This window comes from Papio anubis, chromosome 13, assembly GCF_008728515.1.
Source record: "Papio anubis isolate 15944 chromosome 13, Panubis1.0, whole genome shotgun sequence".
Classification (NCBI taxonomy): domain Eukaryota; kingdom Metazoa; phylum Chordata; class Mammalia; order Primates; family Cercopithecidae; genus Papio; species Papio anubis.
Genome location: NC_044988.1, coordinates 83,253,522 through 83,497,314, shown reverse-complemented (window position 1 = coordinate 83,497,314; position 243,793 = coordinate 83,253,522). Strand labels below are relative to the sequence as shown.

Genomic DNA, 243,793 nt, shown 5'->3' with positions numbered 1-243,793 from the left:
GTCATCCCTAGAGCTGACTGAGACCTGTGCGGTTCCTTGGGCCCTGAGCTGCGCTGCTGGGGGTGGGCGTGGGTGTGTGGAAAGAGTGGGTAGAGCCTGGTCCTGTGCAGGCTAGCTCTGTGGCCTTGGTTGAGTTCTTCCTACCTGCTTCGGTTTCCCCATCTGGGCACAAAGGAGGCGGGTCCGAGTGGTCCCACGGGTCCCTCTTGTGAGGACTAGCCAAGAGCAAGGGATCCTCAGACTCCAGAACCCCCTAGCTAGGGGTCCCCTCGCTTGGGAGAGACTTTCTCCACCGCAGGGGTGAGGAAGGGTAAATCTTTAACGAGCCAGCCCTGGGCAGGCTGGAGCCTTTCCGGATGGATGGCTGCCTGGGATGGGGGATGGGGTGGGAATGCAAGAAGTGTGTAGACAGTCCCAGTGTTGTGGAGAAGGGAGGGTATTGGGGGGAGTAAATAAAGGAGACGCGGGCGGAGCTAACTGCGTGTGCAGAGCAGGACATGGAGGAACGCGGGTCACCGGACGGGTAAGCAGATCTTCAGAGAGGTTCGAGGAGTCCTGAGCAGCCGCTGGGTGCAGGTATGGTAACTCGCATTGCTGCCCACAGGGATCTCGCGCGAAGCCTGGAGCAAGGGCCAGAGGGGCCGGAAACGCCCATCCAGGTGGTGCTCAGGTGGGTATAAGTTGGCTAGGAGGCACCTGGGCGAGGCAGGGATCGATGAAGATATCAGGATGTACCATCTGCCCTTCTGTCGGACCCCAGGGTACGTCCCATGAGCGCGGCCGAGCTACGTCGAGGGCAGCAGAGCGTGCTGCACTGCTCAGGGACCCGGACTCTGCAGGTGAGGAACCCGTCTCTCTGTCTCCCCAACAAATCCCGGGGACGCCAGGTCCCTTCCCCCAGGCAACTTTGCCCTAGGCCCTACCCTCCTCCGGAGTGTTCCTCTCCCAGGTGCCCCACCCTCCCCAGAGTGCCCCTCCCTTCCAGGATGCCCAGCCCTCCGCCATGGTGCGCCGCGCCAACCCCTCCGAGTGCCCGGCCCCTTCTGAGGGCCCGCGCACCCAAGGTGCCCGCCCTCACCCAGAATGCCCCGCCCCTCCAGGGTGTCCCACCCTCCCCAGAATGCCCCGCCCCTACTGAGTGTCCCCCTTACCCCCAGTGCAGGGTGCTCGCCCACTGAGTGCCTCATCGAGGGTCCTACCCTCCTCCAGGGTGCCCCGCCCTCCTCCAGAGTGCTCTGCTCCTCCAGAGTGCCCCGCCCTCCAGGGTGCCCCGCCCCTCCAGGGTGCCCCGCCCTCCTCCAGAGATCTCCGCTTCTCCGCCCTACCCGCGCCAGGTGAGCCCTCCAGGCGGGGGTCCCGAAGTGGCGTTCCGTTTCGGTGCGGTGCTAGACGCGGCATGCACGCAGGAGGACGTGTTCCGGGCGTGCGGTGTGCGGCGCCTGGGGGAGCTGGCGCTGCGCGGGTGAGTGAAGCTTCGCCTCCGCTCCGCGCCGGGCCTGGCGGGGCCCCGACGCACCCCCAACCCCCACCCGGGGTAGCCGCCCGAGTCCAGCTACACCCTTGCCGCCCGCAGCTTCTCCTGCACTGTCTTCACCTTTGGCCAGACGGGCTCCGGGAAGACCTACACCCTGACTGGACCCACTCCCCAGGTGGGCGAGCGCCGGCGGAGCCCTCACGGGGCGGGGCTGAGTGGGCTGGAAACCCTGGAGAGTCGCAGGCGACGCAGACTCCCAGAGGAAAGGGACTGGGACGATGCAGCCTGACCCATTTGTTTGCAGACGAGGACGCTGAGGACCAAAGAGAAGGGACTTGCCCAATTTGGAGCATTTGGGCTTCAGCTTTGGCCCCTTCCTAGCTCTCAGTTTTCTCATCTGTAAAATGGAAGTGACAGTACCGACTATGAGTTAAATGAGCCATTGCTTGGGAACTTGGCACGTTTCCCGGCGCACGGTATCATACATGCGCTACAGAGGGTAGTCATTACTGTGGAGATGACGATGGCTCAGTTGGTTTTGCCCCCAGGGGGAGGGGGTGCCCGTACCCCCTAGCCTGGCTGGCATCATGCAGAGGACCTTCGCCTGGCTGTTAGACCGCGTGCAGCACCTGGGTGCCCCTGTCACCCTTCGCGCCTCTTATCTGGAGATCTACAATGAGCAGGTAAGGGAATGCGAGGAATAGAAAGACAGCCCATGAGGAAACGGAGCGCTTCTTTCCAGGGAGCCTGGATCAAAGGGCAGAAGGGGCGGTGGGGGACTCTGTTGTCAGTAAGATCTGGGGGTGGGTGGACTCGGAAAGATCCCCTTTCCTCACCCTCCTCCCTCCCCTCCCAGGTTCGGGACTTGCTGAGCCTGGGGTCTCCCCGGCCCCTCCCTGTTCGATGGAACAAGACTCAGGGCTTCTACGTGGAGCAGCTGCGGGTGGTGGAATTTAGGAGTCTGGAGGCCCTGATGGAACTTTTGCAAATGGGTGTGTGCTGACAGCGGGGAGTTTTGCGGGGAGGGGTGCCCATTCCTCAATTGTTCACTGAGTGTGGGCTTGGGACCCAGACTGCAGCTGCAGCTTCAGAAATGACTCCTGGGAGAGGTGGGGAAGGACCAGTAAACTACAATTCAAAGACATGGCCCAGGGTACCCCCTGCACCCACTGCCAACAAGGCCTGCAAATTCTGCCTTCCAAACTCCTTTCACGCTCTCTCTTTAGCCCAGGGCCTTGGCCTCAGCCAGGACTCATTCTTGCTCCCTGGTGGTCTCTGCACCTCAAGGCTCTCCCCTGCCAATCCATTCTACTCTATGCTGCAGACCCCATCTCTCTTTGCCTCCAGACCCTCCACCCTTCCAGGGCCCTGAGGATCAAGGTCATACCTCTTAGCTTAGCCTAAAGGCCGTTCCCTTTTAGCCTCATTCTTTTTTTAAAATCAAGTATTTGTTGGACACCACTCCTTTGGCAGGGACTGGAGATGCTAACTGTAGATTCTGGCCCCAGCACTGTGTCACACCTCTCAGCTGAAATTGCTGCCTCAGTTTCTCCCCCTTCTTTCACGAAGCAGTGGGAAAGATGTTTATAAAATGCAAATCTGACTGTCATTCTTCTGCTCAGTTTTCTCTATCCTCCATTCACCCATCTCTGCTGCAGCAGGACCCAGCATCCCATCGTTCCCTGAACAACACCCACTTTGTTGCCTCCCTGCCTTTGCATGAGGCTTGCTCCTCCACCAGGATTCCTTTGCTCCTTTTTCTTCGTTGGTGATGACCTGTTCTTCCTACCAGGTCCAGCTCCTGAGGTTTTTCCCTTCCAGGTCTCAGCCGTCGAAGGAGCTCAGCACACACCCTGAACCAGGCCTCCAGCCGAAGCCATGCCCTGCTCACCCTTTACATCAGCCATCAAACTGTGAGTGCCCCAGCCTGGGAAGGTGCTTGCCTAGGGCCACCAGCAAAAGTCTGTTTGGACATACAAACCAACTTGGGTGTGCATGGGGGGTACTAGTGGAAACCCTTGGCCCCATAACCTTGTGGCTTTGGTGGGGACAGTCCCTCCCAAGTCGCCATGAAGCTCTGACCCCTCAGGCCCAGCAGATGCCTCCTGTGGACCCCGGGGCACCCTGTGTTGGTGGGAAGCTGTGCTTTGTGGACCTGGCAGGCAGCGAGAAGGTTGCAGCCACGGGATCCCGTGGGGAGCTGATGCTTGAGGCCAACAGCATAAACCGAAGCCTGCTGGCCCTGGGTGAGACCTGGGGACCAGCAGTGTGATTTCCTGTCTCTCCTCTGCACCTGGCTCACAGCTGTCCACAATAGGGGATACCAGAGGAGTTGTAGTGCATAGAAGAGGGTTAAAGAGCTGCGATCCAGGAACCAGAGGCCTCATTCTGGCTCCAGCTCTGCTGTTGACTTCTCCCTTCGTAAAACACTGCTTATGAATCTATAAACTCTAACGGTGTATGAAGTTACATGCTAATTTGGGAAATAGAACCACTCAACTGCAGAAGATGAGCCCTCAGAGACATTTGGCATATCCCTTGTGCAGCTGGGAAGACTGAGGCCCAGTAAAGGGAAGGGACTTGACCTTTCTCCCCATCCCCACCCCAGGATAGCGAACCTGGAGATCCTCAGGGACTGGGCCCTCAGGATTCCTCTGTGGCATGCATGCGCGATGCCCACGAAACTCCTTTGTGTTCAATCCATTTGTTAGAAGTTTCCTGCTGAGTGCCTGAGTACCAGGCCCTTTGCTGGGCACTGAGGGTCAGGGTATACAGAGCCTTCTCTGCCCTCGAAGAGTCCCAGTCTGGCGGTGGGGACCAATCTGACTGAGTCATGAGATCATGTGGAAAGATGGGTTTTTAGGGCAACGCAGGCCTGGGTGGAGAGCCCAGCTCTGCAGCCTCCCAGCCTGATGGCCCTGGGCAAGCAATGTAACCTTCCCGACTCTTGATGTCTCTCCCCAGGTCACTGCATCTCCCTGCTGCTGGACCCACAGCGGAAGCAGAGCCACATCCCTTTCCGGGACAGCAAGCTCACCAAGTTGCTGGCAGACTCACTGGGAGGGCGTGGGGTCACCCTCATGGTACTTAAGCGGGGCCTGGCAGGGAGGGTTGGGTCTTGAGGAGGGGGCCCCCCAGAGAGGAGCACTCAGTGGGAGTGCACTCCCCAGGTGGCCTGCGTGTCCCCCTCAGCCCAGTGCCTTCCTGAGACTCTCAGCACCCTGCGATATGCAAGCCGAGCTCAGCGGGTCACCACCCGGCCGCAGGCCCCCAAGGTGAGTATAGGCAGGCACAGGCTGAGGGACAGGCGTGGAGATGCTGGGGGATCAGGCAGGAGTTGGAGCCTGAGTCCCTTGATTGAGGTCTCGGGCTGGGTCAAAGCTGAGATTAGGATTGGAATCCTGGAAATGGTGTCGTGGCTGTGTAGGGTGAGGTCAGGGTCCCAGCCAGGGTCATGCCAGGTTTAGGGCAGGTCTAGGGTTGGAGTTTGAGTTGGAATCTGATTCAGGGTCTAGCTCAGTTGGTATCATGGTTAAGTGGGAATTGATCTGGGGTCTAATAAGGGGTCTTGTCTGGAATCATCTGGCCCAAGGTTTGGACAGAACTAAGTTTGGGATTGGACTCAGAGCTGAGTCCAGCTCAGAGTGGGGCCCTCCAGGACAGTGCAGTTAGGACAAGGTAACCCCTCCAGGCAGATGCAGCCTTGTGCCAAGATGCAAGGCTGACGAGTGAAGCATGGGCTGGATTTTAGGCCCCAGTTACTTCCCACACCTGGAAGTCCTTGTGCAGTGCACAACTTATGCAACCATAAAGGTGGCCCTGGGCCTCTTTCCCTACAGTCTCCTGTGGCAAAGCAGCCCCAGCGTTTGGAGACAGAGATGCTGCAGCTCCAGGAGGAGAACCGTCGCCTGCAATTCCAGCTGGACCAAATGGACTGCAAGGGTATGAGCTCCCTGGAGGCAGAGTAGGATGGGGATAGGGTCTGGGGCTGCTGTGGATCCACCACCTCCTGCTTCCCTGCAGCGTCAGGGCTCAGTGGGGCCCGGGTGGCCTGGGCCCAGCGGAACCTGTACGGGATGCTACAGGAGTTCATGCTGGAGAATGAGAGGCTCAGGTAGGGTCCAGCCCACAGCCAGAGGGATGCTGCCCCCCACCTATCACTGTTAAGCTGCTTCTGCCAAGCTGCCCCCTCTCCCTGTCCCTGGCTCCCCTATGTCCCACCTGCTTCCTGAGCTGGTGCTATGCTGCAATGAAGAGGAGCTGACTGATGCCCCCTCAAGCCCCATTTCCTACCCCTTTCTGGCTTGTGCTCTACCCTAGGAAAGAAAAGAGCCAGCTGCAGAATAGCCAAGACCTGGCCCGGAATGAGCAGCGCATCCTGGCCCAGCAGGTCCATGCACTAGAGAGGTAAGCAGAGCCACCAACTTGGAGCCAGGCCTCCGGACAGAGGGCAGCTGGAAAAAGGGATGAAATGCTTGAGGCTTAATGAAATGCTTGAGGCTGGCCTCTGGATTCAGACCAACTAGGTTCAGTTTCCAGCTCTGCCACCGACTAGCTGTGTCACCTGGGGCAAGTCATTTAACTTCTCACTGCCTGGGTTTCCTCTTCTGTAAAATGGGGGTCATCATCATGCTTACTTTATAGGCTTGTTTTAAAGATCAGAGAGAATGAGTTAACATGTAAAACCTTGAGAACAGGGCCTGGTACCTGGTACGGGATCCAGGAGTATTAGCTGGGAAGGGAATTTGAAAGCCAGCTTGGTGGTAGGGTTGGAGGCTGCAGGCATAGACCCTACCGTTCTTTTTAGGCGCCTCCTTTCTGCCAGCTACCGTCACCAGCAGGGCCCTGGCCTGACCCCACCGTGTCCCTGTTTGATGGCCCCAGCTCCCCCTTGCCACGTGAGTCTCACTGCCCAGCCTGGAGGGGTGACAAGTAGGGACATCATGGAGCCTCTGACGCAGCCTTTTGCAGGCACTGCCACCCGTCTACTCCTGCCCCTGCTGCCACATCTGCCCACTGTGTCGAGTGCCCCTGGCCCACTGGGCCTGCCTGCCAAGGGAGCGCCACCTGCCCCAGGTAGGAAAGGCCAAGGTGGGAGTGAGGGAAGGCTGGGAGAACCGGAGCCCTTGATCTAGGAGTCATCAGTCCAGAGCCCCAGGGATTCCAGGGCTCCATGCTAAATCATGGGGAGTGAATGGCTGGCTTAGGGCTCCCTCTGCCTGGGTTTAAAATAGCTGTTTACCCTCCCTCCTCTCCACCCTGCCCTCTTTTAGGAATTCATCCTGTCATTCACTTATTCAATCACTCACATATTTACTCACTTATGGATGTACTGAATTGTACATTCACTCACTCCTTCAGTAACTCCCCAAGCTCCTTGCTTTCTACCAACCTCTCTTCTGGGCTCTGAGGATTCGGAAATAGACCAGACATGGTTCCTGCTCTCAGGAGGCTTCTAGTCTCAGGAGAGGTTGGGAGAAGAACCACCTGCTGCACACAGAAGAAGGCGACCAGGACCCCACCCCTTTATGCCATCCTGACATTCTTGGTACCTTGTGGGATAGGCATAGCGGGGTTTCATGGCTAGCACCAGGTAAGTGGGACACAGAGAGGCAGGACTGAGGTCACCCAGAGTGGGCTCTGGTCTTTCCTGCAGGTGTTGGACCCTGAGGCCTCAGGTGGCAGGCCCCCATCTGCCCGACCCCCACCCTGGGCACCCCCATGCAGCCCTGGCTCTGCCAAGTGCCCAAGAGAGAGGTGGGTCCCTCCCTGGGACACTGAGGTCAGAGGGGGGTGGTCTGGGGAACTCAAAGGCTCACCTCCCATCTCCCAACTCACCCTGGCCCAGGAGTCACAGTGACTGGACTCAGACTCGAGTCCTGGCAGAGATGTTGATGGAGGAGGAGGTGGTACCTTCTGCACCCCCCATGCCCGTGAGGCCCCCAAAGACATCACCAGGTCTGAGAGGTGAAGAAGGGAGAGAGGGAGGGGCCCCTAATGTTCTCTGTGATCTTGGGGTAGAACCCACCCTCTCCAGGCCTCATCTCTGAAATGGGGTGGGTATTGAGAAGTGGCTTCTAAGATCTTTCTACTTCCAAACTTGGAATTCTCTTTTTAGGAGCACCTGCATGCCCAGATGTATGCTGGAGCCCGTGGTGTATGGGAGTGGGGTGGGGGGAAGGGTGGAGGGCACCTACCCCCTGAGGCTTCTCTAGAGGATGTTGGGACCCAGATGGACCTGGGCGAGGAGGGGCCCAGGAGAGGGCAGGCCTTGAGTCTCACTGCTCCTTAGGTGGGGCCGGGGTTCCAAACCTGGCCCAGAGACTGGAGGCCCTCAGAGACCAGATTGGCAGCTCCCTGCGACGTGGCCGCAGCCAGCCACCCTGCAGTGAGGGTGCACGGAGCCCAGGCCAAGTCCTCTCTCCCCGTTGAAGGCCAAATGGGAACCCAGGAGACTGCTGTGTGACCTCAGACTGGGCTCTGTGCTCTTGGGCCTCAGTCTCCCCATCTGCCAAATGGAGACAGCAGCTACTCCACCTGAAGCTGGGCTGGGGCGGGGCCTGGGGGTGCTATTTAGGGGAGCAAGGGGATTCAGGAGAAACCAGGCAGCAGGGGATGAAGTACATGAATAAAGAGAGGCATCAGCTCCAAGTCTGGTCGGTTCTGTCCTCTGGGATTGTCAGTCACTTCCCCGTGGGGAGTTAGAGAGAGGAAGGGCTAGGACTCTTGGCACAAATGTGTGTCCCCTTCCAGTCTGGAATATCCCAAGCTCCCATCTCCTTTCATGTATTTTTTTTTTGAGACGGAGTCTAGCTTTGTTGCCAGGCTGGAGTGCAGTGACACGATCTCAGCTCACTGCAACCTCCGCCTCCCAGGTTCAAGCGATTCTGCTGCCTCAGCCTCTCGAGTAGCTGGGATTACAGACACGTGCCACCACGCCCAGCTAATTTTTGTATTTTGTTTTTGTTGTTGTTGTTAGAGATAGGGTTTCACTATGTTACCCAGGATGGTCTCGATCTCCTGACCTCATGATCTGCCTGCCTCAGCCTCCTAAAGTGCTGGCATTACAGGTGTGAGCCACCGCGCCCGGCCTCCTTTCATGTATTATACAAGTTTTGATTAAGCAACTGCTACATGCCATTGGGTAGGTGGGGGGCAATTGAATGGCAAGCATCTCCATGAAGGAGGCGTGAGGGAAACTGATTTGGCCTGGCGCACAGGGAGATGGGTGGTCAAAGGGCTCACTCTGTGTCACCGTGGGTCCTGGTGCTGGTGGGGATCAGGAGGCCTGGCTTCTTGTGCCATAGATCTGCGCTGGGACTCTGGGCAAGCCCTGTTCCCTCTCTGGACACTCTGATTTTCAGTCAATTAAGTGGGGGACACAGCTTCCTTCCCATTGAGTTCTAGTGAGGGTCAAGGCTGTGAGCAATATCTGATTCATGGCATTAATGCCCTGTAAAATGCTGTATTCGTTTGTTCTCAGCCCTGCTGTAAAGAACTACCTGAGGCTGGGTCATTGATGAAGAAACGCGATTTGACTCACAGCTCTGCAGGCTGTACAGGAAGCATGACTGGGAGGCCTCAGGAAACTTATCATGGCAGAAGGGCGAAGGGGAAGCAAGCACATCTTACCATGGTGGAGCAGGAGAGAGAGAGAATGAAGGGAGAAGTGCTACACACTTTCAAACAACCAGATCTCGTGAGGACTCACTGTCATAACAGCAAGGGGGAAATCTGCCCCCATGATCCAATCACCTCCCACCAGGTCCCTCCCCCAATATTAGATATTATAATTCAACATGAGATTTGGGTGGGGGCACAGAGCCAAACCATATACAGTGGGTCTGTGGTTACGGAGAAGTCCAGGTATGACATGAGGAATTGTGGGGAAGAGAGAGAGGGCCCATTATAGAAAGAGCTATGAGGCTAACCTAACTCTCCTGCTTACCGTTAGGGAAACAGACCCACATGGTTCCTTCATTTGTTCATTCATTCATTCAACAAACAACACTGATGGCTGGGTGCCTGTAATCCCAACACTTTGGGAGGCCAAGGTAGGAGGATTGCTTGAGCCCAGGGGTTTGGGACCAGGCTGGGCAACATAGTAAGACCCTATCTCTACAAAAAATAAAAAATCAGCTGGGCATGGCGGCACACACCTATAGTCCCAGCTACTCAGGGGGCTGAGGCAGGAGATCACTTGAAAACAAGTGGCTGAGACTGCAGTGAGCCATGATCATACCACTGCACTCCAGCCTTGAAAAACAACAAAGCAGGCCGGGCGTGGTGGCTCAAGCCTGTAATCCCAGCACTTTGGGAGGCCGAGGCGGGCAGATCATGAGGTCACGAGATTGAGACCATCCTGGCTAACATGGTGAAACCCCGTCTCTACTAAAAAATACAAAAAAACTAGCCGGGCGAGGTAGCGGGCGCCTGTAGTCCCAGCTACTCGGGAGGCTGAGGCAGGAGAATGGCGTGAACCCAGGAGGCGGAGCTTGCAGTGAGCTGAGATCCGGCCACTGCACTCCAGCCTGGGCTACAGAGTGAGACTCTGTCTCAAAAAAAAAAAAAGAAAAACAACAAAGCAAAACACCGCTGGCATCAACTGCAAATCAAGCCATAAGGTGACAAGACAAACAAGGACCAAGGTGGCTTTTCCAGGGAGCTCACAGTGTGCTGGGGGACAGACAGACATTTACCACCTCACATGGGCTGGGGGAAGCCCAAGAGACTGTGGAGGCACAAAGGAAAGTCACTTGATCAGTGACCATTGAGGGGGTCAGGGAAGGTTTCCCAAGGAGGCCATGACTAAGGCTTGGAGGGTGGACATTTGGTTCAAGGGAAGGTGGAGGGGCTGTGGATGCAAAGGTTACAGACCTCTGAGGTTCCAAAGGTGGTCAGTGCCAGGAAGTGCAGGGCCTTCCAGGCCACAACCAGAGTTTGGGCTTGTGCCAAGGGCAGAGGGGAGCCATGGAAGGGTCTTGAGGCATCACCAGCCTAAATTTGTATTTAGGTCACGCTGGCCACCTGTGGGAGGTAGCCTGACTGGAGACGGGGTACTATAAAGAGACCAACACAGAGGAGATGAGACACCTCAGCCAGTAGTAGCTAAGCTGGACCTCGGGCTGGGCATCCCCTCAGACCCATGACCTGGACTTAGGCAAGGTCCGGGCAGGACGGCCTTAGCCACAGGCTTGGGGAGCCCTTGGGAGGCAGCAGGCTGAGACCAGAGGTCCAGCCAGGGAGCAGCTGGGGTTGCTGGAGGGAGGTCACAGCCACCACCTGGAACAGAACTCAGACTGGCCACTTGTGCTCCTCAGACTGGCCACTGTGCTCCTCAGACCTGGCCTGAGGAAATCAGGATCGCTTTACCCCAGTGCAGGACCAAGCAAAGAAAGACTCAGTGCTCTCCCACCCATCATTCTGGAAACTAGCTTTGGGAATGTACCCCCTTTTTCCTAGCGGAGTGGGGACCCAGAGATAAGAGCAAGCTGTCTCAAGGATACTTGAGTGTGCTGTGTGACTTGGGGCAGGCTGCTGGGCCTCTCTGGGTCTCCCCCACTGCAGGCCCTTGGCTCCTGAGTCTATGCAGGGCTGGTCCCTGAAGCTGGGACTGGTGGAGTCCATTTGGGTTGGAGCCCCCGTGGCCAGGAATTGGTAGGCAACACTTGTGACTGGGCATTAGAGGTTTTCTACAGTGGTGGCTTCCTGGAAGGCCAGAATCTGTGGAGGCAGAGCCCAGGGACAGAAGGTGACAGCCAGATACCACAGGCAGCCGGACCAGGCAGAGCAGGCTGTGGTTCAGCCCACAGATGGAACCACCCAAGCTCAAACCCAAGAGTGATCCTGGGCTAGTGACTCAACTGCTCTGAGCCCAAGTCACTTATCCCCAGAAGGAACACAATAGCAGTACTTCTTTACAAAACTGTCTTGCGAATGAAATTCCCTGACATGTGGAAAGAGTGGAGCATGTAACTTTGCCAGTTGCAGACAGTTTCGCCAAAAGCAACCTTTAGTCAACATGGCAATTTGATGGAATTGATGATCAGGTTAAAAAAAATTCATTCAATATATATTGACAGAACTGTTTAGAACAGAGCCTGGCATGTGGTTAGTGCTAAATACATGCTAGTTGCCTTTGCTGTCATTATTACTCATGGATGCTTTCAGTGCAAACATTCTATAAGAACCTGCTTTCTGTGGGCTAGCGCTGAATAAAGCGTAGGACTTTTACCCTCATGGAACATAGACAACAAACAAGAAAGAGGGCAAAATACGTGGCATGTCAGATGGTGATAAATGCTATGGAGTAAAATAGAGCAGGAGAGTGGAGCTCTGTCGGGACAGGGGTGCGGTCCTAAGCAGGGAGTTCCGTTGGAGGTGATGTTTGTACAGAGACCTGAACAGGGAGGTTGAGCCTGATGAGTGCCCTAAAGCCTTTATTTTCTAATATTGGTAATTTCGATGCCACGTTAGCTTGGGTGGCTCTGCAAGTTTGTGCCTGGGCTCCTCCCCACTCCCCAGAACCCTTATCTCACTGCATTGTGGGCCTGCTTGCTGGGAGGTCCTCAGCCCCAGGCAGGGGAGGCCCTGGCACCAAGCGTGAGAGTGTGAGAGCTTTCCTTAATCGCCTTGGGAGGATGGAGGGGGACCACCCAGGGGGACCCTGGCCTCACTGGTTCATTCATGTTTGGACGATTCCTGCTGGAGCCAGCCACGATTTTCCAGTTTCCTGGTTCCAGTTCACACTCCAGCTCAGCAAAACTCCACATCCTTTTCCAGAAAGAGACATAGGACTCAAGGAGACTGGCCTTCACTACCCTTGTCTCATAAGTCATGCATCCATCTCTCAGTCAGTGACATAGTTTGGCTGTGTCCCCACCCAAATCTCATCTTGAATCGTAGCTCCCATAATTTCTATGTATTGTGGGAGGGACCCGGTGGGAGGAAATTGAATCATGGGGCTAGGTTTTCCCGTGTTGTTCTTGTGATAGTGAATAAGTCTCACAAGATCTGATGGTTTTATAAAGGGCAGGTTCCCTGCACATGCTCTCTTGCCTGTCACCACATAAGATGGGACTTTGCTCCTCATTCACCTTCTGCCATGATTGTGAGACCTCCCCAGTCATGTGGAACTGTGAGTCCATTAAACCTCTTTTTCTTTATAAATCACTCAGTCTTGGGTATGTCTTTATTAGCAGCATGAGAACAGACGAATACAGTCAGCATCCTCCCTCTAGAACTGCCATAGTTCTAGGATCCCTAAACCCTGGGGGAATTCCACAGGATCCCAGTAATGTATCAAGACCCTTCCAATTCACTTGGTGCTTATCGAGAACTTGTGGACTCAGAAGAACACTTCTTAAGCCCTGCAAGCTACAGGCCTTCTGCAGATTGCTAGAAGTAGGGGGCAGTTCTCTGGACCCCGAAACATGGTAGTCGTTCTCAAGAACTGTCAAAAGAAGGTCTCCACTACTTCAGAACATTAGAATTGGGGGAAGCTCTTGGAAATCCTGAGACACTACAGAAATTTTCCAGGATTCCAAACCCCTAGAAGATCTTTCTGAAATGTTAAAACACTGTAGACAAGTTGACAGGGATTCTCTGGAATCTTTGGTATGGGATGTAGTGGGAAGGACATTCACCAGAGTTCTTTTTGTATCGGAGTTCAGCTTCTGTCAGCTTCAGGCTGGGAGTGCAGTGGCCGGATCTCAGCTCACTGCAAAGCTCCACTCCCGGTTCACGCCATTCTCCGCCTCAGCCTCCCGAAAGCAGCTGGGACTACAGTCAGCCACCTCGCCTGCCATTTACCAGAGACGGGTTTCACCGCATAGCTGTGGGATGGTCTCGATCTCCTGACCTCGTGATCCGCCCATCTGGGCCTCCCAAAGTGCTGGGATTACAGGCTTGAGCCACCGCGCCCGGCCTATTCACCAGAGTTCTGAAGGCCATCCATGGGTTTCTAGAATGCTGGCTGCCCAGATCCTTGGTTGAATTTTCCAGATCCTTGGGGATCCCAACTCTTAGCCCCTTTTCATTGCACAATGAGGAGCATGGCAGAAAGCGTTGCAGTTGGATGGCACAAGCTTCTGGAAGAGCACTCCTGTGGACACTTGTACTTAAAAGGTTATGAGGTCTTGTCTGGGGGGCCAACTCCCAGATAGACCCCAAAACTGGGAGTCATTGTGAGAGTTTGTGAAGACCCTCCTGCCAAGAACATCTTGCTCCTTCAGCCACACCAGCTTTCTCTCAGCATCCCAAATGGGCCTGCCTTCCCTCCCTCAAGGTCTTTCTTCTCTTCGCCTAATGACACATTTGCTCCAAATTCATATTCATTTCCAGCCCCTTCATGATAGGATTCAGCCCCTTCACGGCATATTCTTGTCCTCTTCAATGTCCTTTTTCCATTTCTATCTTCTTGTTTAGCTTCCAGCGGCTCATCTTCCTGTATTTTAGGCAAACAAGCATGGCAGCGCAGGTTGGGCAAGTAGGGGCAGTCTTGTTTTGAACCACAGACTGGAAGCTACTGGAACTCGTATATGGGTTAGTGCTGGGGTTGGAGACCAGGACTGGAATCTGGAGACCTGGGTTCAAAGCCTGCCTTGGCACAGTCCTCCTGTGTATGTCAGACAAGTCCCTGGCTATCACTGGCATCTGCATGGGCTGGCAAAGACCTTTGAGAGGACTTTTTTGAAAGTTGGGCAGACGTGTCTTTCTCAAGAAACTTCATCCAGTGTGTGGCTCCCCTGCTTATCACATGTTTACTAAGCCCCCACTTGAAAGCCAGGCCGCCTCTGCTGGATACAAGTGACACCAACCTGACCCTGGGCCAGCGACCTCTTCTCAAGAAGCTTCCAACCAAGTGGGGGAAAGGACAAGCAAAGCGACAATCAGGAGGCAAAGGGATAAATAATAGCAATTAGCAAATTTATCTGGTGCTAGGCACTGCTCCCAGCGCTTGCCGTGTGTTACCTCGCTCATTTCTCACAACTCTGAGAAGTAGGTACTGTCAGTATTCTCATGTTGCAGTGAGGAAACCAAGGCAGGAAGGGGCTCAGAACTTGCCCAAGGTCACGCAGCCAGTAGGTGGCAGAAACAGGATTTGAACCTGGCTGGCCTTAACCACCAAGCCAGGTGCCACCCAGTGGGACCACAGAGGAAGTACAGGTAGAGGATCAGCTTCTATCCAACTTAGGAACCCCTGAGGACAGTTGGGGTGCTTTCCTGGAGACATTGTTCTCCACCAAAGCCCGGCACAATCCAGCAAGGCCAGACCACGCAGAGGCACTTTGATGAAGCAGAGGAAGGGACTTTCTAAACCTCCTCGCTGGTGGTGGATCCTTATCACCCTAACACCAAAGGGATTCTTTAAAAACCACCCAATGCCTGAGCTGGAATCTAGACAATTAGAAGTGCAGCCCTGCAGCCCAGCCTTTGTCCACGGGACAGGGCCCTGGGTGGACGCAGGACATCTCCGTGGTCTCCAGGCTACAGAACGTTGGGCAAACCCTCTCCCTTTCTCACCCTCTATCTGCCCAATATACCAGCTGTGGGAGGCTGGACAAAAGAGTGAATCTCTTTGAACCCCAGTTTCCTCCTCTGTAAAGTGGGGATAAAATTGGTTTACCCTATGAGGAGTTAATATATGCTCACAGCGGATGATGTGAGAACTAGAAGTGAATTCGTATAAACTGTTTAGAACAGAGCCTGGCACATGGCTAAATAAATGCTAGTTGTTATTGCTGTTATTACCAATGGATGCTTTCAGCGCAAGCATTCTATCATTTCTGTATTTGCGGGGGAGGAATTGTGTCAATTTCTGGACTCCCATTATTACAGACTCATGAACTTGTTGACATCCAGTTGGGCTGGCTCCTTCCTCCAGGGAGACCCTCCTAACACAGATTCTTCCAGGGAAAGAAGTGGAAAGAAGGACTTTGTCGCCCAAGGGCAAGAGCCAGGGAAGAGTTCCCACTGCCCTTCCAAGGCAACTGATTCAGAGAAATCCATTTGTCTTCACTGAAGAAAGGCCGGTGGGAATTTCCAGAGAGCTCAGCTTGCCTTGTGGTTTCAGGAAAGAACAATTTTAGTCCTTTCAGAGATGCTGGGTTGCATCAACTCGGGCAGCCAGGAGTTGGGGCAGGTCCCTGGAGGTCCTGCTTCAATGGACAATAAAATTGGCCTGCAACAAGCAGGAATATGCCTGTGTCCCCTTCCTGGACACAGACAAGGCCTTTGGAAGTTTATTCTTTAGTAACCATTTCCTCAGGGGTGCAAAAGGAGCTAGATCCTGGGCCACAAGCTTTGTCCCCAGAGCGCTCTGATCTCAAAGACAATCTGAGCTCCACATATGATAAGGGCAGGAGTGCTTCTCCAGGCTAAGCCACCCACTCCTGCAATCAGGAACCTGGATTGACAACATCTAAGGACACCCCTGACCCAGGGCCAGTGTTTATTATTGACTAAGGTCTCTCCAAGGGGCAAAGACATGACATGCTTCTAATCATTTAATTCTCATACACCCCTATAAGCTCTTATTAACCCCATTTAACAGAAGAGAAAGAAAAGTGAAGTCACTTAGCTAAGATCAAACAGGTAGGAAAGGGTCACAGTCATGACTGGAACTCAGGTCTGTCTGGATATAAAGTTCAGCTGCTTAATCACCACAGCATGCTGGACAACGCCTTGGGAGTATTCCAGGCCATAACACACAGACAAACTCAAATTTGATGACTCAAGGACAAGCCACCACAGAACAAGGGGTCTTTGCTTTATAAATTTTGCCATTGAGTAGCCCAGTCATTCCTTCCTTTGCTCATTCACTGAACATAAGGTTAAGGGATTTTGGATGTGGTGAGTCTAATTTCCCAGTATCCCTCAGCTGTCTGCTTGGGTGGTCCTTCTTGGGACCTGACCTAAATCTCCCCCATGGTTCTGAGTAAGTCAATTAGCACTCTTGGCTGAGCACCTATTATGCACCCAGCACAGTGCTGGGCCCCAAGGAGGGAGAGAGGATCTGGACTTGGTATAGCAGACACTGAGATGACCCTTGGCTGGGGAAGGGAGAAATAAGCCTGACTTTGGCTATGAAGAGTCCAATGAAGGGAGACTCATCAATTCCAAGTGTCTAAAGAACAGGGCCTAAGTTCTAGCCAGGAGACAAGAGATAGGGTCAGCAGAGTGCCTTAAGTGTAACAGAAACAGATCTTGGTTTGAATTTAATGTCTGGGTGACCTTCAACACATGATCACCTGATCTCTTAGCTTCAGTTTTCCTATCTACAAAATAGGGCTACCAGCAGAATAAGATTTTTTTTTTTTCTTCAACTTTTATTTGAAGTTCTGAGGTATATGTGCAGATCTGCAGGTTTGCCACATAGGTCAACAGGTACCATGGTTGTTTGCTGCACAGATATACCCATCATCTAGGTATTAAGCCCAGCATCCATTAGCTATTCTTCCTGATGCTCTCCCTCCCCACCACCCCACAAAAAGATTCTTTTTTTTTCCTTTTTCTTTTATTTTGAGATGGAGTTTCACTCTTGTTGCCCAGGCTGGAGTGCAATGGAGTGATCTCAGCTCACTGCAACCTTTGCCTCCTGGGTTCAAATGATTCTCCTGCCTCAGGCCCCCAAGTAGCTGGGATTACAGGCGTGTACCACCACGCCCAGCTAATTTTGTATTTTTAGTAGAGGTAGGAGTTTCACCCTGTTGGCCAGGCTGGTTTCCAAGTCCTGACCTCAGGTGATCCGCCCGCCTCGGCCTCCCAAAATGTTGGGATTACAGGCCTGAGCCACTCCACCCGGCCTCCAAAAAGGTTCTTAATAGAGGATTTAGAATGACATGCTCTTGCAGTGCTCTGCATGGACTTGGCAGGCAGTAAAAACTTAGTAAAATTATTGTAGCCTTTGTGGTCTGCAGCAACTGCACCCAATTCTAGTTCCACAGCAAAACTATTTTTTTGAAGGGCCCCAACCAAGCATCAAGCTCTCTAGCAGGGTAGGGATGGGCAAGGTAGAGGCCAAATGTTTTATACTCAGCAGGGGATTTTAAGTAGGCTTGGGGCAAGGAAGCCTGGGCGCGAGCTCTCGTTGTACCTCTTTGAGCCTTTGCTCCTGGCCTGTCTCCATCTGTACAGAATAATCTCTGAGCAAACCCTGGTAGGTCTTTCTGGAAGTTCTCTGCTGCCCCCTGGTGGACAAGGGAAGTTCACACCTTAGTGCAGTTCCACCTATGTGTGGAGTCCTTAGCTGGAGCGCACGCGGTACCAAGGGCCTATGATGACAGGAGTCCTACAAATCTACACACTTGGGGTGCATTTTCACAAGTGACCCTCATTCAGTTATTATTTCAACTCTGAAGCCATGAAGGGAAAGGACTGCCCTATTGTCCCCCAGCAAGCCACAAGGACTAGGACTCAAGTCTCTGGGTGGATTTGCTCTTTGGGACGGAGGTGTAGGGATGAGTAGCGATGCCTAGAAATCACAGGGCAGTGAGAACACCCGTCCACGCCACTGGTCATGGAGTTATGGGTGGTGTGCACCTCCTGCCACGCCATGGGGACCCTGAGTGGACAGGCTGTGACACGAGGCCGTGGAAACTGAACAAGGTCAGACATTGGAGGCAAGGCCTCCTGTCACGGAGAAAGTCATCTTATCATTCCACCATTGGCAGAGGAGGACTCAAACCTTGACCACACCCTCTGGTCTGAGTCCCAGTCAATGTCCCCGATGTCCCTGTGGGTCCAGTCACCAGGTCCTAGTGCCCTGGCCTGGCCCCTTCCTTTTTCCTGGAAAACTTCCTAAGGAGTTACTTTCCTGGGTCTCCTGCTTACGCTACCTCCTGATGGATCTCTCCCGATTATTTATGTGGTTGGCCTTGACTTCTGAAAACTCACCAGCGCCCCCCCTCCGTGTACTCCCAAACAACACCCCTTGGCCCGGCAACAAGGTCCCACCTACTGGACCTCAGCCACCTCCCCAGCCTCACTCTCACCACTCCCTTCTGTCCCCAAGCTCCAGACCTGTGGATTTATTTTTATTTTCTGGATTCCAAATGCATCTCTCTCTCTCTGTTTTCTTCCTCTAAGCCTTTGCAATTGCTGTTCCCTGTGCCTGAAACCCACTCCCGTCCCCCTGCACCCACCCCCCCTGCACTGTTGTCTGGCTCACTCCTACTCTTGGGTTCTGACTCCCTTGTCCTGGCCTCTGCTTCCCCAATCACTGAAGCAAACATCCTGTCTCATCGTCTTCTCACCTTGTCTGTTTCCCAATCCCAGGCCTTGAGGAAGCTCCGGGAGGCCTGTCATATGTCCATCCTTTCCCTAGCACCAAACAAGGAGTGCATATTTGGCAAAAGAATAAGTAGACACAAGAATAAATGATGAGGGGAGAGCCTGGGTGCTACAGTCAGGCCTGTCTGGCCCCAACTCAGCCACACACTGGGTGACCTTGACCAAGTCCCATCCCCTCCCTGAGTCCCAGTATGTGCATCTGAAAATTGAGGTCTCTATTCCGTATTGCACTGGGCACCCCTGAGGCTCTGAGGTCTCCTGCGAGGGGCGAGACCCTCCCCCACAACCAAATGGTTTCAGAACCTAGCAATCCCCATGGACCCTTAGACCCCTGGGCCCCCTAGGAGGGCAGGGACCCCAAAGGCTCCATCCTCCCACCCCAGCAGCCAGAAGGGAAAGGGGACAGAAGCTCTCTGACCACTGTTGGTCACAACCTCGTGTCCCAAGGTTAATTTTTAAAAAGCAGTCAAAAGTCCAAGTGGCCCTTGGCAGCATTTACTCTCTGAGTTTGCTCTGGTTAATAATCTCAGGAGCACAAATATTCCTGGAGGCAGGAGAAGAGATCAACGTCCTGGACTTCTCCTCTGGGCCTCTCCCCACCCCCAGGAGAGGCTGTGCAACTGAATGAACAGCCCTGTCCAAGAGAGGCTAGGACTGGGGCTCTGAACACGCCTGCACATCTCAGGCTTCCCACCTGGACGATGGGGCTGATAACCCTAGTCATGCAGGCCCAACATGAAGGTCAGCGAGCCATCTTCATGCACTGTAAGCAGGCTTAGTAGGATGACTTTATTCCTATTAGTGTTCATTGTTATTTATTCTTATACCAGGCCTGCCTCCTCCAAAGACAGACACCCTGAGCCACCACACAGGTAAGGCAGTGGACAGTTTATAGAACACTTCCTCACACATTGTCTCTCTTGGCCTCTTGACAGAACAAGAACTGTTTTCTTCAGTTCACAGATTAGGAAAGTGGTCTTTAGCGAGGGAACGCCACCCCCAACGTCACGCAGAAAGAGGAGAAGTCAGGGGTTTACCACCTCCTTGCTACCATCATTAATCAAAACCTCAAAGATTGAGAAACTTTGTGAACACAAGGAACAGGAAGATAACTTTCCCAGAAAGCTAAACCAAGACAGTAACTGTGCTTAAACTTACATCATGGCTTTGAGCTTCCTAGCAGCCAAAGCAAGAAGGGAATGCAATCACTGGCCAAGGTTAGGGTGACGGAGCAAAGGAAACACATTTATGAATAGAAGCACGCTTGTTCTGGATACCAGTGAAAGAGGGATCTACTGACTGAACGTTCCAGAAGAGACATGATGCACCATTTGTTTCTGCACTGACTACATGGGGGAATCCTTCGATTCTCACATGAGCAGGGGTCTTATTCTTGGGACTGCCTGCCTGAAGGGGTCATTCCCAGCTCTAGCAGAGAGGTGGCTGAGAGTATGGAATGTTCCAGGCCAAGAGCAGGGAGGAAGTAAGGACAGTAGCTTTGACCACTGGAGAAGGGAAATTAATAGAGAGGCCTGTGGTATTGCTGGCAAGAGTGTGAGCACACAGACAACTGACCTGGGTTTTAAAAAGTTCTCATTTAAAATCTTAAATGTAGGCTGGGCGCAGTGGCTCACGCCTGTAATCCCAGCACTTTGGGAGGCTGAGGAGAGCGGATTACCCAAGGTCAGGAGTTAGAGACCATCCTGGCCAACATGATGAAACCCTGTCTCTACTAAAAATACAAAAATTAGCCGGGTGTGGTGGCGGGCACCTGTAATCTCAGCTACTTGGGAGGCTGAGGCACAAGAATTGCTTGAGTCCAGAAGGCGGAGGTTGCAGTAAGCTGAGATTGCACCACTGCACTCCAGCCTGGATGACAAGAGTGAAACTCCGTCTCAAAAAAATAATAATAAAAATAAATAAATAAATAAATAAATAAATAAATAAATAAATAAAACCTTAAGTTTAATAACTACCATATTAGTTTCCTAGGGCTGCTACGAAATATGTCTTCTCCCAGCACTGGAGGTCAGACACCTCAGTCCAAGTTTTCAGCAGAGCCACGTTCCCTTTGAAGGCTCTGGGGAAAAGTCCTTCCTTGCCTTTTGCTAGCTTTTGGTGGCTGCCATCAATCCGTGGTGATCTTTGACTTGTAGCTGCATCCCTCCCACCTCTGCCTCCGGCTTCACGGCACATCTTCCTTATGCTTCTCTCTGTGTCCCTGTGTCTGAGTCTCCCTTGCCATTCTTTTATAAAGATACCAGTCATTGGATTTAGAACCCCTGTCATCCAGTTCAATCTCATCTAACTAATCACATCTGCGAATCAGGTTCCTTCTGCAGTTTGGGATGCACATGGATTTTGGAGGGGGTACTGTTCAACCTGCCACAAACACTCAGCTCTTATTCTATGCTGGGTACTGTCCTAGCGCATTGCAGGTGCCCACTCAACAATGCTAGGAGCTAGGAGCTATTATTATCCCCATTTACAGATGAGGAAACCAAGGCACTGAGAGGCAAAGTGACTTGCCCAAGGTCACACAGCAGTGTGTGCCACTGTAGGCTGCTTGGCTCCCACGTCCATGGTCTCAACCGCGCCTTTCCCAGCTACTCCACTCCCGGCTGAGGGATTCTGGGCAAGTCTCTTCACTCTTGGAGACTCAACTCCTCTGTCTGTTAAGGGGACAAATAGCGCCTACTTCATAAGCTTGTTGTGGGGATTCACTGGAAGCCCGTGGCACGTGTAAAGTGCCTGGTACACAGCCACAGCCAGCACAGAGCAGGTGCTTAGTGAATGGAAGCTCATAACAGTCATCATTCTTAATGTCTCTATTATTTGCAAAGGCTAGGACAAGCCTGGGGGGCTGGAGAAGGAAATCTGGGGACAGGATACCTGGATTCTGGGCTTGGCTCTGCCCATAGACTTCCCTGAGGTCTCTGGCAAGCCACTTCTTCTCCTTGGGCCTCAGTTTTTTCCTGTGAGAAATGGGCCCAATCAGCCTTGACCTGCTGGCTCACAGGGCTGTGAGGTCCAGATGGTATGACTCAGCAGAAAGGCCAGGTCACTCCCCATCCTCGCATGACCCCAGTGACAGGTAGGGAATCTGAGGGGGACTTTTGGGGGGGCGGAGCCCAACCCTGGTGCCCCAGGGCCCTATTGCTTGGCCAATGCCTCTTCTGAAGCAGCCATCCCGGCCTCTTGGTACTGTTGACCCCAGCCAGGCTACAGGGATCGATCGGAGCTGGCCTTGGGGCTGTAATTGGCCCCAGCCGAGCAGGGCAAACACTGAGGTCACCGACAAGCCACAGGCCCCTTCCCCAGCCTCAGTTCACAGCTACCCTGGGCAGGGAGGCAGTGGCCCTTCTGTTGCTAGACCGAGCCTGTGGGATACACCAAGGCAGAGGAGCCTAGAGCCATGAGGAGCCTCGGGGCCCTGCTCTTGCTGCTGAGTGCCTGCCTGGCAGTGAGCGCCGGCCCTGTGCCGACGCCGCCCGACAACATCCAAGTGCAGGAAAACTTCAACGTCTCTCGGGTGAGGCTGCCGCTGTCTGTGGTGGGGTGGATGTGGTGGGGTGGCTGTGGTGATGGGGACTCCAGGCAGATGGGCCCTGCTGAGCAAGTGCTGCCTGTCTCGGGGTCTCAGGCTTCTACTCAGATCATCTGGGATTATGGGATCCTTTGAAGGTACAGCTCTATCCCCTGCCATTCTGTGGGCCTCTTGGCTGACATTCTATGAGTCAAACATCCTCACCTTCTGCACTGTCCTCGTGGGCTCCAAGGGGAATCCTTGTGTTAATGGGAACCCACTCCAAAGAAGGCTTTGTCCTGCCTGCCACTACTCTGCAGCCCCCGTGCAGGCACCCAGCTTTGCCCAGACCTCTCTGCCCACCCCACTCCCAGCCCTTCCTTCTCTAGTGAATCCCCTCTCCCTGTGGCATCTTTCCCTTAGCTCTTCCTGCATCCCCTGCCACATCCGGCCTGACTGCGGACAGACACCTGGGGTGGCACAGGGTGGACATGTGGCCAGCAGCTTTCGGGTTGGGCATGTGGGGCTTATGGGAAGAGGTGGAGCAGGACAGAGAATGGGGTTGGGGGACATTCAGAGGCTTGGGCACACGGAGAGACCTGGACTGGGGCAGGACACTCTCCTGCCAGTGTGGAGTGCCAGAGCTGTCTTCCAACCCCCACTCTACCCTAAATCCCGGGGTGGCTTTGAGCAGACCCTTGCCCACCTTCGGTTCAGTCTCCATGTCTGTATAAAGGGTGTCAGAACCTTCTAGCTGTGGTGTCGTGTGAGTTTTGTTTACTTTTAGGGATAAGGAAAGGTCGTGGCAGAGGGGCAATGAGAAGCAGGTCCCTGTGGCAGTCTGGGACACAAAGGACGTGGGGCACATTGACCTGTTCTGAAGAGCCTGAGGGCTCCTTCAGCTGTCCTGTGCGCTTTCAGGAGGAAGAGGCAGCAGGCCTGTCCTGAATGACCCCATCATGTTCATCACACTTCTGAAATACTTCCTAACGTGGGGTTGTGGGCTGCCTTGCGAGGTGGGGCTACCCCATCACTGGAAGAGTAAAAGACAGGACTCCAGCTCTTGGGGAGCAGTGGTTGATGAAGCTATGGACAGATCCCACATCTCGATAGAGTAAGCCCTTCTGCAGGGCAGGTTGGGACCCCAGTTGCACACCTGCTTCTCTGGGCTCGCTGTGATGCCTGGAACTCCACTCTTAGGGATCTGTCCTCCCTTGAAGGTGTGTGGCCTCTGATTAGTCATAAGACATTATCCCTTAAAAGGATAAGTCATCTCGAGGAGAAGGAGAAGAAGGAGGAGGAGGAGGAGGGGGAAGAGGAGGAGGTGGTGGAGGGCAGGGAGCAGATGTCAGCCAGGTCTGCTTTGAGATCTGAGACTGGTGCAGACCCCCAGAGCTCGCCTGCCTCCTAGATCTATGGGAAGTGGTACAACCTGGCCATCGGTTCCACCTGCCCCTGGCTGAAGAAGATCATGGACAGGATGACAGTGAGCACGCTGGTGCTGGGAGAAGGCGCTACAGAGGCGGAGATCAGCATGACCAGCACTCGTTGGCGGTGAGCATTGGGGTGGGGCCAGAAAGCTGAGAGAGACCAAGAGACCCACAACCTTCCCAGCCCCGTCCATCCTGGGAAGTTGCAGATGTCTGCTTCCAGCCAGGACCTACCTGCCGAACCCCAGATCCCTCTACTCTCCTCCACCAGGACCTCCCTTTTCAGGTGTCCTATCTATTCCTTGAGGGCAGTGTGTCCCAGCACTGTGCCTGTTCTGCAAACTGCTCCTCCCCCTTGGGCATTCCTTAGCCCAGTGTGGGCACTTCAACTCCCCAGGGGCCCAACCTGGGAACTGGGCTCCTCTCTCCCCTGTCACCCATCATCAAGTCCTGCCCATTGTCCTCCTAAATCCCCCCAACCTGCTCACTTCTCCCCTCTCCACTGCCACCACCCTGGTCCAAGCCACCTGTCTTTCTTTCCTGCTTGTCTGCCACAACCTCTCTACTCTTTCCCCACCTCTGATCTCCACCCTTCCACCCCATCCACTCTTCACCCAATAGCCAGAAAGACCTTTTGAAAACTCAAATCTGCTCGAGACCCTTCCATGACTCCCCACTGCCCTGGGAGTAAGATTCAAACCCTTGATGTGGCTTTCCAGGGCCCTCCCAGAACCCAGAACTCCCTGCCACACACTCTGCCGTGTACTCTGAGTCTACCCATGTGGACCTTCTTTCGGTTCTGGAACTCTCACGCCTCCAGGTCCTTGCGCCTGACGTTCCTTTTACTGGGAGCACTTCTCCTCACTTCCCTGGGCTAATTAATTCCTGTGGATTCTTCGGAACTCAGGCTTCATGTCACCTCCTCCAGGAAACCCTCCCAGACACCCAGGTTCAGGTTACCTGCCCTTCTTTGTGCCGGAAGAGCACCTCACACATCCCCCCATGTGGTACTTCTCCCACTGACTGCATCTGCCTCTCGCCTGCCTACCTGACCCACTCAATTGCAAGCTCCAGGAACCCCAGGGGATGGGGTCTGTTTTGTGCTCTTATGTATCCCTGGCATGTAGCACGGGGCTTGCCACATAGGTGCTGCCCAATAAGTGTCCATTGGATAAATAGTGCTCATTGTAGCAATAATAGCTAATACATATGTAGTGCTTCCTCCAAGTTCTTTACATATGTGTCAGTTGATCCTCACACTAACCATGTGAGGTAGAAACTATCTTGATCCCCATTTTATAAATGAGAAAACTGGGGCAAGAGAGGCACAGAACAATACATGGATGAGTGCAGGAATTCATCACTCCAGCTCCTCCTGCGTCAGTATAATGTGTAGATTTGATTAAGGAAGGCGGTTTCAGTGCTGGCTTTGCCAGGAGGATGGCACGGATTGGTTTCTTTTTCTCTGTCCCTCCGTCATATGGAAAATGGGAGTCTCTCAGGGCTAGTGTGAGGATTAAATAAGACATTTGGAGATGTTCATTTCCAAATTAGAAAGCAAACAAAACCACACAAACAAAAAGACTCCCCAAAACCAAGGCATTTGGAAACAGCCCTGCAGGAGGGTTGAGTGTCAGGAGGATGATCTCTACCGGGAGTGACCTTCCTTTTGATTTGTTCATTTCTAGGAAAGGTGTTTGTGAGGAGATGTCTGGAGCTTATGAGAAAACAGATGCTGACGGGAAGTTTCTCTATCACAAATCCAGTAAGTGGAGTGGAAGACATGCACACTCTCTCCTTTGCTTCAAAATACCTTGATGTCCTCAGCTCCCCCTGCCTCTGTAACCGTTCCTCCCATTTAGCTGAGATGTCATCTAGCCTTCCCCCAAACAACTCCTCCTCTTCCTCCTCCTTCTCCTCCTCTCCTCCTCCCCTTCTCTCTCTCCTTCCCTGCCCCCCTGGTGCCCATGCCCGGAGTAGGGTGATGGTGCTGATTTCACCAGCCTTCATGTTTTCGTAGGCACCTCCTATCAGTTGATAAAAATTTAGTAAGCATCTACTATGTACAGTGGGCATGATGCAAAGTGAGAGAGGAATTTGGACATGAATTTATTTGTTAGTTCAGACAATGTTTATTGAATATGCTCTATGTGCCAAACAATTGTGTTAGGGCTGAACTTATGAATGTTTGGCTGGATAGATGGATGAAAGAAGAAATGATTGGTAACTGAATATATGTAAAGGATAAATGAGTCAATCAGTCAGTTGCCTAATAGGTAAATTGATGGAGTGATAAGGGAAAGAAGGAAGGAAGGAAAGAAGGAAGGAAGGGAGATGGATTGATGTATGGAGAGGATAGATGGATTGAGTGATGGTGGATGAATTAATGTGAGTACATGGAGGATATAGATGGGTGAATAGGGAGAGACTGAATATGGATGAATTGATAAATGGAGATATGGAAGGCACGGGTGGATAGATGGATGGATGAGGAGATGACGTGTGAGTAAACAGGTGACAGACCTCCAGCTAGAATAGTCTTCTGACTACTGATCCCTTTGGTCTGCCTGCACCTCCCATACAGAATGGAACATAACCATGGAGTCCTATGTGGTCCACACCAACTATGATGAGTATGCCATTTTCCTGACCAAGAAATTCAGCCGCCGTCATGGACCCACCATTACTGCCAAGCTCTACGGTAATGGCTTATTACTAGATGTGCCCATTGGAGTTAAGGGTGGGAGGACATTGATTTATGGACAGTGGAGTTGGTAACGGCAGGGAGTTGTGCTTTTTCTTTCTGACAAAACTCCAGTTTGGAGAAAGGTACAATCATTGAGTCTCCCCGGAGGAGGTGAAATTCCCTTTTTTTGATCTCTAAAATTCCAGGCCCAGAGAATTACACAGCCTCCAGGCCCTTAAAAGAACCAGTGGGGGCTGGGGGCTGTGGCTCACACCTGTAATCCCAACACTTTGGGAGGCCAAGGCAAGAGGATTGCTTGAGGCCAGGAGTTTGAGACCACCTTGGGCAATATACTGAGACTGCATCTCTACGAAAAATTAAAGAATTAGCTGGGCATAGTGCATGTGCCTGCAGTTCCAGCTACTCAGGAGGCTCAGGCAGGAGGGTCACTTGAGCCCAGGAATTTGAGGCTGCAGTGAGCCATGATTGGGCCACTGCATTTCAGCCTGGGCAACAGAGCAAGACCCTGTCTCAAAAAAAAAAAAAAAAAAAGGGATCAAGATCGAGACCATCCTGGCTAACACGGTAAAATCCTGTATTTTGTAAAAATACAAAAAAACTAGCTGGGCATGGTGGCGGGCGCCTGTGGTCCCAGCTATTCGGGAGGCTGAGGCAGGAGAATGGCGTCAACACGGGAGGCGGAGCTTGCAGTGAGCCGAGATCGCACCACTGCACTCCAGCCTGGGTGACAGAGGGAGACTCCGTCTCAAAAAAAAAAAAAAAAAAAAAAAAGGGGGGGAAGAGTCCTCCGTGGGGACTCAGGAGACCTGGGTGGGAACCTAGGCAGGCCCTTCTTCCTCTTGGGAGCCTGTCTTTCCCTAAGTGTATCGAATAGATTCAACTGCATCAATAGTTTTCAAATTTTCCATAAGGGAAAATCACTGGGCAAAATCATTTCAGGCCCTTCCACTCCAGGCACCTGGTGGTTCTAGGTGTCTCCTGTGCTTTCTCCTTGCAGGGCGGAAGCCGCAGCTGAGGGAAACTCTCCTGCAGGACTTCAGAGTGGTTGCCCAGGGTGTGGGCATCCCTGAGGACTCCATCTTCACCATGGCTGATCGAGGTACATAGCAACCCCCCACCTCAATATCCTGTCCCCTCTTCATCCCTTGTGGGCCCCAGAGACCATCCCAGCCCCTGGGTCCTTACTATAATCCTCTGAGATAAAGAGGGGCCACAGCCTCCCCTCTGTAGTGAATCGGGAAGCCAATGGATTTGCTCCAAGTCTCACAGCTTATTCCTAGCAGAGCTTAGACTAGAACCCATTCAGTGTTCATTCTACGGCCATGTGTCTCAGGGAGGTTGTAGCCAGAATCCATAGATACCTCTTAGGAGGCAAACAGTTTTGGGACTAAGAGGATGGGCTCAGGAATCAGAGTGTTACGGGATCTTTGGGGCATTGCTTTTCTGGCTGTAAACCTCTGTGGCTGGTGGTGCCTTTGCCTGAGTTTTGCTTGGGTCTGCTGGGCTTGTTCCACCCACTTGGCCTGGTAGATTATGCTATGCTTGGCTCATGCTACTGGCCTGGATCCCACACCTCCAAGGAAGACTGTGACTCAGGCATGAAGCGGCAAGGCGTGTATGAGTGAGCGTGGGGTCTAGCCACTGTAGTCAGACATGCTGGCTGCTGCCATGGGGTGGGCAGCTCCAGGTGCTGGCATGGGTGCCAGCACTCTGTAAGGGTGTGGCTGGACCAGGTGTACCACAAGCAGATTTCTCAGCTGGCACCAGGGAATGGAGTGGTGCCTGGAAGCTTGGAGATGCCAGGAACTGCAGGGCCCCAAAGAGGGAGTCAGAGTCCTGGCTCGGGGAGCTCCCAGGTCTGGGCTCCCCAAAGGACCACAGCTTTTCTCTCCTTCTCTTCACCTGCAATGTGGTGAGCAAGGGGCATGTTTCAGCCCTGTTTGTGTTACAGTTAGCCTTGCCATTTGATGGGTCCTAAGCTCTTGTCCTGTGACCAGAAAGAATGAGGTATGCAGACAAATGTAGGGTGAGCGAGATGAAGGGGAGCTTTACTGAGCAACAGAACAGCTTGGAGGGGACCTGCGTGGGCAGCTCCTTTCTGCAGCCAGGGCGTTCTGATGAGTGTTCAGCTCCTAGCAGAGCAGAGACCCGGGAATGGGAAGCTCCTCTCTGCAGGCAGGTCATCTGCTGAGGCTGCAGCTCTCAGCAGAGAGGAGGCCCTAGAGTGGGTGTCTCCTCTCTGCAGGCAGGTCATCCCATTGTCTCCCCTTGTCTCTCTGTCCTCTCTTTGAATCTGGCTGAGCCTGGGGTTTTCATCTCTGTCCTTTCCTCAAGTCTGGCTGAGTCTGGGATTTCTATGGGCGCTCTGCGTGCAAGTTTGTACTGACTGGCCCATGGGCAGCCATGGGTAGGCCCAGGGAAAAGCACCACAAGTTCCCCATCTGGTTCATGGGACTGGTGGCCCAGCCCCCAGGCTTCAGGCCCTTCCCAGCTTGAAGGTGGGGCTTCACCGGGGACCAGCTTCCTTCCACTCAGGAGCCTGTCTGCCTTCTGCTGCTATTCATGGCACCCAGGCTATTCATACCAAGGGGCGCCTCCAGGCCAGTGCCAGCTGCCATCAGCCCCCACTTGGCCTCCCTCTCATGCTTGTTGACATCCAAAGTCTGGAGGGGGCTGAGGCAACCGGGAGCTGGCATGTCAGCACTGCCCTGAGCGTGTGCACACCTGTCCAGGCTTCAGCAGCACCCTGGCTCAGACCTGATCTTGCTCCAAGATAAAGCAGGCACCAACAGCAGGGAGAAGCCAGGCAGTGGGAGCAGTCATCCTAGAGTCTGCGGTGGGCAGGGGACCTTCCTGGGCCTCTGAGAGTGCAGACATGCCTGGGTCCACAGCCACAGCAGCGCAGCTGCTGCTGCACTCGGGGAGCTCCTGCCCCACCAACTCAGAAGGGGCAGGGCTCCCACTTGTGCCCAGCTCTCACCAACTCAATGGGGTGTGCAGCCCCAGCCGCACCCCCTTGCAGCCTGGGGCAGGGGCTGTTGGTGGGCCCAGACCGGTGTCTAGGGCTGGGGTGACATCGTGACAAGCTTCCTCCATGGCCACAGCACTCAGGGGTGGCCTGAGGCTCCCCTTGCCTGGCTCGCAGCCCTGCCTAAAAGGTGCCTCCAGGAGTGGATTGTAGGCCCCAGGCCCAGCCATCCAGAGTGTCAGGCTTGGCGGTCACCCCAATGTGGGGTGGACCCTGGGGACATGGCCCCTAGTGGCTTCACACAGAGCCTCCTCCCGAGGCATAGGAACCCGGTGCCCTCAGTGGGGTGGGCCTGGTGGCCGCACCACTGGCTGGGTCCCTGAAGTGGGCGCCACTCCCATTTCCTGCCCCAGGCCCCCGAAGCATAGCCGCAGCTCCACACCCCAGGCCCAGCCCTGTGCTCTGTGTGCAAGTGCAGCAATGCCCTGGGCCCAGCTCTGCCCCAGGGGCCCTCTCTGCCCAATTGTATTGCTCCCCTGCTGGCAGGTGACTGAGCCCAGCCCCACTGTGACGGCCCCCAGGGTGGCAGGCTCCAGGGGCTCCCAGAGGTGGGATCCGGGGACTGTCAGCCTCCTCCCCACGACCTCTCTGCAATGATGGTGGGCGAGAATGGCAACATGGGGCCACGGTCTGGAGTAACAGACCCTCGTGCCTCCCTGCTGCAGCTAGTGTGATGGCAGCGGACACTCCGGATGGCCCACTGCTGCCATCAAGAGCACCTGGATTCAAACTTAACTGTGTGGCCTCTGGCTAGTCAACCTCTCAGGGCCTCATTTCCCTCATCTGTATATTAGGCATAATACACCTTCCTTAGAAGTTGCTGTAAAAGGCAATGCAATATAAGCACAATAGCACTGTGCTCATAAATGCTCAGTGTTAGCTCTTGCTATTCTTGCCATGAAGCCGATAAAATGATGCTAGTGGGGTGGGGTGGGGTGGACAGATGGTAATGATGGTTCAGTCACCAGTCCGTTGCTTTTCCAGTGAATGGCCTTGAGCAAGCCACGGAGGCAGGACCATTCATGAAGTGGACTAAGGCATGACAAGTTCCCAGCACGATGCTCACCAAAGAAACAAATCTGGGTCTAGGATGGCCCCTGAGCCTGGTCCTCTTATTCACTCCTCTCTCCTGCTCTGTGGCCTAGGTGAATGTGTCCCTGGGGAGCAGGAACCAGAGCCAATCTTAATCCCGGTGAGTGCCTGATCCCCCGACCCCATCCCACCCCTTCCCACCCCACTCTGCCCCAGGCATGGTGCACACTTGATCCTGCTGCAGAGGGAGGCAGAGTCATGGGGAGGGGTTGAGAGGAGGCAGTGATGGGCATGAGTGTTGAAGTCAGACTCACTGGGGCTCCATCTTGATTCTGCCACCTGGGCTAGTTGCCAATCTGTCTGGACCTCACTTTTCTCATCTTCGAAACGGGATAATTACACTTACCTTCCAGGCTTGTGGTAGAATTTAATGACATATAGAAAAGTCCTTAGCACAGTGCCTAAAACTGTCTAAAAGAAGTAAAACACTCAATAATGAAATAGTAATAATAATGAAATAATGATATTCAGTCCATGAAAATAAATCAATTGATGTTCCTAAAAATCAGCAAACCTGAGAACAAGCAGCTTCTCAAACCATCTCTTTTCCTATGTTGCCTTCTGATTTTGGGGGCTTTCTTACGCTTCCCTTTTATTTTCCTGCATTTTGCCATATTGATTACACGTTCTTCATTCTCTTTTCTCTGATTATTTGGAAAATCATATATCCTATTCTACCGATGTATGTATGTACATGGGTATATGTGTGCGTATATCTATGTGTGTATATCTATGAATATATATGTTTATTTAGAAAAATATTCTTGAAAATTGCAAAACTATAAACCCCCCACAAAAAGACCAAATGTCCTTGTTCCTATGTAGAATTAACAGTTAACACATTAGGTATTTGTTCCTATATTTTAAAAGAAAATGACTATTGATCTTACAAAACTAATAAATGGTCATTATGAAGAATTAAAGGAATGTAGAAAAGTATAAAGATAAGTAAAAGTTTTTTTTTTTTTTAATCTCACCACCTCAAAACTATCAGCAGTCACACAGTTTCTGGAATCTTGCCACACATATGGATAAAAGGACTTACAGAAAAAAGGACAAATGGATGATCAAATTTAGATACACTGTTATTAAGTGTGATTATGTTGCAAGTGCTATTTCTAATTTTTAAAAGCATTAATTGTGGTTTTATTTGAATGTTTTGTTTAATTGAGACAGAGTCCCACTCTGTCACCCAGGCTGGAGTGCAGTGGCATGATCTTGGCTCACTTCAACCTCTGCCTCCTAGGTTCAAGTGATTCTCTTACCTCAACCTCCTGAGTAGCTGGGATTACAGGTGCCCACCACCATGCCTGGCTAATTTTTATTTTATTTTATTTTTTTTAGTAGAGACAGGGTTTTGCCATGTTGGCCAGGCTGGTCTCGAACTCTTGACCTCAGGAAATCCACCCACTTTCGTCTCCCGAAGTGCTGGGATTACAGGCGTGAGCCACTGTGCCTGGCCTTCTGAATTTTTTCTTAAGGAAACTGAAGTGGAGTTCTTGAACTTCAAATAAATATTTATTCACAAGAGGATTTATGTCCTAAAGATTCTTCTAACGTCAAGGTGGTAAAAAGACATTTAAGAGGCTGCCATCACTGTATATTTTTAAAGAGTATATTTATTGTCTCCGTGATTTGAAAGACAGGAGCACTCTCTTTGAGAGTGAAACTCTGTGGCAACTCTTCTTTCTTCTGTCTTTTTCATTGTCTAGATCGATACCATTCCCGTCTTCTCTGTCTCCATAATCCCATCTTTTAGGAGTAGTTCTCTATTTTAGTGGATTCTGTTCTTACCTTTAGGGAATATAACCACAGCTTCTCTGTTCCTGAGTTATTTATTCCTATTATTCTCTTAATTAGTGCCATTTCTTTGCCAGGTGGTGTTTTTGAGGAGGGTTCATGAGTGTTTCAGTCCATGAATTCTCCCATGTTTGAGAAGGTCTGTCAGTTTCCTTCACGTTTGATGCCATTTTGCTTGTTTGCAACAATCTCAGGTCGTGTGTTTCTTCCCTTAGAACTTTGCATATGTTACTCCATTGTTCTCAAGCGCTGATTATCGCTAGGAAAAAGCCCGAGACCCGTGTGATATTTCTTCTCTTTGTAGGCAATTTGTTTCTTCTGTTCAGATGCCTGGGAAAACTTTATCATTAAAATCAACATCTTAACAAAACCTGTCTTGATGTTGAAAATTCGGTATAAAAATTTGTTGGGGGTTGGGCGCAGTGGCTCATTCCTGTAATCTCATCTCTTTGGGAGGCTGAGGCAGGAGGATCACTTGAGGTCAGGAGTTTGAGACCAGTCTGAGCAACATAGTGAGATTCCATCTCTACAAAAAGTGTTTGTTTTTTTATTTGTTTTTTAAATTAGCCAGCTCGGTGGGTGGCACTTGTAGTCCCAGCAACTCGGGAGGCTAAGGAGGGAGTATTACTTGAGCCCAGCAGGAGTTCGAGGTTACAGTGAGCTATGATTGTGCCACTGCACTCTAGCCTGGGCAACAGTGAGATCTTGTCTGTATTTAAAAAAATACATCCTGGGCCAGGTATGGTGGGTCACGCCTGTATAAAAATGCAAAAATTAGCTGGGTGTGGTGGCGCATGCCTGTAGTCCCAGCTACTCGGAAGGCTGAGGCAGGAGAATCGCTTGAACCGGGGAGGCAGAGGTTGCAGTGAGCTGACATCGCACCACTGCACTCCAGCCTGGGTGACAGAGCAAAACTCCGTCTCAAAATAATAATAATAATAATAATAATAATAATAATAATAATAATGCATCCTGGAATTCAATGTTCTCTTTTCATGTACAGATTATATTTCTTCTGTGTTTGAGGGATATCTCTCTTGATATCATTGAGTTTATCTTCCATTCCCTTTGTTGGGTTTTGCTACCTCGGGAACGCTTGTTTTAGCACCTGGGAGCATCTTTGCCTTCCACATCTACTAGTTTCTCCCCAGTTGCTTTCATGTCTTTGTCTTTTCCATCTGCATTCACTGGGATTATTACCAGTCTCTCTTCTACGACATTCATTGCATTTTTAGCAGTCATTGCCTTCTGCAGACAATCATTTCATTCTGTTTCTTGCTATTTCTATTTCTAATTTATTCACTGGCTCTGAATTGATGTTGTTTTGGTTCTCAATTTGTTTCTGTAGGCTCAGATTTCTTCTTTTCATCTTATTCTGTTGTTTTTGCTCATGCCTGTAATCCTAGCACTCTGGGAGGCTGAGGCAGGAGGATTGCTTGAGGCCAGGAGTTCAAGACCAGCCTGGGAAACATAGCAAGCCCCCATCTTTACACACACACACACACACACACACACACACACACACGTGCGCATAAATGCATGTTCTAATTAAGTAATTCTATAGCTTGAAGGCATTGAGGAATTTCCTTCTGTTTCTTGAGTTCTGTTTTCTTCTAGTGTCACAGGTTGGGTTCCCCAGGACCAACACCTGTAGGGGAGAAGGCATGAAGGCAAGATTGGGCAGAGGAAGCAGTCCAGCTGCGATGCAGTTACAATGCCTCAGCCAATACCACAGGGACCTCTGACACTTCAGAGATGTCCCAAGATGCTGCAAAGGGGCTGAGTCCTAATACCCCCGTGTTGATCAGTCTGGGAGGTGGGCATGACCTTGGGTGAGATGACTCCTTTAGCTGCCACAGTCCCCAGGCTGACCCCTGGGAGCTGTCTGACAGCAGCACTGTCGGCGACTGAGGAAGTACATCCATTGCTGAGGGGAATCCAAGCAGTTTATGAAAGTGTCCACCACAGTCAGGCTCTTTCTCTTATTCAGGTTATTTTTTTATTCACTTCTGAAGTGGGTTTGGGTAGTTTCTGTACCATTTCTCTTCATCTTGCTCCTTCTTAGTCAGCTTTATGCAGATTTTCTGTTTGTTCTGGTACAGTGGGAAGTGCCATTTACTCCTTGGCCCTCTTCCCAATAAATTTGAGCCCACTCCCACCTCCCCCCAGCCCCATCCTACTTTAGTGTAAGAGTCCAAGGAAATGGTGGGGGTGGCGGTGGGGTGAGGAGCTGCCCCGAGGTGCACGTGCGTGTCTGAGTACCATCTGTGTGTTTCCTGGGGCTGCCATAACAGAGAACCACAAATGGGGAGTTAAACAACACTGATGCGCTGTCTCACAGTTCTGGAGGCCAGAAATCCAAGATCAAGTTGCTGGTAGGGTTGGTTCCTTCTGCGGGCTTCGAGAAACTGCCGTGCCTCTCCTGTGGCCTCTGGTGGTTTGCTGGCAGTCTTTGGTGTTCCCTGGCTTGTTAAAAGCATCATCCCAATTCCTGCCTTTATCTTCACAGGGAGTTCTCTATGTGTGCGAATCGCCCCTGTTTATAAGGACACCACTCATATCGGATTAGGGTCCGGCCTAATAATCTCGTCTTAATTTGTTGCATCTGAACAATCCAATTTCCAAATAAGGTTACATTCTGAGGTTCTGGGGGGTTAGGACCCCAGTATATGAATTTTGGGGGACACAGTTCAATCCATAACATCCTTCCTCTGCTTCTGTTTGGAAGGACTGCTGAATGTTCTGGATGGGGCCCATTATCCCTGGAGGCGGGGGGCTGGTGTGATATAATCCATCCCACAGCAACGTGTCCTGGAGCACTCAATTGCATAGCCCTGGAACTTTTACTGCTATTCTTCCCATTCCATGAACTCCATTTTTGCTTTTTACTCCTTTCTCTCCAAAAGGCATTTTCACTACTCCTCTGTCAGGAAAGGAAAGGGATGGAGTGCCCCTCCGTTTTCTCCTTCTGGGTTTAGAAGTATTAGGAAAAATTATAAATCTGATGACATACCAGGCCTGGAGGTTGGAGGGCACAGCTGAGCCATTCTATTCAGTTCCAAAATGTCTTGTGTTTTTTTCCCTGGTTGCCAGTTTTAAAGTTTTTGGCTTTAAGTGGGACTCCTTTCTTTGAGTGATACTGATGACAATTTGGGGACTGGGGTTATGCTTTTAAACTCATTTTTTTGGCTAAATACTAGGTTTTGGGGGGAGAACGCTAGAAGAGAGTTTCAATTTGCTATTTTAATTCAGATGTCAAGTAAATCTGTATTTCTTTATCAATGTCAAGAATGAAACCACAGCTAATGACTCCCCTTGCAAAAGAGTGAAATACAGCACACTTCTATTTCCCCTGTTTCTCACCATGATTATCCTTTCAGATTTTTCCCCATACCTGTTTTTGTGGATATGATCGGAAATTGTTTACATTTTCTACCTTTATTTTTTTAAAAGAATTGTTTCTAAATATTTCCAGTAAATCACGTAACCATGTTAGCAATTATTTATTATTTAACTCTATATTTTATTGGCTTCATACCTTATCATTATTTCTTTGCCATTACATCTTTAATTTCTGGCATTTAGATTCCCTTCTCAATTGGTGGGACTATGTCTACAAGTAATTTTTTCAGGAAAGATACATGGGTGGCAAATGTCTAAATCCTTGCAAGGCTGAGAATGTCTTTCTGTGGTTTTATCATACGGCCAGTGGTTTGGATGAGTGCAGGATCCCAGGGTTACAATCTTTTCCCTCTTAAAACCCTCAGATATTGCTCTGGGGCTTCTGTCATTAAATGCTGTCATTTACTCTGAAGGCCACCAGGCTCTTTATTCTTTGTCCCTAGGAATGTCCAAGAAGGAGCTCTTCACTAATTTTGCCGGATTCCCCTTTTCCCTCTAATTGGGCAACTCGAATCTTTCTTCAACTCAAAAAAAGTTTTCTTTTATTATTTCTGTATTGATTTTCTCTCCTGGAAATCCTATTATGTGGGTTTATTTCCCATAGCATAGAAACTGCACTTTATCATCTCTATGGTGTGGTTAAATTCAACATCATTTTAATGTTCAACAATTTTCTACTTTCACATACTCATTTCCATCACTGTAGGCTCCTGTTATACGAATGTATGCCATCTTTTTTTGTTTGGTTGGTTTTGTTTTTTGGATGCATATCATCTTGAATTTCAGGGAAGGTTTAAGTGTTCTTCTGTTTCTTACTGCCATCAACCTGAATTCCAGAAGATCCAGAATATCTCCCATTTAGTGAGGGTATTTCTTCAGCCCAACCCAATTCTGGCAGCTGCAGTTTTTAACTTGTCCCACGACTTTTCTCCATTTCTCTATCCTCATCAAGGAAAGCCTATATGCCACCAGCTTAAGACTGGTCTGGAAGACAGAGAAAGTCCCTGACAGTTTTCACAGTGTTCTGTTGCCCCTGAAAAGGTGATGAGAAATTTTGAGATTACTACAGCTACCTTCTCAAGTTCCAGGTCTCACCTGTGGGCAGGGCTACTGCCTACTGGCCAGCAGTTTCCTGCTCATCTCTTCTATAATTGCCTTGGGATCCTGCCTCAGGGACTGTACACCCAGAGGCCCTCTTGACAGCTTTGGCAACCTGCCCTGCTCTGCAGTCCCCACCACCACAATAAGGAGTTAGGATCAGTTCCAGGGTCCCTTCTTTCTCTCTGGAATTTTTTTTTTTTTTTTCTGCAAGCAGCTGATGATGATCTGGTCAGCACTTCCTGTAAACCAGTTGCACCTGTGCTCTGCTGTGCACCAATGCCTTCACATCTTTAGTGTGAGGGTGCTGCTCTCCCCTGGTTTCCAACTCTGGGAGATACCCTTTCTTCATTACTATATTCCTTTAGGCACTTCAACTGGAAGTTGGATATGGGGCTGTTGTCATACTTCATGGTTTTGAATTTCACTTCAGATCAGAAATCTGTCCTCTGATGCCCATTCAGGAATTCAGGTTGATACTTTTGGGAAAGCAGTCCTTTAACTAGTCTAGGAGCTGTGTTCCTACCTACACCCTGATTCCCAAAGCAAGTTGTTCATGTATATATTCCAGGGTTACAGGAGACAATAATGGTAAGGGGTCTGCAACTGCTTCTTCTCTTTCTCTCCCCTGCAGAGAGCCCGGAGGGCTGTGCTACCCCAAGAAGAGGAAGGATCAGGGGGTGGGAGACTGGTAACTGATGTCACCAAGAAAGAAGGTAATGAGCACCTGCCTTTTCATCGCCCCCCACCCCCCCCGCCATACTCCAGAAAGGAAGGGCCGACAGTTGACTCACGCTGGCTGCTCTTATCACTGCAGTCTCTTTATCTGTTAGAGACTCAAGGGCTAGACTGAGAAAAGGCAAATCAAGTACTCTGCACTCTGCCAGGGGTTGTGGGGGCAGAGAGAGGAGCAAGAAGCATGGTCCTGAGCTTGAGATCTGTCAGCTCCATGATGAGAAGCTGGTTCTTGCCCTGTCTGTATGACTGTGTGGCCTCCTAGCCTTGGTTTCCTCATCCATATTATGGGATAATAGCCTGTGGGGCTGAACATCAGGGCTTTTGTAGAAGCAAGTTGGGGAGGGACATGGGAATGCTTTGTGCAGTTGACAGTGTTCATGAACAACTTCCTCTCCAACTCAATCAGCAAACACTGAACCCTGCTCTGCCCCAGCCCCTGTGCTGGGCACTGGGATCATATAGACCACTTGTGTCATTTTGGAACTTCTGGTCTAGTGGGGGAGGCATCCAAGGGCGAAGGTGATGGACCCAAAAGGAAGGGTCAGCTAAAGGGCTGGGGGAGCTGAGAGGTTGGTGGGGTGAAGGGATCAGGACTTCATGGAGAAAGGGGAAGTCACGCAGTGTCCAGGCATCCAGGTAAAGTTTTATGGAGGGTGGCATTCCAGGGGGCAAGGAACAATGGGAGCAAAGGCAGGGTGGGTGGGACTTGGTGAAAAGATCAGGCTGGCGAGTGTGGGTGCTGGTGAATATGTTATCAACTACTATTAGAGTTTGGGGGCAGACAAGACCAATACAGGGGGACAGTGGGCCTGTGGTTCACTGGTAACTCCCCATGACATGGAGTGGAACGGGCATTGGTTTTGGAGACAGGGTTTTGAATCTTAGCTCTATGTGATCCTGGGCAAGTTACTTCACCTCTCTGAGAGTCAGTTGGCTTATCTAAAAAGAGTTGATAATCCTTTTAGTGAAACTTAAATAAGATGGCACATATCAAGTGCCCAGCCTGATAATGGGTACACAGTCAACACTTGGTCAGTGCTGCTGGTCTGCCCCTCCCTAGATTCCTGCCAGCTGGGCCACTCGGCCGGTCCCTGCATGGGAATGACCAGCAGGTATTTCTATAATGGCACGTCCATGGCCTGTGAGACTTTCCAGTATGGCGGCTGCATGGGCAATGGTAACAACTTCATGACAGAGAAGGAGTGTCTGCAGACCTGCCGAACTGTGGGTGAGTGCGGGCCCCCACCCCTGTGCACTCTGCACCCTCAGGACCCTGTTCCTCCAGTAAACCACCTGTGAATTGGAAAGGTAGCTAAGATAGGGCATTCCAGTGGCAGAACTCCAGGCAGTTTCCTGAAATCATAGGAATTCCACCTTTGGATGTGGAGGACCTCGGGCAAATCATTTTCTTTCTGTGGGCCTCAGTTTCCCCATCTGTCAAAAAGGGATGAGGTGTTCTAGATGAGCAGGGCCCTCTGGCTCCGCAGTCTCATGTATGTCTGATCAGCAGTCACAGGGTTTCTCATGTTCCATGCCTCTCTCCACTCCACAGCGGCCTGCAATCTCCCCATAGTCCGGGGCCCCTGCCGAGCCTTCATCCAACTCTGGGCATTTGATGCTGTCAAGGGAAAGTGCGTCCTCTTCACCTACGGGGGCTGCCAGGGCAACGGGAACAAGTTCTACTCTGAGAAGGAGTGCAGAGAGTACTGCGGTGTCCCTGGTGATGGTAGGCAGCCCTGCAGGGTGCCAGGCTGGGCTGAGGGGCTGTTGGAGTCGAGGTGGGAGAGCCCTGGGAGGAGTAGGGGTTTGGAGAGCTGAGTTCTGGACTCTGTTGTGCAGCCCATCTACCCTCTGAAATGGGGCCGAGCCTGGGGCCTTACCCCAGCTGGATTTGGGCCTTGGGGAGGTACTAGCCAGGCACTGGCAGAGGGTATGCAGGGCTGACTGAGGAGTGGTGCAGAGCTGGGTTCTAATTCTGCGCCTGCAACATTGAGCAAGTGCCAATCTGAGTGTCAGTATTCTCTTGTAAAATGGGACAAAGCACCTGCCTCCCAGCCTTCCCAGTACCTGACGCGGAGTTAGTACTCAGCTAACAGCAACTGCTACTACTAATGACGACAACGATACAATGATGACAGTAATAGCATTCCAGGGAACAGCAACCATTCAAGATGCTGGTGCCTTGATTTTCCCACTGGAAAATGGCACCTGCGGTAAACCAGAAGAGGAAAAAAAAAGCTGATCATTTCGTGGAATGCCCTTTGGAGATAAATCATCAGCAAGCAGAGGTTACTGGCCCCAGGCAACAGCTGCCTTCCCTCCCCTGAGTGTCCCTGCCCACAGACCCCTCCCTGAGTCTCTCTGTGTCCACAGGGGATGAGGAGCTGCTGCGCTTCTCCAACTGACAACTGGCCGGTCTGCAAGTCAGAGGATGGCCAGTGTCTGTCCAGGGGTCCTGTAGCAGGCAGCGCCAAGCAACCTGGGTTCAAATAAAAACTAAATTGTGAACTCCTGAAATTCTGTGTCCTCATTGTTCATTGTCATCACAAATGTAACAGGGTGGCGGAGGGAAGAAAAAGCCAGGGTGGGGCCATATGCAACCCCAGCTTTCCCCGGAAGTGAAAACTGCGTTGGAAACATAATAGAATTATCTTCAGTACATGACATTGGCTATGCAAATTATGAAACAAATCACGGTTCTATTTACAATAGTGTAAAATGAGATTATTTTGTTTTGTTTTAATAAGGCTAGGAAAGAAAGGAGGAAGAAGCTCTGGGGACTTGTTTCTGGGAGAGGTTTGATGGGTCATCAGTGACCCAGGCTCAGAAGAAATAATTGTGCCCTGCTGTGCCCAGGGAGCTCAGGGCAGACAGCCCACAAATGCCTGAAATAATTTTCCTGTCCTTTGCTGCACCAAACACCTCCCCAAGGTTTCACTTTGGCTGCAGCCACATCCCCAGAACCAGCTGCCTGGAGCTGGAAAGCCTCAGCTGTTTCTCTGCATGGCCCTGGAGAGCCCATCCCCTGGGACCTTTCCCTGGAAGGAAAGTGCTCACTGGCCTTCACCTTGTGTCCAGTGCAACTGCTGGGCCCCTGCCCAGGGCTAGAAGCCCTCGGTCTGGGCTGGCTTCTCCTCACCCTTGGGAAAGGGAGTAGGTGGGCTCTCTAGAGCAGCCCAGGACAAACTTGGCCCAAGAACATGACTCCAGGAGGCTCCAGTGTAGACACACGGGCTTTACAAACATCTGATTTATAAATATCTCTTGCTAACTGCATCCGCCCAGAGCCCCGATGGCTGCTGTGGCTGTAGAGGGATTGGAGGCCCCAGCTTTGTGTGTTCTGAAGTGGAGAGCTGACCCTGGCAGAAGAAACCCAGGCAAGGCCCTACCTCCTCCTGTCTGTGGGTGACCAGCATCCTAAGGGCCGGTGGCTAGTTCAGTCCTGGGTTCGCCCCTTGTGCCCTTAGCCTGTTGGCTTGAGGGACCAGGAAGGAAGGAAGGAGGGATTCCATAGTTCTGGTTGAGGGGAGGAACCTGGAGACAAGGATTTGGGGATAAAAGCTTTGCAGTCCCCTGGGTCAGACACATCAAGACCCTCCCTTTGTCTCCCCCAACATTCAGAGTGTGGGGCTTACAGGTTCCAACAGAGAAGACTGCCTTGAGGGGCAGCATCTGTGGTCACGGCCCAGACTTTCTGGGCAGAAGCAGGTCGGGTCAGGTGCAGGGAGACAGGCAACTGTCCAGGAGAAGTGAGAGGCCTCCGGCCTGGGACTAACAGAGGTCCTCCCATCCTGTGTCCACATCTTGTTCCTTCCACACGTGCCTCCCATGCCAGGGCCCACCAGCCACAGCAGTTTGAAGGGGCCATGTTGAAGAGGGATATTTTGAAGAGACTTGAACTGAAAGATAAAAATGTTTAAATTGGAGGGTGTGAGTTGCAGATGCACAGGCCAGCGTCAGCTGGTGGATGGACACGTTGCTCACGAGATTTTTTTTAAATTTTATTTTTTTGAGACAGGGTCTCGCTCTGTCACCTAGACTGGAGTGCAGTGCCGTGATCTTGGCTCACTGAATCCTTGACTTCCTGGGCTCAGGCGATCCTCCCACCGCAGCCTCCTGAGGAGCTGGGACTACAGGTGCGTGCCACCATGCCTGGCTAATTTTTGTATTTTTGTTTTTGAGACATGGTTTCACCATGTTGCCCGGGCTAGTCTTGAACTCCTGAGCTTAAGCGATCCTCCTATCTTGGCTTCAAAAGTCTTGGGATTACAGACATGAGCCACCACGCGAGGTATTTTTTCACAGCTCTGAATTCGTCACTTGAAAACTGAGTTGCCACATAAAAATCTGGCTTTCTCAGTTCTCTTAAAAACAATTGGCATCCTGATGCCAACCATGAGCTGGGGCTTAGCAGAGATGTCCCCCGGAAGGGCCTCACCTCGTGTCACTAGCTCTGCTCGCCAACCTGCCTGGCCCAGGGGCATCTGACTCTGTGACACTTACTACAACTTTTCACTAAAAATAAATGAAAAAATCAATGTCCCCTAGCTTTTAACCCTCAGGGGTGGGATGGGGGAGCAGCACCTTGTGACCCTGAGTCTGAAGAATTCACAATGCTCATCTCAGAAGGTGCCAGGAATCTTTCTCAGCACAGTGGACACCCGTACCGTGAAGATTCACTCCATTCTTAAATAGTCTCACCTCAAATTTCTCTTTCAAAGGTGCTGGGCACACTCATTTATTTCCATTACAAAATAAATGTAGCTGCAGCTGCTTAATAAAGAAACGTCTTTTTTTCCCCTCCTTTTTAAAGCATCTTTTTTTTTTTTTTTTCAATCGAGGCTGCTCCTTCAGCTGTGAGGGCTCCCGGGCCATGCCCTGGCCTTATTTGACTGCGATGTTCAAGAGCGTGGAGGAGGATTCCTTCGGCCACAGCAGGACTCCCGACTTTTCATTGTAGGCTACATAGAAACTCCTCTATTAAACTTCAATCGTTGGCTCAGAATGTCCACATCAGCATGAAACTCCTAAGGCAGGATGGTTTTGAGGGCAGGGCTGGTGCTCCAATAGCCTCTTCATGCTGTTACATGTGCGGTTTGATGAAAGTTTTTCAGGTGATCAAGCAACACATCCTCTACGTTGAAGCAGAGTTGCCCACACCTGGTAAAGATGGTGTCAAGCCTGGGGTGTCTGTCACTCACTCACCTGGATGGCAGGATGGCAGTTTCACCTCTTAAAGGGCTGTTCTAGTGGTGGGCCCACTAGGAGGAGTGTCACCCCCTCCTGCTCAGGCCCCAGTTTGCCTGCTGGTCTCTCTTCTCCCTTGACTTGCCTTTGGTTTGCTTCTATTCCAGAAGAGCATTGGTGTCCACACATCTGAATGGCATCAGGCTTGGTGAGCCCACCAGGGCTGGTCTCTAGCAGCTCATGGTGGAGGGCACTGATTCCTAATTTGTTCAGAGTCCCTCTCGCCATCAGGAATTTGGCAAAACCCACAGACACTCTTCCCCAGCACATGGACGATACACACAACAGTTATAACATCACACGCACCGTTTAGGGGGCCAAAGCCACTAGACAAAGGGGCACAGGAGCCTCGCAGATGACCGCAGGGCAGGGCCAACCTGCACATGTGCCTGAGGCACTAGACCTGGAGAATGGAGACTAAATCCATCCCTTCTTCCATGGGACAATGTTCCACAAGCCCAGGAGGGTCTCATCTTCCTCGACCATGTCCCTCCCTCATTTATCAAACACTGGCTGGGCCAGGTCTGGTGCAAGAGATAAGCTGTGAGCTCACAGGTAAGTCACTGATACCAGCATCACCACAGGTAAGTCAACAGTGTCCCGCTGGGATGGATGTGTGCTGTCACCCCAGGTGCCCTGTCTCTGGCCCATCTCCACTCACCAGTGCCCTGCAGGTGCTCTGCTCCTAACTGGACAGTATGGCCCAATCTTGAACCCAAGAAAAAAACACCACACGCTGCATCTTCCTAAAGGTTGTTTTATTGTAAAACCATAAATACAACACTGACATGAAATCATTTAAGCAACTGATCCTCTCACCGTTAAAAGGTATCTTTTTGCCTTGGCATCAACCAACTAGGAAATAGTGCTGCAAGAATTCGGGGGGCAGGGGAGGTACTGAATCCTGGGCTGGGGCTTTTGGCGACTTAAGGAACCAAGTGGAACCTTCCTCTTCTCCCTGGGAATGTTCCACTTTTGGACAAGAACAGACAGGTAAAAACAGCAACATTAAACAGCTCAGTTTTAAATTTTATTACTTTGTAAAAATCTTTTTTTCTGTTCCTTTCCTCCATTTGACATCAGTAAAAGTTTTGAACATCATGAAACTGATTTGGCTGTAAATGGAGAAACGGTACCAAAACGAAGTGAAACAAAAACCCAAAAGGACAAACAGAAAACCCTAAATAAACCCTCAAGTTTGGTCTCGGGGGTTTACATATCACAACAAGAACCGTCAACTCAACCCCCATGCAATGTGACTCCCTGGAGAGCTGCTGGATCCACACCGATACAGGAGACCGCACACAACGTCTTTTGTTAATTAACACAGCAAGTGTGACACTAGGTAACTTTTTTTTTTTTTTTTTAAATACAGTACATGGTACACAGGGTCCCCAAGATGGCCCTGCATAAACCCCTCGTGAAGACTTGAGCCAAGCACCGGCTGTTTATAAAAATATTGTGTTGCTACAAAAGTATAAATTAATGCTACCGGTATTAAGAAATATTAAACACATAAAACTTATAAGGATTAAGAAAAATATTCATTAATACCTGTAGAAAACTCTGGCCTAAAAAAGATATTTTTTTTTGTGTTTGTTTTTTTGTAAATTTTTTTTTGTATTTTTTTTTTTTTAAGATGACTTAAGTTTCTTGCACTCGAAGAGAGAGACACAGACGTGTCTGTGGTATTGCCTAGAACGTCTTTAACTACTGAGAAAGGATGCGGGGGTACACGCACGTGGTTACTGAGTGGGGGTGGGGAGGAGGGCACCAAGGCTTTCTCAAGATTTACCTGATGTGAACGAATCACTGGCGTGAAGTTGTGGGGAAAAGAAAAAGGCTGGATCAGAAAACAACTGAAAATAATTTACGCTTCTTAAAAAATATCTCTGCTTCGGGTGGTTGTACAAAATGATTTCCTGATGCTTGGGATCTGAATGGCCCTGGACAAGCTGCCTGGGCCAGCCCCGCCATGCGGCCCTCGCTCTCTCCTGGCTGGCGAGGCCCAGCCCCGGGTCAGTCCACGAGCTCGTTTCACCGCGTGGGATGCCGCCCACCCTGGCTGGGCAGGAGGGAAGGTCCTAGGCGGAGACCGGCTGGCACCTGGGTTGTGGGAGGAGCCCCTCCTTCCGGCTGGTCTCAGACTTCATCATCTGTGCCAACCTGGAATTCAGGAAGCGCCACAGGAATCCCAGGCCCCTGAGGTTGCGGACAAGGCTGGGCTGTGCCCCTTTAAGGAATTTTGGTTAGAAGAGTCAAGGTGCCCCCATGGGACACATGGTTGGGCAGGGCCCTTGTGGGTCGTGATGCTAACGCCCAAATGCAAACCTAGCAAATCCTTCTCTGTACAAGAGTTGACTCTTTAAAGCGACACCTGTCGGGGGCGGGGGAATGAATATGTCAAACAGTGACCTGACAATCTTCACCCTCGTTAAAGTGGGAGTGGGCGCCTCTTCCACAGAAACCACTGGGCTCCTTTGGTGAAAGCCAGGGCTCCCCCGACCACAACCCTCAAACCCAAATGAGAGAGGAAGAAAAACAACTAGTACAACAAAATCCCCCAGAAAACCCTGAAAAGGCAAAACTAGGAGGGGAACGTTAAGAGGGAAAACACTGTATCATTGGTTCACCATAACTGGCCTAGCAAACATTAGCCACAGTGAAAGGGAGGGGCCGCCTCCTTCCCAGTTCTTCCAATGGCCCAGCTGGACACAGGGGCTGGAGCAGGGCTGGCGGGGATAGGAGCTCCCACCTACTGGCTCCAGCGGATGGCTGGACCTTACTTAGTCTCTTGTTCTGTCTAAATCATCGGCCTTGTTAGGAGCCCTCCTTAAGATGCATCCCAGAGATAGAGGCATTGCTGCTGTTCCCAAGGCGAGGGCAAAGCTATGAACTTGGGGTAGCTCGCTGGGACACCTCCTCTTCCAGCATATCCATCACGATGACAAGACGAGGGGAGTGTCCCCAATGGAGCCATCTCAGCCTGCTCCAGCCACATCCCATCTTCATTTCAAACCTTCCCGATGACCCTGTGGCCCCCAGAGAGCATGTGCTATATCCCTAATGTCTCTCCAGGAGCCCACCTTCAAGGAGTCCAGCTCAAGTTCAGGCGAAGCAGGTGGCCTTGCTCAAAAATAGGGGACTCCTAAAGGCAGAGGTTCAGCTTCACAGTGGAAACACGCCTTGTAGATTTTTCCTCTGGTGTTTCTTTGAAAGTGCAGGAGATAAAGGGTCAAACTGAAAGAGAGGACTCTTACCAGCCTACACACCTGGTGGCTTCCTCGAATCCTGGAGACTCATGGCTTCTCATCTGTGTCACTGCACTGCCCTCCTGTCCTTGCCAGGAACCCTGGTACCCTTTTCCCAGCCAAAATCCAATCCCCAGACGTCAAGTGTGAAGCTGCCAAGCACGATGGTGGCGAAGCTTCCTCACTGGTGATTCGGCAGGTGGCCTCTGTGCGGCGAACCCCCAGAGATGAAGTGCGGGCAGTTTTGCTCAGGTGGCATGCGTTTTGTTTCCTGGTTACTAAATGCCATTAGAAGGAGGCCTGGCTGGCTGAGCCAGGCATCGGGAAGTGGAGAACTGTGCCAGAACAAGGGCATCCACCCATGGCCTGGATGGTACCACTGCTCTTGATGGACCTGAGATTCCTTGGGTTACTCCACTCCAAGGCACCACCCACAACGCTGCGGTTCTTGGCTTGGGCTTTGTTGGTGAAGCAAACTGACCTCAGATGAGGGGGAAAAACTTGCCAGGTGGAGGTGTGTTTTCTCTACCTCCCCCCTTGGGTCCATGTATGTCAAAACAAAGGCCATTTCTGTCCTGGGGACCACATGGCTCAAGGCGAGTTGTCTCCACATCAGCAGGCCGCCACCTTAGGCTGCTAAGAATATGGTAGAAAGGGCCCAACTTCCTAGTTCCAGATCGCCCAAAGGCCTGTGATGGAAAACCTACAGTGGCACCAGAACTGGGAGGCAGATGACAAAATCCTTCCCAAAGTGAAGGTCAGGCTGGACACTGGGAGATGAACTGGAAGAGCCTGTCTCAATCCTTTGGCTGAACTAGAATTTGGTGAGGTGGATATTGCTGGAGATATAGGGGCCAGTGGCTGGATCAGTGAGATCTTTGGGTTTTATTAAGCTGTTAGTTGCAGCAGGATGTGCACTCTGAGAACAGCCTGTCTGAGAAGAGGGCACCTTGGTACAGCCTTTCCTGTTGGTGACACCAGTTTCCGGAGGGAACCAGAGGTTGCAAGAGATAAATGATCATCTGCTATCTTGTTATCTAACTGGACAAGGCAGCCCAGAGGACAGCTTTCTGAGTACCTAGTGGCATTCACATCAAACCTGCAGAGGCAAGTCAGCCCCCAAGTATTGAATTGAGGTGAAAAAGAAGGGAAAGGGAGGTAACAACCTATGATCAAATCTCTTCCTGGAGGACAGACATCCTATGCTTCAAAGAGGAGAATGCTGAGTCCTCTAAATGCACATCTGGGCATAGTCCGATGGCTTTCCGAGAAAGTGAAATGCCTATTTTATAATCAATTGGCCCAATAATGGGGCACCACCAGCACATCTTTGCTCCAGGTAGAGGGAGGATGGGTTCCCAGGCTCTGCTCTCACCTACCACACAAACTGGGCAGCTCCTATCCTTGTGTGGGTCAAAGTGCCGGTCACGGTCCCTTCCCCAGCAGCCAAGCAAGGCTAGGGGCACCTTTTGCTGTAGGCATCTGTCGATCATCAGCAATGCTGAGCCACCTTCCAGAACACCTCCAAAGGCCCAAATGAGAAGTCTGCTATGTTTCTTTCCATATTCCCTAGGAAGTGACATGAGGTTCCTGTCTGGATTTCTCTCTGTTCCTGCTCCAGCGTGGATGGCAGCTCTTCTCTGATAGTGGGTTCAGCCCCCCAGCTGGAAATGTTGTGGAGGGAGTACCTAGAAATTCTCCAGGAAAGGAAATGGCACGGTAGTTCCTGAGACCACGGCTTGCTGGAGCAAACGTGGAAATGGCCCACTTTGATCCATTTCAGTGTGTCCAAGACTCAAGGGGAGAGCTGGGTGAGTTCTCATGAGGCAAAGTGTGCAGGCTTGGCTCCCAAACACTACGCTCCAGGTCCATGATCCTAAGCCTTCATGAGGTTTGCAATCAACTTTACTCCCTGCTCCCGTCATGGACCCAGGGGGAGAGGGCTGTGGTACAGTGCTTTTTGTAGTCGAGGTATCTCACAGTTGAGTAATGCTTTATTATCGGGAAGGGGTGGAGTTGACTTAGCCAACCCCAGGATGATAGAAGGTGCCTCTGCAAACAGCCGCCCGCCATGATGGTCATTCTCAGCCTGAAGCCTTAGTGTAACCACCCCATCCCATGGCTAAGGGTCACCAGGGGAGTGAGACCACCAGCACGTTATTCACTGAGAGGTGCGGTGGGGGTGCAGCGTTGATTTGTGACAGAACCACCTCTTGTGAAGGGAATGGGGTGTCACCCTTGGCATCTGAACTGTGTGTGTAGAACCTAATTTGCTCACGGCTAGGGGAACAGGAGAGAAAAGCCTGAAGACATCTTTCACAGCATCGAGTCGAACATGGCCGAACGCCATCCACCCTCGGAACATCAACTGTTGGGGCCACAAGGCACCATGCTCACCGCCGTTCGGGAAGGAAGTCGGAGGTGTGAGTGGGGACCCTGGCTTTTGGGAGCCTCAGGGTCCTGGGAAGTGAGGAGAGGCTGTGGCAGGTCTGAGGTGTGGTAGATGTGACTATGGGTTGACTTTGGAGTCCCTGTGGACTGCCAGGGTCGGGGAGGGGGTGAGTAGTGTGATGCACACTGGGTACCACGCACACTGACACTCTTAGTCCCACGCAAAGCGGACCAGGAGGGCAGCTCTGGCGCTTACATTCAGAACTCCCAAACCACTGCTTCCCCTACGGCCACCAAACCCCGCAGCTGTGGAACCCGTGACTCCTCCCCAACCCCTGGTCTCCAAACAGCACAGCCAAGAATCTGATCTTGGCCATTTGAATATGTGAAAACTGAATTGTACAGGGAAGGCCAAGAAAGACCGTAGGATACTGAGTATACCACTGAGATGAGCTAGTTTACAGTGTGACTTGAGGAATAAAAGGGGCAAGTAAAAAAACAAAACTCCAAAACATAAGTTATAGACATTCAGTGCCTCCTAGCAGAGTCTAAATCAAATCTGAAGAAACAAAATGAACCCCCAAACAAGGTAAAAATTGCTAAAATGTTAGGGAGAGAAATTATTAGGGAGTGGAGACAGTATCTATACTTCTCTGAAAAATGTCTTTTTCTTCTCTCTTATATTAAAAAGCAAAATGTCAGCTTTATACTCTTTAAGTCTCCTTTCCTGATTTGGGGAGATAGATAGGTGTGTTTCTAAGGCGGCTGCCCCGGGACACCCAAGGGGTATCTCAAAGGCAGCAGCTCAATGCCCTGAAGGTGAACGAGAAACAAAGTCCAGTGCAGAAACCGTCCATCTGATGCAGTGTGGAGAGTCCACAGCAGAGCAGCCGAGGGTGTGTGGGGGGTGCACAATGGGATCAGGAGGGTGGGAGGGCTGGGAGAGGGTCAAGGAGGGAAAAGGGGGACTGGGGTGAAGGACAGAGAGCGTCAAGTCACTTCAGATCTCAGCTGCCTGAACATTTCACAACATCAGCTTTCTGCCAATCTGCACACCTGAAAGCGAAGTCTTCTAAAGCCCCCTTACTGAGAAAAGGAGGTGAAACATCTCCCTCTTTCCCAATCGCTCAGCTTTCCTGACACGCCCAGTTCAATGCACACCTGTCCGAGAACAGGCATGTGTGCACGCACCAGGGTCGTGTGTGTGTGTGTGTGTGCGCGTGTGTGTGTGCGAAGTTTCTCTGGCCATGCAGATGAGCAGAGACACCCCCACACCCCCACAACCACAGCACGTGTGTTCAGACACGTGCACACACTTGTGGCTGTGTACACACACGCACACACACACATATAAAAAAAAGCACTTAAGTTTCCAGGGGGGCATTTATAATGAGGTCCACAGTGTTTAGAACTTAAATTCCTTTTCTTTGTTTGTGACAGTGTTGTGTGGTTTTTTTCTAATGTTATCTTCTCTTTTTCTTTTTTTTTTTTTCCCCGAAGTCAAGTCTTAAAGCATGTTGGATTTCAGAAACATGAGTTTATTCATATCTTCTGGACTGAGCAGCCGCCTCCGTTTGATTAGAAGCGCTTGTTCACACATATTTACACACCCGCTTCTGGCGCCCACGGCCGGAACCGCCAGGAGCCAGAAGGCGAGCTTGGCGAGTTTTGTGTGCTTTTGGGTAACGCACGACCAGTACTGGAAGAGATCAGGGGTAGCCTGGAACAGGGGCTCCTGCAGGTAATCGTACACTTCATTTTTGCCCAGCCGATCATCTTCCTGAGCTGCGGGGTTCTCGCCGGCGGCAGAGCGGGGTTTCTTGGCAGCGGGCTCGAAGTCGGCCTCCTCGGCCCAGGACTCCTTCACCTCGTTGATGAGCTCACAGACCTTGCCGATGATCTCCTCGTGCTGGTAGGGCGGCACAGGCCGCAGCTTCTGCTGTGGGTCCAGGATCATGGCCACCTTGTGGGCTGGGTGCACCTTGAAGTTCTCCTTGAGCGCCTCCAGGAAGAGGTGGCAGAGCTTGCTGACAGTGCCTGCGTCGTTGGCCTTGGCCGTGAACAGCTTCTCCAGCCTGACGTAGGTGGGCAGCACGAGCTGCAGGGTGGGCTGGCTCTCGTTGCTCAGCTCGATGACTGCCTGCTTCACCGGCGTCAGGATGGCTGCCAGGTTGCTGAGCAGGTGCTTGTTGAGGCTCTGGATGAGGTTCATCTTCTTGGCCCGGCTGTAGAACTCGCAGATCTGCTCGTAGCGCTCGTGCACCAGTAACAGTGAGTCCGTCACCGAGTTCCAGCAGGGCGGTGGCGACGTCTCCTCCAGCGACCCGAAGGTCTCCTTGGCCAGGCCCGTGGAGCCCGCCAGGTCCTCACACACGTTGAGCAGCTCGATGACCTCGTGCATGCTGCGGGCCTGCAGCGTCCGCTTGCTCAGCACGCTCTGCACCACCGAGTTCAAGGCACAGGCTGAGCAGCGAAGGCACATACCGGCCTTGGAGAAGGCGGACGTGCTCACCCGGCAATCCGTCACATACACTGTCCTGATCTCCGACATCACAAACTCCGACAGCACGTTCTGCACCCAGTGGTGCACAAGGTCGCCGCTGTCGCGAATGTCCGCACCCTTCACACCCAGCACGTAGCTCTTGATGTGGTTGCCCTCGGCCTGGTAGGCCGTGAGGATGTAGCAGGAGTCAGGGCCGACACTCTGGGAGTGGCAGGTGACACCGATGCCTAGGCAGGCATTGCTGCCCAAGGCACAGGTCACTTTCACCTTCACCTGGTTGTACATGCGTGGCAGGTGCTTCAGCGCCAGTGTGTTGAAGTTGCCCAGGATTTCAGTGACTGAGAAGGCCCCATAGCGGGCACCACTGTCTACTAAGGTCTGGGCCAACTTCAGGAACTCCTTCCCGCTGACCACGCTCAGTGCACCCAGGTCGGCACACATGACCCTCAGCAGCCGCTCTGCAATGTTCTGCCGCTCCTTTTCGGGGATCATGCTGTTGGGTGTTAAACCACTGGTAGTGGCTGGCAGAGGACACAAAGAGAGATGCGATTAATTCTGGCATTCAAGGCTGCTTGGAGCGGCAGTAGCCTAATAACTCTAAACATCTAGTATTAGGAATGGCAAATAGATTTCCTCTTGCACACAGATTGGTGGTGCTGGCTGCCTTTAATATGTGACGGTCTCAAGGGATAAAGTTCTATGATTGATTAGTAAGGCCTGCCATGGGCATGGGAATAGAACATACTGGTATGTATGAAACGTAATTGTGGTCTATGTCATTCACCTAGACCTTTGAAGCCAACTAGTCTAATTTCTTCCTCAATATAGGAATCTCCTCTAATATGGGAATCTTCAGGGAATAAAATACATGAGATCATCATGTCAGGAAAGAGCAACCAGCAGAAATTGTGGAGAGGTGGGTTCTAGTTCTGATTCTGGCACAAACTGGTGCTTTCTGATCGCATAAAAAAGTCACCTCCTCTCCCTGGGCCTCCTCCTGCCTATCCCCTGAGTTAAGAACTCCTGCAAACAAGGTCTTAGGTGTAAAAGTGCTTTGGAAACTATCATGCACCATCTTACAACATCACAGGAAGCACAAATGGTGGGAATGGGGAGCAGAGAGGAACAATGGGAGCATAAGGGGACCCTCAGGTCCAGCCCTGCTTGGGGAGACCTACTGTTATTGGCGCTGTTCCTCTGGACCTGAGGTTTCCACTTCTCTTCTACAACAGCAGGTGGCGATCGGGACTGGTTGGAGGCGATGTTGTTTTCATTGTCAGCTGTGGGCACAAAGGGGACAGTGTGTAACCTGGAAGGGTAAGAGGCCTGTTGATGAAGAAGACAAGAACTAGAGTGTGGTGGGTAACAGCAGAATGTGGCCACTGGGACGCAGGCTTGGTTTAAAATCCTGGCTCCTCCTTAGACAACTATCTATGCTTGCAAAGCCTCATTTTCATCTTTTGGAAAAACTAAGGTAATCATATGGACATTACACTATGGCTGATAGGACTAACAAGAGCGAATCCAGGAAGAGCTGAGCACAGTGTGTGGTATGGAGCAAACTCTCTGGAAATGGGAAGCACTGGATCCCAAGCCTGGCTGGGAACCCCACACCTACTCCCTGCACACAACCTCAGAGTTCTAGCTGATATACAGGGAAGGGAGTACCGGTCACACCCCCCAAGTGGCCAAAAACTCCTCATGCTCTCTCACTTCCTCAAAGTTTGCATTTTAAAAGTATATTTACTAGAAATTTCATTAAATGAACAAAACAAAACCAAAGCCATGTGTGACACAAAGTACCAAATTACCAACCCCCTCACTGTGAGACATGGAAACTGAAGCTCGGATATAAGAAAAGATCACAGAGAAAGCAGCAGCAGGGCTGGGACATAATCCCAGGTTCCCAGTTCCTGGATGTGTCCTCCACATACTTCTCTAGTTTTTGTTAATTGCACATATGCAGTTGTATCCAGTTATAAGTAATTGGTATATGCCTATTCTCCTGGATGCATGGTTACTCCTTGACATGTTTATGGGATCAATTCTGAATAGGACATGGTCTGTTCACATTCTTGTCACTACACATGGCCATATGTACTTTTATCATATACGATATACCACAGCTTGCTTAACCACACTCCCAAGTCCCAGGTTTCTGGCTCTGCTGTTTTCAATATTACTGTTCTGCTATGAACCTGGCTGCCTAATTGTGATCCTGTGATGTAATAATCCAGCAACATAAAGGATTCCATACCATGACCAAGGGGGATTTACTCCAGGAATATAGTTGATTAAACATACAAAAATAAATGCAATACACCATGCTAATGGAGTAAAGGACAAAAATCACATGGTCATCTTAATAGATGCAGAAAAAGCATTTGACAAAATCTAACACCCTTTTCATAATAAAAACACTCAATGAACTAGGAATCGAAGCGAAGTTTTCCAACCTAATAAAGAGCATCTACCAAAACCCCACAGCTAACATCATGCTTACTGAGGAAACACTGAAAGTTTTCTCCATAAGATCAGGAACAAGGTAAGAACATTCACTCACTCATTTCTTCTATTCAACATGTAGAGTCATGTTGGACATATATTCTGAGAAATGTGTTGTTAGGAGATTTTGTCATTGTGCAAACATCATAAGTGTACTTACACAAACCTAGATGGTATATCCTATTATACACCTAGTTATAGGGTATAGCCTACTGCTTCTAGGCTACGAACCTGTACAGTGTGTTACTGTACTGAATACTTCAGGCAACTGTACCACAATGGTAAATATTTGTGTATCTGAACATAAAAAAGGTATAGTAAAGATAGGATATTATAGTTTTATGGGACCACTGTCACATATGCAATCCATTATGTACATCATGTGGTGCATGACTGTATTAGAAATTCTAGCTAGAACAATTAGGTAAAAAAAGAAAAACATCCAGATTGGAATGGAAGAAGTAAAATGATCTCTAACTGCAGATGACATGATTGTGTATATAGAAAATCTTATGGAATCCACATACATACAAAACAATTAGAACTAATAAACGATTTCAGCAAGGGTGCAGGATACAAGATCAATATATAAAACAAAATGACAGTTTTCTGTACTAGTGATAAACATTCCAAAAGCTGAGTTAAGAAAACAATTCCATTTATAATAGCTTTGAAAATAATTACTTAAGATTAAATTTTAAAAAGTATAAGAATCGAACACTGAAAACTAAAACACTGTTGAAATAACTCAAGTAAGACCTAAGTAAATGAAAAGATATTCCATGTTCATGGACTGGAAGACTTACTGTTAAAATATTAACTCTTTCAGCCCATGAACATGGAATGTCCCAACTCATCTAGATTAAACACAATCCTTATCAAAATCCATATTGTTGTTGTTTTTCTGCAAAAACTGACAAGCTGATCCTGAAATTCATACGGAAATGCAAGAGATACAGAATAGCCAAAACAATTTAGAAAAAGGACAAAGTATACTGGAGGAATATACTTCCTGATTTCCAAACTACTACAACGCTATAGTAATTAAGACAGTATAATACTGGCACAGGATAGACATACAGATCAATGGAATACAACTGGAAACACAGAAATAAACACCTACATCTATGGTCAACTGAGTTTTGACAAGGTTATCAGGACAATTCAATGGGGGAAAATAATGGTCTTTTCTACAAATGGCGCTGGGACAACTAGATACCCACATGTAAAAGAATGAAATTGGACTCCCGCCTCACACACATATAAAAATAAACTCAAAATGGAATACAGACCTAAATGTAAGAGCTAAAACTATAAAATTCTTAGAGGTTTATAAGGGAACATATGAACTGATTTAAGTCTTTGTGACCTTAGGTTAGGTAGTGGTTTCTTGATACCACTGCCTGGATATGGCACCAAAATCACAGAGAAAAATAGATGAAAGGACTTCAAAATTAAAAACTTTTATACTTTGAAGGACATCAAGAAAGTAAAAAGACAAGACACAGAATGGGAAAGATATTTGCAAATAATCTATAGGGACCTTGTATCTAGAATATATGAAGAACTCTCACAATTCAATAATAAAAGGATACAAAAAAACAATTAAAAATGGGCAAAGGCTGTTCACTGATATCATATACCTAGAAAACCCTAAAGACTTGTCCAAAAAGCTCCTAGAACTGATAAATGAATTCAGTAAAGTTTCAGGATACAAAATCAACGTACACAAATCAGTAGCACTGCTATATACCAGCAGTGACCAAGTTGGGAACTAAATCAAGAATTCAACCCCTTTTACAAAAGCTGCCAAACAAAACAAAACAAAACAAAAAAACAACTTAGGAATACACTTAACCAAAGAGGTGAAAGACCTCTACAGGGAAAACTACAAAACACTGTGGAAAGAAATCACAGATGACACAGACAAATAGAAACACATCCCGTGCTCATGGATGGGTAGAGTCAATATTGTGAAAATGACCATATTGCCAAAAGCATCTACAAATTCAATGTGATTCCCATCAAAACAACATCATTATTCTTCACAGAACTAGAAAAAACAATCCTAAAATTTAAATGGAACCAAAAAAGAGCTCGCACAGCCAAAGCAAAGCTAAGAAAAAAGAACGAATCTGGGGACAACACATTACTGGACTTCAAACTAAACTACAAGGCTATAGTCACCAAAACAGCATAGTACTGGCATAAAAATAGGCACATAGACCAGTAGAATAGAATAGAGAATCCAGAAATAAGTCAAATACAGCCAACTGATCTTCGACAAAGCAAACAAAAACATAAAGTGGGGAAAGGACACCCTATTCAACAAATGGTGCTGGGATAATTGGCTAGCCACATGCAGAAGAATAAAACTGGATCCTCATCTCTCACCTTACACAAAAAATCAATTCAAGATGGATCAAAGACTTAAATCTAAGGCCCGAAACCATAAAAATTCTAGAACATCAGAAAACCACTTCTAGACATTGGCTTAGGCAAAGACCTTCATGACCAAGAACACAAAAGCAAATGCACAAAAAACATAGATAGATAGATGGGACCTAAACACAAAAGCTTCTGCACAGCAAAAGAAATAATCAGCAGAGTAAACAGATAACCCACAGACTGGGATAAAATCTTTGCAAATGCATCTGACAAAGGACTAATATCCAGAATCTATGAGGAATTCAAACAAATCAGCAAGAAAAAAATAAACAATCCCATCAAAAAGTGGCCTAAGGATATGAATAGATAATTGTCAAAAGAAGATAAATGAACGACCAACAAACATATGAAAAAATGCTCAACATCACTAATGATCAGGGAAATGCAAATCAAAGCCACAGTGCAGTACCACCTTATTCCTGCAAGAATGGCCATAACTTAAAAATCAAAAAATAATAGATGTTGGCAGGGATGTGGTGGAAAGGGAACACTTTTACTAGGACAACCACTATGGAAAACGCATGGAGGTTCCTTAAAGACCTAAAAGTAGATCTACCATTTCTTCCAGCAATCCCATTACTGGGTATATCTTCTTTGGAGAAATGTGTATTCAGATCCTTTGCCAATGTGGTCAATGAGCACAGGAACAGATGCTCAACATTATTAGCTGTCAGAAAAATGTAAATCAAAACCACAATGAAATGCCATTTCACATGCACTAGGATGGCTATTATCAAGAAGGAAGATGATAAAAGGTGTAGACAGGGATATAGAGAAATTAGAATCTTCATACACTGCTGGTAGAAATGTAAAAATGGTGCAGCTACTTTAGGAAACAATCTGGCAATTCCTCACAGGATTAAACAGAATTATCTTACAGCTCAGTATCTCCACTTTCAGGTATATACCCAAGAGAGTTAAAAACATGTACATGACTTGTACATGAATGTTCATAGCAGCATTATTCATAATAGCCCCAAACTGGAGATCTAAATGACCATCAGTTGGTGAATGGATAAACAAATTGTGGTATATTTAGACAATGAAATACAACTCAGCAAAATAAAGGAATTATTGATAACAGAGAACATGGACAAACCTCAAAAGTATGCTAAGTGAAAGAAGTTAGACACAAGAGGCTAAATACGGTAGAACTCCATATGTAATAAAATCCACTAAAGGCAAACTACAATGAAAGAAAGCAGGTGTTAGTTGCCAGTAGCTAGGGTAGGAGAAAGGGAATGACTGCAAAGAGGCATGAAGAAACTTTCTGGGTTGATGGTAATATTATTTTTACATTTTAGAGACAGGGTCTTGCTCTGTCACCCCAGGCTGGAGTGCAGTGGCACCAGGAAAGGAAGAAAGGAAGAAACCAGGAAAGGAAGAAAGGAAGAAACCAGGGAAGGAAGGAAGGAAGGAAGGAAGGAAGGAGGGAAGGAGGGAAGGAGGGAAGGAGGGAAGGAGGGAAGGAAGGAAGGAAGAAAGGAAGGAGGGAAGGAAGGAAGGAGGGAAGGAGGGAAGGAGGGAAAGAGGGAAGGCGGGAAGGAGGGAAGGAGGGAAGGAAGGAAGGAAGGAGGGAAGGAGGGAAGGAGGGAAGGAGGGAAGGAAGGAAGGAAGGAGGGAAGGAGGGAAGGAGGGAAGGAGGGAAGGAAGAAAGGAAGGAACAAACCAGGTGTGGTCATCTCCAAAATCCTAAACTCATGAGCTGCCAGCTTGCTTGCTGTCTGTCAAGTCTCCCAATCCCTCTTAGCTGTGGTCTTCCTGGCTGTACTTCAATGAGGAAGCTGAAAGAGATGACTTCTGAGAGGGCTTCCATCTCTACTAATCTTCCATCAGGGTCTACCTGAGGCTGCACAGGGTGGATGTTGAGAGCGTGGGCTCTGGAGTTCACTGAGAGAGCTGGAATCCTATCCATAGCCTGCCACTGTGACTGCATAGCCTTGGACAAGTTACTTAACCAATTTGTGCCTCCATTTCGTCAGCTATGAAGCAGAGCTGTTATGGGCACTTAACTCTGAGGGTTGTTCTGAGAATTAAATGAGTGAATATATGTAAAAGTCTTAGAACAAGGCCTGGCGCCAAGTAAAAGCTCAAATGCTATTGGATGCTTTTATTTTAGGAGATGTGCAACTTTGGGCCAGTGATTATGTTCTTTGAGCCTCGGTTTCATCATCTACATAATGGGGATGAAAATGTCAACTACCTAATCAGGAAGATCTGATGAAATAACCTGTGTAAAGCTCTCAGTACCACAAGTGACGCATAGAAAGCACTTGCAAAATTTTAGTTATCTTTGGTATTATTACTGCCAAAGCACGCTTCTCCAACGTCACCAAGGCATGCCAGGTTTTCCTATAGCACAGAAAGGAAGTTTATTAGCGGGAATTACCCTGTGCCATTCAGCAGCCCCATAATGAGATTGGTGTTATTCAAGGCTGATCCTCCTTATCGGCGGCGCTGTGAACTGCGCAGCTCATGATGCTTAATTTCTCTCTATGGAGCCAAGCCTTTAATCCCGATTCAGGGTGGCTGGGATTCAGCCTGGCTTTGCGCTTGATTGCCGGCCAGGCATTCTCTGGCTGCGCTGAACCAGAACAAAGCAGCCCGCGGCTCCACTCTGAAAACAAGTCAAGATGCTTGGGAGAGGTGGGGCCACCTCAAGGCTCAGCCCTGATTTGCATCTTAATGGCCTCCAGGGATGGGAAAGCAGTGGCACCCAGGCTCTTCCCTAATCACAGCTCAGCTTCCAGAAGCTGGCAGGGCGCGGGCAGAGTGCCGAGGCTTCAGAGGAAGAGTGCAGGAGGCTGTGCTGTGGGAGTCTCAGGACCAAGTGATATGTTCAGGCAGGACCGGGGGTCCTGCTTCCCCATGGGGTCTAAACACCTTGAGCTGGCATTCAAGGCCTTCCCTGGTGAGGCACGGCTGACGACAAAGGAAAGCAGGGGGTGGCAAGCGTGGTGTGGGGTAGGTTGCTGGAGACAGGGGATTTTCAGGCCCTTTAGAGATGGAGACACAGCTTCCTGCAGGAGGTCGCACAGTACCCAGACACACCAGTTAGAGCAGGTCTCCAAGGCAAGTGCCTTGGCTGCAACTCCAGAGCTCTGTCTTGATTTTAAGTTCATTAGAAATAAATAATAGGCTCCTCCAAAAGATCATGTGATTTTACGCCTAGTATACAGCAGATACCCAATTAATATATGCTGGATGAATGAGTGAATGACAGAGACTACACTAACAGAACAGTACTTAGCCTAAAAGAGATTCTAGTACTGTAATACTCTATGCTAGTCAGGCCAGACCTGAGAGATGATGTGAAAGATTTGTACAATAACAATAACAGGTGAAATAACAGCAGGTACCAATTACTGAACCCCATTATATGTCAGGCACTTTTCACCCATTATTTCTAATGCCTCTAGAGAATTCCTCTGGGGAAAGGGGTGGAGGGACAGCTAGCTGCCTCCCCAGACTCATGCTTCCCTTTGCAGAGTGTCCAGCTGTGCTGGGACAGTGGCTCTGGACATGCTTCCGCTCATGGATTCAGGCTGGTCATGTGACTAATTCTCCACACTGGAATTTGAGCATCTACAGGTGTCATATGTGGTCTGAAATGGTAAAGAAGTGTGCCTGCTCCATAGCCTCTCTCTCCACCCACAAAGAGAGAGGACGCCGAAGATCTAGAGGAGGATGGAGCCACAAGAAAAAAGAGCCTTGATCCCTGAATGACCATGTGGAAGCCACCCAACGAGGTCATGTGCATTGGGCTATAATGTGAGTAAGAAGTAAATGATCTGTATGTGTAACCACTGAGAATGTGGAATTACTGACTTATTCCAGCAAATAGTGTCTCCCTAAGACTTGTGTTATGCTGTGGTGAAATATAATAAAAAGGTTGCCTGGAGAGCAGATGACTGCACCTGTAGCTCTAGAGCAGTGGTTCTCAAAGGGTTAGTCCCTGAACCAGTAGCATCAGCACTGTCTTAAGACTTACCAAAAATGCAAATCCTAGTCCCCACCTCTGCAGACCTACAGAATCAGAAATTCACAATGGAGTCTAGAAATCTGCGCTCTAGCCAGCCTCCTGGTGATTCTGATGTGTCCTCAAGTTTGGACAGAATTGCATTCTGGGACATAGGGTATTAGTGAATGAGACTCTGCTCTGAGGCGGGCCTTAGCCCAGTTTGCCTTGGGCTGCATGTCTCTCCATCCCCACCTTCTGCCTCTGCTCATCTTGATCTCAAACCATGTTCCATTTCCACCTGCACATTTCGCTTCCAGGCTAGCTCCTACTTGGCCTTTAGGCCCAGCCAAGAGGCCACCACCTCCAGGAAGTCTTTTCAATTCTGTCCCATCTCTCTGTGTTCCCACAGAGCCTGTGCTGCCTCCCCACCGCCCCCGCCTGCAGAGCACAGACCAGCCTGTGCTAATAACTGACTGACTGGGGCTCCCTGCAAGCAGGTTCCATGTCCTATGAGCATTCTTTCCAGGAAAGAGCGGTCTTCCCCAGGCGCCTCAGGTCAGGCCCTAACCATCTCTTCCGTTTGCAGGAACTGAGGAAGGGGAGGGGGAGAGGAGCTGTATCCCTGGTGGGCAGCGGGGCCCCTTACCTGCGTGGGATTGCATGTGCTCCAACAGGTTGTTGTAGAACTGGAACTGGATCCCACAGGCGCCACAGGTGTAGGGTTCTGGAGGGAGAAATGAGGCAGCCGCGTGAGGGGTGGAACCAACGCAGACACCTTCTGCTGGGCTGCAGGCAGCTTTGCAAGTGGGAACCCAAACACACACTGGGTCTCTGTGCTCAGGGCTCCAGGCCCAGCCTGCCTGCCTCCCCTGTCACTAGACCCATGAGGGAGAGGCTGGGGGAAGGAACAATGGGGAGAGAAAGCCATGCAGAGAGAGACCATTAGCTCAATTGAGCAGCTATTTATTGAGTGCTTACTGCGTGCCAGCCACTGTTCTGCACACTTGAGATGGGGGTAGCGGGGACAACATCAACATCAACAGACCAACGGCCCTCTCAGGGCAGAGACCGAGTCTCATGGTGTCACACCCCAGCTCTCTCTGTGGAACCACATGAGGTCACTATTTGCCAAGTGAACAAATGAATGAATGTATGAATGAACAAGAACCAAGGTAACAGACATAAGGGAAGCAAGAAGGAAAAGGGTAAGAAGTGGAAAAAGCCACAGAGAAGCACGAGGAAGTGGGGATCCGATGGGGAAAGGGAGGAGGAGAGGGAAGGAGTGAGGAAGGGCACGCGTAGGAACAGGTGCAAGGGGCGCAGGGGCCTGGATCACTCAGCTCTCTGCTCTCAGCACTCATGTCAGTGCCTGGCAGAGAAGAGGGACAAGGAGAGAAGGAAGAGGAAAAAGAAAGGGGTGGGAAGAAGAGCAAGGAAAAGAAGAAAAAGGAGGGCTGCAATGGGGCTCGGAAGAGGTGTCCTGAGGCTGCCCAATGACCGTGAATGGGAAGGCCTGAGCTCCTGCCAGGGCTGGGGCAGCAGAGCCAAGGTTGCTGCTCGTTAGGGCTCTGCCCCACTCCATCCAAACTGCTCCACCCGCCCAGGGCTAGACCTCAGCCTGCCTCCACCAGCTGCCAGGTCTGCCCGGGAGGGCAGCCCAAGGCCCATCTCACACAGCCTGGAGGTTCCAGGAGCACGTGGCTGGTTGAGTTCCTTCCCTGCCCTGCCTTGCCCTCTCCAGCCCCCCGACAGGACCATCACTTACTCTGTAGGAGAGGGAAAGGGTTGGAAATCAGGGGACTTGCAGTTTCTGCAAAAGAGAAACAGTTTAGCCATCTCTTCTAGTTCTGCCGTTCTGTGCTGATCGTCATAATTTTTATTCTTAATAACCAGTGAGCCAGATGGGGCTTTCAGAGGAGCAGGGAGCATCTGAGGGGCAGGCTTACAATCTGGGGTGGGGTTGCGGGGAGGCTTGACACAGAGGCCATGTCTTTCAGAGGATCAAGGTTTAATTACTGTGGGTGCTGGGGCCACCAGGCAGGGCAAGACAAGTCACTGCCATCCCTCCAGGACACCCTTCACTCTGAAAAAGTGAGGCCACATGAGTACCGGTGACAAGACATCCTTGCACGGCAGCTCACTTCGGGACAGGGAGCTGGCAGCTCCTTCTAGGTTCTGGCACCAGGGTGGGGATGTTTGGTACCAAACACCAGAGCAGCCACCGAAAGCGGCTGTGCTTTGGAGGGCTCCTGCTGGCTGGCATCTCTCCCTCACTTCTTGGCACTGCCAGAGGTTGGCAAGCCTCAAATGCAGCAGGCAGCACAGTGGGGCCAGATGGACGAGATGGGGAATCCTGGCTCCACCACTTATAATCTGGGGGACCTGGGGCAGCAATCCACCTTTCCTGAGCCTCAGTTTCCCACTCTAAAAAGTGGGGATAACAATAACATTGACCCACACGGGGCTGTGGTAAGGAGGAAGACAGATAAGACATATAAAGCTCTGAACACATGCCAGGCACACAGTAAGCGCTCAATAAATGGCGGCTGCCAACAGCAGCAGCAGCAGTGCTTGCACTATCATTCCCGATTGTGGATATTAGTTCTGGGGGCAGGGGACGCGCAGAGGGTGCAGCATGGCTTGGCTGGGAGCACAGGGCACACCCGGAGACCTTGGTTCCAGCCCGGCGCTGCTACTTATTCTGTGTGGCCTTGGGCAAGTCACTCCATCCCTTTCAGGTCCACCTCTTGGAGAGGTCGTGTAGATTACATTGTTCAAAACCTCATTTCCTTCCGCAGAGCAGTCATCAAATCACTTGGTTTATTTAAAAAATTAAAATGATCAACTATCAACACCAAAAAACCCTAACACCTGAGTATGTAATCTGTGCCAGGCACTCACTGAATGTTTACCACCGCCACGGGGCTATGTGTGTTCGTCAAGCCACTTTACAGCAGAGGGGGGATTCAGAGACTAGCCTAAGTCACTAGTTAGCAAGTGGTGGAGTTGGGTTCCCATGTGAGTAAGAGCCCGAAGTGGAGCTCCTGTTACTAGGCAGATGCCTCCACACTCAAGTCTGGGCTCCTGGCTGTCTCAGAGGGTCCCCAATGGTTGTGATGTGTTCATCACCTGTCCACACCCAGGCAGTGCCCAGCCAAGTGCCTGGCACAGGCTGACACCTAATATGTAGTGAATTAACCTTCAACCATGCAAGAAAGTGAGTGGGTGCCTTCCCCTAATGTAACCACAATGTGAGAATTCCTCTCCCCTCCTGCCCTGCCTCTCAGGGTTCAGACTAGCTTGCTGTGTTCTGCTCCGACAGAGGCTGCTGGTGACCAGCCAGGGACCCCGCAGGCTGACCCTGGGTCTGGTGGGAGAGGCCCCTTGGCTGCTGCTCTGGACATTCGAGGGCTTTGTCGCGGTCCTGCACGACGCAGGCCATCAGGGGGCGCCAGAGACCTCAGTTTAAACCTGCTTAAGCAGGTAGGGGCTGGAAGGGAATCTTCGTTCTAATGGCTCCACGGCCAAAATGAGACCAGAACTTGGGGCCTCTGGCTCTCACAGCTCTCTCTCTCTCTCTGTCTCTCATTTTGAGACAGTGTCTTGCTCTGTCACCCAGGCTGGAGTGCAGTGGTGTAATCTTGGCTTACTCTAACCTCTGCCCCCTGGGTTCAAGCGATTCTCCTGCCTCAGCCTCCTGGAGCTGGGATTACAGCTACTGTATTTTTAGTAGAGGTGGGGTTTCACCATGTTGGCCAGGTTGGTCTCTAACTCCTGACCTCAAGTGACCCACCCACCTCGGTCTCCCAAAGTGCTGGGATTACAGGCATGAGCCACGGCGCCTGGTCTCTTAGAGCTCTTTCTACTGTACTTTCTTTGCTTCTCCTGTAAACAAACTGGCTGAGATGTCTACCCTAAACATATAGCAGTGGCTCTCTCAGGCCCAACCATCTGGGGTCAGCTGAGTTGATGCTGCAGGCTATGGGGAGGGGTGCTGCTCTCTCCATGGGGGAGACAGAGAGGAGGCACTGCCCATTGATGCCCAAGGCTCAGAGGAATGTCCCTGGAAGAAAGGGCCCCTCCTGCCTCTGCAGTCTCCCTCTAATTCCCTACTACCGGCCTCCTCCCAACAAGATCCATCATGCACCACAAAGACCCCAGCCCACAGGGTGCTGCCGCACAGGATGGCCGTCAAGGGGCACGCTCACCGCTGGAGTTCTGTGAACTGCTGTTCGTCTCTTCAAAGTGGTTTTGTGCTTTGCCTTCTACTCTCCGACTGAAAGCGCTTTCTGCTGGGTGGGGGACAGGAGAGAGAAAGAACACAATGGTGATTGGTCAGCACTAGGTCTCAAGGGAGGGGTAGGGTGGGTGAAGGCCAAGGACTCTGCTGGGCCAACCAGCTCTCATAAGGGCTCCGAGACCCCAAGTCAGACTTCCCCAGGCTCCTCTGAGTGGCCTAGTCCCTTGGCAGGGCCGCAAGAGACCCTCCCGGCAGTGCCCAGGGAGGCCAAGGCACAGGGTTGGGGGAGGGGTGACATGCCCCAAAACACACAGATGAAATCCAGCTGGAGAGCAGATGGCAAATGGGCCTGAGTCTCCCATCTTTGGCTCCCATAGAGCCACATTTCTGACACCAAGTCATTAGATCTACCGCCCACCACTCCCTGTCAGATTCTGCTGCCACGGGCCCCACCAAAGGGCAGAGATGATGACAGCATGTTTTCTGGTGATTCCAGCTCCATCAGCTAGGTGGTCCCTCGTGACAGGGAGGGCATCCTGGAACAGACGGCATGACAGGGAGAGCCGGGGCAGCCCCACAACCCCAGAGGCCAAACCCAGGCAAAGTCTGGTCAGTGTTCACCCAGAGGAAGGGATGGGTTCCCTCTGAGTGACTACTGGGGTGTCTCTGCTTACAGGCTGCCATCTACCTGAGTGGCCTGCCCTCTCCCAGCACACTCTCTGGAAACCCTGCAATGCAGAGATAGGGTCCAACCAGGTGGAAAACCATGAGTTTATCCCCCACCCCCACCTACAGAAGGTATTGAAACAGATGATCCGAGTTGGAAGACAGCCCAGCTTTTCCAAGGCGCTCTTGGCATGAGGGGGATGCCAGATGATCCAAGAGATAAAGACCTCAGGGAAGAAGTCAATTTGGGATGTGCAGCTGACCCAGTCCATTTCTTAAGGAGAAACAACTTGCCCAAAGATATCAAAGGCTCCGAGAAGTCTGCCCGGAAAGAGACCCATTTAGGTTTACTTAACCCAGCCTTCCCCAAACATCAGAGGGGTTCCCACAGAACCCCATTTTTAAAACATTAGATTCTGAAATATCTCACAAAATTGGTGATCTTGAGAATGCACTTTGGGAAACAGCACTCTCACCTGGTCCACCCTGCTCTGGAAGAGCAAGTACTTAGTTTGTGGGTGCCAGGGTTGCGGATGGTCACGGGGATGATGGGAAAGGAAGCCAGAGGCAGCGCCTGCAGGCCCTGCCCAATTCCCACCTCCCCCTGACCCCCGTCATCCCACTGTAACAATGTCTCCCGACACAGGCTCCTTCCTGCAGAGGCTGCAGCTAACATTACAAGGACGACCCTCCCTTCAAAATGTGTCTGTGAAATGCCTGGGCTGACAGTCCCAGGGAGCATCTACAAATTGGCACAGAAGGCCCCTCTGTTCAGTCTAGGGAAAGCAGGGTGGGGGGCTCTCGTTCGCTGAGTACTTCCTATGTACCAGGCACTGGACCACATACTTTACATCCACGGTCCCTCTAATTCTCCCAAGAGCCCTGTGAGGGCTGCACTGTCTTTCCCATTTCACAGGTGAAAAAACAGAGGAAAGAGTGAGATTGTCAAGTTCCTAGGGTTGGATGTGCTCCTAACCCTCCCAGATGGCAGAATCAGACTTCACTCTGGGGCCAGGTGCTTCCTTTTGAAAAAGGCCTAGGGTAGAGAAGTGACTGCCTACCCCATCTTCATCCTTGTGTACGTCGGGTGACTGGTACTCATCTATGGAGGACTTCTGACCAGCATGCTGGTAGAACTTACCACAATTGAGGTTGCAAACTCTTACACTGCTCAGCTGATAATGCACATTTTGAATAGCTTTCCTCGCCACAAGTACCTCTGGCTGAAAAATCAACGTGCAGTACCAGAGGTGAAATCCCATACAGGGACATGCCCATACACACACGAAGGGCCACTTATTCCAGGACGAGGAGGTGACTGACAGTTTCTTCCTCAACCACACACTATCTTACCTCCCATGCAGGCTCCTGCTCCCAACCGGATGCCCTCGGACCTGCCCAGCTGGTGAATCCAGAGGTGACCCCCACCCACAAGGCTTCCAAGGCACATGAAGGCAGCCTGAGGCCTGTCCCGCAGCTTGCTGAATGCCTACTCAGAGACACTGAAGCTGGAGACCGACCACGTACCACACCCTGTGGGCCACCCTCTGCAGAAACCGCGGGCATAAAACCCAGCCACAAAGTGCAAGAGAGAAAGCAAGATTTAAAAGCCATGATTCCATCATTTAGTGGAGCCAATATCTATCACCAATAAGACCGTGATGACCAATCTGCTTCTAACTAATTTATGCTACTGTTGAAAAACACAATGGCTACTGGCGTTTCTCAACACAGTACCTGAAAAACCATGACCTTCAAGGCTGATTGACTACCCTCTTTTTGGGAGATCTAAGCACAACAAACATATCTTCAAAGAATCACACCCTCGCCCAAAATTAGCCTCCTGAACTAAGGAGTTAAGGAAAGCACGGCTTAATCACTCGGCTGGGTTGTCAGTCACCAAATGAACCAAGTGGTTCCTTTACCTGAGTTCTCACCTTGATCATCTATTTATTTAAGAAATGACTTTGGTCTCCTGAGGACAACTGAAGGGCCCACGGTCCCAGAAGTACCACATCATCACTCTGCCTTACAACCCCCAAGTCCCGGCAGGTGGCCCAGGGCTGGTTCCATCCAAGCGGGAATCTAAGAATTCCTGACTGCTGCTCCTCAGCACACAGTGTGTCTGGCCAGTTTTCCTGGAGGAAATAACTTCTCGGAACTTTTTACTGTCTGTTTACCCCTCTGGAGCCAGAGTCCTTTGCAGTGTGAACTGAGGAAATGGTTGGCATCCACTGATTTCGTGCTGGGCTTATATCTCATGGAGGAGTTTCATGGGTAGTGCCACAGAAGGGGAGCGCAAGAGACCGGAGATCTAGGTTGACCACCCGGCTTATCCTGCTTTGTTGAGAGCAGATCCTTGTTGAAACAAATTTTTTTTTAATTAAGTTTTCTGAAAGGTGGGAAATGCACACTCATGCCAACAGGGTCCAGGCAGGCAACAGAAACAGATGAACTGGGTTGGATGTAAGACAGACAACACTGTGATCACAATGAGAAATAACACCTGCCACATGGCCACATTGTTGGGGAGGCAGTAGAGAGTGGTGGGGATGTGGCGAAGTGGAGAGCATACACTCTATTCAAGGAGGCAGCCAATTGTTGCCCTGTAGAAAAGTGAGTCCAGGACTGCCAGATCTGACTTTTCAATGTCAGGTAGAAATCAAAAGTTTTACATAAAATTTGATGTTCAAAAGCTGGCAACTAACTCAAAACATTTTTAAACCTTGTGAAGAATGTCAAATAAAACAGGCCCCTTAGGCCATGATTTGGGAAAAAAAATTCTACTACTTAAAAACAAAAGTTTGCAAACCTCCTTGTACAACCCTCTGATTTAAGGTGAGAAGACTCGGCTCAGAAATGTCAGGTGGCTTGCCATGGTCACAGAGCCAGCCAGAGGCAGAGCGGGACTCAGATTTGTCCCAGATCATTATGGGACTGCCACTCTCACCCTTGCAAGGGAACAACAACCCCAGGCACAGCTGTGGCAGGTGGTGAGAAGGGCAGGGGTGGAGAAAGTGTGGGGGTCACATAGGCCGTTGGTACCTGCGGTTGCCTTGCTTGCCGGAGATCCCGAATTTGGAGTGCGGAACGTCTGGGTTTGGGTGGCTGGAGGGGTGCGGTGTAAGAGGGTGGCGCATCGGACCACGGAGGCCGGAGCTTTTTTCCCCGACTGGTTCGTCTGGGTCTTCGCTGCCACGAAGCGTGGAGATGGGGAGACCTCTGGATGTGAACACTCTGAGCCCGTGTCTGGATCATCTGGTGGCTCCCACCCGGGGGCAGTACCTGAGAGGGTCACGCTCTCAGTCCCCGAGGGCCCTCCCAGCTGGCAGAGTGAGTGGCCTCTCAGGCCACCAGCCCCACAGTCCAGGGTTGGGACTCTCTCTGCCCAACCTCTTCTTGTGCCACAGAGAACAAGGATTCTCACTTAACTCAGAGCCAGAGAAAGTCCAGGAGTCTGGAACCTTCTGTTAGCTCATGCTTAGTTATCTGGTGGCCACCAACCAGCCCACTGTGTAGGTCACCCATAACCCTTGACCAGCCCAGTCTCTGGACTGACCAGTTCTTAGGGCATCTGAATTAGTTAACCCAGGTCCAAGTGTATCTTCTGGAATGTTGGTTTCTAAGCTCCCTTTCCATTAAAGGAAGGCTGGCTTGGAAGTTACAATAGGAAGCAGACAGGCAGGGATGTGCTGGGGCTGGGGCAAGGCAGAGGGGCCTGATGGTGCCTCCAAGGTTTTAGGGCAAGGGGCTCTGTGGCACCTTGTAGGCACTGAGTGGGAACTGTTGCTCTCAGGGGATGCTGCTCGACCCAACGCCTGACGCTTTAATTGAAATAAGTGTAGCAGTTCCCCGATGCTATCTGGGGAACCCTGCATCACCATTACCCAGGCCCCCTGTCTCCCTCACCTGAAAATTCTGTAGAAGCTGGAGTCACTGAGAACCAGGGGCTGACTCTCAAGCGGTTTCCACCTCTGGTGGTCTTGGGAGAGCATCAGTCGGCCTCATTCACCCTCCCCTGAACCCTTAGCAGTGGTGGCCAACCCCTGAACCTGGCCACACTTCCACCATAAAAATGAAAGAGGAGGGGGCAGTGGTCTTCTCCTTCAGAGATCATGCAAAATCCACAACTCTCCCTGAGGGGCAGGAAGGGCGCTAGGCAGCAAGAGGAAGGGGGGGCCCTTTGGTACTGACCAGAGGCTCATAGAACCCCCAGGAATTAGTAACACCCGAGGGTACTGTCTTGACTCAGTGCCTGGCCACAGCCCTGACCTGCCTAGAGAAGGACCTGGCTGTTGCCCACCCTGGCGCAGGCAGGTGGAGGCAGGCCCCATTATCTCCCTGCTCCTGGGACAGCGTCCGTCCTGAGCACTGTTTGCAGAGCTCAAATGAAAGGACCCCCTGGCCCACCACCTCTGCTCATTCCTGGCACAGATGGCGAAGCTCAGGCCCAAAGAAGCAGGATGCAGGGCCTTGCCCAAGGTCACAGAGGAACTGAGTGGCAAAAAGAAAAAGCCACTCCATGGTCCTTCATTTACCATGCTGGTGCGTGGGGTGAGCTGTGAGGACTGGGGCTGTCTGTTCTCTCCCGTGGAGGGTCACCCACTCCTCGCCTACAGTGGTGGCCAGATGCCGGGAGCAGGGGAGCTCTTTAGTCATGCCTCACTTAAACAAGCCCTCATCTGCCCACTCCAGCCCAGAAACAAATCCCAAGGCCTCAGTCCGCAGAAAACACTTTTGTCCCTTGTGACCTGAGCTGCCACTCTCAGGACTCTCTCTTTCTGAATCAGGAACTGACAGGTCGGTCTGGGTGGCAAAGGACACTTGTACACCTTCTCTCCCACTCTCCATCCCTCTTTCTGAGCCGAGGCCCTCAGAGGCCCTTGAGTCCCACCAGGGGACTGCTTGTCTCATAGTTTCCAATTTTTTTTTTTTTTTTTTTGCCACAGAATGAACCGACACATTCAATGTTGCAATAGGCACCAGGAGTCCATTTCTAATATCTCTGCTGGCTTCCGGTGCAAGGTGGAGTTTGGGGACCACAGCTGCTGATTCACTGTAATGGAACCAGCCTTGAGTCTGGAGTGAGGCAAATCCACCTCTGAAGCCTAGCTCTGTAACCCTCGGCCTCCGCAGTCTTGGAGACGACACCTCCCCTGTCTCGGCCTTTGTTTTCCCCCCTTGACTCCACCAACACTGGGATGACCCTCTCTGCATAACCAGCCTCACAGGGACTTTGTGGGAATCCAAGAAAGTCTCAGAAGCATCCTGAATGATAAACTGCTCTTCAAATGTAAGCAGCTATTACTGGTATTTTTCAGAGATTAAAAAAACTCCAAGGCCCAAAGGCTTATTCTGGCCATAGACATAGTAAGTTTGTGGATGGCAACACACAAAGTTACTGCTGAGATGAGACAGGGCTCGAGTCTGCCGGCTGTGCAAGGATGTCTTTGGCACAAGGCCGTGCACTCCTCCGCTCTCCATGGCAGTGACCCACACAGGAACAGAGTTTCTGAGCAACAGCCTAATCAAGCTGCTTTCCCTTTGAGACCTCAGGCTCCATCCCTGCAGAATGATTCTAGGAGCCCCTCTGGATCGGCCTGCTACAGAGTCTACAATTCCTGCTGTAAAGATCCTGGCGTTCTGAGGGAGAGAGCCCCCTTTTTTCCCTGTGGCAGGGAGCTCAGGAATATGCATAAAGCACATAGTATCATAGGCCTGAGGGTATCACCTGTGTGCTCCGATCACCCTGCTTGAGACCCGCTCCCCTCTCCAGCTTCCTCGCAGGTCACTGAGCTCCTTGCCTTCTCATATCCTACAATATCCTTTCTCTTTCAAGCTCATAGCCTTTGTGCATGCTATTCCCTTTGCCTCGAACATTCTTCCCTCCAACTTTTGACTGTTGGTCCTACATACTATACTTAAAGATCTGTTCCTTAGGGAGTCTGCCTCCCGAAACCTCCCCACCTGGGACCATTTATTTGTCAGTCCCCTCCTGTCTTCCCTTCCAAGGACCGATCACCATCAATAATGACACACAGTATGACCTGTGATCAATGGCTCTCTCCCCATTAGCGTGTATGCTCCAAGAGAGCAGGAAATCTACCAGCCTTGCCCGCCATGCACAGGGTGTCTGGCATGTTCCCTGATACACAGTGCTCAAGAGACATTGTGGAATCCGTGTATCAATGCATGAGCGGCCAGAAAACTTAAAGTCAGAACTGCCAAACAAGAGCACATCGAAGATGGGATCCCAATGAGGGCACATAATGGGGCCATGAAGCTATCTGACATGTTATCCTCCCAGTGGTCCCAAGGGTATGAGGCAGATGGGGCTACTAAGGCTCAGAGAGGTATGGCTGTCAATTCTGGGTCACAGGGTGGGTTGGGCTGGGCCAGGATCAATGTCCCAGGCTCCCGACTCATTCTACTTAACAGTGTGCTCCCTCTGTTGACCTCACAGGGAACACTGTCATGCTGGAATTCCTACCTGAGCTCTTCCTGAGAAAGAATGAAAGAGTCTCAGACAGACTGGCTGACTTCCCCTGTAGGAAACACACATGCGATATCTACACACAAGAGGTATCTAAAAAATAACAGAGCACTGTGGTCTCCTTTCCAGAAAGCTGAACATTTAACTGGGCCAAGAAAATTTAGAGAATGCAAGGAGCAAAATAATTTAGAGAATGCAAGGATTCAAGAAAAGCAACCACACAATCAAGGGATGGAGAGACCAGGGGGTTTCCCTGAAACTTCCACGAGGTACAGGAGGATGAAACTGCATTGGAGGCGAATGGAATCATGTGCTCAAAGGCTGGAGGTGGAGATGAATGGGAGATGAGACTCAAGAGGAGTCAACCAGGGAACCCCTCCTTGTGGATCTTCATCTTAGAAAGAGAACTGGAGAACTCACACTTCTGGCCATGATGGAGTAACTGGAACAAGCCTAGCCTCCTGCCATATTCAACTATAAGGTTGGACAAAGGTGGTGCAGAACTGTGATTCAGGACAGAAAACATGATGTGAGCCCCATGGTCACACTAGCTCTCTGCCTGGGGAGCTCCTCTGGACCAGGGCAGAGAAAGGTGGAGCCCAAACATCTCAGTGAACGAAGGAGACAGTGATCTGAGTTCAGGGCTTTTGAGGTGGCTAGAATTTGCACGGCAAATTAACAAAGAAGAGAGAATTGTGCAACAAAAAAGAACTCCAGAAACGTGCAGATGGGCCCCCTTGAAATCTGGCTGAGTACCAAACTGTATTTGTGCAGAGTGAGTCTCTGCAAAGCCTAGCAAAAAATAGCTAATAGGGGTGGGGGTGGGGGGCTGATTAAGTAAATGAAGATTCAAAAGTCACACAAGAGTAGGAGATATTTTGGAGTTCCCCCCTGCCAGAGAGGAGAGACCTTGCTCAATACTTCAGGCATTCAGCTAAGAAACAGCCAGAAAGGCCACGTCTTAGAAGAGCTGCTCTCACCCCAGAATAAGAACTATTCTAGACCTGCCCTAACACAGCTTAAAAACCAGCTTTTGAAGTATTGAGTTGATTTGTAATTAACCACCTGCCAGAACAAAACTTTTTTCAAAGGAAGACAAAATCAAGTCAACAACACAGCATTTCCAGGATGCAGCATGGAAGAAACAATTATTTTCCAGGCAACATAGGAAAATGTGACCGGTAATCAAGAGAAAAACCAGTTAACAGAAACATACAGAAATGACAGGGAAGATGAAAAATAATGAAGAGAAATAAAAATTATAAAAAGAAGCCAAATGAAACTTAGATGAAAAATATGATAGCTGAAATAAAAAGTTCACTTAATAGATTTTTCTAATAAAGCAGGTTAGACACCACAGAAGAGAAGATCAGTGAACTTGAAGATGGGGCAATAGAATCTATTCAAACTGAAGCACAGAGGGAAAACAAGGCTGAAAAAATGAACAGAGCTTCAGCTGATCTGTAAACATTATTGATTATCAAACATCTATGTAATTAAAGTCTCAACAAGAGAGAAAAGAGAGATTAGGAGAGAAAAATATTTGAAGAAATACTGGCTGAGAATGTTCCAAATTTGGTGAAAAATGTACATTCATGATAGAAGAAGCTCAATGAATCTCAAACAGGATAAACACAAATAATGAAACTGCTAAAAATTAGTAACCCCAGAAATACTTAAAAGCATCCAGAGAAAAAAGATACACTAAATATAGATGAATAACAATCAGAATGATCTCTGACTTTTCATCAGAAACAACTTAAGCTAGAAGACAAAGGAATGATATTTTTAAACATAAAAAAAAATTATCAGTCTAGAATTCTATATCCAGAAAAAACTTCAAAAAAAGATGTGAAATAAAAACATCTTCAGTTGAGAGAATCTTTCACCAATAGACCTACAATATAAGAAATGTTAAAGGAAGTTCTTCAAGAATTAAAGAAAATGATAATAGATGGAATTCAGATGTACACAAAGGAAAGAAAAGCAAAGGAAATGGAAAATATGTAAGTAAATATAAAAGGCATTTTCTAATTTCTCAGTTACTTTAACAAATTACTATTAAAGCTAAAAGAGTAATTGTTAAGTTTATAACACATGTAGGCATAAATGTATGATAAACATAGCACAAAAAACAAGAGGGCAGTAAATGGGAAGTATACCATTGTAAGGCTTTTATATCATATGTAATGTGTTATGACATAAATTCATGGTGCTCTGTAACATATTAAACATGTATATTATAAATCATAGAGAAACCACCAAAGAAAAAGAGTTATGGCTAGAAAGCTAAGAGGCATTTAAAAAAAAATACTTGATTAATACTAAAGAAGGCACGAAAATAAGAAAAAAATGAACAAGAACAAATGGGACAAATAGAAAAAATACAAGATAGTAAACTTAAATCTAACCATATTAATATAGTATATTAAATGTAAATGAATTAAACATTTCAATTAAAAGGCAGGGATTACCAGGCTAGATAAAGAAAGGCATAAGAACCAACTATATACACATACTTCAAATACAAAGATAAAGGTAGATTAAAAGAAAATGATGAAAAGAGATATACTAATACTAGAGATACACAAATACTAACCCTAAGAAAGCTGTCATGGCTTACAGCAACCGACAAAGGAAATTTCAGGACAACAGGCATTACCAGAGATATAGAACGGCATTGCACTACTTTATAAAGGGTCAATTCATCAAGGCATAATGATGCTAACTGTGTGTACCTAATAACAAAGGTTCAAATTACATAAATTGAAGACTGACAAACCTAAAAGGGGAAACAGACAAATCCACCATTGGAGTTGAGAATTTTGATGCTCCTCTGTCAGAACTTGGTAAGACAAACTAATTTAAAAAAAATTGGGAAAGAGTATAGAGATGTGAACAACATTATCAACCAACTTAGCCTAACTGACACTACGAGATACATCTTTTTTTTTTTTTTTTTTTTGGTCACGTGGACATGAAACACACAGCAGAAGAGACCATAAGGTAAGTCATAAAACTTATCTCAATAAATTTTGAAGATTGGAAAATGCAGAATATGTTCTCTGACCACAATGGAATTAAGTTAGAAGTCAATAACAACAAAAAATCTGGATAATTCCCAAATATTTGGAAATGGAATATGTTTCTAAATAATCCTTCCTACAAAGAAAATTTCAGGCTTGATGGCTTAACTGTTGAATTGTATAGAATACGTATGTAAAATAATACCAATTCTATATAAACTCTTCAGAAAATTGAAGAGGAGGGAGTACTCTTCCCAATTCTATGAGGCCAGCATTACTCTGATACTCAACGAGGCAAGAACATTACAAGAAAAGAAAATTGTACTGCTGGTTGAAAAGTAAAATGGCACAACTACTTTGGAAAACAATTTGGCTGTTGTTAAAAGTTAAACAACCATCTATCATATGATCCAGCCAATCCATTCTTAGGTAATTTACCCAAGAGAAATAAATCATTTGTCCTTACAAAGGCTTTTACACAAATGTTCATAACTGCCTTATTTATATTAGCTCCAGAACTCTAAACATAAATACTCTAAATATCCACCCATAAGTGAACAAACTGATTGTAGCATGTGTATCTGGAAATGGAATACTACTCATCATCAATTAAAAGAGAATGAACTACCGATACATGTAAGCATAGAGGAATCTCAAAATAATTATGCAGAGTGAAAGAAGCCAGACCTCTCCCCTCAAAAATACATACTTAGATACTGCAAGATTCCATATATGTAAAATTCTAGGAAATGCAAACTAATTTACAGTAATAGGAAGCAGATCAGTGTTTGCCTCGGGATGGGGAAGTGGTAAGCAAATTACAAAAGGGCATGAGAAAACGGTTGGGGGTGATGGGTATGTTAATTAGATTGTGGTGACCATTTCATGGGTGCATGCATAGGTCAAAACTTCTCAAACTGTACACTTTAAATAACAGGCACTTTATTGTACGACAATGTACTTCAATCAACATTTTTTTAAAAACTTCACCAGAAATATTCATTTTCTTAATTATGACCTTCGTTAACACACCACTGATTAAATATGGGGCATTCTGCTAATCCTAGGACTGTAGTTCCCTGCCCTTGAGGAGACAGTTTTGGGAATGATACCAAAAGCAAGTAAAAACCTGAGGAATTTTAGCTAGAAGTGAGAGGAAAACATGTTTCTGAAAACACATTACTGTATAAACTAACCTTGGATCTTTAAGTAATTTAGATGCCTATGCAAGAACTTGATTGTGGGGTTATTCCACAATGTATACATATGAAATAATCAAGTTATACACCTTAAATATATCCCATTAAAAAAAACCCAGAAGCTTCAAAGAAGGAAGTCATTTTATCTGGCAAAGAATAATCATCCCCAGGTTATAACTTTCTTCAGTTCATTTTACAGTTTGACTTTCTGATATGCTTAATGTGTTTTAATAAAGTATAGGAATGGCGAATTTTTTTAAGTCTAGTAATTCACCAGTACTAACAAAAGAGAATATAAGAATCCATAGAATCACCTCAAAAGATGGAGGGAAAAAACATGCAACATCAATTTATAAGAAAAACTTTTAATAAACTATAAACCAGAGGTAACTAGATCAACTGATAAAGGACATCTATAAAAACCTACTTTAACACAATGCTTAACAATGAAAAACTGAACTCTGTGATTGGGAACATGGCAAAAATATTCACTGATTTCTTCTATTCAACATTGTACTGGAGGGACCTAATCAGAACAGTGAGGAAGAAAAAAAATAAAAAGAGTACAGATTGGAAGGAAAGAAATAAAGCTGTCTTTATTTGTGGACGACATCAATATGTAAAAGAAAATCCTAAGAAATCTACAAAAAATCTATTAGAACTAATAAGTAAATTTAGCAAATTTGCAATATACAAATTCAATACATAAAGATTGATTTTTTAATATGCAATAGCAACAGACAATTGGAAAATTAAATTTAAAAGTCACAGTAGTGTCACAAACCATAAAACACTTGGAGATACGGAATGAAATATGTGCAAGACTTCTCTGAAAAGTACAAACTGTTGCTGAGAGAAACTAAACAAGCCCTAAATACTTGGGGAAATATACCATGTTCATGGATTGGGAGACTCAATATTATTGTAATGATGGTTCTCCCCAAATCAATCTATAGATTCAATATAATCCCAAACAAACTCCAAGTTGTATTTTTTTGGCAGAAATTAGAGAAGACTCTAACATGAATATGGAAGAATAAAGTTCCTAGAATAGCCAAATAGTCTTAAAAAATAACAACGTTGAAAAATTAAGAGTAGCTGATTTGAGACTTACTAGAAAGCTTTCAGTAAGTAAGATCATGTGGAATAGGCATAAAGATAAACAGACCAACGGAAGAGAAAAATACTTACACTTATACATTTAAATAACTTTCCACAAAAGTACCAGTGCAAAGGAATATGAAAAGATAATCCATTCAACACACGGTGTTGCAATAACCAGGCATCTGTATGGAATAAAATGAATCTCAACTCACACCACACATCATTTGAAAAATTAACTTGAAATATATCACAGACATAAATGAAAAAGCTAAAATTATAAGGCTTCTAAAAGATAATAAAAGAGGATATCTTTACCATTTTGAGGTAGGCAAGGATATCCTTGAGGTAGAACCCAGAAAGCACTAACTACAGAAAAAAATGACAACCTGGACTTCATCAAAATGAAAGACATCTGTTCATCAAATGATGCTGTATGAAAATCAACTGGCATGCCAGAGACTAGGAGAAAAATCCATAATACATATATCTGACAAATAACCCAGGCCTAATGGAATATATAAAGAACGCCTACAACTTAATAATAAAAAGACAAATAGCCCAACCAAAAAAATGGGCAGAAGACTTAAACAGACAATTTCCAAAGTAAAATATGCAAGTGGCCAATAAGCAAATATAAAGATGTTCAACATCATTAGTCATCAGGAAAATACAAATCAACACCACAGTGAGATTCCACCATCCCCTCACTAGAATAGCTGGAATTAAACAGACCAATGCCATAAAATGTTGGCAAGAACATGGAGCAAGTGGAACTCCCAGGCACAGCTGGTAGCAGTGAAAGATGCTATGGTCATTTTGGAAAATAGTTTGTCACTTATTAAAAAGTTAAACATACTATTCCCCATGACCCAGTAATTCTACTCCTTGGGTATTTATCCAAAGAAATGAACACATACGCCCACAAAATCCTCATATAAGCATTTTCATAGCAGCTTTATTTGTAATAGCCTGAAGTTGGAAACAACCCAAATTAACTGGTAAATGGCTAACAAATGGTATTTTCATACAATAGAACATTGCTCAGAAGTAAAAAAGCATGAACAACTGATACATACGATATGTTAAAATATGAATCTTAAAAACATTCTGCTGAGCAAAAGAAGTCAGACATAAAAGAATACAGATTCTACGACACTAATTCTAAGAAATTCTTCTACAGTGAGCCTATGTCCTTATAGGGACACTCACTAGACCCAGGGAATCAAGTCCTAGCCCTGGAAACCTACCTGATGAAGCCCTCAAATCCACCTCTGCCTCCACAAGGAGTCCACTGGCACACAAATCTCTAGAACCAGACAGAGGCCACTGCAGGAGCTATCTCTTGGTCAGCCTTGGATAAGTAATTCTCTGTTGAATCCAGGCTAAACCTCTCATGCCATATTTTAAACACAGATGACCCCTGAGTTCCCAGACTTCAGTAGGTAACAGAGAGATTCGGTCAACAAGCAGATACAGAAAGAAAGAGAGTTCATAACAGAAAGCAAAAGAAAATGAGGAAGAGAGAAAGAAAAGTAGACAGCCCTTCAGGAGAGATGCACCAGGCTGTCAGGGTGGTGCATCTCTTAGGGGGCAAGAGATACACCCCTTTCTGTTGTACCATCTGACATGGGATGTAGGATAGCTTCATGGTTGAGTATGGGCCTAGAGCTTGCCTGCTGGAATTCAAAGCCAAGTTCCCCATCTTACTACCTCCATGGCCTTACTCAACTTGCCCCAGGAAGCACTGAAGATAGTCTCCAAAGGCTGAACCCAAGGTTATAGTCTGCCCTTGTAGCTAACACCTCACTGAAAGTGCATTCTGGGTAGCATCCAGTCTGGGCACCAGGCAGCAGGGCAGTTGCTGCTTCGCTGGAGAACACAGACATGGCTGCCCTGTACCTGCTTATGGAAAGCTGGATCCCCAGAGGGGCGCAGGCCATGGTGTTCAAGCCCGACCATAGTCCTGCTGTCTGGGCATCAGCACCACAAGTAGGTCAACTGGACAGTCGGTGCCTACCCAGTGGAATCCTGCATCCTCTCTCCCCACACAACATCTGGCTCTACGGTGGGTACTGAAAGATCCATACAGCCCACGTTGGGAGGTGGAATGAATTCTTCTAGTGGGGCCATAGCAGGTACCTCATGTCAGAGATGTCTATAATCCAGATCCTGGGCTCAAAAGACCTTAAAGAGCTTTCACAGATGGGAAACTGGAGCCCACAGAAGGAGAGCAATAGGCACAAGGTCACAGAGCAGTGAGGGGCAAGCAAGGATGAGAATCTCAGCCCAGTGCTCGACTTTGGGACTGGAGTTCTCGCCCACGGGGAGACACCTCAGCCCCTGCCACTCTGCCCAGAGGGGAGGAATTCCTGGGGAAGCTACCTGCACCACCCTCCAGGCTCTGAATACTTCTCCCTCCCTCTCCGATACCCTTGGTATGCCAACAGCAGGGCTTCACGAAGGACTCGGGCCTTCCCAGACTATAAGGGGCTTCAGCCCCCAGTGACCTTCTGTAAACCCTCCTTCTCTGTTTGGACCTAAGTCTTCCCATCCACAGAATGGGGAGTGGTATCCCCACAGCTCTGCTGTGAGAAACAAAACCAGTAACACTCCCCAAAACGTTGCTAAACATCCAGCCCTTCTGCCCTGAGACTGCACAAGCCCCGCCCCCATCAGACTTCGGTTTCCGCACCTGTACATGAAGGGGAAGGGAGGCTGATGGGCCCCCTAGCTCATACACTCGGGGATCCAAGGATGGTGACCCCTCTAATATCCAGAAAAGGAGGTGGGAAATCAGCAAGGTAGGCTCATGGGCACCAGGAGGATAGAAGGCCAGGATGTCCCTGTGGGAAGGACCCTTAGAGCTCTTTCCTTTCCTGGTCAGAGTGGGAGATAGTGGTCCAGGGTCGGGATGGGGCCTGCCCCGCATCACAAGCAGGCCTGGGACTCAGCTGGGATTAACAGCCAGGGCTTGACTCCCAGCTCAGGGTTCCTGCCACCTCCTTAGCTTCCCACCATCAAGGCCAAGAGGGAGCTTTCCTGTCCAGTTAACCATGCCCCTAGCCTGGGCTCCCTCCTGCATCTGTTCAGACTGAAGCTGTATCACGGAGCACTGGCTTTGGGAATGAAGATTCATAAACCTCATGATGTGGGGGTACCTAGAAGAGGGCCACAGCAGGACTTGGGGAAGTGATGTCCACCCTCCTCACCCCAATCACGCGGGCACAGGACTCTGAGTCCACTGAGGGAGGGCTCAGACGCTGCTCTGGCTTAAGAGGGGGACTTCTCAGCTATGCCAGCCACTGTAGACAGGTGGCCCTAGGTCAGACTTAACACCTAAAGACTGACCCAGAACTGAGCTCACCTTGCTTTCACCATTTCCTAGCCAAATTCCAGAGGCCTGGCCAACGGTTGGCCCACCCTGTCCCCAGCCCCCCAATCCCCATCCCCACCGGGAGGAGGTACTCACTGATGGGGGCGTGTAAGGCCACATGCTCCTGGTAGGGAGTGTAGTACTTGTACTGTTTCCCGCAGAATTCACAGGTGTAATTGCCAGTTTCTGTCCAGGAAGGAAACGAAGGTGTAAGAATGGGCAACTGGCCCCCACCAAGAAACATCAGCGTGCTCCCACCCCCCAAAAAACTCCTCCCCATTCTGGGACCATCAACTGGAATCAATTCTGACTCTGGAGTTAGAAGACCCCTATTCCAGTCCCAGCTCAGACATTTCGAGCTGGGTAACCTCGGGCAAGTCTCTTAACCTCTCTGTGCCTCAGTTTTCGTATCTATAAAACAGAGGTCATAATAGGACCACCTTGTAGGATTGCTGTGAGGATTAAATTTAGATGGCAAGTGCTTAGAACAGTACCTGGCACATTGCTCCACCCCAGCCCCGGTGCTCAAGAAATGTGCTGACCTCCAACACCAACCTCTTCATCAGCCCCTCTACAAGCCCTGCCCTCTGCAGTGGCCACACCCAGGGTCCCCTCATCTCCAGAACCTTCCCTACCCCCAAGCACCCCCCACCCACTGGCAGCAGGGGTCACTTCTTCCTCTCAAGTCCCACCCGACTTTTATCTTTACCTCTCTTTTGGCACTGCCTAACTTCTTTCTTCTTAAAAATGTCTGATGTAATATTGTTCACTGGGGGAAAATTATAAAATACTGATAAATACAAATACAAAATAAAAACTAAAGAGAAAGTTCAATCATCTGTAACCCCCAAAGAGCAGCATCTACCCTCTCGGGAGAGGGTGCCCTGGTCCCCACTCTTCATTCTGTCTCATCTGGGGTGTGCTTCTCTCACTGATACCACCTGTCTGGCTCCTGTGAGCCCTGAATTAGCCAGTCCTGATCAATATCCTCTTTGTAATCTGGTGTATTCAATCGACATTACTTTGTGGACATCTTGCCCAATCAATAAATATTGATCTCTACTGCATTTATTGGCTGCATGGTTCCCCCTGGACTTTGGAATTTGCTGAGCCAGTCCTCTATACCAAGGAACATTGCGATTGTTTCAAAATTTTTTCCCTATTTAAAAAAAAATGTTGTGACTCATGTTTTTATAGAAAATTTTCCACATTTACCCATTAATTTTACACATTATCACAAAACAAAGGCTATTCCATATAATCTTTGCACATTATTCCCTGGGGAAATATTCAAGAGAGGGAAAGGGTATGTATTTTTAAGACCTTTGATAACCATAGCACCATCATCCCAATCAGAAAGGTGTGAAAATGACCGTTTATGCACACTACAGCCAGCATTAAGTATTATCATCTTCTTAAATTGTGTCTATCTGATAAGAAGAACTATATTACACTGCTGATTTTATTTTCCATTTCTTTGATTTCTAGGGAAATTGATTATTTTTCATGTTTAATTAACTATTGTTTTCCTTTTGTGAGTTTCCTTTTGTGTTTACAGCCAGCATTTCTACAGGTATATTGACATTTATGAAATCACTAAACTCTTTGTAGATTAAGGATATCAACATTTTGTTATACGTGTTAAAATTAATTTTTTCTTAATTGCTCTATTAGTCTGTTTATGGTTTTTCTCTCCTGCTATAGAATTTTTAGTAGTTAAATACTTTTTGTAACTGATTCATAAACACTGGAAACAGTTATTTGCTCTTTGCAGGATTCACAGTTATTAGATCAACTGTATTAAATATATTATTTAAATTCTATACAACCTTATTTGTCTACTTGCTCTGTCAAGGACTAAATATTGTGATAAATCTTTCTACTTCACTGTATTTCTAAATTTATTTTGTATATTTGGAAACAATGTTGTTTGATACCTAAAGGTTCATGGGATCAAAATCTTCACTGTGAACTGTATTTAGTAACATAAAACTATTTTCCAACACAGTGCTTCTCAAAGTGCGGTCCCTGGACCAGCAACATCAGTATCACCTGGGAACCTGTTAGAAATGCAAATTCTTAGGAATCACCTAAGACCTACTGAAAAAAAAAAAGTTATAGGTGCTGGGTCCAGCAATCTGTGTTTTAACAAGCCCTCCAGAAAATTCTGATGCATGGGAAAATTTAAGAACTCATGCTGTAACATTTAATTATTCCATTTTATTAGTTTGTGTGGCATAATTTGATAATTAATTTGTCAGATCCTGATTTCTATTTGTTTACATGTACGTAAAGACATGTCCCAACATTTTCTCGTACTGTCATTCGTTAAACAGGTACTGTGCTAAGTGCTGGCACAAAATGCTAAGCAAAACAGGCAAAGTTCCTGCCTTCAAGGAGTTTACAGTCTAACAAAAGGAGATAAAAAAAAATCAAAGAGTCACTCAAATTTAAAACTCCATCCACAGTAAGTGCTCTCAAGGAGACATATGCAGTGCTATAAAAACCCATGATAGGGAATTTAATCTAGTTCTGGAAGTAGGAAAGAGAAGCTCAAGTGCAGAGTAAAGATAAGGAATTAACCTTGTCTCTAATGTCTCTAATAAACCATTAACAATTGGATTATTTTAAATCAACCTGACAAGCTTTGCCTTCTAATAAAGGAGATTATGCCATTTGCTTTTATTGCTATAATTGATTTGGTTTTACAATCATGCTCCACCCTTTCTGATTGCTGCCTTAATTCCCAGTTGTTTTATATATGAACTCTTTATTTTTCCATTATTCTCCGATATTCCATTATTTTCCAATATTGTCTATTGTTTTAGATAATTAGTACATAAGATGTATTTCTCTAATTGTTAATAGTCAAGTGGCAAATGACATTTTTCAGTCTGTCACCATTGAGAAAGGTAGTTTAACCCAGTGTTTCTCAAACTTTAGCACATCAAAGAATCATCTAGAAAGACTGTTACAACATAGATTGCTGGGTTCCACCCCAGAAATTTTGATCCTGTAGGTCTGGAGTAGGGCCTAAGAATATACATTTCTAATAAGCTTCCAGGAATGCTGATTTGCTGGTCTGGAGTCACACTATGAACAGGAAGGCTTAACCTACTTTACTGTAGCCCTCACCAATTCCTCCTTCCTTTAAAAAAAAAAAAACCCTCATTTTAAATATTTTAGAATAATGTGCCTTCTGCAATTTTATAATCGGATTTGGAACATTTTAAACTAACTTCTAGTTTATCTTGTTTTACTACTCACAGTTCCTCTTATACTATGAATTTCTCACAATTGAGTCTTTAAATGTATTCTACGACTTAGTTCATCAGAGTATATCTTCAAATAATTTTGTGAAGATGGGTACATAGAAAAAAAAGTATGTTTTTAAGCCCTTGCTTTTCTCTTTACACACAAACCAGTTTGTCTAGATATAAAATTCTTAGATTACAACCTTTTCCCTTCAAATCTGATCCATTATCTTCTAAGATTTAGTATTGCAGAGATGTCTAAGGCAAGTCCACCTTGAATTCATGTATAGGTAACTTGCTTTTTTATGCCTGAATGCTTATATAGGTTTTTTTTTTTCCTTTATAGTTTTAAAAAGTCACTGAGATCTACGTAGGTTCAGGTCTCTTTATACCAAATCTATCTGACGCATGATAAGCCTATTAAATCTGCATATACAGGTCTTCCTTTAGCTGAGCAAATTTTTCTTCTATTAGATCTTAGGAGCACTGTTTCTGGACACTGGTACTATAATATCAATTATCTGAAACTGGCTCCCTGTTCTCCCTGTTTATCATATTTTCCTCTCATCCTCTCATTATCTTCATCTGTTCAAGTTCATCCTTCACATCACTAATTCCAATTTTGCAGATAAACTCGGTTCTTTACTTCATAGAATGTAGTTTTTAATTCTGTTATTACATTTTCTGCTTTCCTGAAATCCTTCCTCGTCTTACTCCTCTCTCTTTGCCTTCTTATTCTGTGGCTTTTTCACCATACAACTCCGGCTCCTTTTTCACAGGGGTCATGCTATGGACCGAACTGTGCCCTCATCCTCAAATTCATACGTTGAAACTCTAACTCCTAATATGATGGCATGTACAGATGGGGCCTTTGGGAGGTAAGCAGGGTTAGATGAGGTCATAAGGGTAGGGTCCTCATCATGGGATTAGTGCCCTTATTAGAAGACAAGCCAGAAAGCTTGCTCTCTCTTTCACCATCATGTCCAGATATATGGTGGCCACCTGCAAGCCAGGAGGAGAGCCCTCAACAGAAGCCTGCCATGCTGGCACCTTGATCTCAGGCTTTCCAGCTTCCAGAACTGTAAGAGATAAATTGTTCAGACCACCCAGTCCACAATATTTTGTTGTGGCAGCCTAAGTAGACTTGTAAGACAGGTCACATTTTCTTATAAGAGATGGAGGTTGTCAAACAGAATGGTCTTCTAGATTTTGTGGTAGATCATTTTCAGAGGTGTGCTCTTCTCCGAGTTTCTTAAATTCTCTTTTTCTTGTTATATGGAATTTCATAGTTCTCTCATTTTTTTTTTTTTTAACTATTCAAGTGACTCTTCCTTATTCAGGCATAAAAATCAAGTAACCCATACGTGACTCCAGACTTACTCTGTTTCAACAGACCACACAAATGAGTTTTCCTTGATTCTCCCTCTGCCCATTATCATGGAAGTAATTCTTGGATCTGCAGATGAAGAGCAAGTTAACCCACAAGGCTTCTTGGACCAGCTCTCCCTTTTCTAGCAGGATTCTCTGCTCTGTCATTGCCTGGGCTTCTTCCAACCTAAGTACCTAATTCTCTAATGTGCTCAGCTGATGCTGATGTGAAAGGTGTACTTCCCAGCACTCACTCCTGCCGGGGTGTTTCTTCTTCCTCTGACTACAGAGCTTTACTCGGGCAATCAGTCCCTTCAGAATACATGGTGCCTCTACTGGCTAATCATTTTTAGCGTTCTGTGGCATTGGCCTGCTTATACGTAGCAGGAGCTGAAGAAGCAACATTTTTGTCTCACAGGCAGCTCCTGAGTGGCAGCAAGGGATGGTCTCACACCACACCAGCAATCTCAGCTCCATTCAGTCCAGCTGGGAGTACGCTGGCAGCCAGACCCAGTCTGATATTCTCAATGCAATTCTACACTCCTAATAATTTGTGGTAATTCCTTCCAGGTCCTTGCACTGGCTGTCCGTCAGACTTAGTTACAGATACAGAGAACACGCTTCATCTTGTTCTGCATCTTCCTGGGTAATTAACAGGTACCACTTATTTAATGCTTTGCACGCATGTGTAAGGACTACGCTAATTCTTTTACAATTATAATCTCATCTAAGCCCCAAGACAATCCTGAAAGGTGAGTTTTATTGTCATCAGCCCATTTAGAGGTAGAGAAACTATGGATTAGACAGATTAGAAAACTGGTAGGACATCATGCAGCTATTAAGGGTCGAGCTGGGAGTCCTGTTTGGGTTGGCTCTAAAACTCTTGCCCTTGACTCTTAGTAACATGTCTCACTTACTACACCTTGGATATGAGCCAGGTGCTCGGCGAGACATTCTATGTGTGTGTGCTCCAACAGCACTGAAAAATTCAGAGATGTGCTTGTTCCCAACTTATGGGACGCTCACAAGGGGTAAGGAGCTAGTAAGCTGGTGACGACAGCATTCAAACCCAGGCCTGTCTGATTTCAAAGCCCATTTTCCTAAGGATAATGATACGGTTGGAAGAGCAGCAGTACACTGGGACCACTGCCAGATCCTGCATAGATACTGAACGGGGAGGTCACAGATCCTCTGTTCCTGTCCTATATCTGTCTATGAATGTCTCTCCCACCAGACTATGAATTCTTTTGAATTCTTTTTTGAGATGGAGTCTTGCTCTGTCACCAGGCTGGAGTTCAGTGGTGCGATCTTGGCTCAAGATCTACCTCCCGGGCTCAAGCGATTCTCCTGCCTCAGCCTCCTGAGTAGCTGGAACTACAGGTGCTCACCACCATGCCCGGCTAATATTTTGTATTTTAGTAGAGACGGAGTTTCACCATGTTGGCCAGGATGGTCTCCATCTCCTGACCTTGTGATTCACCCGCCTTGGCCTTCCAAAGTGCTGGGATTACAGGTGAGAGCCACCGCGCCCAGCCTGAATTCTTTGAATGCTGCAAATATGCCTGATTCACTTTTGTGTTTCCCCTGCAGGGTCTAACTTCCTGTATTTGAGCGCTGAGGGTTTCGTCATATGGTTTTTTTTTTTTTTTTTTGAGACGGACTCTCACTCTGTCACCTAGGCTGGAGTGCAGTGGTGTGATCTCGGTTCAATGCAACCTCTGCCTCCCGGGTTCAAGTGATTCTCCTGCCTCAGCATCCCAAGTAGCTGGGGCTACAGGCATGCATAACCACACCTGGCTAATTCTAGTAGCGACGGGGTTTTGCCATATTGGCCAGGCTGGTCTTGAACTCCCAACCTCAGGTGATCCGCCCATCTTGGCCTTCCAAAGTGCTGGGACTACAGGTGTGAACCACCGCGCCCGGCCATATTCTTCATCTTTAAGATGATTTTTATGCTCCTGTTTATCGAGTGTTTACTATGCATGTGACAAGCACTGTGCTAACCACTTTATAGACATGATCTCATCTTCAGTTTCCTGAACGCTTTCAGAAGAGTTAAGAAGAAAGCAAAGAATCATCCCATGACCACATGGACAAGGGATGAGGAAGAAAAAGCATTTGGGGGAAGGGGGAGGGGACACACCCAACCCCTTCCAAGAGCTGGGATCAAGTTCTGCCTGAGGAACGTATCCAACTTAGTGTTTCAGCTCCTCTGATTTTCCTTCACTCAGATATCCTCATCTGCTCGTTCTGTTTTTGTGTATATTTTTACAAGCTGCTTTAGATCCTTATTGGAAGGAAGCAGAGACCATAAAGGTCTGTTCTTGCTGGGTAGTAAGTGAGGTACAGAAAACAAAGAGATAAAAGCAGGTATGGCAATTCCTGAACAGCTGGAAAGGACAAGTCTCACTCACTTGTGGTCCCCCAGCACCTGCCCTAGGCTGGCCACCCGGCCCCTCCCAATCCATCTTCCTCCCAGCAGCAAAATCAGGCTTCCTAAAATGCAAATCGGATCAAGTCCCTTCTCCACTTAGTAAACTCTCTGGCTCGTTCACCTGAGGATGCTGCCTGCTAGCATTCAAGGCTCTGTAAGACCTGAAGCCATCAATTTCTGGGATCAGCAGGGCTCTCCTGCCTTCACATGGGATGCCGGGGCTCATCCCCTACCCTCATCCCCACCCGAAAGCTTCCAGCATTCCCTCAGGCCTCCCACAACTCCCTGCAAGCTGTGTTGGAACTGTTCAATGATCTGCTGTCATCACCCCCAAAGCCCCATCTGAACTACCCAAGGGCAGGACTACATGTGTCCTGCTCCCTGCTGTGTGCCCACAACACTCAATACAAGTTTATCGAAAACAGGACAGACATGTGTGTGGCTCCTGCCCTCAGGGCGTGTCCTGGGACAGAGACAGAGTATCTGCCTGTGGTTTCCCTGGATAGCTCATTCGCTGAGAGGCCCCTTCAGGTGACTATGACGTGTTATTTTCTGAGCACCTACTATGTACCAGGCACTGTGCTAACAAGTGGTTCACATCCAGGATCTCATTTAATCCCCCAACAAACCTGTGGGGAAATGTCATCCTCACTCGACGGGTGGGGAGGCTGAGGTTCAGGATGGCTAACAGACCGTGAGGACACCAAGCCTGTAAGCAGTAGCGCCAGGACTCAGTCCCATCCTGGCTGCCTTCACTGCTCTGACCTTGACCCTGTGCTGCCCTGCTGCTCCTCGAAAGCTCCAGTCCTAACACTGACTGGCCCAACTGACAGGTGGGCACCATTGCTGCTGTTAAGTGATGCCACCCACTGCTACCCCTGCCCTAGCAGTGAGACTGAGCCCTGCCTCCCTTGGCCAGCCCCCACCCAGCCCTTGTCCCCAGAGGGAATCCCGCATACTTGGCCCGATTTTCTGGAATGGCTCCGGGGGCTCCTCCTTCACCTCGTCAGTGGCCACGACACCTTGGTCGAAAGGGTCTGTGGGAGAACATATGGCCCTCAGCAACCTGGTCCCCCAGGTCTCAGGAGCCCAGCCGGGGACAGGGGAGGTGATGAGCAGCCCCAAGGACTTACCTGCCCGGTTCTCGGGGGCCCCTTCCACACTAAATACTGTGCCCGGGCGGGAGGCAGCAGCCGCAGAAGGAAAGAAGCAAACAGGAGCCCTGTTAGTCCCTGCCCAGAGCAGCCTCTGCCGCCGCTCCCAGCCCCTACCCCCATGGGTTTGCCTTGGGGCCCAGGTGGGCTGCCCTGGCCACTGTGGAAGCCCCCCAAAACCAGGACAACACAAGGATACATCCCAACCAGGACACAGCCTGGGCCTCAATCCCTTGTCCTCACTAGGATGGACACCCACCCATGGTGCAGGCAGACAGTTTGCCTGGATCTGTTTCTGATTGCCAGCATGGCTTCAAGGGGCCAGGGCAGGAGAAAAGAGGAAGAGATCAGGAGGAGAGAGAAAGAGGAGGTGAGAAAACGGACGGGCTAGTGGTAACAGGTGGTGGGCCTGGTTGTCACAGCTTGAGATGGGCTGAGGGTGTGGGGCTAGACGGGGAACCCCTAAGGCCCTTCCATGGTCTAAGACCCTCCTTCTAGGATTTTTAAGACTCAAAAATGTGTTAACTGTATTGTTCTAATTTCTAATTGTCTAATCTAAGATGCTAAAAGGCCATCATTCGTTTTTTAAAACCAGTGTAATTTCATCAGAACATAAAAATGCTCAATATGAAACTATAAAATGACTCGATATGAAATTCCAATATTCGACTAATTTTGACCTATAAAAATGGCAAGTTCACTTGGGTTAACCTAAATAGAAGTCACGTGGAGTATGAGGGTGACGTTCCCGCCCCCAGAATCCTCCAGGGCTGGTCATCCCCCTCGTGGTTCTGGCTACTGCCTGGCCTTTTTCTGGGTAAGAGGGAGGAGGGAGGCGGGGAGGGCTGGAGGCTGGTGTCTCTGAGGAAGGGCGTTTCTTGGCATGGCTCCAGGGAGTGAGGGGCCTGACTCACCATCCACTGCGTGCAGGTCTCGGTGCTCTTGGAAACAGCTGTAGTATTTGTACTTCTTCCCGCAGATGTCACACGTGTACCTGAAATTGTCTGCATGGGATGAAAACACACACCTGGTTGGTTACCAGGGCTTCAGTCATGTGGGGTGGGGTTTTTCTGGCCAGATCATCTCAGAAACCAAAGACGAAACTAGCCCAGTCTGGCCCCAACTGAATGACCCCATGGAGAATCAGTTCCTGAGCCAGTCTGTACCTTGGCACTGCCCAAGTCTTCTAGACCACGGAAGGGCATGGCACCGCCTACCCTCTGGAACACCCAGCTTCTCCTCTCCGATATGCAGGAGGGTGAAGCTCCTGCCTCAGTGCTGGCCCCACCCTCCACCCCAAGCCAGCCTTGTATTGCCTCCTGGGTCCACAGGATGTAGGCTGGGGTGTCAGGGGTCGTCTGTGGAGATCCAGACCACACAAGGTGACTGGGAGCCCAGAAGTGACTCCAAAACCACCCCCAAACCTGCCCTAGGTGAGCGGAGTTCCTTGCGGCCTGGTTCCCAAATGGTCTGGCACACCCTTTGCAGAAGCTCTGTGAGAATAACAATCACTGCAGCGCCCATGCCCAGGTGCTACAGCAACCACGGCAGCAGGCCAGGCTCTTCCCCTCCATCTCCTCCGTTCTTGCCGCAGAGGGAGGAAGCTGTCTCTCATTTTACACACGAGGAAACTGAGGATCAGAAGGGACATGCCCCAAGGGCACAGCCGGGAGGGCCTGTGATAAGCAGCCTTGGGGATAGCACCCAGGGCTCCTTGCCTCTTGATGCTCATGCCCTACATCACCCCTTCCCTGTGAGTCTGGGCTAGACCTGGTAACTGACTTCTAATGAACAGAATGCAGTGAAAGTGACTGCGTATCACTTCTGAGGGTAGCTTACAGAAGACTGAGACTTCTGTTTCAAGCATACCTTCTCTCTCTGGCTCACACCTGCTGGCCTCTGGGTTGTGAGCTGCCATGAGAGGATGAAGTGAGGGGTCAGGGCCAGCTAGCCAGGGAGGCTGGGTAGAGACAAGCAAGTAGACAGGTGGCAGCAGATGGTGGGCAGCATGAGAGAGATCCCACGAGAGACCCAGGTGACCAGGAGCTGAGGGCAGCCTCTGGTGAATAGCCAGTGAGGCCCTCAGTCTAAGGGCTTGGGAAGGACCGACCCTAGTAGGGTTGTTAACCTGCTAACAACCATGCGAGTGAGTTTAAAAGCAGCTCTTTCTCCAGTCAAGCCTTGAGATGGGACCACAGCCCTGGCCAAGTCCTTGCCTCCAACCAGGAAAAGACCCAGCGCCAGAGGACCCAGCAAAGCCATATCCAAATTCTTGACCCTAGAAACTGAGGGATAATCAAAGCTTGTTGTTTCCAGTCATCAAGTTTTAAGGACATCTGTTACACAGCAATAGATAACTAACATGGGGTCAGAGTTTGGATGATCCCCCGGGTCTACCTAACATCTGAAGCTGGACATAGGACATGACCCCCTCCACAATGGCACACTCTAATGTTTGCACTGGCACGGACCTCACGTGTGTGTTCCTTGGGCTGATGTAGGGAGGGCCTATCAATCCCACCTCCCCAGGCACAGGGAGGCTTGGTGGTATGCTCAAGGCTGCCCAGTGGGGGTGGTGGACGCGGGAGGGAGAGCTAGGATTCAAACATTCACTAACTCCAAGCTAAGGCTGAATCAGGGCATGTGGCCCTTCTCTGTTTGAATAAGCCGCAAATCAGTACTGGGCTCGGGGAACTCTCTCCTGGTCCCTCTCCTGTCCCCCAGAACCCAAATACAGGATCTGATGCTTGCCAAATGTGACCTAATACTGTCACAAATATCAATGTGACAGTAGCATGAGGGGCTAATCTTTTATTCCTTAGTGGACAGATGGGTGAGTGAATATGTCTTTATGCTTCTATGTATGACTGTACTATTTTCCTAATAAATAAGTGAAAAGTCCTAGAACTGTTAAGAAAATGTGTGAGACCTCATTTCTAGGCCTGCCTCCACTATTCACAAGCTGTATGACTCCCCCTCTCTGGGACTTAGTGTCCTCATCTGCAGAATGGGTGGGCTGGACTCAATATTCTCATTTGGGCCCTTTTGGCTTCATGACTCCACAACCAGGCTCCGGCAAAGCAGAGGCCAGGCATTCTAAGCAGGCGCTGCCAGTCTGGGTCAGGGCAGGGCTGCAGGACTGAGAATAAAACAGTGCGCAATGGCCGCGGGGAGGAGACTCCACAGGGAGGAAGGGAAAAGTGATGGAAGGACTAAAAATACCCGTGCTATAGAACCCTCAGCAGCCAGCAAGCCTGCGGACAACGGAAGCCAGACGGAACACAACAGATCATTGAGGGGCTGCTGGAGAAGCCAGGGGCCCAGAATAGCTGAGGAAGGAAAGATAAATAGGGAAGTTCTTTAAATGTGTGGCTGACCGCAGTCAGTCCATGGGAGCCGGAAAAGAATGGAGCTATTGAGGGAGACGGGAACCAAGGGCCAGGCTGGGGCTGGGGCTGGGGCAGGATAGGCGGGGCTGAAGGAGGAGGGCCCAGCTCCCACCTCCTCCCAGCTGGGGTCCTGTGGCAGGTGTCTAGCCAACCTGGACCGCAGATTCCTCTCTGGAACATGCCGGCTTCTCCTTTGGCACAAGAATCCAAATGGAGTGGACGGGAACGTGTCTTAGAAGAAATGCTGTTGGGACCCAGGCCAGTTAAAATCCTTTTTCAGTCATCGGCACCTCTTCAAACTGCTCTGGTTTGGGGGTTTGTTGGGCAGGGGGTGGTAATGTTTATTTATTATGTTAAAAATCTTTTTTTATGATGGTGTGGTGTAACAAACCCATAGAACGGGGATTGGCACGCAACAGTCTGTGGGCCAAATCCTGCCCACCATCTGTTTTGGTAAGGAATTCATTTACATATTATCTCTGTTCCTGGCACGTTCCCACTACGAGGGCAGGGCTGAACACTTGTGATGGAGACGTCTGGCCTATGAAGTCTAAAATACTTACCATCTGGTCCTCTACAGAAAAATGTTGCTAACCCCGGGTGTAGAAAAGTGTACAAACGCTAAGTATACAGCTTGTTCAATTTCCACAAACCGAAACCACCCATGTAACCGACACCCAGCTCAAGAAACAGAGCCCAGAAGCCCCTTCCCCAGGGGAGCCGCTCTTCTGACTTCTACCGGCAATAGTCAGTTTTAGCTGCTTTTGCCCTTTCTCTATGCACAATCTTAGAGGATGAACCCTGTGTACGCCTGGCCTCTTTTGCTCACCATTGTGTGTGCATCATCCATGTTGCTGTGTATAGCTATAAATTGTTCATTCTCACTACCGTAGTCTTCTGTGTCACTAGACTTATCCATTCAATGAGCACTAGGCATTTGGGGGTTTCTAGTTTGTTAGGAATCGTGTACTAAGAACATTCTAGTTAGCATCTTTCAGCAGATATGCACACATTTCTGTTGGCAACATACCTACAGGTGGAACTGTGACTTCTGAAGCTTCGTATTATTGGGTGGGGAGACTCCATCCTAGTCTACACCAGCCCGGCTGCTCGCTTACCAGGCGCTGGGGGTCTAGAACTGGAGGAATGGCAAGCAGGGCCTGTGAGCAGCAGTGCTGTTGCAGATGGCAAAGCCCTGTGCCACCCCAGGTGCTGGGATATGGCACCCTGGGGCAAATCACCAATAAGCAATTAGTGCCCCTGGCTGTGGGGGCTCAGGAGAAAACTCTCCAAAGCAGTGTTTCCCAAAAGTCAGCTACAGAGCCCCAGAGTCATGGGTGAGAGTCAAAAGAACACAAGAAACTGCATATCCTGGGCACCCATGGGAGATACACGGCTGTGTCTGTCAATGAAGAGCTGGAAAGGTCCACAAGAAACCTGCTCACCTTAGTGAAACTCAAGGTCTCCCAAAGTTACTTGGCCGGAGAAATTGTCACGGACAGAACACCACTAACCTTCCCAGAATGAGCTTGCCACGGAGCACGCTTTGGGAAGGGCTGCTCTGAGGCACCGTGTTGTGGTTTTGTAAGGATGGGCTGGCCCCAAAGCTTGGACCCCAGCACTGTGTCTCTCAGAGGCCACCTGGAGCAGTTCTGGGGGAGGGAACGAGCAGCTCCTCTTTGTCCCACCCCAAGCCCTCGCCCCTCAGCAGCCCATGGAGGAAAAAGTACTCACTGCTTTGGGAGGCTCCCTCCCCTGAGGTGGCTTCAGTGTCTGCAAAGAGAGAGAGAGAGAGAGAGGGACGGGGGTGAAGCTACCGGGCCAATGATAGGGCCAGTGCCAAACACAAGAGAGAACATGGAAGCCACACGGGACGAGCTCACGGTCCCGCCCCGGGCCCCTGATGTCAGCCTCTCCTCCCTGTCTGCCAGGCTCCGGGGGAAACAGATGCCATCCCTCCTGTCTCCAACTCCCAAGCTTGTCATGAGGAACACATGCACTGACCCCAGCACGTGCCCTGTGGGGGCCACTGACACCGAGCAGTGATGAGATGTCCTGGGAGGTGTGACGCCCGTGGGGAGCAGGGGGAGCCCTGGGGCACAGGCCTGGTGTGTCCTGCGGAGTCTCCCTCCCATGCCCACGCTGTCCCGCATCAGGAGGCCTCCCTTCTTCTGCCTGGCACCCTATCCTACTGATGAAAGTGGGAGGAGAATGGGAAAGGCTGTAGCTGTCAGGGCCTCTGGGGTCACCCATGAGGGGCCCAAGTGGGAAACAGACAAGTAGTGGGAGGGGCGGCCCCTGGGCTCTGCCCCAGGGATACTCCTCTCACCTCGGTGTGCCCGCACGTGGGTCTGGAAGCAGTTGTAATACTTGTACTTCTTGCCACAGATTCCACATTCATAAGACCCTGGAAAACAGAAGAGGAAAGGACTGGTCACCCAACCTCTGTGGGTCCCAGGACCCACAGGCGATGCCTACAAGTGTGGCTAACTCTCTGTCCCAGGGGCAGAGATGGTCCCTGGCAAGGAGGCAGCACTGAGCTAGGAGTCAGGAGGCCCGGGTCTAGATCCAGGTTTGCCTCCCACTCCCTTGGGAAAGGCACTGCCCCCCATCTCTGGGCCTCAGTTTCCAAATCTGTAAGATGGAGAAGGTAACTTCTTCAGCTAATTCTCAGCCCTACACCTTGAGGGGAAAAAGGAGATGAACGTAAAAGTGCTCTGAAAGGAATATATTGCATCCACATAAGGAAATCATCACTTCAGTGCATTACAATAATTTCCAGCGACCCCTTTTCCTTGCCAAAATGGGACAGAGATTAAGACAGACTGAATCAGACACACCTGGGTCCCTGTCCCTGTTCTGTCACTTACCAGCAGCATGACCTTGGTAATTTCCTTAGGTGCATGAAGCCTCAGTCTGCTGATCTGCAGAATGGGACCACATGTACCTACCTCATAGGGTGGCCCTATACTCCCTGTAGGAAGTGCCGAGCCCTACCATAGACATGCTCGGCAAGGAGAGGACCCCCCAACATCTGCTGAGGAGTTGCCTTGTTCCCTCAGACACACAGAGACCGACATGGTGTAAATGCCTGCCTCTAACCCCCACAGCCCCTTGCCAGGCCCTTCTCCCAAGAGCAGGGAGACTGAATTGGCTGAGTTCCTAGTGGGCACTGCAGAGAGGTTAAAAGACGAGCCTGCCATGTAAAGGCCAGAGCAAAGGCCCATGGCAGGAAGCCAAGAAGAGCCCCTCAGATCCAGCCTGGCAGGGACCTCAGGGGCAGAGACCCTGCCTGCTCCCCCACCTAAATCAGCCCTCATGAAGGCCTGATGCCACCTGGGCCCAGGCCTTGCTCTTCCTAACAGAACAGCCAGGGAGCGTGGGCAAATGCAGAGGCCCCGGTCCACTCCAGACTTAGCAATCTAGAGTGGCTGGGGTGGGGACTTGCCTATTCCAAGGTCCCCAGGAAATTCTGATACCCAGCATCTGGGGATGGGAGAGGCAGACCTGGGATAAGAGTCTTAACTCTGCCATTTACTGGCTGGGCCTCAATTTCCTCCTGGGAAAAATGTGGATGATTCAAGCGTGTTGGTGTGAAGACTGAGTTTGCATGAACAGTATTCCCAGCACAAGACCAGACCCAACATGAAGGTGAAGATCATTAACTCCTACTCCGTTAGTCTTGCCTGGAAGCAGAGGCCCATTTCCTGGGTGTGTACCTGAGGCATAAGGTGAAGGCAGAAGAGCACTGGATGTGGAGTCTGAAGCCTAGTTCAGCTCTGCTATCCCTTAGCTCGGGGGGGGGGGGGCCAACTTTTTGGTTTCCCTGGGTCACACCGGAAGAAGAATTGTCTTGGGCCACACACAAAATACACTAACACAAATGATGGCTGATGAGAAAAAAAAAAAAAAGAAACACGAATCACAAAAAAACCTCATAAACTTTTAAGAAAATTTACAACTTTGTGTTGGGCCGCATTCAAAGCCATCCTGGGCCACATGTGGTCATGGACTGTGGGTTGTACAAACTTGCCTTGTCTGTTCGATCTCGGACACATCCTTTTACCTGTCCGAGCCTCTGTTTCCCCACCTGCAACACCGGACTCCGATTCCTACAATTTATGACTGAGGTCCATATCAACGAGGTTCATCGTGTGAATCAGTTGGCACACCACAGGTACTGAGGAACGGGAGCCGGTGCCACCGGTACTACTGTGGGTCACTCCAGGGGCCGCTGTCATCCCAATGCCAGCGTGGGATTTAGTAGTCTGTTATTTAGTGGTTTGTATGTGTATTACCCTTGTCACGCAGGGAAAAATACAATCACGTGGAGGGCAAAGATCAGATTGCATACTTCTTTGTATTTAGCCCTGTGATTGGCACACAGCGAGGGCTCCATAAATCCATGGTGTCTTGCTGTTGTACTCATCTGTCACTGAGTAATAATGCCTCCAACTCTCTTCCTGCTGCCTCCACCCACTCTTCAGCAGTTTCTGCCAATTCCCCTTCAACCAGTGAAGAATTTACGAGTGCCTGCAACGTGCCGGGCACTGAGGCCCCAGCAATGAGCAAGGTGCGCTCCCTGTCCTCTAATAGGAAGCAGACAGGCCAGCTGGCACGGGGACAATGCAGGATGATGGCGTTAGGGCAGCAAGTGCAGGGCCTGGGGGCACAGAGGTAGGACTCTGGCCCAACTGCAGTGGGGGGGCCCAAGTCAGTGGAGTGGATACTGTTTAGAGCCAAGCCAAGTCCTGACTGGTAGGCAGTATGGAGTTTACCCCAAGCTGTGGGAGAGCTGAGGGCACATGCAGCCTTGACTGCAGGTGTCACCCCACAGAGGGAATCAATGGGGCATGATGGCTCCTCAGCCTCTCCTCAGCTGGCTCCTGACCCCCAATGCAGAGTGAGACAGCCTGTCTGGAACACAGAGTCTCTGGACTGAGCACTGTGTGCTGGCAGGAGGAACCCTGAGCCTGCCCCTCATGCAGCGTAAAACCCACGGCCCCGCCTGCCCCTCGCTCAGCCTAAAGCCCAGGACCCCGCCTGCCTCTCACTCAGCGTAAAGCCCAGGACCCCACCTGCGCCTTGCTCAGCCTGACTCTGGGCTTCAGGTTCCCCTATGTGATGGGGCCAGAAAGCTGAGAGGTGGGGCATGGGGAGAGTTCACCAGAGTGGCAGCCCTCAGTGCAGCAATGCCAGCAAACCTGGGTGCAAACCCTGGCTCACCACATCCCAGCAGAGGGAGCCCTGGACAAGTCATGGAACGACCCACACCTTAGGTTTCCTCTCTGTAACACTGTTCACCCCTTGGGGGGACGGGTTGTGAGGGACAACATGGTGGCTCCTTAGCACAGGGCCTGGTCCACAGCAGGCACATGATACAGGTCTGCTGCTATTACTAGCAGCATTTTCCAAAGTTTATTCTTTGGAACCCAACTTCCTGAATGCACCCCAGGAAAAAGAGGACCATGGCCAAGTGCGCACGAGGGAGACCTCATGGCGTGGCCCGTCCTGGGGAGGCCGGTGTACAGGAGCAGCCGCAGGCCCTGCGAAGTCCTGCAGGGAGAGAGGTCAACTACTGTTTAACCCAGGGTCTCCCAAACACATTTGGCTTGGAACCCTCTTGTCCCCTTGGCCTGTTTCAGAGTTGTGGCCCTTACTTCCTATGGCAGCACTTCTGCTGCCAAAATGCTCTGGACATTCTAGGCATCCAGATTTCCACGTGCTCTATCGTCCCTCCAGTAGTCCAGTACTGGAGTCCAGGGTCCCAGGGCAGGCTCCGATTTGCTCAGGACAGGGGATGAAGAAGGTGGCCCCTCTTGACCCTGAGATGCTAGCAGGGCCTGCTTACTCAGTCTGTAGCTGATGGCTGTGTCCAGCTGTGCCCCCACCCATACTGGCCCCGAATCAGGCACTACCCCTTGGCCATCACGTACCAGATGCATATCTCAATGCTTGGTCAAAAATCCAGGTCCCTGAATACCGGCTTCGCACAGATCCACCGTGGGGGCTGCCTTCGGGCGCTTTTCCATCTGAATTACGTAAGAAATCAGAAAGAGCCCTTAAAGTTGGAGAATGCCTGGAAGGTTAGGGAAGGGGCGAAGTTGGCTGCACTTTGAGAAGTGTGGACAAGATCACACTGCCTCCCTCTTCATTAAAAACCTTGTGCTGGCCAAGGGGCATCCACGTGTTCCCCAGGGAGGCTGGCGCACGGCACGGCAGAATATAGCAGCCATGGGCCAACAGCTCCCTGAATTTAGTTTTGTATTTTCTCTGTATTCTGATTCATCATATGATTAGAACACACAATTTCTACCCAAAAATCCTCCAGCAAAATGACCCTCCAAGGAGATGTGCCCCACGGGTGCAGTGCCCATGCATCCCCATGGCCTGTGGCCACCACAGACCCAGACTGATGCAGTGGGGCAAGGAAGGCCTTCTTGGGGACTCAGCTCAGACAGTCCCCAGCCCCGATGCCTGACTCCCTGCCCAGCACGCTCCCTCTTCTGTTCATCCCAGCCACTTTTTTCCTCTATGAACCGTGGCTGTCACCATCACCGCCTGTCTGGGTTCACTTCATCTGCAATCTTTCCATGCAGACTGACCTCTGCCCCACTGCATGGGTGAGGAAGCAGAGGCTAGGGCAGCTGTGTGCAGCATCTCACCCAATTCACACAGCCAGCTAGTGGGCTCGGGGTCCTGGCTCAGAGGCTTCTCACACCAGCTCAGTTCATCCTCACAATTACAGCAGGTAAAGGTGACTATTATCCCCATTTTTCAGGTGAGGAAAGTGAGGACCAGAGAGGCAACGCATAGCACCAGAGGTCGGTCAGATCTGATTTGCTCCCAAGCCACACAACTAGCCTCTTGGAAAGCACCATGAAGAAATGGTGCTTGTGGGCTGTGCGCAGTGCATCCCAGCATTTTGGGAGGCCAAGGCAGGCAGATCACTTGAGTTCATGAGTTCAAGACCAGCCTGGGCAACATAGCAAGACCCCCATCTCTACAGAAAACACAAAAATTAGCTGGGCATGGTGGAGCGCACCTGTAGTCCCAGCTACTTGGGAGGCTGAGGTGAGAGGAACGCTTGAGCCCTGGAGGTCAAGGCTGCAGTGAGCTGTGATCATGCCACCGCACTCCAGCCTGGGCAACAGAGTAAGACCCTATCTCAAAAAAAGAAAGAAGGAAGAAAAAAGAAGAAGAAGAAGAAAGAAGAGGAAGAAGGAGAAGGAGAAGGAGAAGGGAAAGGGGAAGAGGAAGAGGAAGAGGAAGAAGAAGAAGAAGAAGAAAGAGAGAGAGAGAACGAACCTTTACTAGGTCTCATTTCCGTCCACCATCTTCCCAGAAGTCCTCATGAGGCTGGCAACTCAACATCCATTGCAAGGATGAGCATAAGGTTCTAGCAGCTCGGCTAGTGGCTGGCAAGGAACTGAGTTCAAGATAGGCCTTGGGGATCCAGAGCCATGCCACTGCCACTACCCCCGGTCACCTGCTGGATGCCAAGCGAGCTGTGTGTTCCTTTCAGTCATAGCACTTTCCTTAAATGCTACAGGGGAGTAGAGTCCCCCACTATGTCTGGTGCTGCCATAGGACTCCCAAGAGTCCCCTATTGAGAGCCCTGGGACTGCTGCCAGGGATGGCTGGCAGGGCTTGCCAGCACACAGGAGGCAGGAGTGGACTTTTCCTCTCCCCATTCCTGCTTTCACAAGTGATGCAACAGTTGCCATCCCAACAAATCCGAGTTCACAGCTCCCACTGAGCACTTTCCCTAAACACCCGGCTTAGCTCCCTCCCAGAGCATCAGACAGACCAGATGAGGCCAGGGGGTCTAGTTCCTGAAGTCACAGAGGGAGACTCTGGGAAGATGCCTAAGAGAGGATGCAGGCTTCTGAGAAAGAACGTAGGGTAGCAACCCTTTGCACCCAGCCAGGTCTAGAGAAGCTCAGACACCTTTCAGGATACACAAAATGTGACAAGACAGAAATCCAAAGCCGGTGAATGAGAGAAGAAAAACACAAGGGTAGGGACAGAAGGCTGGCTCCTTACAATGGACAGTCCCATATTTAACTCGGAGCGTCTCGGGAGCCGCTATTCAGAGAACAAATGCTCAGGAGTGTGTGCAGCCTTCTCTGTTCAAACATGCAACAGGAGCTGGGTCCAGGGCTTGCCGAAGGACAGGGGATCCGAACAGGGAAGGCATGGACAAATGGGTTTCCTGAGGCTCTGGGGCTTGGCCTCAAACCAAATGTCCTCTGGAGCAGGGTCTTCCGAGTGAAGCACAAATCTCCCGGGGGTGTGTGGCGGCTGCCCAAGGGGTAAGTAGGTCCACGCAGCCTTAAGAGAACCATCAGCTTCTAAATGTGTTCTTTCCTAATATCAATGTGCCAGAGAACCTGGCAGGTGGGAGGCTCCACTTGCCAGTTCTTCCTACTCTCACCTTCACCCTTGGGCCATGTTACAAACAAAAGATGATCTTTTCACCCACCCCTAATCCTACTGTGGTGGCTGCCCCAAGAGATGAGAACCTTGGGGCTCCAAGCAAAGAGGTGACCCTACAATACCGGTGTTGGGCTCAGAAAGTGAGTGGATCTAATGACCAGGAACAACTCCTTTTTCAAATCGGGTGATTTCCAATTCTCTCCTCTCAACAAAATTAAAGGAGGATCTAATGGAGTTGTCAGCGAAGAGACCATTAAAAAATTGTCTGATGATAGACCCCCGTATGATTTCTGGCATACAACTTGGAAGGAATTCAAAGAATTGAGTGACACTGCTAAAACAAAACTCTATCCCCTGCCAGCTACTTATTTATGTGACTGAGCTTTCTAAGCACTTAGACCTACAAAAACCAAAAGATAGGAATTAAATTAATGCCGAATCTTGTCTCCTTCTAGCAATAAGAAATATTAATTCACAGATACATGAGCCAATTGAGAAAGAAATGAAGCCCTATCCATTTCATTAAGAGATGTGTTTTCAATAATTTTTTACTTTCACATTTACTATTTACCTAAATTTGTTTTTGATGAATTGTATGCTAATAACAACTCAATCTGGAAAAAAATGTTGGAGAATGTACAGCTTTATGATCCCAGGAATTTTTTTTTTTTCAGAAATTTCAATTTCAATTTATGTACATCTTGCTATGGCATATGACTGTGAAACAGTAATCAATAAAAGACTTTCAAGCATAAAAAATATATTTTACATTAGGATAAAACCCTGTGGGGGCAGTGGACTGGAAATATGAGCTCATGGAGAAAAAGGAAAGATGTAAAATTTCTGACTCTTAAAGATAGGCTTGTTCATATGTTTTTGAAGTGATGATGGCGGATATCAAATAGCGGTAGTGTTTGGATTCCCTTGGATACGTTTTGAAAATTGGTTCACAGTTTTGTTTCCAAAATGCCACTTTTTTTTTTTTACACAATATCCTGGAAATTATATCCTTTGCAATGATTTAAACTTTGAATAAAAATGTTAGATGTCAACTCAAACTTGTGAAAAAGAATATACAGTATTCAAAATTCTTTTAGGAGGTATTGAGCAAAAACAAATGTTTGAAAACCTTGGCCTTTTAGGTTCTTATCACTCTAGAGGTAACCCCAGAGGTATCAATGTCCTGGGGTTTCAGCTAATAGTACTGGTACTGGTTTTACGTTTTTTGTCCCCTGTTAAAAACACTTGCATATCTATTATTTCACTCTGCCCCCAACAATTCTACTGGAAAGAGGGGCAGACTTTATTCTACCTACTGACCATTCAAGACACGGTGGCTTAGAGACGTTAAGGAGCTTATCCAGGGCCCCACGGTAGGGTAAACCCTGGGCTCTTGACTTACAGCCCAGGGGCCCTTTCTAACAGGGACCCTCCAACCCTTCAGACCACAAGAGGAAGCGTCAGTAGCAGAGACAGGACACGCCTGGGAGGGTGGCCAGAACTCCTCCTTTCGGAGTGGCTGCAGCAAAGAGCTGAGTGTTGGTTCTGGCAGGCTCTTGGGTGAGGCCCTGCCAACAACCTATTGAAACAGGAAACTGACTATCAGCTGGCACGATGAAGCAAGACCTGGCACCTACGCTGCCTGGGTCTGTCACAGGCTGAAACCCACGTGGCTGTGTCTGAATGACTGTCAAGCTCTTCTGCTGCTCCTTCCTGCGCCATAGCCTGGCTGCTGCCTCCTGGCTGGAGCTCCTTCCTCCTCTTTCCCTGGCTCCCCTGGCTGCCCTATGTGTGTGAGAACACCTCTGTACCTTGGTCCTGAAAAGCTTGCTGACTAGAAACATCCTTGCAGAATCCAGTCTCCCATCTATCTCATCCTTGACTCCCCATCCTGCACTCTGTCCAGTGACCCTCCCTGATCACCTACGTCAGGACGGGGAACTCACTCCCTCACAGGCTTATGTCCAGTTACCAAACAGTTCCCATGATCACACGAAGTCCTTCCTTTTACCGAGTTGAAATCCCCTCCTGGAGACTTCTCCGTATTGGCTGGGACACCCTGGAATGTGTCTGCTCCATGTGCCCCTTGCAAAATGCTGTAAGCTGTGAATATTTAGATTCCATCACCCCCCACTTCACACCTCCACTATCCCCAGTCTCCTCCCAACCCAGGACAAACAGCCCTTAGCTTCTCCACAGGCCTTCTCTCCGCACTGAGCTAACTCTCTGGGGGAATAACCCAGTCGGTCCCTGTCTCTCATCTGAAGAGGAGTCAAGTCCGGGCCACTCGTGCCCTCCACGGTCTCCTGCACTGCTACTGAGGAAGCTCATTAAGTCTCGGGTCTCCGGGCCCCTACTGCTCTCCCTGGACTCCCTTGTTAGTAACCACCCCTGGATTAAGGACCAGTGGTTTCACAGCACGGGAAAGAGTACCCACAGCTGGACAGCACAGCTGGACCACCATCATGGGATGCGGGCACCCTTATCTCTCAGAGCCAGGAAACAGTCTACGGGCTGGATGCCCTGATTCATCAAGAAGAATGGCAAGTAGGTTTCCACTTCTAATTTTTCAATTCTAGCTGACTGGCAGAGACCTTTTGGTGTACTGTGTTGAGAAGGATTCTGAGGTGCATCATTGGACAATGTACAGTAATCAATTCGCAGTGTCTGCCATGAACATGGGATTGCCATGAACCTGGAGCGAGGCTGGGTGAGTGAAGTAACCAGGAGGCCCTTGGCCCCACAGGAGCAATGGCAGTGCCTTGTGTTTACTACTTCTCCTAGAGGAGCCCCTAAAATTTCAAGTGTGGTCCGCCCTTCCTTCTTAGGGCTGCCATACAGAGCTGTTCATACAGCCTGTCAGGTGGGTGCAGGTGTCTGTCAACTTCCTTTCTTTCATTTCTGCTTTTATCCAACAAAGTTATGAAGTTTAGTATCTATCATCTCTGCTGTTCTTGCTATAAAAGGAAGCTCCTGGTCTTGCCCCCAAATCCTGCACCAGCTCCAACAGCGGTGACTTACTTTCTCCGAGTGAGAGACGCCCTTCTCAGCACAGGGAATTCTCTGGGCAGCAGGGAAGCAGCAGCAACCACTGCGAACTTGGCAGTCATCCTCCTGGGCACTGATGCCCCTCCTGACGCCAGCAGGAGAAGCTGCCAAATGCCATCTGCGTGTCCATGACCCAGGCTCCTCCACGGGAAGTGCCTTGGATAATGTTTGTGTCACTGGGAACATTGTTTGTCTGATGGCTATTAAAGGGCCAGTGTGGACTCGCAGAGGCTCCCTCATGGGGCAGCACTGGGTGATTGAACAGGAACACTATTCTACTCAGCCACAGAGCCTGTCTCTGAGCCCAGAGTGGGGCTGGGTGAGCGAAGTACTCAGGAGGCCCTTGGCACCACAGCACCCAGTAGTCCCCTGCCAAGTGCCCCAGGAACACGTTAACTCCCCCATGCCCGGCGACCAGGACAACGAATGCACACTGCAGCAGGAGTTCACTTAAAGATACAGCTCTAACCAGCATCCCACCCCAGCCAGGTCCCTGGGAGAGCTTTCCCTCCTTGATATACTTTCAGAAGCAGGTGGGAGGCAGGTGTTGTGAGGTGGAGTGGGCCCTTCATGACCTGAAAGAAAATGTCACCAACTTGCTGGGTGATCTTGGGCAACTCCCATCCTTCCCTCAGGCCTTGTCTGCCCCTCTATAAAATAAGGAGGTCAGGGGTACCAAATTGACAGCATGCATAGCTTCACTGCCCACCTCTACATCCAGGGCAGACATCAACAATCAATCATGCCACCCTTTAGAATCCTCAACAGAGAACTCGTTACAGCCAGTAGCAACTGCTTGGGCTTAACCCACAACTTAAAATCTACTTGCCATCTTGAGATGAGAGGAGTTTAAAAGGTTCAACTCTAACACTGATTTTGTTTTTAAATGCCTTTCTTTCCTGGTGATGAGGCCAAGCCAGCTTCCTCTGAGCCTGACCCTTGGAAGAAAACCCCCATTCCTAGGCAGGAGAGCCTGCCTTCCAGCATGCAAGATGAGCTGCCATGACAGCAGGGAGCACTCTGGCCCTGTTTCTGTAGGGCTCCACCATGGCAGCTCCACACGTCACCTGTCACTGGGGCTTCTAAACCTTTTTCACAAGGGTCTGCCCAAAGCAGATTACTCAAAAGTTCACAAGATCCTCAAAGTCCCTGAATCGGAGGGAAGCAGTACTAGAAGGAACATCAAGGTCCAGACAGGTTTCCCAGTCCATTTCTTAGGGGAGAAAACTGAAGCCCACTTGGAACCTGTGTCTTTTAACACTTTATCCTGTGCTGACTTTCTTCCCTATCCCATCGTTTCAATATATCACACTGGCTTACTTAGATGGGAAAAAGCAGAAACGATGACTATTCCTTCCTCTTGAAGAGGCATTTTATACTATTAATATTAGTACTACTGAGAATACTACCTAATTGTTTACTAAGCACAGTGTTGAGTACTTGACATACATGATCTCATTGAATATTCAGATAGCCTGATGATTTCGTAATTGTAAGAACTGAGTCAGACAGGGCCCGAGGTAGCACACCTATTAAGTCATGGAGCCTGGATTCACTCTCAGTCCAAGGATCCCAGCTCATTCTCCTCAGGCAACACTGTTTCCTTCCACTGCCACCTTGGATGGCCACTCCCATGAGGTGGCTGGGACAGGGACCATGCCTCATTTAACACAGGAGGACCCTAAGGCACAGCAAGGCCAAGGACCCTGCTGCTGAGCAGCAGCTGAGCTGGAAATCAGCGTCGGTGGCTGGCATGAGGCTCACGGGCCCTGGGGCTCTCACTGTGCAGGCAGCTGGCCTAAGGAAGATTCCCAGCATTTCCCTGGCCTAGCTGCCCAAGGCTTTCCCCACTGAATCCAGAATGCTGGCTCTATCCCAGGATTCAGATTCAGCCACCCTTCACTGGGCATCTCCTGGTGAAGGGCAGAAACAGCTACTGGGTCTAATGAGTCTTAACACACACATACACACCAAAGAGAGCAAGGGCAGGTCTTCTCCATTAACTAACAAATCCACCAGTGATTAACACAGTCCCTGGCCTCAGGGAGTGAATACTGATGGAGGAACGTCAGTGCAGGCCCTTGAAAAGACTCTCTCTCATTCAATACTGGCCTAAGTCACTCCTGCTCCTCCCCAAACATTCCTGGTTCACCCCTATTCCGTCACATGGGAGGACGGCATTTCCCAGCCTCTTTCTTTGAGGTTGGGTGGGGCCGTGTGACTAGTTCTGGCCAATGACTGTGAGCGGAATTAACGCGTCTCTCTCTGGCTGCAGCAGTTAATTGCCAGCATAAGTCCCTCCACAGCGTGCTTTCCCTCTGTCACTTGGCTGGCAGCATTCTACATGACGGCTTTTAGTCTGGGACCAGAGGGGAGCAGAGCTCCCTCTTGATCCACAGTGGACATGTAGTGTGAACAGGAAATAAACTGCTGTGGTTTTGAGCTACTAAGATATCTTGTACCTTTCAGGATCTTTTGTTACTGCAGCATAACCTGGCCCCACCGTGACAGCTGCGGCACCAGTGTCAACGTCACCACTCCCAGAAACCAATACTTTGGTATTGTGGAGTGGAAGCAGGGAACATGGAGACATAAATCAGGCAGGTCCTGGAGCCCCAATCTCTAGGGGTTTCCACTTTCATGGAAGAGACAGGCACAGACAGGGCCCCTCTAATCTAAAAAGAAAGTAGAAAGTGCACCAACTAAGGAGCAGGGTAGAAACAGCCCACTCTCACCAGAAGAGATTAAGGAAGTCTTCTGGGAGGAGGTGGCACTGGAGTTGGCCTTAAAGGATAGGTTGGATTTGGGCAAGTGGAAATGGGGGAAGGCATTCCTGGGAGAGGCAACAGCAGACACAAAGTACAGGAAGAGCAGACTACACTGGAATGAAAGGTCTGGGAAGACCAGAAGCAAGAAATGGGACTAGAAGGTTCAGGTTATGGAGGCTTTTAATGCTCTGGTCTCGACTCTAGAGACAGTAAGGAATCCCAGGGTTATAAGCAGGGGAGCAACATGGTCAGTGTTCTGTTTTGACCAAGGCCTCCTGGCAGCCAGGGCAGAGGGCAGGCAAGCTGCAAAAGCATGGCTATTAGCAGGATGCTGCCATGACCCAGGTGGGGCTGAGATGGCCACAACCAGCAGGGAACAGTTGGGAAAGGGAGTTTGAGGATGATTCTCAGCAGTTGGGAAGAAATGGCACCAGGACTTGAGTCTAAACGTGCAGAAATGAGGCCGTGGTGCCGCATACAGGATGTGCGCCAGGAAGGTGGAGGTGCTTGGAAGTCAGTAGGAGGTGAGCCAGAGCTGGACCAGGAAAGTAGCAGAGGCCAGGGCAGCAGCAGCACTTCTAAGAACACACTGAGCCTTGGAAACATGGAGGAGGGTGTGGAGGGAAGCAGAAATCTGGAGTCAGACCAGGCAAGGACTCCACGCCAGGAATGAGGACTTTATTTCACAGACCAGGGGTTGCAAACTTCTGCCCACAGGGACTCTGACCCACAGACACGTTTTGTTTGGCAGATTTCAAAAGGTCAGTTGGCTGCCAACATTTAAAGCCAAAAGAATTCCCATCAAAATGTTCATTTCTGGCGTGTGATTTGTCCAGAGATGTGGCAACGCTGAGCTGTATCCCCACCCAGCAACCGTCAGCGCAGCAGCTGAGTGGCCGCCGCCCTCCACACACGCGGCGTGCGTTCTCTGACTGGACACGGTCCTCACCACCTGTCCTGTTGGCTCATCTCTAGTTACGCTAAATAAACATATTTGTTGGGCCTCATGGGCATTTGAGTCTGTGAACCTGGCAGCAGTGCAGGGGGCCCCTGAGGGGTATCCCCTGGCGCATGCTAGAGACTGGAGGGAGAGAAATTGTTGCTAAGATGTGAGTTTCCACAGAGCTCCTCTGGGTCCGGCCCAGGCCAGAAGAGGCAGGGGAAGCGCCATCTGTCACCGATCCAATCCTGATGGGGTATCTGCTCTGAGCAGCACCAGCACTGGGATCTCCCTCCCTCCAGGAGGGAGAAAAACAGAGAGGCATTTAGGACATTGAGCAGTAAGGGCTGTGCGAGACCCCCCAGGGGTATGGGAGCCCAGAGACAGACAAACGGATTCACTGGGCCCCCAGAAGGTTCCAGGCATTTGACTTAAACAGGGTATTGACGGATGGATAGGGTCCTGCTGCCGAGCAGAAAAAGAAGAGCTCTCCAGCCGGAAACCGCACAAGCAAAGGCAAGTCAAAGAAGCTGAGATCTCTCCCTGAATGCAGAGGGAAGCCAGCAAAGGTTCTCTCAGCCAGGAAGGGAGCAGAGGCGCCGGGCCCCTTCTCCCCAGGACTCTGACTCCACATTCCCATCCTGGTCTCCACCCTGACCACAGAGGCTGGACACTCACCAAGGGTCTGCTGGTTGCGGACGCCGCCGATCACCACGCAGATTTCGGCAGGCACGTCGCTGGTCCCATCCTTGCCGACTGCCTTCTTCTCCTCCTTGGCCTCGCCCTGCCAGATCACCTCCTGGATGTAGTCATCGGGCAGCTCTGTCTTCACCTTCACCTCCGTCATCGTTCCTTGCTCGGCACTCAGCGAGGCCTCGGCTGGCACTGCTTCTGGGCCCTCCACCTTGGTGCTCTTCTGGCTGCGCTTCAAGCGCTCCCTGGAAAAGAAGAAAGTCCGTTCAATACCTTCTTCCTCCAGACCGACACAGCAGCCCACCAGTCCATGGCACCACAGGAACATGCCAGGCAGTGTGCATAGTGAATGCTAGGGTCCCCGGCCCCCTTAGCCTCCAACACAACCCCCATGGCTACCCCTGAGGCTTCAAGGAACACAGTTTGAAAACCATTGAGCAAGAAAGGCTCCAATTCCACCCATTTTACAGTTGGGGAAGCTGAGGTCTCAAGAGGTCTAGATGTGCCCAGTTGCCTCACTTACTTGCTTGCAATTATCATGACTGGAGTTACAAGTGACCTAAAAGGGCACCTCCAGCTGGTTGAAATCAGTTCTTCTTAGACTTCAGTGTGCATACAGATGAGCTGGGGATCTTGAAAAAAATGCAGATTCTGGCTCAGCTGTTCTGCGGTAGGGCCTGAGATTCTGCATTTCTTTTCCTTTTTAGAGATGGGTCTCACTAGGTTGCAGAACACAAACAAACTCCTGGGCTCAAGTGACCCTCCCACCTCAGCCTCCCGAGTGTTTGGGGCTCCAGGCACCATGCCACCACGCCTCGCTCAGAGATTCTGCATTTCCAACAAGTTCTCAGCTGGGGCCAGGGCTGCTGGGCCTCAAACTATGCTTTGGGCAGTAAGGGTTTCAGTGCTTTGATGTACGCAGTATCCAGTGCTATTCCGCTTGTTCCTAGGCAAGAAGGCTCGGGATCTTGTCCAGGCTCTTCCCTGCTCCTGTTTTACAAATGGGAAACTCCAATGCAAAAAGACTCACTGGGTTGAGATGTCACAGAGCCAACACTGGGGCATGGAGGGGGCTCTTTAAACATCGGAAAACATCCTCAAGGTAATGATGTCAGTTCTGAAGAGGGCAGGACGTGCGTCACTGAACGTCCTTCGTGAGGGGGACACTAAGGACTAAAGCAGAGCTGTGACTTGCTCAGGCCAGACATAAAATCGGGGAGAGGCCAAGGCAGGAAGCCAGGTCCCTGCCATCCGCTCCTGAAGCATCCTCCTTTCAACACAGCTGTCCATGTTATCATCCTAAGGACCCCACATCCTTCTGACAAGCGAAGCATCCTCATGACTGCTGTCTGTGAGGTTGGGGGGGGGAAGCTGAGGCATGCACATACTGGGAAATCGAGCCATGTTCCAGGCCCAGAGACACTGCCCTGGCCATGCCAGCCTCTCCACTGCACCAGAGGAGAGCGTGGTCTGTGAATTTCGAGGCCCAGACTCAAGGCAGGGGATGCCAGCATTCCAACTGCAGCACAGCAGGGGCACTGGGCTGGGACTCAGGGACCCAGGCTCCAGTCCTCGGTCTATGATGGGCTTGCTGTGTGGCCTTGGGCAAGACTTTTCTCTTCTTTGGGTTTCAGCAGCCCTGTTTATCACAGGAGCATGGGTTTAATCACATCTGCTGTCCTTCCCAGCTTCAGCTTTCATCCAAGGTGGAGAAAGGTTGGGAAACTGAGCAAAGATAGAGAGGGAAGTCCCCAGCTAATGAGGAAAGGATAGAGGAAAGCCATGGGGAGCTGCTATGGACTGAATTGTGTGCCCCTAATTCATATGGTGAAGTCCTGACCCCCAGTGTGACTGGATCTGGAGAGAAGGTCTTTGGGAGATTAAGTGTGGTTAAATGAGGTCACATGGGAGGAGCCATCATGAGGGGATTGGTGGCTTTGTAGGAAGAGAAAGAGATTGCTCTCTCCCCCACAGTAAGAGGGTGACCCTCTGCAGCCAGGAGGCAGCCCACACCAGAACCCAACTGTGCTGGCAACCTAATCACAACCCGCAGCCTCCAGAACTGTGAGAAAATACATTTCTGTTGTTTAATTAAGCCTGTGGCATTAGGCATGGCATCCCACAGCATTCTGTTAACAGCAGCCCAAGATGACTCATACGGGAGGCTAGGACTCAGATGGACAGAACACGAGTGCAAAGGCATGCTGGGAAAACCAGTCAGGAGCAAGGGCTATCGTGCCAACCACTTCCTCGCTGCGGGCCTCCAGCCAGCCACCTAACCTCTGAGCCTTGGTTTCCCCATCTGCAAAATGGAGTTAATGGGGATGTCATGCAGATTTTAATCAACGAACACATGGTTAAGTACTCAGCACAGTGCCTGGCCTGGAACTGCTCTAAAGACATGGTCACTATGACTATTGTTAATAATGACACACTGTTAGAGCTTCTTTGGCATCCAGTGGTGCCTCCTCCTCATGCGTCTGTCCCACCAGGGCCACCAGACACACCGCCTGAGCTTTTGCCCTTCTCCACGGTAAGAAAGTGTAAAGCTGCATGATTCAATCACCTCAGAATTCATTTCCTTCATTTACTTAAGAAACACTTAAACAGAGCCTCCTATGTGCCCAGCACTGTTCTAACATACTAATTCCTTTCATCCTTAGAAATGACTCTGGGAAAGAAATCTTGGTATTTCCACTTTACAGTCTAGGAACTGTGGCAGTGAGAGGTAAAATAATGTACCAAAAGTCACATGGGAGGAACAAGGTGGGACGGGGACCTGATGCAGGCAGCCTGGACTGGGAGAGAAACTCGCAGAGGGAAGCCTCCTCACCCACAGCCGAGGCTGCCCCACATCACCCACCCTTGACCTTCAGCATCCAGAACAGAGCCAAAACCAAGGTGCTTGTGGGTGAGCAGGAGGACACGAGGTTCCCTGGCTTTCTGGGCTGCTGCCACCTTTGTGGGAGATAATATCATGAGCAAGCGTCCCCCTGGTCCCCCAGAGGGGCGCACGGCCCCGCCTAGCTGCAGGACACCACAGGGCAAAGAAGTCTCAAGTTCTGTGAGGCCTAAGACATAACTAGAACTGGCAGGTCTAGCAAGTCACAAGGTGACAGCTGTGGCTTTAGAGAGAGAGGTGATTCCTGCTGCTGGCAAGAAAAGGGGACCCACTGGAGGTGGTGAGCTCCCCGTCATGAGAAGCACTGAGCAGACTGGCTGATGGCCTGGCAGGAGTGAAATGAGCCAAGTACCAGATTTGGAAGTTGGATCATCCTAGGGTCAAATCTCAAAACTGCCAGTTGCAGGTTCCTATATAAGTGACTTGATTCCTCCAAGCCTCAGTCTTCACATCCATATAATGGGGCAAACACGGTACCTACCCCACAGTGCTGTGATGTAAAACAAGGTAATGTTTATATAGGACCTAGAACTATAGCTACCAGTGGAGATGTTTTACTCTTATCTACCTATTGTCTTTTTTATGGCGGGCAGGGGAGGGGCATGTGCAGAGGATGCAAGTTTATGTGGCATAGGCGTTTAGTGCATGGGCTGTGGAGTCAGACCAACGAGGGTTTGAATGCCAGCTCTACTACTGTTCAGTAATGGGATACCGGCGGTGAGGGAGTGAGGACTTTGCCTAGTGCTGCAGAGGTGGTCATGCTGATGAAGCTAATAGTGAACGACGTGTATCCACATTCAATCTGCGGGGTAAAGAAAGCAGCTGACATTCCCATTTCCTAGCTAAGACTTCATGGGTGCTAATGGTCAGGGCCCTGAGGCTCACTGGGCAAAGAGATGGGAGGCGAGGAAACAGATGGGACCCCCTGCGCAGAACTCCCTTACCGGCTTTTTTCACAGCCAGTGTTCTGAAGCTCAGCCTGAGGCTTCGAAAGCACCTGACCATGCCATCTGAAAAGATTCAGTGTCCCTTCCTGCTCTCAAGTCCTCACCACCATCATGGTATCCTGGTAGGGGAAGGGAGGAGCTGTTGGAGTCAGGCAGGCTGGATGGAACTCTCATCTGCCCACCCCGACACCCTGCAGCCCTGGGCAAGAGACTCCCTTCTCTGAGCCTCTGCTTCCTTGTCTGTTAAAGAAAGACCATGACTCTTGCCAGCTGCGGGCGTGGGCACAGAGTGGATTTCCATGAATGGCAGCTGCCATGATGATGACGGTATTGGTTCATGATGACATCCTCACCTCTGGGAAGCCTTCCTGGCTTGCTTGAGGCACGTCAGACTCCCTCTCTGAATGCTACATCTTCCTTGCACAGGTGACTCTGACAGCGATCCTCCCATTGCGTCCTAATGAACTCATCTTGGCTCGCTCGTCCCCTTCCCGGAATTCCAGTCTAGCTTTTAGTTCATCACCTCGTTTTATTTCCTTTGCAGCCCTGTTTCCTGAAAATACTTTGTACACTGGCTCCCCAAACTGCACTTGTCCTAAGAGTAGGTGGGGCCCTCGGGAGTGTTGTGTGTCTCTTATTCCCAGCATCCAGCAGGCCTACAGTAGGTGCTCCATAAATAAAATATTTGCTGAATGACCAAAAGGATACTTGCCTTCTAGTAAGCAGGCACTGGGACGTATGCCTCCTAAGACTCCCTGGGGCCCACTGGAACAGCAGAGTATATCCTTGAGATGGGTTTCCAGAATGGATGGTCACCCATTTGCAACAGGGCCAGGCATGAACGCATCACAGGAAAGTCCCTCTCCAAAGGCACAGGGCGCGTAACAGAGTCGAAACTAGAACTCGCATCTCCAGACTCCCCATCCTTTGTCCTTTACACTGAACCACCAGAGTCTCAGGTCACCCGGAGTGCCCCTAACACCTGGAGGTGAGAGTCGGGCACAGGGGAATGTCTTTCTCCCATGAAAAGGCAGCCTCTCCCTAGTTCTCGTACCCATACCTCCCACCCCAAACAAATCAGAGGTCACACTGGCAAATACAGCTGCAGTCAGATTCCTGACTGAGTTCACAGAAGATGGGGACCAGTGAGCCGCCCTCTATTGCCCACAGGCACAATAGCACATAACCATCCCCTCCCTTAAATGCAACGCCCCCAAGTCCTTGCCGCGATGAAGGCATGGGCAACTTCTTTCTCTTCCCCCTGACTTCTAGGCTTTAGATTTACAAGCCCAAATGTTGCTTTTCTCAAATGCTTTGCATTTAATTAGGTGTCCTAATAACAATGGAATCTCAGAAGTACTTACATCACTTTGAATTAGTGGCGCGGCTCCTTCTAACTTCTTTAAAAAATTTTTTTCATATATCATTTTTTAAAATAGAGCTCATTATTTTAATTATATCCATTTAAATGTACAGTGGAGCCCTTGGATATTCTCAGCACGAATCATTAGGTATATTAGTGAAAAAGCACTCGGAATCTATCTACATGCTGACACTCCATAATCTATTCTATTTGTGTCGCTGTAAAATAGATTTATATATAGATAACTACAAAATAGTTGCTCAAGATATGCTATGAATTTTATATTTAACCCGAGTCACACTTCAACATAAAATCCAAAGTCAAGCATTAAAAGGCTATTTTTCAGTAAGTACATGCTATCCGTGGTCACTGGTTACTAATTGTGCAAGCTGACCAGGAGAGAAGCCAGACCAAGTGGATCTCTGCCCAAGAAGTTCCCTAAGAGCGCTGGCCTTTCTCTAAGGCAATGATTCTCAAAGTATGTTCCTTGAAGGTCTAGGGGTTCCATAGCAATGGCTCTTAGATGCACCCATGAGGCTGGAATGGGGAGGGTAGTGTTGAGCAAGGCTCTGACTCCCCATCTTCAATATATAGAGCTTTGCTTTTTGCCTGATGTGTACAGATTGAGGCCTCTTTCTCTCTGTGGTGGGGTTAGCGGTAGCTCCCTAAAAGATACGTACATGTCCTAATCTCCTGGATCTGTGAATATGATCTTATTTGAAAAAAGGGTCTTTGCAGATGCAATTAAGTGAAGGATCTTGAGATTAGGCTCATCCTTGGATTATCTGAGTGGTCTCTAAATGCACGAAGTGCTCTTATAAGACAAAGGGAGATTCAAGACAGCCATAAGAGAAGTTACAGAGGAGAGAAGACAATGTGCCCAGAGAGGTAGAGCTGGAATGATGTGCCCAAAAGTCAAGGAATGCTGATGGCCACCAGAAGCAGGCAGTGACAAAGATCAGATTTTCCCCTGGGGCTTTCAGAGGGAATCTGACTCTTCCAACACCTTGATTTCAGACTTCTAACCCCAAGGACTGTATACACTTCTGTTGCAGTGAAGCAACAGGAGCAAAAGCAGCCATAGGCAACCAATACATGGTGTAACATGAAATTTGAAGAAAGAGCTCCAAAGCAGTGAAGTTTGTAAATTACTATCTTCTACTACCCTTGGTTTTCTTCTGCTTTGTTGCTACTCGATCCTGCTACTGTGTCTGGCCAGGCCAACGTGCCTGCAGACTCTGCCAGCGGGGGAGGTTTAAGAAACAAACCAGTCTCTCTCTCTGTCTGGGTCTCACCTGACAGTTCTTCAAGGAGCTCATGCCCACCTCATCACGCTTGGCATTGACAAGAGTCCCGTGGCTAGATGGGGAAACCGAGGCACAGAACAGGGCCTGGGTCTGTTTTATTCACGTCTGTATCCCCAGCCCTAGCACAATGCCTGGCCCACAGAAAGAACTCAGTGGACATAGGTGAAGGAAAGGCATGGCCAAGGTCATACAATTCTTAGTGATGAGCTTAGTCTGAAAACTTTTTGGCTCCTGTTCTGATACTGTTGCCACTAAAGCTTGCAGCCTAAGACAACATAACCAAGTAACTTACCAGTGGATCTGAGGCCCAAAGAGATGCCATTTCAGGCATGTTGGAGGAAAGTCCGCGCTGATGCTAGGTGCCTGGGAGTATGGCGGCTGTGTTTCTGGGCACAACTTCCACATCATTCTGCCAATAATGCTGATGCTTAGAAGTTCTACCAAGTCACAGTAGATGTGAGCAGTGCTCAGCACCCTGGCCTTTAGTCCTATTTCTGCTGTTGATTCCCCGGGCTGGCTGCCCACTCCAAGACTCAGTTTTCCAATCTGCACGAGTGAACAGGGATCAGAGACATCTAAGGCCCTTACACAGGCCAGAACTTTACCCAGCAGGGCGTGTGTGTCTCCTTACACAGATGGGGGGCAAGGCGTACATCTACATCCCAAAGCTTAGCCTGAGGACCCCTGCTCTTCCTCCAAAGTGTGCCATTTACTCTCATACCTCACCCACCTTTAACAATGTTAAGGGTGGAGGAAAAAGTCTCTAATCACAGTGTGTAAATAACGACTTGGTTAACTTCCCCCAGAATAAAACTCCACTCCTTAGGAATGAAGGTGAACTGCTCTCCAGCTGAGCTTAAATACACTCCCCATGAATGCACGCATGCATGGGACGTTAAATGCATTAACGCACATCCAGACAGGACTCTGCCCACTGGCCAAGTCCTCCAACTCTACCCACTTCCCACCCACTGACTATATGAGTGCAAATGATTTTTATCTACTTGCCGATATCGGCAGGCCAGCTCCTTGGTAATACCTGTTAAGTCCAACAGGCTGTTGCCTCCGCTACTCCACCAGAGGTTCTCTTTTCAAGATCTCCAGTGGCTGCCACACTGTTCAATCCAGTGATCCCTTTTCAGTCCCCGTCGGACTCTGCCTCTAGTAGCAGCCTCTAACACAGCCCCCCTCTCCTCCATCTAGCTGGTTGCTCACTTTGCTCTGTGCTCCCCTGGTGGACCTCCGGCCTTCTGGACATTCTTATCTCTTGTGCCGAATCCTCATCACTCCAGCTCTTACACGTTGATATGCCCCAAGGATCAGTTCTAGAACCTCTTGCATTTTTACCCACACTCATTTCCTAAGTGATCTCATGGAGACTTGTACTTTTATTTCTTATTTATCTTTTTTTTTATTTTAATTTTTTTGAGAGACAGAGTCTTTCTATGTTGCCCAGACTGGTCTTGAACTCCTGGGCTCAAGCGGTCCTCCCACCTCAGCCTTCCAAGTAGCTGGGACTACACAGCTAGAATCTGAGTTTTAAACATTAACTATATGGTGTTGAATCCCAAACTGTATCTCCAGCTTGGACTGGTCCCCCCACCGAACTCCAGACCTACATAAATCTCCAGCTGCTCAACACCTCCATCTGGACACCTAATAGGCACCTCGTATTTAACAAGTCCAAAACCCTGCTGCTCCATCTCTTCTCCCAAGACAGGAAAACAATTCTGCCTCCTAGCCCAGCACTCTTCCGGCTAAAACCTGCAATCTAAGACAACACAATCAAATAACCACCATCATTTCCACTTCAGCTAATAGTAATTCCATCCTTCCAGCTCCTACTGCCCAGACTCTAGAACTATCCTTGACTCTTCCTGCTCTGTCACTCCCCACTATGAATATACCAGCAAATCCTGCCAACCCCACCTTCAAAGTATGTCCAGAATCTGACCATTCCTTACCATGCCACGACCACCACTCCAGTTCAAGCCACCTTCTCCTTTCTCCTGTCTTGTAAACATCTCATAGCCAATCTCCCTTCCTGCTATACACTGCCCTGGAATCCACATTGGACAGAGCAGCCAAGGTCATGTCACTCCTTGGCTGAAACTCATTTATGGTTCCCCAGTATTTACCCGCTCAATGTACTCTGTTACTTTTCTGTCCACTTTGCTGTCTGTTTCCTCAACTAGAACATGAGCTAGAGGACAAGATTTTGTCTCATTGGCTCATGATACTCAGAACAGTGGCTAGCACATGGGTGATGGTCAGCAAGAGGCTGTTTACCAAGTGAACCAAGGACCAAGCCTAGGAAAGGTCAATGTCAGCATGGCTCTGGAGGCATCTGTAGCCTCTGATCCAGGCAAAACTTTTCTGTGATCAATCCATCAACATCACTGTAACTGTCGATGGTTTTGCTGCTTCAGTGAATATTCAGAACTGAAGAATGACTCATTCATCTGGCCTTTATTATAACATAGGTTGCAGTTGCTTCACAGAAGCCAATTTTCTGAATAAGTGAAGCTTATTTCTTGAGTGTCAAAGTTGTATCTTTATCCTTTCTGATGAACTGATGAACATTTTCTAAAATGTAACACACTCTTCCCACTTTCTGAAATGCCAAGATACAGTAGCCTGGTAATACCCTGACATTCTCTCTTGAGGGTGCAGGGTCGCCATCAGGACCACCCATCAGCATAGATTCAGGCCCTCAGGCGACAGGGTAGCTGCCCCCACTAACGGTTCAGGAGCCTTCATTCTCCCACCAGCAGTTCTGGAAACGCTCCCCTCTGCTTCTAACAGGCTCCTACTCCCAACTCCAAATCTGCCCTCTAATTAATTCCATGTGGTTCTGGAAGATTTCCAGAGGCCAGGGCTCTACCCACTGCTTTCTGTATCCTTGTGCCTGGTCCTCTGGCAGGTGTCAGCCAAGGTCTGCTCAATGACACAAACAAAACGACCCGACAAAACACACCAGCATGCAGGGTTGAGGTGATGCTGGTGAGGACAGCCATGATGCAAATGGCACAAAAAACACGGAGAGTGATGCCAAGGGCAGCCGTGGTATACTGAGTGCTCATGACATGCTGGGGGCAGTGCTCCGGGCCCCACACTTACACCATCTCATCCTTCTGTGCGATGCCTGATACGGGCATTTTTTGGTTTCTAGATAAGAAAACCAAGGATTGGAGAAATCGAGTGACTTTTTCAGTCTCCCTGCTTCCTAGAATTCCACCAGGTCTGTCTGACTCCAAAGTCTAGGCTTTGAACCATTTGGGTAATTTTTGTTTTCTCAAGAGAAAATAATAGAAACACCTGTTGAATGAATGAACACATACATGACTAAATGCCAGAAGTCTCAAGACACAGGGAATACATTCCCTTGTTTTTTGCTGTTTCCTGAGCATCCAGACAGAACTGGGCATATGTTAGATGCTAAAAGTCACACCGACATGAAATAAAGGACAGGAATGAAGGGCCCCACCTCTTCCACAGAGAAAAGTGCCTGGGCTCTGCGCTCACTGCCTGCCTCTCTCTCTCTCTCCCTGATGTGTTTTCAAATGCTGCTGTGCTCAAACATGTCCTTCAGATATAAAGAGTCTCCAGCTTTTAGTGACAAGGAGAGAAGCCATCATGGGAAAAAGGTCATAGCTTCATCACTACCTTAGAGAGCTAAGAGAGGGAACATGGAGCAGAACCACAGTGTCTGCAAATGCCAGGAGCGAGGCCCATGCCCGGTACTTACTATTCCACCTAAGTTTCACATCGTCACACCATCACCTGTTCCTTAATAACCCTCAAAATGATCTGTACTTCCATTTCTGTCATGTATCACTGATATATTTTAATAAATAGTCAAGTAGAAGAGATTAGATTAATAGATTAAAACTATTAACCTATTAAACAACTCTTAACAGTCTAGAAATTCAAAGTAACCTACAATGCATAAATATATCATTAGTTGGAGATAATTCTTAGACACTTAATTTTCTTCATTGTATGGTGTCAGTCAGCCACAACGCTGGGTAATATTGGGAGTTCACAAAGACAGTATATGATTTAAATATTAACAGTAAATTCCCTGGTTAATTTCAACCTAGGGGGGAAAGCAAGAGTCTTGGGCAATCTTGTCAAGTCATAAACTCCGAAATTTAGCAGGGTGGGGTTCAACAGTTACAGCTGGAAACTTCTTTCGAGGGTGCTGTGGCATGTGGAAGGTTGCCCAGGATGTTAAGAAGAAGCAGTGTTAATGGCATTTTAAACAGACATGCTACCTTCGTTTTCCAGTGGGTCTGGCAATGGTGCAATTCTGATCTATTAGCAATGTGCACTGTTCTCTGAGGGGCCACCTCTCTGTCTCCCAGAGAGAATCTCCCCAACAGACAGGTAGGTAGTGGAGGCCAATGAGGGGCCCATGATCACTGTCCTGCAGAGATGCACCACCCTGCAAAGACTGTCCTGCACACATGAGGTCCCATGCAGACCCCAGAAGGCAGGAAGCTCAACCACTAAAGAACAAGGCCATCCCTAAGCCCTCACACTGGACGTCTAAACAAAGGATAAACACAGTCCCTCTGTTCACCATTACTTCATGCTGAGGCTATGACTTAGCAACTACTCCTTTCTCTCATTCTCTGAGATCCAACTCCTCTGGCCATCTTCTCCTAGGAATGAACGGATAAGGAAGCGCCCCAGCAGGACTGCGACCCCTCCACCTTCCTGCCCACGTCGCCAGCTGATGCCCAGTGCTGCCCAGCTGCTGACACAGATTTACTATCCCTCCACAGTGCTGTCCCCGTTCTGGCATTACAACTGCCTTCCTCCCCTCCACCCTGCAGTCTCTAGGACTAGTGGGGTGACAACCAACCAGCTCTTGCCCCAACACTCCAGGGTGAGAACTCAGCCCTGGTTTGCTCACTGCCTCGAGGCACGCTGCCCTTGGACACACACACAGGACTCTTTTAACTACATGATCCAGTCCTTACAAGGTGCTTGGGGATGACAAAGCAGATGTAGGGATCGTTGCTAGGAGCCGTACCCTGTCCACACCTTCCCTTCCTCATGTGCAAATCACAGTTGTTATACTTACCACTAAGGGTACTCGAGAAGATTAAAGGATGGATGGATGTAGGTACCACATACCTAATAGGAACTCAATGCATATTAGTTCTTTTCTCCCGCGCCTACTAAGTAAACCAGACAAAATGTGAAAAGTTAGGTTAACTATGAAAAAGATGAGCTCACAGGCCGTCAGTGGAGTACTCATAAATGGAAGCAGAAGAGGAATTTTTAGCCCCTATGAAAACAAAAGAAGTGGGGGCAAGGCCACCCTCCATGCAGCAGTGAGGAGGAGAGATGGGAGACCCACACTGCAGCCAAGTCCACTGCAGGACAGGCAGGCAGGAGTGATCAAGAAGGTGGGTTTGAGGTGTCCCAATGCTGTAAACTGTCACACTCCACATGGAGTCTGGAGGGTGCTCAAGCCAAGGGTGAGCATGTTCTTTTTTTGTCAGCAGAGTCAGACAGATGGTGAAGTTGTGGAAATTTCCTGGGTTGCCTTCTCAGATCAAGGGCCTCTGTTATTAAAGGCCTCAAGAAGCAACTAGGTCAGGTCCTCCTACTTAGCATTCTCAATATTGTGCTTCAGGACAAGGCAAGATTCTGAACACTCTGAACTAACAGCCACAGGTTCACAAGAAGAACTTTCTTACTTTGCTCAAGAAGCATACGTGGGGGGCATGTGCTGAGTGGGAGGACTGAGTTCCCAGAGACCCCCACCAATTCCCTCTGCTGGACCACCCCAAGTTCAAGTGCCCTTTGGCACAAACAACTCACAGATTTTGATGGACGTGAATTGTGGTTTGCATTTCTGTGGCTGTCTCCAGAGGCCAAACCTAACACTGCATATACATTTTCAAGAATCTGCCTTATTTACAGAGCCTAGGTTGAATGGCAACTAATTAAGCAGAGTGAACTCTGCCCACCAAAAAACCAACTGGCCTCTTTGGAATAAGTACGTGAGCCCCCATTCAACCTGCAATGTAGGATTTTTTTGTGGACAAACTTTGCCTGAATTTTGGTAGGGTGAGAATATTTCTGGAAATACATTTCTAGAAATGAAATCTGAACTCCAGGAATAGGAACATAAATCTAGAGTTAAGATGAAGATACCTCCCAAAACATACCCAGTTCTCAATTCATTCTGCTAATACTACACTGTTCATTGACTAGCACTGGGCTGACTACAGGTTGAATATTCCTCATCTGAAACACTCAGGGACAGAAGTACCTGGATTATTTTTTTTTCTTTCAGTTTTTGGAATATTTCCATTATATTTGCCAGTTCAACATCCCTAATCCAAAACCCAGAAATCTGAAATGCTCCAGTGAGCATTTCTTTTGAGCATCATGTTGGTGCTCAAAAAGTTTCGGATTTGGGGGCATTTTGGATTTCTGGATTAAGAATACTTAATCTGTACTGCTGTGAAATTTTGTGCAAATGAAATTGCGTTGTTTAGGGCTACTTTTATTTTACTGCTGAAAACCAAAATGGTAAACAAGAAGAAGATACAAATAATTATGCAGCCACACACATGTGGTTATCATATAAAATGGTCCACCAGTGAAAAATCTTGGCTTAATTAAAGAACAACACTTAGCTACATTGAAAGTCATTTTACCATCTGGGTGACTCCAGACAAGTCTATTCCTCAATTCCCTCTGAACAAAAGGGATGTCAGTCACTATCTGAAAGGGCTGCTGGGAAGATCAAATAAGACACATACTTGGATCATGGTAGGCCTTCAACAAATAAGAGCTCCATCATCGTCATCCCTCCCTTCAGCCCTCTCTCCAATGTCCAGGCCCTACAAGGAATCAATGTCACCCCACGTTATCAACTCCTAGGAACCAGAATCTACCACGGTAATAATAAAAATAAATGTTTATTGAACACCTACTTTGAACTAGGCATTGTGCTAAGGGTATATATATTATTATACCTAATCTTCACTGACAACACTATGAAGGAGGTACTAGTATAATCCCCAGTTTACAGATGAGGAAGCCAAAATGCAGGAAGGCTAGGTAATGAGCCCAAGGTCACACAACCAGGCAATGGACAGTGCCAGAATCTGAATCCAGGCAGTCTGGGCTCCTCCATTCTGCACTAGGCTGCTGGGCCCTTAGCAGGACTGGAGAGATGGTAAGGAAGATGCTTGATAGACCAGGCAGGGGGGCATGGAGAATGTGGACCACAGGAGTACAGCTGCTCCACTCTGGGGCCATCCAAGAACCAAGCAGGAGGCTGTGCATTTTTGGATGCAGGCTACACATAATCCTTTGCTGAACTTAAAGTCCTCAGGCCTGAAAAAAAAATAGCCCTTCAGAAACTCAGCTCTAAGCCTACCGTCTAAGGTCCTGTCTGTCCTGAACCCCTGGCAACACCTATCATCACATCTTATCCCCTGATGCTTATTCTCCTCCTGGCAGCCAGAATGATCCTTTTAAAACCAAATCATATCATGCCACTTCTCTGTTCAAACTCCCCAGTGGCTCCTGATCTCACACACAGGAATGGCCAAAGTCCTGATAATGGTTTCCAGGGGCCTCCGTGGCCACACTGGCCTCCTTGCTGCTACTCCAGCTCCAGGGCCTTTGTACCTGCTATTCTCTCTGCCTGGAATGCACTTCCTCCAAATGACTGCTTGGTTTGGCCCCTCAACTTTCAGGTCCTTGTTCATGACTCACCTTCCCTGAATGCTCAAATTAGAGAGGCAACGCTGTCTCCGGCTCTCCCGATCTCCTCTGCTTTCCCCCCACAGCACTTGTTATCATCTAACAAGCATATACTTTATGTATTCATTACAGCTGCTCTACTCCCACTACAACATCAGCTCTACAAGGGCAGGGATTTCTGTCTGTTTCATTCCCTGCTGTGCCTCCAGCACCCAGGTCAGTGCCAAGCACTTAGTAGGCACTCAGTAAATATTTGTGGAATGAATGGATGAGATTTGATGTTTTTCTTATTCTCCTCCCCAATATCCTTGTCTACAAGACCCTGTTCACTTGTTGGGCAACCTATAACAAAATAATGAGCCCTTTAACCTCTCCTATCCCGATTTCCTTATCTCTAAAATGAAAGGGCTGGACTACATTTTCTACAGTCCTTCTAGCTCTGAAAATCCTCAGCTGACAAAATAAAAAAATATATATATTTATATATGATTCTTTATTACACCAAGTCTATAATTGATTTACTTGATTACAAATCATTTACTTGATTACAAAAACTGCATTTCCTTTAGAATTTTCCAAAGTTAAGGCCCCATAGCCCCCTTGACCCTTAGAATAAGTAGGGTTTGGCTGGAGTTGTGCTACATGATTTGTAACCTGCACACCAGATCGACATTAACCTCAAGTGTTGGGATCACTGGTCTTGCAAAATCGACCCAGTTTGGGTTACAGGGAAGTAAACCAAACCACATTCAGTTGTTTCTTAAGATCAGAAACACCACCTCTCCTTGTCCCCTCAATTTAACACTAATTCCGTAGCAGCCCATGCTGTTGATTTTGGGGTTTAGCCAGAAGCCCTCTGGAGAAATAACATTATGTGTTCCAGGCCAAGAGGAAGGCGCTGGGATGAAAGCGGGCCCTGGTGTAGTAGCAGAGTGTGCCATAGCATAGCTGGGGGTGGAGGCCCACGTTAGAGGGCTGGGGGTCCTTCAAGGTCATTCCGCCCAGAGCCGTCTAACCTAATTCTGACTTTGGGGAATCTTAGGACCTTCATTTCTCCATCTGAAGCAGGGATTAAATGAGCTCTAATGCTCTACAAAGTGGCTACCCATCGAAATCCCACCTGGCCATGGTCAAATCACCAGTGGTGTCAGCTAAGGCCACTACACTGACAATGTTCTCTCTCTTTTTTTTTTTAAGACAGAGTCTTACTCTGTTGCCCAGGCTGGAGTGCAGCGGCATGATCTTGGCTCACTGCAACCCTGCAACCTTCACCTCCTGGGTTCAAGCAATTCTCCTGCCTCAGCCTCCTGAGTAACTGGGATCACAGGTGCGTGCCACCATGCCTGGCTAATTTTTGTATTTTTTTAGTTGAGACAGGGTTTCGCCATGTTGGCCAGGCTGGTCTCAAACTCCTGACCTCAAGTGATCCGCCCGCCTCAGCCTCCCAAAGTGCTGGGATTACAGGGGTGAGCCACCACACCAGGCCCGACAATGTTCCCTTGACGGTTAACATATAATTCACTTCTCAGACTGAACATCTAGTCACTATATAAGTAATAGTGTGTTAGTCTTTCAAAGGATTGGTTTTCATCACAGAATCTATAAACTTGCCTGTGAGCTCCTCCAGAGTCCCACCTTCTTGATAGGCCCCCAGCCCACAGCACAGTTCCTGGCCCCAAACAGGCTCCTGTAATATGTATTAACTGATCCTTTCCTACCAAGAAGCAGGAGGGCGTGGTGGGTAAGTGTATGCATCACAGAAGTCAGACTCGGGTAGACTTTCTGGCTCTACTGCCTACCTCCACCTAGGCAGCTTTGGGCCGGTAAACCTCTCTGTGCCTCAGCTTCCTCATCTATAAAGTGGGAATAATAAGAGTATCTCTCTCATGAGGTTGTTATAAAGATTACATTAAATTAAAAAATGAGGCTGGGCACGGTGGCTCGTATCTGTAATTCCAGCACTTTGGGAGGCCAAGATGGGTGCATCGCTAGAGCTCAGGAGTTTGAGACCAGCCTGGGCAACACAGTGAAACCCCAGCTCTACAAAAAAATGCAAAATTAGCCAGAGGTAGTGCTGCATGCCTGTAGTCCCAACTAGTTGGAAGGCTGAGACGGAAGGATTGCTTGAGTCCGAGAGGTAGAGGATGCAGTGAGCAGAGACTGCACCACTGCACTCCAGCCTGAGCAACAGAATGAGATCCTGTCTCCAAGAAAAGAAAAATTAATAAATTAATACACATAAATCACTTAGCTCAGAGCCTAACAAAGAAATGTTGACCAAATGGTAGTCATTACTATTAAAAAGTCTGTTTTTACACCTTAAGCCATACACAACCCCAGGTTTGGGTGGCTCTTCCTAATGCATATTCTAGCACCATGGTAGTAACACAGGGGCTCAGTCACTGAGTATGTGTGATAGAGAGGCTAGGCTAGCAGGGAGAACAAATCAATGTCTCACATGCCACCCTACCCCTCCTGTGACTGGGCAGGCATCTCTAATCAATCTCAGCATTCTTCCACCAACTACAGCCTTAGGGGGATAATACTCAAATCAGAGCTTCAGGCAGCCACTGTGGGAAAACCTGCCTGTTCTTCTCTGGCTACAATTACCAGGCAGAGATGTTCGTGTAGGAGAGATTCACGCATCAGAGAGTGAGGGCAGACCACATTCCCACAGGACTGATGACGGGTGGGTGGTGCTTTGTCTCTTCATTCACTCAGTGCAGTACTTCGAACAGTGCCTGTCATGCAGGAGACACTCAATGTCTGACTAGGTGAATAAATTAGCATCTAACCCATCTGAGTTCACAGCATACAGCACTGGGCCTACCAGAGCAGGTGCTTAGTGAAAGTGGGAGGAAAGTGGGAGAGGCTGTCTAGACCCTCACTTGGGCACGGCACTGAGGAGTGGAGAAAGCACCAGCTTTGGCAGGTTCAAGGCCCAACACAGCCACTGACTCATTATATGCCCCCAAGCAGGGCCCTTCCTCCCAAAGGCCTCGATCTCCCCATTGCACAATGACAGGGTGGTCTAGACAAACTCAACGCCCCTTCCAGTCTTGATTTCCTGATCCAAGAAATACTCACAGGCACTGGTATGACAACTGCTACTGCCCCGCAGGCCACAGCCTCACACATTGTTCTTACACAAATTCCACTCCTAGGGACTCAGGAGAGAAACACAAAATGCTGGGCAGCTGCTGGCTATATGGGTCACCCCCACTGACCACAGGCCCAAGTGCACCATCTCTGAATTCTACCTGCTCCTCTCCACACTCCCTGTCTCTACGTCACTCGCATATCTTCTTCCATCTCATCTAGTGTGCCCATCCCATAAACACGTGCTGACAACCTGCTAGGGGCCAGGCCCACGGCAGTGAACAAGACGGACATGTTCTCTGCCTACGGAGCTGGCACTCTCAGAGAGACAGAAAAAAAGGAACACAGGGAAGGGAATAACGAATAATGAAAATGAAATAATTAAACAGCATAAACAGGTTATGAAGGCCACACACCACAGACTGGAGGTAACTTGATACTTGATACGGGGGGTCAGGGAAAGCTTCCCTGAGGGTAGAAGAGATTCCAGATCTGAAAGATGAAAGGACATTCATCATGGGAAGATCAGAGAAAGAACATTCCAGGCACAGGGAACAGCAGTTGCAGAGGCTCTCAGGTAGGAGTCAGTTTAGACTAGGGGCTGACAAACTATGGCCGTTTATGGGTATATTTATGTATCGCCATGGCTGCTTCAGCATTATAATGGCAGAGTTGAGAACTGCCACAAAGATCATACAGTCTGCAAAGCATAAAATATTTGCCACGCAACACAGGTCTCTGGGTTGCAGAGACCTCCAGCCTGGTACCATGGCCTCTATTCTACCAGCCTCCAATCCACCCAACAAACGGCTGCCAGGGTGGTATTCCTGAAACACCAAGCTGAACACATTACTCTCCTGCTCAGAGAATGTCAGTATCTTTCCACGGTTTCTCAAAGTACATTCCAAAGAACATTTGCTCAATGCAATGAACTTCAATAAGGGGGTCCCATGGTTAAGAAGTTTGAGAAATATGATTCTCTCACTCTCTAAACATGATTCTCTCTCTCTCTCTCTCTCTCTGCCTATCTCTTCTCAAGCACACACATTAGCATATTAAAAGATCTGGAAAGTCCCACAGCAAATAAACCTTTTTAATTTCGTTTAACCCGCTGTCCTCTGAACTTATTGGGCCACAGAAAGAACCCTTTTTTTCCCCACACAAAAAAATCCATTAACATTTTAAAGAACTAGTGTTCCATAGGCCAACGGGCAAATTATTCTGCTTGGCATTCATAATCTGACCCTCAGCTCTAACAGGTAACCCTAGGATCGATTCTAGATTTTATGTATGTGTTCTGGGGAGCCGTCTCTCTTGTCTGTCCCTTACCTTCTTTCTGCCTCCAAAGCCCCAAATAAAGGTCACATGGCCATGGTAGCCTTGCTCTACCCAACAGAACAGCAGCAACAGCAGCAGCAGCATGGGTGCTAACATTACCTAGTACCTACCTGTGACACCTGTCATGATGTCCATAGCTTGGGACTGTCTGATATCTCTTTCTCTCTTCTTTGGTAAAAACAGTCCAGTTCTCCATTGGGGACAACCCCCCTCCCTTCTCCTACCATCCTTGAGGGTGAGACAGGCCACCCCCTCTCCACCCTGGCTAATCAGAGAGTATCCCATCCCCTGCTTTGGCATGACTGGTTCAGAGAGAGGAGCACATGACACTAGCAGGTAGGCCAATGGATTCTGGACAAGGATGGGACTAGCTGCCCCAGGAGTTCGCCATGCAGCAGGCCAGATGGAATTCCAGCCCAGGTCTTTCTGCCTAGTCTTACACTTCACTCCTAAGTTCTCAACTTGAGCGGCCAATGGCCGGTTCAGGAATGAACCATCCTTGGATTCTGGTCACAGGTACCCACATGGAAAATGCTTTCCATGACCTCACACTGTCTGGGGAAGTCTGGATACTTCTTGCCAAGGAGGGCTGGCCTGGACCATCCATCCTTTCAAGGGGAAGGTGAGGACCACAGAGTGGTAACTGTTAGTCATGAAGACCTGAGTCAGTGGGTGGACAAGCTGGGGGCAGGAGAGGGAGTGTACCTGCTCGCAGTGCTTTTCCTTCCGGCTGCACTGGCTCCGTCAGCCTGCAAAAGAAACCCAAAACACCTACATCAGCCAAGGCAGAAGATGTAGACTCGACCTGCTGCCACCCCGCCAAGCTCCCACTGAATACCAGCCTTCAGACTGTGGAGTGAGCTGGCCACAAGCCCCTGTCCCGCTCCTCCAGGCTGGACAAACTTGCACCCAGTGGTAAGAGGGAGTCAGGACACCTCCCCGCAATCCCACTTGCTTGGCCCTTTAAATCCCACTGAGCACCCACTGCCAACACAAACTCAGCAACTGCACTGCCCTGGGGACTCAGTGAAAAGTAAGTAACCAGCTAAATCTGAGATTGAATTGCACCATTTTTATTTTCAGCTGGGATTTCCAATAAAACAGTAGCTGTAGATTTATTCCTACCAACCAGAGGGAAAAAATCCTATTACATTAAAATATTCTTTCCCCCAACCCTATGAGCAGAAGGCAAGAGAGTGCCAGTTCTTAATCTCTTTTATTTGGGTGTCGGGGGGAGGGGGAGATAAAGCTAACCAAATGAAATTTTCAGAAATCATAAAATTCTGGTTCAGATGCAGAGACTGGGGACCTGGGCACAGAGGGAGCTGCCTGAAGTCTCATGAAAACAAACTCCAGGGGTCCTGACTCCTGGACCAGTGCTCAGGGGGACCTCAATGCAGAGGCTGACAGAGAGGTTGCAGACCTGGGAACAATGTCTAGATCCTCCATCACCGCCAGCTGAAGATGCATTCCTGGGCTTTGTCAAAACACTTCTAATAAGAATCATAGGATAATACAGGTCTGAAATTCAGGTGCATATCTGTTTCCAAATTCAGAATTTTTCCAACTTTACAAAGGTAATGTACGGCCCTATGTCTTATATTTTGAAACAACCCTGGCAGAGCCCCTGCTAATCAAGCACGTTGTTATTTCTATCGTAAAACATATGCATAGGTAACCCTACGTAGGATAAATGCCAACAAGACAACCATCAGGACCGTAACTAGCCTTTTCTCCCTTCAGGTCAAGTTCTGCTGCCTCATCAGTTATAAAAACTTTTTCAAGTTTCTTTGAATTTCAGGACTGAGGATGGACTGAGGATCTGAAATAAAACACCAGCAGCTACCTTTTGATGAGTGTTTATGAGAAGTTGCAAACTGGCAAAATCAGATGGCGGACTTCGATTCAAACAAATTGGCAATATATAAAAATAAAAGAATTGCACTGAAAAAAGGCCAGATCTCCACCTTCTCTTATTAAACTGGATAACTCTGTGATACCCAGTCCTACATGGTGACGGGCAGCTAGAGCTGACATACTTGGTTCTCCACAGTCTCCATCCCCTCCTCCTGCCTTATAATCACCCAGCCCTTGTCTGGTCCCAGCAGGTATCCACACTTGCTCCCCATGGAGAACTTCCCATTAGGCGCTAGGATATGGACATTAACGCCTTCTCTCATTTAATCCTCACCATAGGTCCTCCCCCACTCCACCCCATAATATCCCCATTTTACAGCAAGGGCACAGAAGGTCAAATAATTTATTTATTGAAAGTCCCACAGCTATAAGCTCAGGACTGGGTCACCCCAAAGTCCAACCTCCTCAGTTATGGAGCATTTTACTTCCCACCGATATTCAGGAGAGCCAACTGGGAAATGGGGTGACATCAAACAGCTCCTATTTCCCACACAAGGGAAAGGGAAAGGTTAAGGCTGAATAGGGAGGGAGAAATGTGAGGTCGGGAAGGAAGAAATTAATGAGCTGTTCATGTATTATTTCAACAGAAGAAACAAGAAAGCAGAAAACGGTTTGCATATCATTTCAATGGAAGCAAAATAACAGATCAATTACGGCCTCTTTCCGACATCTTGCATTCCTCAAAACTTGTATGTGAAGTGAACAGGCTGAAGTTGTTTGAATGTTTGCATCATAAGCAGCAGAAGTGGTATGGGTGGAAATTCTGCCCCAGAGAGCTTAAAAAAATGGTCAACTCCCAAATGGATCTCTTGCCTTTCAGACTTAATTCTGTGCGTGTATTTTTAGCATGTCACACACACTTTTAAAGTTGTCATTTTTGTCCTTTTCCTTCACAATTTCACACAGAGTTGACCAGCTCAAGTGCAGCAAACATGTGACAGAGTGTGGGATAAGAGTCTCTGTTTTCAGCATGCCTAATAATCTCCACCTTTGTTTCTCTTTTACTGAGTGAATACTTCGGCTTTTGTGTTACTGGTAGCTGCACGTGTTTCTGTTTTCCACTCATTTTTATAAAACAAAGAGAAAGTGTTAAAAATATTCAAAGAGTTGTCGAATACTTTTGCAGAGACTCAGGTGGTACTGCTGGGAAACTGGGGCAACTAGAGGAAAGAGTTCTACCTGGTCAGGGTGTGGGATGTTCAGATGGTGGCGGATGAGAGTTGCTTCATTGGGATATGGATGGACAATGGATTCAGTGGGAGATGTCCAAGATACATGTCTCAGTATCACAGCACATGGCAATCACAGCATGTGCACCTGGCCAAGTCCAGCTACACCATGAAGAGAGAGCCAAAGCCCACTGTATTGGGAGCATCAGCTCCCAGGGTGGAGTTCCATACACGCCAGGCCGGTGTGGTCTGTCCTTACAAATACATCACTGCCATTCCTTCCAAGTGGATTAAGCTGAACTTCTGACGCTTCCATGTGCCGAGGCCAAAATGTTCTAACATCAGCAATTTCATATGATTCAACCTAAACAATAAACTCATCTGTACCCTGTGTAATCTGACCTGAGTCTCAATTTGAACTGAAGCTGAAGAGAACAGAGTTTAGAGTTAGACTGAGTTCAAGTCCTGGTTTTGCAGTTTTCCAGCACTGTGATCTTCAGCAAGTCACATGTACTCCCAAGACCTCGATTTCTTCATCTGCAAAATGGCAAGATGCTAATCACAGGCCCTACCTCACGGGACTGACTTGAGAGGCGAGATAACTTAAATAAGGTAAAACATGTAATAGCATGTAAAAGTACTTAGTGAGTGCTTGGCTATAATAATGAAAATAATCACTGACAACCCTATAGTTATAGACGCCACTATTTATTGGGTCTAGGAAACTGAGGCACAGAAAAACAGAATGATATGTATAAGACGAACGAGTCGCAGAGCCAGCCTGGGCTGGACCATAGGTCTTCTGCCTCAAGGTCTTCCCCAAATCCCAAGCTGCAAGTCAGCATCTCATGACTGGCCACCAGACCACCACAGCCCGAAGGCCTTCTCCAATGGTGCAGTCAGAATGACAGTAATGTCACTAAAGTACTAAGTGCAGCCCTGGTATACGTAGTCATTACTCAGGTAATGGAAACCCCCACTGCAGCTGCTGTTGTTTCACCATCTTCTGCCACTGGACTGGGTGCTTCTTAAGGATGTAGCTTGTTGCCCTGGCTCTGAGTCTCATTTTGAACCTTAGACAAGCTCTTTCCTTTCTCTGGACCTCAGATTCTCCATAGGTTAAAAAATGGGGGCAGGGAAAGGAGATTAAAACAGATCATCTCCCCCACTCCATGTTGAACTGACCCAACCTTAATCAGACCACTCTATGGCAAATAAAATAAGCAGGACCCCAGGGAGATCCTCCTTCTCACTCTCGTGAAGCTGGGGTGAAGGTGTATCCAAGCCCTCCAGTCCCGCATAAGGGTGCCTGTCCCCGCTTCCCAGTCCCACCCATTCTTATTCACCAGTTTCCCCTCAGGACCTGGGCAAGGCTATTTTTGGTTTCATTCGACCCTCCTCTTCCCTCCCAAATGAATGTGAAGTTGTTCTTTTCCATTCTCTTATTAAGGGTTTTCTTGGAAAGAAAATATTATTCCAAACCCAGAAATTTTATTTCTAAATTTGTGCAAATGTAAGTTGTAAGACATTAGCTGCATTTCACATTTTGTGCAAATGGCAGAAACAGGCAATTCGTGTGCTCCGGGATGGGGGCTGGCCAACGATTTCGATAAAATAAACCCTTTTTTAATTTAAATGCTAATGCACTGAATTAAAATTTAATAACTGAGGAAATTGAAAAGCCGAGCAGGAATATTGGAAATAAATCCAAGCAGAAACAGCTGAAATTAAAAATTCTAGAGAGTGGGAGGATAGCAGCTAAGCTGTCTTATATGATTACATTTTTTTTTTTCAGAATGAAGCAAAAAAAAAAAAAAAAAATCCTATCTCTCGCTGGCTCTAGGGCAGTAAATCCACAGTGCTGTGATTTATTGCTCAATTTTCCTGAGGGAAAAAGGCTTTCTTTCATGCTGAAATATTTCATAAATTTCAAGCCAGCATAAATTCTTAATTTAAAAGTTATGGAGGTCACATTTAGTGCACTGGTACGGTTCCAAAATCTTAAAGGAATAGCAGCAACCAAAAAAAAAAAAAAAAAAGGTAAAAAGGAGGGGTAGAATTTACTCTTTTCTTTTTTCCCTTTTTTTCATTTTGGTTTTAATTCACACAAGTTGAAATTTCATTATTAAAGATTCCTCCTGGATGGATAGAACCCAAGCACGTGGGGAACCAGTGTGTGTTTGGAAAAACCTGCTGCAAAAGATGAAGAGATAAAGATTTAATTCAATTATAAAATGGCATTTTTTTTTTTTTGTAAGCCACTTGAGGAATTTCTGGTAAAAATTTCCTCCCTTCATTGCCCGGGAAGGGGTGAGGGTGGGGGAGGGTGGCCAATGTAATTGCTTCTCTTAGATCTCCAATCTTTTGTGCACACTGATATATTCATTTGTTATACAGCTGTTCAGCGGCGGAAAGAATGCTGGGGCGCCCATAATTCTAAGCAAATCAATCAAAAATTAATGATTTGTCATGCTTGCACAATGGAGGAAAAACAGCTCCTTAGGTCCTGGCTGCCTGATCTCGAAGAATGAAATGCCTTTCTTCGATAAGAGAGCCGAGCCTGAGGCTCGGGGAGGCTGAGGTGCCACAAATGTGGGGGCCTCCCAGTCCTCCTAGCTCTGTGAGGGCAGAGGGGGGCCGCCATCTTGGAGGGGGCATTTCCAAGATGGCGCCTCAGCTAGCCAAGCTCAGGATGGACCTGGCGCAGCATATTTTCACAGTGCTATAATTAGGATTTTGCCTTTTCCTCCCCCACCGCAACTCAAAAATTACTTGGTCTCTAGAGAATTGAATGGCTCCCTCCTCCCCCAGCTAGATTTAATTTGTCCCTGTTCATTGTTTTCCCAACCCTGCTGACACGCAGACATCAACCAACTTTATGGGACTGGGACTGCGGCTGCAGTTCTTGAAGCGTCTGTCACCCCTCCGGGGTGCGTGTTGTCCCTCCTCCAAAGGCCACATCCCACACATGACCATGTCAGCAGCACCCAGCTCAGGGCCTGGCACAGGGCAAATACTCAGCAAATATAGTTGAATCTGCTAATTATGACTGTTTCTCAAAAAATACTGATAATGAGGTTGCTTAGATGAATGGTGCATTGGCAGTCATGCTTGAATGAAATATATCAATTGACTGCAAATAATCATTCCTTTATTCACTCAGCAGATAGTTCTTGAAAACCTACTATGTGGCAAGTACTCTGCTGGGCTCTGGATGGATGACCTCAAATCCACTAGGCGACAATTCTGAATGCCCAGTGGTATTTTTCAGGCTTCTCTGCACCCTTATGGAAGGGAAGCATGAACGTGAACCCAGAAAGAAATGGGAGTTTCTCTGCATGCTCAAATGCCCTCTGAAGTCTTGTAGCTTACGAATTCATTTGAATGTTACATTCACAACCACCAAATACATATGACACCATAATACATATTTAATATATTTTTATATGTTAGTACAAACATCAACATTGTTTTAAATAACCAGCTGGTACAGTTAACCCTGCAGGAAGATATGTGGCCTCAGTAGTGGGTGCAACCAACTGCATTTAACCTGGAGGCCTGCAGGGGGCACTGCACGTGCAAGAAGCATTCACCAACCCAGGACCTGCCCAGATGATGATTCTACCCTGTGTCCCCTAATATTTAAAGGACAGTTGGTCTGAAACAACTCAAGCCTTATTTATATATCTCTTTCCTTTCCAAAAGCCAGCGAATCCCCAAACCTTAAAGTATAACTTTCTGTCTCTCCCACTGAGGCACAAGACTCAAGGAGAAGTCACTCATTCATCCAACAAACATTTATTAAGCTCCTTCTACATGCCAGACATCATTGTAGGCAGCTGGGATATATCCATAACCTCATGGCAATTACATTCAAGTGGGGGGAGACACTAACATAAGGTGTAATAAATAAGTAAAACATATAGCAGGCTTGAAAGTAATCAGTTCTATGGTGTGTGGGGGAGGCGGGGGGGGGGTCGTGAACAGGGAAGCATAGGGTGGTCAGGAATGCTGGGGAGAAGGGAGGAGCCACAGGCTGCAATTTTAAGTAGGGTGGTCAGGTTGGCATCATTGGGTGAACACTGTAAGAGGGTGAGAGAGTTGGCCATGTGGTGTCTGGGGCAAAGTGGATGCCAGTGCAAATGACCCCAGGACAGGAGCACACCTGGTGTGCTTGGCAAACAGCAAGAATGCCAGGGTACCTGGGGCAGAATACGTGAGGACGAGAGGAGGCGAGATCATGGAGGTCAGCTCATGCAGAGCCTTGCAGGCCACCGAAGAGCCTTGGCTTCTACTCTGGAAAGCCACTAGAAGGTTTTTGGCAAAGTGACATAATTTGACTTCCATTTTAGAAAGATCACTCTGGCTGCTGTGTTGAAAGGAGACCATGAGGCCAGGGGGGAAACAGGAGGCTGGCGGGGCTACAGAGCGGTCCATGGAAAAGATGATGGTGGCAGGGACTGAAGAGGGTGAGGAAAGGTTGAGTTCTGAATATACTGGTAGGTGCTGGTACATAAGATGTGGGGTATGAGATAAAGAGTCAAGGAAGATTCCAAAAATCATGGGCCTTAGCACCAAGGAAAATGGAATTGCATCTCTCCCACACACGAGAACACTAACCATCAGCACAGTACTTTACAGATAGTTATGCTGAATGAGATCTTCCCAGTAACCCTGCGGGGAAAACACTGCGGTTTAACTATGCCCCTTTGACCAAGAATTAACCAAGCACCTGGAGGGGCTAAGTGACTTATCCATGGCCAAACCACTGCCAATGGCTTGGCCAAGGTTCACACATCTTCTCACCCCAAGTCCACAGCTATTTCCTCTATATCCTTGGCCCTTCCTCTATGGAACCAATGGATAAAATTAGCCCCAAACCTTATGGATGAACTGTTTTTCTGTCTAGCCACAGAGCTCCAACTCAGGCACAGGCAGCCCCAGCATCTCTTCACCAGGTGTCCCTAAAAAACGCCATTTAAGAGTGCCAGGGCCAATGCTGAAAAAGTTATAAAGAGCTTTGCAAGTTACAAAGAGGATTCTGTTCCCGGGAAACCAAATATATGATAAATTCTCTAATTAGACCTTGCCTCTTAGATCATACTCAGTGGTATGTGTCTAACACATTGTACTTGGCTTTTAATTTTGTGTTATCTTTCCCAACTGAACATGGTAACTCAAAGCCACTGACTACCCCAGGTTCCAAGCTTGAGGAGTGGCTAGAGGCTGCCAGAGAAGACCCTGGCCTGAAAGAACTGGAACTCACATGGGTTTGTGCCATTTTTCCATAAATATTTATGAAGTTCCTATTAGATGTGTGATTCTGGGCAAGGCCTTGGCTGGTGGAGGATGCTAAGATGAATCAGACCTGGTTCCTTATTCATTCACCCAAATACCACTATGTATTACGATGTAAGTGCCTACTATGGGCTGGGAACTAAAATAGTTACTGGGGACACAACAGCAACAAGAACAGTGAAGGGGACAGGCATTGACGACTTAGTGGCTTCAATCTATCAGTTTATAATTACCACGTGAGATGCGTGCTCTGAAGGAAAAGGTCTGGGTTCCATCAGCATCTTTGACAAGAGGATCCAACAGACTTCAGGGTCAGGAAGAGCTTCTCTGAGGAGGGATGCTGGAATAGTGAGCACAGAGCTCACACTCAACAGGGGCAATAGAAACTCTAGATGCAGGTGAAGCTAACGCAGGCTGGATGACAGGGAGCAACACGCACCTCATGCAAGGCAGTGAGGAAAAGGGCACCACCTTGCTCAGCTGGGAAGCCCAGGTCCCTGAGCCTCGCTGGACTGCAGCCTTCTCTGAAGGTTTCACCAATGAAGGAAGCGCCCAACCCACCCAACATGCACAGGCTCATACAAGGACTTCCTGACTAGACCCCCAGGCCGGAGCCCACACCTCCCTCTGGACTTGGTAGCTTCCAGCTCTGAAGGGGAAGGAACAATGGTTTGATCTTTCCCCTTTTTATTTGCTGCGGAGTGGCCACAATGTTCCATGGAACAGAAATGTGAAGACCATCCCCAAACCAGGTCTAAGCATCTTCTCCGCAGGAGGCCCCAGAGACATCGCGATTGACTGGCCAAGTTTCCAACTACGAGGGAAAGCCAGGGAAAATTACCACTTTCTTTATGCCTCTCGGTTCTGATGCCTTTCTTTCTTTCCCAAGCCCTGGCTCTCTGAGGTCCAGAGTTAAAACTAAATCATGCGTCCCTGGAATGGAACCAGTGTGGGTCTTGTCTGCTTCCTGTGAGTTTCCAGGTACAGGTGGATTCTTCTCCTGTCTCTGATAGGCAGCCATGCAGATTGGATCCAGACCCTAATACAGTCTTCATCATCATCATCATTGTCTTTGACATCACTGTCAACAGTCAGGAATCAGTAAGTCCTGTAAGTCAGGCTAAGGGAGCTGGAAGCTTATGGACAGACTTGGAAGGCATGTGCACCCCAAAAGCAACTGCGAGCTGCAGTATGCAGACCGGGGGCAATAGCCAGCACAGAGTCCAGTGTCCCCTTCCAGGGAAGAGATGATGGTGGTTTGGGGAAGGTGGTGGAGGAGAGAAAGCTGCAGGACTGAGAGCTACTGGGAGCAGCAGGGATCAACTGAGATAATATGAGGAAAACACCCAGCAAGACACCAGCACATATTAGTTGCTCTTTGAACACAGGTTTTTGTTGCTGTTGTTGTTTAAATAAACTGCAGCAGCTATTGAGAAACCCCTGCCAGTCTTAGACTATGTGCAGAGGGCCTGGTTTCCTTCATGCACAGACCTGGGCCCCTGGGAGGGATGGAGGAATAGAATAATTCACCTCCAAACCTGAGGCCTGAGTCACGAAGTTTCAAGGAGAAGGGGGCCAGGCGCGGTGGCTCACGCCTGTAATCCCAACACTTTGGGAGGCCGAGGTGGCTGGATCACCTGAGGTCAGGAGTTCAAGACCAGCTTGGCCAACATGGCAAAACCCTATCTCGCCTAAAAATACAAAAAATTAGCCAGCTGGACTCCTGTAATCCCAGCTACTCAGGAGGCTGAGGCAGGAGAATCACTTGAACCCAGGAGGCAGAGGTTGCAGTGAGCCGAGATTGCACCATTGTACTCCAGCCTGGGCAGCAAGAGCAAAACTTCATCTCAAAAAAAAATAAATAAAAATAAAAAATAAAAATATGGAAAAGGTGGAAATCTGCAGAGAGGTGGAGGCAGCAGCCTCCCCTGCAGGGCTATGTGGGACTCACCACCCAAGGCACAGTCTGGTTCCCATCCCAGGGCACCAGGTGCCACCATGGCTGGAGCCCTCAGTCTGCACATGAATCCAACAGGTACTATGACAGTTTCTGGTTGATTAATGTGTGTTCTAGTCCCCGAGCTGGGCAGGATCAGAAAGTGTTCTAAATGTTGTTTCAAAAAAAGTGAGGTTTTTCCTAGATCAGGCCCAGTGAGGTGTTTTTATTTTTTAAAACTCTTTTGTTTTGAGACAGAGTTTCACTCTTGTTGCCCAGGCTGGAGTGCAATGGCGCAATCTCGGTTCACCACCACAACCTCCACCTCCCAGGTTCAAGCAATTCCTCCCTCAGCCTCCTGAGTAGCTGGGATTACAGGCATGTGCCACGACGCCCGGCTGATTTTGTATTTTTAGTAGAGATGAGGTTTCACCATGTCTGTCAGGCTGGTCTCGAACGCCCGACCTCAGGTGATCCGCCTGCCTCGGCCTCCCAAAGTGCTGGGATTTACAGGCATGAGCCACCGTGCCCGGCCTAAAACACTGTTTATATTGAAGAAATTTCACATTTACAAGTTTCTCAGGGATAGCAGGGAGCTCCCATATATCCTTCCACCTGCCATCAGGGGCTCCCGGCAGGGCAGTAACATGGTCAGAATTCTGTCCTCCAACGGCCTGCTGGCTAGGGCTATGACAGACACCAAGACCAGTTAGGGGGTAGATGTCAAAGTCCAGGGCGGGTTGGCTGAGGTCTGAGCTAAGGCAAGGTGAAGCCTGGTCTCCCTCCCAGGGACCAGCAATCAAAATGCCCACAGGCTCCAGCAGTCACCAGGAAGAAAGAAGCCAGCAGCAGCAACAGGGTAATGGTTACTGGGAGTCAGCCTGGGCACAAGCGCCCCCATGTGCGAGTAGGACACTGGATGCATCATGATCTCTCAGTGCCTCTGTTCCTTTATCTGTAAAATGGGGAGATCCCACTGCCTACCTCATAGAGCCACTGTGAAGATTAAATGAGCTAGTTGTGCTTGGAACAGGGTCTTTCCATCTATGTAGTGCCAGCTAATATCATCAATTCAGCATAAAGGGCTTCAAATGAAGATAATCCTAGTGATCTAGAAGCGGCCAGCATCCACTGGGCACCTCCCATGTGCCTGCTCTGGCTCAGGGTACAGCATGCATCATCTCATTCAATGTTCTCAACTACCATAAGAGGTGGGGATGTCACCAGTCCCCATATGCAGGGGAGGCCTTAGAGGCATGCTGGGTCCAGGGACCGGCTGGGAAAGACTCAGCCAGGACTCCAATCCAGATACTCCAAGTCCAAATCCACATTTTCAAACCCTACACCATCCTGCCTCCAAGGCTGGTGGGGTGACCTTGGAGAAAGTGACTTGCCCCGTCATCTTTCAGCGTGGACACGTTCCTCTGGGTGCATAAATGCTGCTCTGCTTGTTTTCTTTTTTAAAAAAGAAATGCATCTCAGTTCTTTCCAGTCACAGTTAATCTCTCAATTTACAAAAGAGTGAGTCATGTGACTGAATTCCACAAAAATTCTCTCTCCAGGTTTATGATTTTACAGAAAACTCTAGGGAAAACCGCCTGGAGCGAGTTAAAACCAGATCAGCCATAAACCATGTCCTGGTACAGCCTCACCAAGCTGAGACTCAGATTACTCATTAAAGATGTGATAAATATTCACTTCAGATCAGCAGGAAGTGGGGGTTGGGGATTAAAAAAAAAAAAGGAAACTTTTTTTGCTTCATGGAGAGAAAAACCTATTATAAATACAAAGGGTTGCAAACTCCAAAGTAGGTGAACCTAGAATTCAGGGACAAGGTTTTAAGTCACCCCCTTAGGTATTTCTATGTATGGCAGTAGGGGAAGAGGCTGTCCTCAAATCTCTTCTGGTGAACTGAAGGCTTCAGCCTCCTTTGATATGGCCAGGGTAATGCTGGCATGTCTGGACAGCCTCACCAGGGAAGAGGAAGAATTTCACACTCTAGCAGACCCCTGTTAGCACCAGGCCCTCCTCTGACTTGTTCGAGAGGCAGTCTCTGGCCCTCAGACTGCCCATCTGTTCAGTGAGGTTGCTGGACCCATGGCCTCTCAGAAACATTCCAACTCTGACATCTGGAGTCAGTCAGGCCTGAGTTCAAATTCTGCCTGGGCCACTTAGTAGCTGGACACACCCTGTCTCTCAGCCTTAGTTTCCTCTGATGTAAAACAGAGATAAAAATCCCCCCATCCCACGGCTATTGGGTGGATGAAGTGATAGAAAGTCTGCAACATTCTCAGCCAGTGCTAACAACACTACATAAGCCCCAGATCTGGATGATGTCATTAAGATTACATTGATGGTGGTAAGTAAAATTAATACATTTTTTAAAAAGGCAAACATATTCTGATCACTCCAGTCGGCAGGATTTATTTGGCACAGTAGTTCCCAGTATAGAATCTACAGGCAGATGGGCTGGGTTCGAACCCTGGCTCCACCACTTACACACTATGTGTCACCGGGTAAGTCACTTAACCTTTGTGACTCAGTTTCCTTATCTGTCAAATGGAGATAATAACAGTACTGACCTCACAAGGTGACTGAGGACCCCATCAGTTCAAAATACATAAAGCTCTCAGAACAGCGTCTGGCACTTAGTAAGTAGCATATAAGTACTACCTATATAAATAATTACTTTTTATAAAATGATTTATTAATAGTAAACTTTAGCTATAACTATTACCACTTATTAAAATTTGGGCAAGTCCCTTTTCCTCTGGGCCTCTGTTGTCTAGCTATAAACTAGAGAATTTTGAGGACCCTCGTAATTCTGAAACTTGCTAATACTGTCTCACTGCCTAGACAACAGTCTACTCTAACCACATCTAGGGAGCCTTCCCTGACCATGAGCACCAAGAAGGTGCCTGAGAACACCTAAGAACATCGCCACTCTGCAGCCGTGCTCCCCACCAAACTGTAGGTTGTGTGAGGGTGGCTTGCTGTTTTCAGCTTCTCTGTGGCTCCACGGTACCTAGGGCTATGGACATGTTGCGTTAAGATGAGGCTTCATAAAAGTCAGTCAACTGGTTTAAAACATAAAGGAATTGTAGTTCCAATAGTCAGAGAGCCAGGGTGGTGAATGGAGTCCAAGGAATCATTTCATCTACTTTAAGAATGGCCTCTTCTAACCACTTAGTAGTGGCTGCCTGGGACCATGTGTGGAGAAAGATTCTGAGGTCACAGCAGAGCTCGGTTAGAAAGTGCTGTGATTGACTACTGATGTCTGCAGTGAGTATGGTAAAGTTGGGGATGGAAGCATGCTTGCCCCCTCTAATCTAGTCCAATGCTCTTTTTTTTTTTTCTTGTTTTGAGACAGAGTTTCACTCTTGTTGCCCAGACTGGAGTGCAGTGGCGTGATTTTGGCTCACTGCAACCTCTGCCTCCCAGGTTCAAGTGATTCTCCTGCCTCAGCCTCCCGAGTAGCTGGGATTACAGGCATAAGCCACCACTCCCAGCTATTTTTTTGTGTGTTTAGTAGAGACAGGGTTTCACCATGATGGTCAGGTTGGTCTTGAACTACTGACCTCAGGTGATCCACCCGTCTCGGCCTCCCAAAGTGCTGGGAAAAGCTCCTCTTTTACAGACAGAGAAACTGAGGCCTCCTGACCCCCAAAGCACCCTTCTTCCGGTCACCACATTTTCATTTGCAAACCTATTCCCACATAGAAGAAAGAAGCTGAGGCCTTTTAAAATGTGTAGTAAAAAGAGACACCAAAGAAGAAAGAAGACCAGAGACAAAAGAAATATACATGGGAAAAAAAAATACGTGTAAAGTGCAGGGCTTACTTTTGCTGTGAAAGAGAAATAATTACAGAAGGGCAAAGTAGATGTTCTAAGTAAGACTTTTTTTTTTTTTTTTTTTTAAAGAAAGAAAAGTCTGGAACACATGCTCAAAGTAGAAATCTTACAAATTCCTATTGCAAAATAACTCCTGGTCAGCCAACCACAATCTCTATAAATATATCACAAGATCAACAGCCCAGGAAAATAGGGGGAGGGGGAGAACAACTGCATGATTTTTTTTTCAAAATCAAAACAGTAGACACAAAATAGTCCCTCTCACAGTTGGAAAGGAAGGAATCACTCATATTTCTACAAAATGAGAGGCCCATGAAGAAGTGAAAGACTGTAATTCCACACATCCTGATGGGTGCCTGCTGAGAAATCTAGGCAACCAGACTATTTTGAAATTATTCTACAATTCTGTTTTCTTCACGGAGGGGGGCGGGGGGGAGAAATCTGGTACCTTGAATTCATTAGGGCAGTCATGAGCTTACAGTGACTTCCACGGGGTGAGGCAGGGTGGCAACAGCCAGTCAAACACTCTAAGGGGTCTGATTTGGGAATATCCTTCAGAGTTTAGGCTAGGAAAAAAAAAAAAACAAAAACAGAAGTCATTCTAGGCCCTTTAAATGGAGGTAATTTAATATAAGGACAGGTGATGAGTGACTAGAGAAGGCAAACAGGAGACATAGAGAAAACCAGGGATACCAGCCTATGAGGGAGCTGCTGCTACCACCCACAGCCCTGGAGAGATAAAAGGGATGAAATGGTGTTATCAGCAACTGGGGCTGTCCAGCAAGAGGTAAAATTATGGCAAGGCTGCCCACTGGGAGTGGACCATAGAGAGAAGGGCTGGAGCTAAACAGAAAACACCACCAGAGGCAGAGAATGGGTGGGAAGAAGTACCCCAGGTTTCTCCCTCCCTTTTCACATTCCAATCTTCCTGCTAAGCATCCTACTGGCTAAACTTTAGAAGTCCAGAGAGCAAGGGCACCTAGCAAATGCAATCCCTTGCAATACAGAGCATGGCAGGGAAAAGGAAGGGATGGAACTGAGGTCAAACCAACAGATCAGTTCAGATAGGAAACTCCAGAAGTGCAGGATGCACTTGAAGACACTGCCCTGCACAGCTAACCAAAGAGTCCACCTGAGTCCAGCTCCCCCATTTGGACTCCAGCCTCCTCATCAGCAAGAACTGCCTTGTCTTGAACTGCACCACCCTCTGCACTATCTAGTGGAATCACAGCTTGGAGTTTAAAGAACTCTGAAAGTCTGGGAAATAGATGCCTGGCCACATAGCCCAGTTCCCCAACATGCAGGTTGCTTGGGTATCCTTCTAGCATATTGTAACTCCAGTGTTGCTGAGAAAACTATGGAAAACTCATCATGTGGAAGCGTAATGCTGTCCTCAACCCCCTGCCCAGAAGACCCAAGCACCCAGTGGACACTCTAGAAGCATCCCTTGACCAGCCCTATAGGGACGATGATCAGAGGCTCTGGGGACCAAAGTATGACACCAGCTGGGCTAGGGAAAACGCACTCCTAGGGCCCCAGAACTTTCCACATTCAAGGACCCTCCAGAGGCATGCAGGACTTTTTGCTGTTTGCTGAACAGTATCATAAAAGGCAAATGCATCCTGCCCCACACAGACTCACCCCCCAGAACCTCTTTGTCCTAGCTGTTGCTAAAGGCTTGACTTAACTACATTCTGCAAAGAAAGAAAGGGCCCTTCCCCTTCCTTTTGGGTTCCATTCCCACCTCTTCCAGGCCACAGGGGCGATCTCCCTCCCCTGTTTTCTTAAAGCACTTATTGCCTGGACCATTCAAAAGATATTGATCAACTGGCTGCTATACTCAGTCATCTTTTTATGACCTGTCTTCACAGCTGGACCATCCATCTTTCCCAGGCAGGGGCTGTGCCTCTGGATTCCCCAGTGCCCACCAGACAGCCCAGCACAGAGAGTGTGTCTACATAGCATCCTTAAAGAGGAAGATGACTCAGGTTCCCGGAAGCCTGAGTCTGGAGTGAGGCAGGAATAACATATTCTATCAATCCCCCACATACATTTGTTTAGTGATTTTTTTACGTCCATTACTTCATTTAATTCTTCACAAGGTAGGAGTCATGATTTCCGTTACGGAAAGGAAGAAGCAGAGGTTAACTGACTGAAGTGACAAAAACAGAATCAAACCATGTCTATAACTTTACATAAGGTTTATACAAACACACACCACGTGCACATATACAGTATCCCTAAAAGCACTTGCCCTGGGTGGCTCAAAATTGAATGATACTTTTCTCTTTCCTGCTTCACTTTCCATTATTACCACTTTTGAGGAAGAATTCATTATACTTTCCAGTACTCATGCTGTACATCTACAGAGGCAGGTATTAGGATGAGGTGATTTCCTAGGGTTCCATGCTACTCCTGATGGAAGAAGACTGTGACTCTACGAAGACCTGCCTTTACCATCTCTCCTGAGGAGAGGCCTGGGTACACACCCCTTCAGTGGGAAGTTCAACACTCAACGACATCCAAGCTCCACCTGGGAGCTGAAGAGGATGACCTCGGAGTACCTTCATGTACTGAGATTTTCTCTTTCTAAGGGACTCTTGGGGAAAGTCATCTTTAAGCCTATTGCCTTTTTAATACAGTAGACCCCGGGAGCAGAGTTTTTATATTGTGTGTAGTTGCAACCACAATAGATATATGACTGCTAGTACGTATTAAGACACTATTATGTGCCAGCAACTCTAAAAGGCTCATTAAATGTGTCTGATCTCATCCAACATCCTCATTAACTAGAGATTATTCATCTACTTTACAATAGGGGAAACTGATGTCCTCAGACATGCCTTGCTGTTTTAGGGAATGGAATTCAATTGAGAATGTTTGTAGGTGAGCAGTCCAACCGCATGGCAAGTCTGGAATGCGAATGTGGGTCAGGCATCCTTAGTAAACCATTTCCTTTTGTCCTCACCACTTAGTGTGTGGTAGAACATACTATTGTCACTTTCCTCAGACTTCTCAGAGTTCCCAAAACTACCATGATTTTATAGAATAAAAAAACAAGGGGCCGGGCGCGGTGGCTCAAGCCTGTAATCCCAGCACTTTGGGAGGCCGAGGCGGGTGGATCACGAGGTCAGGAGATCGAGACCATCCTGGCTAACATGGTGAAACCCCGTCTCTACTAAAAATACAAAAAAAAAAAAAAAAAAACTAGCCGGGCGGGGTGGCGGGCGCCGGTGGTCCCAGCTCCCCGGAGGCGGGGGGGGGGAAAGGGGGGAAACCCGGAGGGCGGAGCTTGCAGTGAGCCGAGATCGCGCCACCGCACTCCAGCCTGGGCGACACAGCAAGACTCCGTCTCAAAAAAAAAAAAAAAAAAAACAAGGTTCAGAGAGGTGGAGACACTTATCCAAAATCACACAGCTAGTTAGCAGCAGGGCCTGGATTTGAACCCAAGCTTATCTGGCCCCAAGGCCCATCACTCAACCATCATGCCATCCCTAACTCCCCCAAAAGGGAATGCAATTAGAGGATTACAAGGAGTCAGACTGCACCCCCAAATAAGGAAATATATTCAGAGTCACAGTCAGAGTTAGTCCTGAGGCGGTGTGCTCCCCATGAGAGACTGTCATCAGGGGGTGGACAGCCACCCAGTGGGGAAAAAAAAAACAATCATTTTGAGCAAAAGGACAGATCAGCTACTCAGTGTGCAGGGAAGGGGTGGTAAAAGGTGGTATTCCTTGCCAGGATATTCCAATTCTGGATCCTTCTGGAAGATCCCAGCCCTTCCTAAATGCTTCTTCAAACCAGTCTTAATTATCCAGCTTTTCTCCTCCATATTTAAGGGCCACCATCTTTTAGTAAAATGCTGCGGACCAAATATTTCATTTCCTTTATTCCCCTCTTCCTGGCTTCACAAGTGTAGTAAAAAGTTAATGAATCTATAAATTGCTCACTGGCTTAAAAAAAGAAATAACAGTTAATGGAAATTTTAATGAAACGCCCCGTCCACATAACTGATGGCAAACCCAGGGCCGGAATACCTGGCACCAAATGGCCCAAACAGAGTGCCACGAAAGCCTCAAGGCAGTCACTGAAAGAAAGCGCCGCTTCAAGCTCATCAATGTCTGAATGATGACCAAGTCTCCACCCTAGGCTTTGCGGTGGCAACTTGAGTCCCATCTGCCCAAAGGGAAATGGTATCAGCACATTCAATCATCAAACTGGGAAACCTAGTTTCTAAGAAAAGGAAAATGGCACAGAACCATACTTGTTCTTAGCCATGAGGTCAAGGTTTGGGACAAGACTCCAAGATGGGAAAAGTCATGATAACTGAAAAGTCACTATGTACTCAAGAGGCCCCTCAATATACAACTGCCTGAGTTCTCATCCTCTGGAAATACTAGAGTTAATGGTAGAGGAGTGTATATATATTTTGGAAAAAGAGCTCCAAGCCATCCTGGTAAAAGCTCCCTATTCACAAATATTTTTTGGATGCCTATTCTATGTCAAACACTGAACTAGAACCTTTGCTTATTTCTGATATGTCCCCTAAAACACAGCAAGGTACATATAAATACCCTCCCTTTAATCTGATGAGGAAACGGAAGCACAGAGAGGTTAAGCGACCATCCCAAAGCCACACAGCTAGTCCAGTCCCATCACAGCAAGTTGTTACTCATGAAAAACCACCTAGGTTATTTCAAAAGCCCTCCAACAGGCCTTCTAGCCTCCATTCAAGCCCCCTCCCATTCAACAACTTCCACTTGTAGCCTGTTTGGTCTTTGTAAGACACAAGTCTGATCCTGTCCCCCTCCCCCTCCTCCTCTCTTTTCCCCTCCCCCTCCTCCGCCTCGGAGACATAGTCCCTGCCCTTCTCCAGCATCAGCTCCCACCAAGGCCACCCTCACAGCAGATGCTCCGGCCACACCAGGGCTTCTGGACTTGCTTCCACACTCACTGCCTGGCTCTCCCTCCACATCTTTGAAGTCTCATCCTAGACATCCCTTCCACCAGGGAACCTCTCGAATGTCCCCACCCTGCCCTACCCCACTTCCCGTCTCACCCTGCCACCCAAGGCCGGGTTGGAGCCCCTCTGACGTCTACTCTTCCCAGAGATCCCACCATTCAATGATTTGAACGCCTCTTTCCCCAGGCCAAGGGCAGCCTGGATGCAGAGACCAAGGCTTATTCACAGAGTGCAGGCCTGGCCCCCAAAACAGACCCGGAAAATGCTGAGTACAGGCAGGTGGCACAAGACGTCCCCCTATGGCAGCCTTGTCACACAACCCTGGGCTCAAACCCCGAGACCAGGTCCAGCTTGCCCAGCCTCCAATCTCCCGGAGACAGACTCACATGGATCATTAATCCATGGTTACTGGGGATGATGGAGCGCTAGCAAGAGTCAGAAGAAATGCTACTTCTTCTAACACCTGCAACCCGACTGCATCTAATAGGGTGCAAGTGGTTGAGACAGAGAGAGACAATGAGAGACACAGCCGGCAGAGCCAGGAGCTCAGAGAAGGACAGAAGTGGGGGTGTCTACTAGCACATGCTCAGAAGAGGGGGACAGATAAGGTGGTCCTTATGGCATTCTGAGCCAAAGGCAAGCTATGGAGATGCCAGCTTGCCAGCAACCAGGACTCTCAAAGAAATACACAGGGATGAAAAATACCTGGAAACCATAACTGCTGCTTTTAGTTTCCGGAGATTCTGAAGTCTCTTTCTTTTTGTTTTTCCCCTAAACCAGTTACAATTAGCATTGAGGGATATAATTACGTTGTTAGTCTAATTGCCTGTTTGAAGCAGGATCTACGGGGGTTTAATGGAAGATTTGAGGGGGGGCAGATAAAATACAAAAGTCAGGATAATCACAGAAGAGATGAGGTAGAGACAAGATCTGAACTGCACCAGAGGCCAGGGAATTGCCTCCCGTGCCAACTCCCTCGCCTGGCTGGGCAGGGAACCGCGCTACCAGGCGGCGCGACTTCACTGGAAATTGATTTTGGAGATGCTGACCTAATTAATCAGGAAACGATCCTAGAAAGGCCCTCAGATTTGGAGCCTTCGCACTATTATTGGCAGTGACACACTTACACATCGGCGGGCAGGATTTTCCCAGGCGGAGCCAGTGTGGTGGCGGCTGACGGAGGTGAACCATGTAGGGCCAGAGACCTGCCCTTCAGTCCGGGGGTGGGGGGGAGAGAGGATTGGGGAGCATACAACCTCTGGGGACAGAAATCAGGAGGGAGCTCTGAGCTCAGGATGAAGAGGAACATTCTTCTCCAGGGAAAGAGTCTGACTGAGGTAGTGGGCACCTTGACAACAGAGGCATTTAAGATGGATGATCCCGTGGTGGGGATGCAGAGGAACCAGCCGTGAGGAAGAACCATACACCTCCGAGGGCCTGTAAAAACAACTCCTGTCTCGGACCACAGAGAGGACAGGGGTCTGGAGGGATAGTGGGGGACAAAGGAACTCTTCACATCAGAGGACCATCTCTGCCACTGACCCCTTGAATTACAGGACTTGCACTGTGAACACCCAGCCCTTGATGTGGGACTGCAATGGAAACACTCCTTCTCTAATTATATCTTTTCAAATGCATGCAGCAATTTGTAATAGCCAGCAGCCACCTCCATGTGGGAGATGTGAAACTCCAATGCAGAAGTCAGATGCAAGGTGATGTCACGGGCAATTACAGCCATCCCATGGTACAACAGCCTCATTCTTCCGTCACCCATTTCATCTAATTACAAGATCTGGACTGACGACCGGGATTGCTTGCATTCAAGCTTCATCTCTGCCACTTACAGGCCGAGTAAAGAGGCAGAGATCAAATGCCCACTGTCCTTGAGTTCCCCCTTTTGGGAAGAAGCAGGAGAACAGATGATCTCATAGGAAACTCCCAGTTTCAAAATGTAGCAAAGCAGGAACCTTCTCCACCAAGCTGGTAAGTGCAGAGATAATGCCATCAACAGATCTGACCCTGGGTATACATCTCATTTGTGGGGTGGGGAGCACTGCTTTCTTCCTGTTATTACCAGCACTGTCTTCTGTAGCCGCCACCACCACATCAGGGACTCCCACTGCTTCCCCAGCACGGCTGGCTCCTAGCACAATGGCTGGCACATTTTGGGCCCTCAAAAATATGTGGATGGACGAATGGCACAAAACAGGCACTTAACTGGCAACTACCAGGTACATCTGGTTAAATAACACATGGTCTTTTAATCCACTAACTTTTGATTAAAAACGTCTCAGCTTGAGAGGGCCTCCAGAATCTTTCTAGAACCTTCTAACTCCCATGGCTACAGGCTTCCTCTGATGCAACAACTGCAGAGCTATGAGACCCAAGGCCTTGCCTGTTCTCTTGAAGGCCCTGATACATTCCACAGAAAAGTGTGAGGATCTGGATTTCCAGAGTAGACTCAGGGGCACGAGGTGGGAAATGTCATCTCTGCTTTCCCGCCTTATGCTGCCTTCTGACTAGCGAGTGCCTAGAAACTGAACTGTCATATTCCAGGTCTCAGGGCTGCCTGGGAGAAATCAGTTCTGCCCGGTTTTCTGCGTTTTACCCATCCCGGGTTGACAACGGGGATGGAGTATGCTCGAGGCCCTCAGTACAAAGGGAGTGAAAATTCCACCGCTCCATTTATGAGGTCGCACTGCATGTATGACCCAGAGCAGAAAGACTCATTGAAATCCAATAAAGATGAGGGCGGGGGAGGCCGCTGTGTTCCTGGAGAGGCCAACAGCATCTCCTTCCATGCAATCTACCCAGCTCTGCCATTGACTGAGGAAAAAACAAGCTGCCATTCTGAGGCTCTTTGTCAAGAATGGCAAGATGGCGACCAAAGGGATGGCCTGGACCTCCCCTCTCCCTCCCATTCTTCTAGGCCTGCAACTTAAAGGACTTCAAAGTCTGAGACAGCTGTGGTTTTCTTGCAGGGAGAAGCGGGGAAGAAAGAGATTAGCAATTTTATTTCTAATAAAACATAACAATAGAGCTGCGGCACTTGTTTTCCTAGTTGAGACTCTTATTGGCTGCTTTCACGTTCTGAAAGGCTCGGGGAGACCTTGAACCGGCTCAGAAGCCTCCACACCAGGGCTGGTCCGGCCTCAGGGAGATGTGGACAGCCTCATGCCAAGGGGTCTCCCGAAGACCTGACTCTGAGCTTGTAAAACGCAGGCCAGAACTCTCAGTTCAGCTCAGTTCAGTTCCACAGTCATTAAGAATCAGAGGCGGCACGTGCGTGTGGGCGGTGGAAGGTTCCGGTAGGGGTATGTGTGTCAGGCCCTGTGCAGAACTTTGGGTACTTCAGTGATTAGATGGACACCTCAAGGAACATGTGAGCAGGAGGACCTGGCTGGTGTCACGTGTCACGAGTGTATTATTCCCACCATTACATGTGCTCAGCAGTGTACTAAGCACTCTACACACATGACCTCTTCATGGTAATGCTGTGGAGTAGGTATTCTTATCTCGATTGTCCAGAGGAGGAAACTGAGAATTACTGAGATTAAGTATCTTGCTCAAGTGAAGGAGCCCAGGTTCAAATCCAGCTCTGATTCCAAAATCTCCTGGACAATCCCAGCCACCCAGTGTAGAAGGATTCACTAAAGAGCCCCAGAGCTCTTTGTCGAGAGCACCAAATTGCTTCATTCTGCAAACCTTCCCCGAGCCCTTCCTCTGCAGCAGGCACCACAAGCTCATGACTTCTGTCAACAGTGGTGCTGGATAACAACAGGCCTCCACTCAGAAGGGGACAGGGGAGATGCTGTCTGTGTCATTCCCAAAACAGAACACAGATTTAAGAACCAAAGACAGTCAGGAGGAGGCAGGCTTTCCCGGAACCACCTCAAATAGAATGGGCTGCAGGAATATGTGGGTGAGCCCAGCTGGAAACAAGCAAACACCTGTCAGGAATTCTGTAGCAGGGGTGGCATGCAGGAAGGGTCCTGGGAATAACCAGCCACTGGGCTCCCTTGCAGCTCTGCAAGGACAGATGAGTCCAAGAGCACGAAATCCCCAACTTGCCAGCTGCCATTTCCAGCACATAAACACACACACTCCCATCTACATTCTGCGAGGGGTACTTTCACAGCCCCTCTCAGAGAGGAGGCAAAAGACGCACGCAGATACTCACTCCTCGGCGGTGATGCTGATTAACATCGCAGCTTGCCCCACACCTCGCGCTGGTAATTACACACTGGGTCAGGGCTGAGTCCCTTCCTCTAGGTGCGGTGTCTGCCATCAGGGGGATGCAGGTGGGATGTCTTGAAGGAGTGAAGGGCTGCCTGCCTCTGTGAACTCACGAGAAGTCCCAGGACTCCCCGTTTCCTTGGAAAATAGTTTCTAGACTTGTCACCAATAAATTGCCTGAATCTTTTTTTTTTTTTTTTTTGAAGACTTCCCCCACTTCACTAATTGCATTCACTGCCTTTTTCTCCATAAATTTAATTAACTTGCTATGTGACCTTGGGCTAGGCAAGCCACCGCCCCTCTTTAAACTCAGTTTCCCTGTCTGTAAAATGAGAGTGGGGCTGTAACTTCTTGTTCAAGCCTGAAAGCTTGAACACCCCAGGTTTCCGTGAGGGGGCTAAGCCTGTGGCCTTGATATTCCTGGCTGCTTTGGCCCAGGGGGCTCCGCAGAGTGCCAAGACCATTCTGCTCTGAACAGCTCTTGGCCCTGACAGTGGTGCTGGCTCTCAAGGCCTTGCATTATTCTAGAAGAAAAGGCGGGACGGCCTAACTTGGCGAGGTCCTCTTTGTCCCCGATGGAGCCTCAAAGCTCAAATTTGCCTCCAGCATTTCAGCAAAGCCGCCAGTCCCTGGGAGTAGCAGAGACTCCAGATCAGGGACTGGATCAAGAGCATAAGCGTGAGGCTGAAATTGTAATAATAATAACTGACATTTATATCACGCCTTTCATCCCCAAATCCCAAATTAATTAACTTTTTACGAGACATTTTTAAACTAGTGCCATTTAATAAAATTCTATTAGGAGAAGTCTTTTTTTCTCCCCCCAGCCCTATATTTTTATTAACAGCCACCAAAAATATAATTTACAGGCAACCAAAAGCCAGTCAAGAGACGGACAGGGAGAGGCTGACTCTGCCAGTGACAAAGCAGGAGACCCAGGACTGTCCACAGGGGCTGATGCCCTGGCCCCACTGTTAGGGGTCTGGATCCTCTGGAGGTCCCATGGGCCTGGATTACTCTACAAAACTGAATCTCAGCCCTGCATCATTCATCCCATATTTATTGATCATCTATTTTCTGCAGCCACTATATAAGCTGCTGTGGACAAAGCGAGTGAAGAAAGCAGTCATGACCCCTGCACTCTTGACATGCACCATCTGATGCAGTAGAGAAACGTAAAACCAAGATCTCACCAATAACTAGATACCTATTATTGTGTACATGCGGAGAAGGAACACACTCCTCTCTTTCCTCATGACAGCATCCCACGGGGCAACAGTCTAGTCTGGAGTTGGTCGCAAGGACGTAAGGTAAGGCCTCCCTGAAAAACTGGTATTTAACCTGAAAACGTGGTTTGGCTTAAATCAAGCAAAGGGAGGAGATGAGGAAAGGGGGCATAATCCACGCAATGGGAACAGCATGTGTGAGGGCTCAGAGGCTGGAAGGTGTTGGGCATGTGGGAGGAAGGAACAGAAGGCCAGCCTGGCAGGACAGAGTGAGGTGGGGAGAGGGGGGATGGGGCTAGAAAGGTAACCGGGCTGGTCGATCCACCCTGAGGAGAATGGAGAGCTGACCATGGCAGGATCGAATGAGTCATTCTCATTAACGGGTTCACAGGTGGCCTGCACACTACTTCGTATCTGTGGAATGTCACTTTTTTATGTGCATCTGTTACAGCCACACTGTCCAACATGGTTGCCACTGAGCTTTTGAAATGTGGCTAATCCAAATTGAGATGGGCTGTCACAAGGAAAACACACACTGATTTCAAAGACTTTGTAAAAAATTTAAAATGTATATCTTAAAAAGAATTTTTATTATAATTACATGTTGAATTGATAATATTTTGGACATAATGGGCTCAATAAAATATGTTATGAAAATTAATTTCACCTGTGTCTTTTTCCTTTTTTAACACAGATACCAGAAAATTTCAAGTTACACATGTGGCTTGCATGACATTTCTATTAGATAGTTCTGTGTTGTGTATTTAAAAATTTTAAGTATGGCCGGGCATGGTGGTTCATGCCTGTAATCCCCACACATTAAGAGGACAAGGTGGGCAGATCACTAGAGGCCAGGAGTTCAAGACCAGCCTGGCCAACATGGCAAAATCCCGTCTCAACGAAAAATACAAAAAAATTAGCCAGGTGTGGTGGTACACAACTGTAATCCCAGCTACTCAGGAGACTGAGGCACAAAGAATCGCTTAACCTGGGAGGCAGACGTTGCAGTGAGCCGAGACCATGCCACTGCACTGTAGCCCGGGTGACAGAGCAAGACTCTGTCTCAAAACAAATAAAAATAATTTTAAATAAAAGATTTATTTTCATCTACTCTAGGGGGAAGATGAGCATTCATTGACTAGTGAGGCAGAAAAGCCCACATCAAGGGCTCATTTAGGCCCAAGAGTGTATTTATCTGGCCCTCTCCCTGATCTTCAATAAAGCAGAAAAAGAAGGTAGAAAGAGGAGAAATTCCACATTGGATCAAACTGTGCAGGGCGAGGTGTGAGTAAGGGCAAAGGGAGCCTAACATTTTTAAGAGGCAATCCAGCCTCAACTATCACCCATCACATTCCCTATCCAGATTTAGAAAAGAAGGAAAAGGCATTAAAATGAGGAAACCTGAAAACCTAAGCCTCATTTGACTCTTACTCTCTGAATCACAGCAAAGCAAGGTCAGGGAAAGATCAAAGTTCTCCAAAGTCACCTGTACTCTGTTTCAACACTGAAGTCCAAGCCCTCCACTATCCTGACCACCGGCACAGGGGAGGCTACAGAGGGCACAGCCGAGGCCAGGGCAGGGGACCTCAGTCCCCCTCGTCCCCTCTGCTTCTCTCTAGTCCTTAAACAGGTTTCATCAACCAATGGCCTTGAGTGGGACTTCTGAGTTTTATAAGATCTTTTTTTTCAATTAGTTGTCATGATTTGAAATTTTGGGAGGTTTTATATAAAACTTCAGATTTACAGCTTTTCTTAAAAAAAAAAAAAGAAAATCAGAAGATCTGGCCACACTGGGTCTGTGTTCTGCCATGGCAACGATCAGCTGTGGCTGAGTGGCAACTGCTCCCCTGAGATGGGATACAGCCCCAGTGTACTCCCCAGCCCCACTGTACATGGGTCTGCACCCTGCCCAGACACTCCCTAGCAGTACTCAGGATATAGAGCTGCCAAGTGCATTACACGTGACTCCAGGCTTCTGTACACGCAGTCACTGCTGCCCAGCACTCTCTCCCTTCTCTTCCCTCTCTCCCCTTTGAGCCTCTCCTCCCCCAACAATCTTCCCCCAGCCGCAAGCTTTCCTGACCCTCTGGCTCGCTTAAGCTAGGAGCAGAGTTCGCACTTACCACAGGCTATCACAATGATCCATTCCCATGCCTGCTCTGAGCCACTGGAGGGCAAGGATGGCATCCTGCTTGTCTCACCAGTGCCAGACAGAAAAAAAGATGCTCAAAAACATTTGCTCTGTAAACCATGCCAAGAGGAGTGTTGGAAGTCACACCCCCACCCTATCTCCTTCCCAGTGGAGTTTCTTCTCTTCCTGGTGATGTTTCCAGATGCACCTGGGACAATCCTCAACTTGATGAGACCAACCCAGAACACTCCTCTAAATAAATTACACTTTCACCAGTTACCTGAGAGGCTAAAAAAGTCATTAGAAGTTGAAAATTACATGGAGTTTGGGGGTGACTCTGAACCATGTAAACACCTAAATAGCTCTTTCTGTTGAGCAAACAAGCATTTCTTGATTGCCCTTTTTGAACTTGCCAGAGCCTGGTCTTGTTGCTATTAAAATGGAATTTCATAATGGCTCTAAACCAGTTTTTCTCGTTTTCCTGAAAGAACTGACTGTCATTCAACCACAAATAAAATTTTTTATAAAACAGCAAATGCAAGGGAGACCTGCCCAGTGACGTGAGATACAATCGTTTCTCCATGCAGGAAAAATGAAGCACGGATTCATCTTCTGCTCCAAAAGCCCTTCTTGAGCACCTACTGCATACAGTGCCTGGGGAAACATAGGTGAGCTCACAGCCCAATAGAGTGGCTATGGATACAGAGAAGACTGGAGGGCGTGCCAGATATAGATCAAGCTCAAAGACATCTACCTTTTCATTTACTGTATCAAAACAGACTCAGGTAGGCCGCTCTTTCTCTATGGCAAAGTAAAAGCTTCTTTCAACTACTGCATCCTACCTTCAACAAAGTCACATTCACTGGAAAGAACAAACACCATCGAAAAAAAGAAGAGAGGGGCCAGGCGCGGGGGGCTCACGCCTGTAATCCCAGCACTTTGGGAGGCTGAGGCAGGCAGATCACGAGGTTCAGAGATAGAGACCATCCTGGCTGACACGGTGAAACCCCATCTCTACTAAAAATACAAAAAATTAGCTGGGCGAGGTGGCAGGTGCCTGAAGTCCCAGCTACTCGGCAGGTTGAGGCAGGAGAATGGCGTGAACCTGGGAGGCGGAGTTTGCAGTGAGCCAAGATTGCACCACTGCACTCCAGCCTGGGCAACAGAGCGAGACTCCATCTTAAAAAAAAAAAAAAAAGAGAGAGAGAGAGGGAAGAGGAAGGAAGACTTAAGATTCAGAAATGAAAAATTAAATCCCATGAAGCCACTCCTCTGTGTGAAATTTAAAAAAAAAAAAGAAAAAAGAAAAGAAGAACTATTACCTATAAACCTATCAAGCTCCATCATTTTCAGTGGGCAGACTGAGGCTCAGAGAAGGTCTTATCTTGTCCACCTTCAAAGTCCTGCTCAAAAGCCCACTTCTTCCTCCACCTCTGATACCCGCAAGGAATTACAGAAAAAACAGTTTCCATATTGACCACTTCCTCCATGCCAGACATTGTCCTAAATGTTTTGTCCGTTGTGTCCTATTTCCCAACTGTGCTATGGGGTAGGAGCTCTTCACTTGCCTTTTCCAGAGGAGGAAAGTGAGTTTGGAGAGGGTTGACCAGCTATCCAGCTGCACTTGGCATGCCGGGCAATCTGGCTGCCAGCGTCTCATAGTCTCTTTATCCTGAAGACCCAATATTCACTCAGCTCTGCATGGCAGAGAAGAGAACAGTAAAAAAGGCTGAAATTTTCATTACAAAAGGTCCAAGTGCTAAAGAAGAATAAAACAAGACACCTACACACATCCTGATAAAAGTTTCCCAACTCCAAAAACAAAGAGGAAATCCTAAATGCTTCCCTAGAAGAAAAAAAATCCCATAGAGAAGTAAGACTCAGTCTAGTATTAGACTTCTCATCTGCAAGATCAAGAGGCAGAAGACAAGAGTGCAGTAGCTATAAGATCCTGAAAAAGGGGACTCTGGACCTAGAACCCAAATGCAAACCAACTCATCACTCAAATGCGAGAAAAAAATAATGGCCTCTTCAGACATGGAAAGACACTCAGGCCACCCGGACACATTTTCTAAAAAACATTAAGGAAAATAAATCCAAGAAGGAAGACATCAGACAAAATTTTTAAAGAAAGAGAAAGTAACCCAATAAAACAGATTAAGTCTAAACAGTAACTGGAAATAAGAGCTGTGAATCTCAAGGAAGCTCTTATATAACCCCCAAAAACAATGCAGAAAAAAAAATTAAGTTGGAAATAAAATTCCATGTCATATTTACTAAAAACAAACTATGGAAGGAGAATGAGGAAAATGTAAATACCTTTAGAGGTCAAATATTTGTGGTGGGGGAGGATTCCTTGGGCAAAATTAGAGATTTATTCTTGCCCAAGTTTAAATATGTTTATTAAAAATTTAAACTTAAGAAATGAGAAATATGATTATGACTTCCAAATCAGTAAGTGCAAGGAACTGGGGAAGGGACAAGCAGGAAGGAGTGGAAGAAAGAAAAGAGAAATAAAGAAAAGAGGGGAATAAGGAAAACTTTGGCAGTCTAATGATAGGCTAGGAAAAAAAAAAATCACGGAAAACCAAAACCAAAATTAGGTGGCAGAAAGAAACTGACGCTTAAACGAGAAATCACAATAAATATGAATGGTATATAAATTCTCCTGTTAAAAGGCAGAATATCACAAATTGGGGGGCACAGGTAGGCCAGGAGCTAAAACAAAAGGAGTCAGAAAGGCTAAAATAAAGGCTATTACAGGGACGCAAGATGTTATCAATGAGGAAAGCTGGATAAAGGCTGTGAGCTCTCAGCATTGTACTTGCAACTACTTGTGAGTCTTAAATTATTTGGAAACAAAAAGTTTTTTTTACAAAAATAATGAACAAAACTACACCAGGCATATATCAATAAAAAGCAAAAAGGGTAACAAACTCCAAGGCAAACAAAATAATTACCAAGAACCCCCCCAAAATTTTAACTGATATAAAATTAAACCAACAAAAAGATATACAGTCATGAACTTTTACGTATCCATAAAATACAGAAAACAAAAACTTGAAAATAAAAGGAGAAACGGGAAGAAAAAAATCAGTTACAATAGGGAGACTTAAGCATACTTTCCAGAAAAGGACAGAAGATGAGGATAAAAAACACACAGTAATAGGGACTTGAAAAACACAATTAACCAGTTTGATGTATTTTTATATGTACTTGTAAAACAATACACATCTTTTCAAAAATCCATGGAACAATTACAAACTGATCATGTGACAGCCCACAAAAAAAAACCTCAATAACTTTTTTAAAATAAGAAATTATACAGGCCATATTCCCTGACCACAAAGCAATAAAACTAAACAAAAAGCCACAAAAAGTTTAACCACTTGGAAATGTAACCTAAAGGTTATTTGGAGGAGTATTTTTTTTTTGAGAAATTAAAACAAAGTGCAGACTATTTAAAAATGAACAATGAGAGCACTACACAGCAAAACCCATGGGATATTTCCAAAGCAGTCACTCAAAAAAGAAATGAACTAAGAAGAATAAAATCAAAATAAGTAGAAAATGAATAAAAATCAAAAAGAAGGTAGAAAATGAATAAAAATAAACAGAAGTTAAAGAAATAGAAAACAAAACACTTGATATTAAACATAAGAGCATGTTCTTGGAAATTACTGATAAAATGGCTAACCCCACTCCCTACCATGTGTCTGGCTAAGAAACTAAAAAATAAATTTGAAATATTAAAAAATGAAGAAGTGGCTATGACTACAGAATCAGAGGGAGGGAAGGAGGGAAAGAGGGAAGAAGAAAAGAAGGATGACTTTATATTGATATATCTTCAATTATACATGAAACAGACCATTTTCCAAATTACCCAAAATTGACTCAAGAGGAAACAGAAAACAAATAGGCCAATAATTAGAAGAAGAAATCTGAATTCTTAAAATACTGGGAATATTTAAATAATTTTACTGGTAAATTCTGTGAAATTTTCAATAAGCAAATTATATCTATGTTTTCTAAATTGTAAGGGGTGAGGAGGAGATCATTCCAATTCCTGTTACCAAACCAACATAATTCTCACATTAAAACTGGGAAAGGTAATTTAAAAGAGAAAAGTATGGGTAAATCTTACATAAATATAGATCCAAAATTCCTATATAAATGTTAGCAAATAAAAAATGGCACTACATTACAAAAGTAACACAACTCCAAAAGACATCATCCTAAGTCTTCTGGGATAGTTTGAGGCAAATAACAACAACAACAAACAAAAAAACCACTGATTAATGTAATTAGGAATTTCTTTACATCTCCATAAGGGGTATCTCTCAAAAACCTCCCTCAAATATTTAACAATATAATACCAGAACTACTCTAATTAAAGTCAGGAATAACCAAGAATGCCCAATATTACTACCATATTATTTAAAATAATTTTGGCTATGTTAGCCAAGTTGAAGACAAGAAACAAGAAGCGTAAATATTGGGAGGGAACAAACCAACATGCTATTAACGGCAGATACAACTGCCTGAATAAAAAATCCAAGAGAATCAACTGAAAAACTATGAAAACAAAAGAACATTTGGCAAAGTAACCAGATACAGGATACATATTTGCAAGCCAACAGCTTTCCTACATATCAACAACAATCAATCAGAAAATACAATGGGATGGACAGATGTGGTGGCTCACACCTGTAATCCTAGCACTTTGGGAGACTGAGGTGGGTGGATCACTTGAGGTCAGTAGTTCAAGCCCAGACTGGCCAACGTGATGAAACCCCGTCTCTACTAAAAATACAAAAAAGTAGCCGGGCATGGTGGTGCATGCCTGTAATTCCAGTTACTCGGGAGGCTGAGGCAGAAGAATAGCTTGAACCCAGAAGGCAGAGGTTGCAGTGAGCCAAGATTGCGCCACTGCACTCCAGCCTGGGCGACAGAGCTAGACTCCGTCAAAAAAGAAGAAGGGAAGGGGAGGGAAGGGGAGGGAAGGGGAACAGTGGGGAGGGAGGGGAAGGGGGGGAGGGGGGGAGGGAGGGAGGAAGGAAGGAAGGAAGGAAGGAAGGAAATATAATGGGAGGAAGAATCGCATCCTACAAATAACACAAGCTATAAAACACTAATAAGCAAACCTATTAAGAAATATGCATGGGCTGGGTGTGGTGGCTCATGCCTATAATTCCAATGCTTTGAGGGGTCCAAGGAGGGAGGATCACTTGAAGCCAGGAGTTCAAGACAAGACCAGGCATCACAGTAAGACCCTTTTCTTACAATTTTTTTTTTTTAATTAGCTAGGTGTGGTGATGTGTGTCTGTAGTCCCAGCTACTTGGGAGGCTGAGGCAGGAGAATCACTGGAGCCCAGGAGTTTGACTGAGGCTGCAGTGAGCTATGATTACGGCACTGCACTCCAGCCTGGGCAACAGAGCAAGACCCTGTCTCAAAAAAAAAAGCGGGGGGCATGAAGCTTTCCTAAAAACAGCAAAGACCTAAAGAGACACATTCCTGCATGGGAAGATATAGTATCATAAATATGTCAGTTCTCTCAAAATTAATCTATAAATTCAATGTGATGCCAGTCAAAATCCCGACAGGACTTCTGAGAGACCTTGTGGAGTTGATATAAAGCTCATGTAGAAGAACAGCTTTTTAGAGCCCCCTGGTACAAATCTGAAACACTTTTTAAAAGACTAACATATGCCATCACACTAGGAAGGCATAGTAATAAAAACAACAACAAAAAAAGGCACATAATTAGGTAAAACTGATCAATTTAAAAGACTAAAAAGCCCAATGGCAGACCCATGAATATACGAGAATTTAGAAAACTGTGATTGTGTCATTTCAAAGCAGTGGGAAAAGGAATAGACCATTCAATAAGTAATACCGTCTCCTGGTATGATGCACTGAGAAAGCCACAACATCACTTCTGGACATTACTGCACAAAGCGCTTAACCTGAATATAATTGTAAGGAAACATCAGAGACACCCAAATTGAGGGACAGTGTACAAAATAACTGGCCTGTACTCATAAGAAATTTCAAGGTCAGGAAAGACAAAGACCGAGGAACTCCCCCAGATTAAGAGACGAAAGAGAAAGGAAAACAATTTCACTCAGAATCCACAGTTTTCTTTTCCTATAAAAAACATAGGAATACACAGTGAAATATAAGTAAGGTCTGTAGATTTGCTAAGAGTATTCTGTCAGTGTTAATTTCCTGATAATGATTGTGGTTATATACATAAATGTCCTTGTTTGTAGGAAACATTTCTGAAGTATTCAGGGGTAAAGGAGGATCATGCCTTCACTTCTGTCTCAAATGGTTTAGAAAAAGAATTTTATAAAGAGAGTGGGGTAGGGAAGAGAGGAAGAGAGAGAGAGAGACATGAAAAAGTAAATGTGGGAACAGTTAACATTTGGGGAATGTGGGTGAAGGGAATGTGGGTATTCTTATTCTTACAACTTCCTGAAATTATGTCGAAATAAGTTTTTCAAAAGGAAAATGTAAATTCCATGATCTCTTGGGATAGTTATGGTTTCATCCATATATAGCATTATTATAAAACAGATCTGAGAATTATAAACACCAAATTAGATTAGATTGTTGTTACCTCTGGCGAGCGAGAGGAATGAGGTTGGGGAAGGAGATTTCAACTCCCTCCATCAAGTTTATACTTACAAAGAAAACCAGATACAGTAAAAAAACAGAGAGTTTATAAACAAACAGATAAGAGTGAGACACCTGGAAAAAACACACAAAAAGAAATCCCAGATGGATTAAACAGCAAAACAAGGAAAAATGCTAAAAAAAATAATAAATAGAGCATAATTTAAAAAATAAAGTTGGAATGAAGAGGTATTTCAAAGCATCTTGAGAAAACAAAAGTAAAACAATGACCAACAAAATAATACCAGGTTCTGGTATTACTGCCGGGTTCTACTCCAAGCACTTTACATGTTATTTCAGCTGATTCTTATAACAACCCGGTGATGGAAATAATCTTACACCAGTAGATAGATGAGCTTCAGAGGGGGCTTTTGGTCACAGGCCCAAGGCACCTTCCAGTCTCCAAATTCTGCACCAATTCCCAGCCTATGCTGCTCATGGCAGAAGGTCCCCATTCCTGTGCAACTTCTGCACAACAAACTGAAGCAAATAATCTGGGAGCAGTCATATTCTAGAAAATTTTAGAAGATTCCCATTCATTCTTTCAACAAATATATACTACTCACTAAATAAATTACCTGTTTTTACTGGCACGATAGTGGACACTTTTCTTATTTTATATAATCCTTATATCACCACCAGGGAGTAGCTTTTTTGTTCCTAGTTTTGAACTGAGGTAACAGGCTCAGACTCTGGGAGTGAGTTGCCCATGGTAACCTCACTGGTCAGGCAGTGCTAGGATTTGGACCTGGGTCTGTCTGCCTCTGGAGCCAGGTCTCTTGACCACCAAGCTGCATTGACTTTGGCTTCCCCTGGAGAAGGACAAGGAATCCCAGCCTGTGGCACAGGACATGGAGGCTTGAGCCTATAATCCCAGTGGCTTGGGAGGCTGAAGCAGGAGGATCACATGAGCCCAGGATTTCGAGGATACAGCGAGCTACGACTGCACCACTGCACTCAAGCCTCAGTGACCGAGTGGGACCCTATGTCAATAGAGAAAAAAAAGAATCCCAGCCCGTGATCGCAGATGACCCGTGCACACTCCCCACTGGGATAAGCGCATTATCACACTAAAGATGCTGGGAGGAATGGGCCTGATCTGCCGCCCTGGGCCTCAAAGCCACCCTAGGAGCAAGTAAGCAGGCATGTGATCCACTCAGCGAACTTTTGCTGAGCAGGTCCTGAGTACACAGCACAGGGCAGGGTGCAGGGAGAGACTTCACCCACCCTCAAAGAGCTTGCAGTCCAGACAGTATCTGTCATCACACCTAAAGATGGAGCCAATTAAGACTCATTGGGCCTGAGGGAGAAGAGTGGAGGTAAGGAGGCTTCACAGAGTCCCCAAGAGGACTGTTTATTCAGAAGTCAGCCAGCAGAAGAGACAAACTCAAAGTTTCCAACTCCAGCCCCGGGCAGTGCTCATTCTCTGGAGTGACATGACCAGCAACAAGGACACACTCTGGGCACAGCACATGGTGTTTCCAGGGTCAGGTGGGGTGCAGGTGGTGCTTCTATCCCTGCAAACAGCTCTCGTTCCAATGTGCCTTTATGGAAGCTAAGAGGGCATCAGCTATGCCCTCTCTAGGACCAGCCTCTGGGCTGGCAGCTGCGGCTTTACCTCCTGCAATGACACTTTTCACTTTGGTGAGATGCTCCTCTTAGTGAACCCGCTGCAGTTGGCCATGATGTAAAGTGGAAGGCAATGTCCATCTGCTCCCACAGGGGCACTACCCAGAGAGGTCATCAGGAGGGGGCCACTCTAAATGGCCTCTCCTTCCTAGGGCCTGGGCCATAAAGCAGCTTCCTGCCAGGTTAGGGGTCCCTCGTCAACAGCCCCATGTCAGCCCAGGGGCTCCAGCCAGGACACCGAGGTTCCTCTCACCTCTAACCAGCCTTGTGGCCCTGCATTAAATCAGGCCCTGGGTCTAATGCCCCTTGGGCTTGCACCTGTGCACAGCTGGGCTTGTGAGGGACCCTGGGCAGGACCCAACTGTGCGGAGCCCCACGCCCCTCCTCATCCTGCTGCGGCTCCTTCACGGAGCTGCCGTAGCAAATGAGCTTAGAAAGCATAAAGAGCTGTACAAATAGGATACTCTGGCGGTCCCCAGCCTCTCCACGCTCAGGCCACGGCCAGGCACATCCTCACGCCCAAGGCCTTCCCTGACTCCACACGTCTGCCTTGAGTCTGGAATTAATTTAATCCATTTTGTATCATTATCTGTTTCTTCACGACATGCCTAAAGACCAATGCTTAACCAACAGGCCAGAATGCTCATAACCAACAGGGTACCTTTCTCTCAAAGTGTCCTTGGGAGGCTGTATTCTCACTCCAACAATCCCATTTTGGGCAACACATTTGCAACTCTCTCTCTGTAAACTAATCTTCCTCGTGTAAGGACAGATGTGCTTTGGTGAAAAGAGCGACCAGTCCGTGGTGCTTTCCATCCACCAAACATGGGCTTCAGTGCATTCCACGTGTTTTGTCCACTTACTCCTTGCAATCCACAGAGGGGGTTGGTGTAACTGTCATCTGCACTCTGCAGATGAGGAAGACTCACCTGCCCCAGATCAACCAGTGGGTGGCAGACCTGAGGCTGGGCCTGGGGTGCCCCCAGAGGGTGAGTATCCCCTTCACCCCTCCTTGCCATCTCTACAGCATGGACCCTCTAACTTCCTTCCAAACAGCAGCAGCCTGAAGTCTAAGTCCACCAAGCCCAGCACACCCTCCACCAGACAACCCCTCCCACCAGCGTAGTGGTATCATCTAGACACCATGTGCCCGGGAGTTGAGACCCTGGCTCACTGACTTTCCTGCCACCATTACTTCTGTCTTCAATTTTGGCAATATTAACAACTCATTTGACTCTGGTCAATCAGTTCTTGGATCTCCTATCTTTCAGTCCCCTTTTCGTCTCCCCTATCCCCAGCCCACCAGCTCAACCCCTGCTCCCAAGTAACACCCTAGACCTTGCCCTTAGCAATGACATCACCATGCCATGATCTCAAATTCAAGCATCCTGTCTCCAGACTCCCAGACCCTTCCACCAATCCTGGCCCCCCACAGGAGCTGCAACCCGCCCTGTCACCCTTGCCCTGCCACGCCCCTCCCCCACTGCTATCCCTCCCCAGCAGAGACCAAGCCCATCACAATGATTGCCCCTTTGCCTAATCTTTCCACCTTCAGACCTTTCTCTCCTTTTACTCCCTGGCAAAACCCCAAGTCAACTCCTTGCCTACCCCACACTGGAAGAACACACACAACCCTGTGGATTGTCTGACTTTAAATGTGTGACCACAAACCTCCAGTGGGCCCTTAGTACAGCCCAACAATTTCCCTCCTCAATTCACGATCCTAGATGGGCGTTTGAGACTTTCGCCTCTCTCCTCAAACCTCAAACAACCTGCTCTCCACTAACAGCTACTTTCCCTGAGAAAATCAAAGCAGTCAGAAGAAAACTACTCATCTCCCCACCACCAGATCTAACGGACTCTGAAGTCACTCTTCCTGCGTGCTGCCCCAGTGGAATTGTACTTCTTTCTCTTGGCTTGGACCCGAGGTCACCGAGCTGGCAATTTCCCTGCTCTCCTGCAACATCAGTTTTCCCTTCCCGACCAGAGGCTTTCCACAGCGTAGCAACAGGCTGTAATATTAGCACTAGGGAACATGCCCCTAACTCTGTTCCTCTTTAAAGCAAAACTCAAAATGCACCTACGCTGACTGGCTCTACCTCAATTCCCATTCTGTTGATTCCATTCCTCTCTAATTAGCCAGCTCTGCTCCCCCAGGACCCCACTGAAGTCATCCCCCCAAGGTCACCAGTGCACAGTGTTGCCAAATCCAATGGACATTCCTCAGATCTCATCTTAGCTGACATGCTTGATCTCTCCTTTCTTCCTGGCTTTGAAGATCCCTCTGGCATCTCCCCACCTTGCTGGTTGCTCCCTGGTCCGTTGGCTGGTTCCTCCTCCTCTCCCCGAGTCTGAGGCTTATTCCCTAGGTGAGCTGTCAAGTCTCACTATTAAATGCCATCTATATGCGGATGATCCACCAATTTAATATTCAGCCCTGACCACTGCTCGTCTGTGCTCCAGACTTACATCCAATGGCTTATATAACATCAGTGCTGGGGCACCTCAGAGGTATCTTAAATTTCACCTAATGGCTCCCATTCCCCACCTCCACCCAACCCCACCTGTACCTGGTCCTCAGTCTCATCCCATCTAGCAATGGCGCTCCCAATCACCCAGCGCTCAGGCCAATACCTAGGCTGGAGTTAGCCTCAATTCCTTCATGCTCCACATCCAACGAGGCCAGGAAGTCGTGCTGGCTCTGACATCGACATTCATCCAGCCTGGCCTCTCCTCACTCTCTCTCCACCCCGTCTCCACTGTCCTCTCCTCCAAACCAGCATCACATTTCACCTGGGTTCCCTCTAAGTTTCCCAACCAGTCTTCTCACTTCCATTCTTTCCCTCACAGCAGCCAGGGGATCCTCTTAAAATGTAAATCGGATCCTGTCAACACCCCTGCTCAAAACCTTATAAAATCCTCCAACCCCTTCCCAGTGGCCTCCATGACCCTCCATGACCTGACTACCCCTGCCTAACCAGCAGCACCCCCTCCTTGTCTCCATCTAGCCACAGTGGCCTTTCTACTGCTCATTCCAACCTTTGCACTCACTGTTCCCTCACCTAGAATGCTGTTCCCCATCAGTCGCAAGGTTTGCTTCCTCATTTCATGCACGCTTCTGTTTATCAGAGAGGTCTTTCCTGACTCCCAAACTCAAATAGCCCTCCACTCCATTACCTGCCCCTCTCTATCCCAAATCCATTTCCTTTTTCTTCACGGCACTTAACAGTATCTGAATACCATTCATCATTTAGTTGTCAGGGCAGGAGTCTTATCTTATTCACTGCTATATTCCCAATGCCCACAACAGGCCTCGGCCCACAGTAGACGATCTATAAATACATGTTGAATAAATGAATTCACAAATGAATGAATCAATCACTACACTATACAGCCTCCCCTCAGCCCAAGGAGTAGAGAATAGCACTGTCCAACAGGAATAAAATATGAGCCACATACCCAATTTTAAATCTTCTAGTAGACACATTTAAAAAAGTAAAAAGAAACAGTGAAATTAATTTTAGTATGGTATTTTTTTAAACCAATGTATCAAAATGTTATTTCAACCTATCAATACTGAAATAATTATTAGTGATGTTTTACACACTTTCATACTAAGTCTTCGGAATGTGGTACGTATTTCATACTTACAGCACATCTCGATTTGGACTAGCCAAGTTTCAAGGGCTCAACAGCCCCATGTGGCTTGTGGCTACTGTATCAGCCCAAATCTAAAACGTGAGCCTGATCTGGTCCTTCCCGCACCTAAACCTTCCCCTGACACTTCATCATTCCCAGGGTGAAATTCCGACCCAGCCAGGCATGAAACCTGCCCATCTGGAGTCTCAAGCCTCATCTCTCAACACGGCCCTGATATCCAACACAACTTCAAATCTCCGTGCCCTCCACTCCCTGCCGTTGAGTCTGGGCACATGCTGTCCCTTCTGCCTCAAAGGCTCCTGTCCTATTCATCTGAAGACCTCCTACTCAATCTTCAGCACTCCTGCCCCACGCTCCTAAACTGCCATCTCCTCAACCCGAGTGTGCTCCTGCAGGGCAGGGACCACCTCATGCCTCTGTGCTGAGTACACAGCAGGTGTTCCGTGATTATCACTGAATTAGTGACAGAAGGTGGCTCCTTGGCAATCAGGCCATCATTCACTCCTCACTTCTGCCCACTCCAGCTCTCAGCACCTCTCTGACCTTACTCACCACACCATCCAGAAAAACAGTGAATGGTGTATTTCTGTGTCCAGTCTTCCCTGTTTCTTCTACATCTAACCATTCTCCCTGAATTCTATCCTAAAAAAGTAAAACTTCAAGTAAATTTCATTATTTCCCCCAGTATTCTAATGGAGGGGGAGTAATTATCACACAATTTAGTGTAAAATTATTGCCAGGTGCTTATTGGCCTTTACTTCCTTTGCCTGCCCCCGAATAAGGCTAAAATCCAGAAAACAGAAATAATTTTATGCAAAAAACTGATCCTGTTGGATCATCACAGTCCTGAGCCCAGAAAAGTGACAGTTCAATACCAACACCAGAGGCACCAACAGCCCAAAACAGGCATTGTTTCAAAAGAAAGATCATTGCTGAGTGAGGAAGGCAAGGGCAAGGAATCAGAGCCTCCTTCGTTTCTGGGCACCTTCTTGTCAAACTTTAAAGGACACAAATGTGAGTCCGTTACCGCACTCAGTAACTCATTCAACAAACATTAATGAGCACCTCGTCTTCACAGGGCACCAGGCCACATGCTGGGAAGCAGCCTTAACAAATAGAAATTACACCTCTGAGTGTGTTTGCCTAAAACGGCAATAATTTCTTATCCATTCAAGGACAAGCCTACTTTTTTTGAACAAGTTTAAAAAAAAAAATAGGAGCCCCCTGAACCTATGAAGTTTACCATCATGAAGCTCAATGCATATCTAAAACTAAACATTTTTAAGGGAATTCAAGTAGTAGAACTGGACTATGATTTCAACTAACTAGTTTTAAATGTATAAACCCAACATGAAAGTTTTATGAGCAAACAAAACATGTGCAACACTTTTGCTAGCCCTAAATGACTTTGGTGACATCTTATGTAAGAAAATGAGCAAAAGGTAACCTTGATATAGATTTCATTTTCCCCAAAAAACTTGGGGGAAATTCCAGAAGGAAGGCAATTTCCCCACGTTTTGGCTTCAGAACCCGCAGACAATGTGTAACATTAGGTCTCCTTTGCAAACGAAGGAATGAATGAGGGCCACTGGTTTATCACACCCTAGGACCACTGCACTCCTCCCAGAACACAACAAAGCCCTACAGGCCAAGCCTGTTATCACAGTAAATGCTTTTAAAAACACACTTATCACGGGGGAAAAGCCAAGAGAAACAAGCTCTGAGTCACTGGTTATTCATACAATGTCATGTGATGACTGCTATTTCCACTCTTCTTATTAGAAAGCCATTTTATTATTTAAAGCAACAATAAAGACAAAGCTGGCATCGGGAAGTACTGCCAGGAAACACCAACTCATTAGAAAATCATTTCCTTATCTCTGGTAACGCATGAACTAAAGGTTACGTTATTGTCACTAAAGCACAGAGTACTGGAAGAGCTTTGGCCTTATCCCCAGTATAAAGCTGGGAAAACTGAGGCCCAGAGAGCACATTTCAGACCTGAATTCAAGATTCTCAGCCCAGCTTGGTCCACCCAACATTTACCCCTGACAAGAGGCAGGGATACTAACCAAACCACAGACTGGTGATCTGTCTAGCCAGGCCAGGCAGGGCCAAGAGGGAAGGGGGAAGGCAGCAGGCATTATTACATACCCCAGCCCTTACTGTATCCCTGTCTTCCAGCTAATTTAAGGGTGCCACGTACTCCAGCACAGTTCTGAAATAGAAGAACATCAAAACCTACCAGGTGAGGACTTTCAATTTCAGTCCTGATATGTACAGAGCTTGAAAGTCATCACTCCCATCCTTACAACAACAAAAAAGCTGCAAAAACTGAAAATCAACAAGTTTTCTTAGATATATCAGAGGATTGAGGCCACAGAGCAAACCACTCTGAAATCTGGAGAGACAGGCAACTGCAGTGAAACACAGCTTCTCAGGAGCTGCAGCGGCTGGGGCTGGTAACTGGTAGGAACATTTAAACGGTAACTGACTTAGCTGCTAGAAGCTGAGTATGCACTAGCTTGAGAGTTAAAATCTCCTGGGGTCCAGTCTTAGGGGAGTCATCACACTTTCATAGATTTTAACTCCAGGAGCTTCAACAGGTTTTCATGGTGGAGATTAGAGAATAATCCCACGGTCCTTCAGTGAGGTGAATGTGGAGTTGGGGGTGGAAAATAACCATTTAAAACACACCAAGGGAAAAGTAATCATTCTGAAATAGCATAGAGTGTGCTGTTTTCCAGAGCAAAGGCCTGCCCTTGAGAGAAACTACATTACCACAGACTTATCTGACCTAAGGAAAGGACAACTGGACAACTCCAGCCTGTCGAGCCTTCCTGTCTCAAATAAAGGGAGAAGAAAAGGCTAAGAAATGTTTCTGAAGATCACAGCCCAGGGATGCAGGCCCACTGTAAAAAAAAAGATAAAATAATTGAGATTGAATCATGAGAGTATAGACTACTTCCTCTCCCTAATACTTAACCACATCAAAAGACTCCAATATAGTAAGAGTGGATTACAAATGAGATGGCTGCAAGACACAGATTCTATTTAAGAAGGAGTTTCTAGGGAAATCCAAAGACAACAGGAAAAGGGAGAGAAAACAAAAAACAAACAAAGAAAAGAGGAAATTGAAGCTTCTGGCATCTCCAGCTACAGCAAACATTAAACACAGAGCAATTCCTAGCCACATAAATACAAAACTTCACACTAATATCCTCAGGACCTCAGTTTCTATTAATAGATATATCAGGTCTGACTTTCAACACAAAAATTACATGGTATTCTAAAAGGCAAGGAAAGAAACACAACCTGAAGAGAGATCGCAGACATCAGAACTGGCTTAGATATGACACAGACTTCGGAACTGTCAGATAAGTAATTGTAAATAACTAAAATTAATATGTTTAGGGTTCTAATGGAAAAATTAGACAACATCCAAAAACAGATGGTTAACATAAGCAAAGAGACGGAAACAATAGGAAAGAATGAAATCAGATACATAGCAACAGAAATGGAGAATGCCTTTAATGAGCTCATCAGTAGCTGGATACAGCTGATTAAAAAAAAAAAAAAAAAAAATCACTGCATTGGAAGAGTTCAATAGGAACTATCCAAACTGAAGTACAAAGAGATTTTCAAAAAGAGATGATGCAGACTTCTGGTTTCCATCCCAACATGTAAAGAGCTTGGAGGCTGTCACTCCATGCCTCGTAACAAGAAAAAAACCTTAAACTGAAACTAAACAACTTTTTAGATCCATCAGAGAACTGAGGTCACAGAGAAAACCACTGCCCCTAAAAGTGGAGAGACAGCAAATAAAGAGAATTGCAACTTACCACAAGCTGATGGACTAGCTTGAAAGACAAAAACTTCCGTGAGCTTCACCAGCTTCTGAGTTAAGATGGAAGAAAAATCTCCTCACGTTCAGGTAGGGACAAAGCAACATTTTGAAATACCTGCAGAACATACTGTTCTATTCAACAAAAGCCTGCCCTCAAGGGAAACTATTTACTAGGGTCTAACCAAAGTGGGTTTTACCAGGGTCTGACTGATATGGGGGAAGGGAAATGTCCTTATCCAGCCCCCTCTAGTTTTCAACACAAGCGAAAGGAAAATATCCAACTCCAGACTCCTCTAGCCTTCCTGTCTCACCTAAGGAGTTAAAGAAAAATTTCAGAGGCACATATAAAGGTCACAACACAGGGGCACAGGCCCACTAAAAGACTGAGAACCAATGAGAGGATTCTAGAACACTACCCCTCGCCCAGTCCTTAGCACCACATCAACAGGACTCCTGTATGATAACAGAATCACAGCTGAAAGAACTACAAGGATTGGTCACTATTTAAGGAACCTCTAAAGAAACCCAAAGACAACAGGTGAGACAAAAACAAGGACCACAGAAGAAATTTTAGCCTCTAACACCTACAGCTACAATAAATTGTAAGCACAGCCTAATTCCTAGCCTGGTAAACATAAAACCTCACACTAAAGGTCTATTTACCTTAGTTCCTTTTACCTAATACATCATGCAAGGCTTTAAACCTCACACTGAAATGCTGATTACCTCTGTACCTGCTACTAGATACAACATGTCCAGCTTTCAACAAAAAATTATAAGGCATGTTAAAAGGCAAAAAACTGTCTGAACAGCTACAACAGGCACCAGAACCAGACTCAGATATGACATACATTTGGGAACGTATTTACTTTTTATTTATTTATTTTTGAGACAGGGTCTCATTCTGTTGCCCAGGCTGGAGTGCAGTGGGGCGATCTCAGCTCATTGTAATATCTGCCTCCCAGGCTCAAGTGATCCTCCCACCTCAGCCTCCTGAGTAGCTGGGACTATAGGCACATGCCACCATACTCAGCTAATTTTTGTATTTTTTGTAAAGACAGGGTTTCACCATGTTGCACAGGCTGGTCTTCAACTCTCGAGCTCAAGCGATCCACCCATCTTGGCCTTCCAAAGTGCTGGGATTACAGGCATGAGCTACAGTGCAGATTTGGGAATTTAAAATAACTGTAAAAAATGCACAAAGTGCTCTCATGGAAAAGGTGAACAACATGCAAGAACTGCTGATAATATAAGCAGAGAGATGGAAACTAAGAGAGAATCAAAAGAAATTGCTAAAAACAGAAATTTCATAAATAGAAAAAACAGAGAAAAAAGAGTGTAAAAAATAGAGCCAAATATCCAAAAACTGTGGGATAACTACAAAAGGTATAGAATAAATGTAATGGTAATACCAGAAAGAAAGAAGAAACAGAAGAAATATTTGAAGTAGCCATGGCTGAGAATTTTCCAAAATTAATGACAAACACAAAACCACAGATCCAGGAAGCTCAGAGAGCACCAGGCAGAACAAAAACCAAAAAAAAAAAAAAAACCGTAACTCAGCATATCATACTCAAATTGCAGAAAATAAAAGACAAAAAGAAAATATTGAAATATTTTTGCAAAAGGGGTGCAAAAACCTTACTTATAAGAAGAACAAGGATAAGAATTACACATTGGATTTCTCTCCAGAAACCATGCAAGCAAGAAGACAGTGAAGTGAAATACTGAAAGTCCTGAAAGAAAAAAAAAGACACCAACCTAGAAATCTGAACCAGTGAAATTATCCTACCAACATGAAGGAGAAATAACAAAAAACAAAATTTGAGGGAATTTGTTGCCAGAAGATCTGCCTTGCAGGAAATATTTTAAGACGTTCTTCAGAGAGAAGGTAAGTACTTTGAGTCAGAAACTCAAACATACAGAAAGAGAAGGACAGTGTTAAAGGAGGAATAAATAAGAGTAAAATAAAATCTTTTATTTTTCTCATTCTTACCTAACAGATAACAGTTTGTTCAAAATAGTAACACCAACAAGATACTGGATAGTATACCATGTGGATAAATGAAATGATGAAATGAATGACAGCAATGTTATAAGGGAAGGGAGGGAAGAATTGAGACTACTCTGTTATAAGATACCTGGCACTAACCATGAAGTGTCAAAGTGTTACTTGAAAGTGGACTCAGATTAACTGTACATGTATACTGCACACTCTCAGGAAAATTGCTATTTTTAACAAATAATTGATATGTTGAAAGGGAAGAAAATAGAATCATATAAAATGCTCCAGAGGAGGGAGAAAAAGAATGGAAGACAAAAGAAGAAACAAAGAACAAGGGCAACAAATAGAAAACAATTATAAATGTGGTAATATTAATATACTATCTCAATAATCACTTTAAATGTGAATGGTCTAAACACCAATAAAAAGACAGAGATTATCAGAAAGGATTTAAAAAGAAAAGACCCAACTAACTATAAGCCATCTATAAGAAACTCACTTTAAATATAAAAATGCAGATATATTTGGATTAAAAGTCAAAGTTTGGAGAAAGATATACCATACTAAGACTAATTAAAATAAATCTAGAGTAGCTACATTAATTTAAGACAAAGCAGAAGTCAGAGCAAGGAAAATTACCAGGGATAAAGAGAGGCATTATGTAATGATAAAGGGGTCAATTCTCCAAGAAGACATAACAGTCTTTAATGTGTATGTACCTAACACGGAAACAAAATACATGAAGCAAAAACTGACAGAACTGCAAGGAGAAATAGACAAATCCACCATCAATATCCTCTATCAACAACTGAGAGATCCAGCAAGCAGAAAATCAGTATCTAATTAAATTAAACAACATCATCAATCAACTGGATCTAATTGACATTATTATAGGGTATTGCATCCAACCACACCACAATACACACTCTTCTCAAGGACACATAGAACATTCACCAAGATAGGTCACATTTTAGTTCACCCTAACAAGATTAAAAGAACAGAAACCACACAAAATCTGCTCTAAGACCACAATGGAACTAAACCAGAAATCAATAAGAGAAAGACTGCTGGAAAATTCCAAAATATTTGGAGACTAAAGAACACACTTCTAAATAACACAAAGGTCAATGCAGAAATCTCAAGAGAAATTAAAAACTATTATGAACTAAGTGAAAATGAAAATACAATTATCAAAATTTATGGGAAGCAGCAAGTGCAGTGATTAGAGGAAATTTTATAGCACTGCATGCATGTATTAGTAGAAAGAAATATATAAAATCAATAATCTGAGCATCTATCTTAGAAAACTAGAGAAAGAACAATATAAACCCAATGCAAGTAGAAGAAATCATAAGTTAGAGCATAAATCAGTGAAATTTAAAACAGGAAATGAATAGAGAAAATTAATGAAACTAATGGCTCATTATTTGAAAAGATCAATTCAACTGATAAGCCTCTAGCCAGGCTAACCAAGACAAAAAAAAAAAAAAAAAAAAGACACAAATTACTAACATCAGAAATCGAAGAGGAGTCATCACTACTGATCTCATGGACATTAAAAGGAGGATCAAAGGAATGTTATATACAACTTTTTGCCCACAAATTTGGTAACTTAGATAACATGGACCAATTCCTTGAAAGACATAGGCTACCAAAACTCACACGAGGAGAAATGTATCATCTAAAAATGCCTGTATCTATTAATATAAAGGAAACTGAATCCATAACTTCTTTCAAAAAGGAAAGCCTTAAGTCCAAGTGGTGAATTATACCAAACACTTAAGGCCAAAATGATATTAATTCTCTACATCTCTTCCATGAAGTAGAAGCAGAGGGAACAATTCCTAACCCATTCTATGACACTAACATTACTCTAATGCAAGTTTAGCATCCCTCATCCAAACATCTGAAATCCAAAGTGCTCCAAAATCTGAAACTTGTTTACCACCAAGATGATACTCAAAGGAGATGTTCACTGAAGCATTTCAAATTTTGGATTTTTGGATTAAGGATGCCCAATCAGTAAACATAATGCAAATACTCCAAAATCTGAAAAGAAGTTTAAAATCTAAAATACTTCTGGTCCCAAGCATTTCATGTAATGGGTACTCAATCTGCACCAAAACCACATACAGACATTACAAAAAAGGAAAACTAAGACCAATGTCTCTTCTGAACAAAGGCTGATAAACGATGAACAAAATAGTACAAAATTGAACGCAAAAGTGTTTAAAAAGTGTATGCCTCTACCAAATGGGATTTATTCTTAGAGTTCAAGACTGGTTTACCACTTGAAAAACAATAGTGTAACCCATCACATCAACAGGCTAAAAAAGAAAAATCACAGGATCATATCAATAGATGTGCATTTCACAAGATTTAACACTCGTTCATAATAAAAACTCTTGGCAAGCTAGGAAAAGAGGGTAACTTCCTCAACTTGATCAAGAACATCTACAAAAAACCTACAGCTAACATCATACTTAATGGTGAGAAACCGAATGTCTTCCCCCTAAGATCAGGAACAAGGCAAAGATGTTCTCTCTCATTATTCCTATTCAATGTCATACTGGAAGTCCTAGCTAATGCAGTAAGACAAGCAAAGGAAATAAAAGGTATACAGATTGTAAAAACAAAACAAAAAAACCCAACTATCTTTATTTACAGACAATGATTGTCCATATAGAAAATCCCAAGTAATACATTTCAAAAACTGGAACTAATAAGTGATCATAGAAAGGTTGCAGGATACAAGAGTCAATTGCTTTCACATATCCCAGCAACGAAGAACTGCGATCTGAAATTAAAAACACAATTCCATTTTTATTAGTCTCAAAAAAATAAAAACATGTAGGTACAAATATTTAACAAAACATGTACAGGATATCCAAGGAAAACTACAAAACTCTGATGAAAACAAATCAAAGAAGATCTAAATAAATAAAGAGATATTCCATGTTCATGGAGGAATACTCAGTATTGTTAAGATTTCAATTCTTTCCAACTTTATCTACAGATTCAATACAATCCCAATCAAAAGTCCAGAAGTTGTTTTGTGCATATCAACAAACTGATTATAAACTGTATATACTGAAAGGCAAAAGACCCAGAATAGCCAATACAATTCCAAAGAACAACAATAAAGTTGGAGGACTGACACTACCCCACTTCAAGACTTACTATAAAGCTACAGTAAACAAGACAGTGTAGTGTTGGTGAAAGAATAAACAAGTAGATGAGAATAAACAGAACAAACAGAATAAACAGAACAGAAAATAAGCAGAATAGAATGCCCAAAAATATACCCACACAAATATAGTCAACTGATAAAGGCACAAAGGCAATTCAAAAGGGTAAGGATAGTCTTTTCAACAAATGTTGCTAGAACATCCGCATGCAAAAAAACAAACCAAAACAAAACCCTCTCCGGCCTGCCCTCGTCTGCCACTGTACATAACTTACGACACCAACCACAACCACTTTCTTTGGATAGAAGGTATTGGTCCTCTGGGCAGCTGCCAACTGATCTTCCCTCTGCCCCATCCAGCCCTCCATTTCATACCTAACCACTCCAGAGTGAGATCAAAACTCTCAGAGCCCATGACAACTTTCACTACCAGTCTCAGGCCTTTCCTCAGTCCCATTTCTGTTCCAGTTTCTTCTCTTCCTTTTATCTGCATAAATTGTCCCCTGGAGAAACTATGTCTATTTTTTGATCCCTGGTTTATCCCCAGCATCAAGAGTAGGAGTTCAATAAACACTTCTTGAATGAACAAGCTTTTAAGTTATGTACATGTCATATGTGTTTTGAGTGCATACATCAAAGTATCAATACATCAAAAATCAACACCCAAGGTGATTATCTCTGCATGGGAAAGTTATGGGTGATTTTGATTTTTTATTCCTTTTTGCTCATCAGAACTTTCTAACTGTTCAACAGTGAACGTGTATTGCTCTGGATAATAAAAATAATAGGAAAAAAAAAACCTCCCTACAACATAAGAAAGGTCAGATTTATACAAAGGAAGCATCCGAAGTGATGATTCACTTTATAGAAGGCATCTTTTGCTTTGTAGAAAGCTTTGTCATAAAAATATTTTATGTAAGGAGTAGTCAAAAAAAAAGGATTTGATTTGTGGGACGCTTCAGGATGATGAAGTTCAGAAAGTCTCATTTCCCCTGAGGAGAACAGAAGCTGTTCCTTCTTCCTTCTTTCCAGATCATGTTCTGTTTCCCCCTCTTCTCAAGGGAGACCACAGCACATTCCCAGCTGGTCAGTTCCAAGCTCATTGACTCCTAACTCTGTCTGCCTCTGGGGTTTCTCCTTCAGATGTGGGTATTTTGAGACTCTGGAAAACCAGACTGGATTCTTTGCTGGGCCATAACCAGGAAGAAGCCTTTCAACGGACTGGCTAAAGAGAGAACACCCTCAGCCTAACATGTGGATGGCTAAATCAACTCTGAATCTCTGACCTCATGAAACCCTTTCCACTCAATGAAACCAGACATCATAAAGGCACTCCCCAACAAATGCTACCCTGGGACAGGCTTGCCTGTGTGCTTTGCACTCCTTCTCTCTGAAGTCCAGAGCAGAATCTAGGTGCATAACACTGGCCTGATTTTACAGACGGGGAAACAGACCAGAAAGGTGAGATAATTTGCCTATGGACACCCAGGTATTAGTTGGGAGACACAGGACCCAGGATTCCAGCCTTGGTCTAATGGACGCCAAAGCTGCATGATAAATGAATACATATGCTCAATTAACTTTTTAAAATAGCAAAGGTACTGAACATCTGATCTGTGCCAGGTTCTAAGAGACAGATGCTGAGCCGGAGCCACCAACCGGACAGCCACTGTCCCTAACCTGATGGAGCGTGCATGCTAGCAAGGGAAACACACCACACAACTGACTTCCACTTGTGAAATGGACTACCCAGGTAGCATTGTCACCCTCAGCTAGGTGGGACACAAATGTATGGCTTAGCAAAACTACAACTAGCCACACGGCAAACTGCAGAAATCTCCAATGCTAAATCCTATTGATACTATCACAAACTGTCATTGATGTGGCTCCTCCCATGTGCTAGGTACTGTGCTTGCCAATTCATATCCATTCTTTCTTTTTGAGACGGAGTCTCGCTCTGTCACCCAGGCTGGAGTGCAATGGCACAATCTCGGCTCGCTGCAAGCTCCGCCTCCCAGGTTCACACCATTCTCCTGCCTCAGCCTCCTGAGTCGCTGGGACTACAGGCACCTGTGACCACGCTCAGCTAATTTTTTGTATTTTTAGTAGAGACGGGGTTTCACCGTGTTAGCCAGGATGGTCTCGATCTCCTGACCTCGTGATCTGCCCACCTTGGCCTCCCAAAGCGCTGGGATTACAGGCATGAGCCATCATGCCCAGCCCATATCCATTCTTTCATTTAATCCTCACCATCACTTTATGATGTAAGTTCATTAAAATTGCGACTCTCGGCCTTGCACAGAGGCTCACACCTCTGAGTCCCAACCAGGTGTCAGGACCCTGTGTAGCCCAGGCTGGACCAGACCCTGGCTGCAGCCTTCAGCATCCCCACCCACGAGGATGGCATAAGAAGGGGAGCCTGGGGTGACGCGAAGGCTGTGCATCAGCTCTGCAGTCGACTGTGATACTGTGATACTTTTACAATGTTCATGACTTCCAGACTCCTTAGACTATGAAGTGCCAGTCACTTCCCTCTTTTGGACCTCAGGTTTTCCATCTGCAAACTAGGGGCAACCTTCCTTGTCTGGCCCACTTCCCAGGAACAGTGTGCAGAATCAGCAAGAACACAGGAGTCTGCTCTGCAAATCCGAACCACAGAATCGAGGCGGCATGGGGACGGTTCCACCTCCTCATGAAGAGGGCTGGCCCTGCCGTAGGAGGACACAAGCAGCAGCTGGCCCAGGAGCCTGCCAGGCCCCTCCTGACTACGAAAAGGCTACCACTCGCCAAGTTCACTCCTGGCATAACAGCCTGCCAGCACGGATGGCAAGCCCGCCAGCCAGTTTTCCTCCTCAGGGATGCACACACACACACAATTCAACTCATAAATAAAAATCTGATTATCACAGGCTTTCTCAAAGCCAATGTGGCTGAGTTTTAATCTTTTATAAAGAAAAACTCATTAAATATTCAAGCGAGGCCTGCGCATCTCGGGAGACTGAAAGAGGCTCTCAGCAGCCCCCAGCTACAGACACACCAGTGGGGGTCCCAGGACCTCTGCCATCAGCCACCAGAGCATCTCTCCCTGCCGCGGCTGCTGTTCAACCAAGTCATTAGCCACAAGCAGGTCCAGGCTCTGCCAGGCCTGTCTCACTTTCCTGCCAGCCTGCTCCCCTTGGCTGCTCACACTCTTGGCTCTTCCTGCTCTACGAGATCGGGGATGCCCTGGGATCCTTTTCAGACTGGATAAAACTGAAAATAAGCTGAAAGGGACAAAACGTGAGGAGATGAGGGAAAGCCCCTCCCCTCCTAAACTGCTAATTCAGACAAGCAGGGGAGGTTAGTGAGGATATGAATTATGGCCTCTGGAAGGTGGCTGCTGAATCTTCCTTTCCAGTTTTCATTCGTTCGTTCACACCAAATGTATTTACTGTGATTCCACAGCATGCCAGACACCATGGGCGCTAAGAATACAACAATGAGTGATACAGACAAAAACCCTTGCTCTGTGCCATGGGTTAAGGGCTGATTCCAGGGCTGGGGTGCAAGATGAGCCTGGTACATCCTGAAGACCCAGAAAGTAAGAAACGCTCAAAGAATGACAGGGACTTGTTCAAAGGACAGAGGAGCCTGCATGAAGGGGCTGCCACTGGCCAAATCTGGAATGATTTGCGCATCAGGAAAAAAATAATGATGGTAATTGATTATAACCCATAAAATAGACATCCAGCAGTCTAAATTGATCTAAATAAGCAGGTAAATAAATAAATAAATGGAGGAGAAAGGAGAGATTTTTCTACAGTACAATTCCAATTAATAAATATAGAAGAAATGATGGAAATAGGAAATCACTATTTGGCAAACAGCACAGTTATCACTGTTGTAGGCAAGAATCAACAATAGATGCTAAAATTAGTGGACAAAAAAGCATGATGAAAAATGAGATATTTGCATAGTCTCAAAATATCTCCATACAAAACATTTATTAACGCAAAGAATAAAAGAGTAACTTTACAAAGAAAGAACCTGGCAGACACCACCTTAACTAAGCGTTCAACGCTAACATCACCAGTAGTAAGTCATCAATACCATATATCCCCTATGTCATGCACTGAGAAGAAAACAGCATCACTTCTGGGGTATGCTTGCCGGAAATGCATACCCTGAGTCATCCTACAAATGTCTCACAAATCCAGGAGGAGCATTCTATAAGACAACTGGTGGGGACTCTTTAAGGAAGTCAAGGGCACAGAATTCCATGAATGACGAAGGATCTGCCCCTGACTGACGACTAAAGAGGTAAGACAACTAAATGCAATGTGGGATCCTGGATTGGTTCCTAGGCCAGAAAAAAGAACATTAACGGGGCCATTGGTGAAATACGAATAGGTCTACAGATTAGTTAACAGTATTATATTAATCCAATTTCTTGTATAAATATTAATTTCATAGTATAATCTGAGCATTATACTATGGGCATAGAAGTTAACATTTGAGGAAGCTAGGTGAAAGTGTATGGAAACTCTTAGTATTTTTGCAGGTTTTTATGAGTCTGAAACTCTTTCAAAATGAAAGTTTTTAAAAAAATATGTTAAGCCCTTCTCTCACAAAGCTTACGTTCTTGGGAAACAGGTGGGAGGATAGAGAGGAAGTATATACAAATTGTTTTTTAAACAGTAAAATAACCGTTAGATGCGTACCAGTACTATGAAGAAAAATGAAGCCAAAAAGGAGGACGGAATGGGGAGATGGTATAACTTTAAACAGTGCTTAAGAGAAGGCTTGCCAGACACGGTGGCTCACACCTGTAATCCCAGCACTTTAGGAGGCCGGGACAGGTGGATTGCTTGAGCCTATGAGTTCAAGACCAGCCTGGCCAACATGCAAAATCCTGTCTCTACAAAAGACAAAAAAAAAAAAAAAAATTAGACGAGTGTAGTGGCACACGCCTGTAGTCCCTCCCTACACGGGAGGCTGAGGTAGGAGGATCAATTGAGCCTGGGAGGCAGAGGGTGTAGTGAGTGGAGATTGAGCCACTGCACTCCAGCCTAGGTGACAGAGCAAGACCCTTGACTCAAAAAAAAAAAAAAAGGACAGAGAGAAGGCTTGCAAAGAAGGATATATCCAGAGGGATGAGCCAAGAAAATAACCCAGAAAGAGCATTATTCTGGGCAGGGAAACAGCAAAGGCCCTGAGGTTGCAATGTCTGGTGTGACAGAGAAAAAACAGTGTCAGACTGAACTGTGGCAATAACTCAGCTCCATTCCTGCCTTAGTGGGAGCTGGCCACCCCAACCCACCCTCTCCATGCCCCTGTTCCTTCTGAACAAGATGCCAGATTAGCTGCCCAAAGGCACAGCAGAGTAGCATTTTAGGGAAGATTCAGTCTTGAAGCCAGTACCTGAAGTTTAAATTTCCCTTGAACAATCTGTTAAGAAGATACCATTGCTGGAGACCGTCTTCCCAGTTTTCTAGAAGCCCAATACCCAGTTTGTCCTCCGGAACTGGGACAGAGCAACGTTTTTCTGATTGAGCACCCGAAGATGCCAGCTTGCGTTAAGGGAGCATATTGGGTGAAGGATACACACCTTGCAATACAAGAATCACAGTTAGGTGGGTGAGATGGTTCCATTCTGAGAGGGACCAAAAGCTCCTCAGCTCTCATCTCCTAGGCATGCTCACACCAGGGTAACTGCCACCTGCATGATTCTTACTCTCCACGGTTAAGTGCCACGATACTCATTGGCCAATCATGTCTCTGCTTCAAAACCTTTAGTGCCTTTCCCTTTCCATGGGACAGCTCCCAGCCTAGACTGGTACACTTATCTCTACAACTGAACAACAGTGGGCATTTCCTAACTGCAAGAGAAGTTTATGAGGGGTCAAACTAAATTCAGTTTTAGGCTTTTCTTCTGTAAGTTTTCGGCTGAGACCTATAACCTCATCATCAGGACCACGCAGGCACACACAGCAAACAAACTCCAGCAGAAAGACGCGGAATCCACTGGTCCAGGCTACGTCATCAGCTTGTTTCGTTTTCTGGGCCTGAGCTCACGGCTGTGATTTTTTATTGCAGCCATATAACACGGTCATATTTTCTGCTAGTAAAATTGTCCCTGGGTCATACAATGGAATCAAATTGATCAATATTTCACAGAGCTGTTGCAAAAAAAGCTTTCTGGTGTTCCTGCCCTTCTCTCCAACACTGCAATACACACACACACACGCGCGCGTCTCAGAATGGCCCACCTTCGTCAGCACAAAGCGATAATACTATCTCCTTATATAGCTGCCATAAAGATAAATGTGATAAATACTATAATTATTATTATTCATTCACTCAACCAATATTTAATAAGCATCTACTATGTGTAGCCCTTGCTGGGAACAGAGGACATAGTAATGAATAAAACACAGGCTTTGCCCTCATGAGGATTTTTCATTTCCTTGGTGAGAAAAATTCTCTACCTGGTTTACAGGGTCCTCCACAAGAATAGCTAGTATCTGTCTGTCCATCTGTCCCTCCATACATCCATCTACCTCTCTGTATCCCTCCCTCCTTTCCTCCTTCCCCCAGAGACCCCACACACTCCCTTTATGTCCCACCACTCCCCAAATACTCCCTGCTAAGTAGACCACCTGATATTTTCAGCTTCCCTCAAAAGATATTTTTAAGCATTTTGAAATGCTATTTGCATACAAAGCCTTGGCTAATTAGAATCTTTCTACCTTTTCCTTAGAGCCTGGCATGGCTTCATCTTTCCCCTTTACCAATTTCAGCATTAACTACCCACAAGCCTGCACACCTCCTCCAGCTGGTGTCCCTGACCCTCCTCAAGCCACCAGTCTCCCCCACTTCCTCCCTTCACCTTGGCATCCACAAAGCTCAAAGGGAGCCAATGGCCTGACTTCTCAGGGGCTCATCTAGTCCTTCATCTCATCTCTGACAGTAGCAGATGTCAACGGCAAGAACCACTTGCACTATTTCAGAATCTTCTGCTGAGGTCCACCACAGGACAGGCAGGGCAGAAGCTTTGAGTGACACCTGGCTGGTGCCTAGAAAGCAACCTCAGATGCACTCAGTGATGCCAACTATAGCAGGTAGCAAGCTACATGGAGGCCAAACTCCAGCGCCTTGCACAAAGCCTGATGCATAGTAGGTGCTCAATAATGGTCGGCTGCTGTTAAAACTGTTTTTATCTTTGAAAGTTTTGCTAAGTAAGGTAGAAGATCTTCCCTCTATAGTTAAACAGAGAGAAAATGAGCAATTTTATGCTAAGTGTGCCCTTAAAATATTCGAGAAAACTGTTCTTAGACAGGGGTGCAAATTTCAACAGATCAGGGGCCATGGAGGTAAGCTTCACGAGTCAGTCAGGCTGGAGGCCAGTGCTGGGAAGATGAGGGGGACAGTCTAGCTCGCTCCTACTGACTGTTACAACCAAGTTGTCGAAACAGGTGGGACGTCAGAATTTTTAAGGATGAGCAACTATTGTGGCCAGATGGTGTTTGATCTCTGGTTCAACCTCTGTTTAAACACTCCTCCCTTCCCCTACCCAGCCCTCTCTATCTTGTTACACCCGTTTGGAACAGAAAAGGTGTTTTGATAATTAGCATAGTGTTTATATTCCAATGGGAGCATTCAAAAGGCTTAAAAATAGAATGATTCCTTACACACCTTAGAGCTTTTCCCCCGAAGATCTTGTTTACACTAGCATTTTCCCTAGCAAATCTTTTGCAAAGGTCAACTGCAGTTTACAAAATCATAAACCAGCAACTCCGAATGACTGGGATTTTGTTGCATACACTGAGGCAACTTCAAAGTCCCACCCATTGGGTTCTTCTGCTTCAGTGCTTAGTGGCTCTGAGATTAATGGCTCTACAGACAAGCGCACGTGAGGAGAACCCCAAGGAGCGTATATCCTACGTCTTGAAGGCCTGGCTGCCAGAGGGAACCAAAAGAGGCTCTTGGAATTTGGCAGGCCTCTGGGATCCTGGAACAAACATGGACTTTGGTTTAAGGAAATCTGACTCAGAAGACTTAGACACTACCTTGCTAAGGGCCATTTTATCCCATTTACAGAAAAGGTGTTCTCATCACAGAAAAGAACCGGGGAAGCAACTGCCTTAAAAAGCAGCTCTCTCCTAGGGTAATATCTCAGTGTTTATATCTCCTTATCTTAGCCAGCAGGATGTTAAATAAAATGTGTGCTTAGAGGGGGAGAGGGTGGTCCAGGTTGGGGGAGGCTGAATAAACAAAATTCATCTATTTTCTTTACCGCAGGACTTTTCAGAGCCTTTAAAGACCCAATGGCCACTGTGAATTTCTAAGACACCGTGTTCCATTCACAGGTTTATCTAGCCCTCAATTCACCTCCACTTTCCTCTCCCTTGTCCCCATGGAGCATACAGCCTGAGCCACATTTCAGAAGTAAAGGGAACAAGCCTCAACTTCTAAGATTAGGAGAGAAAGGGACTTGCCTAAGATTCACAGCTCATTAAGTCTAACCTCAAACCCAAGACAACAGTCTTTCCACAGCACCCACCCTCCCTCCCTCAAGACCAATGCTGCCTGCCCTACCGGTTCAGCCAAACAAGATCTGACCAAAGATAGACACTGACTGCAGTGTTCAAGAACCAAGGAGTGATAGCTGCCAAGTTCCCAAGCCTGGCATAAACTGCTGAGAAGTATGAAGCAACAGCCAGGCCCAGAGCTGCAGGATCTTGACTCTAAGAGGCCTGCCTTTGTGGTCAGCCAGCAACTGCTTTCATACCTCCAAGGGTGGGGCTGTCACCCCCTCCTGCAGGTTCCTCACAACTGGATACTGGCTAAAGAACATTGCTAGTGTTTTCTTCCCCATGTCTCCAATGTTGCACGTTGCAGGGTTTGGCAGGGGGATGTAGCTTTATGTTAAATCCATCTGCAGAAGAAGGCAGTCAACCGCACAGACTTGAGGGACAGCAGTCCTGAATTCAAATCTCAACTCTACCACTTACTAGTTAACACTGAGATCGCTTCAACCCTGTGAGCCTCAGTATCCTCATCTGTAAAAGGGGGGAATACCACCTCCCCACATGTGGGCAGGTGGGCACTGAGAGAGATTCTAGGGGCAGCTTCCCTTCACTCAGCACAGGCGTTAGGGAAAGCAGCTCTTATGTGTGGCAGCGGTTCCTGCTCACTCTCCCGTTTCCAGAGTTTGAACCTCCCTTATAGATCACTTGCCCCAACAGCTGCCCCTGGAAACTGCCCAGATGAACTTGCCAATGAAGGAAGAGCAAAGACCAAGCAGCATGTCTGGAGTAACAGCCGCCGCTGACCTTGGAGGGTTTTCTTGAAGGCCCAAGGTTCCCTGGTACAAGGCAGCCCAGGCCGGAAGAGATCAGAAAATCCTAGTAACTGTTGCTAAGGGATGTTCAAGCGCTGGTCCATCACTTAACTGTACAGATGGGGAAAATGAGGCCAAGGGGGGTGGGATCTGTCTCGGCACCCACAGAGGTCAGCGGCAGCACCAGACAGGGCCTCCAACATCCTCCCACCCTCCTTTGGGGCATCCCACAACAGGGGAGGAAGATGAGGGGAGGAACTCTAGGAAGGTGATATGGCATCCCCAACCCTCATCACGTTCCACTGATTTTTTAATAGACTTTAACAATTTACTGACACCAGCGGAGCTTATAAAATAGTTTAATTGAATTAATTAGGCAGTCCCGACTTACTCCTGAGTTCCCCCTTTGGCTCCGGGGAGGCTGTGCCTGCTGCCTGTTTAACCCCTTGCATCCTAGAAAGACTGTCACTCACTCACATTTAAAATGATTCACCATATTCTCTGACAGTTTCTTTCCTAAACTGGCTCTTACCCTGGCCCCACCCATATCCCAGCCCTAAGCACATGTCTGCTGCCAGCATCTGCCAGACCTGAGTTGCTGAAATCCCATCCTAATCCCATCCTAATCAAACTTAAATGGAGGAGATCCCTTTGTGTAGATGAATGTTCTTCTCCTGTATGTTCTCAGGGGACACGGGCAGCAAGAGTGGGGTCAGTGCCCCAGCATGGGAGCCACTCATTGGTCTGTCCTGGGCAATGGCCACTCCTCACCATTCCTCCAATCTCCTTAGCCTCAACTTCCCTTGAAGGAGAGGCTGGTTCCTGCCACACAAAGTGTGGTCGGTGGCAGTATCAGTACCAGCTGGGAGCTTATTAGAAATGAAGACTCTCAGGCCCCGCCCACACCTGCTTAATCAGAATCTCTGGGGGTGGGGCCCAGCAATCTGTGGTTTAGGCCCTCCTTCGGGTTCTAGGACAAACTAACATTAAAGAAGTGGTCTGGGTGATCACCAAGACTCCTTCCAGATTAAAAAGTCTGAGAAACAATCTAAAACATGAAAATGAATTCACGTACAAGATATTCTTTACAGCAATATTTATAACAGGGAAAAACTGTAAATAGCAAAACATCCCCCAAAACAGGGCTGTTGCGGGTACAGCCACCTCATAGAATACCTACAGTCAAAACCCTGAAGGCTTACAGTAACACTAGGAAACAGGACTCTTATAATGTTGAGCTTTTTTAAAAAAATCAGGAGAAAATTTGTATCCATCCCACCTGTTAGTAAAAACACAATACCAGCTGGGCATGGTGGCTCACACCTATAATCCCAGCACGCTGGGAGGCCAAGGCGGGTGGATCACCTGAGGTCAGGAGTTCGAGACCAGCCTGGCCATCATGGTGAAACCCTGTCTCTACTAAAAATACAAAAATTAGCTGGGCGTGGTGGCGGGTGCCTGTAATCCCAGCTACTTGGGAGACTGAGATAGGAGAATCGTTTGAACCTGCGAGGCAGAGGTTGCAGTGAGCTGAGATTGCACCACTGCACTCCAGCCTGGGTGAAGAGAGTGAAACTCCGTCTCAAACAAAACAAAACAAAACAAAAACAAAAACAATACTTGGAAAAAAAGATCAAAATGTCACAAGTGTCAGTATCTGAGTAGGGAGGGATCTCTAGGTGATTTTCTTTCTTCCTCATACTTTTCTGTGTTTTCTAACTCTTTCTATAAAGAGCACTTGCTATCTGTTATAACGAAGACAAACAAACTTGGTTTAATTGTGTTTTGGGAGGCCGAGGCGATGGATCACAAGGTCAGGAGATCGTGAGACTCCCAGTGAAACCCGGCTCTCTACTAAAAATATACAAAAATTAGCCGGACGCCGTGGTGGGCTTGTAGTCCCAGCTACTCAGGAGGCTGGGAGGTGCAGGAGAATGGCGCAACCCGGGAGGCGGAGCTTGCAGTGAGCCGAGATCGCCACTGCACTCCAGCCTGGGCGACAGCGAGACCTCGGCCTCAAAAAAAAAAGACTGTGCTTAGAAACAAAGTTTCAGACCAGGCACGGTGGCTCAATCCTGTGATCCCAGCACTTTGGAAGGCCAAGGCAGGCAGATCACTTGAGGTCAGGAGTTCAAGACCAGCCTGGCCAACATGGTGAACCCCCATCTCTACTAAAAATACAAAAAAAAAAAAAAAAAAAATTATCCAGCCATGGTGGTGGGCACCTGTAATCCCAGCTACTCAGGAGGCTGAGGCAGAAGAATCGCTTGAACCTGGGAGGCAGAGGTTGCAGTGAGCTGAGATCGTGCCACTGTACTCCAGCCTAGTCGACAGAGCAAGACTCCATCTCAAAACATAAAAAAAAAAAAAGAAAAAGAAAAGAAAAAGCAGAAAGTTCCATGCTAACTTGGAATTCATTCAGATTTGGGCTAGGTTAGGCTCTGAGCTTCTTGTCAGCTGGGATGGGAGGACAGGCCCTGAGCACAGGTGTGAAGGAAGGCGAGGAGAAAGGATGGAGAAAAGGGCTTTCAGATGAACCACTTTAGGAAAGTGACTTTGTCCTTGGCAGATAATCGGACGAATTACTGAAGTAAAAATGTTATGGTGGGAGAGGAAACAACCCTGAGGAGCCAGATCCAAGCGAAAGGAAAAGAAATGCATGCCCATGAAGACGTCCTTCACAGCAGCCTCACACACCTGAACACACCTGGCTGGCAGGAACACGCTCGTTATTAGGCCAATAATAAGTCACTGTTTCCAGGAACTTCTAAGCCCCGGAAGCTGATGCTGGGCTGCAGGTCCACCCCAGCTGGCTCGAGCTAAGTGGACTCGGCAGGAATCAATAATTACAGAGTGAAGAGCAGGAACCAGGTGAACAACCACAGACCTGGAATTAGAAGCTGGCTGGCCAGGAGGCTCCCCTACTTAGAGGCCAGAATGGAGACTCTTCCTGCACCCTACTCTCTTTCTGTGGTCTGGGAGGCCATGGCACCAATGGCCTCAGCAGGAGAGACGGCATGAGCAAAGTGGGGAGGTGGAAAATCAAGGTGTATCTAGGAGAGCCATTTAGCAGGTATAAGGGGCAGCCAGACGGGGAGCGGTGAGTTCATACAGGCTAGGCTGGCCGGGCCCACAGTGGCTCATGCCTGTAATCCCAGCACTTTGGGAGGCCAAGGTGGGCATATCACGAGATCAGGAGTTCGAGACCACCCTGACCAACATGGTGAAACCCTGTCTCTACTAAAACTACAAAAATTAGCTGGGTGTAGTAGCGTGTACCTGTAATCCCAGCTACGCGAGAGGCTGAGGCAAGAGAATCGCTTGAACCCGGGAGGCGAAGGTTACAGTGAGCTGAGATCGCGCCACTGCATTCCAGCCTGGGTGACAGAGCGAGACTCCATCTCAAAAAAAAAAAAAAAAAAAAAAAGACAGGCTAGGTTGTGAGTATCGGGGAGCAGGATACAGCATGGGAACATCTGCATGCAAGCACCACGGGCTAGGAGGCACTGGACTGGGGGAAAAGGAATGAACCTTCTGACCCTGTGGAGCCACCACCCATTATTCCTAAGCAAGCCCAGGCCCTGAGACGGTGGCACCTTCAAGCTTGGGCTAGCAAGTCCCAGGGAAGAAAGCAAGCCATCATCCTCATTCCCCTCTCCCCCAACGTCAGTGGGCATCACATGACACCTCAAGGGTTCTGGACAGCTGCCCACTGAGCCCTGAGATGCCCAAGTTTCCCTAAAAGTCTCAGGAAAACAAATCTCAGGAAAAGTCCATCTGCAGCCTCGTAGGGCACAAGGAGTGGAGCCATGGTCTGAAGCCACCTGATTTTTCCCCTTCCTTATCTACACCTGTGGTCAAAGTCCCAGTAACGATGCTCCACCCAGACCCAGGGGGACAGGGACATACAAGGCCTCTAGCCCCCAACCACCAAGCAAGAGCCACAAGTTCCAGAATGACCTGAGCTGCAGGTATCAGGCCGGGATGTGCCTTGATCTTCCGTTAGCATCACTGCACACAATTTCAACAGGTGACAGGACCATCACCTCCAACGTGCTCCTTTCCTAAATGAGGCACCTCAAGCTCAGAGAGGGAGAGTGTCCTTACTCAGGTCCCACAGCAGCCGAGGGCAGAGCTTCGCCTCAGACCCCAGACTCCTGGCTCCTATCCCAGCTCAGCAATGACTTGGCCACTCTGGGATTCACCGGCTTCAAGGTATAAATGGCGATTGACCCAGGAACTTACTGAAGCCCCACAGACCAAAAGGAGGACTAAAACACAGTCATGAACTCACTGTCCCTAGAAGCGGCCCAAGCAGAGGCAGGAAAGATGATCATTTACCAAGAATGGCACTTAAGAGATTGAAGGGCAAGACCTGTTTGTTGGAGGGTGAAGGTGGCTGGGGTATGAATGGCCTTGACATTCCATCCTTATTATGCTATCTTGTGATTCTGTGATCCTCACTCCCCAGTGAGGCAGAAGCCTAAGAAGGGGCAAGTGATAACTTTGCACAGTGGTCCTCAAACTGACTTCCTCCAGCTGCCTCAGGGGCCAGCCAGAGAAGAGCCAAGCACATAGGAACCTGCTCCCTCGGGGCTGACTGATGGGGACATCAGGCACAGCACCCAGGGCCCAAGAAACTTTTAGGGACCCACAAAAATGCTTTCATTCCTTTTAAAATCAGAACTTAAAAGATGAAATTTCAGATCAAAAAAATGTGTAACACAGAATATTAATACATTCACCTCTACACCAATGCAGTCATAAAAAAATACTTTTTAATATTTTTTATATGAAGGAAGGAGTCCATGAAGACAAAAGTGCCCAAGGCCCACAAAAGTCATAACATGGTCCTCCCTCCTCCATTTTTTTAAACTGCTTTTATCTACGTATTTAACATCCTGAGCACCTGTGTGAGACTGCATTTATGAAAGAGTTCTTTAGCTAAAAAGGTTTTTGAAATCTCATAGTGGGTAAAGATAATGTTTTTCTCTACAAGCGTTAGGGTCTTAACTTACGAACAAGTGAAATGTGCTGTTACATCACTCACTGAGCTTTCCCAAGCCAAAGGCTCAAGACATCAAGACTATTTTGACTGCCCGAGCCTCCCAGGTCTCAGGACCCAACCTGCTAAGGCTGTGGGTGCCATTGTTTCATGGAAATGCAGGCACACTGTGCATCATCCTTGCTTTTAACATTCCTCCCAATTTAAGTCTTGAGACTCACAAAGCACTAGATAGAAAATAATCATGCCGACCTCTTGAGAAAGGGATCCCCACACTGCAGACTCAAGCTCCCACAGTGACACCCCCATGATTCTGAAGGGGGCAGCTCTCATGGGAAGGAGAGGAATCCTCAGATCGGGATAAATCAAACAACCCCATCAGAAGGAAAGAGAGTCCTTGAAAGAAAACCCCAGCTCATCTGAGGACAATCATCTAACTGGCTCTCAACCGTCCATGTGGAAGCATCACCTGGCCAGTTGGTGAGACTCTCAAATGTACCTCCCCGCGATGCAGAAACACCAGTCTACAGGTGGCCCCAGGGGCCTCTCATGCAGGGGGTGCTAGACAACCCTCTGGAAAGTTCTTGCCTACTCATGATGAAAGAGGTAGTGTGGAGGTGTCCTTAGCCTGCTGGGCCTGGGTTTCTTGGTGCTGAATATTGGATAAGAATTCAGCAAAAGGGAATGAGAGCCAGGAAGCCTCATCACCTGGGCAAGTCCCTGCCCAGGGTGGCAAGAGAACAGTGGACGGCCAGCAACCAGGAGGACAGAATGCCACTGTCAAGCCAGACAAGGAAGCCACTCACCAGGGTAGGGGCCAAGCAGACCTGTGAACACCATGAACAATTGGAGCTGCAAGGGCCAGAGTGGTTGAGCTTGCTCTAGAGGCCAAAGGGGGTGCAGTGGACACGGTTTTGTTTCTGCCTCCTCAGCACCCCATCTTGTAGTACAGAACTTATCTCATCCCTTCAGGTCCCCACAACCTAAGTGATGTCAATGGGCTATCCCCAGCCCCCAACTCCAGCAAGAGAATCAAATAACCCAGGACCATCCAATAATAACAACACACCATCCTTACACTGTGATTGGCTTAGGGATGAGCCTGTGGCCCTCACTGGGCCAATGAGAGTCTTCCTTGGGACTTCTGTTAAAGCTCTTGGAGAAGAGATGCTCTCTTTCCTCCAGGACTACTCCACTGGGGGTGAGAAATAAGCATGGTGCTGCTACAGCCATTTCTGTCACCACTTGGAGAGGGCCTGCCTGAAGAAGTCAACACAAGGAAACAAGAGCTGAGAGATGCAGAACACCACATTTCCGATGGCATCATCTGCATATGTGGGCCAGCCATGCCTAAAATTGGCTAACCCCTGGACTTTTCAGTAGGTATGCCAATACACGTCCCTTTTGGATTAAGCAAGTTTGAGATGAGTTTCTGTCACTTAAAACCTAGGGCCCTGACTACAATGGATGGTCTGTTGTATAAACTGGCAGGTTTGGTTTAGAGGCAGAAAGAATCCTCACTTTGCTACGAATTAGCTGCCTAACCTTGAGCAAACCACACCACCTCTCTCAGTTTCCATTTCATCTCAAACTCTCCAGCTTGTGGTGCAGAATTAAATTACATCACAATGACTATACAGAGCACTTGGGACATGATGTGGCATCTGTAGGTTCAGCAGATGTCAGGAAAGAAAGGAGCAGTCTAGAGGAAGACTCCTCCCCAGCCCACCCCCACTTTCTAAGGAAATAACAGTCTCAGGCAGTGAGTAAACGACCCTACAGTCCGACTATAGCATGGAAGAGTGAAATGCCCGTCAGAGACCCCAAGACAAAGGAGAAACAGCCAGAAGAAGCCCTTTCTCCAGAGCCATAACCTCTGGCATCTTCCCAACACTTTATGGAGCTCAAAGTAGTTTCATATCCATCATCCATCCCCACAACCCCTGCTAAGAGAATGAGACTCGAAAATATAAAACAGCATAGCCCTGACATGGGCCAATTTGGTAATATCTTTGAAATGCACAGAGTCTATGACCCCACAATGCCTCTTCTGGTATGCCATCTTCCAAAAGTACCCTCATCAAGGCAAAATAATACTGATATAAGAAGCACTGGTGGCTTCTAGTCATGACGGAGTAAGAGGGATCAGATTCACCAACCATTAAACAACTAAGAAACTGGCCGAAATATATCAAACAATGATTTTTAGACACTGGGTCATAGGCAACACAGGGCAAAGCGCCCTAACAGAGGGAAGCAAACAAGGTGGGTCCTGTGATTGTCCCAGCTTGCTGCCTGGAGAATGATAAAACTGCAGTGCAGGGAGGGGAAAACCAAGCAGAGCTCAGAGGTCTCCAGAAGTTGAGGAGGTAAGAGTTTAGAATTTGGGAAGAGCAAGGAAGGTGAAAACGTGCAAGGGAGAGAATCAGAGAAGAGAATGCTGCAGAGAATGAGCTGCAATTCTTCGACGGCTTCACCCAAGTACTCATCAGCACATGTATATAAGGAAAGCACCTGAGGCTGGAGAAAGATCCATCAGAAAGAACCAAGCAGAACCATTCTCAGAGCTCATCCAGGGTTACGAACAGTTCACACTCCCAACAGCGAAAGTGGAGAAATTTCATAATATACAGGGCATCGGGTTGAGGACTCACAAAGATATGGCCTCAATAGTTGCGGAAAATTAGCCTGTAGACCAGGGGTCAGAACACCTTTTCCATAAAGGGTCACAAAACAAATATTTTAGGTTTCATGGATTGTTGTGGAATGGAAGCAGCCATGGACAGTACACAAAAATGAGCATTTCTGTGTTCCAATCAACTTTTATTTACAAAAACAGATGGCAAGCCTGATTTGCCCCATGTTTGGCCTGTAGTTTGCCAACCCCTGCTGTATTCTGAAGGTTGCTCTGGTCTTGCCGAACAAAGCTGAATAACAAGCCTCAAAGATCAAACAGGCACTTTGGGAGGCAAAGGCAGATCTCTTGAGTCAGCAGTTCAAGACCAGCCTGGCCAACATGGTGAAACCCCATCTCTACTAAAAATACAAAAATTAGCCAGGTGTGATGGCGTGTGCCTCTAGTAGCAGGCTGAGACACAAGAATTGCCTGAACCGGGAGGTGGAGGTTATGGTAAGCCAAGACCATGCCACTGCACTCCAGCCTGGGTGACAGAGTGAGGCAGTCTTAGAAACAACAACAACAACAACAACAACAACAAATAGTTTCCAAGTAATGTAACGACTGTGATAGGCAGAATAATAGAATAATGCCCTCCCCGCACCCCACAAAGACATGTGCGTCCTAATCCCCAGAACTGTGAATGTGTTAGGCTACTCGCAGATGCAATTAAGCTTGCTAATCAGATGACTTTGAGATAGATTATGCTGGATGGCTGGAGTGGGCTCAAGGCAAGGATCCTTCCCTGGAAGAGGGAGACAGAAAAGAGAGAGCCAGAGACTGGCAACGTGAGAAGAACTCTGCCCAATGTTGCTGGCTTTGAGGATGAAGAAGCCACGGGCCAAAGAATATAGGTAGCCTCTAAAGGTTGGAAAGGGAAACAGATTCTCCCCTACGGCTTCTAGAAGCTCGGCCGACACCTTGATTTTAATCCAGTGAGGCCCATTTCAAGATTTCTGATCTCCAGAATTACAAGATAATAAATTCGTGTTGTTTTAGGCAACTAAGTGTGTGATAATTTGTTAGAGCAGTCAAAAGAAACAAACACAGCTAAGACTTCACCAATAAGAGAGCAAAGCACAGCACAAAAATACTTAAACCCCAAAACAGCCAGCACCAAAACAATCAACAATGTAAAATTCAAAATCAAAATTCAGAATCAAAAATTGCTCAGCATGAAAGCAACAGAAAAATTAATAGGAAGAGATACAAAAACGACATATAGTAGACTTTATGGATGTTGAAACAGCCCTCATAAATATACTCCATATGTTCAGGAAGGTAGAGAAAAAACATAAGCATGTTTAAGGGACACAGGAGATATAAAAAGACCCAAACCAAACTTTTAGAGATGAGAAATAGAATGCCTGGGATTAAAAAAATACACTTGGTAGTATTAAGAATGTTAGATATTAAATAAGAAAAGATTGATGAATTTGAAGACAGAGCAATAATTACTAACAATGAAACACAGAAAAATAAAAGATGGAAAAATAGGGCATCCATGAGCTATGGGACAGATTCAGAAGGCTTAATATACATGCAATTGGAATCCCTGGGGGAAAAAAAAAGGAGGGGTGAAGAAGGGGAGGAGAGAAAGATATCTGAAGAAATAATGGTTGAAAGTTTTCTAGTTTAGTGTGAACCCAGAAGCTCAATAAATCCCAAGTAGAAGAAACAGACACATCATTAATCAGACTGCTTAAAATGAGAGATAAGGAGAAAATTCTAAAAGTAGTAAAAAAAAAAAAAAATTTTTTTTGAAGACATTACACACGGAGGAACAAATAACAACCAACTTTCCATCAGAAACAAGCCAGGAAACAGTGAAGCAACATCTTTAAAGTACTGAAAGAAACAAACCAAAAAAAAAAGAAAAAGAAACCCTGTCAACCTGAAATTCTATAGCTAGCAAAAATATCTTTCAAAAACAAAAGCAAAATAAAGAAGCACAAAACCAAAAGGAATTCATCAGCAGCAGACATACATAAGAAGCACTGCTTCTCTGCTTATAACAGCCAGAAAACTGGGAACACCAAAATACCCACCAGAAGAAGACTAGTTACATAAACTATGATAGATCCTTACAATGAAACAGTGTTGATAAAAAAAAAAAAAAAAAAAAAAAAACCAGAGGCAGATTCATTGGGGCTAACATAGAATGACCTTGCGAACACCCTATTAAACGAGAACCACCAAGCTGTAAAATACTATGAATGGCTCACAGTTGTACCTGTAAATGTATAAGAAAAAGACCTAGGGTGATATACTCCACTGTCACCAGGACTTACACACTGGAAACGGGGCTTAGGAGGATGGAAAGTAATGTCAAGGGGTCCTTTCCATTCTTATTCTTCATTCTACTTATTTCTGTGTCATCTGTTTTGTTTTCAAAGAACATGTATTCACTCATGCATTTCAAGTTAAAAATTAAAAAACCAAAAGAGGTCCTTAGATGGGATTCAAGGCAAGCCCAACAGGCAGTCAAATTCTTTATTGGCAAAGTGATTTTATGACTTACTCAGTTCAGGTCAGGAGTTCAAGACTAGCCTCCACTCCTTTTGCTTCCTTCAAATATTCTCTATTTCATTCTATCCTAAATTCCACACCTGAGTATACAACATAAAAAAGGCCTCCCAGGGGTCCATGTGGAAACATACACAAGGATGTTCACTGCAGTTTTATTTGGGGTGAGGGGGGACAGTTAAGGCAAATGAGAAGTACACAAGCTAAGGAATTCATCACCAGCAGCTCTACACCACAAGCAGCATTGGTTCTCCGGTTATAATAGCCAGAAAACTAGGAACACGAAAAATACCCGTCAGAAGGGGACTGTTTATATAAACTACGGTAGTTCCTTACAATGGGATACTGGGTGTTGATTAAAATGCTCGGAGGTGAATAGGTAAAATGTGGTGGCTGCACCGAGCAGCTGGAAGTAATGTGGACGGATCTCAAAAACAGAGCAGAGGCACAAAAGTGAGAAACAAAATGAGATTCAAACACTGTATTATTTATGTAAATGTCTAAAGCATGCACACAAAACAATAGTGCATGTCTCTAAAAACATACAAACAAAAAGATGCATGTTAAATACATTAGAATAAGTGGCTTGGAGGTAGGGGAGGAGGAGAGAAGGTGGAGAAAATGGGGATAAAAATTAAATAAATCTAGAAAGGACCCTACATGAGCAAAGATAGCCACGCACCCTAAACTGAGCACACAAATTAACTTGTGGCACATGATTTTTAAAAGGGAGGGAAAGAAAACAGGTAGCATCTGAGTTCTTACTATGCGCTGAGCGTTTACATGTATTAATTCATTTAATCTTCATAACTAACTCCACACGGGGTTCTTTGAACCTGCCCCGACCCTGCAATTTACAAAGAGGAAACAGAGAGGTTTAGTAAACTGCTCAGAGTCATACAGGGAGGAAGGAGCAGAGGCAAGACTTGAATCCAGGTTGGCGGACTCCGGTGCCTTCACTCTTCACCTTCTCATAGGCAGCTTCTGACTGTTCTTAAACTACTTAGTTGAGAAAAATGGAAGCATTGCCCTTTCTTCTCAGAATCACAGAAAGTTAGAATGAGAGTCTGTATTACATTGCATTGGACCCCTCTATGCAGATGCAAAAACAGGCCCAAAAAGGCATGAAGAGGCACCTCAAGGCCACAGATGCTCAGCTCGATGTCCCTCCCACCACGACACACTTAGTACCACAGCTTCAAGACCAGTTAAGACACACAGAGGAAAAACAAAACAGAAATAGTCCGGAGAACAGGAGTTTGGAATAAAAGACTCAGAGGATTAGGGACCAAGGAGGCAGCAGGAGAGAGAACAAAACTTGCTCGCAGGTTTGCGACCCAGCCACCAGGCCACTTAGGAAGCCGTAAGCCTTAGTTCAGCCACTAAGCAGTGGCCTTTCTGAGCTACGAGACCCCATGATAACCCTGTCCCCTGGCTGGAGCTTCCACTCAGCTAGAATGGGGACTCCGGCCAGGGAACAAGGTCTTTTGCTGGGCCCGGGTTTGGCATGTCCCGGAAAAGCCCGTGAGGCCCTGGCACGGGCGCTGATGTATCAGCTAATGTCTCACTCAAGTTGTCAGCATTTTGTTAGAGCCAATTCAGTGGGTAATTAAGAAAAAAGTTGAGACCAGATGGGGAAGCAGATGCTAGCTCAGCCGCAAGAGCAGTTCCCTGCAAGTGTCTGGCAAAGCACCGGGCTGGCCAAGTCCGCACAGAGAAGGGCGAGAGCAACAGCTGCCTAGACAGGAGAGGGGGAAAGGAGATGCCCATTTTAAAGTGGGAGACGCTGAGGCCCAACGAGGCAGGAGAACTTGAGGAAAAGGAGAGATTCTGCCCTGAGGAGAACTGAAGACAAAGTTTAGACCCTCAAGAGCAACAAAGGCTCTCCTGCAGCAGCGGGAGAGGACGGTGCTAGGAGACAGGAGCTTGGGTTCCGGCCTTAGCTCTGCCAGGTTCTCTTGGGTTACTGCCTCACCTCAGAGAAGTCACTTTTCCTCTTCCTCTCGGTGCCTCAGTTTACTCATCTGTAAGATGAAGGAAAGAATCCCTGTACAGCCCACCCAAAGTAGTGATGAGGTTAACTACTGTGCAAAACTGTTAGGGTTAATGGCATTTTAAAATGGCAGTTTGTCGGCCAGGCATGGTGGCTCACGCCTGTAAACCCAGCACTTTGGGAGGCCAAGGTGGGCAGATCACCTGAGGTCAGGAGTTCGAGACCAGCCTGGCTAACACGCTAAAACCCCATCTCTACTAAAAATACAAAAATTAGCCAGGTGTGGTGGTACACAACTGTAGTCCCAGCTACTCAGGAAACTGAGGCACGAGAATCACTTGAACCTGGGAGGTGGAGGTTGCAGTGAGCCGAGATCACACCACTGCACTCCAACCTGGGCAACAGAGCAAGACTCGGTCTTAAAAAATAAAATAGAAAAATAAAAATAGAAACGGCAGTTTGTCAAAAAAATTAAATGCAGAATGACCGTATGATCCAGCAATTCCATTTCTAGGTACATACCGAAAAGAACTGAATGCAGAGTCTCCAAGAGTTGTTTGTCCATCCACGTTCATAGCAACATCATTCATAATAGCCAAAAGGTGGAAGCAACTGATATGTCCAATGATAGACAAATGGATAAACAACATGTGGTATGCACATATGAGGGAGTATTATTCAGCCTTTAACAAAGAGGGAACCTGCCATGTGCTGCAACACAGATGTACCTTGAGGACATTATGCTGAGTGAAACGAGCCAGCCGCGAAAACACAAATGCTGTGTGAGTTCACTTCTATGAGGTACCTAGAGTCATCTAAGTCGGCAGTCCCCAGTCTTTTGGTACCAGGGACCAGTTTCTTAAAGACAGTTCTTCCATGGACAGAGGTGGGGGCAATGATGGTTTCAGGATGAAACGGTCACACCTCGGATCATCAGGCATTAGATTCTCCTAAGGAGTGCAACCAAGGTCCCTGTATGCACAATTCACAATAGCACAATTCACAATAAGGTTCACGCTTCTGTGAGAATCTAACGGTGTTGCTGATCTGACAGGAGGCGGAGCTCAGGTAATGCTGGCTCAACTCCTGCTATACAGCCCAATTCCCAACAGGCCACGGACCTGTACTGGTCTGCAGCCCGGAGGTTGGGGACCCCTGATCTAAGTCACACAGAAAGTGGAATGGAGGCTACCAGAGGCTGGCGGGAAGGGCAATGGGGAGTGGCTGTGTAATGGGCATAGAGTTTCAGTCTGGAATGGTGAAAAGACTTCTGGAGATTGGTAGCCCAACAATGTGAACGTACCACTGAACTGTATTTTAAAATGGTTAAGATGGTAAGTTTAATACGTGTACTTTACAATAAAAAATTAGGGGAAAAATGTCTTAAAATCTAGAAAAGGAGCCATGCAAAAGCCACCTACTGAGGAATTTCTTCTAGATGCTACAGATGTGGGGATAAATCACAGGGCATCACAAGGGACCATCTCACAGCCACCCTCCCTGAGACTCTGATGCACGCTGATAAGAGGAAAACCGAGGTGACAGGACCTAGAGGGAATGCCAGGAGAAGCTAAGCTACTTCCAGCTAGGGCTTTCAAACCCATCCCACAATCCTACCAGGAAAGAATCTGAGCCTAAACCACTGGACACTTCCCAGCACAGCTTCACTAAGCGAAAGGAAAGAACCACGTATTGAGGTAACTACAGTCTCAGCCTCACCTCATTAACCTTAGGCTGCTGCATCACTGATCTGTCTATAAATGTGTAACATCTAGCCCTCCTCTTTCCACTCAAGGTTTGAGGAAGCAGTCCCAGCTATTCCAGAGGCTGAGGCGGAAGGATTGCTTGAGGCCAGAACTTTGAGACCAGCCTGGACAACACAGCAAGACCCTGCCTCTACAAAAAAATTAAAAATTAGCTGGGTGTGGTGGTGCACACCTGTAGTCCCAGCTACTCAGGAGGCTGAGGCAGGAGGACTGCTTGTGCCCAGGAGTTCAAGGTTGCAGGGAGATATGATCCAGGCTGGGTGACAAGGCAAGGCCCCATCTCTTAAAAAAAATAAACTAAAAATCTGAGGAAGCAGCTACTGACTTCATTTTAGGATATATACCAGGTCAAGCCAAACATGCCAAACACGAGACTTCCCTTATTTTGAATGAAGAAATGAGGCAAACAGGGGGAGGGCGAAGGAAACAAAACGGGGTTACAAAAATAGGAGTTAGGCATCATGCTCAAGATTCGGAGAAGAAACATTCAGAGCACAGTGTTACTCTGGGAAACAGAAATACATCTCAGACACGCTCCTTTGTGTGCTCAGTAAAATTAAAGAAAAGAACAGAGTGAAATAGAAAGAGAAGCTCCAGGAATGAAAAGTGCACGGAATCAAAAAACGCCATTAAACCAGTATCAGGCCAGGCACAGTGGCTCACGCCTATAATGCCAGCACTTTGGGAGGCTGAGGCGGGCAGACCACCTGAGGTCAGGAGTACAAGACCAGGCCGGGCGCGGTGGCTCAAGCCTGTAATCCCAGCACTTTGGGAGGCCGAGACGGGCGGATCACGAGGTCAGGAGATCGAGACCATCCTGGCTAACACGGTGAAACCCCGTCTCTATTAAGAAATACAAAAAAAAACTAGCCGGGCGAGGTGGCGGGCGCCTGTAGTCCCAGCTACTCGGGAGGCTGAGGCAGGAGAATGGCGTGAACCTGGGAGGCGGAGCTTGCAGTGAGCTGAGATCCGGCAACAGCACACAACCCCGAGCGACAAAGGAATATCCTGATTAAAAAAAAAAAAAGGAGTACAAGACCAGCCTGACCAACATAGCAAAACCCTGTCTTTACTAAAAATACAAAAATTGGCCAGGCATGGTGGTGGGCACCTGTAATCCCAGCTACTCGGGAGGCTAATCAGGAGAATCGCTTGAACCTGGGAGGCAGAGGTTGCAATGACCCAAGATCATGCCACTACACTCCAGCCAGCCTGGGCAACAAGACAAGACTACTTCTCAAAAAAGAAAACAAAAAAACAAAAAACAAACACCCCAGTATCCAAAGCAGTAAATGGCAGAACCTTCAGTGCAGAAAACTGAGTAAGTGATGCAAAGGAAAAGCTGGGGAAACACATATAAAACTAAAAAAAAATTTAAAAGATTAAAATAACCAAAAGTAAAGATAATTATGGAAGGCAAACAATAGGAGTATATGGATATATAGAGATAACCGCCATTTTAAAAAGATGAGGCCAATGGGACATATGGAACAAAACATTTCCTATTATTAAGAAAGAAATCTATAGACTGCAAGTACATGCCATGTTCCCAGCAACTAATTAAAAGACATTAAAATGTAAGAGCCTGGAATAAGCCTCAAATTTTGAGGGTGAAAAAAGAATGATACAGGCATTCAGGAAGGCTGGGGACAGGGAGGAATTAAGCACAAAAGCAAAATATCGTGTATCCTCTAAATTATATTCTAAAATATTAATAACATAAGACTACAGAACATCTCTTGAGTACTGAGGGATGAAATGCATAACCCAAAAATGCTATATTTATCCAAACTGCCATTCACATATGAAGGAATCAAAAACATCTTCTTAGTTGTACTAGTATATAGGGGGAAAAACTGTAATCAGATGAAACAAAACACATCAGTTATGATAATAAATATAAACAGGGATAAGTTCCATATTAAAAAACACAGATCTCAAGACTCTTGAGTTTTTAAATATAAAAAAGCATGATATCCAAAAGAAATACATAGTAGCTATTTTTTTAAGTACATAGAACACGCAAAAGGAAAATAAATATGTAAAACTATACAAGGTAAATTCCAACAATAGAAAGCAGGAAGTGCTTTCATAAAAATCACTAGAATTAAAGGTAAAAGCAGGAAATGAACTATAAAAATTAGAAAATCCAGAACTGAAAGCAGAAAGCATAAAACAGGTCAAGGAGGGCCTATTTTTACAAATTAAGGGTACAACCCATAATAAAATGTAGAAGGCAGGTATATTTCTGTTAAATGACCTAGTAATAAAATACATAAAGTAAAATATATAAAGCAAACAGTAAAATCAAAAGAAATAATATTAGAAGACATTAACGGGCTCTCAATTTCTTGAAATAATTAGAAAAACTTAATAATATACCTAAGGCCCTATGGGGAATCTGACAAATATAATTAATAAAGTCAATGATATACAAAATTGGCTTATGTAATATGTGAATACAAGCAAAAAATAAACCCTAAAAACAGAAATTACTTCTTTTGCAAGCAGATGAAACATTTACACAAATTAATATTTAAAAGGAATTCAAAAATTTCAATAAATTACAAAAAGCAAAAACTATTATTGGCAACATTTCTCACAACAGAATAAACTAAAAATGAATAAAAATAAACACATTGAAAAAGAAATAACACGGAAATTTAAATTATACTTATAAATAATCTTTAGGCTACAGAGAACATCAAAACTACAATTATAGAATATTTAAGGGAGAAAATAGTAACGACACTTCACAGTAAGTGACTTGGGTCACTTACAGATGTGACCAAAGACGTACTCAGAGGAAAATTCATTGATTAACCCAGCACTTTTATTACTAAACAGAAAAACAAAGAGCCAGGCTTTCACCCAAGATTTTTTAAAAAAATCTAAAGAAAGCAGAACGGTGGGCTTACTTAACATAAAAGTATAATAATTTGGAAGTAGTTAGAATTGACAAGCAACTTTAAAAATTTAAGGGGGAAACAATAAAACAACAGAAATCAACCAAATACTCCCTGAATACTAGTCATTCAACCAAGGAATAAAGAAAAAAATAAAACAACTACAAAAAACAATCAGTTTAGGAAAAGAACTATACAGAGGACATTCTTAAAATAACATTATATTCTGTTCTATGCAAATACAGCTCAAATTCTTGATGAAATGAATACATTTCTCAGAAAATATAAATGGTCAAAACTGTCATGAAAAGAGCAAAAGCCAAAATGTTATTGAAGAAAGGATTATAGTGGAAAATAATTATCTCCAAAAACCTGACAAGACAGAGTTTAATGGCAAGTTATTTTAAACTCTGAAAAGATAATTCCCGTGCAATATAAATCATTCCAAGCAGGGACTACAAATAAACATCTGGCATGCACACTTAAACCCTCATTTCCTACACTCTTACAAAACACTAAATTGTTTACACATGACAAGGCCTCAGAATCCTTCTCAACACAGCAATCTCAGCGACCACTACCAATAAGTACATAATCTTAAATGTATTTATCCTCCATGTTTCAGATCACTGGAAATGCTGGAAAGCTTTCTAATTTATAACCCCTATACTAGCATGACCCCCCTTACAAAATGACAAAAACAGCACACTAAAAATAAAACTGCAGGGCAATCTCACTAATGGATATAGACACAAAACACTGCAAATTGGACCCAGGATGCATTAAAGAATAAAAACACCATGAACAAAATGGGCTCCTTCCAGGATAGTTTAATATTAGAAAATCTATTAATATAATTCATCACATCAGCAGATCAAAGGAAGAAAACCATATGGCCATCTGGGTACATAATAAAAAGGCATTTGTTAAAAATTCATCATCCTTTTTCCCCCTATTACTAAATAGCTTTATAGTGGGGGAGGGGAATGATTCACACTCCATTGCAAAAGAAAAATTCAAATACAGAAAGTTGAAAATCAGTCCTCTATCATGTCACTCACCTCCATCTTCACAAATTTTAAAAATAAAAAACTCTTAGCAACTCAGAAGGATGCTTACTTATATGATAAAAAATATATATTTCTGAAACAAAATATCATACTTGATTACAAAATGCTAGAATCCTTCTCACTAAAAAAAGAAATAAGAAATAGGACAATACAAGAATATTTGTTATCCCTGTTATTATTCAAATTGTTCCAGGAGGTCTAGTCAATGCATAATATAAGAGAAAAAAGGATAATATTGTAAAAAATGAAGGAAAATGAGTATTATTTGCATATGATATTGTCACCTACCTAGAAATAAGAAACTGTTAGAACTACGAAGGTAATACAATAAGTTATCCACTAACATAACAATCACATAAAAATCAATAGTTTTTCTATATACCTACATTAATTAGGCAAAATATACAATGAGGGCAATGACCTCAGTCAAAATTGCCATCAAAAATATCAAATATCTAGGAATAAACTTAAAAATAAGTGCTCCAAACTTATTTGGAAAACTTCAAAACTTGAGTCATATAAAGGAGTATGAATGAATAAACAGACCATGTTACTGGGTAGAAAAAACATAATATTGTCCTACCCAAGTCATTTTATAAATTCAATACAATTACAATTACAAATACAAAGCTAAGTTCAAATGCCACTTCCCTCAAGAAGTTGCCCTGGATTCCCTTTACCAAGATTCATCTTTCCCTCCACCACCCTTGGCAATCAGTCTGAGAGCACTGAACTTTCTACAGCACATTCCAGAAGGCTGTGAACAAAATTCATATTGATTCAGCACCTTGGCACCTATTAAGGGTCAATGCCCACAGTCGGCACAAATATGTAATGGTCAGTCAGGTGGATGGATACACTGAAAAGGTGTTTAAGATCTTGAAAGACAAAGAATCATCCTCCAAATACAAACTGTTAACATAAATGCAGAAAAACTGGTTACTACAGAATAATAATAAAATCTGAGATCTAAAAATAATTTACCGAAAAATTACTATTTGTATAAAAAAAAATGCAAGGATAGATATGAAACTGACAAAATCATCTTGGAGCACTGTGGAATTATGACTCGTTTTTTGCATACATACTCTATGTTTTCCTCATTGAACACGAACTCCTTTCATAATAATGTCAGTAAAACCTTTTTAAAGAATATACTACATTTATTTTCCAAATGAACAAAGCTTCCCAAAGCCTAGCATCAATAAATGTCAGAAAAGGGGCAGGTGGAAATATAGAAATGTGTTAAACTAATATGTACTCTTGACCCAATAATCTCTCATTGGGATTGTATCAAAAAGAGACGGTTTTAAAATATCAAAATATTTTTATATATAGGAGATGTTCATTACAGTATAATTTTGTAAGTGAAAAATCAGAACCAACCTAAATGTTCAACGATAAAGTATGAGTTAAATAAATTATTTTCATTCTCGTCTGTGAATATTATGTAGTCTTGAAAAATGGCTTTGTCATTAGGAAGACAAAGCAGCTTGAGAAGATGGGGGAAGGAAAAGGCAGGAACAGAACTCTAATACGTTATGACTTAAATAATAAAAATATGCTTACAAAATAACCTGAGGGAAAGGTGTCCAAATTTTAATGGTAAATGTAAGAGGGATGAAATTTATTTGGGATGATCTTTTTATTTTCTGATTTCTCTATAATATCACTAGATTGTTTAAAAATTAACTTATTAAAACAAATATTAGTATGCAACTAACTGCAGCCAGGGAAACATTTCAGATAAGCCACAACTACCATATTCTATCTGATTCAATAAGGTATTTATATAGTCCCTAAGGAAAGATACCAGCACATCCAAAGCATGTTTTGAAAGGAACTCCATAGGCTTTGGGGCTGGACAGACTCAGGCTCCAATCTCTGCCCTGCTACTTCCTACAGCAAGTTTCTTAACCTCACTCAACCTCAGTTTCCTTACCTATAATGGCACTGATGCCAGTCTGGCTAAAAAGGAGAGTCTGCCCAGTGAAGGAGTCCACCAGAAAGTGGCCCAACTTAGTGAGCACAGCAGGCAGTGCAGTCATTTATCTGCTATTTCCTAAGTCTGCTCTTAAGACATGATTCTAACGTTAACGTTTACTTTAAAGCGATCAAATTAAAATAGTGTGATACCTGTACATCTGTACATCAAGAGGACACAACAGACAGTCCAGAAACAGTCCTAAGTATATGGAAGTTTAACGTAAGATGAAAACAGCATTTCAAATCAGGCAGGAAAAGATGGATCATCCAATTATTGGTGTTATAGCAAAGGGCTCACAATTTGGGAAAAAATAGAGCCTGATCCCTATGTCCTTCCTTTAAACCAAATATATTCCAAATAGATAAACCATTTAAGTATAACAAAACCTATATAAAAAATAGAAGAAATTTATAATTTCTGTAAATGCTTTTCTGCTTGTTTCCAGTTATTTCATATTATTTATAAACCCAATTCTACTGTGACCACTTATACACATATCGCATGGTATAAAGACGTAAATATTTCTTGTATGTTCCTACAAGATAAACTGTTGATGTGTTAGGTTATGGAAGTGTTTAACTTTTTTTCTTTGACCATCTGAACCATTTTGAAATGTGCAATCCAGCAGTGTTAAGTATACAGGCAGCCCTCTGTCTTCATGGGTTCCACATCCACGGACTAAACCAACCTTGGATTAAAAATATTCAGAAAAAAAAATGAACAGCTGCATCTGTACAGAACATGTACGGACTTTTTCCTTGTCATATTCCCTAAAAATAGAGTATTTACAAAGCATTTACGTTGTATTAGGTACTAGACATAATCTAGAGATGATCTGAAATATAGAGGAGGATGCTCCTAGGTTCTGTGCAAATACACCATTTGACATCAGGGACTTGAGTATCCATGGATTTTGATATGGGGGGCGGGGCATGGAACCAATCCACCATGGATACCAAGGGACAACCATGTTCACACTGTTGTGCAACAGATCTCTACAACTTTTTCATTTTACAAAACCGAAACTCTCACCCATTTAACAACTGCCCATTGTCCTTGCACCAGCTGCTGGCAACTACCATTTCACTTTCTGTTTCTGCGTTTGACTTCAATTTCTCTCATGAGTGGGATCACACACGGTGTGTGTCTTTTTGTGAATGCCTTATTTCACCAAGCAGAATGTCCTCAAGTTTCATCCATGTTGTAGAATGACAGGATTTCCTCCGTTTTTAAGGCTGAATAATATTCTATCATACATTGTTGATTTGTTGGGTTATGTAAATGTTTAACTTGTTTCTCTTACTATCTTAACCATTTTTAAACATACAATCCAGTAGTGTTAATAATAGAATATTCTTCAGCCTTAAAAATGAAGGCTGAATATATCATATTTTGTTCACCCATTCATCTGTAGATGGACATTTCAGTTGCTTCCACCTTCGAGCATTGCAAATAATCCTGCAATAAACATGGGTGGAAAAACATCTCTTTGAGACCTTGCTTTAAATTTTTAGATATATGCCCAGAAATGGCATTGCTGGATCATATGGTAATTCTATGTGTAAGATTCTGAAGAAACACCCTACCGTTTTCCATAGCAGCTGCACCAACAGCACACAAGAGTTCCAATTTCTCCACATCCTCACCAACACTTTTTTTTTTTTTTTTTTTTAAATAACAGCTATACTAATGGGTATGAGGTGATATCTCACTGTGGTTTTGAACTGATGAATGATGTTGGGCATCTTTTCATATGATTACTGGCCATCTGTATATTTCTTTGGAGAAATGTCTGTTCAACTTCTTTGCCCATTTTTTAATGGGGTTATTTTTTGTTGTTGTTGATTTATAGGATTTCTTCATATATTCTGGATATTAACCCCTTACCAAATACATAGGATTTGCAAATATTTTCTGCCATTCTGTAGGTTGCCTTTTCACTATAAATTCTTAATATGGAGAAGTCTTTTTAAATGTGACATGCATTTACGCATACACACAAAGAATTCAAAACACAAAAATATAAATATTTTTAAAAAGTAAACATTGCATTTAACCACCACTTCCACTAAATAACATTAAGTTTTAAAAAGTCTAGGAAAAAAAAAATGGAATCTAAATAACAAAGTCAGTATCTCCAAAATCCAAAGAGCTTTTCTTTAAAAATGTAAAAGAAAAGATAAACACCCCAAGAGAAAAATGGGCAAAAAGGTTGAACAGGCAATTCATAAAAGAAATGCAAGTTAAACATATCGACCAAAATATAACGCAAGTAAAACATACCAACCAAAATGTAAAAATACACCAACAGATATTCAACCTCATTAGTTTGCCCATCAGGCCATCAAAGGTTTAAAACACAAGCACAAGGTGATGACCAGGATGTGTAAAATGGGCACTCACAATCTCCTAATAGAAATGTAAACGGATACCACCTTGCTGAGAGACACTTGGCAAGTTCTGTCTACATATAGAATATAAATCCACAGTGGCCCTGCAGTCAGCTTTCCAGTGACATTAAGGAGATGATCATACAAGTGAGAGGCTGTACGAAAAAGATGTTTCTCACAGAGTAGATTATAACAACAACAAATCAGAAATAACCAAAATCTAATCACACACTGAATTTTGGGCCATACATAGAGTGGAAACACAATGTAGTCAGTAAAATAATAATGAGGATCTATCTACATTTGCTGCTGATGAAAAATATCTATGAGTTTAAAAAGGAAAAGGTATCAGGCCTCAGAACAGCATGGAATATAATCCTATTTGTGTAAAATCATATGTACTTAAATATGTAGAGATGGCCTGAATAGTGCTCATCAAAATGTGAAGAGTGGTTATCTCAGCATTTCAGGTGATTTTTTGAAAAGAACAACATTTTTTTTTGTTTGTACTACTTCAATGTTTTTGTAATGAACATGTTATTTTTATAGTCAGGGAAGAAAAACTATTTTCACTTGGAAAAAAAACAGAAGTGGAGAACTAACTCTTGGTAGACATTTCACACTCAGAAACCAAAATAGAGCCTGCATTCTATGCAGAGACAGTGTAGTCAGGAAGTCCTGAGTTCAAGTCCTGGCCCTGACACTAGTTACCTGAATGACCTTGGGCAAGTTATTTAGCTTGTGTCTTGGTTTCTTCCCAGGAAAATAAAGATGATAATTCTAAGTCATGGAGTTGTTTTGAGGATCAAGGGACTAACATTCACTAGGTTCTCAATCAACATTAGTCTCATTCTCCCTTCGAGCTCATTATTGAAAGCATATAGCTGTGCCTGGCACATAGGTCCTCAAAATGTGTTAGCTGATTGAATGGAATAGACAGACGAACAGACAGTCACATAGAAGAAGAGACGTCTGAAGTGTGGAAAGATGGAATGGGTGAGTGGGTAGAGAGAGAGATGCATGGAGAGGTAGAGAGCTAGTCAGACAGACTGATGGGCACACTGATGGTACCGTGGCCCTTGTTTTGCAAAGACGGCCACATCAACATATATCCCATCCTACATGCTCAATGTGATGTTGACATGGCTCCATACACAGATGAAGTTGATGTCCTGCCCTCTGAATGGCGCACACCTTTGAAACTGCCTCAATCAATACAATGTGGTGAAGTGATGCTGCCTGACTTTGGAGGCTAAGTCATGACAGGTGAGGCTGCAGTTGCTTAGTGCTATCTATCTTGGCACATGCGTCTTTGCAGCCTCAAGATGCCACGTAAGAAGTCTAGCCATATATGAAGCCTCTATGCTGGAGAGACCACACATGGAGAAGGAGGGAGAGAAAGAGAGAGAGAGAAAAAAAGAGAGAGAGATGATAGCAGAGAGACAGGCCCAAGGAGCTCAGCTGTTCAAGTCTTCAGAATCCTGGCACCAAATATGAGCATGAAGAACCCTTTAAGATGACTCTGCCTCAGCCACCATATGACCACAACCACAGAAAGACCCCGAGCCAGAACTGACCAAATGAGCCACTGCCAAATTCCTAGCCCACAGAAACCATGAGAGACAATCAATGATCGTTGTTGCGTTAAGCCACTGAGTTTTGGGGTGACTTGTTGCACAGCAATAACTATCTAAGACAGTGAGGTGAGTGTATGTGTGGGTAGGAAGATGAACTGGCACTGACTGGAGGATTTCTGCATGCGGAACCCTGGCAATCAGCACTGTCTTGCACTTGAAATCAGACCTTACCTTGTACATCTCTCTTGTCTGTTCCAATGGCCTCCTGCTTACCTGGCTCTTCCAAGCCTCTCTTACCTCAGCTGTTCATACTTCCAATCGCCCTCTGATTCTCTATTAACTGCCCTCCTGCCCAAACTAACAGCACATGCTTTCTAAGACAAGCTAGTCCAAGCCCTTATTGTACAGTAGGGAAAACTGAGGTCCAAAGAGGGCAAAAAATGTACCCAAGACTGGAGAGCACTCAGGGCTATTTCTCCTCCGACAGCCTGTGGGCTCTAGGTATCCCTGGGGTTGAGTTCTGACTCCACCTCTCACGGCCTGTTACTGCCCCATCAGAGCAGCAAGCGACGCCGCAGGCCCTGACTGGGACATGCCAGAGCTCTTGGCTCCAAGCATACCTTACATCTGTCTGGGCATAAATTTGCATTCTGAATCTGGGAGGCCCTGATTCCAAGTATGTCAAATGTAATTAATTACAGCAAACCTTCTGCAACTGTTTTCAAACGTGGTATTAAAGGCTTTGTGAGCAAGGAACACACAACCCGCTGGTCCGCTGAGGCACATGGGGAGCTGGGGGCTGAAAGCCAGGGAGTCCCGGACCCAGGCCCCACAAAATGGGGAGAGCAGCTTCCCCAGACGCCATGGTTCAGAACCCACCACAGACAAACGGGTGGCCGTGTCTAAAGTCCCAGCCCATCCACCGACTCCACATCCTGGGCAAGTTACTATGCCTTCCTCAGTTGTACAACGGGAATGATAAGATTCCACACCTCAAAGGTCTGTTGTGAGCTTAGAATATGGTGGCCACCTAAATTTGAATCCAGCTGCCACTTACTAGCTGTGTAGCCTTGGGCAATTCCTTTTACCTCTGAATTTCCACTCTCATACTTAAAAAAAAAAAAAAAAATCCCTACTTTACAAGGTGACTGTTTTTTGGGGGTTTTTTTGTTTGTTTGTTTGTTTTTCCGAGATGGAGTCTCGCTCTGTCGCCCAGACTGGAGTGCAGTGGCCGGATCTCGGCTCACTATAAGCTCCACCTCCTGGGTTCACGCCATTCTCCTGCCTCAGCCTCCCGAGTAGCTGGGACTACAGGCGCCCGCTACCTCACCCGGCTAGTTTTTTTGTATTTTTTAGTAGAGATGGGGTTTCACCGTGTTAGCCAGGATGGTCTCGATCTCTTGACCTCGTGATCCACCCATCTTGGCCTCCCAAAGTGCTAGGATTACAGGCTTGAGCCACCGCGCCCAGCCGAGGTGACTGTTTTAAATGAGATAATAGATATTAAATGCTTAGTCCAAGGCCTGTCATATAATAAGCACTCAGAAAATGTACAATGATTATATTTCAAGGCAGATAAATTCCACTGTGCAAAAATAATGTGAGATAAGTAAGAATGCTAAACTTCAGTCCTTGAAAAGTTCCCAATTTAAAAAAAATAGGAGTTTATAAAGCTGAATTTCCAACACATGGCTCAAACTCCTTTCAAAACATGAAGAGCAGGAGTACTACTGAATTGGAAAACTAGAGACTGTTGCTCCTCGCCTGGGCCGCTCACCCACCTCCAGGTCTCTGATCCAGGCTGGAAGTCAAGGGAGATGACCCCCCACCCTGCCAGCTCTGCCCACTATAAAAGGATGCCCTCTGGGTCTTTTAGCAGCCTTCCTTCCCAAATCATTACAGGAAGCAGACAAGACTTGGCAAAAGAATGGCTTCCAGTCCCTGCAGGACCCAAACTCCACAGTCCCCAATGTGACCTGGGTCTCTCTGCCCCAACTAGCCCAGAACTGCAACCTGATCCAAAAATACCCCAGTTCAAACTCAAAAACGAATTTGGAATTTTTTGGTAGGCAGAGAAATTGTCAGGGATTATCTTTTAGATTTGTGTTTGCTCATCTTGTTGGATTTGCTTTCTTTCAAAGTGTTCAACTAATGTTTAGGGGAGGGAGAAGCAAAGTGGGAAGCAATATAATTTTTTCCCTGAATTACTAATCTCTCTCTCTCTTTTTCTCTCTCTCTCTGTCTTACAAACTCCCATTACCTCCTCCATTTTAACCACCTACTTATACTAATGCCTACACTACTACATCATCATCCCATGCTAGGTTCTGAGTCCTGCAGTCTGTCCAGGTATCTGATGACAGTATTGTGTGACCCTGAGCAAGCCACTTGCCCTCTCTGGGGTTCTACTTCCTCTACTATAAAAGGAGCAGGTTTGCTTACATCAGCACTGTACAATAGAAATATAATATAAGCCATGGAGGCAATTTCAAATTTCCTAGTAGCCACATTGTTTAAAAAAAAGTAGAAAGTAAAAAGAAACCAGTGAAATTAGTATTAATAATGTATCTTATTTAATCTAATATGTAAAATATCATTTTAACCTGTAGTATTTTCAAATTATCACTGAGACCTTTTATAGTCTTTTTTTTTCTACTAAGTCTATGAAATCTATGGATTGACTACCCACATTTCAACTACTTCTAGCTACGTGCAGCTAGTAGATACCAATACGTACTGGATGGCACAGGCTTAGATGCTATCTGTGACCCTTATAGCTCTAGACCCCTCTGATAAAACAAAGGCAGGCCTTACAACAAATTCCAACTAAGGCTAGTAGCACCCCAGGGAAGTTTCTCTTCCCTGAGGCCTCATTTCAGACTAGTTTCAGTTTTATTTCAGATCCGTTTCACTTTCTGCTTTTCCAGCATACTTTATAAGAAACACCCACATAAACACAATTAAATTTTTATAGTTATTTTTCCCATTTGATGAAATTAAGAAAAAAAAATTCCCCAACATCCAAAAATATCTTCGTTTATTCTTTTTGGGTATTCTAACTTCCCCGACTACATCTTCTTGGCTTGCAAAAACTGAGTCCAAAATAAAACAAAACACAAATTCTCTGCAAACTTTCACCTGACAAAAATTCCCACCCTTAGTCCCCCAATTTTCCACAAAAATGTTGAGACAGGCAGGAATTTGTATGGCACAGGCTCAAAGCTGAGAGGTAAGAATGGCTAGCTCCTCAGATACGCTGTCTTGGACAATAACACATCCAGTAAGCAAACCAAAAGTGCTTTTGACTTTGAGTGCTACCAGCAAACTGCAAGCCGAGGACTTGCCAAGAGATACTCAGGCCTCCTTCACTTTGCAGTAGCCATTTCCACCCCTGGGGGAGACACCAGGTTTCATTCCTCCCTGGGTCCTCACCCAGGAACAGGGCTGACCCCTGGTAATCAAAGATCGACCCCTGACACAGAGCTCACTTCACTAGAAAGCAATGTTTTTCCCTGTGTTTTCTACAGCAGACTGGGAGGCCAAGCATCACCTGACTCCATTTATTCGCTTTAGCTTATACAGAAAGCCTCATTCTGCTTTGTCAGCCAAAATATTTATATCATTTTTTGTCGACTCAATACCATCCTCACCTCAGCCTCCCTCCTTTCCTTTTTAAGAAAAGAAAGGAGTTGTCGCCAACATGTTTCTCCAGTTCTTTGCTGTTCATGAAGCACTTTCTAGTCCATTAACTCATACAATGCTTTCAAAAAGCCTGGAAGGGTTTAAGGATGGCCTGTCCTCCCACTTAACAGATGAACAAGTAGAGGCTGTCCCAGACCCCAAGGCCTTCCAGGGCGAGGCAGGCCACATACATGATTGAAACAGGATGAGGCTGGGGACAGATGCAAACAGGAAAGAATCCGTGAAAGGCCCACAAATTCCAAACTTTCTGAACCCTGGGCTGGCAAAAAGATAAAATAACATACAAGAAAAGGGGTCCACTCACCTTGTGGCCCTTAGTGTGAGACTCAGTTTATACAACTTACCCAGCATAGCACTAACAACTGGTACTAATTATAAAAAGTAACATATATTTAGAAAGTAACACATATGTCAGAGTTTACAAAGCATTTCCAAACATGTTATCTTATGTCATTCCTGTGAAGAATCATTATCAGCCCATCTCTCAGATCCAGAAATTAAGATACGGAAGGACTAAAGAACTTGTCTGTGGACTTAAGTGTGTAAGCAGCAAACCTGTCCCAAACCCAGGTCATCATCGAGTAACCCCAGGGCCTGCCTTTCCCCGCTGCCACTTTACGCTGCTGAGAGACACCATCCAATCCAGCTGCCTAGCCACAGGCGTCTCCCCTTTGAAACCTGATCACTCCAGGATCAGGCAGAGAAGCAGGTCATCCAGCCCGGCTTTGATGACAACCCCAAGGGTATCTAATTATAACAAGGAAGGGAGGAGTCAGGATTCTCTCGCTATTTCTCAAGACCAAATTAATTTTAATTCCTTTTGATACAGTGTATACGCACAGGGCAGGAAAAGCACTGGTTGAGGAGTTAAGAAATTTGAGGCTTTTAGTCCCACTTCCGCTTGTTCACTGAGGTCTTGGGCAAGTCACTCCACCTTCTTCCCGAGGCCTTAGTTTCTGTGTGCGCGCACGTGTGTGTGTGTGTGTGTGTGTGTGTGTGTGTGTGTGTATCGATAAGGAAGGACAAACTGGCTTCATGTCCCATGGGGTATGTATGTGTGTGTGTGTCGACAAGGAAGGACAAACTGGCTTCATGTCCCATGCTAAGCCCAGCTGATGGGTAGCATTATACAATACGAAGGACCCTGAGGCCACTGGCCAGACTCAATGGAAAGGACCGCCATGATCAATTAGTGATGTCTGCCATGATCAGTTAGTGATGTCTGCCACAGGCTGGAGGATGGGGAATGGCAGCATGTATGTTCATTATTTACCATCCTTGGACTAGATGATGCACAAATAACATGCTGCAAGTGAAAAGAACTTTACCCTTTACAAAACTTTTTTCTTACATCTCTCACAACTTTTACAAGAACCCTGTGCATCGTCATCATCGTCATCAATATATTATCATCTCACCTTTACAGATAAGGACTCTACGGTGCAGGGAAATGAAGTACTTTGGCAAACACCACAAAATGATTAGCTGGTGGAGCAGAGAGGGGAGCCGTGCCTTGGCTCTCTGACTATGCTCTGCTCGTTCTGCCCTTGGAAATGTCAAACTGGTGCTCCGCTCTTGTCGGGCCAGCTCATGCATGTGGCTGTTCTGAAGAGACCCCCCATTTACAGGGCTTCATCTCCCTCCCATGGGCTACTTGCCCCTTTTAGAGGAGAGGCCACAGCAAAATCACAAAACCTACACACAGACATGGCAGGAAAGTAGTGCTAAGTCAGAGTTCCAGATGTTTCTTCCCAAAGTGAAGTCCTGCCTTCACTGTATGGGGTGGGGCAAGCCCCGAGAAAAGTAAGGTAAACAGAGCATGGAGCCCCAACAGGTCATAGTCCTCCCCACCAGGAGGACAACACTCAATCCTAAGATGCTTTCAAACTGATAGACGCACCAATGATTTTGTAACAGCTTTTGGAGAAGAAATAAGAGGGAGAAAAAGTTCACTAGAAGAACAAATCTACTGTAAGGCACATCCTCATTTCAGAAATATAGAAACGTGGGAATGTGAACATTGAGAAGAGATGTCTACCTTCACTTAGGATTCTATGCTCGCTGGCTGAAATTGGCCATAAAGTGTTAAAAATGACAGCGTTTTATAAAACGTGCTGAAAAAAAACTAAGCAAAGAAACAGAAGGTTCTGTTTTCTCCCATAAGCATCTTTGACATCTGCAAACTAAAATTCAACCAAAGATGGGGTCACATCACACATTTAGCTGCTTCAGGCTGAAGGGGCCCATGTGCCCGGATATTCTGCAAACAGGCCCCTGGTGTTCAGTCCCAGGACACCTGGCTAAGAAGAGCAGGCACAGATACAGGGCACTGCTGTACTCCATTCACCATACCTGCAAAGCAGGCAGCTGGTGGCCCCCCACCCACTTTAAAGAAATACTTTGTACAAAAGGAGTGAGGAGGGCAGGGGTGAAAGTCATCAGACGAACTTTTTAAAAATCCCCCAAGACATGTAAAGGAGCATTTCCCCATCTGAGGATCCCTGTTGGACCTATTATTCCAGGGGAGCCATGGCTTCAGAGCCAGCTACAAGAAAATGTGCCTCGGGCTCCGTAATAAAACACTGGCTTTGACCAAATGGCCAAGCCCAAATTGGTCATCCACTCTTCACTACACCTAAAGCCCACTGATCTGAGCTATTTCCAAAAATCAAATGAAGTCATCAAATATTTATGGAGCTGCTGCTCTGCACCAGACCCTAAAATGAATAACCAGTGATCTCTACCCTCACGGATGTTACAAGTTGGCTGGAGAAGCAGAAGTGCAAACAACCAACTCTGACCTGTGGGTCGACAGTGTCTGGGGGGGTGCCATGGGGGCAGAGGGAGAGGAAGTCTATCTGGGGTAATTTGTTGGGGGGCTCTACAGAAGAAGAAGCGCAGTTTACCTTGCGGAAGGTCTGGTTTCTCATGGAGCAGATATGAATGAGGGAAAGGGCACCAGAGGCAGGGGCCCCAGCATGAGCAGAAACTCAAAGACACACAGGTCCACCCGCCATTGAGATGTATCCCTTTTAAAGCCTTGCCACAGACTCAGAAACAAATCCAGAAACATTCCAAGGAGCTAGAGCAGCCCCAGAATGAAAGCATCCAGAATGCTTTAACAAGAAAGTCTCATGGATGGCAGGCTGTTTTAAAGCAACAGCCAAGAGTGTACATTTTCACTTGTCACCTAACTTTGCCTGCTAAAGATAAGCCACCAGGCTTCCAGGACTATCCCGAGTGTTGTCAGTGGGATTTAATCTCCCCAAATGGAGAATCCCTGGCCACTGGGTTGAGTCAACTCACACGCATTGACCACCTTCTCAACATGCATTGACCACCTTCTCAGGTCCTCAGACTGGCTGACAGTCTCCCCATGTGACCCCTTCATTTAATCCTAAAACCCTGCAAGGCTGGGATCATTAACTCTCTTTTCCCAGATGTAGAAGCTGTGGTTCCAAAACCAGAGTGACTTTCCTGAAGTCACCCAAAGCTAACCACACCATGAGGTTGGATTTCAAACTCTGGTCTGGCTGACCTCAAACCCAGCTTTCCATTTTGCCAACTGGGGTGGATTCGGAAAATTTCTATGCATCTGACCTAAGGCCTGGCCTGGGGGGGATTTCCTGCTGATGCCATGTTTTCGGCTCAGAAATAGATTTCATTGCCAGGCCATCTTTTACCTCTGATCTCCTTCCTCTCCTCAGACCCCAGCCCTGGTCCTAGCCACCTGCTGCCTTTTTGCAACTTCATCCTTCTCTCTGGCAACACTTTATTTAAAATGCACTTCAAAAAACAACTGCCTCCCAGACTCACACTCCTTGACTTCAACAGCTCACAGGCTATGACACATCATCCCGGAGTTACTAGCCATCATTTGTCATTTTTAACTACAGCACAGTGGCCTAACCCTGGCAGAAGACTGCTTTGGGACAAATAAAAGGGAAATGTGGGCCACTCTAGCCAGGAGAGCTATATGGATGGAACTCATCGTCACTATAGGCTGAAATGCCTCAGAGCATGTGAGATTCAGATACGAAGTCCCACCAACAAAACCAAGAGGTCTGAAAGGTGTTGCTACCCTTCTGGGGCCAGCCAGTGATGACGACAACTGGTCCAATCCTACGGTGTCCAATATGGTAGCCACCAGCCACATGTGGCTGCTGAACAGGGGAAATGTGGCTGGTCAGAATTGAGATGTACTGTAGGAGTAAAATACATTAGATTTCAAAGACTCACTACCCCCAAAAGAATGTAACTTGTCACATTAATAATTTTCATATGGATGGCTTGATGAAAGGATAGTATTGTGGACATACTGAGTTAAATATGTTAAAATCAGTGGCACCTGTTTCTTTTACTTCCTTTAATCCACTATGAGAAAATTAAAAATTATATATGTGGCTCACATTGGGGGCTTGAATTATATTTCTATTAGACAGCATGGACTTGACACATTTAAAAGATGAGGAGACTAAGACAGAAATTCTGGGATTTTCAAGGAAGTGACCACACACAAAAATACAGACCGTGTTCTTGTCTGATTAAATTAAATATAGCACAAACACAAACTCTCTAACTCCAGAAAATTTCTCTGGCAATTCAAACTAAAAGTGGGGAACAAAAGACAAGGACTCTACACACTTTAGATCTCCTCTCCAGCAAGAAGGCCTTGCAAAGATACTGCCTTCAAACTTGCATCTGCCCTTCCATATGTCCTTCCAGACTCATCCAAGGCCAACAAGCTGGGGTATGTGCCTGGGCCGCCCATGTGGCTGAGCTTTCTTCATAGGTGGCCCTTGAAGTGGGCTCAACCAGGGCTCAAAATATGTGGCACAGGACACCTAACCCACAGGGTTCAACTAAAAGTTAATTGAGATAATAAATGCGAAAATAAAGTATAAGCAATAAAATGCAGTATACCTGCAGCACATCATGGCGGCTCAGCTAGTCCAGTACCTTTCAAACTCTCTTGACCGTGATCCACAGGAGGAAATCTATCTCACATCACAAACATACATCCACAAATATAAACAAAAGTTTCATGAGAGGATACTCACCTGTACCCTGTGCTATGCCTCTGCTATTTTTGTTCCCCTATATTCTATTCTTGTTTTTAAAAAATTCTGACTGTGATTCACTAAATTGATTTCACAACCCACTAATGGCCCATGATTCAAGGTCTCACCTGGGAATGGTAATTAAGAGGTACACTCTCCACTCTCATTTACATTGCTGTTTGGCCACTGCACCCCTCTCTCTAGAATATGGGAGTCAGGATATAGCCTCAGAATCCTTCTCAACACAGTGATCCAGGCAGCCATAACCAATTCCTTGGAGTTACATTCAGAAATGAAACCTATTCATCATTATCCTTGATCTGATCCCAAGTGTTCATTTTATAAATGCAAAAATTGAGGCTCTGAAGGAAAAAGTGATTTGCCCAAGGTCATACAGCAAGACTTTGTGGGGGGTAGGGCTCCCAAAAAAAAGCCACTTCATTTTACATCACCAGAAGGAAGGTACAACTGACCCAAAACATCACAAGAACAAGGAAAAAAATCAAAATTTCCTCATGACCATGAAAAGTCAGCTCATATACATCCAGTCAAATATGGCAAGGAAATTCTTATCACCACCAAGGAGAAGACGTAACGATTCTGAGGTCAGAGGAAGCAGCATGCCAAGAGCTGAGTCAAAAGTGAGAAAAATATTGTATCTGACACTGGAGGAGTTTTAAACCCAGTTTCTCAAGTGAAACAAGCCAATGGCTGTTTATTTTCTAGGACGAGGGAGAGGTCAGCCTTACACTGACCAGCCATCTTTGTTGCTTTCCTTCTGCAAAAGCAAGAACCCTTGTTCAAATTCACCTCTGTGCAGGGCTGGAAGAATAAGCAAACCTCTTTTCCTAGCTTGCTCCAAAGTCAAGCTATAAAGCAGGCCCTTGAAATTTCAAACCTTATCAGAAAAAATTAAAAAAAAAAAAAAAAAAACTCCTTAGGCAGAAAAGCAAAACATTAAGTAATAAGAATCTCCACTGTGAAACTGAATATAAATGATCTTTCGCCAAAATAATTCAGCCCATCATCAAATTACCACCCCTCAAGTCCAATTTACCAGATATTTTGCCCAACAATCTAAGAGAATGTGGTGAACAGACAGGAGCTAATAAAAATTAGCTCATATATCCATTTCTGGTCACACGTCCACCTAAAATAGGAGGTGAGAGAGCCAAGGCCAAGGTCAGATCTCAATCCAGAGAGAAACACCAATAGAAACAAAAGAAAACTGGCCCCGCCCCCAATAGAACCATCATGCACCTCTACTTCCTTTACAACAAACATGATCAGAATAACCAATTTAAAAAAAAAAAAAAAATGTCTACAAAACCAGAAATGATTTTCAACTTCTAGCCATAGACAACAGAACAAAATTTCAGCAGAAGGAATGAAGGAATCTGAATTGTGTCAGGAGATCCAGGCCACACAAAGGGACGTGCTGCAATATTTTTATTCCTTGCACCAGAAATAACCTGTTATCTGCAACCCTGACTTTTTCTCAGATGCCCCTACCCCGCTCCACCCCTCCCCAGCCCATCTCTCCTTCATCACTGCTAAACTCAGGCCTTCTGCCTCATGAGGCCTCCAGAGCCCCTTGGAAATTATAAATTCCTTGACCGTCCTAGTCATCGGCCTAAATAATTCAACAGAAAAAAAATTTTTTTAATTATGCTGCCTAAAAAAAAAAAAAAAAAAAAAAAAAAAAAAAAAAAAAGCTCATTCCAAATATGTCAGAATGTGACCAGTCAGCCCTGAAGGATTTCGTTACTAAAAAAATAAAATCTCCCAAATGCAATGGCGATGATGGGAAATGTCAAACCTCTGCCATTGTCAAATATATTTCACAGAGATAATATATTTGACTTATTCCACTTAAACATCCAAATTTCCACAAAATCGGGTTGGGAATCTATGGACTGGGGCCACCAGTTTTTCCAAGACCAGCTAGTGGCTGGCAAAAGGGGCAAAGGGTTTCCTTTCTTGCCCCAGGTGACCCATCACCAATTTCCAAGCCAAGGTCCCTCCAAGATCGCACCCTGCAAGTCCTAACAATATGCTCTTTTTGGACAGAAACATTATAACTTTTGGGGGGTAGGCTCAAAATCCCCAGCAAGTTCAATCAGATACTAATTTATCACAAAACCCTTCATCGTTGGGTGGGTACTTTATTTTCATCTGTCAAATTTCAATTCAGTCAATATTTATTTGTCTTCTTAAATTTTTTTTTCTTTTTTGTTTCACCTTCATTTGATTCATTTTAAGGCCAAAACCTCCTCATGAAATATTGTTTGCATATATGCTTTCATATTCCAAAGGCAAACCTTGGGTTTGGCTTTTGTTTGTATTTTGATTATTTTTCCTTTATTTTGTTGCTGCTAAAATCAGCTGAGTTGGTGTTTATCACATTTCTTCAGCAAAGTGTTCTACCAAGGAAGATAGATAAGAATTAGAATTTTCATCTCCTTTTTGCCCATCCCTCTTTTATCTTTTTCTTGTTAAGTCAGTAAAATTTGTGCTTTTTTTTTGGTCACAAACTCCCCAAAATGATTAAGGCTAATGGATTTTTTTCCCCCTTTGAAAGTAATCAGGTTTCTGAAAAATAACAAATATTGATAAACTACCAACCTCACATCACAGTCAAAGAGGCCTGAAACCAATCTAAATTTTTTTTAAGTAATAAATTTTTCAAATTGGAAGAGTGAACAAGACAGAAAAGGAAAATTTTCTTCCTTACCAAGGATTCCTCAATCCTTGTCTTCATCAATTGATTCAGTTGCATGTCATAAAAAATGAGCTTCTGTGAATCCACTGTTAGTTTTTTCATAATAATGTTAATTATGCATATCTTATTTTAATGGCGGTCTCTCCTACAAATCTGTGGGTTACTCAATTTGTATAATGTATGAATTTACATTTTTTCCACTGAATATTGCTCAAAAAAGGTCCCTGACATTTTCTGGATAAAACAACAACAAAAAAGAAATGCCTAGACCGTTCAGGAAACAAAATCAGAAAACAGTCTTAATTATTCCATCAAAACAAAACAAAAAAAATACCCACACACAAAACCCAACAAATAGAGAAAAAAAGAAAGAAAGGATTTCACTGTAACTTTTTCCGTTTCTGTTTTCTTTAGAATCTTAGGATTTAAATGCAGTAAAATGTAAATGCAAAATTAAAAAAAAAAAAAAACTACAATTTTTGGGTGTGTCCAAAGCCAACATTTTAGGGTCTATTTTCTCTTTTAAATCCTTCCTTCGTGGAAATAGAAAAACTTTAAATATTGCCAAATAGAGAAATTAGTCTTTTTTTGCCCGCTGAGCTAAACAAGTTCCAAATTACAATGAAGTACAATTTCTAATTGCTTCATAAAGCCAATTCTCTCAGTTTTCCCTAAACTCAACAATTTCCCTCCTTTCTTTATTCCAATTAGTTTTTTTCTCAAACTAAAATGAGTTGGGTACCCAAACTGACTTTGCTTTTAGGAGATTTTTTGCTTTCTCCCCTCCAAGAACTGAATTCATTCAAATTCCAGCTTAATTTTCATTTACATATTATCTGGATTTGGCTTCAGAAATAAAAATTGTCTCCATGCTTCTGGAAAGATCAAAGTGAAAATTTTCACCCGAAAAAAGAAAAAAAAAGAATCTCTTACCCCTCCACTGCCTGGTAGTGCAAACTTTTGAAAAAATAAGAAATAAAAAATATTTCTTTTCAATTTTAATTTCTTTTTTTATTTACAAAATAGTATCCTCTAGGTGGCGTCGTTTTAATGGGAAAAAACTACCGTTTGAAGAAAAATTAGAAAAAAAAAATTGAGAAAGGAAAATATGGCCTAAAAAAAAAAAAGATTGTTGCAAAAATGGGGGATCTGGGGGGAAAGACCTCCCGGGGGGTCATCGGGGACCCCGAGCGCAGAGAGGGTCAGGGGAAAATTGCAAATTTGGGGGGGGGGGGGGGCAGAGCTGGAAGGGGTTGCATTTTTGCAAAATGTGAATTGTCCAAACTGAAATGGCTGCTCTGTTCTCTCGCCGCTTTGTTTTCTGGGCTCCGGTCCGAGCCCGGGGCCGGAGGGGGCGCTGGGTGGGGGCCCCAAAAGACCCCCTCGTCACCCCCACCCTCCTCGCACCCCGCAGCGCCCGGGGGGGTGCTCTCCGGACCCCGACTCTCCCGTTTGCGCCCACAAAAAGCTCGCAAACGTGCCCAGGCACTTTGCATTTTGCAAATCTTGCAATGAAGTGGCGCAGCGCCCCGGGCCCCGGCCCCCCGGGGTCCCCCGCGCGGTGCATGCCCCCGGCCCCCCGTCGTACCTGCGGAGCCGCCGCGCCGCCCGGCTGGTTCATGGGTCCGTGCGGGAGGAGGCGGCCCCGGCGCGTCCTGGGTTCCTCCTGGGCTGGGTTGCTTGCGGCAGGCAGACACGCCGCCGCTGCCGCTGCTGCCACCGCTGCCGCTGCTGCTGTTCTCCGCTCCGTCCTGGCTTCAGGCCGCCGGGCGGGCGCTGGCGGCGGCGCGGGGGCGCTGGCCCTCGCTCCCCACCCCTGGCTCCGCACCTCGGCCACTGCGTCATGGCTGCTGCTGCCGAGCTGCCCTCGCGGGCTTCGCGTTTGCTGCCCTCACGCCCTGCCTGCCCTTTTGGCCGGCCCCTGCCGTGCGGCCTGGCGATTGGCCTGGCCTCGGCTCCTCCGCGCTGCCGGCCTCCGCGCGGCACACAAAGCCGGCCGGTCCAGGGGCGCGCCCGCCCTCCCGTCCGCCAGCCCCAGGGCCGTGGCGCACCCGCCCCCCAAACTTTCCCGCGCCGCGCCCTGCCCTCCCCGCGCCCCGGCGCCCGCCCCCAGTCTCCCTTCTGCCCTCCCCCAGTCCTCCAGCCCCTCGGAAATGTCATTTTCACACTGGAAAAAAGTTCGGGGAGCCGGCGGAACGCAAGAGGTTAATGGGAATTCGGTACCCTGCTGTACCCCCCCCAAAAAAAAAAAACAGATTGATTTTTGAAATAAAAGTTTTCAAGAGCTGGCTTGCTGGAAGACTGGAAGGCTTACCGGGAATATTCTATTGCCCTGCCACTCCTCCCCAAAAAACTAATGTAATAAAATAAAAGTTTGAAGGACTGGTCCCATGTCAGACAAGAGGGGTTAAGAGGAGTCTAGCCCCCTAGCCAGATTGATTTTTAAAATAAATATTTGAGGAGCCGCTTTTATGTGAAATGCCAGTGAAACGGCTGTTTCTGCCTATCCTCACCAAATTAAAAAATATATGTGTGTGTATATATATATATATATTTCCAAATAAAAGTTTGAAAAACTCGTCCTACAGTAAGACAAGAGGGGTTAAAGGTTAAGGGGTATTAGCCCCCCCCCGCGCATATCGACCAGTCAGGTTGATTTAGAAAAGGAAAATTTGAAAAACTTCTGTGTGAAATAAAATGTGAACCAGGAAATTTTTTTCCAACACCCCAAAAGAGTCAGGTTTTCTTTGTTGTTGTTGTTTGTTTTTTTACTTGAGCAACTGCCTCCTTGTGACTTGGGAAAGTTTAAAAGAGATTTTTTTTTTCTGTTCTCTTCCCCATTCTCCTAAAAAATCAGATTTTTTAAAAACTGAGCGTGTGAAGGACCTGTCCTATTAAAGAGACAAGGGGGGATTGCTGGATCCATCCTACATCTCCCACAACTGGTTGATTTTTGGAATAAAAATGTTAAGAATTGCTCTTCTATGAGATGCAAGGTGAACAGAAATCCTTCTTTGCCCCTCCCCGAAAGAAAACTACAAGGGTGCTTTTCAAAAATAAAAACATTGGAAATTAAGAGTAAACAGGTATCTTCTCTCTGCCCCCACCTTCAAAAATCAAATGTTCTTTTTTGTAATGTTTAAAGAACTGGAGCAATATGATACAGGAAGGGTTACAAAAATGTTTTCCCTACAACCCTCAAAAAAGTTCTTTTTAAAATTTTAGGAAACAGAGGCACTGTGTAGAAGACACCTGCTTTCCCTAATAAGTTAAACTGGGAATTTAGCCCTATATGGGAGACATGAGATTAAGAAACACAACTCTTGCCCCGCTTAGCAAACACTCATACACAAGAGGTTAAGAGGAGGCTCTGGCCGGCAGTGGTAGCTCACGCATGTAATCCTTTTGGGAGGCCAAGGCCAGTGGATCACAAGGTCAGGAGTTGGAGACCAGCCTGGCCAACATAGTGAAACCCCATCTCTACTAAAAATACAAAAATTAGTCGGGTGTGGTGGCACGCACCAGTAGTCCCAGCTACTCAGGAGACTGAGGCAGGAGAATCGCTTGAACCCAGGAGGCGGAGGTTGCAGTGAGCCGAAGTCACTCCATCACTCCACTGCACTGTAGCCTGGGTGACAGAGTGGGACTGCGTCTCAAAAAAAAAAAAAAAAAAAGGAGTCTTCTAACCACTTCCCCCCAGACCCCTAAAAGTTGGAGATTCGTTAAAAATTGAAAGTGGCCATTTTTCTGCTCGCCAACCTGGCAAGTATGTCTCTGCCGGAGGTTTGGCAGCCTCTGCCAAGGCTGGTGTACAGCAGGCACCAAGGGGAGAGGGGGCAGCTTGCAGAGCGTGGCAGAGTTGGGTCCTGTGAGCTCTGAGTATACGTGCTGGCCAGGCAGCCTATAGCCCACCTGCCCCTCATCCACCAGGTGGTTGGGGCCTTGTTACGTGGAGAGATGCTCCAGGTTTGATGTCTGTCTGGCTCGATCCTTGTGTGAAGGTTTCTGGGCACCTGCCTCAAGGCCACGTCCCCGCCTCTGCCTAGTGGAGCCAAGCCTGATCTTAGGCCTTAGAGTAGAAACTAGATCCAAAATGACATGGGGTCTCAGTCAGCACAGCTGAGAACTGCATGGTACAAAGGAAAAACTCCTGCCCTGGGAGTCGGGAAAACTTGATGCGATATTCATTTGAGCGCTTACTACGTTCCAGGCAGGTTGTAGCTAGACAGACAGACACACACCATGAAGAGGAGAACTATTTGCAGCAGCTCTTCTCAAATGCTGGTGATTCTTGGAATCACCAGGAGAGCCTGTTCAGATTGCTGGGCCCCACCCCAGAGTTTCAACTTCATTTGGTCTAGGTTAGGGACCAAGAGTTTGCATTTCTAATGCGTTCCCAGGTGATGCTGATGATGTTGCTCTAAGGGTCACCTTCTTAAAACCTTTGCAGTACAGTGCCAACAGTGAGGTGCTCAGTGCAGCTCAAGGAAGGGTCCCATCCAGCCCTGGTGGGGGTTAGTGAAGATTCCAGGAGGGTCTTAATTAGATGGCAGGTTCTCTCTAGAGCAGGGATTCTTAAATGGGGTCGTTGCATTGGTTTGGGGAACCAAGAACTACTCCTTAACCAAATGTATGTCTGTATGTGCATTCTGGGGGAGAAAATCTGTGGCTTTCACTCAAGAGCATCAGTGACCGCCAACCTGGAATAATCCACAGCCTGTCTCCAGGCACCTCTGGCCTATAAAATCTCATGGTCCTTCTCAGCCTTCTTTTTCTGGAATCACTGCAAGCCCTTTCTGTTTCTCCACCACCCATGGGTCCCAGGAGCTGGGCCTTCTGTCAGTACATCCCGACCATAGAGGCATCTCCTGCCCAGGGGTCTCAGCCTTGGAGAGTGCTTCCTTTCTTCATTCTGTACCAAATGGGCCATGAAGGGTATCCTCAGGGGACAATGGCTGAGCTTGAAGTCTTCTGACAAAATCCAGTTTATAAATGAACCCACATATTTCCCAAACAACAGCAGAAACTATGCAATCACCCTGAGCTGTGGTTTGTCTCCATTTGAGAATTAACGGAGGGTACACTCACCATGTGGAACTTTTGGAGTGTCCTGAGGACCTGCCCAAGAAAGTGGCTAGGTACTGCATGAGGTGGCTGTGTTCCCATCAGATGCACTGTGGTCATATCTGGACCCCTCACTTTCGAGAGCAATGACACTGTGACCAGCATGGGGAAGCCACGAGAAGGGGAGGACCCCCACAAACACCAGACAAGCTCTGGGCAGGGCTTCGGGCGGGAAAGGTGTGTGGGTGGAGAAGCCAACATATTTTGTGATCGCCCAGGGGACAAGACCAGACCTGCTCTATGATGGAGCTCTGTGATACAGTGTTGGAAAAATGACTATCGGTCAGGGGTGAGGAAGAACAGATGCTCACATCAGTGGAAGCGTGGTCCAGGAGGGACCCCCAAAGGCTTTCCCATCTTCTGAGGGTCTATGGTTCAACGCGGCATGCCTGAGTTTATCAGATTCTGGAAACTTTTTACTCCTTCCATGCCTAGCCCACTGCCTCCAGAACTATCATTATTACATCATCTTTAGAGCCCAGCCCCTGGCGTCAGTTCCCAGGTTCACCTCTGGCTCTGGTCCTCCTCACCTGCGGTGCGGTCTCCAGCAGATGGCTCATCTTGTCCCCACTTCTTCATCTTTAAAATGATAGGCCAGGCTTGGTGTCTCACACCTGTAACCCCAGCACTTTGGGAGGCCAGGGCAGGCGGATCACAAGGTCCAGAGATCGATACCATCCTGGCTAACACGGTGAAACCCTGTCTCTACTAAAAATACAAAAATTAGCCAGGCGTGGTGGCACGCACCTGTAGTCCCAGCCACTCAGGAGGCTGAGGCAGGAGAATCACTCGAACCTGGGAGGCAGAGGTTACGTGAGCCGAGATCGAGCTACTACACTCCAGCCTGGGCGACAGAGCAAGACTCTGTCTCAAAAATAAATAAATACATACAGACATAAAACAAAGTAAAATAGAATAAAATGATGCTAACAGTTTTATCTACCTCCTGGGGTGGTCTGAGGATTAAACGATGTAACCTGTAAAGTCCTTAGAAACTGTTTCATGTAGAGAAAGCACACACGTTGTCAGGTGGAATCTCCTCTGCCCCTCACTACCTGGGTGATCCTGGCCTCAGGGCTTCATCTCTGAGCTTTAGCATCTGTCTTTGAAAAATGGGGATTCTAAAACCTACCAGTCTTATCAACACTCTTTCAGTTGTAACCAATAGAGAAGAAATCACGCTGAACTAAAAAAAAAAAAAAAAAAAAAAAAAAAAAAAGGAAAATTAGAAGGTGGATCATAGTATCCAAGGGCAGGAAATGAATCGAGGGGATTCGGAGTCAGGAACTAGAAAGGTTTCAGGACCTGGGCTTTCTCTCTCCATCATTCTGGGCCACAAGTCTCTTGATATCTCAGTCCAAACTTCTCCCTCCTTCCCACCGTCTCTCTGGGTGGGGGGATCGTCTCTGCTTCCCTGGGCACGAAGTCAAAATGGTCAGCATACCATTCTGTCAGTGCAGGAAGTACTGACTGGTGTCTCTGCACTCAATCCAAATTCAGGAGAGAGAATGGGGTAAGTCAAGCTTGGCTCAGGTGCCACCAGGAGCTGATCCTCTACGGCTAAAGATGGCAGGGTCACAAAACACAAAGAGCCTCTTGAGACCCCGCCTTGAGAGAAGGGACATGGTGGGCTGAGCAGAACCCTCAAATGTTCCTCAGAGAGGACTGCGAGGGTTCGCCGAGACTGGGGATGTGACGTGGAGACACACCAAAGCTGCATTTCTTTGTGCTAACATCTGGCAACATTTGGGAAACCCAGGAGGTTAGGAGGCTGAGGCTTTTTCTAGTAGGTGATGGGCAGATGTCAAGCATGTGTCACAAGAGGTGGTAGGAGTTGCCTCGGAAGAAGTCTTTGGGTCCCAAACAAAACCTGGGGACTTGGCTAAGATCTGGTGGGTAGGTCCTGGTGGAGAAGTTGCCTTTGTAGCAAAACAGTCTGCTCAAAAGGGCATGGAAAAGAATGAAGGCAAAGACTTCACGAAATGGTGTTTTCTTCCTCAAGCTGAGTTACTTTTCCTTAAGCCTCAAAAACAAGGGAAATGCTCTCTTGTAACAGTCCAGCTAGGGTAACTTGGGCTTTCAAGTCTCTACACAAAGGGGAAAAAACCCACACGATCCGGTCTTAGAAAATTCCTTAGCAATTTATCAAACAAGTTGGCAGCATGTTCTTGTTTGATTGACTACTTCTCCAAAGTAGGCAGAGAAAGTACAGACACCCCCATTTTAAGGCTGAAGTGTCTTGGCCCAGTGCAAAATTCCAGCTTTTGCTCTGGAATTTTTTTCTTTTCTTCCATTCCTCTACCTCCCCATCCCCACACAGGGAGAAGCTGGGAAGGAGATGGGATCAACCCAGCAGCAACGTACTTCCTCAAGGGGGGACCTTGCAGGTCATGGCGAAGTCTCCAGAGAAGCAGGTACCTGAGGCCTTGGCAGTCCCCCAGAGAGGTGAGTCCAGGAGGGAAAACAGAGAGAACAAAGATGCAGGACAAGATACTGGCAAATAGAAAGAAAGAGATCAAACAGATCACCCAGATAAGGAATCCGCATTGAGGCAAAAATCTATGTAGCCCGTCCCAGGAGTCAACAATAAATGCTTCTTATGTTTCATAAACCTGTTCCATGGAGCCTGCCAGCCCATGAAGCCTGGAGAAAGCCTGGCATACTAGTGAAGATCTCATCTAGTCTCTGCACTTAGACTGTGCAGATTGTAACCTTAGCAACTATAAAAGCCTCAGTTTTTCTCATCTGTAAAATGGGCAAAATAAGGTACCTGACACCACAGGGTTATTTAAAGGCCTAATTCATGTTATGCACCAAACGCATGGTAATTATGATTACCATTTCCAGCCCATATCAACTTCGACATGTATAAGGAAACTCAGGCTCCAGGATGGGATGAGGGTGGGAGTCACCTCATTTGAGCAGGCCTAGACAGCCAAGAAGGGAGCAAAGTCAGCTTTGAAGGCAGCTTCCCCAAATCCAGTTGGCAGTGCCCCCCACTGTGGCAGTAGTCCTGATTTTAATTCAGCTGGATCTCACAATGGAGATGGGCCCAGGCCATGGAAAAAAAAAAAAGAAGAGGAAGAAAGATGACAAGAGCTTGTCCTTTCCTCCTTTGTCATCTGGTGGCTCCCAAAGGAGGCTTTAATAATCCATCCCTTCTGCTGAGAAACACACTTGTGAATGCAATTAACTCACAATGTGTCATAGTACAGGGCTCAGGCTCTGTCTGGACTCAGACCCAACTGGGTTCCAATCCCAGCTCAGTCCCTTTCTAGCCATGTGATCCTGAGCACATCACACCATTGTCTCTGAGCCCCAGTTTCCTTAACTGTTAAATGGGGAGAATAACACAGACGTGCATGCTTTACACGAGGGTTAGAAAAAGCAATGAATGCCAGCACACAGTAGGTAATCTAGATAGTCAAGATGATGATATTAATGATGATGTTGATCTCGATGGCTTCCATCTGCAAAACTATCCAGTGGGCGGGGCGTGTCTGGAATGACAGCTTAGCCCTGAAGCCATCCAGCTATGTCCCTCAGTTATCTCCATTAGCAGATAAGGAGAGTGAGGCATAGAAAAGTAAAATGGAATGTTTCTTTCACCAGTAATTGGACAAACTGCCAGCATGTGACTCTTGATGGGATGCACCAACAGCCAACAGTGCTTACACAGAATTCCTGCCAAAAATGCATAACCCAAATCTAATCATGAGGAAACATCAGACAAATACAGATCGAGGGACATTCTACAGAATAACTGGCCTGTATTCTGCAAAAATGTCAATGTTATGAAAGGCAAAGAAAGACCAAGGAACTGTTTCAAATTAAAGGAGACTAAAGAGATAAGTATGACAACTAAATGCAAAAAGTGATCTTGAATCACATTTTTTTTTTTTTGGCTCCTGGATCAGAGTGGGAAAAAATTACTATAAAGGACATTTTGGGGACAACTGGTGAAATTTGAATATAGTTGTGTATTACAGAATAGTATGTATTCATGTTAAATTTCTGGATTGATCATCATTTTCTGGTTGTGTAAAATAATCTTCTCACTCTTAGAAACTACACACTTTTGATGGAAAGACACATGATTATCTGCAACTCTCAAAAAATATATACACATATGTATATGTCTATATGCATACATATATATATAAGATAAAGCAATTATATGTGACTGAATATGAATTGGCAAATTTGAACAAAGGGTATGCAAAAGATCTTTGTCCTATTCTTGCAACTCTTCTATAATTTTGAAATTATTTCAAAATAACACGTTAACAAAAGTGAAATATTTGAAATGTTTGAAAAAGCTAGAAGCCTACACTGAAATTATTTTCATCAGAATGGAGTCTTTTCATTGTATATTCGACAGAAAAAAGATTGATTCATTGATCAGTGGCTTGTCCACATCAAAATTTGCTGATTATCTTTCTTCGTAACATGAATATATTCTTTTGTAGTGTTATTCCCATGAGGTCCAATTTTCCTAGGCAAATTTTATTATCTCAATTTTGTCATGCAGATGTAGGGTCTTCCATCAATGTTTAGTCAATATTTACTGGACGCAGAGTTAGTCTTTGTGTTTTATTTTCTGTTGCTTATTTCTACTAGGTAAAAGTTATTTTAAGTTTTGCAATTTCCAGTGTTCCCAGTAAGCTGTAATTCTTCAAACAGGTTTTTCCCCCCTAAAATCAATTTTGTTGTGTATAGTTCAGAAGGATTCTCTAACCCTGGCCAGGCATCTGAATTTCCTGGGAGCTTTTGAAAAGTACAAGTTTTCCAGCTTCTCTTCAATCTCAAGATTCTGATCCAGGCGGAATCTGGATATTTGTATTTTTAAAAGCTCCCCGCCTCTCAGCTTCTGTGGCAGTCACTGGCCCATCACTTGGTGTAGTTATCACCTTGCCTTGTATTATTGGTTCTTAAACTCTTTGGGCCTTGCCATTCTATTTTAACATACCATCTTCCCAACTTAACTGTGAGGTCATTGAAGAAAGGGACTGAGCAAATGACTTCTTTATGGCCAGCACAGCTCACTGCAATTATTAGGTAAGGCAGCAAAACAATATTAGTTGATTGATTGTTGGCGCAACCAAAACTTTGAATAGCAACATCAAGAGAAGGAACTTTAAAAAAAATTGTGAGGCCAGGCACGGTGGCTCACACCTGTAATCCCAGAACTTTGGGAGGCTGAGGCGGGCAGATCACCTGAGGTCAGGAGTTCGAGACCAACCTGGCCAATGTGGTGAAACCCTATCTCTACTAAAAATACAAAAAAGTAGCTGGGTGTGATGGCAGGCGCCTGTCATCCCAGCTACTCGGGAGGCTGAGGCAGGAGAACCCGGGAGGTGGAGACTGCAGTGAGCCGAGATCGTGCCACTGCACTCCAGCCTGGGCAACAAGAGCAAAACTGTCTCAAAATAAAAAAAAAATTGTGCAAGAATATATATAACACAATATTTACCATTTTAAACATTGTAAGTGTACAATTCAGTGGTATGAAGTGCATTCACATTGTTGTGTAACCATCACCATTTTTCATCTTCATAATTTTTCATCATCCCAAATGGAAATGCTACACCTATTAAACACTAAATTCCCATTACCTCCTACCTGCCCCTGGCAACCACTGTACTACTTTCTATCACTCTATGAATTTGACTATTCTAACCACTCTCATATAAGGGGCACCACACAATATTTGTCCTTTTGTATCTGGCTCATTTCACTAGCACAATGAATCTCAAAGATTCATTCATGTTGTAGTGTATATCAGAATTTCATTCCTTTTCAAGGCTGAATATTATTTCATTGTACGGCTATTCCACATGTCATTTATCCATTCATCCATTGATGGACACTTGGGTTGCGTCTACCTTTTACCTATTGTGAATAATGTTGCTATGAATATTCATGTATAAGTATCTGTTCAGTTCTCTGCTTTCAATTCTTTTGGATAGATACTCAGAAGTCGAGTTGTTGGATCTTATGGTCATTCTATTTCTAACTTTGAGGAATCACCATAACATTTTCTACAGTGGCTAAAGAAAGACTGTTTTTAAAAGCTGCTTTAATAGAGGTAGAATGATGATTGATCCTTTCTGAATTTCATGCTAACTGTTGAGAAACAAAATCCATACATCTATCTTTAGCAACCTTAAAGAGTCATGAGCAGTTACCCTTGCCCCTTTGTTCTGTGGGAAATTGATTGCATTAAAGGCAATTCTGCACACCTCCTCGAATCTGGCCCTTTTTGTCATGTGACTTTGCAGTTCTCACTAAAAAAGTAGACTCTTTTCCATTCCTTGAATCCGAGTTTGACCATGCAACTTTGGCCAGTGGGATGTTAGCAAATTTCACATAAGAAGAGACTTTAAAAGTGCTTGTGCAGATCAAGCACAGTGGCTCACGCTTGTAATCTCAACACTTTGAGAGACCAAGGCAAGAGGACTGCTTGAGGCCAAGAGTTCAAGACCAGTCTGGGCAACATGGTGAGACCCTGTCTCTACAAAAAATTTAAAAATTAGCCAGGCATGGGGGTGCACACCTGTGATCCCAGCTACTCAGGAGGCTGAGGTGGGAAGATGGTTTTAGCCCGAGAACTTGAGGCTGCAGTGAGCTGTGGTCACACCACTGCACTCCAGCCTGGGTGATAGCATGAGACTCCATCTCAAAAAAATAACTAAATAAAAATAAAAGTGCTTGTGCAACTGAATTTGCACTTGCTCTTGCGCTTATGCCTTCACCACGAGATACAGTTGGCCCTCGTATCCATGGGTTCCACATTTGTAGATTCAACCAACCACAGATTGAAAATATAGTTAGGCCTATGATGGTTGCATCTGTACTGGGCACGTACAGATTTTTTTCTTGTCATTATTCCCTAAACAATACAGAATAACCACTATTTACATAGCGTTACATTGTGTTAGGCATTGTAAGCAATCTGGAAACGATTTAAAATTTACAGGAGGATGTGCATAGGTTATAGGCAAATATGACACCATTTTATATAAGGGCCTTGAGCATCTGTAGATTTTGTTTTCTGTGGAGGTCCTGGAACCAGTTATTCATGAATACCCAGGGACAACTGTATACCCAAGCTAGTCTGCTGGAAGAATAGGAGAGAAAGGTGAAACAGAGTTTAGTTATTCTAGCTGATCACCACATGTGTGAGGCCCCCGCCAACAGCCAGCTACCCCCAGAGAGTGAGAGAGCTCAAAGGAGACTAGAGGAACTATCCAGATTAAATCTCCAACCCACAGACTCAAGAGCTAAGTAAATGCTTATTGTTTTTGTAACTGAGTTTTGGAGGTGGTTTGTTACACAGCATTACTGTGGCAATAGATAACTGATACATCTACCCTCCTCCTTTGCCAATATGCTGCATTTTCTGCACCTGTCAAAGGGTGACGAGACAACTAATTTTAGTGACTTCCTAGTGCTGGCATGAGAAGTAAATGCCAGAATTGGCCAGGTCTAGCATCTGAGCAGTTATAATCTAAAGGTGGATTTCTCGCTTCCTCCTTGAAAGTTACTCTCTTTTTTTTTTTTTTTTTTTTTTTTTCTGAGGCGGAGTTTCACTCTTGTTGCCCAGGCTGGAGTGCAATGGCACGATCTCAGCTCACCGCAACCTCTGCCTCCCAGATTCAAGCAATTCTCCTGCCTCAGCCTCCCTAGTGGCTGGGATTATAAGCATGTGCCACCATGCCCAGCTAATTTTGTATTTTTAGTAGAGACGGGGTTTCTCCATGTTGGTCAGGCTGGTCTCGAACTCCCGACCTCAGGTGATCCACCCGCCTCGGCCTCCCAAAGTGCTGGGATTACAGGCGTGAGCCACTGCGCCCGGCCTTACCCTCTTTTTTAGTTTATTGGGAAAGAGAGCTATAGAGGGCATCTGTTTTCCATTCCCCCCAGTTCTGGTAGCAGTGTCTCAATTTTTCTTAAAGAAAAAGCCTTCTCTCATGCTCAGTCTATGTGTTCTGGGTGGACTTGCTCTACCCCTAACTGCTGTCGGCAAATGACCCAGACCTGGCCAATCATGTATGCCATCCCCTTGGCAAGATGGTCATGTGACAGGCCAAGCCAATGAGATCCAGATTTAAGAGCTTGAATGGAAAGTTTTCTTTTCCTTTGAGATGACTCTGAGGATATAGTTTAAGCTTAGAGGAGCCAAAGGGCGCCATGTGGAAAGAGCTTGCCTGAATTCAGCTAACACAGAGGAAAGCAGAGCCCAGCTATGGGAAGACACAGTCCCAATGACATGGTTAGAACCCCTAGATCCAGCCAGACCTGAAGCTGTACTTCCTTTGAACTTTTTAGTTATGTGAGTCAATCCATATTCTTTTTGCTTGCTTTGTTTTGTTTTGTTTCTGTTAAAATAATTTAAGGAAAGACTCTGTCGCTTGTAACTGAAAAAGTATTTGTCTTGCATTCCTCCTCGGTCACCTTCCTGACTGCATGTTCCTTCTCATAATGGGCTTCTCCACAGTGCTCTTAGCCCCACTGTTGTGAAGAACCACTGTGCTTATCCCTGCTGGATAACACTTGGGATTCCCAAGCTAAGTCCACCTGATAAAGTGATACTACTTCCACACAGGCTATGGGAACAGGGAGAATATTGGCAGGTCTAGGCTAACCAGGCATCCTAGTTTGCCCTGGCCAGTTCTGGTTTATGCCTGTTGTCTCAGCTTATTTACTAATAGCAACCCTTTCACTATCTATAGTGTCATTGCTTGAGTAATCATTTATATAGTCAAACTTAGCAGGTCATACTTCCTTTTATTGTGTCATCCCTTTATTGTCCACATAAAGCTGACTGGCAGAGAACAAAGATAGCTGGGACAACGTCAGCTATCCCATGTGCTCCTACAATGTAACCTCATCTCTCTTCCTCAAGGGCTGCAATCTAATTCTCCTCCACTTGAATTTGGATGGACCTGCAACTGCTTCAACCTGTAGACCACTGTAAAAGTGATAAGGAGTAACTTCCTAGACTGAGGAAGTCTAGGAAAAGACAAAGTCTCTTCTACTATTTTCATTAGATTGCTCATACTTGGATCCCTGAGGTGTTCTGTAAGAAGTCCAACTTCCCTGAGGTCGCCATGTTGTGAGGAAGCTAAGCCATGTTGAGAGGCCACATGTAGCCACTCTGGTGGGCATCGGTGGCAGAAGGGCTCTAAGATGCCCCCCTCCTTACCCTCATCTCCTGGTATTCACACCTTTGCATAATCCTCTCCTCTTAGTGAGGGTGAGACCGTAACTTGCTTCTAATCAGTGGAATACTGTGAAGGTGAGGGGATGTCCCTTTTGTTACTATGTTACACGAGATTATACCTCCCATCTGCCTAGTGGACTCTGCCTTGCCACTTTTGATGAAACAAGTGGCCATGTATGGGAGTTCCACATGGCAAGGAACTGAGGACAGCCTCTGTCCAACAGGCAACCAGGAACCTTAACCCTCAGTCCAGCAACCCAAAAGGAACTGAATTCTGCCAACAACTATGTAAGTGAGCTTAGAAGCATATTCTTCTCCAGTTGAGCCTTTGATGAAACACTAGCCCTTGATTGTAACCTCATGAGCAGAGTCCTGCCCATCCAAAAAAGTCCTGCCGATCCCCCATTATGTGGGATAATAAATGTGTATTGTTCTAAACCGTCGTTTGTGATAATTTGCTACTAATTAGAGAACTAATTCACAGTCTTAGTCTTTGAGTCCTCCCTGCTAAGGTACCAGATATGTGAGTGAAGAGATGCCAGATCATTCTAGTCCCCAGCTTTTGACTCACCTCCCAGCCATTAAGTCCCCTGGTCCCAAACATTGTGGAACAAAGACAAGTCAGCTTCTCCATACCCTGTCCAAATTCCTGGCCACAGAATTCAGAAGCACAATAAAATGGTTATTATTTAAAGTCACTATATTTTGGGGTAGTTTTTAAGACAGCTATAAAGAATGAACCATTAAGTCTCTTTTTTGTTTGTTTGTTTTGTTTTGAGATGGAGTTTCACTCTTGTTGCCCAGGCTGGAGTGCAATGGTGCAGTCTCCACTCACTGCAACCTCTGCCTCCTGCGTTCAAGTGATTCTCCTGCCTCAGTCTCCCAAATAGCTGGGATTACAGGTGCCTGCCACCAGGGCCAGGTAATTTTTTTTTTTTTTTTTTTTTTTTTTTTGGTATTTTTAGTAGAGATAGGGTTTCACCATGTTGGCCAGGCTGGTCTCAGACTTCTGACCTCAGGTGATCTGCCCACCTCGGCCTCCCAAAGTGCTGTCTCAATTTAAAACTGTACATTAAATATGACCTTTTCATGATCCATGACATAAATGACCCCCCCAGTAGCTAACATCACAGCTAGGTCTTCAGGTCCTTCGTGTTCCTTAAGAGCGTCCAGGCAGTTTCCACGGATCTTTTGTCAACTGTTGTGCCATGGGTGTAGCCTTGCCCCTGGTTGCCCACCAACAGTAAATTTCTTAGCAATTTAGAGCTCCTATTAAAGATTTCATGTTATTTTGCTTATATGGATTTAATTGAGTTCTAGACAATTTCTCTTTCCATTATTTGGGTACATGGGGATGGTTATGTTCTTCCAGTTTTACTCAATTCAAATCTCTACCTTCTACCTGTTCCCAAAAGGCTCTGGTTAAGGACCTATGTCTATCAGGGAGAAGGACAGGAGGGATGGAGGGAGAAAAGCGTGGTCAGGGAACTCAGCAGGAGGATAGAGGTTAAGCTCTTGTTCAAATCGCACAATCTCATTTTTTTCTCTGGGATAGCAGAGACTCTTACTCAGGAGAAAGCACATCTCTGCACACACATGTACACACACACACACACACACACACTCTCTCTCTCTCTCTCTCCTTGTGCCTTCCCTACCATAGCAGGGCCATGAGATTTTGACTTGCATCTGTTACTTTTAAAAACAATGGAGTCTGGGCCGGGCGCGGTGGCTCACGCCTGTAATCCCAGCACTTTGGGAGGCCGAGGCGGGCGGATCACAAGGTCAGGAGATCGAGACCACAGTGAAACCCCATCTCTACTAAAAATACAAAAAATTAGCCGGGCGCGGTGGTGGGCGCCTGTAGTCCCAGCTACTCAGGAGGCTGAGGCAGGAGAATGGCGTGAACCCGGGAAGCGGAGCTTGCAGTGAGCCGAGATCGCGCCACTGTACTCCAGCCTGGGCAACAGCGCGAGACTCCGTCTCAAAAAAAAAAAAAAAAAAAAAAAAAAAAAAAAAAAAATGGAGTCTGGTGTGGTGGCTCATGCCTGTAATCCCAACACTTTGGGAGGCCAAGGCAGTCGGATCACCTGAGGTCAGGAGTTGGAGACCAGCCTAGCCAACATGGTGAAACCCCGTCTCTACCAAAAATACAAAAATTAGCTGGGTGTGGTGGCATGTGCCTGCAATCCCAGCTACTTGGGAGGCTGAGGCAGGAGAATCACTTGGACCCGGGAAGTGGAGGTTGCAGTGAGCTGAGATCACTGCCCTCCAGCCTTGTCAACACAGCGAGACTCTGTTTCAAACAATAATAATAATAATGATAATAATAATAATGCAATACAGTCATGGCTTTGGAGATTCTTCAAAGAAATAAATATTTTTAGCTGAGATTTTTCAAGTAATTGGGGATTACCTCTCTAAGTATCAAAACTTTTATTTTAATAATTTGGAATGGATATCTTTCTGAAATGTAGTGTACCCTTCCCTGCCTCGTAAAGAAAGGATAACATTATTCCCCCTGCCTTTCCTGAAATCTCACATTGAGCACTGCCCCCAAACATATTAAGATGAATTAACTGAGCCCAGGATATTGATACAATAGCTTGGGGTTTCAAAAGGAAAACATTGTCTTTCCCCAGATATTTTAGAGCTGTTGAGTATGCATTCAGTTCTTCAGAAGTCAATGTTTGACTATATGAAATGAGAAACAGTCCCTCCATGATGCAAATATATCCTTCCTACCAAAAGACAAATGTAATCCAGACGTCCCCCAGGCTTGATCAGCCTGTGGGTAGAAATGAGGTCACACTTTATTTATTTATTTAACAAATACTTACCTAGGGCTTGCACTGAGCCATTCCAAGTGCATTAAGATCAACTGATGTTTGACCAAGATGCCAAGAACACACAATGGGGAAAGGACAGTCTCTTCAACAAGAGACACTCAGGAAAATGGATATCCACATACATAAGGACATGAGACCCTTATCTCACACCGTATGCAAAAATCAACTCAAAATAGATTAAACATTTAAAAGTGGACCTGAAACTGTAAGACTACTAGAAGAAAACGAGGAACATTCCATGGCATTGGTCTGGATAATAATTTTTGGGGGATATGAAACCAAAAGCATATGCAACAAAAGCAAAAATAGACAAATGGGATGACATCCAACTCCTAAGTTCCTGCACAGCAAAGGAAACAATCATCAGAATGAAGAGATAACCTAAAAAACAAGAGAAAATATTTACAAACCAAACATCTAATGAGGGGTTAGTACCCCAGATATGTAAGGAACTCAAGTAACTCAATAGCTATAAAATAAATAACCCTATTAAAAAAATGAGCAAAGGGGCTGGGTGCAGTGGCTCACACCTGTAATGCCAGCACTTTGGGAGGCTGAGGAGGGCAGATCACGAGGTCAGGAGATCGAGACCATCCTGGCCAACATAGTGAAACCCTGTCTCTACTAAAAATACAAAAAATTAGCCAGGTGTGGTGGCACACGCCTATAGTCCCAGCTACTCGGGAGGCTGAGGCAGGAGAATCGCTTGAACCTGGGAGGTGGAAGTTGCAATGAGCCGAGATCACGCCACTGCACTCCAGCCTGGGCGCCAGAGCAAGACTCTGTCTTGAAAAAAAAAAAAAAAAAAAAAAGAGCAAAGGACCTAGACATTTCTCAAAAGAAGACCAACAAATGGGCAACAGGTCCATGAAAAAATACTTGACATCACTAATCACCAGGGAAATGCAAGTTAAAACCAGAATGAGATATCACCTCACACTTGTTAGAATGGCTACTATAAAAACAAAAATGAAAGATAGGTGCTGGTGAGAACGTGGAGAAAAAGAAACCCTGGCACACTGTTGGTGGGAATGTAAATTAGTACAGCCATTATGGAAAACAGTATGCATATTTCTCAAAAAATTAATAACAGAACTATCATATGATCCAGCAATCCCACAACTGGATGTAGATCCAAAGGAAATGAAATTAGTGTGTCAAAGAGGTATCTGCACTGCCATGTTCACTGCCGCATTATCCATAATAACCAAGATACGGAATCAGCCTAACTGTCCATCAGCAACTGAATGGATAAAGAAAATGTGGTAAGAAAATCACCAAGAGAGTAGATTTTAAGTATTCTTACCACAAAAAAGCAGGTGAGATAATGCATACATTAAATAGCTCAATTTAGCCACTCTACATCATTTCAAAACATCATGCTGTATACCATAACTACATATACATGTGTCATTAAAAATAAATTTAAAAAAATTTTAAATCGAATCCTCCTAACAACCTTATGACGTAGGTATTATTTATTATCTATCTGTTTTACAAGGGAGGAAACGGAGGTCCAAAAGGTAAAGTAACTTGCTCAAGAACGTGAAGCTCATAAATGAATCTCGGTTTTGGACCCAGGAGCCCAACTCTGGAGCCTGTACTTATGTTTACTTTACTCTGCTGAATCTCACTGATGTGGATCCCCTACATGCACGGTGGAAGTGTTTGAGTCACCTTAGTAAGGTTCCCTCCTTCTCTGTTTATCACTATTTCCCAAGTCCCTGGGAGATGTTGCACACGGGCTGTGTTCCCTTGGATTCTGCTCCAGAAGCGCAGGTCTGCCACTGCATATTCTAGGCCACTAACTATTATCACAACAATGCTGTACAACAAACAACCCCAAAACTCAGTGGCTTCAAATAATGAGCAAAAATTTGATTCACGAGTCCACAGATCTGTTGACATGTTCTTTCTGTCTTAGCAGGGATTGCTTTGTCTCTGGGCTTGGCTGGTTCTTAGCTAATCTACGTTGACCGGGACAAGTAGGGCCACTTGATTCTGGTCCACATGTCTCTCATCCTCCAGCAGGCTAGCACGGGCACCTGCACTTGGTAATGGCAGACGAACAAAAGTAGACAAGCTCAATTGTGCAGACACTTTTCAAGTCTCTGTTTAAATCACATTTGCTAGCATCCCATTGGTGAAGACAAGTCCCATAGCTGACCCTGAGCCAGATTGGTAGAATATGCACAATTACATGGTATCAGGCATGAATACGGGAAGGGATAAAGAACTGCGACCACTAATGTGTTCAACCTACCACACTCATCACTGATTTTCATTCTTCTCAAAAAATACGAGAATAAAATTAAATTTCAAAATAAGAAATCATTGAAATAAAGCTGCCAAGATTCTATAAATTAAAACTGTGCTCTGAGACATGGTAATGAAGAAACCCAAATAAGGGGCAATATACACAAATGGTTTCTTTATAAAAGGAAAACAGCAGCATTCCGCTGTATCAGTAGGAAATGAAACTGAGAATTCAGAACTCAGCCTGCTGATGTGCCAGGGAGGCCCCACATTCTAGTGGCAAAGTGGCAGTCAGCAGGGTAGCCATTGTGTGGGCCTAGTGTCTGAGCAATAATGTTAGCACAGAAGTCACATCAGAGCAGGCCGCCAGCAAAACTGACTCAGTTAGCAACTTCTTAGCATATCAATGTCTCATTTTGTGTCTCTGGCAAAAACCTCAAATATTGGATTGCCTGATTCAAAATTGGCCCCTAGGCAACCTCAGTTTTTCCAGGAGAGTACAGTGAATATCTGTTTATTCCCATTCCTGGAAAGCAGGAACTGTCATTTTCTGGGCTCACACAGCCTGCACACATAGCCTGGTCATAATTTTTTCTCTGAGAAATGGGGGAGCCCTGTTAAGACAGCCGAGCTGGTCTCTAGACCATGAATCTCTCTAGCGATCCATGGCCCATTGCTTCTACTGCATGAATCACTGGATATATCAACCTCCCTGAGATGGTAAAGGTCAAGACCTGTGGATAAATGTTGAAAAATCAGAAAAGCCTCAGTAGACAGTAAAATTTACCAAAACCAAAACCAAAACACCAAATAAAAAAAATGAGCCAATATTCTGGAGTACTCTGCTTTTCATTACAGGGACATCATGATGTTTATAATGGCAGCTCATTGCCTTAAAATAGGACTTCAGTGGAGGAACAGGTGATTCAGGGATCCCTGGGCCCCTTCCCAGAGTGTGTCAGAGTTGGGAGGAATCTTTTCAATCCTTTGAATCTGTTTTGAGCATTTGCCATATACCAGGTGCTTCATAAACAATATCTCACTTAACTCCTAAAGAATCCCCTATAAATTAGAGCTGTATACATCCCCATTTTACATATAAGGAAACTGAGGCACAAAGCTTCTGTGAAGAAAGTTGCCCAAGTCATACTCCAGAACTGGCTCTCTGAGACATGACTCTGTGAAGCTACCCATTTAGGGGTGCCCTTCAGACACCACCAAGCCCAGTGACCTTTAAATTAGGGGGCTTATCCACAGGGGATACAATTTGCAAGGTAGAGTCACCACACACAGTTTTTTAAGATACTCCATTTCTAGATTCTCAGCTTCCGTGTGTACAATTTCCTAAAACTTACCTGCCTGAGGCCAGGTGCGGTGGCTCATGCCTATAAACCCGCACTTTGGGACGGCGACGCAAGCAGATCACCTGAGCTTAGGAGTTCAAGACCAACCCGGCCAACATTGTGAAACCCTGTCTCTACTAAAAATACAAAAATTAGCCGGGTGTGATCTTATATCACTTAGAATGGCAATTTTTTTTTTTTTTTTTTTTGAGACGGAGTCTCGCTCTGTCGCCCAGGCTGGAGTGCAGTGGCATGATCTCAGCTCACTGCAAGCTCCGCCTCCCGGGTTCACGCCATTCTCCTGCCTCAGCCTCCTGAGTAGCTGGGACTACAGGCACCTGCCACCACGCCCGGCTAATTTTTTGTAGTTTTAGCAGAGACAGGGTTTCACTGTGTTAGCCAGGATGGTCTTGATCTCTGACCTCGTGATCCGCCCGTCTTGGCCTCCCAAAGTGCTGGGATTACAGGTGTAAGCCACCGCATCCGGCCTAGAATGGCAATTATTAAAAAGTCAGGAAACAACAGATGCTGGAGAGGTTGTGGAGAAATAAGAATGCTTTTACACTGTTGGTGGGAGTGTAAATTCGTTCAACCATTGTGGAAGACAGTGTGGTGATTCCTCAAGGATCTAGAACCAGAAATACCATCTGACCCAGCAATCCCATTACTGGGTATACACCCAAAGGATTATAAATCATTTTACTATAAAGACATATGCACATGTATGTTTACTGCAGCACTATTTACAATAGCAAGGACTTGGAACCAACCCAATGTCCATCAATGATAGACTGGATAAAGAAAATGTGGCACATATATGCCATGGAATACTATGCAGCCATAAAAAATGATGAGTTCATGTCCTTTGCAGGAACATGAAGCTGGAAGCCATCAGTCTCAGCAAGGTAACACAAGAAGAGAAAACCAAACACTGCATGTTCTCACTCATAAGTGGGAGTTGAACAATGAGAACACATGGACACAGGGAGGGGAACATTACACATTGGGACCTGTGAGGGGGTGGGGGGCTAGGGGAGGGGAAGCATTAGGACAAATACCTAATGCATGCGGGGCTTAAAACCTAGATGATGGGTTGATAGGTGCAGCAAACCACCATGGCATATGTATACTTATGTAGCAAACCTGCACGTTCTGCACATGTATCCCAGAACTTAAAGTAAGAAGAAAAAAAAAAAAAAAAATGGCGGGGTATGGTGTCACGTGCCTGTAATCCCAGCTACTCAGGAAGCTGAGGCAGGAGAATTGCTTGAACCCAGGAGGCAGAGGATGCAGTGAACCAATATCGTGCCATTGCACTCCAGCCTGGGTGATAGAGCAAGACTGTGTCTCAAAACACAAACACAAACACACACACACACACACACACATACACACACAGACATGCAAAACAACAACAACAACAACAACAACAAAAACTGACCTACCTGATAACTCCCATGAGAAGATGTGAACCTGGATTTCCTTTCTCACTTTCCCTTTCTCAGCTACCCTTCTCCCCTTTGAAACAGTAAAGGTGTATCTCTCATCCATCCCAAACCTTACCACGAGACATTGCCTGGAGAGGAAAAAAACCTGAGTTGGGGGTAGAGGGAGAGAGAGCACCAAACAGAGGGCTAAGGGCAAATGTTGGAAAGTAAACGTTCTTTTAATCAAGACTCCCCAGACCCTTCCCCAGTCATATCAGTGAGAGATGAATTCCCATTAATTTTACTTTTTCTGTTTAACAATTATCTAAATTTTAATCAGTTGTATCCCAAAATTTACAGCATTGATATCTCAATTCAGAAAAATGTTTAACCCTTAAAGCCTTATTATCCCAGGAAATACAAAAATTCTGAAATTTTTGCCTATAAACATGTTTTTGATTTAGATACTATGACATGATGATCCATATGAGACTTAGCAGCGGGAAAAAATACGACATTCCTATAAAATTCTATGGGGGAAGTAGAATGGAAATAATGATTTAAAGGAGAAAGAGGAACATTGTAAAATTTCTAACTGTTAAAGGAGAGTGTGTTCATCAATTTTTCAATGGATGATGGTGAGTATAAAATTACTGTGATATTTAAATTCCATGGGATATATTTAAAGGAGTGATGTTAGCAGTTTAATTTTAAACATTAATATTTACAATACACAGGATGTTACACCCTTTACAACTATTTAAAACCATGATGAAAAATTTTAAAAATAATTGATTATGTATTTTTTCAGAATGCATTTGGTGGCACATGAGCAAAAAACTGTGCAAAAGCCTCTGGTTTTGTCCAACTGCTTTTTTTTTTTTTTTTTTCGGATGGAGTCTCACTCTGTCACCCGGGCTGGAGTGCAGTGGCATGATCTCAGCTCACTGCAACCCCCACCTCCCTGGTTCAAGTGATTCTCCTGCCTCAGCCTCCTGAGTAGCTGGGACTACAGGTGTGTGTCTCCACACCCAGCTAATTTTTGTAGTTTTAGTAGAGATGGGGTTTCACCATGTTGACCAGGCTGGTCTCGAACTCCTGAGCTCAGGTGATCTGCCCACCTCGGCCTCTCAGAGTGCTGGGTTATAGGCATGAGCCACCACACCTGACCCAGCTGCTCTTTTTACAGATGAGCAATTTTAAAGTTGGAGAGAAGAAATAACTTACTCAAGGCTGTATGGCAAAATAGTACCTGAGCTAAAACCAAAGCTGGTCTCAGGATACCCTCACAGGCCCTCTTCTTTTTCTTTTTTTCTTTTTTTTCCAAATGCTAGCTTGCTGTATCAGCCTGAGTCTAGAAGGTCCCAGCACTCAAATGGGATGAAAGGCTTGCAAGTTCATCAAGTGTTTATTTACAGACCTGAGAGCAGGACTAGGGCAAAGCAACAGAGGTGGATCAAGCACCAGGGACTAGCAACAATGCAAAGCCATTTCCACCCCTGGGCCAGAACAGGTAGAGGGAAAGAGCCCTTACCTGGACCTGATGAGACCTGTAGCTATAGGAGAAGGTCCCCAACAGGACCTGTGTCTTTAAGGGAGGCACCAGGGCACTGCCAAACCACAGCTAGCTGCAAGAGAGCTAGGGGAGCAAATCCACCAACCTCTCTCTCCTCCTATGCTCTTTTCCTGCTGGTACCTCCATTGGTCAAATCAATCAGAAGCCAAAGGGCAGGGGAGCTAATTGTTACAGTCCTTAGAGGTCACCTCTTTGGGCACAGAGTAAGGCAGAGAAGGGCAGAGAGTCTAGAGGGGCAACCAGAGAATGTCCACCACACATTCCATTTTGAACTTGCCATTTGTACTTAAACAAAAAGAATAAGTTTCCCAGTCAAAAACAAAATCGCAGCAAAACAAAGAAATCTGCCCTCAGAAGAATCAGAAAGCCCATATTTATGAAGCAGGAGGAATTTCAGAGCAGTTTGGAAGGATTTTTATTTTTCACTTTGTAACTACGATATACAGATATCTACTTATTTTAATACTATAATATTTTGTCATCTCCTTTCATTGAAAACTGATCTTCAATTTTGCAAAAATTGCCTGATTAAATCCTCACTCATGAATGCTTCAATAGGCTGCTACAAACTACAACTAAAACCCAGGAGTTGAGGGAAAGTCCCTGAGAAAAAGCAATGTTAATGGACACTTTGAACAGAAATATATTACCAAAGAGAATAATGTAAATTATTAAAGCCATATACTAAAGACAGATTAATCCAGCTAGAATTAGATTGAAAGAATGTATGCAATTGCCATAATCAAAAATGCTTTCACACTTAAATCACTTTTCTAGACAACCTGTGTTCATGTTATAGAAAGAGCAGCACCCTCTAGGGGCAGGGAGTGCCAATGGTCTATTGCCCTTTGACTTGTGCTTTTTCCTCATACCAGTAAGTGCATGATGGAGGTGGGGTGGAGGAGGGAGGAGGAGTATTTTTATCCCCAGTGCTCTTCCAAAAGAAGGCAAGTGGGTGATGCACAAAGACCCTCAGCTGGGAAATGGAAGACCCAGGTTCCTATTCTGATATGGTTGTTGATTCGTTTTACATTCTTGGTTAATGTTCTTTTCTCCAAACTCAAGTTTTCTCTTTGTAAATATTTATCTCCAGTATCTCTTATACTTCAATTGCTTCAGCTCTAAAACTAGAAAAAACAAGAACAAAAATGTTATGGAGTTGTCTTGGGTACTAGGTAATACTTGTGAAAAACACTTTGTAAATTGTCAGATGCTAAAGCAACATAAGGGAGGCCACATGGCACAATAAGAACACATGACCAGGGATAGTTAACTTGCATATAAAATTATAGCTTGAAATTTCAGACTTCTGGCTATGGTCTAGTAAGGAGACCAGCAATATTTTCCCAAAAAAATACCCATAAAGCTGAACAAAAT

General features: G+C 46.6%; 3 protein-coding genes and 1 pseudogene across 32 annotated transcripts; 3 read left to right on the top strand and 1 right to left on the bottom strand.

The window, feature by feature from the left end:
• Positions 1–215: 215 nt before the first annotated feature.
• On the top strand, positions 216–8,125 carry KIF12 (kinesin family member 12). Of its 4 annotated transcripts, XM_003911328.5 has the most exons (19): positions 216–523; positions 605–670; positions 761–839; positions 1,335–1,462; positions 1,574–1,649; positions 2,023–2,157; positions 2,331–2,466; positions 3,296–3,387; positions 3,564–3,720; positions 4,439–4,557; positions 4,645–4,749; positions 5,314–5,416; positions 5,498–5,588; positions 5,795–5,881; positions 6,282–6,372; positions 6,446–6,550; positions 7,131–7,231; positions 7,323–7,441; positions 7,767–8,125. In XM_003911328.5, the coding sequence occupies exons 1-19, from the start codon at positions 498–500 to the stop codon at positions 7,904–7,906; spliced, it is 1,956 nt and encodes a 651-aa protein (XP_003911377.2). In that variant the 5' UTR covers positions 216–497; the 3' UTR covers positions 7,907–8,125. The 4 variants fall into 4 exon arrangements, with proteins under 4 accessions (XP_003911377.2, XP_017805106.1, XP_009186486.2 ...); XM_009188222.4 differs by having other exon boundaries at positions 219–670; positions 7,323–7,432; XM_017949618.3 differs by lacking the exons at positions 7,131–7,231; positions 7,323–7,441; positions 7,767–8,125 and adding an exon at positions 6,836–6,925 and having other exon boundaries at positions 221–670.
• A 13,803-nt stretch (positions 8,126–21,928) lies between these two features.
• Positions 21,929–40,104, top strand: AMBP (alpha-1-microglobulin/bikunin precursor). The gene is made up of 10 exons (XM_003911329.4): positions 21,929–22,298; positions 23,704–23,846; positions 25,411–25,487; positions 26,307–26,423; positions 27,427–27,528; positions 30,603–30,649; positions 37,484–37,565; positions 38,648–38,815; positions 39,140–39,313; positions 39,961–40,104. Exons 1-10 carry the CDS (start codon positions 22,182–22,184, stop codon positions 39,990–39,992), a joined length of 1,059 nt encoding a protein of 352 aa, XP_003911378.2. The 5' UTR covers positions 21,929–22,181; the 3' UTR covers positions 39,993–40,104.
• A 3,471-nt stretch (positions 40,105–43,575) lies between these two features.
• ZNF618 (zinc finger protein 618) lies at positions 43,576–220,332 on the bottom strand. Of its 27 annotated transcripts, XM_031654418.1 has the most exons (17): positions 220,204–220,331; positions 126,883–126,926; positions 107,467–107,726; positions 97,530–97,625; positions 93,923–94,000; positions 93,328–93,366; positions 89,119–89,208; positions 88,184–88,219; positions 88,010–88,087; positions 80,704–80,763; positions 80,091–80,180; positions 67,845–68,084; positions 64,102–64,185; positions 61,659–61,703; positions 60,540–60,617; positions 52,158–52,259; positions 48,079–51,500 (listed from the first exon to the last, which is right to left on the bottom strand). In XM_031654418.1, the coding sequence occupies exons 1-17, from the start codon at positions 220,234–220,236 to the stop codon at positions 49,984–49,986; spliced, it is 2,970 nt and encodes a 989-aa protein (XP_031510278.1). In that variant the 5' UTR covers positions 220,237–220,331; the 3' UTR covers positions 48,079–49,983. The 27 variants fall into 27 exon arrangements, with proteins under 27 accessions (XP_031510302.1, XP_031510292.1, XP_031510287.1 ...); XM_031654425.1 differs by lacking the exon at positions 97,530–97,625 and having other exon boundaries at positions 220,204–220,290; XM_031654427.1 differs by lacking the exons at positions 61,659–61,703; positions 80,704–80,763 and having other exon boundaries at positions 43,578–51,500; positions 220,204–220,332.
• A 21,621-nt stretch (positions 220,333–241,953) lies between these two features.
• LOC110741368 overlaps positions 241,954–243,793 on the top strand; it is a 4,749-nt pseudogene continuing 2,909 nt past the window's right edge.

Coding starts and splice junctions, on each gene's coding strand:
- KIF12 (XM_003911328.5), top strand. CDS start 498: ATGGAGGAACGCGGGTCACCGGACGG. Junction 3,721..4,438: donor CCGAAGCCTGCTGGCCCTGG/GTGAGACCTGGG, acceptor GTCTCTCCCCAG/GTCACTGCATCTCCCTGCTG. Junction 4,750..5,313: donor CCCGGCCGCAGGCCCCCAAG/GTGAGTATAGGC, acceptor CTTTCCCTACAG/TCTCCTGTGGCAAAGCAGCC.
- AMBP (XM_003911329.4), top strand. CDS start 22,182: ATGAGGAGCCTCGGGGCCCTGCTCTTGCTGCTGAGTGCCTGCCTGGCA. Junction 22,299..23,703: donor AAAACTTCAACGTCTCTCGG/GTGAGGCTGCCG, acceptor CCTGCCTCCTAG/ATCTATGGGAAGTGGTACAA. Junction 37,566..38,647: donor TGATGTCACCAAGAAAGAAG/GTAATGAGCACC, acceptor GCCCCTCCCTAG/ATTCCTGCCAGCTGGGCCAC.
- ZNF618 (XM_031654416.1), bottom strand. CDS start 107,809: ATGTTCCTGTGGTGCCATGGACTGGTGGGCTGCTGTGTCGGTCTGGAG. Junction 88,220..89,118: donor AGACCTGCACGCAGTGGATG/GTGAGTCAGGCC, acceptor GCCCGGGCACAG/TATTTAGTGTGGAAGGGGCC. Junction 68,085..80,090: donor GGCCTTACACGCCCCCATCA/GTGAGTACCTCC, acceptor TGACCCTCTCAG/GTACTGCCCCCGGGTGGGAG.